The 233,329-nt window shown below is 38.9% G+C and overlaps 2 protein-coding genes across 2 annotated transcripts; one reads left to right on the plus strand and one right to left on the minus strand.

Annotated features, from left to right (window-relative positions):
* Window positions 1–6,768: 6,768 nt before the first annotated feature.
* Window positions 6,769–34,403, plus strand: LOC132104443 (dysbindin-like). Its single transcript, XM_059509920.1, has 4 exons — window positions 6,769–7,080; window positions 31,079–31,231; window positions 32,403–32,546; window positions 33,895–34,403. The coding sequence occupies exons 1-4, from the start codon at window positions 6,789–6,791 to the stop codon at window positions 34,170–34,172; spliced, it is 867 nt and encodes a 288-aa protein (XP_059365903.1). The 5' UTR covers window positions 6,769–6,788; the 3' UTR covers window positions 34,173–34,403.
* A 2,663-nt stretch (window positions 34,404–37,066) lies between these two features.
* On the minus strand, window positions 37,067–137,953 carry LOC132104444 (protein Jumonji-like). The gene is made up of 18 exons (XM_059509921.1): window positions 137,199–137,953; window positions 84,870–85,005; window positions 78,277–78,400; window positions 60,861–61,030; window positions 53,420–53,587; window positions 50,352–50,551; window positions 45,593–46,835; window positions 43,950–44,464; window positions 42,364–42,456; window positions 41,992–42,110; window positions 41,825–41,895; window positions 41,598–41,712; window positions 40,263–40,368; window positions 39,994–40,176; window positions 39,766–39,896; window positions 39,318–39,501; window positions 38,687–38,794; window positions 37,067–37,782 (listed from the first exon to the last, which is right to left on the minus strand). Exons 1-18 carry the CDS (start codon window positions 137,241–137,243, stop codon window positions 37,597–37,599), a joined length of 3,897 nt encoding a protein of 1,298 aa, XP_059365904.1. The 5' UTR covers window positions 137,244–137,953; the 3' UTR covers window positions 37,067–37,596.
* Window positions 137,954–233,329: the final 95,376 nt, after the last annotated feature.

Consider the following 233,329-nt stretch of genomic DNA (forward strand, 5'->3'; position numbering starts at 1 on the left):
CTGGTAAGGCCCGAGCGGCATATGTGCTAATGGACATTGATGACTCTCTTGAGTACGATTGTGTCAAGTCGGCTATTCTGAGAAAGTACGACATTAATTCAGAAACTTATCGACAAAGATTTCGTTCTCTGGAGGTGGAATCATCTGAGAGTCCCAATGAACTGTATGCCAGGCTGAAAGAGTTGTATGGGAAGTGGATTCGACCTAAAGGTAAAACTGTTGAGGAAATTGGAGAAATAATTATTCTTGAGCAGTATCTCCGTATGCTTTCTCATGAGCTTCAGGTATGGATCCGGGAGCGGGGCCCTGATACTGCGGCTGAAGCTGCATCATTGGCGGATGTGTTCGTTGCTGCCCGGGGAAGGAACCAGCCATGGAGTTGGCGGGGTGGGAGAGATTCTCGCAAGCCTCATGTCTTTCATCCACTCCCGTACTACAACTCTGGTAAGCCTCCTGGAGAAGGAAAACCGGAAGCTGTGTCTTTTAAACCACCTAAGAAAGTGCCTATTTGTTACCTGTGTGGCCAAGAGGGTCATACCAAACCTGTTTGCCCGAAGAACATTGTCAAGCTCTCTCAAGTGTGTTATGTGCCCAGAAATAATGCAGCTCCGTTAAAGCCTGGACTGTCCTTAAAGATGACCACTGTAGAAGTGAACGGTAAAGAACTCCATGCTCTGGTTGATACTGGCAGTGACCAGACATTGGTACACAGACAGTTTGTTTCACCTGCCTTGATTAATCCTTCTGACAAGAGACTGATCCGCTGTGTCCATGGCGATGAGAAACTGTTACCTACCGCAGGTCTTTATATCAACATACAGGGACAGACTTATCTCCTGGACGTTGGGGTTGCAGATAATTTGCCGTATCCTGTGATTCTGGGGCATGATTTACCAGTGCTTTTGGATTTACTGCAGCCGGAACAGCTTTGCAATGTTGTGGTCACCAGGGCTAAAATGAAACGGGCAGAGGAACCGACGCAAACACTCTGTACTTTACCTTTCTTTGATGTGGATATCGAAGTAGAACCTTCAAAGTCGCGGAAGTCCCGTAGTGAAAGACGACGGGACAAGCTTGCATATAATGTTTCCAAGATTCCGGCTAACCCCTCATGTGACTTGTTTCAGAGTTTCCAGGTGCCCACTAACATGGTCCAGCTCCAGCAGGAGGACGTCAGTCTGGCTCCGTACCTCAAGAAAGCAGAACATGGAGCTACGGCCAATGTTGATGACACTGACACTGCCGAAAGGTATTTGTTCCAAAAAGGTATTCTTTATCGCCAGTTTGAGTTGACAAACCAGCTTGTTGTGCCACAATGTGTCCGAGAGGTAATCCTCCAGTTGAGCCATTCAATTCCCTGGGCTGGCCACCTAGGAAAACATAAGACCCTAGCTCGCGTTAAAAGACACTTCTATTGGCCAGGACTAAGGAGGGATGTGACGCAATACTGTAAAAGTTGTCCTGAGTGTCAGAAAGTCTCCCTGAGAAGTCCTTCCAGAGCTCCATTACAACCTCTACCTGTGGTGGGTACGCCATTTGAGAGACTGGGTATGGATATTGTGGGTCCTGTAGAAAGGAGTCGAGCTGGAAATCGATTTATGCTGGTTATAACTGATTATGCGACTAGATATCCTGAGGTGTTCCCGATGAAGTCCATTAAAGCCAAGTACGTAGCAACATGCTTAATACAGCTGTTTTCCAGAGTTGGGTTCCCCTGTCAGATTCTTACTGATCAGGGCACTAACTTTATGTCCACTCTCTTAAAGCAGGTGTATCAGCTGCTGGGTATCGAGAGTTTACGTACAACTCCCTATCATCCGCAAACGGATGGCCTCACAGAGCGTTTCAATCAAACACTCAAACAAATGCTTCGCAAGTTCATCAGTGAGTCAGGCAAGGATTGGGACCAATGGTTGCCCTACCTCCTGTTTGCATATAGAGAAGTTCCCCAGGCCTCGACTGGGTTCTCTCCCTTTGAGTTATTATATGGACGTGAGGTGAGAGGCCCTTTGACCCTGCTTCGTGAGCTGTGGGAAGGAACCCAGGGTAGCGGGGACTTGGTAAACGTGATCTCTTATGTTGTGCGGATGAGGGAACGGTTGGAGGCGATGGCGAGACTGGCTCAAACTCACATGGCTGAGGCACAGAGATCCCAGAAATCGTGGTATGATCGATCTGCATGTGAACGGAGTTTTAACCCTGGCCAGCAAGTGTTGGTGATGTTACCAAGCCAGGAAAGCAAATTAATGGCGAAATGGCAGGGTCCATTTGAGATCCGGCGGAAGCTGGGACGCACCACTTATGAAGTCACCACACCAGGCTTGGACCGGCCTAGTAAAGTCTTGCACATTAATTTGCTGAAGGAGTGGATTCCTCGTCCTGAGAAGGAGTCACCAGTTTTGATGATTCAACAGGTGATTGAGGAGGAGGAACTGGAGGAGCAATATTTGCCTCAGCCGGTCGCAGGATGTGTTAATCTGGAGCATTTGCCAAAGGATTGCCAATCCCAAGTGAGAGCGCTTTGTCACCCTGGCCTTTTTTCTGAGTACCCTGGAGCCACCACGTTGATTGAACATGAGATTGTGTTGAAAGGTGATGCTGTTGTTAAAAGGATGAGTTATCGAATACCTGAGCGATTACAGGCCTCCTTGATGGAAGAGATTGATCTGATGCTGACGTTGGGAATCATCGAGCCGTCTAAGAGGGAGTGGTGTCACCCAGTGGTGTTAGTCCCCAAAAAGGATGGAACCTTACGGTTCTGTATTGATTTTCGATACCTGAAATCCGTCTCTAAGTTCGATTCCTATCCAACACCCCGTATAAGCGACCTCATTGACCGCTTAGGTCAAAGCAAAGTATCTGACCACCATTGACCTCGCCAAAGGATACTGGCAAGTTCCTCTCACTCTTCAATCTAGAGAGTTGACTGCCTTTAGAACCCCATGGGGGCTATTCCATTTTAGGGTCCTCCCTTTTGGCCTGCATGGGGCTCCAGCCACTTTTCAGAGGCTCATGGACCAGATATTACATGGTTTGTCTTTTACGGCCGCTTACTTGGATGACATTGTTATCTATAGTGACACTTGGGAACAGCACCTACAACATCTGCAAGAAGTTCTGCGGCGACTCCAGCAAGCTGGCCTCACCATCAATCCACTCAAATGTGCTGTAGCCCGGACTGAAATTGAATATCTGGGCTATGTCATTGGTAAAGGGGTGGTCAGACCCCAGGTAAAAAAAGTTCAAGTCATTCAACAGTGTCCTTTACCCCAAACACGGAAGGAATTGAGATCGTTCCTTGGTATGGCAGGTTTTTATAACCGATTCATTCCTAATTTCTCTGGCAGAGCAGCAGCCTTGACGGATATGGTGGGATCCAGATGCCCCAATCGACTTCAGTGGTCAGAGGAAGCAAAGATGGCTTTCCAAGACATCCAGACTGCCCTGGGTGAGGACCCTGTGTTGCATAATCCTGACTTTAATGAACTGTTTGTTGTGCAAACCGATGCTTCGGAACGAGGTATTGGAGCTGTGCTACTGCAAGGGCCAGGTGATGGACGACAGCTGGTGGCTTGTATCAGCCGTAAACTCTTCCCGCGAGAGGTCCGGTATTCTACAATCGAAAAGGAGTGCTTGGCTGTGAAATGGGCTCTGGATTCCCTAAAATATTATCTGCTGGGGAGAGAGTTTATTGTGGAAACTGACCATAAGGCTCTACAGTGGTTGAAGAGGATGAAGGACACAAATAGCAGAATTACTCGGTGGTACTTGGCCATGCAGCCCTTCCGATTCATTGTCCAGTATGTTCCAGGGAAAGACAATGTTACGGCTGATTTCCTCTCTCGGTGTGTCAGTGACGTGCCTGAAGGGGAGGGGAATGTGATGGCCGAGGACGTGGCCACACCAAAGGGGCAGTAACTGAGAACCCATGCACACATGCATCCCTCTTTCTGGGTTGTTTACACAATTATTTTAGATTATGTTTAGTATTTCATGACACATTTGTTACAGATACCTTGGTTACAGATCACGCTATTCGCATATTTCATAATAATGACAGACACAGATTTAGTTTACGTTCATTGTTTTATTTTCAAATTTGTTTTCTGCCATAAATTTCTAGTTTGGGTGCACACTTTCTAGTTGTTACTGGCATGTTAACATTTATTTCTTTTGAGTTGAAGTTCTTACGTGGAAAGAGTGGAGGGTTGGTGCTGTCTGGGACGTAGCGCTTCGGTGGAGGTCCGTTCCGATAAAGGACCGGCTGGCGTCAGTGGCTGCCATTTTTGTTCTGTTGGATTAAACCATGTTGCTAATTAGCTGGGGGTGCCAGATTAATTATATCTGTTTATTTGGTTATTATAATTCTATGTATATTTTGTTGAGTATGATTCTTTGGCTATATTACTTTGTGGATGACCCATTTATTTATGTTTCTGAATTTATTACTTTATTTATTTGAATTGTGTTAAGTAATGTTGGTGTTATTACCTGTGTATGTGTAATGGACTAGTCCTTTGTGTATATAAGTTCCCCATGTGTGTCATGTGAGAGGTCATGTTTCTTTTTGTCTAGTTTGGTTTTGATTACTGTTAAGTTTGGTTCTGTTCAGTTGACCCTGTTTTTGGGCCTAGACCTGACTTTATTTTGTTCAGTTTTCAAGTAATTTAATTTGTAATTTTGTTTGGCATTTAATAAATCATTTTCTTGTTTTTGGAAATCCTGCATTCTTTGCCCTTGACTGCTTGGTCCCTCACAATATATATATATATATTTATCAATTTATTAATTTAAAAAACAGAAAATTAAGCACAAACAAAATTAATAACATTATTATGGGCACATGATTTGTTTTTTAAATAAATACATTTTAAAATTATGATCTGATGAGCAAAATGTTTACATATAAAATATTTAGTTATTATTTCAACAACAACAAAAAACTATAAAACAATAAACAAACAATATAACAATAAAACACACAAACAAATAAGTAATATTATTCTTAATGCAATATAATGTTTTTTTAACTGTAATTTTAAATTAATATTAGTATTTCAATAATACTATTTGAAATAAATAATAATAGCTACATTTGGCATCAGGCTAAAGGTTTGATTTATTTGATTCAGAACTTTGTTTTGTGTTCCTTGTACATTTTTGTAAAATATGTATTCTGTCATGACATTATAAAAATCAGACTAAATATTGCTTCTTCTTGCAACTACATTGTATATGAATAATAGATTCAGCCACAGGGTGTATGTGGAGGGGTGGCTGGAGTATAGTTAGACATTATTTGATCAAAAGTGTCTGTCAATATTCATCCTTAGGCTGAAAGTCTAGGAACCAGTTAGACTGTCTTCCAGCTCTTTGCTCTCCAGAGACACAGTGGGATTGATCATGTGTCTGTGCTCTCGACAAAAGAGACAGCAGAATCATACCAACAAAATCAAGTTGCTGCAGACCCCTGGAGATCAGAAACACTAGTGCAAAGGATACAGGGAGCTAAATCAAAAGCCATACTACAATTGTCATTACATACTAAAAAATCAAATGGCATGCAATACTTGCACAACTGATCTACATTGTATGATATCATGTTACTCAGAAACCATTGCTCATATGGTTTAATATACAGTATATCCCAGATTCTTCTGAGATCAGCAGTAGTTATAATGCTATCGATGCCAGCGCTGCAGACTGTAATGTGGGCTGCACCTAAAGGCGATTGAGAATCATAGCTACTGAGGTCACTATTGACTTTATGGTGATCGAGAGGCATTGCTTTTGTGTGCCGTGCAGCATTCCTGCAGACGTGGCTATTTTCCGCAGCTGCAGGGATTAGTTTGAGTGAGTCCGTTTTTTAGTATGCTTCTCACAAATGACGCTTGTGAAAATGCAACATAAGATCGAAACTTTTTCAATTTCTTAAAGGAATAGTTTACCCCAAAATCAAAATCTGCAGAAAGAAGACAGCTTTACATCACTTGTTCACCAGTGGATCTTCTGCAGTGAATGGGTGCACTCAGAGTCTAATGAGTGTCCAAACAGCTGATTAAAACATCACAATAATCCACAAGTAATCCGCACCATGTCTTGTGAAGTAAAAAGCTGCGTGTTTGTAAGGAACAAATCCGTCAAGATGGTTTTAACTTCAAACCATTGCTTTCGTCTAAAATATGAGGTCATAATACATAATGTTGCTTTCTCCAGTGAATTAGTTGACTTATCTGAATCAGGAAATAGGCATAGATCAACAAAACAGTTCTAAACACATATTTTGACAGCTGGACTTTTTTACTAGAGGCAGCATTATTATAGGCAATGGACTGGTGTTTTGGCCAAAAAATACTGTTTAAAGTCTTAATTATGTATTTGTTCCTTACAAAAATGCAGCTTTTCACTTCACAAGATGTTAACTGATGCACAGGTGTGGTGTGTATTGCTTGTGGATTATTGTGATGCTTTTATCAGCTGTTTGGACTCTCATTCTGACAGCACCCATTCACTGCAGAGGATCCATTGGTGAGCAGGTGATGTAATGCTACATTTCTCCAAATCTGTTCAGATGTATAAACAAACTCATCTACATCTTGGCTGGCCTGAGGGTGAGTAGATTTTTCAGCAGCTTTTTATTTTTTGGTGAGCTATATCTTTAATACTCACATTTTAGGTCTTGTTGTACAACATTTATCAATGCATGGTATTAGCATCTGCCAAATAAATCTTATAAAAGTACAAAGTGGCATTTTTCATTTTTCTATGAATGCAGTTCCCCTCCTGAGATGCTGAGTGGTACATTCCTATCTACTACTCTCTGCTGCTCTGCCTCTCGGTCCATCAGACAGCCGAGCGCTCGCTGCATGCTGCACTGCTCCACAGCATCACTGGCCGTGTTTCTGTGTGTCAAACCATCCAGTGCTGCTTGTCTAGACGTTCAGGATGTGTGGTGGGTGTCCTGTGCTGTAAACAAACTACAACACTCCAGTACTCCCACTGTAAGACTCCTGGTCAGATTCGGCAACGGCATTGGGATGTCTTCCCCAGGATCCACCAGCGGCAGCAAGAGGAATTCTTGTAAGTAGCATCTCTCTTTCTTTTACTGCTGATGGCTGAAGTATCTTCTGACCTGCAGTGCTTCAGTCACTCTGCATGGGTTGTTTACAGATGTGCATACTGGAAAAGTGCAGCTGCACACATGTCATATCGATCATTTTCATGGTGATCTTTTGGTCCTGAAGCTTCATAGCCCCAGTCCCCATTCACTTTTACTGTATGAAAACTGCAGTTTGGACATTCTGCTAAACTTCTCCTTTTGTGTTACACTTAAGAAAGTAAGTCATGCAGGTTGGGACAACATTAGTGTGAGTAAATAATAACAAAATCTAAATTAGGAGGTAATTGTTTCCTAAAGAGGCTTTCTCCAGTGCCATTGTTGAGTAGTCTTCGGTTGGATTTACACACAGCAGTTTTTGCTGACAGCTAAAGCCAGTGAGTCAATGAGATGACGACAGAGGTGCTGATTAAAGAAACTAGTATTCAACAGAGAGCAGGACTCTAATCTCACTGCCGTCTTGTTTGTCTCTTCAATGCTTCATTTGACATTCTGCGTGCCAGGGTTCACTTGCTTTTACATTAAATATTAATATTGTTTAAATTAGCATGCGGCAGAAATGATTAGTCTTTGTATCAAGTTAATTTGGTAGTGTGCTGTATAGACTTTGCCCTCTCTCTTCCTGGCATTCCTCTGTGTTCCTAGACTGCAATTATTTCATAAAGATGACATGGATTGGATTTGAAGGTGTGTGTGTGTGTGTGTGTGTTCTGTGAGATTGAACAAAAGCAGTGAGGTAAAATGTTTTTGACAGAAAGCTGTCCAGGTCAAATTGTCCAAATTTTTCCTTCATAAACAATATATTTATGATTGCCATGTTTATTAAAGTCTAATCTGTGACTTTTTGACTGTAATGTGACTCAATAAATAGAGAACTTGCACATCTATGGCCCTTATATCTTCTTTATTGAGCACAAACATCGTCTCTGGCCTAATATATAATTTTATGAGTCACACATTTTGTTCAGTGTATTGTATGTCTTGATTGTCTCTAGATCACTAAGGTCGCAGAGCAGATCTGACTCACATTATTCATCAGTGGATTGCCAGATCCTCTAAGATTATTATAGCCATATTGTTTTAATCAACAAATCTGTCTGTGTTGCATATGTGCAACACAACACAACACAACACAACACAACCATAATACTTGATATAATCGGTGGTGATTTTGAATTTTTGGGAAATGCTAACTACATTAGTATTTAGTATATTGCTACCTAGCATAACTAAACTAGCATACTAGTGTAATGCATTACTGTGAACTACCTACTTGTAGTACTTGTACTTGCATGTTTAATTCAGTATATGGCATCCAGTTATTATAAAAAAAAAAAAGGTTATTTTGCCATTTTAAACCTAATTTTGTAAAGTTGCAGTCTAATAATAATAAAGTCTTTTATTATTATTTTTAGATGTGATAAATATAATTTTGGCTCATTCCTAACACTGAAACCAGAGCGCAGCAGTCAGTTTCTGAAAAAAAAAAAAAAAAAACTCACTCTCATTTTCTTCATAGGGAGAATTTATTATTATGTTTTTTTTTTTTTTTACATTAACTGTTCAAAGGCAGACAAACTGTTAAAGACATACCTACTGTGAGCTCCAAAAGCTGCCAATCAATAGTATAGGCTTCTGTTGAAGCTGTCAGCCTGCATTACTTCAACTGAATTTTTAAATAATCGTGTTTAACAGAGAATGTCCACCAATCAGCGAGCTGAAAAAAGTAAATCGCACTAAAACAACTCTTTAGCCTGTCCATGAAGCATTACAAATGTCATAAATTAGTCTTCTTACGCTCTCAAACTACTGAACTTGAATGTGTCTGCACATTTTAGAATAAAAATCTAATATATACTTTATAGAAGCATAATCAGTATCTCTAAATCGACAGTTTTATGTTACTACATAATTTTAATTTGATTATCATTCACAGCGCTTCATGGGTTTGTAGCTCTTTCCTCTTATTAAAACTGAAAGTACACAGTCTTTGACTTTTTGTCCAATTTCCAAATACTTTTTTTTTTTTTGCTTCAAATCAAATTTTGAAATGTTGATTTTATTCGAATATTGTGAATATTGTCTTAATTATTTAAGACTTTTATTAGGAGAAAAAAAAACACACAAAAAAACAAAGCTGCTTAAAAAGTGGGCAGTCACTAATGAACTGTATGGAAGGTGGAGCATATTGCATTGTGGGATAGGAGTATTCCCCACAGTGTAATGTAGTAGGTCATCTACAAAGACAAAATTAGCATACTAAGCACAGTATACAGTATAAATTGCACGCTTGAATGTGAGAAACATGAAACAGCAAATCTCGAATGCTCCAGTTATAAAAGCAAAACTATCTACACTGCAAGCATGCAGTGTTACAAAATGGGAGGTTGCAGGTATTAATTAGCTTTCATGTTGCCCCTTGTTCTTTACATGTGGTAAGGTTAGATATCGTTACAACTCAGAAGCTACAGAAGCAATTGTGATGGGAATACAACGCTCAGTGTCTTGCTGCATTACACATGTACAGTAAAAAGTCAAGGGAGTTTGGCACAGCCACACGCTCACATTCACAGAGCACTTGGTTAAACAGGTGTTCAGACGGAAAACAGCCTTGTGCTGCTCAAACTGCTTAACCTCAGTGAATCTGAAGTGTGCTGACAGTGCCGGAGGTTGAAGGGGTATGTAAACATTTGGATGCTCAGAATAAGAGCTTGAAGTAAAGGAGACTCAGAGGGAATTTGAATATGTGTGTCAGTGTGCAGAAGACACACATGCATATCTAGATATAAAAGTTGAACTGGGACTGACCCATATTCCATAAGCAGCTTTATACTGTATGTAGGGAGAAAATAGAACTGTAATGTAAATGTGAACGAAGATGGTATGCTGATATACATTATGTTTGGCTGATTGAATTATATGAGCTATTAAGAGGGATGTGCCTCTGTGTGTCATATATAACAATACAGAATATGTCAGTAAGCCTTTTTCTATAAGCGATCATTTTCATTCATTCATTTGTTCATTCATTCATTTGCTTGTTTTAGCTTTTTAAACAAAAATATTATTTGTATGATTTTTTTTAAATATTAACATATTATTATTACTATACCAAATATTATTTGTTATTATTAGTAGTAGTAGTAGTAGTGGTATTTGTTTAGTTTGATACAATGTATTACTTTTATTTAGTTTTATTATTTTATTTAATTGTCATTATTGTTATTATATTTATTTAAAATGATTTATTATACTATTATTGTTGTCATTTATGTTTTGCTTTTGATAATTAAGCTTTTAAGTTGGCCTCCAAATCTTACTAAATAAATTATACAAAATAGATACTATTTATTTGCATGTTTGTTTGTTTTAGTTGAAAAAAAAATATTATTTTTGTTATTAAGTTTGTAATATTTATGAATATATTTATTATTGTTGTTATAAGTTGTTTACTTTTAATATTATAATAATATAATTAAGTTAATTATTATGAATGATTTAATTATTACATAATTGTGGTTATCTGTTTGTTTATAATGGCAGTATTATTTTATTATTACATTAATTATTATTATTACTTGTAATTTAGTTATTATTATTCAAATATTTATTTATTATTATTGTTATCCCGATAAATGTGTTTTTAAATAGCATTTGCAAACTGAAATGGACATGAAATACTGAAGATAATTAGCTTATGCCGGTTACTGTGGGCTGTAAACAAGTTTTTCAGTGCTGCTATCAAACAGGTCCAGACGTGATTAACTTGCTAGCTGGAATAATGAACATAAACACTAGCAAATCAGTTATTTTGAATGACATTCCACACTGATTGTTTTGTCCCCTCAAACTTTTGATAAACAAATCACTGCACACAGTTCCCATCTGGGACTGTCGAGAATGACTTATTCTAAGTGATCTGAAGTCACGTGAAACCTTCACGGTTTCCTGTATGGCATGTCAAGCTGTTCTCAGAACAGTCGATCAATTCAAGTCTAAACCTCTGGTTCCCAGTGCAGGCAGATGAGACGAGACTAAGCCAGACCCCTGAGACCTCCGACTCACTTTCATAGATGTTCAAAGGAGAGACAATTCTGTCCAATCTATCCTGAAGACGTCACCCTGCCTGCCTCGTCTCATTCTTGTTTAACGTGCATGCTCTGTTTGGAGTATGAGAAACTCCATGACCATTTAACTTCACACACATAATGACCTTTCTTAATTTTCTAAGAATTTATAATGAACTAAACTAACATGCTTCAAAAACTTTCCACTGAAATATTACATTGTTTTTTTTATTGATTAATTATCTTAGATACCTGAGACACAGAACAAAAATAAATACAATGAATTACCCATTGTTATGATTTTCTGAAAATTGAAGACCTTGATACTCTTAGGTATCTTCAGCAGGACACTTTATTGAGAACTTTCTGTGTGTCGCTGCAGTCATCAAAAGTCTAACTAAGGGAGTGATATATTGTAGTTTACCGTATATACATTTAGGGGGCAGTGCTTAGAAATGGAGACAAAGCACCTGGTAGACGACCTTAATAAACAAAGCATGTAAATGAAGTATTCAGGGACAGTGACCTGCCCCATTTCACCAGTCATAATCCAATTAGCATAACTGTACAATGCAGACAACTTCATTATCATAGACTAAAAGGAGAATTCACGCATAGGGGTGTGTATTGACACTTGACTCAGGAATATGAATAATAGTCACCAATTCAAAGAATGAGGAAGGGGCGCCAAGAATCATCAAGAACAAAAAGGTGATAGTCTCAGTAACCTGGCTTATTTGACTTACAATAAAAGGAACAGAACAAGTGGAAGTCAGAGATGTATCACAGAAAATAATAGATATTTTATATAAATATTTTTGTGAAATATACAGGCAACAATATGCTGTCCCATAATACATTTGTCAAATTAAGTGACAAAATGGAATGAAGTGTGGCCAAGTAGGGTGTCCCATACTCAGAATTTGTGCTCTGCATTTAACCCATCCAAGTAGTAAATACACACACACACACACACACCAAAAGCAGTGGGCAGCCATTTTTGCCGTGGTATTGAGGGTGGAAGAGAGCGCTCGTTCACTCCCCCCAGCCTTACAGTCCCTGCTGGTACCAAGACTCGTACCTGCGAACTGCGGCAAGTCAGACTCTCTAACCATTAGGCCACGACTGCCTCCAAACATACCTCTTCTGAGGTAAATGGACATAGTTGGGTCTCTGGTATAAACAGAAAGTAAACCAATTTTAACCAAACATGAGTGTCTCAAACATGATAAAAGATATTGATATGACCAGATATGTCTGACTTCTGACCAAAAAGGCATTCTACTGTCCACAAAATGACATATATAAAGGCAAATTCAGCATAAGACCAAAGCAAATTTGCAAACATGTTATAATGTCATTAGCTTAATTTGTCTCAACTGAAAAGAATGCTGAGATACATTTTTATGTTAATAGTCTCCAGTCCCAAGTGTGAAAGAGTAATCGCAGACACACACACACACACACAACACACACACACACACACACACACAACACACACACACACACACACACACACACACACACACACACACACACACACACACACACACACACACACACACACACACACACAAACAGAGGTAGACAGGAAAAGCAAACGGCCAACAGCCCTTTAAGCAAATTAGTTGTTTGAGTTGGACTCTCAGCAGATAAGAGCAGGATTAGCATCCCTTCTGCAGTTTAATTACACAGAAAGACCACACACACACACACACACACACACACACAAAGACTTCATTAAATATGCTGAAATATGCTGCTCAAACTATTGAGATCAGACTAAAATGATTGTTAAAAATAAACTTTAGCTCCTTTAAGATCCATCAGACTGATTTACAGAGCTGTAGGTGCTACACAGAGTTTCAGTACATATACACATGCAGTACAATAAAATGAAATAACTCCATTTCCCATAGGGTCTGTCTATCTGTTTGGTTGAAGAGGGTGCTTTTACAGTTCCAGCTGTCTATAACATGTCACATCCTCACTATCAATAAAGCAGCTCTGCGGGATTATGATTTACAGTACTGTCCCGTAAAAATGAAATAACTAGTAGAAGATCCGTTACAGTGAGTGTGTGAGCTGTGATAGCACCTTAGCCCATTCAACCCACATCATTCTGCTACAAAGATGCTTGACAGCCAGAGGGAACATCTAGCGTATTGTAAAGGGCCACAATAAAAGGAAACATCAATAAAGGGGGATGGTAAGACGTCTTCAGTTTGTTCTTCAGTTATCGGGTTAAAAAGATGGTTGAAAAACCTTCACAGTGGTATATTGTTAGCAAACATCCTGTGGCATTTAGATGAATATGTTATAATGTGCTGTGCACTTTCCGCTCAGCAACAAAATAAACACAACATGATGATAGCAGCATCTAATCATAGTGATGTGGAAAGGTTTGCACTAGCTCTGCTTACCTCTCCAGTCAAGTCACATTACATTTATTTAAATAGCACTAATACAATAGATTGCTTTAAAGCAAGCAGTTTACAGTATTAAACATTAAACACATTGTATACAAAATCAGGCCAATACTTTGTGCATTTCTACACTGCCAACATCACACATTAGTCACGTTCCGGAATAAATTAGTGTTTTTGAACTAATTGGTTGAATGAATGATTCAACTGTAATTTATATAGTCAGTAGCAGAATCCATTCGCATACTGTCTGATTGAATTAGATCTTCACAAACGTTCAAAAGATATGTTCTATATACAATAGTATGAATCTGTAGAATGAATATAATTTGGACATAGTACATTGTCATTGTTAAGCATCATCAGTTGTGCTGCTTCAGTGCTATTCACAAGTCCTCTCACGTGGCCTCGTGTCCATTAAAGACTCACTTCAAAATCTTGCTGGAAGCAAGAATACTGTGAATTCGGACATGCTACTCTTTTGGCGTACTGTTTTCACTTACTATATTGTAGGGAAATAAACATATTTGAATGATTTATTTTTTTGAGCAAATCATTGAATGAGTCTCTTACTTACTCATAAAGACAGCCACTTGTTGCCCCTATTGGATAACGATGTACCTGCAGAAAATTTCACTGATAAAATTTCAGCTTTTCTCAACATGCAAAAACACACACTGGAAAGTCCCTAACTTCATGATTTATTTATTTATTTATTTAATGGTCACTAAATTTAAATTGTTATTAATGTTATTTGTCACCAGTTTAGTCAGTTTGGAGCCCTGCCACATTATCAGCAACTAATTTTAGATCCAGTAATGTTTGAGTAATGCTTAAGGACTTTTCATTACAGTAACAGTGTACTGCAGTGTTACTTGCATTTTAATGCACTGCACTATTTACTTTCTTCCTGTCACTGATCTAAAGGGATTATGGGTTAGGTTTGTAATGACTTTTTAATTAAAGGGCACTCAAAATGGTTTGTGCCACAATGGTTCTCTCCATGTTGTGGCCCCTCCAGATGCAGCAAAATCCCTTTCAGCCCAGTGGCAAATATAAACTGACACCCGAGTCGCCATTTTACATTTGTGAGCTAAACTGTGATTGTAAATGTAATACAAATTTATATGATGAGAGGGTTGGAGGACTTCTGTTAAAGAGCTACTTTCTGTGTATTGCATCATAGGTTTGACTCTCATTCAGCCTGACGCACCGCTCTTCCACTCGTGTGCACAAATACACTGCCTTTCCTATCTAGACGGCCTCATTTATAAGCAACTAACTATAATATGTTCAAATGGTCAGCACTGGACTTTAATTAACATTTTACATTACACTCTTTCGTTCTCAATCTTGTTTCCATTTAAATGGCAGTTGTTTTGATTGAGTGAGCAGTTTAGTGGATTCCTGTAGGCTGTTTCATGTGTTGTTTGTTAGAAGTATGTTATGTTATGGCACTGGACTTTATAGATACAGTATAATGAATAGTGGCATTTTCAGTGGGCAGGAAGCCTGTGCATTCTCATCCTTCAGAGAACAACAGCCCGAGGAATCAAAGTCTTTCCCTTTACACGCTAATGGTCATTCTGGAAACCCTGCATTATTTGCTTTTTACAGGAATGGTTGACACAAAAATCTAAATTAGGTCATTATTTAACCCTGTAAACCCTACCGACTGTGTAAAATCTTCTGACATCTGATTGATAGTTTATAATATTTAGCAAAAATGTTTTAAACTTTTAGTATAATTGTAAAAATTAAATCACATTTTTTTTAAATTAAGTAAAATTAAGATGAACTTTTATATATTGTCTAAAGTTTCAATAATGGTAAAATAAATAAATAAAGGAAAACAATTAAACATTAATTCTGACTATAATTTCAAATGTCGGCTTTACAGAGTTAAATCACCATTATGTGACTGCAACTCTGCATGACTTTATTTCTTCCACAAAACTATTCCTTTTATTTAAGGCAGTTTCGCTACATGCTAGCCCTGCTGTTTTATGGCTGAAAGCACTCCGATGTTCTCAGACCTGGAAAAAAGTGACAGAAAGAGGATGTCTGATCAATTTAAGGGAATTTTCAATGTGTAGAGCCTTCTTATCTAATAATCTTCTTGTCAGGCTGCCTAATCCTTTCAGACAGGCTATCACTGCACCGTCAGACTACTCCAGAATCTATCATATCATATTTCAGGGTTAAATTGGTATTTATAGCTTTATCAATACTGAGAGGCATGGTAGAATGCAGACAATTGAAACTGATACTCGCTGTGAGACATGCACCTGCTTTAGCCAGCAGATGCTAGCAGACGTCCTGCAGATCTGAGAGTAGGGTTTATTAATGACAGTTTTAAAGAAAAGTGTGATTTTATTCCATGTGTTTTGCATTTATACAGTTTGATGTGTATAGTAAAGGCTGACTTTATTTCAAATGTACATGCTTTCTCATTTGGTTAAATAACAATATTTTGCTTCATTATAAATAACTAGCAAGCCATGGTTCATCTGTGCCTTAACACTGGTACATTATATTGTAAAAATAAATAAATAAATAAATAAATAAAATAGCATTAATAGCATTAACATTAATCTTTAGGTGTTAATAATAATAATAATGCATTCGTGTAAGATTATGACATTTTTGCATTAATTTGCAAATGAAAACTTTCATTAAGGAAGCCCACAGCACAAAGGAATCATCTTGTACAATCTTCAGTTCTTTGTTACTGTCTTAATTTGCATTGGCTCATTTGCTTACGGTGACCTTGGTAAACTGGGATTGTTACAGCTTCCTCTAATAATTACCCAGGGGAATGTGTGGGTTTGCATGAGGATGGCACATATTTAACATAACACCATTTTACCTCTATCAAAGGGCAAAGCTCATCTATAGTCCCATTCAATCTAATCAAATTAACATAAGATGTTCAGATCTGGAGGGTTGGTTTAGAAAGCACAACCCTAAGGAACATACTTGCTGAAATGTGGGGAATCTACTTTTGTCCTAGTGTCTTCCACCTCCTTCATTCTCTTTCTCATGCTTGTGGCCTTCCATGTGTAAGAGTGGCCTCTATTATAGTTTGGGGTCATATATTCTATTATTGTGACGAGTGGGGCGGGTCAAGAGCCGTGGGAACGGAGTGAGGCCGGTGGAGTGATTGGGAATGAGCAGAGGTGGGTAGAGTACCCAAAAACTGTACTCGAGTAAAAGTAAAAGTACTTCTAGGAATATTAAAAGTAAAAGTACTAGTCTGAATAGTTACTTGAGTATGAGTAAAAGAGTATCGGATAAAAAATCTACTCAAGTAGTTAACTACTAGTTACTTTGGGTCATATATACTGAGCCTATTTTTATTTAGATATATAGATAAAATGTATGTGTGTGTGTATAAATATATATATTTCATCACCCTTTACTCCAGTCTTCAATGTCACATAATCCTTCAGAAATCATTCCAATATGTTGATTTACTATCAATGATGTTCTTTTTACCTTTGATACATCAAATAATCCTAAACAAAATGTCACAGGTTCCAAAAAAATATTAAGCAACAAAACGGTTTCCAGCACTGGTAATAAATCAATATATTAGATTTATATTTTGAAGGATCATAACTCTGAAAACTTGAGTAATAGCTGATTAAAATTCGGATTTGCATCACAAAATAAATTATATTTTAAAGTATGTATTATATATGTATAAATAACCTCTGACACAGAGAAGAGAGAAAACTCCTCACATGACCGTTAAGTTACCAAACGTCTGAACATAACAAACCAAATGCACATTGACGGATGTTCTTCTGTCTGCACGCAGAAGTATATTTCTGCAAGCGTAAATATTGTGGAAATATCATAATTAATTGTGTCTAGGTATATGGGGGTCATCATGTGACACAGCAGCCACAATAGCATATTGGCAAATTATTATTAAGCATTAGAAAAATTCCCAGACGCATGAACTATATAATGAAATATCTCATTATATAGTGAAGGAAGAACCAGAATTTTAGCGATGACTCACCTGAACGCCTCTGATTGGCCATTGCATTCATAAGCTCAACAGAATCGTGTGTGATTGGTTATAATGCGCACTGCTGTAAAAATGCATCTACATCTGTATCTATGGCTCAGCGACTCGCTGAACGTACTCGCACCGGTGTGATTGTATTAAAATTAATAAAATCTTAATCGGCTATTTTTTGTCTTTTGGAAGCTGCATTCGAGTTGACTCCCCTCTGTTATAAGTCACACGTACAACAAACTAATGTCACAGTGGTATCGTGTACTGTAATCGAGTGTAGCCCAAGTTATTACCTGTTAAACAGTAGACAGCACACGCGGTGTTCATCTAATAAAGATCTTCATCGCAAGCAATTATAGCCTTTGCAGATTTGCTTTCAATTCAGTGCAGATCCATAGCCACGTTTTCAACGCTGCTGATGAACCACTTCAGACGCTCAGCGCGTGCGGCAGGGAACTGAACGAATCATTCAAACTGATTCATGAACCAATTCACTGGTTAGCCAATTGGTTTGATCAAGCCTTTGAACAGAATTGACTCAAAAGAATGAATCATTCGCGAATGGACATCGCTCATTGTCCAGAGAAAAGTAGACGGCGCGTTTGGAACAAACTGAAGCATTTATAACATTTATTGCATTAAGATAAAGTAACGAGAGGAGCGTCGCCCACAGTAACGAAGTAAAAGTACAGATTTTTCCCAAAAAATTTACTCAAGTAAGAGTTAAAGTACCCATCTTTAAATATACTCCAAAAAGTATTAGTTACCCCAAAAAATTACTCAAGTAAATGTAACGAAGTAAATGTAACTCGTTACTACCCACCTCTGGGAATGAGCGACACCTGCTCCACTTACTTAATATTACTGCTTAATATTTTTTCAGAACATGTGATACTTTTTTAGGATACTTTGATGAATAAAAAGTAAAAAAAAAAAAAAAAAAGAAGAAGCTATGTTTTTAAAATAGAAATATTTTGTAATAACAATATACAATACTGGTCAGTAATTTTTTTTTCTTTCTTTTTTTTATAAAATCAATACTTTTATTCAGCAAGGATGTGTTAAATTAATAAAAAGTGATAGTAAAGAAAATATATTATTAGAATATATATTATTAGAATTGTTTTTTTTATTTTGAATAAATGCAGTTCTTTTTAACCTTTTATTCATCAAATATATTAGACAGCAGAACTGTTTCCAACACTCATAATAAATCAGAATATTAGAATGATTTCTAAATGATCATGTGATAGACTGGATGTTACATGTGACACTGAAGGCTGGAGTAATGATGCTGAAAATTCAGCTTTGCATCACAGGAATAAATTATTTTTTTAAAGTATATTCAAATAGAAAACTATTATTTTAAGTTGTAATAATATTTCACAATATTACTGTTTTTTCTGTATTTTTGATCAAATAAATGCAGGCTTGATGAGCAGAAGAAACTTCTTTCAAAAACATTAAAAATAGTAATGTTTCCAAACTTTTGGTCTGTACTGTATATATATATATATATATATATATATATATATATATATACATATATTTGTCCAATTTCTGTCGCGTCGCCAATGTGTATACTATGGTATAGTGATAGTGTCAGATGGCATTTGAAAAAAACATACCATGGTGTTTACAAGGTACTGTAAAGAATACCACGGGATTAGCATAAAACAAGTCCAAAAACAAAGTTTATGTAACTTCTGTTGGAGGACCAAGTCATTTAATCATTGACATGATTTCAAATTTTCAAAGTGTACATAACTGACCTATATTCAGTATCACAATCCCACGTTTTCCAAGATAACAGCATTTTTTCCAAGACATTAAACACCCACTACTATGTGTTACTCTCTGTTCAAGAGAAGCCAGTTGAAGCTGCTCAAAGCTCAAGTCCCGTGCTGTTGCAGATGCAGTGCCGTTGTAACAAGCTCATGAAGATATGATGAAGTGGTCGAGCGCAGGGGCAGCTCATGGCTGCTGTGTTTTGCTGTTTGCACGTTGCTTGGTTACCTGTTGAAAATCACGCAGTGTCATTGCCTGAGCCTCTCTCCCACTCAATACTACAGAATACTCTTCAACAGCCTTGAAAGCAAGTTAGAGAAAAACATAATCTAAAGTCATGGCAACAGATGCACCTAGAGGAGCTGCTGCAGCTGTTTACAAGTCAATTAGTATTTTGGGATATTTATATTCAATTTGTGGTGAACAATGAATCCTTTTACTCACAGGATCAGTCTTGCATTCGGTTTGAATTTTTGAACTATCCACATAATTTGATTTGTCTGGGACTCACTGGCTGTGCTTCCAAAGGTCCACAGTAAATGGGATCAGAGTTGAAACTGCTTGAATGTTGAGTGCCTCTGTAACTCAAAACATTAGGGACACGAGTCATATTAAAGGACCTTAAATCAGAATTCCAGGTTTAAAACAAGTTAAGCTCAATTGACAGCACTTGACATAATGGTGAACACAAAAATTTATTTTGATTTGTTCCTCTTTTTAAAAAAATAAAAATAAAAATCTGCCTGCCTGTGAGGAATTAACTGTCTCTATCAGCGTGTATCAGTAGTCTATATTTGTCCATCAATAGGAAAAACAAATGAGGATATAAGAGATATAGCAGATACTGTATATGAAACTTGATGAAAGCAGCGCTTATTTGCTTTAAATATTTTATACTGATAATTACCTTTATTTCAAGTGTCTCATTTTGTTATGAAAATGTTTGCATATTGGAATGGTCAGGTAAGTTTTTTTTTTTTGTGGCTTTAGTTCTCGTGCACTAAACTGAACATCCAATCAGAGTGCTCACTCTTATCGATGGCACTGACGCCAATCCAACATGACCATCAGCTTGGTGTGTCCCAGCAATTAAAAGTATGATAAAGTGTACTTCTTTTTCACAAGGGTCACATTTCTCCTTTTAAATCCTCTTGAAATTATCCCTTTTTACTTCTACTGTAAGCACTTTGACGTAACCTCAATGCTTGCTTTTAAAGAAAAGTACAGTCAACTGTTATTATTTTTAAGCCACAAATGCTGTCTATTGAGCTTAACTTGTATTGAACTCCAAATATTCCTCTGATGGTTTCATTCATAGCACTCTGTAGTGTAAAAGCGGTGCTTACAGGAGGCCTTCTGATGAGAAGTGTAACAGCCAGTAATTCTGAGGGTAGGAAAGCTGTCATCCTAAATGTAAACAAAAGGATTTGTTTTGTTCTCTGCCTGTTCCTCCCAAGCAGCTTGATACCCGCTGGCTTTCAGTCCATTACACATTAAGACATAACATTCTCACAGCTCGTATCTCTCTGACAGAAAAGTGAAGTAATAGTCTGAGGCAGTCCTTTGATCCTGGGCGGAGGCGTTTACAGCTGTTCAGCATGGATAATGGATTCTCTCAGAATGGCATATTAAATAACACTGATCGAAGCTCTGGGCTGTTACATTTTCATACCCCTGACTAGCGTGGGGTGTGAAGGGGGGTTTACTCAGAGTTAATTCGTCAGAAGATGACTTTGACATGTAATTTGTTGTCTGACTGGCTGAATGAATAATATATTATGATTGAACTACCTATTAATACTAGTATGGTTATTAATTAACATTAAGATTAATTCATAAATGCAGTGAACATTGTTTATTTTTAGTTCATGAAACGTAAAGCATGCACTAATGTTAACAAATTAACCCTCTATAAAAATAAGTGCATTGCAGACAGATGACAAACAGTTAAATTTATAGACAGACAGACAGAGCTAGAACAACAGAACAATAAACAGAATGATATAGATAGATTATAGTGAATTAATATGACCTACTTCTCAGCACTAGATAGAAAGTAGTCCAGACAGGAGCAGCGTGACTCAATCCGCTAGGAGGTTCACACTCGTACAAACCTACACTGACGGGTGTTAGCATGCAGGAATGCTGGAACACAACAGTAGACTCATCAGGCTAAATGAAGAATGGCAAGAAGAGAGAATGCAGCCTGTGGACTTCCGTCCATGTGTGTGAGTGTCCAATAAACCATGTAGATCTGCAGGCCACTCATTGGGTAAGATCTCCCTCTCTCGCTGTGAGAGAAGAAAAAATGAGGCTCGTAATATTCACTGCTGACTCCAAATGAAATGTGGTTTATTGATGTGTGAAAGAATCCAGTCACGAAATGTGCGCATACTGGGCAGACGCAGACAGGAAACCAGGACCGTGCCACAGATCACTCCAGTCAAACTCTCTCTGCATAGCATTAATTTATTAAACATCTTCTATCTCTGTCTGGGAGCATTATGAATGACAAGACTAACAGTGGCAGTGAACTTTAACACACTGAGCACATTTACATGATCAGTTTTTGTTTTTGATAACTTCTGCAGTTATCATGGAAACGGCTATATTTCTGCCGCTCCAAAAGCGCCTCCTGCTGGCAGAGGATGAATTAGCATTTTTCAGTAAGCCCTTTTTGTGCAGACCATTGCGAAAATTCACCCTATTTTTACGCAGCAAACACTCCGTTGTAAATGTAAACCTGTGGATCGACAAGAAGCTAATGCTAATGCATTTTAAAAATAAAAACAATTAAGACATTCAGATATATTTATATGTTATTAAATTAATATAATAATAGATATAATTGTTTAACCCTCAAAGACCGATATAGCTGCCCGCAGCTAAAAATAACTTTTGAACCGCTAATCCAATCCGAATGCTTTAAAAAGTGATGTAAAGCATCTCCCCGTTTCGGAGATATCCTATTTATTTCATTTGGATATTCAGACGCGCCGTAGTGCACGTGATTACATCATCACATTTTGACAACATTGATTCGTCAGAAGAAACCAATGCTTTCGTTCCTCTGAGCCAAACAGAAATGATTGTTTACGCGTAGTCCCACCCCCGAGCCCAGATTGGTTCAAACTGTACCATATAAGTAGTTCTCAAACTTCAACCAATAAGTAGTCATTTGAACTACTACTTAACATATTGCTTTTTGAAATATGAACGAACACAAAGTGAAAGTGAAGTCTGTCGCGAGTGCATGGATACAAACACAAACTAATACATTTGCATGAGAACACTCTCTGAAAAAGCTCAAAAAAACACACGACAGAGAACTTTGACATAAAACAAATCAAAACCAAGGTTGAAACAGTGGTACATATCTGATAAAGCACTGGAATTTATCTCTTAGGGCGTTAGGCGATGTTCCGGTAAAATCGATTCTGACACATATTTCAGCCATCGGATCTCTCATTTATATTACAGTATGTCTATTATAATTAAATAATTATACAAAATATATAGTTCAAAAAGATAGTTTGCACTGTTTTTTCTGTTGCACACTGAGTATTTCTCACTCATGTCGTGTAGTTTGTGAATCATTTGCACTGTATTGTTGAAGACAATTTGTGCAATTGTTTTACTATAGCCATGATGCATAGTTTGTGTTAGTTCATACTAAGATTGAAAATATATTTCTCAGAAGAAGAAAAAAAAACTTGTTTTGTTTGGTTTTGTTATCAAATAACATTCTTTCAATTTTCTTTACTCATTAAAATGTTTCTGGACACATCTCTATTGTTAGTTAACGAAATAGGCCTGTTTTTTTTTTACTTAAAAGCGCAGATACCAATATTGTAATAAATGGCTATAATTTGGGGAATGGTATATCTAAACAAAATTTTATTTGGAAGTGTAAAACACCCAGACACAACTGCATTTTTCTTAAAATTCTGTAATTTCATTCATTCTGCGAGAAAACGAAAGTAAAATTTAGACTTTGAATTAGTTCGAATTAAACTGTAAGTTCTCCTGTTTATAATGATATATGGCACTTGATGCTGACTGCTAGAATAGGTCTGAAAAACAAAGGAAAGTGCAGGTGTGTCAGGCGCCCCAAAAAATGTTCTAGGTCTTTAAGGGTTAAATTAATGTAATAATTAATAGTTCTGACTCATCCCTTTACTTAAAGCTAAAATGTGTGCTGAAAACCGTTTGCTTGTGTAAAAACCTGTAACTGATCTGTATATGGTATTTATTTTATTTGCGCAGGTATTAAAAAAGGTCTTAAATTTTTATTAAAATGTAAAAAGTCTTAAATTTGATTTGCATTGTGTTACAAATTAAATTAGTATCAGGCCTAAAACTAACCCCGATATAGTTTTATTCATTTCCAATTAAAATATCGTTATCATATTTAGCAGTCTGATCCCTCGCAGTAGGTGTGCTTCTTTAATCTCTCTCTAGTGAACAGCCACACTCCCTCTCATTCTGCCTTAACAGTGTCAATCCTATCCACTTCATACTTAAAACTCCTCATGTAGTGTATAAAATAGATTGCGAATGAGGCAAACTTTGATGGAGCATGGAGCAGTAAGAGGAGCAGGTGTCGCCACACAAAGACTAAGACATGAACTACGGCTGGTGTCAATGAGTCTTTACAACAGCCCATATGGCAAACCAAGCACATCGTCTTCCACTCAATAGTCCTCACTCCACTCACAGTACGCGTCTCTGTTGTTTCCATGACTCTGCAATTTGTCATTGCAATTACACACAAATGAAGCCATTACAAGAAGACAAACCGAGATAGATGGAGTGTGTGTAGGGGTATTCTGCAGGCAATCATTCATTTGCTCATTGCAGAATGACACAGTCAATAAGCAGATCCAATTAATCTGCATTAAATCACACAGCCAGATGTCTGCCATCAGAATGATGACTATAAAGCCTCCTTTCCCTCTCTGTCTCCCTCACATTGGGATCATTATGGACTTTAGGTCAGCACCTGCTCTCTTGTGGCAGTTTCTCACCTATTGGACTTTTACCAAAATTCTTCTTTGTATATGAAAAGCAGGAATACAAATGTCTGGGCACAAGCAATGAGTACACATTTACGTCATGGCCTCAGATAAGGATTAAACACACAAGAGCATCCTGGGAACATTGGCACTGGCAAGTAGCTTGTTTGGCTTTGCAGAAAATTAAACATCTTCTTCTGAACAGTTGAGCATGTCACAGCCCTTGTGAAAAACAAGAGCACTTAACTGCATTGAATGTGCACTAGGAGTGTACTTCAAATCTTATAAGTATGCTTTTTTTATGTACTTGCAGATAATATAATATTAATGGAATAAATGGTTACCTAAGTGTACTTAGAGTACACTTTCAGGACTGTTTCTTAAGTACTTTAAGAAAGAGCACATTTAATAATGTGTAAAAGTAAAAAAAATCAAATAAATTAAGTTCTTAGTTGTAATTTTAATCGTAGTGTGTTATTTGATGTGACATTTAAGATATAAATAAATAATATATACCCCCTGTTTCACAGACAAGGTTTAAGCCTAGTCCCAGACTAAAATGCAAGTCTAAGCTGTTTTAACTGAAAGAAACTTGTTCTGACTAATGTTCAAATATATCAGATGCACACCAGTAATGGTATTTTTATTTTTTATTTTTTAAGGCATGTTAATAAAAATGACTAATTGAACTATGGTCTAATCCTGGCTTAGTCTAAGCCCTGTCTGTGAAACCAAGCCATAATTTATAAATTGCAACTACATTATAAATGTGTAATTACAAATATATTCACGAATACATGACATACAAGTTCCAATACAAATAACATTAAATGATTTAGTTTACCATAAATGCTTGTTTGCCCATTAAGCATTACACTATATTTCAAAAAGATAGAATATAAATTTGTAACTAAATCGTACTTAAGTGGATCAAAAAGCACTGTTAATGTCTGCTAAGTGCACTTTTCAAAACTTTTATTCGTCACATATAAAATTATATATAGCATATATAACCAGCAGTGAAATGTGAGGATTAAACTATAATGTATTTTCATCCAATTGCAGTTAACATTCAGTTAAATGTCTGAAAACATCACATTCAGTTCACACATTAGTATATTATTTAGGTAATAAGTAAAAAATAAACATGAAAGTAATCCTTAGTACTTGTGAACTTGGAATATATAGCATAAAAGTAGCAGAATTTTTTAGTTCATGTTCCACAGAAACAGAAAGTCATGGGTTTGGTACAACATGGTGAATAAATAATCACAGCATTTTCATTTTTGGATGAACTGACCCCTTCTGATGACGTCATGCTATATGGACAAAGGTAACTGTACATAATGTTCATAATGTTTGCCCAAATCGTTGTTATAAAATGGAAGTTAAAACTGGAACGACAACAATACCCTGACTCTGTGGCTGTGAGCAGATGGGAGTTTTTAAACAGGATTCAAGAGCTCTTGAATTCTGCAGATTCTCCAGAGGGAGATTAAATCCAGTTCACCCGAAGAATTATATCTATGACAATAACTATAATCATAACATTTTAAAAATCACTGTAGAGTGCAACTATAATGATAATGACGGGAAATTAGAGTGGGATCGCTTACATAACAGTTAAGCAGTTATGATTTTATATCTTACATTAAACAGATCATTATGTGTTGTTTGGATAACATGCAGCTTATGCTGTTATTGGTGTGAATGGGCTTTTAGGACAATAAATTCAATAAAATGTCTCTGTCCAGAAACTTTCCAAGTGCTAAAATGTAAGAACTGGAAGCTATTTAGAAGAGGAAAGCGTCATTTTTGCTAATGTTCCTTGTCTGATGCTTGAGTCCAATAGAACAGCTGTTCTCAAACAATAGGCCAGGGCGCGCTAGGAGGCATCAGCAAACTTCCAAGGGGACTACACATTTAAAACTGTTAGAAATTGCAGCAATATTATATCTATTTACAAACAGATTGGGAGGTCTAATAGTAAAACCTGTTGGCTTTAGCAATCTTTGCATTATACACTGTACCAATGGTCAAAGTTCAAAAATGGGAAGAAATCAGTGCAGCGGTTTGGGAATCTCAATATGGGTCCAGCAATGAATTGTTAAATTGTATACATTTTCACTGATCAAAACCCAAATGTGGGTCACTTTGCATTCAGCTTGTATGTTTTTCTTTGTCTGAAGAGCAAATCAACTTGAAATGTATCTTGTATAAAATTTGTAGTATTCTCTAGGCCTCTAGAAGACTGTACTGTATTTCTTAACTTAAAACTCTCTAGTCCTCTTAAAGCTGTTGAGAAAATAAGTCAGTTCAGTCTTAGGTCAGTGCATCTGGACAGCAGCGGCAAAGAATGAAGCTCCTCTCAAGAGAAATAACAGTCTGAAGGAGAACTAGACTTCTAACAAGCTGAACTCTCTTTCTGAGCAGCGATATCTTAGAGGAAATACTCTCAGACAGCAAAATCAGTCTGACAGTCTGGGAACAGAATATTACATGCCTCTATATTACAGTGTCACGCACAGACTGTTCTATTACTCTTAGTCATAATCACATTATAAGATCCACACAAACACACAAGCATATGCACACAGCATCATTAAATTAGCTGTAATGAGCTATTATATAATAGTAACTTGCATTACTATGAGAGAAGGAATGTATAATGATTACAAAATGGGAACATTAATCATGCTGTAGACATGCTAAATGATTACTATATTACGTGGTATGTACATGCCCATATTATAGACTGAGACTGTGATTGAGACATTTGAGGGATACAGTGCAGTCAAACCATTTATTACACAACATCTCACCACAGAAATAATTAAGGCAATAAAAGTATTAAGACAAACATGTTTTAAAACCTTACCAGTTGTTAGTTCTCTTATAATCGATTACAGCGTACAAAACAATCGTAGCAAAATGGCAGCAGCTGCGTTTGTATAAAACGAGAGCGAGTGGATGGATGACATGACTAAATAAGTGTAATACTTTATTAGCTAAACAAATGCAAAGCTTCCACTAGGTAAAAATCGTTCAAGCAAGAGTACACCGCCGAATTGTGTTACCCGGATGAGGCTGTGTTATTAGCTTTTACTGGTTGTTATCGAGGGATAACATACCTCGGTATGTCGCGACTGACCAATCAGAATCAAGTATTCCACAGAGCTGTGTAATAATACTGGTTGATTGATTCTTGACTGACCAATCAGAATCAAGTATTCCACAGAGCTGTGTAATAATACATGGTTGATTCTTACAGTATGTAGGACAAGAAGTGCAACTTCTATAACGATTATCAAGTTAAAAGTCCAAAATAAACATTTAAATAATCACTTTACAAACTGACCATGGCCATTTTAAAAATTATTATTTTTATTAAGTACAAATTTAAACACATATCACTTTTAAATTGCATTAAAACATATATATGACCCTGGAGCACAAACCCAGTCTTAAGTCGCTGGGATAAATTTTTAGCAATAACCAAAAAATAAACATAGTACAGGTCGAAATTATCGATTTTTCTTTTATGCCAAAAATCATTAGGATATTAAATAAAGATCATGCTCCATGAAGATATATTATTAATTTCCTACCGGAAATATTTCAAAACTATATTTTTGATTAATAATATGCATTGCTAAGAACGTCTTGTTCTTAGTGGACAACTTTATTGTTGTATTTATTTTTATTTATTTTTAATTTTTTTTGCACCCTCAGGATAAAAATTTTCAAATAGTTGTATCTCGCCCAAATATTCTCCTATATTCAATTCAATTCAATTCAATTCAAGTTTATTTGTATAGCGCTTTTTACAATACAAATCGTTACAAAGCAACTTTACAGAAAATTATGTTTCTACAATATTTAGTAGTAGCTAGTAGTTTGTGCACGTTTGACAGGATTTTAGAAAAATAATAATAATAATAATAATAATACAAGACGTAGTCAGCTAGATGATGAACTATCAATATTATTAATTAATAGTAATTATATGATGCAGTCACACATGTAGCAATAATTGTTAGTTCTGTTTGTTGATTCAAGGTTAGCATCATCTGGGGTCCTCTGAGGGTCAGCATCATCTCTTCTCAGGTGTTCTGGATCCAGACTGGAGCTTGTGTAAATCCTAGTTACCACGGGATGTAAATCCCGTGGCAAAACATAGAAACAAAATAGAGACATCATTAGCATAGCTGCTGATCCAACAAAGTAAAATTAGTTTAACCCAAGCTAAAGAATAAAAATGCAGATGCAACTACACTCACAATTTAAGAGATACATTATTCGAATGCTTGGCGAAAGAGATGCGTTTTTAATCTAGATTTAAACAGAGAGAGTGTGTCTGAACCCTGAACATTATCAGGAAGGCTATTCCAGAGTTTGGGAATAGCCTCCTGTACATACAGACAGTTGGTCTGGGAACGCCACTGGTGTTGTGCCCAATTTTGACCCCTGCCAAATTATTACCCCCCCCCATTCAATCACTACCTGATTGTCTAATCCTAACCCCTCCCCCAAACCTACTACTAAACCTACCAATACTAGGGGGGTAATAATTTGGCAGGGGGTCAGAATTGGGCACAACAGTGGTATGCATATATAATTAGCCTTATCATTCTATCTTAAGCAAAACTATGTAGCCTAGTGTCGAACCTAAACTCGCATGAAAACGCAGGTATACGCCATATACCCACTAGAAAAGGCCAAGGATTTCCGTATACCCACTTAAAAAAGCGTGAGGATATGTAACAACTTTTTTTGAGAATGTAGTTGTTTAAAACTCAAATCTGTGGTTTATTTATAAAGACAGCACCTATTTAAAAATGTAAAAATGTAAAACGCCGATCTCGGAGACGTGAGCTCCACGCGATCAGCGAGAGCTCAGTCCTCATGTATCCACCGAGAAGCAGCCTCACCTCGGCTAGACCTTCTGATGTGTGCCACTGGTTCTGATGTCTCTATAGTGGTTAAACATAAAATATAATTCGTTTTGGGTAAATCTTACATTTAATCTTTGGTCTATATTCATTTTATCTATATGTTAAAATGAAAATAAAAAAAGAATTTATAAATTTTGCAAATTTATATAATATTTCGTTTCATTGTAATGGCTGTATATATACACATATCCCTGAACTAAGAAAATTTCTGCAGCTGTTATTATGTTTAAATGAAAACGAAAGGAGGCAGTGGTATTTGATATCCTATTTCGTTTTATTGTAAATGTACAGTGAGGGAAATTGCAGTAGCCAAGGCGAGCTGACTGATGTTATCAAGTACGGTGCTGTTTGCAGAATTACCGGACCTGCGTCCTCGCGGACATCACACTCCTGAGTCGAATGCGCAAAGTCTGAACTACCGAGGATGCAAGTCCGAAATCAGCGTACTTTGTATTGAGAAACGCGTGCAGATCTACGTCACCAGTCTATTTGCCTAATCTTCCCGGTACTTTACACCGCGGTGGAAACGCAGAAAGCAGCAGGTCTGGGGGGGAAATAGTTCCTGGGGAAAAAAGTTCCTGGTACAAATGTTCCGGGTAATTTCGCTGGAAACGTGGCAATAGTGGTGACCAGGAACCTGAATGACTCCACTGCAGCCACAGTGCTGTTCATGATGGTGAGTAGGGGGAGAGCAGGGGGGCTTCTCCTGAAGTCCACGATCATCTCCACTGTTTTGAGCGTGTTAAGCTCCAGGTTGTTGAAAGTGCACCATACAGCCAGCTCTTTATCCTCCTGTCTGTAAGCAGACTCATCACCGTCCTGAATGAGGCCGATGAGTGTGGTGTCATCTGCAAACTTCAGGAGCTTGACAGAGTCCTTAGATGTGCAATCGTTAGTGTACAGGGAGAAGAGCAGTGGGGAGAGAACACAGCCCTGGGGAGCTCCGGTGCTGATTGTACGGGTGCTGGATGTGTATTTTCCCAGCCTCACTAGCTGCTGCCTGTCTGTCAGGAAGCTGTTGATCCACTGACAGACAGAGGTGGGCACGGAGAGCTGAGTTAGTTTGGGCACTCAAATGATCGTGTTAAAGGCCAAGCTGAAGTCCACAAACAGGATCCTCACATAAGTCCCTGGTCTGTCTAGGTGTTGCAGAACATAATGCAGTCCAATGTTTACTGCATCGTCCACAGACCTGTTTGCTCTTTACAGTCGTTATCTTACTGATAACTCAAAACAATAACTCAAATTGCAATAATGTCCCCCCACTCAATTCACTGTTTTGCATTAGTAGTTCTTTAGGTAGCATTAGCATAGCTGTTCTTCATGTTCACCCAATGGTCAGCACTGAGTTTTAGAGAGCGGTCCACACAATTAACAAAAAGGAAACTACTGAGTTTATGAGATAGACTGTTCAGATGACTCTTAAAAATACAAATGTTTTTGTATTGTTAAATTTTTTTTAAGGAAACATTTAATGAGGCAAAACAGAAAATTAATAATAAACATTAGACAACCTAACCCTTCAGAACTTTTACCAATATAGAGGGCTTTTTACGGCATTCTCCAGACCCAGTTTTGGATGTCTTGCATGGGTGACAGAATTTTCAGAATATTTTAACAGGTTTTGTTATCTTTCGCAAAGTTTGCCTTATCACCTTTCTTTTCATCCTCCAATTACAGCGGAGCTGGAGCATGCTCAGAGAGTGCCGGAGGCGGAGCCTGTCCAGCCGCAGGTAAAAATAAAGGACAGGCAAAAGTTTTTTGAGGAGGCTTTTCAGCAGGACATGGAGCACTACCTGTCCACAGGATACCTACAGATCGCGGAGAGAAGAGGTGAGCTATGTCCATGCCCTCAGCTCAAACCAGGACCAGATCAATATGTGCCAGACACTAATTATAAAAAAAAATCTTACAAAAACCTAATGTACATAGGCTTTTATATACATATATATATATATATATGAGAAATGTCTGCTGAGATGGTCTGGTACAAAAACACTCAGCAATTGTTATTACAAATAAAAGTGGCAGGTCCATGGCACCCAAGATATTGGATTGGGGAAGCTATTCCCAGCCCTGAAGCAGATAAACTGAGTGTTGTTTCCTCTTCCACCCAGTCAGTTCGTATAATATGACTTATGGTGTATGAAAATGTACAAAAGAGCAGCTGAAGAGAGTTTTTGTGGAACAGAAAGTCCAATGGGTAATGCTGATTCAATAGTAGATAAACAAACGGAAAAGTATTGAGGCAGACCTAAGATCAACCAGAGGGCGGGGCTAGAAAACCCTTCAGTTCTGTTTATGCTCACAACACAGTGCAAGTGGCATATCTCATCAGTAAATTGGTATGTTTGACTTGAAGCAGCCATCAGGTCATTGCTATTATTTTCAGCAAGGTGGGAATATATACCAATCCCCTGTGAATCTTTAGGGAAAATTTAGACCTGGATAGTTTTGGAGTATCGACTGAAATTGTGTTGTAAGAGTGTTTTGTGTCATTTCTCTCAAGGCATACACACACAGACACTGAGTGTGTGTGAGTGTGCGGTTGTGTTTGTGTCTCAATACTGTAAAGGGGAGCTAACATGTCTCTCTCTTTGCTGTCCACCTCCCTGTGCCGCTGCGCTCTTACACAACCTTGAGGTACGCAGTTCATGCTCTGCTTACTGATGTCACGCTCACACACGCACATGTGACGGGCATGCCTCACGCCGCAATCTGTGTTTGTGAAGCATGCGCTAATGGCATCACAGAGTCAACATAGCTGCAAGGTGACGAATCCAGGACATAACTCTGTACATCAAACGAGATCTGACACAACCAAATTTGCTCTTCTATTTGCCAAGAGTTGACTCAAGAACTCACACGAAGGATTTCTTTGTCCACAGAGATGCGAACTCCTTGCGTTAAAACGCTCATCCTGGACTCAAATCCTTGACATATCTTAGTGACTGAAGTATGAGTTTGCAGGAAGTGATGTTGTTGGTCTTCCTTTGGTTCACAGAGACAATAGGAAGCATGTCATCAATGGAAGTGAACGTGGACATGCTGGAGCAAATGGACCTAATGGACATGTCTGACCATGAGGCGTTGGACGTCTTCCTCAACTCTGGTGGAGAGGACAACAGTGTGGCCTCACCGTTACTGGGTATACATACATATACTGGCACATCCCAACCATCAATCAATATTTTTACTCACTGTAAAGGTGTTTTTGCTTTGTCATGTGTGATTTTTAAGTGGAGCCCGACTGATTTCCATAAATCTAAACCACATAACTAATGATGAAAGTGATTTCCTGGTATGGCGTCCCTCCTTATGTTTAAAAAACTCTTTAGTTCCACTAATGCTGAGAGGTTATTAAATTAGAGCCAGCATTTAGCTCCGCCGTCAGCAGGACACGCTGATATGATGTCTCTGTTGTTTGATTGCTTCCAGAGAAGAACAAACAGGTTCTAATCACTAATTACATTGAGCTGCACTGAAAGCCAAGTTGTCTGGATTATACAGGCAACATCAGGAGACTGGACATCTGGTTCCAAAATCAAGTGCACTGCCTCACTGTCTAGTCTACATAAGCAGCTACCTATGAATGCAGGCTAACTGAATTTAAAATGGAATCTGAAGTGATATGCAATACATTCCACTAGAGTTTAATGCTAGCATTTTGTGTGTTGCTAGCATGATTTTTTTCTTCTGTATTGTGATGCATTCAAGTGTCACAAGACAAAATGTAGGTTGGGGACTTGGTTGGACATCGGATGTCGACTGGATGTTGAGATGTGGGAGTGTCACTCAAAAGTGGTGGCAAAGTTTCTGAATATTTCCAAAATCCTGGAACGTTTCCACCCCTTAGCAACCCTACTCTCATGCCATCCAATATGTAGGTGAGTTTATTTCTTCATCAGAACAGATTTGGAGAAATGTAGCATTACATCACTTGCTCACCAGTAGATCCTCTGCAGTGAATGGGTGCCGTCAGAATGAGAGTCCAAAGAGCTAATAAAAACATGACAATAGTCCACAACACTCCAGTCCATCAATTCGTTTTTGGGATCTGAGTATGCGGTGCTTTGTCATTAAAACATGTCCCACAAAATTTCACAGAAGTTTCACAAAGTTGATGGTGGTCACATAAGATTAATTTAGATCCAAATTTGGGGACAAAAATTATAAATTTTCAATTGAAGCACAACTCACATACAAGTGACTTTCAAACTAAGCAGCTTTTTTGTTGGTCAGCACAGTAAATTTGCATCTTTACGTGAAACTCCATATTGTGTGGATTCCTATTGAAATGACTGGAATTAGCCCACAAAAATTTGCAGAGAAACAGTAAATGTGCCTGTTCCATTACAACGCAACTGTAGGCAGCTTACTAGGTTTTGGAACAGATCTCCAGTAACCTGAACATTGTCTGATCAATGCCTGACTTTTCAAGAGTCATTTGCATTCCTAACCCTTTTCTTCTTCCTGTCTGAATGATTCTCTCTCAGGTCCGGACGTGGAGTCGTTCACCTCTGAGATCTCTCTTCAGGTGCCCACACAGGCCGACCTGAGACACAAGCTGGCGTCGCTGTCCTCCACCTGCACAGACTCAGCCAGCCAGGACACGGAGGCGGGTGAAGAGGAGGACGACGATGATGATGCAGATGATGAGAGGGGACCAGCAGACATCCGCGGCTCTCCACTAGTTCAGCCAGATCAGGAAGAGGTCGAGGCAGATGCCACGATACCCGAGAGAGAACAAAACCAGCCAAACAAGAACTGTTAGAGCGGCAGCTCTTCCTGAAACACGGAGGATGAGCAACAGACTCTTAAGAGGAAGTGATGTAGTTAGTGGTGTGCTATGCACTTGCCTTCAAAGGAAAGTTGTGCACTGGTGTTTTATGAAACCCTTTTGGTTTTTGTAAAGAAATTCTTTGTCATGTGCTGTGCAGTGTGAAGCCCGATCCTGTGTCTGCCCTTCAAATCAATAAATAGATTTTATTCTGTTGGACGTTCACTGCATTTTGCCGGTGTGCCATTGTTGTCAGTTACAGTGATATAAAATACATCATTTTCTAATCATATTCCTTTCACTCTACAAACTAGTTTGATCAGTTGCATATCTTGTAAATCCAGATCTAGAGTATTTTGTGATGGTTTTAGATCACAAATGTTCAAAAATATATTCAACAGTGATGTTGAAAATCAATAATGCTTGAGAGGCCTCAGGCTCAACAGAGTATGACTTTGATAATTGTAATGAAAACACCACAATTTCGGCTCTAAATCGAGCCAAGCTTTAGTACTTCACATTACCAGCATGTTTCTACACCAGGGGAAACAATGCAGGAGTAAAATTAAAATGTTACATTTAAATTCAGCAGCATTTAAAATAATTGGGAGTAGATATTTAACCGGTAAAATATTAATACAAATATATTATTCTGTGTACTTTTCACATCTGTAAAGTTGTCTAATTAGTTACAAGGATTTGAAAACCAGGGGTCTGTAGAGTGAGTTGTTTTTGCTGTTATTAATATTACAGTACTAGGTCATGGTCAAGGTTATTTATATAGCAAAATTTAGAGGACATGAACTACTAGTAGTACTAAAGAGTATAATAGTTGAATACAAACTGACTGAAGTATTTTTTTAGATCAATAATTACTATTACTAAATACAGTAAACCTATAAAATGTACATCTCTAAGACACAAGTATTATCACGTAAATGATGTATAATGTATAAATTTATAAAAAATACAGTACATTTTATGAAATTATACCAAGGCCATCTGAGAGTGTGGAGGTCTGTGTCAGATGTTCAACACATTCCCCTTTAAAACTAATTAAAGTTCAGTAACAAAGAGCACAGACTGACAGTGAATTGTCCATGAGTTTTTATTAAACCTTTAGTAAAAATTGATAAAAGTAAATAAACAAAACTAAACAAAGAAAAACAAATTAAAACAGCCAATATAACCAACATGAAAGACGCAGTGCTAATAAATTAACTCGCCTGATTTTGAGCAAATCTCTCATATTGTAGAAAAAGAAACAAAAACAAAATCTGAATAAAATACATCGTAAGGCCATAAAAACTTGATAACCTCCATTTTTTTTTTTGGAAAACATTTTTTGTTTGTTTGTTGAAAACACCCGACTTTGTTTTCATTAAATACTCCTTAAAACAGTTCAGTCTTCTGTTAAGGACAACCACCAACAAACTGGATTATAGTTTTATTTTCCTTGACAGTCACCACTGGCAAGCTCAGTGCAACATGGGTAGCTACTACAATGTTGAATTTTCAGTAATGAAAATGTAAAAACTTTTTTTTTTGTGAAAGTATTTTTTTCCCCTTTTCTTTAAAAAATTAAACCTAAAAAAAAAAAAACCTAGGAGGATATCGCGACTCCATATCTTAGTCCTCAGTGATGTAAGCAGCACTTAAAATGTATACACATTACCAGAGCAACCCTGTACGTATCAAACTCCCACAGCTGAAGAAACTGAAATGTAAGGCTTTTCTTCATCTGACATCATCCATCAATCTATCTATCCTTTCCTTCTGTCACTCCAACAAAGGCTCAAGTATTAAAGACATTTACAAGATTATGTACAGAAAGCTGATTTTCTTACGTTTCTTTAAAACAATGATACTTCTGCAAAAAGGAAAAGACAGGACAAAATAAAACAATAATAACAATAAAGAAAAAAATGGACTTGTATTTCACATTTTACACCCTCTGAATAGTGGCTCTAAATTGACATAGCACATCGGAACAAAAGAGAAAATAAAAGTCAAAAACACAAAATATAAAAATTACAATAATATAATATAATAGTTCATGTTAACTGTTACAGATGAAGTCTGGCAGAATGGAATGTTAAAACGATTGCACATCTAGAAGCAGAAAAAGCCTCTGGCTTCTTCCGTCCTGTGGGAAAAGAAGGCTAGTGAACAGCACTTCTTTTTATTATCTTTTTTGTATTGATATAAGAAAAAAAAAAAAAAACAACAACAGCACCAAAACAAAGAAAGATCTCCACGTTAAAAATCAGGCACAGTTATCGCTCGTAAGCGTCAACGTGGGAGGAATCCCTCACACTGCTGGGACAGGACCCACTCATTCAATCCCTAACACCCACTTCCTCAAGTACAGCCCGACCTGCTGCCATGGAAACAGGGGCGCTGGACTGGGGGTAAAACCAGTACTGATTACCAGGGCCCCAAAGGAAGAGAGGGCCCTTGAAAAGTCTGGAATATATATTTTTCAAGGGGAGGGGGGCCCATTAGGACTGCCTATGCATAGGGCCCGGGATCTTGTGCAGCGCCCCTGCATGGAAACCAACATTCCCGAAATCCACAGAGGAAAGTGTGAAATTAAAACCAGTCGAAATAAAAACAAACAGTACTTCCTCTTCTTTAGAGTCTTCCTCTAAAACAAGCAAAATTTCAAGTGTTTACTGTCTTTAGAGCTGCGTCTTCCGCAGAGGAGCTGCATGGGGACTTAATGAATTCAGATCAGAGCAAATGTGATGAAAATGAACAAAAAAACAAAAACACAACAAAACCAAACCAAAAGAAACGCAAAACAAAATACAACACAACAACAAAAAAAAGCAAACACCAAAATGAAACAATGAGCAAAAACAAAAACAAAACAAAAAAGCAAAGCAAACACTAAAAAAACAACAACAACAAAACAATGAAACAATAATAAAAAATAAAAAAACATCAAAACAAAAAGCAAAGCAAACACTAAAAACATAAAAAAAAAAAAAAGGCAAAGCAAACAGCAAAACAAAACCCAAATGAAACATTGAACATAAACAAAATTAAACAAAAATCTTCTCGGGCAGCTCCATCGAGAACCAACATTCAAAGGAAAGGGGCCTGGAAAAACAAGGAGAGAAGCACCCATTTGTCCCAAGGTTCATAGTTCAGGAGGAGCGTGTGTGTGCAGTCAATGGGGCCAAAGAAGAGGAGGAAGATGGTTCAGGCAGAAAGGATGACATCATACCTGGGACCATGTCTCTTAATGCTATCAAACATCTGATGAATACAAACTAGTGCGCTAGTGCAAAAAAGGCAGCCTCCTTTCAACACAGGAAACTCTGCTCTGCTATGTGGGTGATAAAAGACACAACTGATATGAAGAGAGGGAGAGGAAATCGATTGGTTGATGTAGGCGGCCAGGCAGTGTTTCTCATGAGACAGCAGCAGCGGCGGCGGCACTTTTGGACAGGTGGGTCAGGGACAGCTCTATGGTGGATCTCTTGCGGGGACCACGCTTGGCGGGGGGTTTGGTGGGACTGGAGCCGTTACAGCCGTCTGCTGCGCTTCTCACCAGGGCTTTACCACACACCTGATTCACCAAACTGTTGATCTGCTCCTGAGGGACCAAACAGAGACAAGGAGAGACCATTCACGACATACTGTGTTATTGCAGTTCTTGTCAATCCCTTTGGCTCATTTTTTGAAACAGTCTCAACCTTCAAACTGTGAATGAAGTTGTCAAAAGAAGCAACCCAAAACAATTAATTTATGCTTCAAAACCCAGTTATTTTGTAAGTAAAATTTAAAAAAGTAAAACTTTTTTTTCATTGTGTGAGCTGTACTGATCAAAATGTTCAGTTTCAGTTAACACTGGAAATATTATATATATATATATATATATATTATATATATATAATATATATTGTCTCTCATGTGCACCAAAAATGCAGTACAAACTGTAATACTGTGAAATATTATTCAAAATAACTTTTCTATTTGAATATATTTTTAAAATGTAATTTATTTCTGTGATGTAAAGCTGTATTTTCAGCATCATTACTCCAGTCTTCAGTGTCACATGATCCTTCAGAAATCATTCTCATATGCTGATTTGCTGTTTAATTGTATTGATTGTTAATGGTGCTCAATTAATAATTTTTTTTATTATCAATGTTTTTGCTGCTCAACATTTTTGTGGAAGCTGTGACATGTTTTTTTTAGCATTCTTGGATAAACTGAACGTTGACAAGAACAGCATTTATTTGAAAATAGAAATCTTTTCATTTGAGAATCGAACAAAAGCAAATGACAAAAACTGTAATACAACACTGAACCCACATAAACTCTTTCGCATCTGGACATATGTTTCCCAAACATTTACCACTCTGTCAGAGCGCAATGCATTTTACGAAGGGACAGCAACAGTCCATTTAGGAGGGCTGATGAACCCTGGAGCGTCCTTTAAGCAGAAGCGTCTCCACAGCTCCCCCTGCAGACATGTTCCTGATCCTCTGTCTTACCTCATCATAGCGGTACATCATCTTGAGGCCTCGGCAGCTTTTGTGTTTCTCCACGTAGTGCAGCGCACACTCCAGACAGAAAACCACATTTTCATTCTCCTGCACCACCTGCAGCATGAACAACAACCATCAGCTCAATTAAATAATTTTCAACGCTCAGTAATTCTTATGTCAGTGATGACAGAACGTGAACTATCAGCACTGGAGCTAAATTACAGCTGTGACCCAAATCTAGAACTGTGTAGAACACAGTGACAGCTAAAGATTATACAACGCACACAGACAAAACTACTATGAAAATCAGCGTTTTACTAAGAAAAAAGGACAATAAATAACACTGTACTATAGATTAAAAAAGTTAATACATATACTGTAGGCATTACTGTGATTTGTAGTATAGTGCAGTATTGTGGTTTTTAACCTTGTTGACACCAAGACCCCCGAAAACAACATTATAGACCGTATTGACCTCTAAAGTACGCTTAAGTTAAAACTCTGTGTCTGTCCCAATAAGTATACTATCCATCCTAAATATTGAAAGCATGTTGAGAACAGTGTGTCAAATGCTTTGTTGCTAAAGTATATACTATATTGAGATCTACAGTAGAGTGTAATCTGAGCTGAATCTTACCATAGACAGGTAGCAGAGGTGCTGGCACGTTTGGCAGCGTCTCTCGGACGACTCCAGCGCCAGCCACTTGCGGGGTTTCTTCCTGGTGTCAGCGGGTGACTGGTTGTTGTCGTGCGTGCAGTAGCGTGCGGAGGAGAGCAGCCCGGCTTCATACAGATCCTGCCTTTGCTTCATCTCTATGTTCCTGTAGGACAGGGATATTCAATTCCAGTTAGTGGACCAAGAGGCCCGGTTTCTAAATCACCTTGCCAGGTCCAGACCATAATTATTTTGGAACAGTTATTATAGTTAATATTCTGGGCAGCAGTAATGCTTTGCAAAAGTGAAAAATCGTAAAGAGTCAAAACAGTGATCAGAGATGAGGATGCTAGGCCCCCAAAATCAAAGCAGTGGTGTGTGAGAATTTAAAGAGTTGGGACGAACATCAGGGTGGGTTTCCAGCGCTCACCTGAGATCTTTGAGAAGATTAGAGATTGTACTGAGCACAAGTCGGTTTTCTCGTTTGGCCTCGGCTGTGGCGATCTGGTAGAGCAGCTTCTCCATAGAGAAGGGTTTTGCTATGTGCCTGCATTTCAGGTCCTGCAAGACGAGAGCAAACATGTAGAGCGTCTTCTTAACATCTCCTACTAAATGTGTGTAGGTCCAACAGGCGGATGTGGAAATGTGAAAGCCTCACCTTAGCAGCCTCGTAGCCCAGGTTCATCCACTGTGGTGTGGCAAAGTGCACGGTTTCAGACACACTGTAGCCGCAGCACACCCTGGACACGAACGCACCAGGGAACACCACCACAAACTCTCCGCTCTGCTGGACCGTACGGTGGACCTTGATCCCCTCACGACAAAGCACCTCTGGAGAAATCTGGAGAAAAGCAGTGACATGCATGGTTTATGTTCTGTGTATGCAATGAAATACAATTGCACAAAAATGTCATGCTAATATCTTACCATAATGTTCTTCTCCAGCATTTCCAGTCCCGGCGTGCCATTGGCCTGTAGCAGTGTGTGCACCACTTTATCAAGCTTAGTCTTTTCCTCAGCAGGGATAGAATACCTGCAACGGGACGGGCAGAATTTCCTGTCAGAGTCATTATTTGGTTGAATAAGACAACAGCGCTGTCTGCCGCTGTCTGTTTTCTTTGCCATGGAAACAGGCCTTGGCTTTATTATGAGTTATGTACATAAAAAAACAAACAAACAAACAAAACAAACAGCTGATGCTCGCATGAGTGGAATGCACAGTGTACTACAGTAAGTGACTGTGTGTTTTACAGAGTACTGCGCCCCCTAGAGGAGCTGATCTTTACAACACAGCTGAGTTAGGAAAGACATTAGAAAATGTAATATTTTATACTAAAATGATATTTAGTCAACAGTGTTACTGTGAACAAACTTAAAATTAAAATTTTAAAATTATTTTGGTAATCAAAATAAACTTGCCAAAATAATAAAATAAAATAAAAAGTTTTGCCTTGGCAGCTAATTGAAATAAGTTTAAGATTAAGTACTAAAATTACTAAAACTGACACAAATCACAAAAAACACAAGATTTCTTAAACTTTAAAATGAACTGAAAAAAAAGAAAAACAATTAAAAATGAGTGAAATCACTGAATGTGTCTTAAAAATAAATATTGAACAAGATCCACTGAGCAAAACGCAATCGTATACAAAGGAACAAACTATTTGTGAATTGTACAATGTTTTTGTAAAGAAAATAATCATCATTTGTTACATTTTTTGATCTTTGATAATTATATAAAACAATTAAAAATGGTAATATATATATATATATATATATATATGTATATATATATATATATATATATATATATATATATATATTATTGAAATATCATGTAATCAATCATATGATATTTAAAATGTCAATTTTATTATGTTAAACAGTAACATGACCAATGTACACTGTATCAGCAATATTACAATTTTCATGAAATAATGAATATATATATATATATATATATATGTATATATATATATATATATATATATATATAATGTTACATACACACATAAATCATAATGAAAATTATCTATAATTAAATTTGCCAAATATTTTAATTATTAATTATTCAATATTAATATTATTTATTTATTTATTTATTTTAACTTTTTTTTTTCAATCAATCGATCAATCAATCTATATTTCTGAATGTATCTAATGTCGTTACATACATACCCCAATGCTGGTTTATTGGGCACATGTTCAATTTAATACATTTCTAAATTCATTTCTAAACAGTACCTGTGAACAAAAACTCACCAAATGCAATCAGCACCAGTGTGTAAGTAATCGATGTATGGAAGGCGGTTTTGGTCTTGTGACCAGCATGAGGTAGAAAAGACCATGCCGATGTTCAGCCAGGGAATAGTCACCCCTGTGAGAGAGAACGGGAGACAGAGAGCGGGTGATGACTTATTCAACAAAGAAGCTTTACATGATGTGAAGAGAAGTGTACTTCCTGCTACTGACAACAACAGTGGACTCACCAGGCACAGCACCAAGATGGCGCAGAATGGATCCAGAGTTATTGGGAAGGACATTGAGGTTCCATCCATGCCTGCAGCGACAGAGAGAAAAAGAGAGCTTATAGTAGCATCATATTTATAAACAGTAAGACATCCTACCATCAAGCTCAAACGAATGCAGCTCTTACTTGGAGAAGGGTTCGGACTTGCACACAGGGAAGCCGCTTCCATGTGTGTTTGTGTCTACTTTCCCATAATGCACTGCCACATGGCAGTCCCTCTGCTCCACTATCCGCCAATAATCTTGCTATATAAAGAAAAGCAGGACAGTTGGAGATAATAGAGAAATAGAGAAAGGATACAAGGATACAACTGTCACGAGATATGCTTATAAAATATGCACCACAGAAAGTACATGCTATTTAAAGACAGCTATTATTATACCTCAGAAATACTGGTCACTAGGGTCGACATTTTACACCAATAATGTAGTAACATATTACACTGTACACATTTACATCTGGCGAATGGTTAAAATACAGGAAGTGGTTTGTGTGTACCTCAACTTCAGCAGCCCCAGGCTCTTTGTTGAAGCACATCATCATGGTATTTCTTGCTATTCTGTAAAAGGTGGTCAAAGATACCGATCTCCCCTGAAAAAAAAAAAAACAGTAAACCGTAAGAAAAATGGCAAAATAATCGGTTTGTTTGGCAGCCATCTTGGAAACGGCTGCATGTTAAGCTTACGATAACATGACATCCGTCAAATTACCATTAAGTTCTGTCTTAAGGTACTATTAACGAGGCTTCTCCTGCTAAAATTAAGGCTAAAACTTGTTTTAGCTGATAGACGTGCTTTTTGTAATCTTTTATTTTAATGGCAGTACTTCCGTGGTTACAAAGTGCAGTGTGTGTGTGTGTGTGTGTGTGAGGAGCTGATCTGTGACCTATATGGAGGCACCATTCTGTGAAGAGGCCCACTCCCACGTCCCACCCGGCAGAGAGTGTTACCTCAGACAACAACACCCAGACAGACAGACGAGGTGCTATAAGAGACAGTGGGCTGGTGAGGCAGACGGAGTCACCTTACATAGACTATAACTAAGACCTCAGACACACGTAAACCTGGAGATGAGAGCCTGGGAACAAACCCTTTCACGCAACAGCCACTCTCACTGATACCCACCCACCCACAGTCACAGTTCTCTCTTTCCTTTACCACCGGTCCTCTCTCAAACACAAGAACCACACAAACTCTGCCACATTTTAATGCTTCAGTTTTTATATCGGTAATCTATGTTCAACTGCAGCATGCTAACCAAAATTAAACCTCACAAGTCTTTATGGGCAGCAGACAGGCGGTGCGAAAAGTGCTCTTCACCTGAACCACACACACAAAAAAGTTATTTAATTTCACAGCTGATTCTAAAACAGCCTCATGCTAGCATGCTAAGCTAATAAATTGACATTCTAATAAACACAAATGCAGTGCATACAAAATTGCTGTGTTTTAAAAACAAAATGTGTAAAATGAAAAGTCAAATGCACAGAAGAAAAAAAAACAAACAAAAAAACAAACAAACACTTTATTTTGGCCAAAATGGGATCTCAAAGCACTATAATTTAGCTTCAAGTTGCGAGCACGCCTATGATGTCTAAAATATTGCCTAGGCAGGCAGCTCACTAGAGTTTTGCTGTTTTGTACCTCTAAATCTATCTGAGGAAAACAATAGACACTAATACTGGCAGCTTAGCAAGTCATAGCTCTGAAATGAAGCTCAGAGCTGTGATGCATAGCACGGCATAGAGACACATCCATCAACCAACACATCACGTATTAAAGCCTTCCTCCTTTCTTTGCCAGCAGTGTGGCTCTGTGTTCAGTGTACAAGCGAACATAATCATCACATCACTTGAAATTCTGGCACATTCTCTGCCAGCTCATTGGTGAGCCCTCTATGCTCTCTCTAAACACTTCATTACCTGAGGAAATGGCACATCTGCCAGTCTGAGTGAATATAGTAAATAAAACAAGTTTGACACATAAAACTGCCAATTCCGAAAGGAAACACAATGACGTTAACTTGCTGATAAGCTTTATGACTGCCATTATCAAAGCTCTAGGTGCATCTATCACATCCCTTACCTTATATATACATTTGTGCTGGTCACTGAGAACACCTTCATCTTCTGCCTCCTCATCTGCCTCATCAATGTAGACTTTTCCCCCTTTCTTTTCCTGAGCAAACAGTCTGCGGCGGCCGGCCTGCCGCTGGGTCTCTGGCTCTTTGTTGTGATTGCGGAAGCCATTGCGGGGGTTGAGGCCGGTGAGCCCATTCTTGGGTTCATAACGGGGAAGAGCCAGAGTCCGCTGGCCGATATCCGAGTGGCCCTCCAGGGGTCCCCGCTTGCGTTCCAGAGCTTTCTTTTCTGCCAGCACCTCCTGCTCCAGTTGCCAGTGCTCCTCGGGGGAGAGCAGGTCATAAGAGAGCAGGTACTGGAGGTAGGCCTCCTGGAGCTTGGCCAGACGGTCCTGTGCTGATTTGGGAATGCGAAGCAGGTCGGCCAACCGGCTCCATTTTTTCAGGTCCATCACCTGCTGCATTCCACCCATGTCGCAGACCAGCTCGGAAAAACGAGCCAGATCTACTTCACAGCCACCTGAAGGGGCGACAATGAAAAGATAGAGATGATTGTGAATGTTTAATGCACTGTACATTAGGAAAGCATATTAAGAGTTAATGTATCGTTTCCAAACATAACTCAGCTAAACCACTGCATCTAGGACACACTGCACCATCAGCTGCCAAATGAGTATTGACAGCTCCAGAATTAAAATTCATTACATTTCATGGCTCATCAATTCTCTAAATATGTTAGCAGAAAAATGGTGTATCATCTTTATTTGTCTTTTGAAAACATAATGACGGGAGAAAGTGAGCTAAGGAACTGAGGGAGCGTGAGCAACAACAAAGGTCAATGACCGAGAGTTTAAAACTCTCGTAGGAATTATTACAGCATACCGGCGGCATTCTAACAGGCTCAATAAACATTTATTTCAACCGTATATTCTGAATGGAGCCTCAAACAGCACACAGGATTCTGAATTAAAGCAATGGTGCAGGGCTGCTTTAAAACCTCTTAAACTTAACTGTGCTCGACAAGTTCTGGAGAAATGGGTGATTGGTTCGACATACGGTTTACCAACTCCTGACAGACAAGAGACTTGACAACATATCTTAAGAATGGACCATGAGACAGGTCACTGGTCAGTTTACATACAAATTGTCTCTCACCCCTTTATTAACTTAAGAAAGCTGACATGCAATTATATTTATACATTCACAGGGCAACAGGGCTACAGTAATTGCTGCAAAAGAAACTGAAGCGCAGAAATGAGAAATGGCGCTCCTGAAGGGCAACTGTTTTCAAACATATGGAACCCACACCAGTATGAAATTTATCCTGAGAGGTTATCTTGTTTAGATTGTTCAGGTAGGATTGATTAAAGTTGGAGCTGAACTCTGCAGTGCATTGACCCCTCCAGAAGCAGAGTTGCCTTAGCCCCTATAACAGGGTTCCTCATATCCAACCCTGGAGGGTGACAGCCCTGCAGAGCTTAACTCCAATGCCAAACAAAAATACCAGAGCAAACTAAATAAGGTCTTCAGAGTTATTAGAAAATTGCAGGTTGGAAAGTTTGCGCTAAACAGTGGACCTGTAGATTGAAGGAACTCTGCCCTATACCAACAAAAGCAGTTGTAATTATAAAGTTTTAAGTGGACTTACCTATAAGAGGTGGTTCATCCATTGAGATGCCCTGAGATTTGAGGTGCTTCTTAATGCAGGCCAGTTTCTGAACATTGGGGCCCCAGCGCCGACCCAGCTTGTGGATGCGCTGAACCTGTGTCACAAAACGCATATCGTCATTGAGTTTGCACTCTGGCCTCCAGTCAGGAGGAGGCAACACTCTGCACAGTCCAGATGATTCGGCCCGTTCCCGAACTGAGTCAAGGTACACCAAAGGGTCCTGAAACTCCCTGGAGCTGGGCTTGAAAATGGGCACCTCCCCCAGTGACGCCCACCCTCCCCTTCTCCTCTCCCTGTCTCTGTCCGGCCTTGGTGGAGGCATGTGTGTGGGCTCTGCTGGTTTGAAGGATTTGCTGGCTGAGGTAGTGGATGTGGTCCGGTTGAGGGCCGGGTTAGTTTGGGCCCACTGCTGTGCTTGTCTGGTGAACATCAGTTTGCCAGCAGAAGCACGTTTGGGCCGCAGACGTGCTGGCTCAGGGGTAGCGGGGTTCTGGGGCATAGCTGGGGAGGCGGGAGCAGCAGGGGGTGACGGAGGAGGGGCAGGACCCATTTTCTGAGTAGGGAAGGCGGCCATTTCAGTGATACTGTGTGCAATAGTGAAGGTATTAGGGGACTTGAACTGACCCAGGGCCTTCTTGCTGCGAGTTTCCAGTGGACTAGTCTGCAGTTTAGCTTTCTTAACCTCAGAAACAGACAGCTTAGTTTTAACCTCGTCACTCTCAGTTCCAGCTCCAATGATCGTAATGTCATCACTTCTGCGTTTAGAGTTACGCAGTCCCTGCCGCACTTGTCGGCCATCTTCCTTCTCTTCCCTGGCACTGTGGCGTCCATTAAGCCTGCCATTAGGCCGGCCCCCGTTAGTCATCTTATGCATCCCGTTCGATAATAGCACCTGTTTGTGGGTTTTTGCATTGATACTTTGGGCTTTTCCTGAGTGAGAGAGCTGGGGCCGTCCACGGCCATTGCTGGTTGGATGATGAGAATGATGGTGGTAGTTGTTGCTGCAAGCACGAAGGCCAGCAGAAGCAGCGTGCTTGTTGTGGTTGAGTTTGGCTTTCTTAACCAGTTCTCGTTTTGCTTTGGTGTAGGTGACGTGGCCCTTGTTCACGGTGGTTGTGTACTTCACAGTTTTAGACGGCAGACGGAAGTCTTTCGACTTTTTGGCACCAGCCTTATGCATGCCAACTGAAGATGCCCGTGTGACTCCATTGACTTTCGAGACCTAAAGTGAACAGAAGATATCATAATGTTACATATAGTGGATCAATGCAACTTACTAAGGATCTGTGAGAATTCTCCAACAGTCCCCTCAATCTTGACAGCAAAAAATAATATCCTAATGTCTATTTGCAGACTGAGTCAGTCACAGTGCATGTTTTGGCTCACAAAATAACACCAACCACAACAGACTTACAAAAACCCCCAACAAGAGAAAACAGCAGAGAAGAAAGAGGTAGGGGGAAGTGTACTAGATAGAGGGAGAGAAGAGAGAGAGAAATGTTTTATTCAGTGCCAACAGCTGCAAAAAATCCTTAGAAGTAAAGTTTAATCATAAAATCCCATTCAAGTACCAATTCATAGTTGGCTTTATACAGCATAAAGTTTTTCAAATTTGGCTTTAACGTCTCAAATAAAATGAGCTGTTCTTTCAGCTGATCTGAGGACTCCAATATACTTCACAGCAGAGCAGATTCAGCTTGGGTTACTCAGCCTCTCATTGTTGAACAGCCACCGTGGGAATTAGACTATGCCAGGTTAAAAACATATTCAACCTCGACTTCTCTCTTCACATTGTGTTCTTTGGCTAATTTTTTTCTAGCAAGTCAGAAAGGACTTGATTTCTTACGTGTGTGATCTCACCGAGCCAAGAAAAGAAGATGCAGCTGGAGGGTTTAAGTGGGCTAAAACTCCAGGTGAAATAATCATAATGTGCTTCCTGACATCAGTAGACTCTCGTTGCATGGGAAGGATGAGTCCTGACATTTGGATTCAATTCCTCGAGAAGCCTTTAATCAAAACAATGCAATGGTACATGGATGATGTAGCCAGGTATGCAAACTTTTCTTTGCACATTTGTGGTGAATAGTATATACAGTAATAGTACATATGGCATTGCCAATAGCTCTATGCTAGGTCTCGAAGTCATTTCAACTAAAGGAAAAGTTAGGAGCTAAGAAAAAGTGACAGCAGAAATTTTATTTAGTGGATGGTTTGATAAAAAAAAGAAGCTTATCTTTATCTTTTTATGTGCTGCAAGGAATTATGTTTCAGCTCCTAATAAAGTTACTGGCATATAGTTATATTTTTACTTGCATTTGGATTTTGACAAGTGTTAGCTGCAGAGAGTTTTTCCACCAAACAAAAGAAAACCAAGAATAGCACAATTAAAAACTGAGCTTTTGTCAAAATGTGAATGATCACACCTGATATAAAGGGGCTGGTTTAATCGTGCTGTTTTGATTTTTTTCTGGGAAGCCTCTTGTGATGCATTCATGCTCTGTGAATAGGTCTTCTTTACATGCCACACCCTCTCACATCCCTCCCACTTTATTTCTCGCTCTTTAAAGTCTACAGATGCATTTAAATAACAGCGTCCAGACTGCGGTAATCTCTGGGCCAGAGGTTCGCTGACGGACAGATGAGGAGATTGCTGAGTGTTTTTGAAGTAAGACATCAGCTGTATTGTATTCCTATCAACTGCAGCCAAACAACAAAGAGAGGCTATTAAAAGATAAGGGGGACTGAAATGTGACCTCCTTCATCAATCGCTTCTCCTTGTCTGCGCTTAAAAGAAAAACGGCAGGAGGGAGAATATAAAAGAAAGCGACAGACTTGATGGATGCTCTCTGCAGGTAGAGTAAGCAAATGTAGTATGATGTCAGCTGCGGCCACGTTTATGTAGCCCCCCGTCATCGCACCCACCCCCTTTAGAAATAACACGTCAGTGGTCTACGGCACGCCCCATCCCATCTGCAGGGCTCTGAGAGTGCAGAATGTGATTGTAATGATAATCCCACTCAGCATAATGTACAGGATGCTGAGTAGAGCTGTGCTGCAGAAATCCAATGTCCTCCACTAGAGGGCTCACTGATCCCAGAACACTGCCCGAGGGTGCAGACGAGCCCTGCCGCACGCTACCAGCTATTATTTAGACTGCCTGAAAATGTGGAAGAGAGAGTGGAACCGTGTAGGCAAGAGAACACAGGTCACTGGCCTGTCCCCATGGGCAACCTCTTGAAACCAGGGGAAACACAGAGCAGGCTGGAGGAAACAAGGAAGGAGGCAAAGAAAGAGAATGATGGAACAGTTAAAAGGCAGCTGACCAAAGACGTGTGATTAAATTGGCTTAACAGCCAGTAACAAAAATAAGAGAACACACACAGACAGATGCCAAGCCAGCTCTCTGAAGTGGATTGTGGTCACATGTGAGCATGAGGGAAGACAGATGACATCATGTGTTGCTATAGGCCAGCTGCAGCATAGCAAAAGATTTAACTGAGAACATCTGCAGAGCTGCAGCACGCACCACACACACACACACACACACACACACACACACACACACACAATCACAGTGTACAGTGTCAATAAAATGTAAATTTGCTTCCTTTTTATGTTTTACTGTAAATATTATTTGTTTATTTAAAGTGAGGAGGACTGTAACTTGTGATAACAATGCATTAGATCTCTCTTCTTCCCAGATCAAGTTATTCTACGTGAAAGCTCATCAAATAAATAAAAGGAATAAATTCCAATTCAACAATGAAGTATAAACAATTAGTCAGCTCATGTGCAATGGGTCACGCTCACGTCAGAGCTCTTCAGATCATAAACACCCTTCAGAAAATTAGCTCTTTTAGAGAGAGAGAGAGAGGTCAACAGCTGTCTAATATATTCTCACATTATTGTGGATTATGCTGCATCAGTCAGCACTGTTTATTGTTTTAAGTATAGCAGATGAGTGGCAATGTGCTTATGTGTTGTGTGTCTTACTCAAAGGTTTAATGTTGGGTCAGTCATTGCAGTTTATGGGTTAAGCCGCCACTTACAGGTGCCACTGCTTCATGCCGATTCATCAGAAAGATTAAAACAGGAGTTCTCAAGCTAAACCCACACTTCTCATTTTGTATATATATAAAAAAGTCTAGATTTGTACAATTTGTACGAGAACATTTAAAAATATATTCTCTTGAATTTCACACAAAGAAGAAAGTCATACAGGTTTGCAATAGGCTGAGTAATTGAATTTGCATATTTGAGTGAACTATCCCTTTCACCTTAGCCATTTTTTTTTAGCTCATCTTTGCCTCTGGATCATGTTGCAGTCACATGTTATATTTTATATTTTAAACACATGAAGCTGCATGATTTATTTTTAGATATCTAACTTGTAAAACCCCAAGGCTGACAATCTCAAGATTAGAAAAAAGAAAGAAAGAAAAGAGACTGAGAGGCTGATGTGTTGAGACGTGATCTGTCTCTCCCTGTTCTCTGAGGTTCATTGTGCACTTAATCAGTTTTGTGGCACTCAAAGACAACAGGCTCATTAGTTCCCGGAGATGGTGGTGGTCTGATTGTCTGTAAGCCTCATTGGGATGGGTGTTCCCTCCTAACTGGGAGATCCAGTATAATTCTCACTATGTAATTTGACTTACTGTGGCCAATCACTGCACTCTATGACCCACATTCCCAGGATCCCTGCTCATACTGACACAGAGATGGACGTGAAGGCTTGTACCTGCTTGCGGAGTTCCTCTGCGGCTCGTCTGTAGTTGTGGCCATTGGTGTTTTGGCTCTTGGCCGTGGCCGCAGTGTGCTTGTGGGACATCTCATCAGACGCATCACATCCCTCACTGTGGTCTCTTCCCGCAGATGACTCTCTGCCTCCGGATCTGGGAGAGAGCTCTTTGTCCTTGTGTACCTTATGGCCATTCAACACTGTAGAAAAAAAAAAAACAGTGTTAGTAAATTACACAAATTATTATTTTCTAATTGCAAAGATAAATCAAAATATTGTATTGCATTTTCATGTCAGTAAAATTTTTCATTAAATTCTTGCATCCTATATAGCACGTTTCAAATAATTTTTTTTTTATAATCCTATTTGCAGTTGATTTTTAGTGTGGAAACATAGCGTGTTTTGGTATGAGATTGTGCACGACCCACTGCACTATGCAAGAGGACTGGTTTATATCTGTTATCGGATGCAGTGTCAAACCAATTTTGAAAGGACTGCTGTTCTGCCTTACTTCATACTTATGTACTATACTGATGCCAAGGTACTGATTTTGTACTTAGAAGAACACAAATTGGCATAGCCTTTGAATCAAGTTGCTTCGGCCTACTAGTCTTAATGTATATAATGAGGTACAACATGAGTCAATGATAACCAAAATAGCACATGGGAGAGTTGCTGTGTTTATAATATGCTTACTAATGCTGCACAATATAGTATTTATACTTATTAGTATTTAGTATTTAATTAGTATTTAAGTTTTCTGCTAGTTTTGCACACTGTATGCATGTACAGGTACTACAGTGTCCCGTGATGCACATTCTATTTCTGACATTCTATTTTTAGTGTGAAGGATGAACCAGATGGATGGCTATAATTTAGGATTGATAAAGCTAAATAACCATTCAGAACGTCACATGATGCCATGTGACGACAAAGTAGCATATTACTGTTGTACACATTTATCATGAGTGCAATGCCAAAAAAATGCTCAGTCTACAGCTGCAACAGAAACAAAACCATTGAGCTCTGACAAACATGTGAGTGACAGAAAATGGCAAATGTATAAACTATTAGAGAAATAAATTCTACTGCAAGAAAAAAATAAATATGCATAGACAAAAAATGCAAAAAACAAAAAAAAAACAACAACTGCCAGCACTTTTGCACTTAAAAGTCCTGAGCAAGTTAAAATCGAGTGCAGACTAAACTATTTACATTTATCAAAGCAAAATGCAAAACAAAACAAAACTTAAACACAAAACAAATGTTCAAAAGCCAAACCAAACTCAAAACAAAAAACAAAATTAAGAACAACACAACACAAAATAATTAATAATCATAATAAACTTGCTCCCTTTCATCTGTGAGTGTGTTTTGAGTTAGTTTTTAATGCATTAGTACATGTACTTTCTCTACAGATAAAAATAAAATAACATGTTCCACGTTTTTGGACAGGGTAGTCTCTCTGTTATCAGGCCCTCTGTAGTACAGCTCTAATTTAACACATATATTCAAACTGCTCTCTGTATTTATAACTTCTAACTTTAATTTTACAGTGTTTAAATATCAACAGGCAGCAGAGCGTGTCAGCGAGGGAGAAACGGATGGGCTTTCGCACTGTAAGCCTTGTGCTTGGAACTGCTACCGACAGCTGAACTCAATAAAAGGTGTTTAATTTAGAAATGTAAACACGCCTCTGGGTTACTGAGGTTCAGCAAATGAAAGCAGAGCACTGTGGTTTCTCCCACTCTGAGACACACACACACACACACACACACACAGAGAGAGACTGGGGCATTGCCTGTGCTCCATATTGAAGTGTCTCATCTGACATGGGCCAGTTCAGACAACGGGCTGTGTCCAGGCACCAGATAGGTTGAGGATAGGCAGCATGAGAGACTGAGAGAAAGAGACCGATGTGGGCTGGGGCTTTTTTTATATATAGATGCCAGGATGATGTTCTGATTGCTGCTTAAGACACTTTAACACACTCAATTTGACAGGCGCTTGGCTTTCAATTATCTGCTGGCAGACTATTTTTGTTTGATAACATGTTTCATTAACACACGCTCCCACAATCCCTTGCTGCCCCTCTTTAAACTCACACAGCATCTATTGAGAGTATCAACGAAGTGTTCAAACTGTCTCACAAGGCTGTCTTTCCTTCATTTGTTGTGGGGGTGTGTGAGTGTGTACAGCGTACAGCGATGTGTTGCCCACCGTTACTCGGCACAGCTGTGAGTTGAATGCATAAACACCTTGTTACCGCCTCCCCTACTAAAGTGATAATTGGAGTGGAAAGATGGAAGCGTCATGTCCCACTCCAACACAACATTCCCATCTCCACACAGGAAGCAGCAAGTCTCTCTCTCTTCATATGTACAGCTTGCACAAGACATTTACACTAATGTTCAAAAGTTTGGGGTCGTTTTTTTATGTTTTTGAGTCTTGTATACTCACAAAGACTGTATTTGCTTGATCAAAAATACTGGGATTTAAAAAAAAGGAGAATATTGTGTGTAATTATGTTAAATATTATTGCAATTTCAAAGAACAGTTTTCTATTCTAATATATTTTAAAAATGTAACTTATTCTTATGATGCAAAGCTGAATTTACAGCATCATTACCCCTGTCCTCACGGTCACTAGATCCTTCAGAAATGATTCTAATATGCTGATTTGATGCTTAAGAAACATTTATTATCATTATCAATGTTGGAAAAGTGAGTGCTGCTTAATATTTTGGTGGAAATGGAGTTACATTTGGTTTTTCTAGGTACTTTGATGAAGAGACAGTTCAAAAGAACATCATTTATTTCAAGAAGCTACCTTTTATGAATGTATTAACTGTCAATTCATCTATCAATTTATTGCATGCTTGCTGAATGATAAATGTAATTTCTATAAAAAAAAAAATAAAAAAAAATAACTTTTAACAGTGGTGTATATTGACTAGGTTAATATAAGAGCTGGACAAATGAATTGCCTTTTATTTGGTATTTTAAGATAATAGGCCATTTTGAGCAATTTGAGTCTGAAATCCGTTCAGTCCGCTCTTTATTCTTACCGAATCCGTTAAGCTTGCCAGACGGTTTACCCTTCTTGGGAGTAGACTGGCATGACGTAGATGCAACACTGGGTGGTTTCTCTTCCTCAGTTTCATCTTCATCATCCAGATCCTCCTCATCCTGAGAGCAGCCAAAGTAGGCCATGTTACTGGGTAATGCCGGTGAGTCTGAGAGAGGGGAGAAAGAGACAGAAAGTGTTGAAGGAAGCCACAGACCCAGTGCATTTACTGAGCAGTGGCCAAAGAAAATGGGATAAACCGGCACAACTCTGTAATCTCAGTTTCTATTGCAACCGTAATCCTCTTAAAATCAGATGGTGCTCTGGATGAGATGAAAAACTGTCGCAGCCATAAGAATCCTAAATACACTACACTCCTCTGTTTGGAGATTTACAGCCACGAGTGAATGTGTCTAACCGATGTTTCTCTTTAAGAGAAACTATGTTTTAAAACACACCAGCTGATAACCAGCAGCATACTGCAAGATTACAGCCCCATGTGAGGGGGACCATAATAAACCACTGCTCCTGGATTAGACAAAGCTTGAGAGCTAAAAACTTTGGTGCAATACACAAACAAACAAATAACAATAATGGCATGAAACAAAACCAAAACACGAAACCAAAAAATTTAAATATAAAAAAAAACATCCCAAAAATCAAGTAAAACAAAATCAAAACACCACACTAAATCAAACTAAAACAAATCAGTCAATCAATCAGTCTATCTATATTATTATTTTTTCAGTCTCTTTCTCTCTCTCTCTCTCTAAACACAATTTTAATTCATTTCAATTTATTTAATTAGTTATATAATTATTATTCATGTATTAACCAATGTGTTTAAACCTAGTGCTTAAACCTGCACTACTGCACGTCTGCGATTCGTCCGCACCGCACCGGGCAACAATTATCATCATCTAGAGCTGTTCTCCGCCAGCCTCATGAATGAAACATGAGTGCGAAGGTGCTCTCATTAGCTCTCTATTAACATGAATCTGCAGCCGGCGCTGCTGCGGTGGTGATGTCACTGCATACATGCAGCATTTGACATGCCACATTAATGCTTATGGACTGTGTGACAACATTTATAATAGCAATGGAGACAGGCTGACTGTTTAGGGAACAAATAAAAATAGCACAATCATAATAAGGTTTCATTTGTTAACATTAGTTAACTGCATTAATTAACATTAACTTACAGTATAAAATACTTCTAAAGCATTTATTAATTGCAGTTAATGTGAATTTCAACAGTCACTAATCAAGACCTGTATCTGTTAATATTATTTCATGGACCTGTACTAACATGAATTAACAATGATCAGTTGTATTTTTATTAACTAACATAAATGAAGACATTAATAATTCAATACCGTAACAAATGCATTAGTCATTGTTCATTAATATTAGTTAATACATTAACTAACATTAACTAATGGGGGTTTTACCACTAAAACAAAAAAATATTCAAAATGGTTTACAAAGTTGCATAGAAATATTAAAACAAAAATAATAAAAATGTTTAAAAAATGCACATAGAAATACTCAAATGAAAATGAAAACAAATATAAATTACACTTATACAGAGCATAACATCATAGCATCATAATTACTACATTTAAACAACACTAAAATAATGCCTTTACTGTAAAATAAATAAATAAAATAAAACCTTGTATTTGGGATAAAAATAAATCAATGTATGTTTGTTAATGTTACTGCACCCATTGTATAAAAATCAACCATATATTAGCCAATATTGGGATTCTTACTGGTAGAAAACTGATAAAATGTTGAGGTAAAATATATAAATAATCTGAAATATTTACTCTGATACCTTCATATTCACTTTATACTCCAAGGATTATCAGTCACATAATGCAATGTCATTTGTGAGTTCACTGATAAAGACATGGCTAATGTTAATTCAATTTGCTAACATTTAAAACAGGATTACAGACTCGAAACAAAGCCACTTTGATGGTTACTCCATATGGCACCAGACAAACAGATATGACAGGATCAACTTTCAGTCTTAACAGAATTCAGTCACAAACAAACAAACCAGGCACCTCAAGTTATTAAGAAAATGGCTGCTATTATCATTACCTCACATTACTCTCATACTGTGGGAGTAAAAGTTCAAAAGCCAATAGCTCACAGTCCTGGGGTCATCCAGGGTCATGAAATGGGGTGGGAAACCGCTGGGGTTTCCCCATTTACCCCCTACATTACGATGTTACTAGTGATTCTATAATCGGTTTCATACTCCCCCCGAATGAGTCTCTGGTTCAGGCTCCCCCCACCATGAGGTTTACTAAATGCCCCAGGGAATGCTGGGTAGGGTGTAACCCAACTATAGCTCATGGTCACTGGCGTCAGGGTGCACAAACTGGATTTTTGATTGCAATCATGAGTTAGTTGTCTGTCATGCCTTCTTCCCTCACAGAAGGGAAGAAATCTAAATCTGTTATCTCCCACGGAGAAAGAAGAAAAAAACAGAAAACAGACCGTTCCCAATCCCCAATTATGTGTGCTCTCATATTCACAGGCTGACACAGATCATAATTAAAGATGAAGGCATCCATTACAATTGTCATTTTTAATTCAAGCACAGACATAATTAAAACTGAAGTGTTCTACTCCAGATGCTCTTCTTTTGTCCCGTTTTTATAAAGCCAAAGAGGTTCAAATTAAATCTCAAGGGGAACCAATCAAAATCTGGCTGAGTAGCAGCTCTTGCTCTGATTGGATGGCTGGTTGCCATGTGGACTGTCTTGATCAGACACATGGTTAGAGGAAGTGAGAAAGTATCCTCAAAGAGATAGTTCACCCACAAATAAAAATTCTGACATTTACTCAACCTCATGTTGTTCCAAACCAGAATGACTTTCTTTCTTCCATGGAACACGGAACAAAAAATGCTTTAAAAAAAACTTTCCAGCTCTTTTCCATAGAGTACAAATAAACATACCCTTGTGAGAAAGAGTGCTTAACTGTAATGTTTACTTGTGACTTACTTAAATGTATTAATAAATAAATACAATTGAGCACAATTAAGCACAAATTTAAAAGTGTACTGTCCAAAAAAAAAAAAAGTTTTTACCTACTTTACATTTTAAATAATTGTTTTAATATTGTTTTTAAGCTTTAAAGAAGTGCACTTAAAGTGATGTGTTGACTACACACTAAAACATGTGAATTACTTGATCATTAATTGAAACTGTAAGCTTTCCAATATTACTTTCAAAATAATACATTTTATTTATATACTTAACCTCATCACCACAAATGTGTAATTACAAAAAATTACACATTAGAACCAGATAATAGTTGGGGACCATATACCATATACCAAATACCATAAATAGTTGCCAGTATATTCAGCAATACACTTACACTAACCATATTTCAAAGACAACAGAGTTATGAAAAAATTGCATTTAATATACATGTAAACAATAATACATTTTCATTCAAATGCTTTTAATATGAAATTAAGTGTCTGTAAACATTACATTCATTTCACACATAAGTAAAATCTTTTCGAAGTATATTATTTCTGTATATGAATAATCTTAAAAAAAAGTATCCCACATGATTTGTGTGTTAATTCCAAATCATACCAAATCTTTACATAATAATTAAATTATTAATAATTTAATTATCACTGGCACTACTGAATATCCCCTCTATGTGATGGCATATGGTAGTGTGTAGTGCACTAGAGTGTGGCGAGAGTGGAGAATAAGAGGGGACATTAAAAACATTGTCTATGGGCTGTGGCGGCAGCAAAAATGTGAGGGGATTATGGATTATATCGCCTCTAATTTACATTTCTGAATGTCTGCAAATCCATTAACCCAGTTTGCCCTATGCTTGAGGAGTCGCCGGGAGAATTTAATCAGCCTGCTGCCCCACTGCCAAGCCGCACACGTCAGCGCACTTAATTGAATTGAAATCAGCTATCTTTGTTCTTTCATAGCACAGCGCCAGTACTACAGCTTCACGCCGGCACACTTGGCTGTGGTTTGAATGTGGCTGACGTTGGCTTGAGAGGCGTAAATAAGGACTTTAGGACAGTCAACGATATCCAAGAGACGCAGGAATTGAACTAAATACTCATGAGGACATTCAAAGGGAAATAAAAATTCAGTTACAGCTGCCTATTATGTAACACGGGCAATAGAGTACATCATTCATTTACCCATATCTCCTTACCTCCTCGAGTTCACATCATGAGGAGTCAGGGTTTCAGCATGTTTAGGGAAACAATTTAATAATACTTTTTAATGATAATAAAAATAAATCATTTAAAACATTTAGCAAGGAAACGTGAAAAAATTAAGTTTTATTATATGTTTTAGCACCAGACTTATTTGGTAAATAAATAAATAATTTTATATAGATTTGATAGAATATAATATTATATATATATACATATGTGTGTGTGTGTGTGTCTCAGTATATAAATCCATATTAATTTAACAGCAATATTTACCTACACACTAGAACATTTTTATCTCATTGCACAGTACAAGGTTACATAGGGATTTCCGCGAACAGTTTTCACACAAGCAAATCACTGGAACAGTTCATTGAAATGTATAATACGAAAAGAAAAACTGATTCTCAAAAATGACTTTCCAGCTCTCTCTGTGGAGAATTACAATAAGAAATGCCTTCTATCATCAAGACCTCCAAAATAATGTTTAAGACCATTAAGACTACTAATGTTAAGATTTGAAATACTGTTAAATAGACTGAGGACTTACAGGCCATAGAGAAAACCATCACACGCATGGAGCTTGTTTTAAATCTTTATGTTTGTGTAGTAGATTTCACTCAGACTGCTCAAATACAAGTACAGTACATACACATATAGGAAACTGCTTTGTCCATGCAACTTTCGTCAGAGTATAATTCCTAAATTGTGTCTGCAGCGCATTACTTTAATTCTAATGACTTTATATCTCAAAAGGCAGAGTCCAAGGGATAATGTTTTTATTTTTTAAGACAGAAAAACGTTTCTTTTGAGAAAACTGTCAGCGATTTCACAACGTCACATTAATCACAGCCTGCACTCTACTCTACTCGCACATGGCGGTCTGGTTAAAGACTTTCTCTGTGTCAGATAAGAGCTGCGTTTCACTGGCAGTCAGCCATAACTGAGCTATTGTAAGACTGCCCATTTGACCCTGGCTATATTTACCCAGAATCCATTGATCTGTATTTACCCATCTTCTCTATCTCCACCCCTGTGAAAGATCAACTCTGTCTGTTCACGACCGATTCCCTGATGGCTCGAACAAACATGACAAAGTAAAGAGCCCTCTGGTAGATACTGAATGACAGGGATACTTTGAAGGATAAACCGACACATGGTGTGATGACAACTCTCTACTTTTTAAAACACCAGTGTACTGTAATGCCATTTGGACAACATTATGCTCCACACACACTAATATACACAACGCCCTCAGCAGGGGAGTATCATTTATAAATCATACCACTAGGAGGCCAGTGCACGTTTAGTGAGGTGTGGCCCATTTTCTAATTGCCGCTGTGGAAAAAACAGCTATAAGAGTCACTGAGAGTTGAGGCTGATACGTAACACCCTAAAAACGTGGCTTTGGCCTCTCCCTGACCTCACACACCTGGCCAAGTCAAGTTACAGCCAAGTCCGAGAATACCTGAGCTGACCGTTTTGCGTACATATGGGGCATAACACATCTGATACAGCTTGCTAATGTTTCATACAGCACTATTACTTACACAATCACCTGATAAAGTGATTAAAAGACTACTTTTATAGAATGCAATGGCCATAAATTTTGGCCTATGGACATCTTGTTTTTGGAAAGCATATTAAAGGATTTAATATGCTATTCTGAAATCCCAGAGATGAAGGAAAGTTTATTCTGAAATGAGGGAGTCTAAACCATCTCCCGCAAGGTTTAAGTATTATGTTGTAAAAAATCCGGCCAACAAATAAATTCAAGGTCCAGCAAGCTTCGGTTTTCAGGTTTTTGAACGGTACAAACGGAACATTCTGCTTCCACTTTTCCTACCTTTTACACATCTCAGGACATGCATGAAATGGGAAAAAAACTTTTATTTTTTAAATTGAAAAACGGCAGACTACACTTCTGATTCTAGTAAATGAATTTAAAGGGTCAAATAAATACTAATGTTCAATGAAAAGGCCCTCACATGAAGTCTACAGACAGCTGAGAGTAGACAATCAAAATCCATTGACATTTTTGCCGTTTCTGCCCCAATTTAAGTGGAAAAAATGTGTCAAACGTCTAAAACCAAAATCGAATTGAGCTGAGAACATTAAATATTTTATAAATTAATTTAAAGGGATAGGATAATAGGGTTAATAATGTAAATAAGTTTCTTGCACAGGCTAATTACTTTGCTTCATAAGACCTCAATATCGTTAGGAGCAACTGGTATTAATTTTGAGTTTCCTAATATGCATTTTATAAGTGATGGTATAAGATATTAACTTATATAAGTGATGGTAGCCATTGCTATTTTATGAATCACATAGGACCATATTTTCAGCTAAAAGCCTTCTTTACTGTTCTACTAAAAAAAAAAAATATATATATATATATATATATATATATATATATATATATATATATATATATATATATGTGTGTGTGTGTGTGTGTGTGTGTGTGTGTAAATTAACAGCAAATTTTCAATTTTGGCTAAATCATCTCTTTAAATGAAATGCTTTATGTAGACTCAGATTCCGCATGAATTGGCAATGAGGCTCCATGTTACCCTGAAAACTTTAGTTTTAACTGTTCTGTGGTTAAATATTTAAGCTTCACTCTATAGAAACACTGTGTACTGACCTTGAAAGTAGGAGATGCTGAGTCGTCTAATTTAATTAATTTCCCAAACCTGAATTATGACTATGACGTGATGTTCAGAGCCAAGTAAATCTAATACTGGCAAAACCAGAATAATTAACTGCAAAAAGCAAATTGGTTACAGCATATAAAGGCTCAGCTCAATTTGTGAAACACTGCAAAGCCAACACAAAACATATTAGTCTTGTTTAGTTGATCTAAACTGCATAGGGTCTAAACAGCCTAAAAAATAACTCCTGAATATTTTCCAATTATTCATGCCGTAAACTTGGCAAATTCAGTGACTAGTTGTTCCTCAGAGTGGATTCAGTGCATGCTGCTGGAAACCCTATAATGATGGTAGTTACAATTTACTGCTAAATGTAGCTGCAATCACACATTTATTGCACATTTAATTGCCCGCAAGGGAAACAAGAACAAAAATAAATGCATGCAACATTAAAAGCAGGTATAATTATATTAAAAAACTAAATAAAAAGGGTCAACACTATAATATATCTGCATGGTAAGGCTAGGAAGGAGAGACATTGAAAACTGAAGCAATACCTCGAAGACATATGAATGTGAGGAAGTCTTCTGTCTTGGGCTTGCGTCTGGAGAGGAATGTGATATGTGTGAGTGGCATGGGCAGAGAAGGGTCGGCCATCTTCACCGGCGTGGTGCTGGGAGAGTTGGGTTGAGACTGAGCAAACTTCCTCTGTGCATGCAGTCTGGGCCTAAGAGAGAGAATGGAAACAATAGATCTTAAATACGCTTGCATTCTATCATATAATGGAGAGTTTATAGGCACTTTAGAAAAACCTTTCTTCTGAAAATCCCCACTTGGCACTGGGACTCGGATAACACTGCCCAGAGCAATAAATTCATCTTAACGCATTTGCTCTTGTAATGGTAAAACTCCACTTGGGGCCTTGCTGTTGCCATGACTAATTCAGTCGATCTGGAACCCATTCAAACATTTTTGGTCTGATTAGCACACAAGAGCTGCTTTTTCTGATAGTTATCCAAATGCTGTTAACTGTGTTGAGGGCTGGAACAATACAGGCTACAAATTCAGAGACATTCACCCATGTTTAACCTTATGGAACTGATGAAAAACCATGAAAATCTGCAAAATATGGAAAGGTGGCCTTAAGGTTTCAATGGTGCATCATTTATTTATTTACCGTATTCATTTATTTAAAGCTTTCATAAAAATCTAACAATGTGTCAAAGAAAGGACACAGCTATGAACTTATACAACATGAATATTTTTTTTATAATGAACCTCTTCTGTCTGACAGGTATGAATGTCCGTTTCCACTATGGAACAGCTTCTCCTTTTGGAGACGTCTAACTCACTGACTCCACATTTCAGTTCAACTTTCCCCATGAAACAGCATGGAATACTAAAACAGTGGAAAGTCATATGTCTCAATTCCTCCACCACCCTCCGCATGCTGCCAGAGGAGACACGCGTGTACGCACTTTCCATTTCAGCAGCATTTACCCACACGCACTCCCATTAGTCCAACCCTGATGTTTGCTGCCAAATATGTTCTCGTCACACACTCCTTCATTCACTCCTTTACAAATTAATCTCCTTCAATCAGAGGACCATGCCTGAGATGGCTTGCCAAGGCCCAGCAGCTTTGACAAATCTGCAATGGCATCGCTAATCAATTCTCACCAGCACTGTGTTCGGCAGATAGATTGTTTCTCTCTTTTTCTTTTCCAGTCTCTCATGGCTGTGACTGATGGCACAGGCACCGCCACTATGCCACAAAAACTCTGCAACTTCTGTTCACATCTATTTGATGTCAAGCAAAAACAGACATGCTGGCTTGAAATCTGAGTCTCGAGTCTTTGCATTCAATTCTCGAGTCAAGTCCCGAGTCAAGACAGACAAGTCCCAAGTCAAGTCCCGAGTCAAGACAGACAAGTCCCAAGTCAAGTTCCGAGTCAAGACAGACAAGTCCCATGTCAAGTCCCGAGTCAAGACAGACAAGTCCCAAGTCAAGTCCCGAGTCAAGACAGACGAGTCCCAAGTCAAGTCCCGAGTCAAGACAGACGAGTCCCAAGTCAAGTCCCGAGTCAAGACAGACGAGTCCCAAGTCAAGTCCCGAGTCAAGACAGACGAGTCCCAAGTCAAGTCCCGAGTCAAGACAAACGAGTCCCAAGTCAAGTCCAGAGTCAAGACAGACAAGTCCCAAGTCAAGTCCGAGTCAAGACAGACAAGTCCCAAGTCAAGTCCCGAGTCAAGACAGACAAGTCCCATGTCAAGTCCCGAGTCAAGACAGACAAGTCCCAAGTCAAGTCCTGAGTCAAGACAGACGAGTCCCAAGTCAAGTCCCGAGTCAAGACAGACAAGTCCCGAGTCAAGACAGACGAGTCCCGAGTCAAGACAGATGAGTCCCAAGTCAAGTCCCTAGTCAAGACAGACGAGTCCCAAGTCAAGTCCCGAGTCAAGACAGATGAGTCCCAAGTCAAGTCCCGAGTCAAGACAGACAAGTCCCAAGTCAAGTCCCGAGTCAAGACAGACAAGTCCCAAATCAAGTCCAGAGTCAAGACAGGCAAGTCCAGGTTGAGTTGCAAATCCTCAACTTTTAACTTCAAGTCTTAAACTAGTCATTAGTTCTCTTTGCCAAAATTAGTGTCTCGGAAATAATTACCATATCAAATGTAAAGTAATTTATATTAGGAAGGCGGGTGGAATATGACATAGTTCAATGTCATGTGAGTTGGGCGCCCTTAGTAAAACTACTCAAGTTCAATTTAGGGATTGTGCCAAAATAGGACAAGCAGTGAAAAACAAACAAACAAACAAAAAAACTATTTTATTAGTAACAGAATAGCTAAGACAACATAATTTCATAGAAATACAGCTGCAACATACTTTGCTTGTATGCATAAGAATATATGCCTCTAGGTGATATATCTAAACCAATGAGACATTATTTGAAACCTCAATGAAACCGATTTAATGAAATGAACAGAAAGAACTGGAATAAACAATTGCTACCATACTTTACAAGTGAAAATACATGCAATATGGAGACAAAATCATGAATACAGTCATTCAAAAAAATTCTGTGCTATCATCCTTTATAATTAAGAGCAGGAAAGACAAAATCATTTTATAGAAAAAAATGCTGTATGTTAAATATTAAGTTTATAATATGCATAGTTGATTGCTAAATTAAGGGGCTATGTGCACTATAGGCCTACAGACTGATTTACGACACGCATTCATTCATTTATCCTGAAAGAAATGAAAGTGACATGATAAAATTGTGTATATTTTACTTATATATTCAATGCTTATTTTGTGAAAGAAACACTTCTTTAAATTATATTTTAAATGATCTCTAGGCCTATTGCCACTTGACCCCTTCATACATAAGGCCTAATGTGCAGTTTTATTAAATGAAATTATAGCTAAATTGTTTGCAATGATTAATTTTAAATCTAGATTAAATCAAGGTTTATCTAATAGTTCTGTTGCACCAAACTTTAAACCTTTAGAAATAAGCAGGTTTAAATTTAAACCCATCATTTTGGTCTTGGATTTAAGTTATAGCCCATTTAAGATTAACTTTAATCCTGATGAACTATAACTTTAAACTCAGATTTAAATCTTGATTATGGATTAACTTTAAATTTAATGGAAGTTCAAATAAAACAGAATGCAAATGCAATTAAAATATATAACTGATTAAACAAAAAAGTGTTGATCTGACAAAAAAAAAGTCTAGAGTGATAACAACAAAGTCTTTCCAAATCACAGGGCTCAAGTCCAAGCCTTGACTCATTGCTGTCAAATTTGGGACCCGCGTCCAAGTGGAGTCTAGAGGCATGTGACTCAAGTCCACACCCCGTTGAAGCAATTATTGCAGTAGTTTTAAGACACTCATTTTTGTAATCCCAAAGGTCCGAAGGCCAGGAAATAAAGCTATAGATGAAAACTACCAAATTGTGATGAATGCTGAGGATCTGGTAATTATAAGGAAGAAGACAAAGGAGGAGATAAATCAAGCTGAAAGCCTCACAGACTTGGATATAAACAAGAAATTACAATGAACTGTAGTTTATTTACAGGGGGAAAAGTGAAGTGTACAAAAGATTAAAACACAACACGTTATGTTTCAAAATGACATATGATCACTCTCTAAACCAGCATCATCTGTTTAAATGGGGTCTGCAGCTCCACACCCAAACACTAATATTAATTAATGGAGATTGTACAGGCAAAAAAGTTCATCGTAACATTGGAGATCGCTGGAGGACTAGATGACAGCTGAATGAGATTTTAGCCAACAAACACAAGCGTAAAACCCCTAGCTTTTGAAACGTTGCTGCTATATTCAACAAAGCACTTACAAGCCAGCCAGCTGCCCCATTACTTATTGATTGCTAAAGTGTTTCAGGCAGAGGTGTAACCTCATTTAGATTGGTCCAGGGGAGAATTCATACATTGCAGGAGAAATAAAGAAAACAATATATATTTTTTTTCCCTCACAAAGGTTTTCATAAGAAACCTAAATTTTTTTAGGAGCTGAAAACTGCTGCTTTAGAACTATTAACGTGACTTAGCACCAAAGTTGTTCTGATGCAGCTGTGCAAAAAAAAAAAAAAAAAAAAGGATCCAGTAACACAACGAAGGATGTCACGGTTCATTGAGTCAGTCTAGACTGCCTGCAGTAGAGACGGCCTGCTTTTATTGGACAATTTATCCTATCTGTTCCTCATTATAGGGTATAGTGGACAACTTGGCATGCAAGTATCCAGTGACAGAGATCGAGGTGCATGCTGGGATAGCAGACATGAGCTTAAAAACTACACACTGAGAGCATTTTGCAACTTAATGCATGTTACCACATCTATACAGTCTAAACACCCTTATATGATATAAACTCTAACGGATGAGGGAGACACATAATACATTTAGTCCACACAGGAATGGGAAAATTCTGGAATATTGTTTGGCTTCATGCATGAGTTCTTTGAAAAGAGAATGGTTATGATAACATCTGGGGGGAAGTCGTGGCCTGGTGGTTAGAGAATCGGACTCACAATCGAAGGGTTGTGGGTTCGAGTCTCGGGCCGGCAGGAATTGTGGGTGGGGGGAGTGCATGTACAGTTCTCTCACCTCCCTCAATACCACGACTTAGGTGCCCTTGAGCAAGGCACCGAACCCCCAACTGCTCCCCGGGCGCCGCAGCATAAATGGCTGCCCACTGCTCCGGGTGTGTGCTCACAGTGTGTGTGTGTGATCACTACTCTGTGTGTGTGCACTTTGGATGGGTTAAATGCAGAGCACAAATTCTGAGTATGGGTCACCATACTTGGCCGAATGTCACTTCACTTCACTTCACTTCACTTCATCTGATGACTCTGATACTCTTAAAACTAAATACATTAATAGATTACTTAAACAATTGCTCTGTTCCAAAAACCTAGTGAGTTCCCTAAACAGCTTTTAAAGGCATTGTAGGCACTCAAAATGCAAATGCTGTTCCAAAAGGTAGGAAGCAACATTATTCTACTTTCTAAGATACCTAATTTTAGCCAAATTCTAAGACAAAACCCGAGCATCTTTTGGGAGACAATAACAGAATGCACTGCACCGAACTCAATGAAGGCAAATATATGTATTTCTTCAAATACTGAAAAGTCTTGATAAAAATAGTAGCATCCTATTAAATTGGACTATTCTAGCCTCCTTGCTAAACCTAAACTTTATTTAAATCATATGAGTCAAATGCTATTCTTGTGGTACAAGGCATTGTTGCATATGTAGAGTCTTCAATTCAGCACCTTGTGAAGGTTCATGATGTCTATTTTGTCTTAGAAGGCAGTCACGTAAGTAGGCAGCAGATAGCACATATACTTGTTAGGTTTTAGAGAGTTACAGTGTTTTCAAGCTCTACATATTTTCCCAGGACTATCTAGATGAGTTGTGGCTGTCCCAAATTATAACGTGTCTGTACAAATTCATGATGCACTACAAATAAAACCAGGCTCCAAACAAACTTTGTTTCTGTTTCAACTTCAAGACTCTCCTGTCAACCAGGGAACAATGATATATTGAACCTTCTGTATTTCTCAGAGAGAGGCAGACTGTAAATTGCAACATGAGTGATAAAGGGTGGAGATGGGATCTAACCACATCCTCCAGACAGGATGGGTAAAGAGAGGCCATGAAAATGACTGATCTGGGCATTCCAGTTCCGCTGGTCTTACCCTTCCTCAGTGGGTGAGAGACACTGCAACACAATAGCCTCATGGAGCTTCCCAGACTGTGCACTCCTTAATAGGACAGATATGGGGTCTCTTACAATGCTAGTCTTTTAACAAGAGGCTCATGCATAATTTACAGCTGATAAAAACCACAACGGGGTAAGGTCACTCCAGGAACTAGGGCTCTGATCCTATTACAATTTAGCTCATAGTGAAAACCCATGAAGAAGAGCTGTAACTGAGATCAGTTTTAAAGGGTAATGGGTGCAGTTATGTTAATCTTTCTTATTGTATAAACAGAAATGACTAGAAGGCATCCAGGAATTTCAATATCTCCACCTCCACTGTCAAAGTACCATCCTCCAAATTCACCTCTAGCTTCAGTATATCTTTCCCTCCAAATACTGCCTCTGTTTTCAAAATATCTACCTGCAAATTTGCCTCCAGTTCAATGTATTTGTTTACAAATTAGCCTACAGTTAGGGTATCTATACAACAAATCAGCTTACAGCTTTCAAGGTATCAACATTCAAATTGGTCTAAAGTCTCTTGCACCAAAACAGTCTACAGTTTTCAAAGTCTATGGCTCCAAGTTGGTCGACAGTTGTCAAGGTCTATGCCTCCAAATCAGTCTACAGATTCCAAGGTCTATGCCTCCAAGTTGGTCGACAGTTGCCAAGGTATCTGCCTCCAAATCAGTTTACAGACTTCAAGTTACAACCTCCAACCAATTGGTCTTTAGTTTTCAAGGTCTATGCCTTCAAATCAGTCTACCAATTTCAAGTTCTATGCCTCCAAGTTGGTCGACAATTGTCAAAGTATCTCCCTCCAAATCTGTCTACAGATTTCAAGTTACTGCCTGAAATGTACCCTACCATTCTCAATATGGCTCCAAATCTACAGCAGAGGTCTTCAGCTTTGCTTCTGAAGACTCACTGTCCTGCAGAGTTTACCTCCAATCTTAATCAAACACACCTAAACCAGCTAACCAAGGTCTTCAGGATCACTAGTAGAAATAAACTTTGGAGGAAAGTGGGTCTCCAAGAGCAGGGTTGAAGACCTAGGGCCAGTAGTTTTGGTTCAAAGTAACTGCATCCAATCTGCCTAAAGTTTTTATTGTGTATGAATTCAAATGATGCATCCAGTTTCAAAGTACAGTATCTGCCTCCAGTTTCAATGCATTTGCCTCCAGCTTATGTGGTGCGTAAGATACAGGTACAACAAAGGGGTCAGAGTAAATTAGACCTCCCGTAGATCAGCCCAGCTGGCCAAGATGTGGAGAGAGCCAGAAAGAAGTGGAATGAAAAAAATGAATGGGCGGTCAAGTGAAACAACAAAAAGGGGGGAAAAGCGAGGGGCAAACACCTGCTGGGAGGTGCAGAGGGAGGGATTATGGCAGGATGTCCAAATTCATCCTCCTCTAATCCCTGTGCCTCGCCCTTCAAAGAACACCAAGCTCTGATGTCACATGTGGAGCTCTGCTGTATCACTGATTAGCTTTCAGGAAGGCGGCAAGAAAGAGCAGTTGGGTTTGCCCCATTGGAAAGGAAAAGAAACAGTTACTGGATCCCTGGGGCTCAACATTAAAATATACGAATGAATTCTAATATCGTGGTGGAATGTAGGAACACACGATTACTGGTTTACACTGCATGCAATTACATGAAGCATGCTCATGTTTAATCATTTACATGTTGAAAAGCTGTCCCAAGTTTTCTCCACTTGATCTGTCTCCAATCACAATAGGCAGTCACAATCTCCAACATTAAACAGCTGAAGCTGCCCCATGTGCATCAACAGCAGAATCTTAAACACAAGCCTATTCTGAGTGGCCAGTTGTGTTCTATGATCTCTGTTGGTGTGATGTGAAATATTTGGTAATGTGATCTCTCTCCACAGTCCTGAGCATACAGCATGAAGATCAAGTAAAACAGGTACTGCATGTACTCTGGGATTCTTGTGTGCACAACTGAGGCTGACTCGCCTCTAGAAGATGCACCAAATTGTGCCAAACAGGAGAAGTTGGGGGGGCTTCCACAAACAAAAGCACATTGGCGGCGCCAGGGGTAAAAGGGACGACCCCTCCGGTGTCAGCACCTCCCCTCCCCCCTCATGATTCCACATCATCAAAGCATTCCACAGCGGCTGGAATCACTCCTTATCTCAACAGCAGGCTCTGGCTCTCTCTGGATCAGATGAGTGGAGCAGGGGAGAAGCTCGCAGGGAGGGAGAAAGAGATGAATGATTGCAGGAGAGAGATGGATGGAGCCGTGAAGAGAGGGCAGGCACTGATAGACCCCAGGGGCAGAGATGTTTGAGTTTTAAGAGGGAAGAGAGGGGAGGAGGGGTGTATAAACCCTTTGTGTGCAACACTGATTCATTCGGTCTGTTTTCAGTCATATGCATGTATTAACAGGGAGGCAAAGCAGCAGATGAAAAGCAGAGCCCTCATAGATCAAACAAGGTGATATACAGAAAAAGAATGATCTGGATAACAGTAAGTTAAGGTGTATTTTGACATGTTAGTATGATATCTCAGACTCAGAGTCCATAGAGAACAATTTTAAATAATTATTATTATTTTTTTCATTTGGACAAAACCGTAACTTGGGCCTTGTCTTAAGCCTTACTTTACGGACAAATCCTATAATCTTTCGATATTATCCGTGAATGACCATACCATGATGTGACGCTATGATGTGACTGCCAAATAGATGTTCTTAATTCTTAGCATAAGCCACACTGCTCTGTGCTGTTTGTGTAATATGCCATCTATTTGGCTTGTATTTTTAAAGCTAAACAAGCACTGTAGACTGACTGTGATCTCTAACATAGTTTACTTAGCATCTAATAGTTCAAATCTGCTCAGTATACATCCCATCATCGTTACATCCATCTTCCGTTATGTCCAGCTTCTCTGTGCTACAAAGGCTTCAATAAAACTGAACACACACAAACAACTGTAAATCAAATTTTGTTTATTTTTTTATTTTATCTCTATCTCTCTATCTCTATCTCTCTCTCTTTCTCTCTCTCTCTCTCTCTCTCTCTCTCTCTCTCTCTCTCTATATATATATATATATATATATATATATATATATGAAGGGAGAAAATATTTGATAATGTATGATGAATGTTTGACAATTTTTCAGTCAAACATCTTTCATTCTCTCACTGGCTTGCTGTTTCTAGTACACATGGTAACTCTCTTTCTCTCTCTCTCTTTCTCTCTCTCTCTCTCTGCTAATGCTAAACAGCTCCAGATGGGCCACATGGTCCTGATAAACTCTCCCAGCAGCCTTTGCCAGTGTGGAGCAGCTGGCTCTGAGAGCACGGTGAAGAGCCAGCAGCACATGTGCCAAGCAGCTCACGGCAGCCAAGAGAGCGCAGGGGGATCCCTGATTCTGGGTCATTCATGAGCCCGCTCTAATAAACTGTGCTGAAATGATAATCGCTACAAAACTGTGACAAAGCAGAACCACAAAGCGCGGTTTGGGTTAGATGGTCAATAAGAGTAAATATTTGTGAAGGAATTGTTCTTTTGCACAACGAGGCTGAATTTATTTGAGCAAATATACAGTAAAAACAGTAATTTTGTGAAATATTATTACAATTCAAATATCGGTTTTCTATTTGAATATATTTTACAATATAATTTATTCCTGTGATGCAGTGCTGGAATCTCAGCATCATTACTCCAGTTTTCAGTTTCACAAGATCCTTCAGAAATCATTCTAATATATTGATTTGATGCTCAAGAAACATTTATTATTATCAGTTATGAAATTAGTTTTTGCACCTTAATATTTTTGAGGAAAATTTTTGTTTACTTAAACTTATGTACTAAAATAACTTAAACTGAAAAAAAAAATTACTGCGTGCACATTTCAATCATAAATTAAATTTCCTATATTTTATATTAATAAATGTTTCTGTTCTACCTTCTGTTCAGGAATATCTATTTCACTCTGAACATGTCACAGCACCAAAATAAAATGGGCTGGAAACAAGGCTTCACGATGATTTGTCTGGAAACATGCAGAGGCCAAGTCAAATCTCAGTCAACATCATATTTCAAACTGTAAATATAAAAGAGCAGCGCTTGACCAAGAACAGTAATGCATTCTGTCATTTTAACTCAACTAACTGTAAAACCAGAAACTCCCCAATTTTCATTTCAGCCATAAACTGTGTTTTCTATTTACAGGCCTATTTTATAAATCCGTAGCTTTAAACGCGATAGTGAGGGTGTTTAAATGATTTACGGGATTCGGGAGGTATTTATAACCGAAGCAGCACTCACATTCACACTGAGAGGTGTTACTATAAAGTTCTTGCATGATGATGGCTTTCCAGGACTGCTGCTGGACAGATGCCCAAAGGACCCCAGTCTGCATACTTAATGCAGTCGCTCATGATTTCAGTGAAGGCAACTGAAGGCTGTTATGTAATTGAAAATGTGAGTTGCTGAGGCTGTGAAGAGGAGAGAAAGAGACACACAGAGATACCAGCACTCCTATAAAATCCCTATCTAAATCCCGTGTACCCACTTAAGATGTCTGTCACTCTTTATACAGGGCTGCAATTTAACCCTGCCAGTGTGGTTTAACAATAGAGCAGACGTGCTGCGCTCAGACAGGTGGTCTAGACTGGCACCCAGCCAGACGCTGAGGGCCCAAGCCACCCTCCCCTCTGTTTTAACACATCCGTCTGCCACTCATGCGTGATGTCACACGGATGCAGCCCAGCGCTGTCAGTCACTGCTGGGCTTCATCACTGAGAGCTGCTAGAACACCTCACCACAAAAAGATGAAAGGAGTTTTCATGCACAAAATCAGACTCAGAGATTTCTGCTGGGTCATCTCTAGTGTTTTGACTACTGGTATAAAGTCTGATCCAGCTTTTTCTGGACTTGAACTGCTGCCTTAAACAGAAAGAGACCACCTGTCTTTATTTACTCACCCTCAGGACCATCCAAACCTGTATGACTTTCATTCTTCTAAGGAACACAAAAGAAGACATTTAGATAATTGTCTCAGTGTTTTTTTTTTTCCTATACAATGGAAGTCAATGTTCACCAAAATTGTTTGCTTACCAACATTCAGATCAAAATGATAGACTATGCAAACCACAAAACAGGTTATACTAAAATAATTTTTTTTTTTTTTTTTTATGTGTGTGTGTGGTCAGTTTACATCAGTGCAGACACACCACAGTAACTATTTCACACATATAGCTCTAAAAAACTAAATATAATATATAGTTCTGCTTATTGAAATGCTATATCTCAAACTTAAAATCTAGTTATTCTTGGCTAATCACAGCAGCCTGGCACCTTGTTATCACAACTTTGTTTTACAGTAGACTGACAAAAACCTGAGCAACATGAATCCTAGAAACCTTTCTGTGTTTGTTGTCAATACACATCTATTGGTCCAGGAAGACTGAGACTGTATCTCTAACTTGCAGCCAGACCACTGTGAGGAATCACAAATGAATTTTATGAATTCTGGATTAACCTGATGAATAACTTCTGTACAAAACTGAGGAGACAAACACACACGTGCACACACATGCACACTGACGCACACACACACTTGCAGGAGATGCTGCAGGAACACACTCTCACACAACCTACACTACCAGTCAAAAATTTGAGGTCTCAATTTTTTTGTTAAGAAATTAATACTTTTTTTCATCAAGGATGCAAAAAAATTGAAAAGTGATAGTAAAGTCATTGACAAAGCTACAAAAGAACTATTTCAAATTAAATGCTGTTTTAAACTTCAAAATTCTATTAAAATAATCCTGAAGAAAATATAGATGTTTCCACAATAATCAAATAATAATCAACACAACCGTTTTCAACAATGATAATAATAATAATAATAATAATAAAAAACTACTTAATAATAAGAATAATAAGCATTTCTTAATGAAAAGAAACATGAGACTCTGAAGACTGGAAAAGAGCAGCACAGAAATTATGCTAAATGTATTTTTAAATAACTTGCAGAGAAAGAAAAAATAATAACTTGTGTTTGGAACAACATGAGGGTGAGCATGCAAATTAGTAGATATTTATTTTTGGATGAACTATCCCTTTAAGAGTGGTGTTCATAACTCAGAGATATTGCCAAAATAAACCCAAAACACAGCTAATGGAGCATGGCTGCCATTCAACACCGCTTTCAACATGGCAAAAGACAGCAATCAGAGCGACCGCAAAGGCATATACAGAAAAGCATACATGCCGAGGTGAATTCATCTCACTTAAACCATCAGTAACATTAAAATGACATGCCCTAACACACTTGGGCACAGAAGCTGAGATTATAGCCCACTGCTTCAATTTATCCAGCCTCAGCCAATCAGCAGCCACTATTGTCTGCTGTGCAAATACCTCAGCTTGAGTCCTCAAACACAAGACATTCCTGCTTTGTTAATCAGCTGGAGTTTGGAGCCAAACGGTCTACCTGAGAGTCGTCTTCTCACGCTATACCTCTTAATTCATCATGTGTATGGCTCTAAAAACATGAGTCACACTCCAATCATGCTTAATCACCTCACTCGTCGCAGATATTGATCTGACGTACCATTAGAGTGGATTGTGTAGTATAGTATGTAGCACAACCAGCGGATTTAGAGGAAAATCTATATAGCTATTAAAAAGCCATGTGTACTGAAAAAAATAAAAATAAAAACAAGAATGTAGCATGCATTGTGTATACTCTGCATAGTATCTTCTCAAAGAAAATCACCAAAATTCTGTGATGGCAAAGCTAAATTTTCAGCACCATGAGACAAAAAGTCACAATTATTTATTTACATTAATTAATTTATTATTCTGTGGTGGAAACGGGCTTCCTTCATATATGCATATAAGTTGACAAAAACTTTGAGTCATTTATTATAACACTTGACCTGGGTGCATGGCTGTAGTTTAATGTCTATAGAGTTGCACTGGTGAACATTGACACAAATAGTGTGAAAGGGCCTCAAGAAACACACTAGAATGTATTCTCAACACACCAAGAGTAAATCAATGGTGTAAATGCGGCACTGGCCCAACACAAAAGTTTGTAGTTTGGCAGCAACTGCACAGCCAAAAGACAAACAATCGGAACGCTCTTCTCTTTAAGAAGGGTTCTCAAACAAGTAAACACAAATACACACTAAAAAGACAGGCCTCTTCAGCACCTGCCATGTTTGGTGCCCTCCTTGTCTCTTCTAACTGGGGTTTTGTGTGTATTCAGCACATCTAGGCGACTGCGATTTTAATCAAGGAATGGGAAGTTGCCATTTTGACACTTATTTTGAACTTACAGGCCTCTCTATTTCTCAATCCTGGGAACGCAAACAGCAATCCCAGCCCCTGCACCTGTGCCTCTGTCTGTCTCTCCTCCCGTTCCTTCTCTCTCTCTCTTTACTTTAGGCCAGGTGTGAGAGGCGTTGGCACTGTCTCAATCAGACTCCTTGTTGTCATCTTATGCGGGCAGCAGATGCCTAATAAGTTGCCCAGCATGCACACACATGCAAGCATACAAACTTCCAACTTTTGAAGAAAGAAGTCATGCAGGTTTCGATCAACATGAGGGAGAGTTCATGCCAACTTTTATTTCTGAGTGAGCTATCCCTTTAAGAGCCCGCTCTTGTGTGCAGGGAGAGCAAAGCCCTTAATGGCCCACAATGCTTTACCGTTTATACTGCATCTGCTGCTCTCTACTTCTTTGTGCTTACTTAAATCTCTACCCTGCCCGTCTCGCCTCTTTCACCTCCCACTCGCTCCACGTGAAGCTGTTCTAATGATGATGTCTCCAGGACATTGCTCTGATTAATGATTATAACAGGGTATTAAGTGACAGGTAAACCAGCAGCAGGTGCTTTTTGCCTGCACACACACACGCTGTCTCTCTCAATCTCCCAGAGATGCTTGCGGCTTGATTGACAGAATGCCAGACTGAAGGTCTCTGTGAATGTTTTTCTTTGAGGAGGGGGTTGAAACGGACATCTGCTGGGGTCTGGCCACTGTGGTGTGGAAGCGATGCGTTGTGTGGCGTTCAGTGGGCGCTGGGCAGCGTCCTCTTTGAAGCGGCGTCTGCGCTCAGAGATGTTTTGTTCCCTCGAAGCCAGTGGTGGGATTAATTCAGACTCTCCAGTGGAAGAAAAGCCTCTTCAGGGGGCCTACGCAACTGTTTGTCAAGGGGTTTATGGCACGCCATGAAAGTTGTGCCACTAAACAGTGGGCTTGATGAATAGGTCTTCCATAATGCTAATGCCACCCATCTATATGAATGTGTGATTGAGCATTGACAGTGGCCATACACTCAGATCAAAGTCAAATCCTGTTTGAAAGGACATGGGTGACTTAAAAATGAGTAACACGGCAAAGAGCTCAAATACCGAGTTATAATGCCAAGTGCAATATAAAAGAAGGGAGTTAGAATGAGGTTAACCCTGAGACAGCTGCCGTGTCGGTAAAATACATCATATTTAATATTTTTTTTTATCAATACTTTTCAGCATTGTATGGAATAGATTTACTGTCGAAATTTCGACATCAGCCATCTTGGATGATTTTATTCCTCTGCACTTTCACCAAAGCATTTTGGGACTGGTTGACTGAGGTATATAATGCATAATGTTCTCAAACAACTTTGATCCATTCAGAAATTGGACTTGACTACTTCTCTCATAAACACAATAAAGAGAACTGGTGTTGGGTCCGAGTCTAACTTGACAAGTCTGAGTCGAGTTCAGGTTTTTAACCAATTGAGTTTAAGTGGGAGACGTTTATTATCAAGGTCTTAAGTTTAGGTTGTTGCTTATTTTCGACTGTATTTACTTATTCTAAAAGTTAATTGACTGTACCCGATAAAAAAAAAAGTCCAGATTTCAGTCAGTGTCAAGTTCAAATCCACCCAAGTGCATCTAAGTTTGTTCATAATTGCAGTCAGAGTCCAAGCACCCTCAAGACTTAAGGACTTAAGAAAAAAGACTTATAACCTACAAAGCTATCAGATCGCTGCAAAAGACTTGGAATAGTGTAAGAGTCTGCTTCTTTTATGATGCCTTTGTGTCATTTTTGAAACTTGAAAGCTTCAGTCCTTATCCATTATAAATTCAGGGAAAGGAACAACCAGTATATTCTTATCAATTTCCCTCATAAGAGTACCAAACATGATACAAAGCCATATGGATTTAAAATGATGATCTAATGATGACAGAAATTTCATTTTGGCTGAACTATTCCTTTGGGTTCTACAATTCCAATAAATATCACACACATTAGAAGACGGGATGCTTTGCAAGAGTCCAACCCCAACCAGGACATTTGATGAAAAATATGAATCAACAGAGGCCACCGAAAGTGTATTACAAGTTCAGGTGGCCAAGGAAATTAGCAGTTTATTATTTTTCTATTGAAAAAGACCCGTCACCAGTGGCGGCTCTAGACAACTTTTACTAGGGGGGCCAAAGAGGGGCCAGTGTTTAACCAGAGGGGCACATTAAAAATGGCAACATATTTTATTTAAATGTAATGCAAATAAATACAAAAAGTAATTCTTGAAAAAATCTACACAGTAATTTTACACAATCTAAACATGTTAATAAAAACAAATTACTATTAGTACTCTTATAAAATTCAATTTAATATTTATATATGAATGTCAAGAATTCAGAAGTGTATATATTTATAATGCTTACACTACACTACACAGAAATAATATACAATTAAAGTATGCTTATTTTAAATGTATTGTGCACGCTAAAAATATAATAAGCTTTTAATAATCTTTCAGTGCGCCAAACCATGATAATATGAAACGCTTCAAAACTGAGCTCACAAAGTGATTTTAAAAGTTTGTGGCTTTTAAAACGTGTGTGTGATCTAACAGGCAGAAGCGAGTCTTTTAAAAACAGCAACAAACATAAAATACAAATACACAAAATAAAGTCATTTTATGCAAATCCACAGCCTTTTTATCTACAGATTAAGCATTATAATGTGAGTATATAATATTGGAGAGAGTTTTACCATGCATCCTGCTGTAAATGGACGAGGTGCACGCTATTTGAATACTGAATGGAGAATGATTGACAGCCACAGAGGAGAGAAAACAAGGTTTCCGTAAACTTTAATTTAATGATGTAAATAGTCTTCTGTCCATAACATTAAGCTATGGAATTGCTTCAGATGACTTTGAGAAATTATAATCAGACCCAAGTCACCCAAACTGATGTGAAAAAAACGGGAGGCGCTGAAAAGCGCGATGTTTGCATCCCTGAATAGACGGTTTCAACGGCAACAACATAAACGAACGTTACTGTGCATGCGCGCTTTTGTGGACCTAACTTAACTTCCGGTAGACTTCCAAATAGAATCAATCATAGATATATGGAATCAATAACAACAGCCAAGTCCCTCTAGAGTAGATATTTTTTGATAACAAACAAAATATGTTTGCTGCGTGGATCAGGCGGACTTAATGAAAATGCAAATTCATTCTTTGCCAGCAGGAGATGTTGCATAGACATAAAGGGCGAGAAATAGAGGTTTCCCCAGTAACAGCTGTAAACAAAGCAGAGCTGGTACGCTCACACACTGCTTTATCAGACATATAACATGCAAGTCTTCCTTCAGAAATACAGCGATATAAAAACACCTGTGCCTCGTTTTGATAGTTAAACATATAAATGTAAGGAATTATTATTATTAAACGTGCAGTACGTAACGTTACTCATGTTTATTCAACGAAGCCTTTTTGAAAATCAATCAGTTTTAAAATTGTGGCGAGTCTCCAAAAATAAATAAAGCCCAACTTCAGTCTACTCATCACCTTGACATTAACTGCGTTTGTAGAAGGCACTGCAGCCAGACCGATATACACAACACAGACCGGAAGTTAACTTAGGTCCAGGCGCATGCGCCCGATGAAACCGTCTATATGACTAAGTTCCTAAGTGTTTGGGTGCGCTGCACTAATTTACCCGTGTAGAACGTTGCGTCACATTAGTTCCGCTTTTGGCGCTCGCGTGTAAAATCCATAGACAGTAAAAGAAAATCATATTACTTTTTTTTTTCAGCACGGGGGTGGCCACAGGGGTGGCCAGGGACATGTCTACAGTGTAGAACCGCCACTGCCCGTCACTGGTTTTTCTCACCATTTTCCAGACAGCGTCTGCCTCAAAGGTACAGCTAAAAAAAACCTTGTCTATTATGCTTTTTCCCCAAGCAGCTTGAATCCTCTCTCTCTCTCTTCAGAGCTTTTCCAAATCACAGATTACAACATCCTAAGAAATTACATGCTGAATGGTTAATTACCGCCTGTACTTGGACATATTAACTCTGCTGTTTTTAATTAATCATTAAAAATGTTTAAGCATGTCTTAAAGTGACTAATTAAAACCAACCATGAAGGCAATTCATTTCAAAGAATTACCACTTGTTACAAGGTCCTACGACTCCTTTTAATGAAGCCATTTTTTTTTTCCTTCTGACTTTCTTTTCTGCTAAATAAAGCCAGAAATAGAAATAAATGGGGAAATTCAAAACAGGAAGGCTGACATATTCAGTAAGTGAAATATCTCAGTTTGAGAATAACGCACTACTAATGCCATCCGTTTTCATACTCTCTTCTTCAGCGGTCTATGAAAGTGCAGTCTCAGCTCAAGTTACCCACCAGGGACCCAACCAACTCTTTAACATGGACCTCTGAGAGAGCGAGAGCGGGTCACTCACCTCTTTTTGGCTGGGCAGTCCTCGGAGTACTCGCTGCTTCCATCTGTACTCTGAGAGCAAAACCCGTTCTCTTTACATCCTCCCTTAGACCCACATCCATTCAGCTGCCCATTTGGAAATGAAGCTGTAGTGAAAGATAGAAACAGCAAAAACCTGAGAAACAGTAACAACCTCCAGATGCAGCATGCCAAGTAATCAAATTTAAGATGAAATGTCATCACTACAGTGTAGTTTTGCTTTAATAATGCAATGCATAATTTAAATGGAGTATGAGCAAATGGAAAAAGAAAGATAGTTTATTTAAAAGTCCAACCACAGAGAGAGAGAGAGAGAGAGAGAGAGAGAGAGAGAAAGATTTAAACGTAACATTCAGCGTGAATAGGTTGTTAGTAGACTTTGTTTTGATGCAAATTTTTACATTCAAAAGTTTAAACTAAAACACTCTGGACTGCAGTAAGTGGGATCTCAATAAATAATGGTCAAACTTTATTTTAACAGGTCCAATTCTCGCTATTAACAATCCATTAACTATGACTTTTGCATCAATAAACTCCTAATTGGCTGCTTATTGTTAGTAAGATGGTTGTTTAGAGATTAGGTATCGAGTAGGATTAGGGATGTAGAAAACGGTCATGCAGAATATGTGCTTTATAAGTACTAATAAACAGGCCAACATGTTAATTCTAATAAGCAACTAGTTAATAGGGAGAATTGGTCGCTACTAAATTGTTATCCAAATAAGTTAGCAAGGAAAAGTGAAAATAATTAATTAAATATTTTGAATTAAAAGAAAGATAAATATTTATTCTGGTTTCTGGACAGTCCGGTGAGTTAAACCCTGTGTGAACAGCATTTAAAACAAGGAAATCTGTAATGCAACGTCTAAAGAGCTCTGGATGTTAACACTAGAGCATCCAGAATTACGGAGTTAAATCTGCTTTTATACAGCTCAGCTAATTTAATTTCTGTGTTTAGTAACATTTGTTAAGTGAATATCCAGAATCACCAAACACTCCCAGAGCTGGACCTCAAATCTCCAAAAACAGCTGCAGAACATAAAGACTACAATAAAGCTGCTTTCCAACACATACATGAAAAGCTATAAAAAGGCTTCTCTCTCATATACAGACCAATATGGCTGGACTTCAAAGCATCTAAGCGAAGTCCTAAGAGGTCTATTCTCATGGGACAAAACATTGTCATTGAGAAAATTGGGACCATTTAACTCCAAAAAGGAAAGCAGAAAACATGTGCTTGGTAATTTCCTATAGTCAAAACTGGTCATTTACAACAACTCTTCGATTGCAAGAACAAACAAGCTCACGATCCGCTGCCTTCATCACAACATGGGAAGCCAAAACCCGAAAGAGCCGGCCGAGCCAAGCCGACGTGGGTGGAGAGGGATCAGATGTAAACAGCTTAACGCAGGCTGCTCGCTTCCCGCGCCGTGTTTTACATATGTTGGTCTCACTTGAGTGGCTGTGTGAAAGACAGTCAGAGTCTAGCGGAGCCAAATGTCCTGTCTCTCTCTCTCTGTTACTCTCTCACTATCTACAGGCCGGGAGAGCGTGTGACGGTTTATCAACCGTCTGTCCTTTAGGGCCTTTAATCATATTTATGCGTGTTTAACTAAGCCTGTCACCTCGCTGCGTTCGTCTCCTGGTTTCCACAGAGAGCGAGATGTCACTTTAGCAGTGTGGTGTTATGATGTGCGACCCATTAGTTAATTTCGAATACAAACCAATAAAGAAACATGGTATAGGAGTGTCCCATCACAGATCAGATGCTAAGAGTGTAATTGTAACAACACAAAACATGTTATGCCATATATAAATGGCAAAACTTCATGCCATCATAAGGAGTCAATGTGTGGTCCATTGACCTTGGCCTGGTCTTAAACTGAACTGAGGACTTTTTTGAGGACCGCAAAAAAAAAATTAAAATTAAAACATTAAAAAGACAGACTAGTTTCCTTAACTTTATAATACCAACTGTGTCATAACTGATACGCAACTGGTAACACTTTCTATGAAGCCCGTATTTATAATACACTATAAGGGTATTCTTAAGGCATTATAACGAATGCATAATGCATTCTAAAATACCTTATAATATGTTATATCAACTCATGAATAATCATAATAACAATTATAATACATCATAATACTTAAGTATATGTGGTTATAAGTTTAAGAGTATGATTATTTATAACACACAATGAACACCATATTAAATCAACTTCATTTACAGAATAATGGACTGTTTCATATCTTGACATTGTTTAAGATCTGCACAGTATACTTCAGCTTGTGAGTTGTTAGATATTGAGTGTTATTAAAGCGTTTCCTGTGGAGCCAATGTTGATTAATTGATGTGAGCTTAACACTACAAATGAAAAAAAAATTCCATGTTTTATTTGGTTACATTTTATTTTGACGGTCCCCTTAATCAATCGACTGTAAACAACTATAAGCCACTACATGCCAACTAACTCTCATTAGAGTATTACTATGCTCAAGAATGGTAGAATCTAGTAAGGTGAAATAAGTTGAGGTACTTGCAAATACACTTATAGTCAGTTTATCTGTTGGTTGACCATTAAAATAAAGTGTTAGTATATATTTACAGTAGCAGACATGCTAATACTCTAATGAGCAATCATTGATATTATTGCAGAGTTACTTATCAACAGCTGTCTAAAGGGTACCATCAAAATAATCAAACTCATATTACAATAAAAATTGTTCAAAGCAAATGTGTCATATTACAGATTCATCTGATCTGATATCTGATCTTATGGCTTATGATTGAGAGAATTTATTACTATTATTATTAAAATTATTACTACTTATGAGTGGTCTTTGACCGCTTTAAGTAAAGTAGCATCAGAATGGCAAGATATGAGACTTATAATACATTATAACTGTGAGAAATATAATCCATTGTAAAAGTGGATGCAACGTGTTCATTGTGTTATAAATCATCATACTCTTAAAAGCTATAACCACAAATAAGTAAATATTATATTAAAACTGTTCTTATGAATATTCATGAGATGATACAACATATTATAAGGTTTTTTATAATGCATTATGCATTCATTATAATACCATAAGAATACCCTTATAATGTATTATAAATACAGGCTTCATAGAAAGTGTTTCAAAACATTCTAAGTGGTATAAATTATCAACATGTAAAAAACTTGTGGTACACAATCTTTTAAATGCCATTTGTTGTCTGATTGATAGTTTATATATATATTTTTTGCAGGGATTATTCTAAAACCATTCAGGTCATAGTTCACATGTCTTTTTGCTGGGAATAGTGAAAAGAGAATGTAAGAATAGATTTTATATTGTTACTAATGTTTCAAGATTTACTGGACTGAAGGTTTACTTGTTTATCCAAACATAATTTCTTTAGATTCATGATGAATTATGACTATCAAATATGATCATCTGGTTTTTGAGGAATGTTTATTTGTTCATTGTATTGCATTGCATTACATTTTTGACCCCACAAAAAAACACAGCTTGGATCATAAAAATAAGCATTAAAATATCATCTTACTAAGACATATTACTGGGAAATACAGAGTGACAACTGATAGCTATATGCATTTTATGTAAACAGTCTGCTACGGAATTGGTCATGTCAAGTAAATTACGACTGCTTGACTAATATTGCAAGTGGACTCTTGAGCAAAAATAAATGTTACATAAAGCATACGTCCCCTTTAATAAGAGTATGTCTGGCTTGTGGCGGCAGACTTAGTTGCTTTGGTCAAAATAGGCTGTTTTTGTCCCCTTAACGCCGCCTCTAAATGGACGCCAGTGCCACATTGTTTGGAACACAAAAGCTAAAACACATCCCCTGATGGTCCCCTTTTGTCTGCTCTGCCAGCTGAGCTGGGAAACGATGGGCTTCAGGAGCAGAGCAGCCGAGTAGTGATTTGCAGCCACATGGAGTTTGGTTCCCTCAGACTCTCCATTACTCATGGATCTGTGCATTAACTGTAATGAGCTTCATTTAAGATGGTCTAAGATTAAGGAAACAAAACAAAAATCATACAAAACAAAACGCACAAAAAAAAAAACACTGTCCATGGATACAGTTGTCAACAAGTCACAATCTCAGAGAGTGGTTCCGCAAGGGAGAAAAATAAGCTGACACAATGAAAAAACAAGATGATGATAGAGCAGGTTTTTTTTTTTTTAAGAAACTGTGAATGTGGCTCTCGCTCCATAACTCGTCCCATCTTATGTTGTTCACTGACTTCTCTTGAGCAGTAAAAATCATCAGTGATTGCTAACACATAGACAAAACCTAAATCTGACGCTGATCCTTTCAAGTCAAAACACGCTGCGCTTGTGTCTGTTGAGCATTTGCATCTGTGAACAAAGTCTACATGCATCACCCTTCCTTAAATACCCTGTGTTCAAAGGGATTAGCATTACCTGAGGTACAACAACATGAAAACAAGATGAAGGGCTGTTGTCATAAGAGCTTATTATCAGTTTAAAAGTTTATTCAAAGAGTGTATATCTAACCACCTGCCATAGTGTCAACAGAAACCCCTTCGGCTTGGGGGTTTGTGATTGAACTCCTGCTGTTTTTAGAGTCACTGGGACCAGATTACCTGTCACCAGCCAACCACATGGCAGCTACTCTGATGTTCAGTGTAGTTGAGATAATTGTTTGCAAACAAAATAAGGTTGCAAGAGAATACAGGCCATTTAATATGCTGTTTGTGGACATCAATCAATTTAGCAGACGAAACATTGACAAAGTTTGAAAAATATCTGAAAGTCTTTCAAAAATATTTACATTAGAAAACAAACTCTGTTGTTAAAATAAGACCTGAGCTAGGACCTTAGAAGTGACTTGAAACAGTGTTTGCAACAATTTCACCTATGTGATCTCAAATATTTGTGTAACAGGAGTATTAGCCTGTAATTTTTGTTATTTTAATACATTATGGCATACTTAGTGGACTATTTCTCACAGCCTTGTTTCATTCACATGTATTTAAATTATGCAGTCTACACTAAGTAAAGAGAAGTGTCCTGTCAATCCTGATGAAATGGTGAAAGGGAATAATTTCACTTCTGTTGTAATTTTTCCCTCTCTTTTTCCAATTGAGTGATAAAATGGGTAAGCCCACTTTAAGAGGAGGCTTTCCCCTCATCTCTGTCTGGCTGTGCAGACTCGTATTTATGAGGCCTGTTCTTTGTTCCCTGTAGTGACTCAGAGCTCTTTTTAGTGAAAGCTCTGGCTTTTTTCAGCTTCGTCTTCTAGCTAAAGTTAAGCCTTTTCTTAATAGGCATGATCTAGAAAAGGTGATTCATGCTTTTATTAGTTCGAGGTTGGATTATTGTAATGCTCTCTATGTAGGTTTAAGTCAAGGCTCTATTGCACGACTTCAACTTGTGCAAAATGCTGCCGCTCGGTTTTTAACAAATACACCTAAGCGTGTACACATTACTCCTGTCCTCTATTCCTTACACTGGCTTCCAGTAGAGTTTAGAATAGATTTTAAGATTTTGTTGTTCGTTTTTAAGGCCCTAAATGGCCGAGCACCGGAATACATAAGTGAGATTTTAACCCTGCGTGAGCACAGCCGGTCGTTACGGTCTTCAAATCAACTGGTTTTAGAAGTCCCAAGGTCAAAGTACAAGAGTTGGGGTGATCAGGCGTTTGCAGTTGCTGCCCCAAGACTTTGGAACAAGTTACCCCCTGATATCCGTACAACTGCAGATGAAACTCTTTTTAGGTCTAAACTTAAAACCCACCTGTTTAGGATGGCTTTTAATACATAGTAGTGGTGACACAATTTCCCTCTTGCTGTTTTCTTTTTTGTTATATGTATTTATTGTATGATATGATGTTTATTGTATTCTATGATGTGAAGCACTTTGGATACCTGACGGTTGTTGTAAAGCGCTATACAAATAAATGTTGATTGATTGATTGATTGATTCTAAAGCCGTGTGAAGTGAAGTCCCAGACTACTGAGCTGCAGCGTCAGACATGTAGCTATCAGACGACTTCCAGAGCTCTGAAGCTCCTAGATCATATTTCACTTTTACACATATACTCACTAGAAACTTCCTTAGAAGCTCCTTAGAAGCAAAGCAGATCAAATCAAATCAAACCAATCTTTGCACTATACTCAAAGAGAAAGTGCTAAATCAATTTCTGGGTTTTGGCTTTGTTTTGCTGTTAATGTTCTCTCTATGGTCCTCATACATTGTATATGCACATATCTGTATTGCTTTGACCGCTCTCTGTAGATCCCAACTTCTGGCATGCCACGATTGGTCGATTATGAACAATGCATGCACTCAAACTAGTTTTCATGAAAACAATAGAAAAACAAAGCTAAAACCTGGACATTTTAGGCAATTTAGAAATCCTGGCCAAGACATGTTCAGGAAAAAAAAAGGATGGTCACCATGTAAAAGTGCTGGTAACAGACTTGTCCAGCAGATTAAAAAGTGAACAAAAACGTACCTGTGTACATTTTACCAAGCTATTACCCTGAGTGTTTAGACACTTGGTGAAGAAAAGACTTTGAAAGTGTGTCATACCATTAGGCCCTTTCCCTCCATTGCTGAGGTCATCACAGAGCTGGCGCTTTTGAGCGCTCTTGAACTCCTTCAGTGAAAGATAGAGCACCTTCCGCACCACTCGCTCCTCCGACCAGGGCATCCCATCATTATCGTCCTGTAAAGAGAAAGCAGATCAGCACTACTGTAGAGAACTCATCAGCACTCAAGACACTGACAAACTCAAATACAACTGCTTGAGTAAACAAATAAAATCAATCTACACCACTTTTCATGTAAAGAGATAAGAAAAATCTAACTTAAAAGGCACACAAACACACACTTTCCTGCCAGACATCAAATTCTGTTATTGTGATGATTCATGATGACTTCATTTTCCCTCTACTTGAGTGGCAATGATTTGTTTGATCTTGGACTATTTCAAAAACTCGATCACCTTTTAGAGAGATTCTAAGAATGGAACAAAGACAAGGACTTCCTTTCCAAAAAAGCAAAAAACAAATACAGTTTCCTTTCCAGACACAGTCCTTGATAACAACTCTGAATCTATCTATAGAATCATTTTCCACACACAGGTCAGGTTCTCACAGGCATCCTATAAATAACAAACGTGTGCTGTAGGAGTTGTTATTTTCATTCATTATACATTTTTTAATAAATAGCAGTAGCGCACTAGTCAAAAACAAAAGCAATTTTAATATTAAATGAAATAAGAGAAGATAAAAAATAAACATGTTTAAATACAGCGAGTACATAAGTTTTATCAGTGGAATTGATCTGTAGATGAGGTTAAAGACACTGATGGTAGCAAATAACCGCATTATGTTGACATTCAAAGAGCCAGTTAAAATGTTATTTCCCACACAGACAATAACAGCTTCCTCTCTCTCTCGGAGCGCTCGTCTCGAGAGGGGAACTACAGACATTCCTGTGCTGTGGTGGTGGGGGAGTTGTGTTTCTCACAGTTACTGTACTAAAGGAGAAGCACACCACTTAGACAGCTACAAAAACACAAAAATAGTAAGAAAGTAATGAAGCCTTCTACACGTGAATGAAAGAGTCAAGGTGAAGACAATGCCACATGATAAAAACAGTCTGACCTCGGTGAATTGTTACTAAACTAAATCCTGGAAAGAGATCTCTGCATGTGATGTTTTAATCCCTTAAAAAACATCAGACCTCAAACATCACTAACAGATAGTAAAGGTTCCGGTGCTACACATGACTATTGTCAATTTAATGATTTTGAGACCTAAAACTGGACAAATCTGGAAGGAAGGCCAAATTAGTGTAGGGTTGCATGGGTGGCATTGTCTCCTGTGGGGTTAAGCAGAAGGTGGGGCTTAGGGAAACAAAAGGCATGGGAGTGTGTGCTTGTGCGAGTTCCTGTGCGGGGGCTGACACTGACAGGTAAACATCAGATCTCCCAGCAGACATGTCAACACACACACACACACACACACACCTCGAGACTGCTCTACGCACTGATGCGCTGCAGAATCCTGACAGCAGCTGATTGGGCGTGTGGTGTGTGAAACCACCAGAGCACCTCGTTAGAGACACACACACACACCTGCAGACGTGCACGCACACACAGACAGACAGAGCACGTCTCAAAATAGCCTGCATGCAAAGCCGCAGCTCAACCACAGAGCTTTTCTCACATACACCAGAATTATCAAGTGATACAAAGCGTCAGTTTTAAGAATTAACTACATATTATTGCTCTAATATGCCATGCTAGGGTCCTATTCAATAATATCAGCGTATGAGTGTGCGTAGAGCGCTCTGCGCAGACGGCGTGGTGGGCTGAAGTGCTCAGAGGGGTGATGCTGTCACTGGATCCCAGGAGCACAATCCAGCAGGCTGCCGTGTAGGCAGCAATTACCCCGCGCTCGCTATCACCTCGCGGTCTGGCACTTTGCCAGCGTCTCTCTCTGGATAGAGTATTACTCCTCACAGCGCGCACACACTCCCATCTGAAAAAAAAAAGAAAAAAAGAAAATGCTACTCTCTCAACTCTGGGAGCCGACCATGGATGCTTTGCCTTCAAGTTTGTTTTCATTTTTCCCTTTCCACCCTCCTTTCAGTGCCCCCTTCCCTCAAAGCCTGGCAAGCCGCCACAATTATTTCCTTCTCGCGCTACATATAGCATTCCAGTTCGGGGGAAAAATGCTGTGCTGGATACTGGCGTTAAGAGAGCTGTAGGAGCGCAGCACGGTTCACTAGCCTGCAATAAAAACAATGATCAGAAGAATGGAGCAGTCACATTACTAGGGATGCATCGACCAATATATCGGTATCGGCCGATAAATGTAAATTTTTACTGTTATCGTCATTGACCTGAAAAGAAAATGTGGACGATTAAAAAATGCCTTAATTTCTTCATTGTTCACAATGATGGTTTTGAATTGCTTGAAATATGATTGGAATCACTTCTAAAAGGAAAATACAGTTAAGTGCAACATTTGCAGGGCAAATCTATCATATAGGCTACATAAAATTACAATGAGAACATCATTGCAAAATAATGTTATAGATTTTTTAGCCCTTAATTGATACAGGACTGTCACAGTTAAGTTCGCTTGTGCATTTGTGGCCTTTTGTGCAATTGTATGTTGTACTATTGTGCTGATTCTATGCACATATATCTGATTTATCTCATATTTAATGCATTTGGTTTAGTTAGTAATCATCTTCAGTTCAGTGCATGCAGCTCAAACAGCAGCGACATTTTTTTTTTATAAATGATTATGATTGGGACTGTCATATAACATTATAATGAGAACACTACTATAATAAAACTTTTTGAATTCTTTGGTTTTATATGCCATGTTTCGGTGTGTTGTTATGGGAAGAGGGCATCAACCTAACTTAGTTCGAGTTCACTTGTGCATTTCCCCGTTGAAAAAAACTGCATATGCTGGATTGGTATGTTTTGAAGCATGGCTGCTTGTTTAAGATGGTCCTTAGCTGGTCATGAGCTGGTCCTAAGCAACTAGCTCCTGCTCAGGACCAGCTTAGGACCAGCTTAAACCAGCAGTCATGCTTTAAACATAGCCTACCTAACCAGCATTTGCTGTTTTTTTTTCAACAGGGTTGCGCCATTTTGTACATAAGTTAAATATGTTGTCCAGTGAAAATGCAAAGTCACAGAGGCTCTGATTTCTGTAGATATTCAGTGTTAGCTTGTGTTTTGTAACTCAAGGAAGTGCGAATTGACAAGGCTTTCAGGAGTCAACGTAGCACCTGCAGTTGTGATAGCTGAACACATGGGAAACAACCTATTTGCATTTTTCTCCCTGAGAGTCAAGTTATAAACATGATGATCACGGAACAGACTTTTTTCTGAGGTAATTATACCATGCCAATACATATTTAATGCTAATTTCACACTTCGCCTTTAAAATGGACAGTTTAGCATTTAAGAATGCTAAAAACAGATGAATCGAAATGAACATTTATTTTATTATTACTTTTTTTTTTTTTGATTTACAATTAAAATAAAATCATGACAGGATACATGGGATAGTATGAGAGCACATTTTAAGTATAGTATGAGAATCTGCCGATATCAACTATAATTATAGATATAATCAAATACTATAACTATAGTTGATTTGATAGGAATTATTGCCATCATACCAACTGAGAATTTACTGCAATTATTTTAAATTCAGTTGAGGTATCTGACATATTGTGACATAACATTGATCTTTTATATGAAGTCTTTAGAGCAATAGATGATAATATGCTGTTTTTAGATAAATTGCTCAGAGACCAACCAAGACAGAGGTTATATGTACAAATCATCCAAGCACCCAATTCCTAATGTGCATTCACAGAAAATAACAGAATACAAACATAAAAGAGATCAAGTGGGCCTAGTAAAAAAAATTACAATAACCATTTTATAGTTTAAATACAACAATAAAAAATAAAAAAATCAAGGAAAGCCCTGAACGTATCTGTTTTGAGACTACTTTTTAAAAGTGTATAATAACTTTTGCCAATGTTTAATTCAGGTGTGAAAAGAGTTAATATCTAGTACATGAGCATACAGAGATTTGTGAGTGCAGAGGAAACAGTCTAAGCGAGAGGAGAGACACATTTTAAGTGCACAGACTCTCTCCAGGTGAGAGCAGTGTGTATCTGAACGCACGCGTCCGGTTTTGTGTGAGAGAAAAGGAAATCCGCGAGCATAGACATTTGCTCTCGCGCATTATATTAATGTGCTTTCGTGCTACAATAATGTGCTCTCGACATCTGTCATTAAGATGTGTTTAACTGCATAAACGCAAAGACAGGGATTTTGACATAATTTTGTATGTATTTGAAAATTTTAACGCAGTAAGCCACTCATTTTGGCGCTCCACTGAAATAAATCAATGGTGGTGCACGTGCTTTTGGTGTAAGTGCGAAACCTGTGGGAATGACTAAAATAATGTGCAGTACTAGCACTGTTTAACTGGTGCAAAGAGATGTGTGTGTGTGGGAGAGAAGTTGTCTTTGGAGAGAATAGAGTGAGAATGCACGGCTGGCATTATTTCCTGTGCTGCTGGTAACAAAACAGATCTTCTCAAAATCGGAAAAAAGTGTCACTGATCGGCCGTCACTGATTAGGGCTGATCATGAGGAAAATCGACCGATTCTGATCCCTGGCCGATTGATCGGTGCATCTCTTACAAGTATAGGTGCTTCTCAATAAATTAGAATGTCAAGAAAAAGTTAATTTATTTCAGTAATTCAACTCAAATTGTGAAAATCCTGTATTAAATAAATTCAATGCACACAGACTGAAGTTGTTTAAGTCTTTGGTTCTTTTGTTAGTGATGATTTTGGCTCACATTTAACAAAAATTCTAACAAACCAATTCACTCAACAAATTAGAATATGGTGACATGCCAATCAGCTAATTAACTCAAAACACCTGCTAAGGTTTCCTGAGCCTTCAAAATTGTCTCTGACAATCACTGACTCCCTTCACAAGGAGGGTAAGCCACAAACATTCATTGCCAAATAAGATGGCTGTTCACACAGTGCTATATCCAAGCATGTTAACAGAAAGTTGAGTGGAACGAAAAAGTGTGGAAGAAAAAGATGCACACCAACTGAGAGAACCAGACGCAGCCTTATGAGGATTGTCAAGCAAACTCAAGCGAACTTCACAAGGAATGGACTGAGGCTGGGGTCAAGGCATCAAAAGCCACCATACACAGGCATAAAGGAATTTGGCTACAGTTGTCGTATTCCTCTTGTTAAGCCACTCCTGGGGCTTCTTACCCGGGCTAAGGAGAAGAAGAACAGGACTGTTGCCCAGTGGTCCAAAGTCAGATAAGAGCAAGTTTTGTATTTCATTTGGAAACCAAGGTCCTAGAGCCTGGAGGAAGGGTGGAGAAGCTCATAGCCCAAGTTACTTGAAGTCCAGTGTTAAGTTTCCACAGTCTGTGATGATTTGGAGTGCAAAGTCATCTGCTGGTGTTGGTCCATTGTGCTTTTTGAAAACCAAAGTCACTGCACCCATTTACCAATAAATTTTGGAGCACTTCATGCTTCCTTCTGCTGACCAGCTTTTTGAAGATGCTGATTTCTTTTTCCAGCAGGATTTGGCACCTGCCTACACTGCCAAGAGCACCAAAAATTGGATAAATGACCATGGTGTTGGTGTGCTTGACTGGCCTGCAAACTCACCAGACCTGAACCCCATAGAGAATCTATGGAGTATTGTCAAGAGGAAAATGAGAAACAAGAGACCAAAAAATGCAGATGAGCTGAAGGCCACTGTCAAAGAAACCTGGGCAGTAATTAAAGCAAAAGGAGCCCCTACCAAGTATTGAGTACAAGTACAGTAAATTAACATACTTTCCAGAAGGCCAGCAATTCACTAAATATGTTTTTTTTTCCATCGGTCTTATGAAGTATTCTAATTTGTTGAAACAGTGAATTGTTAAGTTTTTTGTTAAATGTGAGCCAAAATCATCACAATTAAAAAAAAAAAAATCAAAGACTTAGACTACTTCAGTCTGTATGCACTGTATTTATTTAATACATGAGTTTTACAATTTGAGTTGAATTACTGAAATAAATGAAATTCTCGACATTCTAATTTATTGAGAAGCACCTGTATGTGTCACATTGTTAGCATAACCACAGTGGCTGCTATTGTTTTCATCAACCAGTCATCTACTGTCATGTCAGAACAACAGTTTGAAGAGAATCTCGGAAGTAAGTTAATTTCAATTAAACTATCAACATGTTTATAGCTGGCTAATTGAACAACATTTCTGGTTAAACAGAATTTGAAGGTCACTTCATTGCACACTGGGTTGCCACAATGATGCTACAATGCAATGCGATATAAAATATACTTGACACTCTAGTTTAATCAGTTATACGAAGGGATTAAACTTTCTGGTGCATGTGTGTGAAGTGTTATTGCCAAATGCTATCAATAAGGCAATAGGTTCGGTTTAAAACAGAAGTACAATTTGGACTTAAGAATCATATACAAGAAGCTAAGCTGCTCATAACATGCACAAACACATACACACACAAACGTGTCAAACTAAATGTTTCACAAAGACTAGCATTATAAAGCTGCTACTGGCAGTTAGCGTGACAATGCCAGGCTCATTCATATACTGGCAGAGCTTGTTGGCAGCACAGGTACTCAGATGTGCAAGACACCGATAGCTGGCACCAGCTAAGAGACGCCACTTACCCACAGCGCACGAACACTCACCCTGCCTCCCAAAACCCCCTCTGCTCCATCCCGAAGGAGTTTAGAGCCTCATTAATGAGCACCAGGAGCACATGGGTGTGTGACAGAGCGAAGAGAAGTGTCTCTCATTCGCATACACTCATGCATACACACACCCATCACATAGATGGCCCAAGTGGGACTTGGGGCTTAACATACTTAAAGCATTCCAAATGAGGGAATACACAATGAGGATGCAGGATCCCCACCAGTCAATGAGACACCAGGTATGTGACATTACTTGCTCTAAATTCAAAGTTTATTTTCGAAAAGGTTTAAAAAGCCAACAGAGGCTAAACTGAAAACAGAGCATCTGTCTGTAACCACCATTGAGCATGCATTTCCTGTTCAGCCTGAGAAACTTCCCTTTTTATTGCAATCTTTTGTGCAAACATCCCCTCCAGACAGGTTGTTCAGCAGCATTAGCAAACAATGAGTGTGATTAAATCTTGCACCACGTGCACACACCACAACAGATAAAGCAAAGGTAGTTCTGACTAGTTCTAGCCTTTCTGATCATGCTTTAGTGTGTTAACGGTAACAATCAGACAATATCTACCAATCATGCATCCACTAGTTTCCACAATAAAACAACTTAACATTTTCTAGAAAAACTGAATGAAATGACTCCAAAACATGGTGCATCCATTAAGTACATCAGCCATCCAGAGTGTAGCAATTATCCAATCACACAGTCTTTGCCTTAGAAACCTGAAAACTGTACATCTACAAAGGCTTCAGTCAATCAGATTGTAAAGAGAATTAACATCACACAGACAGTGAAAGGAGCATGAGAAAATAAAATATAAATTCTTTTATCTGCATGTGGAAAGTTCATACTGTACGTCTTCTTTCCCAGATGAATATGTAATGGCAATGGATTCATTGGCAGGGCAGGCAGTCCATACTCTTGCTAGAGGTTCTTTTAGAAGAGCACTGGAAGCCTGTTTGTATGAACGATGCTAAATATAGTCATAGTCCTGGTTTTCATCAACAAAGAATGTAGGCCACGTGCCAACCATGATCTTTCTCTTAACATCAAAAAAATTTGTTATAACACAAATTCCTTGAAAAAGTCAAAGCAAGAGGGGGGAAAACAAGGATAGGAGAGATGGCCTTCAAGAGCAAAAATTATTAAAGCGCTTCTTCCTCTCTCTACACATGTTCTCCAGATGCTGGAGGAAGAAAGGAAACAAGCACACACAGCGGTATTTGCCCCAAGATTTGGGTCAGCACCACAGAGTGTAAGTCAGTGCTTGCTGGGTCTGCCGTAAGCTGATTGAAGGTGACTGATTGGAGAGCAAAGCATGGCTAGAGTCAGCCATAACAAGATAGTGCTTTTGTTTTGTTTGCTTTGAGTAAAATCCATGACAGAGAGAGAGAGAAAGAAGGAGAGAGAGAGGTTGTCCGGTGCGGGAGGCCAACAGAGGCAGCCTTTTACACCCTATACCTCAGTGCATTGGAATGTCTGCATAACACAGGCCACGGCAGAGCCAAGGGTCCTTAGGGTCCGTTCTTTTAAAAAGTATTACTTTCTCTCCTGGGCTCCCACTTTAACCCCTTGTCAACTGAAAATAACAAGACGAGATCACCCCCATTGCAATGATAGAGTGCACTGGAACCAAGAGTTGCTTAGCTGGAGCATGATCCTCGGGAAGCACTTTGAAACCTTGCATTTTGCTCATAGTTAATAACATCCATATTGTGGCAGAATACATGGCTTCCTTTAAAAGCTCATCAATGGAGAAAAGCACTTTTAGAAACATGTCTTTCAATACGAGTCAGGAACTATTCAAATTTTTTGAGGATCAAATGGAAAGGGGCAAGTGTAGGCCCAAGAACTCTCAAGGTACTCAATTCCTGCTCCAATTTAAAGATCCCGGATTCCTTGAAAGTCATTCTGTCCTGTAGGTATGCTTGCAGGGCAGCAAAAACAAGTCTGTGTGTCAAGACAGAAACACTGTTATTTTCTGTCTGCTCCGCTGATCAGCTTGTCACTTGCGATGTGCCACGGGCAGTCCATAGATGGACGGCACAACCAAGCTCGACATGCTTGAATGACAAACTGCCATCATCAGTCAGTGGCGTCAAGTGAGAAACAACAGTCAAAATGAAATAGATTTATAAGAGAGCTGTGTGTTTCGTTTTTACAGAAATAAAATAAATGCCAGGCTGAATTACAGGTTATTGGAGAAAGCTGGCCACCTTCAGAGCTACAGCTGGCCCAATAAAAAGAGGCTTTAACAACAAGACTCTACACACAATGGCCCTGGACTGGGGCCCCACTTCTGTTAGTGAACGAGATAGAAGCTGGCCAGGCTTTTGCTGATGAATTAACACAACAGATCTGTAAAACAGCAGCCTCTGAAAAAGCAGATAAGATTGCAAGAGAGATAAAATGTGAGAGCAAAACAAGACGGAAAGAAATACAGTCAGAGAGATACGGCATCTAGACAATGTTGCCTGAGATGATGCTTAGTCGTTTGGCAGATTGGCAGATCAAAGATTGTATAGGCCAGCGGAGTCTGATCCTGCTCCAGAAGGGCTACCTTCCTACAACTTTTAGTTCCAAACCTAATTAAACACACCTGAACCAGCTAATCAAGGTCTGCCAGGCTGTATCCGAAATAACCCCATATACCCTCATACACAGTTCCCTACCTCAGCCCACTGATTTAGTGAATGAAACTAGTCAGTACACTAGGACACTAAAGTACAAGGGTATTCTTTTATTGTACACTTGATTTAGGGGTGCATTATGGGATTGAATGAATGCCCTTAATACATTTTTCTATGGGTCCGGGCACCACTACACATGGTTGCCCCTCTAATAGTACACTATAAGGTATGTGTGCAGTTTTGGACAAAGCCCAGTCTTTTCTGTTATCAGTTATCCTCATATTATTCCAAACCCATAAGACTTCAGGAGAAAGTGTGATGAATGTTCATGCTGCTATTTTCCACATATAACAAGTACATTGAAACAGTCAAGTTAAGATACAGATGAGGTTGAAGATACAGAAACTTTCAAATCTCGTTTAGATTCCTCACACTAATGACCTCGCTCAGAGTTATACAATAATAGTTTTGAGCACAAGTCAGCAGAAGTAAATTCGTAGTAAATTGTAAATTATGGGCCCAAACCAAGCTTCCTTTAAAAGCTTACCTAGACACATAAAAATTAAGAAATAAAACACATAAAAAGGGTTAGATCAGTCTAACTCTCTGTTGTGGTTCATGAAATGTCTTAACGGCCTAGGAGGGCTGAACGAAGGATATTAATGCTGGGTAAATAACCAAACACTTTTCTTCAGTGTGAGTCTGAGCAGGCCTGATATCTGTCACAGCCTGCAGGAGACCACACACCTAAAGAAGCATCTAGCTGCCCTTTAAAGGAAAACGCCACCGTTTTTCCATATTCCACTGTTCTTCCCTCAACTTAAAAGAAGTTGATCCGTACCTCTCCAGTCTCAGTGTGTGCACTCAATCGCTGTAGCGCATGGCGCCACTATGCTAGCATTTAGCTTAGCACCATTCCTTCCTTAGGATGTATGGCGGAAGAGCACTTTGACCTTGGTGCAGTAATATCCTCACTCCTGAAAACTTCTCACGTTGGTTGTATTGACGGAAGTTAGAGGGAGAGGGAGAGCAATTGTAGGCATGTAGAGGTACGTATCAACTCGTCTAAGTTGAGGTAAGAACATAGTGGAATATGGAAAACGGTGGTGTTTTCCTTTAAACACATACAATGACCATTTGTCATCATAGTCATGAGCAATAAGGACTGACCAAAATTAAACCATCCTGCAGAAACAGGAAGGAGAGCTCTGAATCAGCTTGCAGAGTTTGTGGTCCTCCTGAACTTTCTCAAATCAAACAGTTCAGTGACTTCCTGACCTGGACACGAATAATTGTTTATTTGATGAAGGAATTTTGGTGTCTGTGGTAACCTTCAACTTAGCACAGTGGCCTTGTGACCAAGCTCCTTAAATGTGATGTCATATAATTTGACTAAAGAGAATTCAAGACCATAAGTCCACTCTCCTACACACACAGAATGCAAACCAGCTACTCTACTCAGAAAAGACGGTAATTACAAGGAGAGCGCCAAATGAGTTTTCCACATAGGCATGTAGAAACGGCTCCAAAGTTCACACAAGGAATGAAGAACCCAAACCAGATTAACTTGATCTAATAAAGCAGTCTTTGAAGATGCCAACCACACTGCAGTTTCTTTTTTTTCTACTTTTCCCACAAAATGTACATTTTGGAAAGCATGAGCGCAGAATTCAGAGCAAAATTTGTCTGCTCAACTTCACCACAGAGCAAATGAGACTGGCATCGGTTATTTTGTGCGACCAATTTGATATATTTGGGTTAAATCAGGTAGGCCCAGATGTGATCTGCTGACTTTTTTCCACATTTTGTAAGGTGATTTTGGGGAAAATGCATTTAAAATTTTGATTAACCAAAACAGCAAATTTTGGGGAAGTGTGGCACTTGTGTAAATGATGACTATAATATTTCTGCGGAAATCGACATGACTTTCTGTGGATTTCAGCATGTGCAGATTTAACGTTTAGTCATGTACTCACAAACCACACAGAGTGTTCAAGAGCGGATCGTATGTGTTTAAAGTGTACAGACCACACACACACACACACACACACAGATGAGCAAAGTGTGTGAGTGTTGCTGAAAAAGGAAGCGGCATGTGACTAGGAGGAAACCCACACATTAGACGCGGTAAAGCATGAGAGATCTCAGAGCTCACAGTCTCACTGGATCAATACACTTAACACCAGCAGAATGTTAGGAGATTATAATGCAGCTTTCTCTGACTAACAAACACTCCTCAGTTCTTTAAAAGCAAAAGATTACTCATAGCACAAATACATTTCCATAGAAAATCAAAGTAATGTTTTTACAAAGCATTCATGTATTCACTATTGACAACTGTGGCTGGAGTCAATAATAAAGCTAAATGACATCATGTTAATTTACTATTGGAACAAATACAGCTGTTATTGCTAAGGTTTGATCACTTAGTAATGTTAAGGCAAGGATTAGCAAACCAAGTATGGCCAAGTAATCCAAACACATACACAGAGATCAGCCTTATGAAACTGGAGAGTTCCTGCCGGAACTGTGTGAAGTCTTAATGCGGCTCTGCTAAACACGTTTACAGCACCACACCGCAACCAAACACTCCCAAACCCCCACCTCTCCATCCCTTTAATTTTTCCCCAATTTATAAAACCCCTCCTTCACATTCTGTCTTTCTTTCTTTTGATTAGAGATCGTCTAATGGATCTGGCAGATCACCCCACAGCCTATGCAAGCCTTTAATAAATAAACGCAGAGATTTCTCCACTGCCGCAGCATTTTGAGAGAAACAAAGCTGAAATCAAAGAGTGTAATCAGCACGGAGGGATTTTGGGGGAAATGCAAGTTTTGTTTCTCCTGGGTGGCACAGGAAGATGTATACAAACCCACAACAGCCATGCCACCCACTCTAACACAAACACATACAGATGGATTTTCAAGTGTGTGAACCGGTTTGAAGGCGGAGCTTCATTGACTGACAAAAGCATCATGCCCAATCAGCTTCCAAAAACATTTGGCTGAAATGCCCCCTTACAATACAAAAGAAGACTAAGCAAAAAAAAAAAAAAAACATCTAAAATGGTACTTATTACCAGTTGGTGGACCTGGTTTTGAGCTGGTATAGCATCTGGGTCACGCTGGGTGAAGTAGCTACATCACCTTGAACCACAAAAGATTCCAAAAACAGGTTTGATCTTGCAACATCTGCAACTTCCAGAGCTGTCAACTATAATCTCCCTTCATGTATGATTTACGCCTTTTTCAGTTTGGGCCTCTAAAGATCACGTGTAGAGCTAGCGGAAGCTCTTAATGCTAAAACACACACAGACAAACATGAGTTTCTCTGAGTCATATGTAAGAGTTTAAGCTCTTAAGGCGGAGGGGGGTTTTGGGAATCTGTGCAAGGAAACACATGGTTTTACTAACATCAGGGTAACTACAGAGAAGAAGTCAGAACAAGTAAACACAAGCACACTCATTACTGCTTAGGAAAAGTCTGCTGTTAAAACACTCCTTCACTTACAGTTTATTACTCTCAGAAAGAAAGAGTCAAAATAAAATTCTAAATCCCCCACAAAGCAATTTCAATTGCATGCTAATCAGGAATATATTATGTTCTTGAGACCACAGTCTTCAAAAGCTGCAGAAAGGACAAGGACTTCAGAAAAGTACTTCAGCTAAGGGACTCGGAGCACTCAAAAAGCAATCCATATCATGCACAATCAATACCTTCGTGCTGGACAGCATATTTCAGACTAAGTGACATACAAATTTTGAATCTACAAATTTTACCTCAAAGTTTGTGGAATGGTTTCACTACAGCAGATGTAGGTGCTGTTCTCTCACTTCTAACAGTGACATGATTTTTATGTATTTAGTATGCAATCATCTAACACTTAGCATGAAAGATGTGCCATGAATGCAAACTCAGAAACACATTTATTGTGCATGCTGTGCCATAGGCCTTCATCACACCAATCTCTATGTGGTGAATTGGTTTGGGACTCTAAGGCTGCTTACTTTTTCTTTTTTTTTTTATATTTGGAAAATATTTTGACATTATTAAATATAAACAATACCATTCAAAAGAAGTCTATTATGCTTGCTCACCAAGGCTGCATTTATTTAATAAAAAATACAATACAATATACAAAATACAATATTTTGTGAAATATTATTACAGCTGTAAAGAACTATTTTCAATTTAATGTCAAAGCTGAATTGTCAGCATCATTGCTCCAGTCTTCAGTGTCACATGATCCTTCAGAAATCATTATATGATGATGATTTGATGCAAAATAAAAATTTCTTCTTCTTATTATTATTAATATTGGAAATTGATATTTTTGGGGTTCTTTGATGAATAGAAACTTGAAATATAAATATTTTGTAACATTAGAAATATATTTACTGTGACTTCTGATCAAATTAAAGCATTCTTGCTGAACAAAAATATGAATATCCTTAAAAATATATATATATTTTCTATATATAGAACATTTGTTCTGAAATGGCTTAAAAGGCTGATGTTTTCTTCCCCACCAATAAGAGACACTGATGCTAAATGCATTCAAAAATTCACTCAAATAAATTCACCAAAGAAAATATTGGACATTGTGAAAATCTGGCTTTAAAATGACATTTTATCTTTCCTCCAAATAACATCCCCACCTAGATAAGTGAGTGTCGTGCTCAGAGGAACATGTCTTACATGCACTTCTCCGTGGCCCTGACCTCTGCTCCTCTCAGTATCTCCATCCGTCCCCTCATTTGCTCTTTGTGACTCTGGTGTAATTGACCAAAGTTAGCTTGTTACCTCAGTACCAGCGCCTGCCAACTGGATGAGTGCCAGAAGCACCGTGTGTGTGTGTGTGTGTGTGTGTGTGCGGACGTGAGGTGAGGTGACAGTAAAGCAGGTTTCTGCTGACACTGGCCAAATCTGACTCAGACAGTCGAAAAAGAAATGTCTCTGCTAAAACATCTCAATCCCATTTACAGAGTAATAACAGAAGAACTGGACCTTTATTTCAGTCTATAAACCAAAGACATAAAGGGGATGAAATATGCTCAACAACTCATAACCACAGCAAATCTACCGAATTATCGGTTGATTCTGGCAGTTCGGTGCTAAAATACTGAGGGATTCACTTTTTAACATGAACATTGCAAAAGATCTCTCTGTTAACAAGAGTGAGAGTCACGCCACAGAGTCATGCCACAGCAAACCAACATATCAAGATGTCTGGTAACTCTAGTTGAAGCTGTACTATTTTTAGGCCTAGGTTTGCAAATGGAGTTTATAATAAAAAATATACTTTTGACAGTTTTATATACATCTAAAGTGGCTTTTCTCTTCTGTATTCACGACAAAGCAATGGTCACTGTATCAGCCAGTCATTATTGTTAACAAACTGAAGCTAGTAGAAATAGTTTTCCTTAGCTGAAATAAAGCTGGAATAAAAATAATAGATGGAAAGACTGAAACAGAAAGGGAAGTTACCTTGGCAATTGAAAAGTCACTATTCAATACTATTATACACGTATACCTATGTGTAAATGTGTTTATGTTGCCAAATATTTAGTTAGCGAGTGATGCTAGTGAGTTAATTCATTAGCTGCTCTGACAAATTCAGTAAGAATTTCATTAGGGCTGATGCAAGCATTCTTTCATTTATCTCATCCACTTAATTCAGACAGCAAGCACAACAGAACTCGAGTAAAGCAATTTTCTTTGCTGTGGTGCTGCGGACATCCACCTCCGTAGTTCGCAGTGTGCCAGCAGGCAAATCAGACGTCAAAGTGTATACTTCAGGGGCACGACTGGTTTTACACAATGTTATCTGATAAACAACCCAGAATCTGAGGAGGAAACTCAGTTTTGTCTCCACTAATGTTCAGCGTTTAGACTGAAGATCTAAAAGTGCTCAAGTAAACCATTTGTTTTGGGGTGAATTTTGAGAAAAACATTTTGAAATGAGGAGAAAAGAGCCGCAGACAGAGAACGAGGACAATGTGTGCCCTGTATGGGGCTGAGAGGCCTGCGAGCGGGTCACGGCATCAGCTCCTCTACTCACAGCTGCTGTAAATATTTTCCAAACCACTGGCAAGAAAGCAGCAATTGCAGTGCTGAGAGAGCTAGCTAGCACCATGGTGTTGCTCAGAGAGGGTTTTATGGCACCAGGGTAACAAAGCACCACGTCCTGGGATGCCCTTCTGAGGTTGGCACAAATCTCGTCAGATTTGTCTCTCTGAGACACTCAGAGGTGTTCATGCCAGGCCACACTCCTGACTCATGCGCTGGGAGACAATTTGGACAGCTGGGGGCTGAATGCTGAGAGACGGCACGTTATAAACTCATGAGACTGGCACCGACCATCTGACTTCAGAGATCATCAACAAACAAAACAGATCTCAACTGATCTTAAAGGAGAATACTCTAGTGGAAAACCAGCTAAAACTACTGGAGCAAGAGTCGGATGGTTTCTAGATAGCCAAGCTGATAATTATTCCTAAAAAACAATATAAAAAATAAAATAAAAGAGAGAGAGAGAGAGAGTGTGTGTGAACTACTAGACCACCCTGGACTAGCAAAAATCTATTTTGAGCAACTTAACTCTGTTTTTATTATTATTATTTTGCATTTGAGATGATTCTTTATTTATTTCTTTATTGTTTGTGTTTGTTTGTTTTTGAAGATACTGCTACTTTCAATGCATTTAACTTATTTCACACAGCAGCACTGTGACATATTTGGAAGTGAACCTGAATATTCAGTTTGAATAATATAGATTTTACTTGACTTGATTTTAAGATGTGAGACAGTCATCAACTATTGGGCTGTTAATTTCACTGGCAATTTTTTTTAACCACACATCTTTATTTATTTCATTAGAAAAGCTGAAAATTTATATATATATATATATATTGCAATTTAAATTGTCATAGCGGTGTATCTTGATTCAGTTGAAAGTCTATTGTGGCAGACTCTTCAGAAGAAAAAAAACAGTTTGAGGGTGTTTTTGTGCACAAGAATAAATGAATAAATAAATAAATAAAAAGATTCCCAAAAAGGTTCACACACAGTACCAGGCCTATTTGCTCAACCATAAACATCAAAGATGCACTAAGCAAGTCCAGCCCAACCCTAGAGAAACATTATGCCAACCTTCTCTCTGAACAGTCTCTTCCTCTCTCTCTACTCCATTTTCTCTCTCACTCCACCTCTAACAAGCTTCATAAATATACATCAGCTCTGTTATTTGGACACCTTGGCAGAGTGAGTGGTGCTTTAACTGTCAGGGAGTAACAAGCGCTCCCTCCAGGAGCGGTTCCCCGCTTCATCACCTACATGCCTGGCACGCTGCATCACACCAGGCCACATGTCAATCACAAGACAAAGAAGAGGGCAAGTCGGCCCGATGTCTGAGGAACCTAAAACACCCTTCTGTTTATGGAGGAAACATCACACCTTTAAGACATGCAGCAAACACACAGGAGACAAGAAGAAATGCGAGAGATATATTGGTTAGGCTAATGTGATAGAATCAGCTATACTGTTTAGTGAAAGTGAAAAAGTGAAAGTGATGTGACATACGGCTAAGTATGGTGACCCATACTCAGAATTCATGCTCTGTATTTAACCCATCCAAAGTGCACACACACAGCAGTGAACACACACACACACACACACACACACACACAAAGCCATTTATACCAGGGAGCAGTTGGGGGTTCAGTGTCTTGCTCAAGGGCACCTCAGTCGTGGTATTGCCGGCCTAAGACTCGAACCCACGCGTGAAATCCATGCGGGCCAAATGTGGGCCAGATCTAGGCTGAAACTGCTTGCTGTCTGGGTAGGCCATGACTTCCCCACAAATTTATACTGCATTACATCCATGGTGTGATTGACATCAATTTGTAATTTTCCCCCAGTTTTAATAACTAAACAATGTTAAGCTAATGTTAAAATCAATCTGCATTAATGAAAAAATAAAAAATATATATATATATATATATATATATAAATGAAATTAAGTCCCATTCATTTGTACAAGTATATGTAACTAAAATATCTATGCTATTACTATGCAGTTAAAAAAAAAGTGAAAACATACATAATGCATTTAATATATAACAATGCAAAAGGTAGATAAAATGTACAATTAATTTCAAAAATTATATTTTAACATCTTACTTAAAATACACATGATATACAGGCATTTCATCGGTCATCATCCCCCATCCTGCTCTGCATATTAGCTTAACAGCAACAATGACAATGTTGTCAGTTTGCCAGCCAAAGAACGATTATTATCCTCCAATAAACACACGATGAACACCTTACACAAATATTACCTCACTAACATCCTAATTACTTGATTAGCCTTACCAATAATTAGCTCAGGAACATCTACACTCCATGACCTCTATTTTTAAATGCAAATGAGTCTGCTTTATGTGATAACTACAGCTGCCACAAAAATGCTTTATAGCACAGGACTCCAGTGTCATTGAGTAACTCTCTCAGTAAGCAGCGGGTTAAACGGTTATGATCCTAGTCATAGATGTCTGAGATCAACTAACCTTTCCTGTTCCCTTTAGTTAACCTGTGAGAGTGGCATTATTGAATCCACCACACACACACACACACACACACACGCTCCATAACCACATCTACACCATCCATTCTGTCCTGTACGAGCGATGTAATTAAATTCTCTCCTGCCCCATCAACCCAGCACAGGTCAGACTGCAGAAGTGCCAGCCAGATCCCATAGAGTTCCTGTGTGCCGCACACGCATGCACACACACACACACACACACACACACACACACACACACACACACACACACACACACACACACACACACACACACACATATGTGAAGTATTTCATGACTAACACACATGCTAGCAGCTTCTATTATTCACCCTGGATACATATGGGCCAGCATTAACTGAGAGCAACAGGGGTCAAGGTAAACATATGTCAACCACTAAACAAACACACACACACGCACACACGCACACACACAAACAATTAGGAAATGGGCAACAATCTTTCTTAATAAAAACAATCTGAGGCTAGACTGAATACACATTAAAACCAGTCTTGAAAAACTCAGCTGTTAGCACACATGCTCTTTAACACTGAGCTGTGGTGCTCATGTTGGCATAACTGTTAGACTGAATCCAGCTATCAACACTTTCCCAATCCTGTCCCCCTCTTTTCTCATCATTTCCTGTTGTCTCTTTCACTGCCCTGGTGATATGTGATTAAAACAAACAAACATTTATAAAAAAAAACAACAACAACACAAAACAAAGACTTAAAAAATAAAAACACAAAACAGCAAAATACCAAACCAAATACAACACAAAAAAAACAAAAAAAAACAAACAAACACAAAACAAACACAAGACATAACAAATAAACAAACAAACAAACAAAAAGCCCGACACATATCAAAACCCAATAAACAAAACCAACATCAAACACATACCGGAACTAAAGGCCAACAAAACAAACAAAACCATGACAAAAACAACAACAATTTATAATTTACAATATATACAATATAACTTTTACAACTAGAGATTTCATGACTGTTAATAAAGCTGACATCAAACACACCTGACAGGAACAAACCAAAAACATTATTGACCCAAACATAAAAAAATCCCAATTTGACTGAATGGAGCAAATGAATAATTTTATGATAGAAACACTCAAACATAAAAAGACTTGTACTGGGTGAGAGGGGGCATGTAGCGACAGCTCATTTCGCCGCTGTGGCCATTTTATTTTCACGAACCAGAGATGGCTTTATTCTCTCTGACATAACATCCCAATTTCAGTCCAACAGAAATTGAAATCTGCCTCTCTCTAGTATGGTGGCTTTTTGGTTCATCTATTAAATTGTCAAAGTAATTTCAGTTACAAGACATGACAAATTCACAGCACGCCATGGGCTGTGAGAGATAACACTATGTGGAGAAGAACATGGGGAGAAGGATTTGAAGAACGCATGAGGAAAGGACAGTAAAGGATCGTCTCCGCTGGGTGTGAAGTCTGACACACGTCTGATAGTTACCGTAATGCTAGAGTGACTGTTTAAACTCAATGAACTTGGTCCAAGGCCATACTAATTCATTCAATTATATTTGCATTTATCTTCTGAGTGAATTCACAGGTATAAATCTTGTATAAATCAATGTATAAATCTTCTCTTTTAATTCTTTTTCATGCCAAGGACCCTCTAATTCAGTCCTTGAGTGTTTTGAAAGGCGCCTTTAAACAAAATGTATTACCATTATTATTATTATTATATTTAAAACAACAGCAACAACAAAGTACTATTAGTATTATTTTTACTAGTTTTATTATCCATAATACTACTACTACTACTAATAATAATGATGATGATTATTATTATTGCTGTTGTTGTTGTAATTCATGAGTAATAACAACAACAATGTTGTTATATTACTATTAAAAACAATAACTGCACATTATTAATTATACACATTATCATTATAACAAATACTATTATTAATACTACTGCTACTAATGATTATTATTTTTACTATTACTTCACTACTACTGTTGATATTACTACTACTACTATTGAAGATAACATTAACAACTACAACAACAATACAATTTATATTTATATGTTATGTATATGCTATTGTTATTACATGATTGTTATAAAATAAATAGATAATAACAATAATAATTATTATATTTTTATTTAAACTGACAAATTATGTACAAAAAAACTATAAAGTCCATTTGACTTTTACAGCATGTGTGTTTTAACACTGGAATGCTTCCTGTTTATTCATTCACTGGAAACCTATTAAACAATCTGTACATTTACTTAAGAAAATGTGCGTCACAAACAAAGCGCAATTAAGCAGAGAGGAAGTAGCAGAGATGCTCGTGTTAGGGTGTGAGGGGTCAGGGCAGCCAGGGGGTCCTGGTGTTAGAGGTCACGCCCACCAGGCAGCTTGTGGCGAATAGCTAAGCTCCAGTGCTCAAAGGGCCTGTCAATCAAGATTGATTATGAGGAGTGGATGAATTTGCCCCTCCCCTCCAGGCTGATCTCACCCTCCACGGCCCTCTCTTCACCCCCCGCTAAAGAAAAGAGCCTTTGCATGACAAAGTGGTGTGGATTTCATGAAGAAAGAAAGAAAGAAAAGAAAGAGAAAATGAAATAAAGAATCCCTTTGGGGTCCCACAATTCCCCATACACCCCAAAAAGATGGACTTTGGGAATAATGAAAGGTTCGGAAAGGTTACCCCTCTCTGGCCTTTAATCTATAGAGTTCCCCCGCAACATTTATCCAACATATTACGTTGTCGTATTCAGCCTTCAAAATGTCAGAAAAAGTCACAGTGCTGCTTTGCGATAATCATGACGGGATTTATATTTGTTGAAGTAAAATGAAGAGAAACAAACAGTCCCAGCAGAGGGTGAACTTGAACCTTTAGAGAAACAACTACAGTGAGACAATTGTGGTGCAAAAGTGTGATTAGCATATGATGCACACACACACGTCGCTTGGTCCTCTGATCTACAACTAAACCAATTACTATAAAACTGAGTTTGAATGTGCCAAAGCCCCCTGACAAGAGCGATTACACTCACCTTTAGAAGAAGAAAAAACTGTGCATGATTAATCCCAGCATGTAAAGTAGGGCCTGACTCAGATTCTGTCAGCCTCTGTCCTAGTAACATTAAGAAATAACCGTACTAAAAGAAATTCAGGTTTCACTGCAGACCAACAGGCATTGATGATGTGCTGCCAAAATGTGTTCTTACTTTAAAAAAAAAAAAACTGTATTAATAATATACTTTAAAATTTTTACTTACGTGTGAACTGAATGTAATGTTTTTGACCACTTAACTGCAATTGCAATTATTAAAGTTAGCATTATAGTTTACAATTATAACAAACAATTAGCTGAGAGCTTTTCTTACAGGACCCAATTAAGTAAATCTTTATATGTAATTTCATAATTATATTGTCTTTGAAATATGTTTATAGTGTACTTCCAAATATATTGATAAGCATTTATGATAAACTAAATTATACTATAATCTCATTTCTATTGAAACTTTTATGTCTTGTATTAAAAATCATTTGTAATAACGTTGCAATTCAGTACACTTAAAATCTTAACTTTAAATGTAATATAGAATAAGTAATATATATGTAATAAATCAAATACGCTTTAGTATTTTACGCAACACGTTAATATAGGACAAAAATATTAAAACTACTTAAAATGTACTTTAAAACCAAACTTTTAATTTGACATTATTACAAAGTGCTCCTTTTAAACCTATTAAGTACGCTTAAGTGCCCTTTTATTTCATTTACATTATCGTTACATCACATTTTAACATCTGAAGTACTTTTAATAATAGTTCTAATATCTGAAGTACACCATTTCAAATATGTTTAATGTTTGAAGTACACTACAAGTTCACATATAATACCATTATTTACACCTGTTCCTCCACAAGAAAAGCCATACCTCTTCTTAGCGAATTGTGTGATTTGAGGCATCATTCAGGTCTGTCTGCTGAATTTTCATACGAGTGATGACAATTTGATGACAACAACAACACAATACGTAAACTTCTTGAATTAGCATGTTTGCTAGGGCAAGCATCTTACCTAGCCAACATGCTAACTCAAGAAGTTTACGTATTTTGGACAGAGCTCTCATTCAGTGCATTAATAAAAGAACAGGACAGTGACGCCATGTTCTGGTGGTTATGAATGACTGGCGGTGCAGACCTTCACTTCCTCTGTCTGAGGTTCTTCTGGAGAAAAGCCCTACCAAACAACATCCTTTCCAACATGTGCCAGAAAGAGCCAGTGAATACAAAATTGAGTGATATGGTCAACAATGACCAGAATGTCCGGATCTCATCTTTCATTTCATTTTTATCTATTGTTTTCCCCCCATCTCCTTCCTCAAAGTGTAAAAAGAGACTCTGTCGTTGTCATTCTAGCTCGCATGACCTCTGACCCCTCATATCTGGAACTGAAAGTTGCCTGACGATTAGCATCAGAGCTTAAATATTCCACATTTAAAAAATGCTTACACACATGCATGTGTGCTTTAAGAGTTTATTTGTGAGCTGTTGCTAAGCCACCTTTAGAAACGAGATGTCCTGACAAGCTTTTTGTCAACCACCCACAATTCCCTAAAATGCACAAAATTAAATGTACAAAAAATTTATTTACAGTGCAAAAAATTATTTCGTTCTCCTTCTCAAAGACCCTCTCTGTGCATGCCCTTCTCTCAGTTGCACACTGGCATTATTCCACAGCAGTGGCTGTTGGCAGCAGGAGCAGGAGAAGCAGTCCACAGCCGTACCAGTGTGCTTTCCACTCGCGCGTAGGTGTCCCGCACGGCTGCCATCTTTTTCACTATGAGGAGGGCTGAAAGCCTTCAGTGTTCAAGAGTTCAATAGGAAAATGAGGACGTCTATATCTGGACTAGAGTCACATGTCCACACATGTCGCTTCTGGGTTTTGAGTTTTTAAGCCAATGAGAATGTTTATTATAAAGACGGGGATGTAGCTGTAAATTAATGATATTGAATAGTGCAATCTACCTACCTACCTACCTTTATCTAAAATAAAACATAAAAATTCTTCAATAAACCTAGTTAATTTAGTTTAAGGCTACTATTTTTTATTTTTCAAAGCAGAAAGAGAAACCACTTTCTGCTTGTGCTCTTGGGCAAGACCGAAACAAACCAGGCCCTGCAGAGCTGACAGGACTTCAAAGTCTCTGCCGCCACGTGCTACATTCTGATGCGCGTCTGTGCAGCTGCGGATTTCTCGCCTTTAAACTTAAAACCAGTGGAAAATATCTTTCCAAGTTCTGACAGCAGGATCTCAAACGGAAACTCTACCAGGTCAAAACACCTCAGGTATCTAAGTGACTAAAAAGAGACAAAAAACAGTAATGTAGAAACTGTAGCCTAGCAGTTAGTACACATAATCTAAAGCACTGAACCATAATACGTATACGTGCAAAGAACGTGTGCATCATTTCCTGATACCTACATTTGTGTAAGTTTGAGTGAGCAGAGTTGATCTTGCTTAAGACAGACCATCTGATAATATGGCAGTATGGAAACAACCTGCCAAACCAGTCCAGACATAGGCTCAATGTCAAGGGAATCTGGGAAAGTGTGCAAAATAATATGCAAAATAAATACCTAAAATAAAAATATAAAATTAAATTAAATTAAACAACAGTCTAACATGTTTCCTGGTATTGGTTGGACAGACAGATAGTCCTTTCCCAAGCTTGTGTTAATTGGTTAACCTAATGTTGGGCTGGTCATGATGATCAAACAAAAAGGAGCAATACACATTTCTACACTAGTAATCTATAAATGGGTTTATATGTTATATCCACATCATTTTTAATATAAGTTTGGCCATTTGCAACTTGAATGTGATATTGACACTGATATTGCAAACTGGTTATTCTTAACATATTGTATTGCACGTCGTAATAATAAACACTGGTTTGTACAGCAATTTTATTTTATTTTTTACATTTGTAACCATTTACTGCACTTTGTTATTCAATCACTATTTAATGATCCGAAAAGGTCACATTTACACTGTTCCAATTATCTCAGTATCTAAAACTATATTATTATTATTTAATGATATTCAAAGGGGTCAAATTATGCAAATTAAATTTCACCTTTCTCTTTGGAGTGTTACAAGCTCTTGGTGCGTAAAGAAGATCTGTAAAGTTGCAAAGACTAAAGTCTCAAATCCAAAGAGATATTCTTTATCAAAGTTAAGACTCTGCCACCACCCCCCACCCAAAACGGCTCATTCAAACACACCCCCACATCTCTACGTCACTATGTAAAAATATGTGCGTAATGCCATGTATCTAGGCGAAAGAAAAAGCACCTATTGGGCCTTCTGTAAGTAGATGCATTTAGGAAGCTTTAAGATTACTTACAACAGAACAGCAAGACATTTTATGGAAGGCCATTTCATGAACGTAGGAGAGGAGAAAATTCTGACTTTGCTACGACAGTCTGGCGCTTCTGAATCAGCTACTGTAAGTGTGTTTTGTTATTAATTTAAGTATTTGTTATTGACTGTTCAAATGCTGAGTTTTGCGCATTGTGTGTGTGTGTGTGTGTGTGTGTGTGAGAGAGAGAGAGAGAGAGAGAGAGAGAGAGAGAGAGAGAGAGAGAGAGAGAGAGAGAGAGAGAGAGAGACGTTCACATTACAGTGGAGTCAGCTGTCTTAACCGTCCTTGGCTTGTGTACTTCAAACACATATGAGCTTCATCACTGGGTCTGTCACGTGACTCTGTTCCTCTTTCTGGCTTGAACTGATAGCAAAACTAAGGAGATTATTAACTGTCTTTACATTTATTTTGAAAGATGAAACTCGCGATTATGGAAAGGGGCGTAAAATTTCAGACGAGTGCTTGCGGTGATCAGCCAATCATAATGCACTGGGTCAGCTGGCCAATCAGAGCAGACTTAGTAGAAAACAATGCATTTGAGAGAGGCGGGGCATAGAGGACCTACAATAATGTACAGTATTTGAAAAATAGTGTGTTTTTTGAACATTAAAGCAATTCTGTTACACCAAATACACAAAATAATGATCTTTATAAAAGCAAAATATGACCCCTTTGAATTTTAAATTGTTGCATTTACATCTGCCATAACCTCAGTATTAGTGTTCTTGGCACTTAAAATAATAACGAATAAAAACAAACCTAAAACCCCACCCCAAACAAATATAAACACTGAGTTATGCAACTGCACTACCACTTTATCTTGTCAAACCAGTATAGCCTACTACTGATGTGGCGATGTGTCCTACTCATGTGTGTCCTGGTCTGTGCGTCACTGTAAACCATTAACAAATAACACAAGGATGAAGCACATGCCATTCCCATTAAATTCACACGTTAGTTGCTGGAATGCCTCGGCGTGATGTGACACGTTGATTCATGATTGCAGTTGAAGCCAAACGTTGTGGATGAGGCCAGCACCTGCCAGCTGAAATCATATAGGGTTTGCTCCCTTCGTGCTGGGTACATGACGGCCTATACAACCCTATCGGTCATTCAGAAGAATCTACTTTAAAAATAAACCAATCTGAAATAAAAAGATGAGGTGAATAATGTGTGTTGAGCTTGTATTTAATGGCTGGTGTGTGATTGCACCCCACACATCTTCTACAGCCTACAGATGATTTACATCCCTGTTTTAGGATAAGAGCGGACAAAGACCCTTGTTCTAAATTAAATGTTTAAGATGTTTGTACCCTGTCAAGCAAATCACAACCAGTAGTGCTCATGAATTGGAGCCACATAATTGTACTCTAGAGGCACTTAATTCAAATTAGTTCATAATTTATTCCTGACATTTCCTTTGAATTATTTTTTCATGCAACCAAACTTTACAATAATTTCCCTTTGTTCAGTAAAAATGAGCTCACAGTAGTTACAAGCACATATTTTTTGTTTGGCATAAAAGAGAGAGATAGAGAGAAAAGCCTTGGAGGAAATTGTATTTGAGGCTATATATAATCCAGCTTTGCTCATGCAGTTCTAAAAAAATAAATGGCAGAAATATGACAAGCATTCAATATCCCGTGAGATGGCAAAGCAGAGTCATGTTAGTACCTTGTCAATTTCCATTACAGAAAGATTAGCAGTTGGACAGCTGGTGCCCCCACCGCTCATGTACAAAAAGAGCCACTGTTTACGACTGAAGAGAAAATGCTGCCCTCCACAGACGTTACCCATGGAGGATCCGTTTTCAAGATAAAGCATAAAATCTTGATGCTCACACTTTAGAGCGCTGCAATGATGATGTATTTTTGTAGGCCAACCTCCAAGCTAGCGTCACCCTGGTTTCTTCGACAAAAACCCTGTAGGATCTTTCCACTGGCTTTTGGATTATTGCGGAATATAAACTCTGACCAACAAAAGTTTATGATTCTTATGACTCTGAAAGTTAGTGTGCAAGAGCGCAATTATAAACACAGTGTGGCTGTAAAAGTGACTACTGAGTGAATGAGTTTAGCTCTGTAGTCTCATTAAGCCACTTGTTATATTAGTGTATAGTATGTCATATAATAAAACATGAAAATGTGTTAAACCACAGACCTTCATTTCAGGCAACTGAGCTGAATGTGCTAAGGTTTAGCCTACAAAAACACTCATCCCTGCAGCACTCTACTGACAGTTGTTTTCATAAAAAAACCAAGGGGTAAATGAAGTGAAAATGACATGCAAATATTAACAAACTCCAAATACACGCTGAACCAACACTAGTTTTTCATGGTTCAGTCACACTCCCATTTAAACCACAGCCTAAGCATAATTCAGCACTAAAAAGCCTAGAAAATCTATTTACACTGATGGTTTTGTATATGTACAAGCTCCTCCCCTTTCCACAATGCTCCACTGTGCCAGACATCATCCCGCGGGGGTCAATTGGGATACTCGACTCTCAGATTTCCTGTCCACAATTACGCCAGCCAATAATGTGGCCGGCGCCTGCCAGGACTGTAGGCGCTCCCCTTCTCTCTGTCTGTCCTGCCAGTCTTTTAAAGAGTGCCGTTCTGCTGATGGTGCACTGGGGTGAGGGGAGGGTGGTTTAGAAAAACAGCCATCTATTCAGCCCGGCCAGGAGACAATGTCTTATGAATTTAAAGGAAACCGGGAGAAAACACACATAACTCAGCATACACATCTCCCATGGAAGGAAGGGAAAGACAGCCAGGCAGAGATGGATGGAAGGATTTGGCTGAGCTCAGTGTTGGAAATGATTGAGACACTGATAAAACTCAGAGAGATGGACAGACCAAAAAGGAAAGATGTGTTTATCTATCTTTGTGCTGAAATAGAGGAACTTGGCTTTCTGAGAAGGCCTGGTAGCCACTTGAATCAGATTGAGGTCTTCGAACCACATCCTCTCTAGTACATATGCCAATAAACATGCCAATATATCTCTCATTCCCAAAATGCTCTGTGCTGCACAACATCATGTGCAGACAAATTAATACACAACTGCCTTTGTCGGGAAATGGAGCTTGAAAGAAAATCATGATACATTCGGGTTTACCATTAAATTATATGAGAGGCTATGTATAAGAGGTTGGGGAAAAAATGATCATGTTGGACCTAAAATGTATCACACATTAAACACTGACATTCAAATCTGCAAAGTGGTTTAGTCGACTGATAGAACTGACATGGCAAATAATGCTACATGAGGTAGAGATGCTACATTCTGAAAAAGAGAACATAGTAACCTAATGACTTTTGGAAAACATTTTAATGACATGAATTTACACAATAATTTAGTGCGGGGCGGTTTGACCAAAAAAATCACATCTCTTATTTAATGTTTTATCATGGTTTTTCCTTGATTGTGCCTTTATACATTTTTTTATGACTGCATGAAATAGTTGTGTATACAGATCTCCTATCAATTAATTACACTTCTACATTGTTTAGCCACTTCTTTTTTTATTATCCATACTGTGTGCATAATTCAAACCAGTTTACAAGTATTTCTTGTCTAGCATCAGCAGGATTTTTTTCTTTCTTAAATGATCAAATGTGACATTATATTCATAATACTACAAAATGTTTATATTTCAAATACATGTTCTTCTGAACAACAAATTATCATGGTTCATGCACAAATATTTAGCAGCATAACAATTTTCAACATTGATAATAATTAGTTTCTTAATAAACTGTTTCTTGAGCAGCAAATCAGTATATTATACTGCTTTCTGAAGAATAATGCAACACTGAAGATTGAAGTAATGATGCTGAAAATTCAGCTTTGATCACAGGTATAAATTACATTTTAAAATATATTCCACTAAGTTTAAATTGCAGTAGTATTTCACAATATTTCAGTTTTTAACTGTATTTTTGATCAAATAAATGCAACGATAAAAGAAAGCCTGTAATTATGTTCTCTACTTCTGTTTGGAAACTCCACTTTGATTGCACTCAAAGATATGGTCACAGTGATCCCAATGACACAAACACACTTACAAACATTAAAACGCAGTCTGGCGTGAGGCTTCCAGGCTGTGACATATGAATATGTGAGAACTTCCAGACAAGCCGATGCAGGCAGCAGTGTTCCTGATGCGCATCAGGCTACATCAGAATAATGGCAGCACAGTAAATTATTGAAGCATCTGATACCTCCACGATTACAGGACTCAAATGATATGAGCTGGCACAGACCACTTCCGCTCTTAGACATTACACAAACCCACATTCAGTTTATCTCACACAAACAAACACATACCTGAAGACACCCATTAAAAACACTGCTTCAAATTCTGCCAACCAGCCATAAAATATTAACCGTTTTACCCAGTAAATCTGTGCGCTGGGCTAAAAACCCTACTCAACTCCATATCATTCATGAATGGCTGATGAATAGGCAGTGCCACTGTTCTCAGACCAGCCTAAGCTCTAATTTAAACCTATGACAGAAACAGATTCTAAAACAGCCCATAGAGAAAATATCTGGCTCTATCAGTAAAATGCAGATGCTCTAAAAGGATCAATCCAGTGAGTGTCTAATGGAGGGAGAAAAGTTCCTAGAGGAGTGAGCAATGGCCCAATGCATTAGATCCACTCACCCTTAACAAACACACTCACACAGGCCTTAAAAATACAGTTTCTGTGCCGACACACTTAGAAGACTTTCTTTTGTGGTAATGGGTGGAGACTGTAGCTATTAATGTATTTGTATTACCGGTTCCTGTCTCTTAGCTCATGTTGTCCCAATTTTCAATGCTATTTGTCCTCACAAATGTCATCGGTTTAGGGTGTATTCACACCAGGAAAGTCCTCTAGTTCACTTGCTTTGGTCCAGACCAAATACAATGTTGATTTTTTTTTTTTTGGTTTGGTTCTCTTTCACACTGCCCTTTTTGCAAGTGAAACAGAAATTGTAAACAAAACCACATGTGTGCTAAGGTCATCCTTTCATTGGACAGAAATTCTCAAGCGTACCAGAGTCGTTTGGTACCGGAACGACACCACCTCTTCAGCTGGGTCTCGGTGAGGTTGCTTGGTCCGCACCCAAGTGTGATTGCTGTATTCACACCTGCCTAAAAGATCCACACCATGGGGGAAATGAACTTGAGGTAGATTCAATCACCAAACAAGACGGGTGTGAATACACAGTCTCTTCAAGACACAAATAGCGCTTTTCCATGGCATGGCACGGCTCACGTTTGGAGAGTTTTCCACTGTGTACAGTACCTGGTACTTGGCAATTTTTTTCAGTACCACCTCAGCTGAGGTTCCAAGCAAGCCTCTGGATGCTTATCATTCTGTGATGTTCTTCCAGTGAAATTAAGAGTAGCCAATTCAAAAAGGAGTGCAAGACAACATTAAATTTGGTGCAAGTTGTTCTTTATACAGTTATAAGACCTCAAATGGGCCTTCCGTCAAAATCCCCCTCATCTGCAGACGTTCAGAAGAAGTAGTGAGGTTTGAGGGAATGGTTAACCACACACAGAAATAATGAGGAGAACTCTTAAAACATTTCAGTTCTCACCACTCTCTCATGTTACCCAGCCTTTTGTGGTCTTCAGCTAGCACTGACAAGGGGCCATGGAAGAAATAAAAAACATGGAAGTAGAATGAAGGAGAACAAGGAAGAACAAACAATAACAGGGAAGAATGATAGAGAACTAAAAGACAAATGAAAATGTGAAAGAGCAGAAATGTATAAAGCAGAAAGGAGAATGATGAAGACCAAAGAAAAACAGATGAGAATCTATCTGAGAACAATGATGAATAACGAAAGAACAAAAGAGAGAAGGAAAGAGAGAGAAATAATTAATTTGCCTTGCTGTAGTTAAAATAGTAGAGCATGCCACTGGCAATGCTAATGTCATATATACAATTCCCAGGGAATGCAAGGACTGTTAAGACATGCATCTTAAATGCAATTTAAGTTGCTTTGGATGAAAGTTTCTGCTGAATGCATGAATGTAGAATGAGGGAGAATCATGGAGAACGCCAAGCAGAGCTTGTCCATAACCTTTTACTTGCTCTCCACTATTAAATGCTAGTTTAAACACATCTAAGCTTGCCTGTTTCCAGAAACATGTAAAGCTGCTTTTCTCATAGAGGATGTATCTTGGACAAGCTCCTGTCCACAGACACTTTGGCTGAAGATGCACAGGATGCATGTTCTAAAATACATCTGAGCACAAACATCCACTGTCCACTTTTCACTGAACCCAAGCCTACTTTTTAGCCTACAGCTCTGCCTTAACTGCACCACTACTGTGAGGAGCTGGCATGGTAAAAGAACCCTGTGGGCTTAAATATACATTCACTCATCACAGGGGCTTTTTCCTGTGGGGTGGGTAAATAAATGACTGTGATTAAGTGAAACGCTGTCTCCAGGTGGCCATGGGTGAATCTACTTTACTTACTCATTAAAGTTGCACATGACCAGTATGGAGCTGGCATGACACAGATCCCCATTCAAGATTTCCCAGGCTTTTGTCCAATAAGTACCACTGCCTGACCGGACTCCTCAGTCCTTTTCCCAACACTATAATTCTGTCCACCCAGATGTCTTACTCCCAGTCACCCTTACTCAAGCTTCACCACAACCTGGGATCAACACACCCAGGGATGGCATACGGGAGGTCTACTTGATTGCTTTGTGCAGACTTCCCCTTATAAATAAGTGGAAATACTAGAAGTAATCAAGGCATTGCCTCAAACCCCGAACCACATCATACAAGTCATTTCTATGATACTAATGAGTCATATCACTGAAGAGGTCCTAAAAACATGAGTCAATGAGTCAAAGAACAGTAGTGAAAGCTTGTGTGTGAATGCACAAGAAAACATCCTCCAATTATAAAGGTACAACATCTGGAAACACATTTTCCCCTTTTGCTAACAAGTACTGACATAAGACATGAACTGAGCAGGGACTTTATTGCTTTATTGAAACTATTAAATGTTTTTCAAACAAAGTCATGACACATAACGGTAACTGTCAGGATCAAACCACATTGCACATGCAACAAAATAATTGATTATCAGGAAAAATGTTTGCCCCATCTCAAACGGTGCATTATGTGGACTTATGATCTTGTCATACGAACCCTTGATGCACTTGCAAAAAGGGAGATCTACCCGGCAGGCCTTGCAACATTGCATCACCAGCAAGGACTCAAAACACGATCATAAGGGCTGAGGGTGGCCATTTAAAGGGGTCATATGATGCGATTTAAATTTTTCCTTTATCTTTGGAGTGTTACAAGGTCTTGGTGCATAAAGAAGATCTGTAAAGTTGCAAAGACTAAAGTCTCAAATCCAAAGAGATATTCTTTATAAAAGTTTAGAGTCAACCAGGCCCTCCTAAAACTACTCATTCTAACACACCCCGACATGTATATCATGATGTAGGAAGATTTGCATAACATGTTGCATAAAATGTTCACACAAAGAAAGACTTTTATTCTCGCTGTTGCAGCCGCCACCATGTCGTGGAGATGCTGTGTGCTTCTTTGTAAATGCGTAACTACTTTGTTTGGCCTTACAAAAGTGGACACAACTAGAAATCAGTGGTTAAGTTGTATTTACAACACTGTTCTGGAACAGTTCAACCCAAATATTCAGATGTGTGCAGCGCATTTAACGGATTACGAGCACTATTTAATGGAAGAGTAGCCTACAATGCCAGTGTCTGTTTCTATAAAGTGGGGCAATGCCAACTTTGCAAGGACAGTCTGGCACTTCTGACTCACAGCTTGTAAGTATGTTTACATATTTAAAGAATTTGCCACTGATGATTCAAACGAGAGTTTTGAGCAGTGTAGAGTAGCACTTGTTGTTTGTCATTTCGCCGATCACAAATGTAGACATGGTTTTATATTTATGTAGCACGATATGCAACGCAATGCATAAAAAGATAGTATAAGTTATTATAATCAGTAATTATGTGCCCACTGGATGACAAATGCCTCGTAACATTTCCGTCACATGCTTGAGGAATTCAGTTAATCACAACACACTGGATAGCTGGCCAATCAGAGCACACCAAGAAGTGTGCGCTTTTAAGTACGATAAGCTTTGTTAAAATCGGCGCGTTTCAGAAAGGCGGGGCATAGAGGAGCAACAATTAAGTACATTATGTGGAAAATAATGTGTTTTTTTAACCTTAAACCGCATAAACACATTGCATTACACCAAATATACAAAATAATGTTCTTTAAGATAAGACCTTTATGACTACCAGCTTGATTGGATCCTGTTGTGAAAACTGTTCACACATGTGAAGAACTGTCTGAAAATAATCATCACAGATCTCCATTACTGTGCATCTGACAACAAGATATGCAGCATTTGACGGGTAATTTCAAATAAGTGATACCATTTCCTACCTCAGCATTAAGTCACTGAGTGATTCAACTATTTCTTGGAAAAGTGTCAGATAAGTCCATTACACTAAATATAATCTGTGCTATTGATATTTGTGCTACTATTGTCCACTCAAGAGGAACATTTAAAAGCTTTCATACAGTTTTTACTGTTGGCTTGTATCCACACAATGCATGGCTCCTGAAGGGTTGATCCAACTCTAACTTCCCTAAATCACACATTTCCTCCTCGTCCCCACCAGACCTCTTAAGTCCCTGTTTTTTTTTTTTTTTCTATCCTGGCAATATGTTGATTGGGACAACTCATCTTTCAAGGTCCCGAAAGGTCGCTAACCAGGTATAAGTGAAATAAGAGAAGCAGAATGCTCACAAAAGTGTTTGGAGTTGGAACGGGACTCCAAACACTTGCCTTATCTCTTAGTGGCCAGAAAGCAGCAGTAAAGGTGCTGATTGGAATCTGTTAACAGGGAATGCTGATTACAAATCAGTTTACAGAGCTGTATCCAGAAAGGTGTCCGCTTGGCGGTCAAAGCACCACTGATATAACGTAGACTCAGGCGAAAAAAAAATTTAATTCGTTTATCCACCACACATGCCTTCTGCACACAGAACCTTTTGAGACACAAACATCAAAATCAAATCTCACTATCAAGACAGGCCATTAAGAAGTCTGTAATTAGGTAAAATCAATTGTTTTTGTTTCTTCTTCTTATTAAACTAAAATATGCTCTATGCCACTATAGGGGCTCAAGGAAGCTATTTTAAACCATTCATGAGGTCAAGGATAGCAAGCCAAGAAATTATTGAGGTTACCCTGACATACTCTAAACTCATTCCAGACATTCCTAAAGCAAGACGTAGCCTTTGAACACTGAGTAGCATCAAATACAGAAGAGTGAAAAGGAATGCTGAACAACATGTGACCAGCTCATTCCTTGTAGTGTAAACTGACACAGTGACACTGGAGGTGTGATAAAGAGTCGGTCAAATAAATATCACCATCACTGTAGTGTCTTGACTAATTGGATTATTTTCTCACATGCTCTCCTCTCACACTATCCCTCCCCCGCACATGTGCATTAAAACACATCTCACACCATCAGTACCAGACGGTCTTCTGAGTTGAGGTAAACTGAGCACAAGAGCTCGATTACCCTACTAAATAAAGTAACAGGAGCCAGGTTTCCTCCACTGCTGCTGAGGGTCAGCTGTACCCGCCTCTAAGCAAACATGACATCAAAATTGATCCCGTTTACTCAAATGCACATTTCCGTATTTCTACACACGATTCATTGCAATTACTTGCACCACCTCTGAAATAATTTTCCTTTTCAGCTGATGTCACCAAATCTGCTCGCATTTAACCAACATAACTGTTATAAGAGATTTCATATACTTGGCAAGAGTTATAGAGAAGTTGTAAAATGTTATCATGCATGCTTCTTTTGTGCTTAAGTCTTTGACTTGGCATTGGCAGGCTTTCACAGGAAGTATGGTAAAGGGATGAACTATTGTTCTTTATGAAAAAAAAAAGAATAATAATAATTTTCACAATGGGATGGGATACCAGACTGTCTGAGTTAGAGAGCAGTAACCGGGTGTATGGTGAGACCTGGCCCAAATATCAGTTATTTTGAGAGCATTCATTGATCTCCTCCACTGTCTTACAGGAACCAGTGGACACACCCTGGGATTTCAGATGTCCAGATATGCTGGTCAGATTTAGAATGATGCAGCGTCACCACTGGTTAACCCTCTGAACCCTAAATGGGAGGGAGCTGGCCAAGGTACGAGGTAGATTGTGGGAAAAGAGACTGGCTTTTAAAGCAGCAAGGGGACGATAACCAACATCCTTTACAGCAGCTGGATTTGGACAGAACATAATAGCATCACTTCTGATCAACCCAGGGTGGGAGGGAAAACTACTGATTGGTATGCAAAATACTATATCATAAAGAAAATTTTTTTTTTCAAAAGGGGCTTAATGACTCAAATGAGAAGGTTAAAAAAGCCTTAGCATATAAAACCCAAAAGTTTACCCAGGCTTGGTCGGAAACTTCATTACGCAGACTGAGATCCAATTAGACATTTAACCAACGTGGGCCTCCTAGAAAAATCAATGAAACGCCAGGAAGCGCTACTGATAAGATTCCGCGATTCAGCTGTGTGCATGAGCCTTTCATCATGTTTACTCCTACTCACTTCCACCTAAACATGTGTAACCGTACTTAATCAGCTAATACACAGCGGCAATGAAGGCTTCTGAGAGAGGTTTTGAAACTTAACATTCATCCATGGTGAAATGTAACAGTGTCAAAAAAAGGTGTTGACATAAAATTGCTACAAAAATATCCAGGAAGCTGTACAATTTTACAGTTGGCATGGTGCGCCTTTCTAACATTTTATGTTAATATATTCCTTTGCCCCATTTAATTTTATACATGAACAGAAACTCATAACATGGTTCACTGAGACTGTGATTCATTAAGGACATGCACACTACAATGAATACACCTGAATCCTGGTGTATACAAGAAAATTTATTTTGGTCATCAAAAACAAAATGGCAACATTTCGGGAATGAAACTGATCTCAGAACAGACAACACTGACTTCCTGGTAAATGTCGCAGGCAGGGAAGCACAGAGGGAAACCCCATTTCTTTAGCGTAGCTAACAGCGGACTAACATTAAATACCCTTCACTCCACATACACCATCTGTGGTACAAATTAACAGTGAACCACAGACTAAGTTTAGCCAATATCCTCTTTTCTTGAGTACTATAGGAGGTGTAGATAGGATAGCATGGATTTCAATGAAAGTTAGGTGATTAACATTTAAAACTAGCTCAGAATTGTGATTCAGTAATAACAATGAGGTGATGCACAATAACATTTCAATACAACAAAGGGGGGGAGGGTTCTACAGGAAGCACAGGATGTTTCTCCCAAATTACAGGCAATCGCAACTACAAACACCAGGCTGAATTTAAATATGCAGGTTAAGCAGAGTTTTCATTCAGGTGCAGGTGACTCAGACAATTTCACTGAGAGGAAACGGTTACTGTAATAGAGAAGCAGTTTGAAAACAGAGGGAGGGGGAATCACAGCTCATCAATGCTCAGAATTTATCGTCATCCCCCACTCTCTCCTTTTAACAGTATAATGTGGGGTCATGACGGGGTGGGGGGATGTGATCAGAATGACATTTTTTTTTTTTAGGTATGAACTCGTAGATTACACCTAGTGAGATGACTTGAGCATTGTGAGGAAACTAGATTTTTAAATTGGCTGCTGAAAACACAAGTGACAGTGCACTGTGCAGAAGTTAACATCATAATCCTAAAGCGTGTTAATGCGGTTGATAATGTTTTCTTTTATTTTGCATGTTGCTTAGTTACTAAGATATTCTAGGTGATTGCTAGTGTCAAAAGATGAAAATACCTTACCTTTAAGTCTCTAGATGTGACTCTGGTCCCTCCTTCAATAGGTAAATACGTCTATGGAAAGTTCCTGTTATTTTTCTATGAAAGTGAATTGTAACATCAAGCTTTCTGTATGTGTAAAAGTTTCACTCACTTACTCAGACACAGAGCCTTTGATTTGGGAGCATTTATAACTCCTGTCACCACGTAAAGATAAGTGTTTTTATTGGAGTCAAATGAACTGAGTGAACAATGTTGGCGGTTTAAAGAAATTTCCAACAATGGCAGACGGTTTGGCAAGGGGCAAATAAGTTGAGTGTCAAAGAAAAAGAAAAGAAAAGAAAAGAAAAAAGACAAAGCAAAATTGATTTTTTGCAATATGAGAATTGGCAGGAATTTCAAAGTTTGCTGCAGCATTCAGCTCAACAATAAAACAATTCTGAAAATGGCACAGCATCAAAGTATCCTTCAATACATGTCAAATAAGGCACAGTACATTCTAAGAAGGGAGAATTATTAAAATGAAGGCCCCTGGGCCAAAACACTGTATTTTTGGATTAAGCACCTGTGCCTTAACCAATTTTTGTTCAAAATTGAAATACTGACATTCTATACAGTATATACAGAACACTGCCAGTTATTTTTACAGTGCTCATTTCTGAATAATAAACATTTCAAACAACCTCATTGGGACTCCAGTTATCATATCTAAAATATTCTTTTTCATGATTCATCTAATAATGTACTAAAACATTAACCTAAAAATCACAGCTGACAGTGTTTCTGGTTCATTACACATTAGAAAAGAAATGTGCAATTCAAGTGCATTTGCATTTCTGGGATAAAGAATTTTGGACAGTGCACTCTGGTTCTTTGCATATTTTGCAGTCTATTCATACTGTACACTGCAGAAAAAATGGTAGCATTTTTAACTGCTTCTTAGTCTTCCTTGGGTGGAGTGATGGGCCTGTCATCATGGCTCTTATCGCTTCGGGCTCTGTATTCTCCTTCCTCTTTTTCTCTTTCTTTTGGTAAGCTGCAACAAAGAAGCCCCCCGCGCCCCCTATGAGCAGGGGAGAGGTGTTAACAGCAGCAGCCTGACAGGAAGAGACCCATCAGAGGCCATCTTAAATTCAGCTGTGACTACAGGCGGCAACTATCTGCATTTGTGCATGCAAACATTACTTTATAACATGGATCCATGTACTTGAATTCACACCAGCACTTCTGTAAAACACATTCTTCCTGGCACATTTTTTTATTTTCCTCAGGAAATGGTTTATGGCATGGCTGTGCATCAGTGCCTCTCAATGAATCTTTTTTTTTTTGAGGGACCCTGAATGGGTCTCTCAGTGCATGATCTTATAGTCCCATTAGGAGAAGGGGAAGAAGAAAAAAAAAGAAAAAGAAAAAAAACACCATTTTGGTTTTCCTGTTCAGGGAAATTAAAGAAAAACTGGGTTAATATTTTGTGGCTTTAATTATTGCACATGCTAATGTTTCCTTTAAGGAAAACTGCAATTTATTTGTATGTGCTCCAATGCGTTGAGCCACAGTGCTCATATGGGCAATGGAAGTTCAAATCCAGCTTGCAACCTCTCCTGCTCTTGTTCTCCTTTCATTATTTTCTTTCCTATTCCCACTGCTCCTATGAAAGAAAGTGTCAAAAGACAAAAAAAAAAAAAAATCTTAAAAACTCATTAAGCAAATAAAATACACTACAAGGACACATATGTAATACAAAACCATTAATTCCAAAATCCAGGTACTTGCCAACCTGTTAGTGAAATCTGTCCAGGGAATAGATTTTTTTTTGTCCTTACCAATGATGCCTACAAATCGATAGCGTTCAATGTCCATGATGTAAACCACGGTAGTTTCCATCATAACAGGTTCAGCTCTATGATAATAACTGGACGTTATCTTTAGAGCGTTAGAAGCTCTCACGTTACAGGATGTCTCTACACGGTCATGCACGGTTGACCTGACAGTTAAGCTACCCCACCTGCCAATGCAGATACCACTGCTTAGACCCACCAGATTGCCTTGCAAAAGCTGAAGAAAAGGAGGGTTGGTTTGTCCACATTCTCTCTTATTTTAGGATTGCAACTTCCTTTGTTGGAGAAGTCATGGGAAAACACCAAGAATTAGTGCAATCTGTCCAATCTTTTCCTGACAGACAAAAAACAAGCAGGCCCTGAAAGTGTGCCAGTCATCTCCCAGAAGAATCCATCAAGAAAAAAACCCTCAAAACCTCTGCACTCTATTTTCATCTGCTATAGGCCTCAATTTAGCCATCAGTAAAAATACACTGAAGGAAGGCTTTATGACTTTTCTTCAAAATAGACCTTCAGTGTGTCATCCTGACTGTAATGATCTGGTCTCCTGCCAAGAGAACAGCATATGAACACAGCAGGAGCGGGAATCCACTCAAATCTCAAACCCTAGTCAAACTTCACATCTGAGGAAAATATTCAAAAGAATAACTTTCAGGTTTAGTTAAAAATGCATAAATCACTTACTATTATTGCTCATACTTATGGTTGGAGACATCTATCCCTTAAACTTAATCAATTAAACTTTAGTGCATAGCTCATTTTGCATCATTTGTGCCTTAGACACTAAATGTTTCCTCAACTTGCACTACTTGAGAAGTGTGCTTTAGGTGATATTTTGCCTGGAACAACTGAAAATTGAAATTCTGTGTTTGTCCAATCCTAGATGTCATCACAAACCTGCATGACTTTCTTCTGTGAAGGAAACATTATTTTGTTTCATCTGTACAATGAAAGCCAATCGAGTCCAAACAGAATTGGACCCCATTTGTTTATAACGACATGAAGGTGAGCTAATGATGTCAAAATAATCATTTTTTGAGTTGTAGGTTTGGATAGAATTGAATTAAAGGAGGGGCCTGAACTAAAGAGACACAGTGATCAAAATTAAAAAGACAAAAAAACAAGAACAAAAACTAACCAGTGTATGGGAACACCTACTCCTCTACACACGTCCCTCCATTTCCCGTAATGCAATATTGTGCCTGGCCAGGCCATTATTTTGCTAGCAAAAAGAGCATTGATTGCAGGGCTCCATCTAAACTGCTTTGCTTCTGCATGGTAAACACTCACGAAAAGGTCAACTAGCTCAAAGGCAGCAGCCCACCACATTTCCAGGAACCGTGATAAAGTCAATGCTCTGCACAAATTTGATTTGTGCTTTTCATGTACTTCGTCAAGCATGAAAGATTGAGCCATTGTGACCATTGTGTCACCAAAGTGCCTGGTTGACCGACAGTCTTTCCCCATGAAAGGGGGTTGACAGGTTGTGCACTGCGCACGTTAGACAACATCAAGGGGGCAACTTACGAGACACTGCAGATGTGAGCCAACTGCATCATTCAGACTGAAAACAGGCAGAGAAAGATGAGCAGTCATACAGAGACAACATTATTACATTACATCATATTACAGTGCATTAGCTGGAGGAACAGGACTATCTGGCAGAATAATACACAGCCAGAAAGAGTTAGTCTGAAAACTGATCCCAGGTTTGGAAGGGGTGCTCCTCTTCAGGATTTTAAGGCCTGAAAAACCACTAGCGATTAGCTGGCCTGCTATTAGTTGACCACCTTTATTTTAAGGATTGTAAAAAGCATCTTTACAAAATCAACCACAGCCAGGCAGGGATTTTTGCATGTTTCTTAAAATAGTCATCAAGACATATTTTTGCTTAACCTAAGCTAAAACTCCCTAAGCCAAACAAACAAATGAACGAAGAGGAAGACTTTTTATTTTACTTTCTATAGCTATGGTTTTATACTAACAATTTAAAAAGACATCCCTGCTGAAAAAACAGCCTAACATGGTTTGCTGGTTTTATGGTGCAATCTGGTTTATTTGATTTACAGCACATAGGTGCTGACAAAACAGCTAAAACCAGCCTTTAACTGGTTTGTCTAAATTTATGGGATACTCCTTCCGACAAAACCAACAGATGGTTTGCTGGTCTTAACTGGTTTAATCTGGTTTTAATCTGATTGGCTCAGGTGCCCAAAACTCCATAAATATCTGCCAACAAACCAGCTAAGCTTAAATTGTTTTAAGGAACGTAATAACGTCATTCAAACCACACACATCAAAAAGTGATTTTGCATTTCTAAAAAGGCACTGAACAGATTTCCTCTAAATTTATTTTAGCCAATGGAGTAGCTTTAGGGTCCTTTGATGCACTTGATTCAATTGTCAGACCAACCGGATTCTGACAAAAGCTCTAAAATCTGATTGGACAAGGTACAAAGTAATTATACAACAGCCAAAATATGCCAATAACTTAGTGGAGAAAGTTTTATTTTGATGATGATGGTTTTTATATGCATTATCCCCCCTTTATATTGTCAGTACTATAGGAAAGCAATAAGCCATACAAGGCCATTCATTACAAATATTTTACCACATTAAAGCGCTATGTGTGTCTAACAATACCCTTTAGCCTAAATCACTGCCTAAATCAGCCCCTCATGGTTGATTGCTTTAATAAGCATTATTAGACACATACAAACAGGATTGGGAGCCAGATTTATTAGGGCAGAATCTGTCAAATAATAATAAAATCAGATATGGGAGTTCAACGCATGTTCACTTTCTCAGTCTTTCTTTGCAAGATGCAGGGGAGGTGACAGACTGGCGGCAGCTTGAAGTTCAAGGGGTTAACGGGGGCTCAGAAGGCAGGCAGAGAGTAAGGCGAACTGACAGTGAGATAAGATTACCAGTTACTCCGGTGCTGAGGGATGCAACCACAGCAGAAAGTGACAGTTGACAAGAGCAGAGCGGCCGGGTGACCACAGACAAGCACTGCGCAAGACCTGCTCTCTCTACACCGTACCGAAATAAAAATAGAGTAGCATGCAAAAAAAAAAAAGAGCTCTTTGTCTGCATTCACCGGTCGTCATGTAGTACAAGAATGGTGCACCAATGCAAAACATCAGCTTACTAGTTGACATTTAATATAGATTTTTTGTAAAAATTACACATTTGCAAAATTATCTATATATATATACACATTATATATATATATATATATATATAAAGATGATTAATTTGAAATGGTGACTGTGAGCCTGTTTTGAACATGTATGTTCCATTACATTAGCCACTAATTATCACACCATGGAGCAAACAATCCATACAGGTCTGAGAGGAAAATAGATCATAATGCGCAAGCCCCTCCATTTAACACGTTACAGCCAACAAAGCATCCGCTGTTTTCATCCTACCAAACCTCTTTTTTAGGCCGATTAGGCCGTTTGGGCCTCAGACAGGCAGCCAGGTGTAAGAAGCTTGCTCAGGGCATTTTTCGGATCAAACTAAACCCATTCTTGCAAGCAGGTCACTGCCCAAATGGCAGCAATTAAGAAATGATTTTCACTTCATGGATTGCTGTTACTTTCTCACAGATGTTTCCCTTCCCAGCCTGTCAGCGGGGAGGCACTGGAAAGGGCAGCGCAAGAAAACGTAAAAAAGAAAAGAACAATAAAAGGATTTTTTTTTTTTTTTTAATGGTGAGCAGGAAAGTAGGCTAGTAGAGCAATCAGGGTATATGAAAGAAAGATCCCTGACAGGTGCAAGGAAAAAAAGCACTAAAACACGTTAAACACGTTCTCTTGTATTCTGTGAATATGATTCATGGTGTGGAGGGGGAGATTTCACATTAGCTGGATTACATCAAAATGCAAAAACAAAACTGCAAAAAGGTGAATAACTGAGCATTTACATCCCTTATTTCAATTATAACATATATAGCTGCTGACCTGAAATTTTCAAGACCAAAAAACGGGTGATTTCCCACATCTGTGCATGAATGAGGCTGCATAAAAACAGAAGTCGTTCTTTTTCTCTTCGCCTGTCACTGAGACTTTCCACAGGAAGAAGCCAGCGGAGAATCTCTGGCCCTCAAAAGACACTAAATACGAGACTATGACTAATTTGACGTTTCAGCGAAATATTCACAAGAAATTTTGACACAATTCGTTCCAGCTAAATTACAGCAGTTGAAATGAACGGCTGACTAAATCAGTAAATTCTGCCTTGTGTGTGTACATTAAAACACGTTTACTGGAAACATGACGCTGTCACTCAATATTACTGCATTTACTATGTCAGGAGTGACATTCTCATCATACTTGTTTGCCCCTAAATCTGTCAGCACATCTGCGAGCCAAATTCACCTCGGCTCCTGCCAGTCCGCCTGAGTTTAATTGTCTTGAGATTTTTAATGGAGTTAACTTTCCAACAGGTAATGTTTTGGTTTGAGGTTCAACAGCTAATTTGACTTTTGGCACCATATGCATAAGGGCGAGTAAATAATAAAAATTGTCATATTTGGGTAACTATCCCTTTAAGTGTGGCTTTTAGACCCCCACAACTCCTGTTATTCGTATCCTGATTTAAGTAGCAATAGACGCAGCTATGGCCTTCAAACTCAAAGTTGCAGAAACCGAGAGCATGTAAATCCAATGAGAGCCAGGCTGATTCAAGTGGCACACTCAAAGACCATAGAGCAGCCGAGAGATGATAAAAATGGGAAGGCAGGAAGAGCAAAGGCGCTTGGAGCTCACGTCTGCCAGCAGACAAAACTAACAGACACAGCCATTAACCACGAGTCTGGACTAAAACATCATTTATTAGCAGCAGAATCAATATCAGCTCAGCCTTGCAGTTGAGTACCTGCATAAAAACAGACGGCATTATGCACACTAGCATTTAGCATTAACATGCACGTGTGCATTTGTGTGCGAATGGGCCCCATTAAAACAAACCTCAGTCAGCTTGGTCAGATGAACTCCTGGGCTTTTCTGGCTTCATTCACATGTTACAAAAAAAAAAAAAAACAGCACTTGTGGATTTGTTGAAAATATCTGATTCATGAGTGAGCAGTTAAGAAGCTTGTTCTGTCTCCTCCAAAGCAGCCAGAGCTCATTATGAGCTCTCAGCATCCGCCGAGCACCACTATTTTCAGACACTCAAGTGGAGATTAAAAAAAAAAAAAAAGGCAGAGAGACGCCGTGTTCTGGCAACGGGGTGGTTACTATGGAAACATAGAGACTAGGCCCCTCTCATGGCATAGTGCATGTGTGATCAATGATCTTTTTTTATTTTTTTCCAAGACTCTTTTATTTTAGTCACTATGGAGATACTTTCAATTGTATTTACTTCTAAAGTGATTGTTCAGCGTTAATTCATTTTAGCCTTCTATCTTGAATTAACAGTAAGTAGCACATTTAGAAATGCAAATTTCCAACCTGTCAATAAATGAGAGAATCTGGAAAGTTGCTCGTAAATGTTATAATGCCGTGCGCCAAGAGGACAGGAACTGATGACTTTGATGAGCTTATTGTGCTGTAAAAATTATTTATATTCAGATCACCAAAATGAGTCACCATGTCCGAAACTCTATCTGGTACTGGATTTAATGATATTATCTGGATCCTGTCAGATTTGTCCTTTCAGCGACTAAAACGGAGTTAGATACCAGAGATCCTTGCCATGAGTGTCAGCTTAAAAGCAATGTAGTTGCAATGTAAAAAATAAAACAGGAAAATGATGATTATGTGTTTCTTTGAGACATCCACCACTATGTTCATTCAAAAGGAACATGCAATTGTGCTATTCCAAAAATTTGCTAGCGAAATGGGATATAATGTCTTTATCCAATGACCCATTATATGGACCACAGTAATTTCTGAAAAAACAAAAAAACAACAACAACATACATGGATTTCTAAATGAAAAAAGCACACAAAATGGCAAATTAAGATTATAAATATTTAAAAAATTATAAATTATAAATTATATATATATATATATATATAAAATAAAGCAAGAAAACTTTACAAATGCTAAATACCAAATTTACCCCAAAACAGTGCATGTTAGTAACTTGAAGTACCCATTTACATCCTTAAGGTACTACTATGTACATTTTGTATAATTTTATCACATTTTGTCAGAGATTTTAAGGTTAAACATTTGAAGAATCCTAAAAATGTGATTTTACTAAAAAACATAAATAGATCACAATGTATTTACAATTATAAAATATCTGTTTACAATTTAAAAATATGTAACAATATAAAAGAGAAAAAGGCCATTTTTAATAACCTTACCCACAATTTGTCAGACAATTTATTTTTCGTAAAAAATGCATATTTCCATTGAAACATTGTGTGACTAGCATGCATCAACAAGATGCCGTGTGTTGCTACACTTGGCTGCAAACATTATCTTCACTATTTACTCTGTGTAAATAGCATCTATCTTCTGTAAATAACAGCCGTCCAATATAAAACCCATCAAAGCACCGATATCTTCAAACATAACCGGTCCAAAAAACATACTTTTTCCAAACTTCAATTACAATCCGTTTTCTGTAATTTTCTGTGATCTGTAGCATTAAAACACCATATAGAGCTCAGTCACACTGATGTGGAGGTGAGGAGGATGAATTCACATGGGTGAAGCTTTAGCTGCTGAAGAGCATTTCCAAAGTTTTCTTTGGCACTATTGAAAACCCAACCAAAAGAAACCACCAGGCTGAACATCAAGCAACATCAAGCATGCGGTCTGGCAATCCAGACAGGCCTCAAAACAAATGATTAATGCTCTATACAAAGCTGAATGCACACAGTGTAAACAGCTGTTTCCACTGTACTGGTGTCTTCACAAAGTACTCGGATGAACAACACCTTAAAGGTACAGATCTCATAGCCCTTGCTCTAAAATAGATGCACTTGGCAACATAAAGCACGCTTTCTTGTCAAGGAAATGAAAAAACTGCACGACTGCATGTCTTGCTAGGGCCCTCAATACTAAACAAAATGACTAACCCCAGTTTGAGGCCTATGAGAGGCCCCGCTGGTGTCTCCTCAAGCAGCTGAACTTGCACAAAAGCAACCACATGGCTCCCAGTAGCACGCATCTCTCCGGCTAACAAGAGATACAACACTGAAATACAAATGTTCTGGCAGGAGGGGTTAGCGTACCCAAAATAGGGCTACATGACTATCGAATGTGATTGTCATGAGCATCTTGTCAGTAAAGCCAGTTCTGTAATCAGCAGCAAATCTCCATCACATGCTTTCAGATGGAGCAGCATTGCTCCAGCCGTAGTTCACTGACAAGTAACGCAAAATCACGTGATTATAAAATCAAAGAAATTATTCGGCGATTATAATGGCAGTTTGCGTAGCTTGTCATTGAACACTCTGTGGCTCTGTGTAGTAAATGCTGCTCCATCTGAAAGCATGTGAAAATACCACATTTAATAACATATTTTTACTCCAAACTCACTTCATAAAGTCAGATGAGTGTTTGAAATAAATCCTTTTGTGAGATGATGTGCCTTCTTACACAGAATAAGGCACTTGACATATTTCATAGTATTCTTAGCAGTGATAAAGGTTATGTCAATTAGCATTTCATAATAATTTATTTTATTATAAAAAAGTATAAGAAATATAAGACTCAGATAAACCACATTGTCGTAGTCTTGTGTTTATTAGTCATGTTGAATCAATGAAAGCAGTTAAATCTTCTGTTTATTCAGCAACCGCTATAGGGATTTCCTGGATTACTTTTGCCAGGCGTATTCGGAGTTTCAGCGTGAGAGCGCCCTCTGGCATTCGGATGGAGATTTCCTGTTGAACACAGAACCGTGCATTACTGAAAGATATGCATGACAATCGCAGCTTCTGCCTAATCGCGATTTATCACCTTTGCGAGTTAATTTCGATTAATCGTGCAGCCCTAACTCAAAGACACTTCCATTACAACACTCTAAGGGGGAGGACTTCAATCTAAAAGCATACTCGCTCTTGCTCACACACACACATACGAAAACCACATAGGCTGATTTTTAAAAGCCTGAAATGATTACGGTATAAGCCACTTCCTCATTACAGCAAATGTTTTCAATATGGCTGCTTTCAAAACATACTGTCGATTTCAGTCTGCACCTGATCAGCGTATTCGGAACATATCAGATAATATACTGCAATTCCAAAGACTAATGGCACAATGATTCATAAAAGCAGAAGAAGGAAAAGACAAAAACAGCTCCAGAAAAACAGAACTATCCGTCAGTGTCATGGAGGGGAACACAGTTGTGAAAGGGAAGTACCGCTGCCAAGGGTTCTGGCTGTGGCTGCCACGTCTTTGACACATGTCAACATTCACAACAACATCACTGAGGTTACCCTTCCTTCAGCCAACTGCAAGCAAACAAAACACAAAGGAACTGAGGAAGCGTGTCTGGAAATACAAATTGAAAGGGGAACAAATCATTGTATGCCCTTGATCCACTAATTATGGCATACCCAGAAATTGGGATGTAATAAAAATGACCTATACTAAAGAATACTATGAGGAAATCACAATTACAATTTCTCATATGGTTTAGTTAGTTCAAGGAATGAAGTTATCAGTTTCAACACTTCTGGTATAGCGTTGATCGGACAGAAATATAGTCATCAAAATTGTAGAGTAAAGCCAGCTTAACTTCTGTTTACAGAAATATCTAGTTCTACCCCTTTGAGGTCCAGATTTAGACCATGACCTAACCCTGAAATCTAGACACAGTCCAAATTTAGTGATTTATTGAAGTGTTAAAATTACACTTTGTACAGCAGCCATGTAGGCAACTGTACTTCTTACAACAGATGTTCTAAAATAGTGAAGACAACCACTTTTATTGATATTGTAATTCTAACAAATTTTCTGAAATAGTTTTCATAAATTTGATGTTTATCTGCTTACCCCCAGGGCATAAAAAGATGTAGGTGACTTTGTTTGTTCAGTAGAACACAAACCGTATTTATATAATTTATTTTTTTTTTTTACCTCTGATTCAAACAATGTGCAAACTGTTTGAACTCTCCTAAGTGCATCCTCAAGCAGCAGGCGCGATGCTTCTTCTTCTTGCTTTATGGCGGACCGCATACTTTTAAGCGCATTACCACCACCTATCTCTAAAATGGACCACTGACACTCTTAATTGAGATTGTAGATAGAGTCTGAATGGTCCATTTGAGAGATAGGTGGTGGTAATGCGCTTAAAAGTCTTCGTAAAAAACAGTTCAGTTTCTTGCACAGACCCATCGTTTTGTGTCTTTACACATCAATGTATCGACGCAAGTCACAGGATTTAATTCGATTTTGTTTGTGAATGTTTTTTTTTTTTATTTATTGTATGTTTTGGCCGTGATTCCCTTTCACATCAATTATAAGACTGACAGACTACAACAGTTTGTGTTAAAAATCACTGTTTGTGTTCTACTGAAGAAACAAAGTCACCTACATCTTGGATCCCCTGGGGGTAAGCAGATACACATAAAATTTTCATTTTTGGGTGAACTATCCCTGTTAACCCAAGGTCCAGAAGTAGACCAACACTTTTTTTAACCAAAAATAATACTGCAATTCAGGAGACGTAGACCAAAAGCCACATTTGTGTGATCGTTTCAGTTGTGCTGATACAGTCTTCCAATAACGTCTAAGCCCTTTCCAGTGCAAGATTTACATCATCCACCACAACTCACTCACCACACTGCACGAGAAAGACTCCGATACTCTGCCCTCTTATCTCATCATAATACAAAGTACAGGACAGAGGAATGGAAAACATTCTTTCTGAGCACAACACTTACCACTTATCAAAGCACTGCTGCACCTGCTTTATGTCAGCAGAGCAAATTCCTCGCATTACGTGGGCACATCCGCATTTGTAACCACCCGTGTTTGCTGATGTGGGCGTGCAACCTGTGCAGTCACACATTGACCAAGGAGCTCGGCACTTGTGAAGGATCACATATGACTGTAAAGGTCGATAAGTAAAAGATCACATTGCATAATGCACCAAGCTGGAAATGCAACACCCATAAAGGAGAATGGCAACACTTATCCGTGACTGCACCAGGCCAGATTCTAGAAAATGGTGTCGTGAGGTGAAGCATCGTATCTTGGCAGAGGACTATGGCAAGGTGCTTTGAGAACAATTCCTCTCATGCCAGCTTTGCTGAAGTGTCCTGGCATTTTCGCTACTAAAATCCAGTTTGTACGGTTTGTAAACAATCCACAACTGTCAACAATGTGAACAAAGTGTGGCCCTAAAAGACCTGCATACACACATTTACACAAATTAATGTGCATTATAATTACGATTGAAAAAAAAAAAATCGAGTTATAACACAGCTAATTAACAAATACTGCTGATATTAAAGATAGGAGTTTTGTTTATTCTCTCTCCTAGTATCAATCAAACACGTAATTGCTTTCCTCTGACGTTTCTGATTATATCCTTTGCAACTAACTTGTTTAAATAAATCACTTGCATGCTTATTATATATATATATATATAAGAAATCAGAAATAAAAAAGCATGTTTTATCATTGCAGCATTTATATTATTCTTATCTACTGTTTCTATGATGAAGTCAGTCAAGTCACCTTTACAGTGCTTCATACAATACAGATCACAGTATTTAACAGAAACAGAATCGATTACGTAAACTCTATATTGAGATTCTGACAAATTTACTTCAAGTTCAACTGATCCACCGATCATTTAAGGATGTTAAGTGTGTTGTATCTATAACAGACTAGTTCATGACCCTTTACTTACAAACTTACAAAAATAACTCGGCCCTTTTATAGCAGCTGGCCTACTGTGGTATGATCCATGAATTTTGCCATGTCACATCCTTGGAAAATTCAGGGGGGAAAAGAAAACCTATTTGCATTAAAACACAGGGTTAAATGAAGCGCAGTGGCGCTAGCGGCAGGCGCTGAAACACAAACATACAATCTCTCGCACGCTCACACGCAGAGCCTCACAGCTTTCTCCTCACAAATGGACGAGGTGCCTACATTTACATTGCAAAGTGGGAGGACTCGGAGCGAGGGAAGGGGTCAGAGGGAGGGCTCGGGGAGCCTTGGCCCTGCACTCTATTTTTGTTTCCAGCTTTTTTGTGCACCACACACTGCAGTGGATTTTTCAACTTGGCCTTCATCAGTTGTATGCCTGATGAAACAAACACTGACAGCTTCTTTACATTTGTAAAGGCCCCTACAGCAGCTGTGCCTATCTCACCACACGTCTATGAATCAGGGCCCGACCCCAGCTGGGCCTGCAGAGAGAGAGCTAGAGGGATAGGGAGAACGAGAGAGGAAGAAAAGCCATGGGTAACCCCCCGTTCCCCCTGCACCATGTGCCATGTTCACTTCAACAGAACTAGAACACAAACGCGAGCTCCGGCTGCATTCATTAGTCAAAGTCCGGAATCAAAACCCGCGTTAACTCTTCACTCTAAAAACAGCCCTCAAAAATAATTATACAGAGAAGTTGCTTCAGAGAGTGTCAGGACGGCCTTGTTTAGAGAAGCCATTAAAAGGAGCTCGTCTGAAAGCAGAAGTGCCTACTTGCCCCCCTTCTGCTTTTCACACACGTCTATCAATCAGAGACGGTCTAATTGCATTTCCTTGTTTGCTCTTATTAACATCTATTATCATATTTTTTTTCTCCCTCTCTCGTTTTCCACTAAATGAATTTTAATAATATTCACAGCACATGTGAAGAAAAATGGGGTAATAAAAAAAAAATCCCTTGCACTCATGTTCCAGGGGATATGGTTCAGCCAAGCATGTATAATTGTCTTACGCTAATTAAGGGGAGGCTGAATCCAAGGGGCCAAGGGTTGTGCAGGTCCCCGGGGACAGATCCTTCAGGTTGTTTTTGTTGTTTGCCTGACCAGATTTTAGCACAGCTGCCAGCACTGCACAGATGTGACATGAACAGCCATGTTCTGAACGGTTCCGGTCCATTCCACACGATCTGCACAGAGGAGCATGACCCCAACCACACTCACATGTGGTCAGTATGAGATGCAGCAGATCCCTGTCTGACATGGAACCATACACAGATCAGTGCACACCAAATAGATAAAATGTTATTATCTGACCATATTAAAAACGGGGGGAAAACGCCTAAATACACACACAGTGTATATGTATACTAATATACTTTTTAATTAATTTACATTTACTACAAATCACTATTAATTACATAAATAAGGTTTACAATAATCTCAAACTATTCCAATTCATAAACATTGAACAGAGCATGAGCAGAAATATATACTAATTTGTGACACACACACACACAATAAATTTTAGGTCTCAGTGACATTGGGCTTCCTATATATAATTATTAATTGCTTTTCTCTAATGCATCCAGAGCTTATCCTGACAATCCTTTGAAAAAAACATATTTTAAGGCGGCGTTTTAAACTGATAGTAGTGCAACAGTTTTAACTTAAACATTCTTCTAAAGTCACCACGTGGTGTGATAGACTACTTTTGTCATCACTTTCCTTTCCCTTGTCAATGAACAAAAGTAATTGTGTCACAGTGCTGCGTTAAAAATACGAGACGGCTTAAGTTGAACAAAAGCACGCAAAGATAGACAATTCCAATCACCTTTATGGAAAGCGATAAGATGTCATGAGCATTGCCGATAAAGTGCGTGGAAACTGCCCCCGTGGTGCGTCATCATAACCTAAACCCTCGCAATATCTGTTTCACTCAGTTTAACCTGTTGCTGATGGACTAAAAACATCAGTAAGTCATTTAAATCGGAAAGATAATTCCCAGGTAGCGAAATGCCGTTCTTCGGCGGGGAGGAAAAAAAAGTTAAACGAGGTCACGTGACAAACAAAATTGGTTGCACGAGCTAACCCTTTCACGCGCCAGCGGGAATTTATTTCTCGTCACTGGCTTGGTCTCATGGGAAAATAAAGTAAGGACATGGGCGATGAAAGATGTAACAGCAGTCTCGCAAACTAAGATAAAATGAACTCTTCCTCAACTACAGGTAAAGCGTCTGGAAACTCTAGTTAAGGGTCCGTCAGTTCTTCGAGGGTTAACAGATACGAGGTTTGCTCGGCCGTCTCTGAGGAGACTTGAGCTTTTGTTATGGTAGTCTTGCTTAATTCTGCTCCCGAGGAGACTAAATCACCAGCCAGAAAGTATAAGTCCTATTATCCAATTATGCTACGACAAGTTCGCCGGTTCACTAACCCATAGTGCAGGAGAGATGGTAAAATGGTCGCTTTGCTTTAAACGCGAACCTCTGCAATGCGATTTGATATATATTACACCATAAACGACATCCAATCCGTTTTATCTAATCAGTTGTTTAATATTAATATTTAATCCGCTTGAACAATAAAACGTGCAGAAACCCTCAGAAAAAAGCCAGCAAAAAAAGAGTTTAAGGCACAGTAATGCCCACAATGCTGGCTGCTGTTCAAGCTAATGTTTTCGAGTCGAGCATTGTGCTTAAACTGAAAAGACTGAAGACAATTCACTCTGAATCCTAAATAAATGAACACTTCGGAGTCTTCTCAGTCGGCAAGGGCAGAGGAAATTACTTCCTTACACAGTTTGAAAACATTAAAGAGCCCATTGCTTACATGTGAAGAAGAACGAGTTACATCCGAGATAAACAAACCAAATGTGCCAGAGGAGTTGGGATCGTTGCTTTTACGTTACCCCGTATTCCTGCAGAATTCAGTTCGGGGACACAAATCTCGGAATAAAAAAGGGCGATATGGCTGTCCTCGCGGCTTTGAGACGGAAAGCAATGAAGAGCAAACAAAGCCTTTCTGATTGCAATGATGTTTTAACGCTGGAGTTTGTTTGGTACTAACAAACCCAAAACAAAACGCGTCCAGGTTTACAGATGAGTTCTGGAAGCGAACAGCTGTCGTGCAAAACATAAACATTCCCAATGAGGATACCAGGGAAAACGCGAGGAACATCGACGTGTGTGCAACAGAGAAAAAAAAACATTTAAACATGTTTAAGTGTTGTGCAGCGCATTAACGCCATAGTTTCAAATCCAGACTAAACCTAACAAGAGTCATCCGTGATCAAAGTTTACGCATTTAACATCGACACAAGCGCGAGACCATCGAGCAAACTTAAGATCAGCTGCGTACAAACGATCGCTACTTACGTATTTCTTCTGAATGATATTCCTTTTAGGTCTTTCCTTGCTCATTCTGCAATCCAATATGATTTATTGTTAAGGAGAAAATCGCCACATTAATTTTCTTCCTGCTTCTATTCTTTTCCCCAGAGCAATGCGATTTAAATCCCCTGTAGTTTGCTTGGCTGTGCAGAATTCCCTCTTCGATCGCCGATGATTCCCGGTAGAATCGTGGAATTACCCAAAAATCAGGGCTCCATCGCCAAGGGTAAAGGGAAAAATAAACAATCACATCGGCATACCATAGTTAAAACCATTCGCCACAATAACTTCCATCAGTGATGTTCATCCCGGCTCTTTAAAAGCATGTAGGTTTATTCAGGTGAGAATGTAAATGTTCGGTGGTGAGTTACATCTTGTTTTTGAAAAAGCTTATCAGAGGATCGGATGAAATAAATACAAAATTAAAAAAGGGAAAGGGTTCGTGGTCCGTTTTGGCTGGAGCTAGCAGACGGTGAGTGAACTCTCCAGCAGCACCACGGTCTCATCTGAATCTGAACACAAGGCGAAGCTTCTTTCTTTAAGCAGCCTCACACCCGACAGCACGCTCAGCGTAACTTTAAAAAGACGCCCGCCTTAAGGGAGCGTCGCAAAATAACCCCATTTGCATAGACACAAAAACGAACACCGGTCTACTTCAAAGCTAGGTGGATAAAAGAATGGGCTATTCAGTCATCACTGATTCCGTGTGAAGAAGGAAGAGAGATCAAACATTTTCCAGCTCTTATGGAAACAAGTCAGCTGACAGACGCAGTTTTAAGCAGGTTAGGAATTCTCACTCGCCCCTTTGTAAGACTCATCTGCTTGCTCGAAATTTGTTTTCATCGTGGGGGGTGGGGGGACACTGTCTGTTTCTTTCCTCCATGGAAGACCTGTTTTCATATTTAAACAGTTTTGGTTAATTGTTAAAAATCATTTTACACTTTATAATTAAAAGAGACGTTTCCCTAACACAGTACTGTGTAATGTTATATGTAAAACTCGCTAAACTAGTAGATTCTTTTCAACTGTAGTGAACAACACTAAATAACATTAACATCTTTCCCAAACAGTTGCTCATTAATTAGTTGATAGTTTTGACCATATTCCCTGATTTTCTATTTGTACTTTTATATATCTTGGTTTCTTGGATGAATGTTTTTCAGTAGAACTCTTAGAAGGGCCAACATTTAACATTATGCCAAAGCAAACACTGCGAGATGGAGGATGTTGGCATGCACACATTTAAATGGCTCACAGTTACTCTGTTCTCTGCACTGCTTGTGTGTACTTTGAACAACCAATGCCAGACTTTGTTAGGCAATTATAAAATCATTCTTTATCATGGTTGATATTGCATGATTTTCAAAGGTAATTCTGTGACTACTTTGAGCCAGTGTTATTTTAGTATCATTGAGATATTATAGTTTGTATTAATATTTTGATATTAATACTTTTAATATATCCTTTTTTAATTGTGTTACATTTTTAATGATTTGGTTGTAAGATATTTTTTAGTAATTTTAGATATTTTAGTACATCAAGTTAAACTAAATTAAAATGAGAAATGTTACATTTGCAACTAGCTGAAATAAAACTCTCTCTCACACACACACACACACACACACACACACACACACATATATATATATATATATATATATATATATATATATATATATATATATATATATATATATATATATATATATATATATATATACTTTTTTTTCAATTCAGTTTGAATTAACTAAAATGACTCCTATTGGAGCCTGTCTAAAGAGCATTGGTGGGCACACAATCCGAGGGGTTCCTATTCCAGACTGAAGTGTGCGTTAGGCGTAAGGTTTATTACACTAACACACTTCTGGTAATCGAACAAAAAGTGAAACGAATCTCTAGAAATGAGTCACAATCAGATCTTGAAACAATGACAGGATTCTGAGAGGTCTGCGTAAGTAATTCACAAAAACGAGTTTAGCACACAAAACAAGAATATTCACCTTTTTTGTCATCATGGGTGACAGTGGAATAACCCTTGCATGGGAACTGAATCATGACAGATGAAAATAAACCTTGCATTTATTTATAAAGATGTACCATTTAGCATCTGTGTATGCATAAACCAAAATCTTAGCCTAGAACTCAACTCTATTCAGAGCTGCTTTCCAATTTAGGGTTATGATAATGTCTAAATGTTTTTGTATTATAAAAAAAAGTATATTTTATATAAGTTTATTTAGGTAGGTGCATAGATGACTTTAGTCTTGTGATATCTCAGGCCTTAGAGTTTGTTTAACTTGTAGTAGTTATAAAGCAGTTCAGCAATAATGGGATCTCATTTTTAGTTATTACTTGTAAAAGGTGTCAATGTTGTCTTAACGTGTTTTGCATAGAACATGTCTGTGTCGTAGCTTTATGTCCTTATGTCAGTAATATGAGAAATATGATCAAAGCCTAAACTTGGTAGATCAATACATAAAAGATGAATAATTTTATTTCAATCTGGTGTTTCACAGGTATCACATTGCATAGTTTAGCCTTCAGAATTTTAGTGGCGCACATTTAATGGTCTTTGATCAATAATAAATTGTAGGGGGAACATAATTACATGAGTAGTTCTGTTAATTTTTATTTGGAGGTGATACTAGATACAGGGAGAAAAAACCAACGGAGGAAAAGTGAAACACAAGCACTTCCTGTTCTTGCAGCTGCTGCAATTTTGCCAATGCATGTTTTTTGATAAGTTCCTAACCATATAGAATTGATATAAAGGACCTAACAAAGTGTTTGACCACACAATTGCCTTCAGAACAGCTTCAGGAACTCTGGTTTACTCGGTGCACTCATGAAGCTCATGGAAAATGTAAGTGAATTTTGTTATGGCTGGGATGGGATTTGTCTGTTCTTGATTTTATTTTATTTTAATTTTTTTTAATATATATATATATATATGTTTAAATTGGGTTTGGGTTGTTTTCATTCTGACAGGTGCCGACATCATTATGAAAGAGTTTTTACAGCATCACTTTAAAGAACCATCAATCATCCTGGAGTTCACATGGCCTTTTGCCATGCTGATGGAGATTCCAAATAGGGAACTAGTACATGATATCACATCAAAGGAAATTGACCACTACATTGCATGTAAATGCTACACATAGTTGTAAACCAGCGCCATTCTGCTGTAGTAACCGCTGCAACACGACTGCCCAATCATTACATATACACATACATTAATGCATTTCAAAATGGCTCTAGTTTGAGGAAGATGTAAATGTGCTATAAGCCCAGAACTTAGAACTATCCAACCACAGCGATGACACTGTGTGTAGAAAAAAAGGCCTTTAGGTAAAATTATATTTACATAAAAATCTAAAAAGTTTGCATGATAATTATAATTACTTAGTCATAAAATATAAATTAATTTTGGGAAAATTCAGTGGTTTTCTGGCTGGTGAAAGGGACTGTTAATTAAATGGCATGAAAGATGACGTTAGACTGAATTGAGTGTTGGCCCGGTGCACTGTGATGTCTTCATTTTGATTCTCATAGGAGTGTATTTGAGTGGGAGGATTTTATATGGCTGTCTTTTAGAGAGAACTCTGTTTTAGAGAGAACTCTGTTCTTGAAAATGTCAAAAGACATTTTCAAGAACAGTTGTTTTTGGGGAACACCAATGTAATTTTCTCCCCTATTGTTGCTTGTAGTTTGCTGTGGTCTCTAGGGCTGCCCAGACTCTGTTGTGAGTGACATTTAAACCCAACTGAATCAATGAGACAGACTGCTTTGGGCCTCCCAGGTACCACTGCGACAGAGCCAGCTACACGTGCACACACAGAGGAATGTTCTTCCAACATTATGGTTGCAGCACATTGCACCGTCATCGCATAGGTTTTATTTTTTTATTTTTTATTTTCTTTATCAAAAGTTGCCACACTGCACAGATATGGTAATCCAAAGCTTAAGCGTGGTGTTACTGCCTGTATGTGTGTTCACGGCGGCTGTAGCCACGGGCCCGGTGAAGGACAAGCCAGCCATTGATTAAAGCTTTCACTCTTGATAGAACTTATTGTGCGGTGAGGCTGAGCAGACTGGCTAATTCAGGTTGATGTTCACTGACCAGGAGCAGGGCGAATTACAGTGACTGAATCAAGATTGATTTATGAGCTAACTATAAAATCTATATTCATGTTAAAAGATTAAATTGAAATAAATCATGCTTTCCTAGAAGCAAATGTGTTTTTGTGTGTGTGTTTGTGTGTGTGTGTGTGTGTGTGTTTGTGTGCGTGTGTAGGCAAATATGTCATAAGTATTGGTGGGTATCTGTAATAAGACAAATTTTAATTTTGTAAAATGTCATATTGGGAGGCAAACTGTTGCTTTGAGTAGCATGTTCAGTGTTCCCGTTAGAGAACGAGAAGACATCCTTTGAGTAGAGCTCAACTGTAGACTGCAATTAGAGGGTAAAGCTGATATTGGAGGTGGGGGTTGTTACTATTTAAAGTCCCTTTCCCTCAGAAATGCGAAAACAAGATGAGTTTTTCTGGTGTGTAAGAAGGTCAAAGTTACAATGATGCAGTGCTGAGACTGAACTCTCTTGGCTCTTTACATTAAAATAGTGTTATCCCTCCCCCCTTTACCAGGCCGTTACGTTCTACTGAGACCAGTCAAGATCACAAACATGCTGGGTTTTAAAGTGAAAGTGAAGTGAAGTGACATTCAGCCAAGTATGGTGACCCATACTCAGAATTTGTGCTCTGCGTTTAACCCATCCAGAGTGCACACACACAGAGCAGTGAACACACACACACACTGTGAACACACACCCGGAGCAGTGGGCAGCCATTTATGCTGCGGCGCCCGGGGAGCAGTTGGGGGTTCGATGCCTTGCTCAAGGGCACCTAAGTCGTGGTATTGTAGGTGGAGAGAGAACTGTACATGCACTCCCCCCACCTACAATTCCTGCCGGCCCGGGACTCGAACTCACAACCTTTCGATTGGGAGTCCGACTCTCTAACCATTAGGCCACGACTTCCCTTTTTACTACTCCGGTCCCCAGCACGGGACTCCAGTGTATGGTAATTGGATACCTTGAGAAAGAAAATGCCCTCTGGAAATATATTCACCTTGGATAATTGCATCAGGAAAATGAAATATAAACATTTGTAATTGTGAGCTAAGGTTGCTCTGCAAAACCAAAAAGGTCTCCATAAATACAATATGAAATTCTCTAAAATACAATTAAGTCATGCAGCCATGCTGTTATATTTATCAGAAAAATAGGGCTTGTTATAGTTGATTTAATCCTACACAAAAGTTAATTTACCAAGTACATTATTGATGGTACTTGGGAAACATAAATCACCATTATCTACATTTAAAGCTAAATTGCAGGACAGTTTTGACACATGATCAGTAAAAAGGGAAGGAGTGTCAGTCATTTCTCTTATGTTAAATCCTCTGGGAAAACAGCTTGCTAGTGTGGTCTCCTAGAAACAGTTGATCATGCCTTTTAATGAGACAATTGCTTATGACTCAGTTGACATTCTGTAAATTTTCTAAATAATTGCATAACTAGACAAATAACGGACGGATCATTGTCTAAAGACACCAACACACCATGTCCTAACCAGATAAAATGCAACAAATTTCTAGTAATGGTGAGTATTTTTTCTCTGTTGAAAGTGAAAATGCAGCATGGTGCAGCAATCACAGCCAGTCAGAGTAAATGTAATGTTTAATATAATGATGACAGGGATTTATTTTTTATGTAACAAAAAGGGGATGCCCAGCACAGTGCTGCAGTAAAAGAAACCAAGCAACTGACAAAATCTTATTTGGACAGTAAGAACAAAATCTCAGATTTAAGACTGCATTGAAAGAAAATGAACACTATCACTTTTGTAAATGAATGTTATTGATCTTATTATAAAGGGTTCTTTAAATGTTAAAAGTAAAACATCCAATAAAAACAAAATATGCCTTTCTGCCAGACTTCTAGGTTTTTTTTTAAAATTATACTCACGGCCATGTCACAATACAGAAAAAAAGACCTGTTGCTACATCAGTTTCATCAGGACTTTAACATGGAGGAGATGCATTGTTTAATGGCATTATTTATGTTAGTCCAAAATTTTACTTTTTGCCAAATGACAGGTGAATTGAGTAAAATGTACAATTCTATTAGCCTGACTACGTCATACTTTGTAATTCCGCTCAATTTCAGTTCGCTTCTGTACTCCGTCTGAGATAGCAAACCAATCTCCCAGATTTCCTCCGGCTCCAAAACAGCCAGCCAATCAAGGAACAGAGGGCGGGCTGAGAGCCATGACGTAGACACTAAGCGCAGAGTTTAAGATCGTAGGTTAGGTTAGGGAAATCAAAAACGACAGCAGACATGGAAACACTGGATGCTATTCGCTCTGTTGTGGAGAATTCACTGTTGGAGTTGATTCACTGAATCAACTGTTACTGATCGTCAGCGAGAAACTGGGGAGGCAAAAGTCGCAGCATACCTGTGTTTACAGTGGAAGTGTGAGGCGGCTGAGCCGGCGCATAACACATGTCATAACCAAACGTTATGTGATTGGCTCACGGGTAACCAATGATTTTAAACTTCAGACAAGCATAGACCCCTCAGCTCTCCCAATCTGAGCCTGAGTCCTTTCATGGCCCTGGACACCTGCATCAGGAACAAAGGCCAGCTTGAGTTTTTGTTGGAGTTAGGAGAGAGAGAGAGAGAGAGAAGAAGAAGAAGAAGAAGGGGGTTGGGGTATTTCTGACCTCAGCCACAAAGTAACACAATTGGGCCATGGGCAGGCCACAGCTGGAGAGAAGAGTGATGGACACCAGTGTGGGTGGTCCGAGAGAAAGAGAGAGGGATAAAGAGACAACTAATGACTAGAATAGCCAAGAAAATCTTAAAGTACAGTAGGATGGAAAACTTTATAGGCTTCAAGGCCAGAGAACTCCAAGTCATGATTAAGTATGTGACAGTATGCATATCATAGCTAAGGACAAATTATACATTTGTTACACCATAATTGGGTCAATATAGCATGCTTTTCAGTGTGCCCATTCTGTTGCAGGTTAAAGTTTTGTATTCAGATATAGCAAGTTTAAGCTTTTTTTTTCTTCTTGGTCAAATAATTTCACACCAGCTTAATATGGAGAGACAACTACAAGTAAGCCAGTTGTAGGTGGATTTCCCTGAAAAGTAAACCATGCTGTCCTATCAAAACATTGCTCTGTTTGTTTGAGTATCCCAACCAACCCCGAGAAAGCAACATTGACTCAACCAATGTCAACTTTATGGCAAAACCATTTGTTTTCCTGACCAACGGCAGGCTGAGAAACTATTTGGAATAGCAATATGCTAAATGCCACTTAGAACACCGACGTAACAGCATAGAAACACAGTAAAATTACTAATTTATTCCCACATTAATTTATATTGTAATAATTTATATCCGTAGCATCAGCTGTGGGGTGGCCATTTGAGGACAGGTTGGATCCCAAGGTTTGACCGAAGTGCAAGCTAAGACGTGTGCTTCTCTCTTTCTGTAAGGGACATTTGAAAAGACATTTGAATTCAACTGTTGTCTTCAAGCATCAAGAGCAGTCATGTTAATTAATCCTCCAGGATTATTAATGGTGGGTCAATCGAGTGCGATCTCTGCGAAGAATAGCTTATAAACCTCCAGCAGAATAGAAGCATTGACACACAGGCCAATCCTCCCTGTTTCTTTTACACAGAGCTTATCTGAGCAGCATGGTCTTGGTAAGAAAAAAAAAGAATTCTTGTGGGAGGTCCCTTTAATTTGCATATCCTCAGGGCTCTTGTCATTTAGCTACATATGTCCTTTTTATTATAAGCTGTTTTTTTCCCCTCACTTTTTCTTTCACTACATTAAGAGTTGCTTTTCTTTTTGTACATGCTCTGTTTGTTTCGTCCATGGCTGTACCAGCCTGATTTGCAATTGAAAGGAATTGATTGTACTTGAACTAACTGAATAAGCACAGGGTTGGTTTGAAGAGAGGAGAGTGGAGAGAAGAGGTGTTTTTCATGTCCGCCTGAAGCTTGTCAGTGTTGAGAGCCAATGTTCCCTCTAGGCTGTGCATGTGCGTGGCCGCACACTTCTTATGTTATGTCCACACAGAAGAAATAATATGCCACGCACAGAACACACACACAAATGAGTTGGAGAAAGCCATTTGATTGAATTCTAGTAAATGCCAAATAACTGCAATGCAAACATCTACAGAGTTGGTGTCTCTATAATGATTTATAACAGAAGAATGCAGTTTACAGGTTTCATAGAAAGGCCCTGACCCAAACTGAGTCCACGCTATTGTGACATAATGCCACTTTGATTGTCTGGTAGAAGTCTGCTGCAGAGCTCGTTCGTGCCATCCGATTTGGGCGTCTCAGATCTTATTGTGGCTGACATAAGCATTCATTGAGCTAAATGCACGAATTTTCAGCTCAGGTGTTGGCTGTGACTGGCAGATCCCTAAAAACTTCACACTGTCCACATTTATTTAAGCTTGACTTTTATGAGCATCTGTTTTATGACTTTGCCAGGGACGCTCTTGATGGTGCTGTTAAAATAACAGATGTTAATTGGATCAAATTTCTTTTTTAACTGATTTCTCTGGGACTTTTTACATTAATAATGGGGGCCAATCTGCAAAAAAGAAAAAAAAAAAAAAGAAAATCTGAAATGGATTTAAATATGGCTAAATATTAAATAGAGCTTGAATGAAAAGCTTAATGGTAAAGTATGCATTGGTTTGGTCAGGATTCTTAATCAAACAGCAGTGTTTTGATAAACAGTGTTTACACTTTTCAGGGAAATCATTTTAATGACTTGCATTGATGAACGGAGTTTGGCCAAAGTATTTCAATATCAATAATTAGTACATAATATAATTTTCATCCAGACTGACCATTCATCCTTCACAAAAGACAACATAAGCAGTAAGTTCGACAGAGGACACAGTCATAGCCTCTGAAGTTCTGGCTCTCTGTAACACTCCCTATCAGTTACAAGTGGAACGTGAGGGTGATTTGACTGTCAAATGCAGTTTTGACATACCATCAATCCTCATGAGCACATGACTGCATGTTCAGAGATATCGCTTTGTCCTTTGCTCCAAAGCATTTCAATGTTTTCACAGCGTATACTAATTCATGCTAATTAAAGCAGATATCAGCCTACATTTATCAAGATGTATCTTTGTCACACCACCCCAAAGAGAGAAGATGGAACGGAATACAAATCTTACTTTCTACTCGCAGCCAGCATGGAAGTGATGCTCCAGACGCTAAATGAGACTGCAGTGAGCTAAAAGGTTAACAAGAGCCATTTTATAAAGTGCTTTCTCATTTTTCTGCCACAAAAGCCCATAAAGATCCTCAACAACAAACTGTGATTATGATTATATAAATTATCATTACTTTCAATTAGAAATGTGGCAAGCAGACCCATTCGTTCTGAGGCAGTGCTCCCTGCAGAGAAAAAGGGTCTGCGGAGCGTCATTAAGCATGGTGTGATTACAAGCCGCTCTACCTCGCCTCACCCATTCACAACTAATCAGCATCACAAGTCCACTACTGCCAAATACACTATAAAAACTCAGGAGTCTAGTAGAAGATTTACTCACCTTCGTGTTGATTCATACCTGTATAGCTTTATACTTGAAATTAATGGTACAAATAAATACTGATACAAAGAATACATACGAAATTACTGATTTTATTTGACTTTTACATAAAAGATGCATATAATTTAAACCAAGATCATGTTAAAGAGCCGCATTTATTTACAATGTTCTGTCTTTTAAATGTAGGCTTAAATGAGATTAAATGGCAATATTAGAATAAATAATTTAGGTTTGTCAGATAAAGTGATCTTATTGGTGATGAAGTTTATATATTTTCCCCTAACCATTACTCATGGTTGGAGGCTTACATAAATATTTAGTTTATAGAGATGCATTTTAAAGTTTAATGGTACAATAAAAAAAGTATATAAATTTGTATTAAGTTGTAACTTAGTTCCCCTCAACATCGCAAGGCTAAGTTCAAGGCCCTTGCCCTGCAGAGTTTAGCTCCAAACCTAATCAAACACACCTGAACCAGCTAATCAAGGTCTTCAGGATCACTCCGAATTCACTGGCAGGTGTGTTGAAGCAGGTTGGAAATCAATATTGAAGGACAGTGGGTCTCCAGGAGCAGGGTGAGGATCTCTGCATTAGACAACTTTAATAAGATTTAGTGATAAAAATGGAGTGTAGGTAGGACTGATCTTGGTGGACTAGCGCTGCTGCTGGCATGAACTCAAAATTACGAGGTTGGCAGACTCAGAATTACAGATTTGCTTCTGTTACAAGGTAAAGAATTAGACAGGTGGTTCTAGGGAGGAGGAGTGCTAAGGAAAACTTTCATGACACACGGTTCTGATCTGGACCGGGATGGAAGTAAGTAAGGTTGGATATATAGGAAATAAATCACTTGGCTGTGCTGCCAGCTTGAGTGAACCATACTTACCATAGGGTTAAGTGACTTGTGCATTTATTTATTTTAGAATTATGAAAATAATGTGCCGAAAGATTTTTCAGAATTTTTACTTTTGTGTTCCATAATAAAATATACACAAAACAAGATTAGAATGATAAACTGAGTAAATGTTTTTCTCCTTAATTAACAATTAGCTTTACAATGATTATTTAGTTGGCAGAGAAGTCCGGGCACAAAGAAAAATCCAGTTTCTGCACTGGGTTCTTGTACGTTAATCTCTTAGATGCAATTATTTTGACATAACTTTATAAGTGACACTTGAAGCTCATTTCTTTCCTTTCTCTTTCCTTGTCGATCCCATCCTGCCCTACATGAAACATCCATCTCTGCCCATGAAAAATGGAGTGCTCATGAATAGTTTACAGGCTTTTGGTGGGGTTTGTGTCAGCGGGTTCGACGGTTAGCTCTCCAGCAGGGAGCTGCTGCTCTTTAAGTTTGATACAAAGGGAGGTGTGAGGAAACACTAATCTCCAAGTTGCCTTTAACACACTCCAGTGTTAATGGCCAAACACAGGTCTGCCTCATAATGAGCTGATAACAGTAGAAGGGAAGGAAACCACTGTAGAAACACAGCGCTTGTGTTTTCTACACATTGGTGCTGCAGGTGTCCACTGAGAACTTGCTAGTACATGAGTATGAAATTGGTGAGCGTATGATGGATTTATCATCCTGCAAGCCTACATCTGTGGAGGTTTTTCAGCCTGGGAGAGGAAGGCATTGACTGAGCATGAGTCAATTGATTTCGGAATAAGATTTGTGGGAATAGGCCAGTGCAGGATGACAGGCTCTGTGAGATGGTTGAGTCACATGCCCTCTGTGTGCTGTGGTGTTTCTGTGTAAGCTCTGCCCACTACAGTGTGTGGTGCGCAGAATGACTTGTTCATGACAAAGCTTCCAGCTCCTCAGTCAAATCAATATTCTGCTCCACACGCAGTCACACACATTCACCAGCACCCGCGCTTGCTTGATCACTCTAACTTATTCATTCATTCCTCCAATTACATTCTCTCTCACACACTCATTTATTCACTCACTTCCCTCCTCATGTATTCAATTGCTTAGTCATTCATTTACTCATATTTTAGGGGTGTAATGTCATAATGTGGTTCGACTCTGATTTCACATTTATACTAGCTTTTTTTTAAACGAAGCCAAAGTAAATTATAGTTTGTTTTAAATTACGTTTAATACATGTGATATACAGATGGGTGGATTTGATTTGAATAGGATTTGCATGGTCCTGGTCACAAAGGGCAGTGGTGACATCAGAACAGAAACATACAATCTAGTATCTTGCATGTTTAATGAAATTTTGTAAAATAATGTAGGCCCTTAAAATCGTTTGCTATTATTTGCAATTCCTTCAAAGCATTATCATGCGTTATATTCAGCATTATATAAGTTTATAGTTCACATGCGGTATTAATGTGTGTTATTTTGTGAATAAATCACAAAAGCACTAAATACATGTGAAAATGGGGTCTAAAACATTTCATGATCGAATCACTGAAATGGAGGTAGTCAGAAACCCATGTGACCGCATCTCATAACACGTAACTGTTGTTACAAAGCAAAACAATACTTTTAAATTTGGGATTCTCTATTAATGAGCTGATGGGTTGATTCAGGTATGTTTGATTTGGAAGAGTCCAGGAACAGGGCTGGGAAACACTGCATTAGATGCTGCAGGAACTGTCCATGAGTGTGAAAATGAAGTGGCATGAAGGCGAATTTAGACGGCTGGTTCTCCATGATATCAAGCTTGATTAAACAAGATTAAACACTTTCTCACAGTCTCCAGATTTTTCTGTTTGGCGTGCATCTCTCAGCACATTTCGGTGGAATCATCACTTTTACTATTCTACTCCCTGCTTGATTGTGTAGGAGGTCAGGTGGTAACATCTGCGAGATTAAGTGTGTGTGAGGGGAAAAAAACAAAAAACACAAGTTGTTTGTATATGTGTGTTAGTAGTGTCAATGGTCCATTTGAGAGATATGTGGCGGTATTGTACTTATAAGTATGCGATCCACCATAAAGCAAAAAGAAGACGCGTCATGCGCCAGTTGTTGAGAAGGCTTAGGAAAGTTCAGACATTGCGGTGAAAATCAGAGGTAAAAAACATAAATACTGTTCAGTTTCTTGCACAGACCGATCGTTTTGTGTCTTTACACATCACTGTTTCATCTCGAGCTGCAGGGTTTCATTTGGTTTTGTAAGTGTATGTTTTTTTTTTTTGACTCTCAAAGCCGTGATTTCCATCCACTTCCATTATAGTTCTGACAGACTGCAGCGGTTTGAGTAAAACATTTTCATTCTGTTCTACTGAGGAAACAAAGTTACCTACATGCCCTAGGAGTAAGCAGATAAACATCAAATTTTCATTTTTGGGTGAAATATCCCTTTGATAGAAAATTTAAACATGAAGAAAATGGTTTGTCAAGTGATTTCATGGGTCCTTAATCGTCGTCTGTGTTAATGCACCTTAAATGTAGCTAATGTCGTAGATGCTGACATGTTGTGTTCCAGTGTTTGTGATTATGAAGTATGCTTGTGTTTATAGTGATGTGTGAGTGTTAGTGGTATCTGGTGTGGCTGGACGGGTGTTAGCCAGTCCACACACACACATCCTGTCCAGCCCTGACTAATGTATTCATTTATCTATGACATGCAGACCAAACGTTTCTTCTGAGAGTATTTTGTTCAAGCCACTCAGCCGGTTCATTGTTTTCTGGCCACACACTATTTTTTATGAGAACAATTGGCACTCTACAGATCTATTGATACAATATAAAAAGCATTATGAAGCTGTTATGATAAATCATCAATGCTTGTTGACAGTTCACTACTTCTCCATTGTGTTTCTCATTGAAAATCTTAAGTCCCATGATCACATCTGGATCCATGGGATTTGCGAGGGTCTTACATTTGAATCTTAACTCTATTTGTGTCTTTGTCTCTCTGGAAGTGATTAAACCAGAGGGGAAGCCTGAAACGATTACAGATAACATTGATGAAGTCGCATCGTTTGAAGTGCAGCCGTTTCCTGGGTCTCATATGCTTGTGCAAATGTTTCTTCTTCCTCCTTTGGCCAAGTCTGTAAGGCTTAAACTTATGTGGTAAGGAACTTGAAATGAACTCGTAAGGAAACGCGGACACTTTGAAGATGGTGGTGCTCTGGATCAAACCATGAGTCATCAAACAAATGTCATTCACCCTGGTTATAAAGACATCCTCTCGTGGGCCATTTCCACTGCTGTTAGCCCTCATGCATTGACATGATAATACAACTTCATTTCTTGTCCCGGAGATTTTTATTATTATTATTATTTTATTATTTATTAATTTTTTTGCCTCAATGTGTCAATCAATGTGAAAGTATGTATTTTTTTGCATTAAAAATGAAAAACATTTCAGTATCAAAGCTTTCATCTTAACAACTAGATCTATAGATTGAAAAAGCGAAGGAATCGCACAAACCACTGAGCCTATATGCGAGCAGTATTCGCAATAATGATTTAGCTTATAACACATTAGTTTGAAGTTTTATCTCAACATGAATATTCTCTTTTAGAACTACGGTGCAATGTTCACTGCATGTGTAAAAATAGATGGATTGGGACTGTAAAAAAAACTCTTTATATGTGTCTAATTGGCTGGAACATTCTGAATATAGAAAATCCTACAAGCAAAGGTGAAGAGGACAAAACTGGAAAGAATAATTTCCTGCTGGTAAATGTTATGACTGCATATCCATTGTGGGTAATTCATCCTCTAACAATGGCAATGAAATAGAGACGGGTTATTTATATCAGGGCAAAGATCTCCTAGTGAATTAAGGCCACTATCTCAGCCCACTCTTCTGCTCTATTTAAACATGATGACTACTGTTTATAGCACTTCCTGTCTTGACACCAGAGGTTTTTTTAGTATTTTAAGGAGTGTTCAGAAACTTGGTGTGGTCTTAAGAGTAATTTAAGACAGCGCTACCAAAGGAGTTCTTCAAACAGTGTGTGCTAAAGCTGTACACAAACACTAAGGAGCTCGGGACATGAAGGGGAATCTTCTCAGTCAAACAGATCTTTGGTGATTTTGAGAGGGGTGTCATTCCGAACCTGTATTTCTTTCTTTTGGAAGATAGAAGAAGATATTTTGATAGATATTTTTTCAACATTCTTCAAAATATCTTCTTTTGTGATCCACAGAAGACATACAGATTTGGAATGACATGAGGGGTGACGGACTACCTCACTCATGCTAGTATGTTACAGTAGCACAAACTGTATGAAGCATCTCTCACCTTTCGAAGGGGATGGGGGTTTCATGCACTTCGACCGTTGAGAGATGCTGTAAGAACAAAGGTCAAGTGAAATTTCTTTTATATCACAATATCACTGGAGAGTTTTGCTTAAAGTTACCAAGAAATCAAAATTGACACTTCTTATTTTTATGGGATATTGCCGTTTTAACTATAAATGATTTATCTACCCCGAAGGCCAAAATCAAGCCCCAAGACAAAATCAAGAGATTATATGGTACTAAATATTAAAATATTAGATTTATATTTTCCAGAACATATTTTACTTTAAACCTGTATGAACATCAAATCTATAAATCTAAACAAGCTGCGTTCCAAATTTGAGGTTGATATCTCAAAAAATGAATAAAAACATAATGCAACATTTCGTTCAAAAATAAAAGATCAGCAGCAGAGAGTTAATAGCACTACATATTACATACATAATATTTCATGCTTTATATAGTTAGTATCAAATTTTTATTAGTTGTTAGTTTTATTAGTATAAATAATTATTAGTCATTGGCCTCAATATGAAAATCTGCTTATCTGAATAACCGGAATTGTAATATCGGTGGATCCCTATAGTTTCTTTGACAGGTTCTTCCATCTCACATTCAATAGCTGTGAAGGGTTCATGACATGTTTACACCCAAATCATGGCATTACATGGGAACCATGATACACACTCACATGCTTGTGTCATGCATGGCAAGGAGGCATGCAATAAGAGCCATGTTGCATTACTTTGAGTCTTTTTTTAATTTGTCTGAAACCCCCATTCAAAAGGCCACAACAAACATCCTCAGCAAAAACCAAGACTCGTCTTAGCAGGCCCTGGAGACCTGGTGTGATTTGCAAATGATAGCTTGCCCCACAGCGCAGGGTAAATCAAGCTTGCTGTTTAAACTATGTAAAAGCCTGCCACTTAACCCTCTTCCCACCTCCTGCTGCTAACCTCAAGATTGCCTGCATTTTTATTCTAATCACAGGGTCTGTCACGTATCCCAGGAGCCTCCTGTGCATTGGCTTTAAATGCCTGTCCACAGTCCCCCAGCCCCTCTCTCTTCCTCCAAAATCTGTCTTTGTCCAAACCCCTCCCCCTCCAATTCTTTACAGTTCTCTTTGGAGAAGAAAGTGTGAATAGCACTCACTCCTCTAGCCTTGGTGCATTATTTGCAGCATATAAGCACTGGCCAGGTCAGTGGACCTACAGGGTTTTAAAAGGCCCTGCATTTTTTGGCTATGTCATTAAACAAGTCAATTTGTCTGCGGTGACCCAGCACATTACTTTACCTCCCATCCTCTCATTTCTAAGGTCTTTGTGAAGTTGAAGAATACCTCGAGGCCTGTAAACTAAGAGGCTTACAAACACACTGAGCCTCATACATTGACATTGAGTTTTTGAAGCTGCTTTTTATAATGTATAGCTTGCAAGTTACTCATAATTTGCTATGACTACAGTCAAGGTATTCTTTTGTAAAAGTTGCTACACTTCAAACTACAAACTAAAAGTGGCTAATTATGCTACTGTTCAAAGGTTTGGGTCAGTGAGATTTTTATTTATTTTTGTTATTTTTTATTTTTTTGCTAAATGCTCTTATTTTTAAGAGCATTTAGCAATTTAGTCTATTCATCAACGCATCCTGGAAAATAGCAGTTTCATAAAAATATTGTTTATATAACTTTTCATTATTGATTAAAATAAGAAGTGTTTCTTGAGCGTCAAATCAGCATATTAGAATCATTTTTGAAGGATCATGTGACACTGAAGACTGGAGTAATGATGCTGGAAATTCAGCTTTGCCATCACAAACAAATTATCTTTGAAAATGTATTTAACTATAAAACACTTATTTGAAATTGTAATAATATTTCACAGTATTACTGTTCTTACTGTATTTTTATCAAATAAATGCAACCCTGGTGATCATAAGAGATGTCTTGTAATATAAAATCCTTTTTGAAATGTGGTTTATATTTAAGGTAGTAAAGCTGCATTTATGTATGTGTGTATGTATATATATATATATATATATATATATATATATATATATATATATATATATAAAAACACATTTTAATTAAATTGTTTATAATAAATTAAGAGTCTAGTACACTCTTCAGTCTGGACTGGAATATACAGGAAATGGAATGGATTGACAAACAAACTGCTAATATATATATTTTTTTTCTTGGCTCTGAAGGTGGTAATGCATGTAGCTGCAGGGTCTGGGTGGGTCTCCACCTGTCTTTCTTTTCACAATCCCTCAAGGGGAACATGCACAATTCTCCCAGGCTCAGGTAATCTTACCCAATCTCACTAGCCGCGTTTCGACTATCGAGCTTAAACCGGGCGTGCTAGTTCGTGCCAGGGCTAGTCGCGTTTCCACTGTCACTTCCGGGGCTTGATCGTGCCTCGTTGGGGCTTCCTCGGGGCCAACGGCCAGGGTTTTTTGGCCCGACGAAAACCTTGGGCCAAAGCGGGCCAGCTGGGGCTAGAGGAGGGGTTATGAACAAAGGCAGAGTTTCTCCGTGTCTGGAGAGCGTCAGCGCTGTGGATCATTTCAGAAAGAAAACCGCTTTAACCCGGTATTCGGTATTAAAGACTTTTTAAAATAAGTTGAGCTCAAAACTCATTGTTACTCAGCAGCAAGTGTTTGAAATAACTTGATCCGATGTGGATTGTAATCACTAAACAAGGCAGAAATATGTATAAGCGATGTAAAAGACTATGCACAATAAACATTAACGTTACCATAGTAAACATGGTAAATATGACCGCTTGGATAAATCAGATGTCAGCTTATTCTCTTATTCTCTATCACAATCGTGTATTTATTAAGTAACATTTTATGTCGTCTCGTTTCAAGAGTTAAGCTCCACGTTGCATATCATCAAAACATAATAATGATTTTTGTTCGGAAGCTTTTATAAAAATAGAGAGTCTACGCTGCGGATCATTTCAGAAAGATAACAGCTTTAACACCAGCATTAAACACTTTTTTTTAAAATAAGTCAAGCTCAAAACTCACTTTCAGTCAGAAAATAATAACTTGAACTTGAAATAACTTGATCCAATTTGGATTACAATCACCATACAAGGCAGAAATATTTATAAGCGATGCAAAAGTCTGTGCACGCTAGGCATTAACATTACCATAGTAAACATGGTAAATATTCTAAATGTGACGGCTACTGTGGCTACAAATAAACAGAAACAGACTCGACTGAATAAGCAGGCTATTTTCATAAGCGTTAGAAAATAAATAAATAAAATAGAAATAAGTGTATTTATGTGTGATTAATTTTGGGTCCTGGTAAATTAAATCAATATGATCAATGTATCACTCATTCTATAGTTAAAAAATCGATGCTTTTGAATTTGAATATTTAACAAAGCCTGCAAACAAACAGCTGCTTTTATCATGTTCGTTTTGTGATCGCGCTAGTTCCAGTGACTTATTTCTTAGTTTTCTGATAACTTCTCTTTATTGGTGAAATGAAGGCGTTTCGTGAGTGACATTGTTCTGAGAGGCATGTAAAGGGCGTGTTTTAGTGACGTGCAGCAGAGCTTCTGGCTCGACTGTGGAAACCCTGCGCTATTCTGGCCTCGGTGCTACTGGCCCGAGGCTATGAGCCCCGTCCGGCCCGGCCCGTTTTAAGCCCTGGCTCGCACTGGCCCACACTGGAAATGCGGCTAATTGTGTCTTCTCTCCTGTGTGCAGGGGCATGTGAAGATCCATGATCCATAAATTGAGCTTTATAGACAAGAAAGTGAGCATACAAGGAGCTACGAGCACTGACTGATGAGCTGTAGCCATTTCATTGACTTTCAGGAAGGCAGCATAAGTTGAGTATCAGAAGATTTATTTGAGCCATATAGCTTAAAGAAAAAAGAAAGTGAGAAATCCATTCTCCAGATATTTTGAGCCTTTGGTGCTTGTGTGGAAAATACAGGTTCAAATCTGGTCATCGAAAACTTGTTTCCCTTTGTTCCCCTGAATGTTTTTTATTTATATATTGTCCGTCTACTGCTCTTAAGTATGAGCTTCTCAGTCTCATTTGTTTTTTTATAATAAATTTAGGAGAAACATCTGAGACAGCCGACATTTTGTCGAAAATTAAGCAAGAAATGCAGAGCAAACTTGTTTCTTCTAATAATAATGTTGACGATGCAGCTGCTTAAGTCATCTCAGTTTCACTTGTTCATTAGTAAAGGGTAAACCCGTCTCTGCCCTGGCTTGTTTTCATCATTCACGTGCCACAGCTCCCTTTAATCAGTGGCAGACAGCAGGGCATAGGGCCCATATTAATGGCTCCAAACCATAAACATTACATTTTCCAAGATGTCAGTTTCCTGTTTTCCCAGGCACACAGGTCGTGGAGTGAGCTTTGGGAGTCACTGCAAGGTCAGCCTTCCTCCCAGATAACTCTTTTTCCCCCAAGGGGGAGTGAGTGAGAGATACCGGTACACCATAAATCTCCGTGTGCTGCGACCCAACGCTCATTGTTTAAACAGTACTGATACCTCTTTAAGGAGTAACACTGGACTTGTGACTTCATTTGAAGGTGCCAAAAGGTAAAGAAAAAAGGCAAGTGTATGACTACACTACTAACACCCCCACACTTGCAATTTCCTGTGCAAGTCTCATGATAGTGAATACCTCTATACACAAGAGAAACCAGTGCCAGCGTGCCCAGGTTTTTGTTAGTAAAGCGCTACTAAACATCCAGCATGTTGGTTTTGATATAGAGCTAGAATACGGACTTGTATTGGATTTGTTTTTCTCTCTCTCTCTCTCTCTCTTTAGGGTTATGGATTAAAAAAGGGTTATGGATTAAAAAAAAACCTAATACTAGGTATTCAACTTTGTTGTGTAACTCATTTGGCACTGTTAGAATATAATTTTTACATCTCCTTATTGTCAGGATCATCAGTGACCTTGCCTGACGCCTCTGCACACTACATCTCCCACAATCCACCTTGGCTTTCATCAGCATACACAATCACCACACATGTGTGCCATCATCATCCTCATCTATAAAAGCCAGCACCACACACACAGTCCTCGTCTATGGCTAGACTGCATCTGTTAGGATTGTTACTCCATTATCAGTCTCGATCTCCTCACCTCCTTCCAGTCTTCTGGTGATCTTCATACAAGACAAAAGGAAAGTGTTTAGTATCTCTCAGTGACTGTTTAATAGTGTGTGTGACTACCATTCATCTCCTATCTCTGTTATATCCTATGCCCTTTCTATGCCTATTTCATACATCTCCATTAATAAAGTGTTTTGGTGAACTTACCAGTCTGTGTATGTTTCCCTGACATATTCAAACTGAATAGACTGACCATTTCTGTATGGAGGTCAATAAAACAGTGACATAGACTTAGACTGAAGGAGAAACAGAAGCAGATCTAAAGACCTGAATATCATAGAAACTTGAATGTGGAGTCTTTTGACTTGGGCATGTAGCAACCAACCAAAACCCCATGGCAACCACTTAGCAACTGCACTGTATTGCTCTGAGCATTAATTTTGCACAGGCAAGTCACTCACATTTTCATCACAGCACTGTTTTGTAAGACTTTACTACATGCAAATGTTTTACTGTCATGCATGATTACATAACTGAAAACCCTGAAAAGGGAAATGCAAAGAAAAAACACAGACAGAAAATATGCTTGTCTTTAAACTTCATTAGATCACTCGTGTTTAGCGTATGCCTTGGCATGACATCTAAATGCATGTTGAAATGCATGCAAGAAATTTCCATGGTTATAAATTGCATTTTAATAGCCCCTGCATTTCTTTGACACATTTCTGGGCTCTGACTGGCCTGTTTCTTATCCTTTCCGGGTTCTTGAAGCTGCCATGGATATGCAACATTTGCTAAACTAAAAGTGATCCCATGGAAGTCAGATCATTATCAGTGCACACTTGGAAAATTACAACATGGCCTCTAAAAGGATTCATTTGTTATTCAAATGAAAAATGAATTTGCACCAGGGTGCTTTGCATTGGCTGTGGCTAATGCTGACAAATATATTCAGTTTTGGATTGGACAGCTTAGCTTGTAAATTCTGTCGGTGGGCTTTCTGTGCTACAGTTTTGCATTGAAAGCTAAATTTATCTGATTTCTTTAGATTCTGTGTTTTCTGAGAATGGTGACTCCAGCAGTACTCTTCAGTCATATACTTTCTGAGCTTTAACATCAGCATGAAACCCCTCTTCAAAAGCAGGGGTTAATCTGGGTCTTTGGAGGTGGGGAAGCCATAGAATTGGTGCCAAGATATGACATGTCCAAAAATGCATAACTACCTGCTGAAACATACCTGCTGATATTTTCAGGGGAATATATATACTGTATATACATACATTTGTGCACACACACAATATCTTGGACGATATAACATGGATTAAAAAGTAAGATCTATTTTTACTTCATGTTGACTTAAAATATGGATTTCCATGTAGATCAGTGAGTTGTCAACATTAAAATGTGTGAATTATGGTAATGTGGTAATGTCATAAACAGGATATGTTGCATCTCGTACTATCAAATTCAGATTTGGGTGACATATTCTCTTTTTTTAGTCTTCTTGTTGGTGTTGCATCCAGCTTACCCTCACTGTCTCTTTGTCTCTACTGTCCGCCTGTCTCTCTGCGTTCCCTTTCTCCCTTCTGTTAGTTCACAGCTGTCACTCTCTTGCTGTCTCACATCAAACAGTGTGACACTATCTATAAAGGTGGAGAGAACAGAGAGAGGCGATATTCAGACAGAAATACTACACAAGCACATTCTGTATATGCATGGTATTCTTCAGAATAATATACTCAATTATTTTCCAGTATTATTCAAATTTATTTTTTTTCCTCAGATATTTAGTAGTTGTGTTTTCAAGGAGAGAGATCGGCACATGAAACAGGCTGTAATGCTGAATCCTTGTGAGTTTAACTCTAATGTGGCAAAAACCTATGTACTATTTTCTGCAATGTCAAATTAACCAGCAACCTGTTTAAGTCAAAGCATTAGTTTACTCCAAAATGAATATTCTGTCAGTGCTTTGCATCATGCACTAGTTTGATGTCAATGATACCACAATGCCATTGTTTCTTGTGAGTCTTATGACTGATTGCAGTCCTAGTCTATAGATGCAGATGTGGAAATGAGAGTTTAGAGCTACTATATTTTTTTTGGAAATGTTCTGCATAGTACACTAGCATGTAGATGACCACAAATTTAATAGACAGTGGTAGTGTCTTTTTTATTAACTTTAACTAAAGCAATGAAATTAAATGAAATAAATACACACACACACACACACACACATATACATATAAGTTTAAGCACTAAAATTACAAAAACTGCTATAAAAAATTCTCAGATACACAGAAATTGCTAGTAAATTTCACAAACAACTACAAAGAATCAGCAAGTAACGCACTGAACATGACATTTTGAAGTAGAAAAAATGAAATTGTAATGTACTCCAATAATATGTTTCTATTAGTAACTTCGAAAAAATCGTTTTACAGTGTAATTAAGAAACAAAACAAAAAGCAAAGCTCATTCAAATTATTAATGAATACTATTATAGTACATACATAAAATAATACTAAAAACACTGGCATGGATTAAAAAGTCACATTTTGCTTTGATGGTGGCTTGAGGAATTTCTATAATATTTATAAATGTTGTAATAAGTAACATGCTATAGGCATATGCTAGTTGTTTATAATAATTAAATCAAAGTCAGTGAGTAAAAGCAGAGCAAATGTAGTTAAGGTGTAAGTTATATGCTGTATTGTGTGAATCGAGACAGAGATTTCCTTCTTTCTTTCTCTGTTTACAGTATGTCATTGTGGGCTGTAATGGGCAGGAAGCTGCAGGAGTTGGCCCAGTGACAAGAGCCCTGAACCCCCTCCATACACACACACACACACACACACCAGGCCAGGCCAGGAAGAAAAGCACTTCACAGAGAGCAAGAGGGAGGAAGACAGAGAAAGAGTGAGTACGATAAAGGAAAAGCAAGCCCAGCTGTAAGCACACAACACCAATGAGGGCTTGGCAGAAGCTCAAGGCTGCTCCAAACGAGTGCCTCCATTCCCCCCCCCCCCTCTCTTTTTGAAAGCGGGTTGCAGCGCGGAGCTTGAGGTGAGGAGGGGGGCACACCGAGGGGGATTAAACATTAATGCATTTCTTCACCAGCTTAATCCTTATGATTAGACCACAAATAAAAACAACTTAGGCCTATTTTATCTTCTTGATTTAATTCAGCGAGCACTTGTCACTGAGGTTGTGCAGAAATGAGGGCATGAATGCTGGCACCTACCAGCAAATATTTACGACAAATAGGCAAGTTAGTCGTTGTCATGCATAGTTAATGTAAAAATGTCCCCTCCCTTACATTGCATTCATAAGAGGCTTTAATGTCAAAATGAATTTTCAGCCCGGCTATAGAGATTTTGTATGAGAAAATTAGTGCTTTTGTGTGTCGCTGGACAAATGAAGGACTGGATATGATGTTGAAAAACATACTAAACAAAACATACTACTGATACTACATACTACATGAAACATCCAGATGACAGAATGTGGATTATACAACAGAGCACACTGTACTAGGCACTGTATCTCAGAAAGCAATTGATTTGCCTTTAAATTAAAGATGCAAAACAGGCTTCTGCCCGTGTCAGAATAGAGCATTGGAGAAAATAAGCTCTGTGACCCACCAGTTTATTATTTGTTCAACTGTCTAAAGTTAAATGACGTCAACTTCACCACCATTAAAGGAATGGTTCCCCCAAACTTGACTTCTGGATGATGGAAACAGAAGTGGTAATTTGTCATCCCAGCATTCTATGTCCATCTTAATGTGAACTGGATTGTTGGTAATGAGAGTGAACCGGGGGCCATTTATAAAGTCACAGGAGCTTAATACTGCTAAACATGTTTGAGTATTGATTGCTAAAGGACCAACCTAAGTCCTGTTCTAGCCTTAGAAAATACAGCTGATTTGGGGTTGTATCAGTACATATCTTGTGCTGTCTTTATACAGTATTAATAATTTATGATATTTCATCTCTTCCTTTCTAGATTGGCTCTGTGAAGCTGCAAAATGTTGGGGGTGGGGTTCTGGCGGGTTGCAGAAAAGTGTACAAAAGCGTGAAGTCATAATGGATTTCCGCTTTGTTGTTGTTGTTATTTGTGACAGCGTGTAGAAGTCTGATAGTAACCATGGCTTTATTAGAGCAGTCAGTATTCCCTCTGCTCTGAGGAAAACACACATTCTCCACGCACAAGTCTGCATGTCTGAAGCCAGCATGTAAATATGGTTTCTGTTTACAGAATTATTTATTGTGTCTCCGGTAACTCTTTACCATAGACTCTGTGTAGACAAGACTTTGCTTTCAGATTGTTTTGTTGGCAGCCACTGCATTTGCTGAGACATGGGGGGTGGGGGGTGAACAACTGAAAAGTTGAAGCTAATGTTATTAAAAGTTTAGTTAAATAGAAAAAAAATACTAGTAGTTTCGGTTTCTGCAGAAGTCATCTGTCTTTAGGAAAACAGCAGGCAGTAATCTATTTCCTAGTGTTTTAGCCCTCAATATTTAAAGCATCTGATGACAGTGTGATCATTTAAGTTGGAGGCAGCATTGCTGGGCTCCTGTCTACCGCCTCTGTCACCCAAAGTGAGAGATGCGTCACATAGAAGAAAAAATGTTTGCTCCTTTTCAGTACTTTAAAGGGGTTTTTAACAGGTACACTTGTTTTTAATGAATGTGCCATCATAACCCATTCAAAATTCCATAGAAGGGAATTTTTATTTCTTCAGAGAATGTAATTTTTCTTTGTTTAAAAGCAATTTTCTTTATTCCAGTAGCATTATATTATTTAGAGCAGGGGTTCCCAATCCTACAAACCAGTTCAATTCAATTCAATTCTAACCCTGCTCCAGCTCACTTGTCTGGAATTATCAAGTGCTTCTGAAGATCTGGTTCAGTTGTGCTTGATCAGGGTTGGAGCTGAACTTTGAATGAAGGTGGATCTCTAGCAACAGGATTGGGCACCTCTGATTTAGGGTATTTTATACAATATGTACAATATGCCAGAAACTGCTGAATTTAGGCGTGTAAATTTGTGTCTGCTCCAGTTTTTCATCTCTGTCTCTTTTCCTACCAGTACATTTGCTTTACCTTTTCTTTGCATTTTCTTTATGTCTTTTAGTCTAGTTTTCTCTCCCTCCTCCTTGATTAACTTTTTTCCTCCATCCAGCATAATGACTGCAGTGGTATATCCAGCTGGCTTATGCAACTAGAGCTGCATACCTTTATTGTAAATTACATGCTACTACCTTCCTACCAACACAGCCAGTCTAGTGCAGGCCTCAGGCTTCAGTCCAGAAAATCTGCCCTGGTCCGTCATCAAACCTTCCAGGCATGAGAACTTCTTGCCAATCTAGAACTCACCGGGCTGGGGTACTTAACTGATTTTCCCTACAGCTCCATTCATCTGCTCCGTTCTGAAGTTACTCCAGACTCAAATGTAGACATCCCTTCAATTGCCTTGGAAATTAAAGGGACACTCAACTTGGCAACAACTGGCAGAGCCTCTGTTGGGATAGTGTGGATTTTTGATTAGTTTTACCCCTGCAGGTGGTGAAAAGTATCCGTTTACCTCTCTGAGCTGTTATGTCTAGCATTTAGAGGCATTAGTGGACATTAGTGACACTGCGGGACATAGAATATACACACCATTCCCTCAGTGGGTTGAGATATGCTTTCAGTATTGTAAGCATTGTCATATTTGGTCTTTGCACTGCCCTCGCTTTTTAATTGCCTCCTTTCACAGGCTCTCATGAAACCTCATTATGTCAGAATCAGGAGTAGAGAGTGGGGCCTTTTCTCAGTATTGGCCTATTTTTGTTGGTCCTGGTTCGTTTGTCCGACAAACAGTCCTGTCCCTGATCCCAACTCTAACCGTAACCATTAACTATTAACCAAGTCCCCAGCCTTAAACATGACCTAATCTAAATTTAGGAGAGTTGTGCTGGGACCAGCAAGGATGTTAATCTAGACTATTTCACCAATGCAGTCCAGTATCTCATAATATTTAATAAAATATGGCAACATTGTAAGGTATTGTAAGACCTGGCATGTATGAAAAGGTACACCTTTTATTTATTTATTCTTTTTTTCAGATTACAGTCGTGATTATGTTTAGGTTTTGAGGACAGGGCCTGGAATGTATTGCTAGGTTCAGTTTGTGTATTTAATTTGGTCATTTTGGTCTTGTAGAAATGATCATTACTTCTCATGAGAGTGGGTTGGTCATAATTAGTGAAAACTCAGTTAGTGAAAGATGTAGAAGAAGCCAATGATCTATGTGAGGTGCAAGAAACAAGGTCAAATTGACAGAAGTTTTGGCCTTTGCTACTTTTTCCAATACTCGTAGGGAGCATGCCATCTAGACTTGTTAGGGGAGATTGGCTTAATTTGCTGCATGTCACCTTGAACAAATCCAGATGATTAGTGACAATTGTTCCCATAAGCCAGGCTTATTTCCCAGGAAACTCAAGCATCTTGTGCCCTCCAAATTATGAACACAAATTTCAACTGCTGCTCTGGAAATTCCCTTGCCCAACCCCACTTGTTTTCTTTTAGCTGCATTAATTGGATTCCTTAATTAGTTCCAGTAATAACTGTAAGAGATCAACGGTGGTGGTGAGACATGATTTCTGGCTTGTCAAGTCTCTAATGCATGCTGTTAAATTGGGTCATTAATGAAATTTATCCTGCACCAACTGTCACTCAGATCAACAGTGATGTCTTGAGTCACATGACCCCTGATTTCGAGTCTACTGCCTCCCTGGTGCAGCTTATACACCGAAGAGGAAAATAAGGAGAGGGGAGATTCATTTAAAGACCCTCACAAAGGGTAGGAGGAGGAGTATGCACATTTTGGGGGAACGGAGGCAGACAGTTTTAATTACCTTGTTAAGTAGGCCCATGAAGCCTGCAGCAGTCTGAGGGATTTGAGAGATTTGTTTCAGTAGCTGCAGAAAAAACAAATTGATACGACATCCCACAAAACAATACCATCTTAACCACAACAAGTTTCCTGTATATTCAGCCATCATGGTTACTGTGCGCACTACACAACATAGCTCACATTTCCATAGGAAAGATAATTCACTAAATGAGCTAGATACCAACAGACTGGAATTCTTTAAAGCTATATAAAATGTACATCTTACACATCTAATGCTATACATCAGCAAGCAAGAAGCATTACAAGCATTAAGTGCTTCAGATTTGATGAATGCAAATGGATTCACTTTTGGGACACCACCAAGGCAATCTCATCTGCCCACATGCCAAAGCGGCTATACAGAGACATGCCACAGCACCATTAGGTTGACTATGGAAGGGCTGCTAATGGCTTACAATATGCAACCCCTCAAGTCTGATTCATTTATCAGACACCTACTTGGCCAAACCAATTGTGTTCTATCTTCTGGAGACATATATCCAACACACACACACACACACACACTAAATAGAATAATAATACAGCCAAAGGTACACAATTTCATTGAAGCTGTCAAACATAGCTACTATTAGAAACAGGTGTTCTATAGGACCTGTCAAAATTCTTCAGCCTGGAATGTGAAACATGTAATAGGTGAGGATTAAAATGTCAAGTGGATGATAGGTTGTGTTATCCAAAGTGAGATCAGGTTGAGGTACTGCACTCTTCAGCAAGACATCCTTCAGACACCTGCTAATGTGTCTAATTTGACTGTGTCTGATCTCTTTGAACTGCCTTCATTTTGCATGCACCTGGAGAGTACAAGGAGCTGCGATCTGATCTATAGACAGAAACTGAGAGAAACAGATGGAGAGGTAGAAAAGGCAAAAGAGATCTTGCACTTTGCTCCAAACCCCAATGCTAGATGATAGCTTGTGTCGCTATTACAGAAAACGTTGTTTTCAGTGTTAACGTTTCAGTGCAGGAGACAATATTGTGTGTGAATTGTTACATAGTCTGCATGTGTATGCATACATGCCTGCTCGCTTTCCAGTGAGACAATGAATTGCTGTGCTGTTGGTAAATGGCTCCCAGTTAGTGCCTGGTGGTGTATGTACAGTTGGCGATGGTTGACGGCCTGGACTATGGCCCGTAGCCTCCCAGGGGGGCTTGGAGGCAAAGAGTCAGACCTATCCACCCCCCGCCCCAACTGGGCCCCTGCTGGCTGTTATCAATTAGAGAGCTGGCAAGCACAGCCTGGCCACAGCAGCTCGGGGCTGACAGAGGGGAAACAGGACGGGACAGAGGGTAAATGAAGAGACAGACAGCACAGACTATACCTGTAGACATAGAATAGCAGGCTGCTGCTGAAGATCTAGGAGCACTTAAAAAAGAAGGAAGAAAAAAACGTCATACCATCTGCAATAAGCATTTGGTAAAGTGGATAATGTTCACTAATTTGTGTCTGCTTTCTTTCATATGGTCCAGTTTGTGCTCAGTCAGCTGGTACTGATGGGTTTTATGGGCTGGATGGATGTGTCTTTACTGCCTATGTAGCTGCTACAGACGGACTGTAGATATTAACAGCAGATATTTTTTAAAGCATTTCCTTTTCATCTGATACGTGTTGACTTACTGCAAATGGATAAAAGATGGATAAAAGCACAGATGAAATGATAGAGATTAGTGATGGAGAGTTCACAGACTGTTGCAAATAGCAGCCATCTGTAGCGGGCTGTAGTTCAGGGCTGATGGAGGGGCCAACCTCAAATTCAGGACCAATCTATTTCAACTTTCTCTGCAGCTGACTGGGAATGTGAATATGCCAACATGAAGATGAGCTGAGTTTGAATTCACTCATTAAATAGGGAGAGGAACTTGACTCTATTTCCACAGAGAGGAAATGAGATAGTTCATTCATTCTCATCTTCGTCTCTTCTCTTCTAGCCTTTTTTGTGTTGTTTCATATGATATGGTTTTTTCTCTCCTTTGCTCAGCCTGTCTTTTCTTGTAAACTTTTTGATTTCCCATCTCACCTCTTTTTATTTGTCTCGTCCCATCTCTTCTCCTCTGTCATTTATACTTTTTCCTCTTCTCTTCTCACCTTTTCTTGTTTCACCACTTCTCATCTTGTCTAGTATCCTATGTCGTAGTTCTTGAGATCAGACACCATCAGACTCTCGAATCAGTCCAAATACATGGCCTTAGTCTTGTCATGAACTCGGGAGCATTTGGACTCTCGACTCTTGCTTTCCAGTCCATTTTTTGAGTACCATTGTTCAGCCCCTCTCTGTCTTGACTTGGACTCAACTAAGACCTGTGGTACATAACAATGCTTATATTATCTCAACACTTTCATTTGTGTCTGTATTTATATTTCTTCTAAGACTGTTAAGAGAAATATCTGAAATGAAGATGTTACTTAAAGGGGTCATATGATGCAATTTAATTTTTTCCTTTCTTGTTGGAGTGTTACAATCTCTAGGTACATAAAGAAGATCTGTAAAGATGCAAAGACTAAAAACTCAAATAAAGAGATATTCTTTATCAAAGTTTTGACTCTGCCACGCCCCCTAAATTGGCTCATTCAAACACTCCCCCACATGTCTATGTCACTATGTGGAAAAATTTGCGTAATTTGCCAAATGTTTACACAATGAAAGAAGGTGTGGTTCCAGTAACACAGTTAGTGTTGAAGCAGTCATGTCAGGGAGATGCTGTGTGTATCTAGGTGAAAGCAAATGCACCTATTGGGCCTTCTGAAAGTAGATGCATTTAGGAATCTTTAAGACTACTTACAACAGAACAGCAATGCATTTTATGGACGACCGTTTCGTGAACCAGAGGAGGCAATTCTGACTTTGCTACGACAATCTGGTGCTTCTGATTCAGACACTGTAAGTATGTTTTGTTATTAGTTTAAGTATTTGCTATTGACTGTTCAAAGAGTTTTGTACATTGTGCGCATGTGTGTGTGTGTGTTTGTGTGCATGTGTGTGTGTGCGTGTGTGTGTGAGAGAGAGAAAGAGACAGGGTCACACAGTGGAGTCAGCTATCTTAAATGTCTGTGGCTTGTGTACTGCAAACACGTACGAGCTTCATCACTTTGTCTGTCACGCGACTCTGTTCCTCTTTTAGGCTTGAACTGATAAAACTAAGGACATTTTATTAACTGTCTTTACATTTATTTTGAAAGATGAAGCTCGATATTATGAAAAAGGGCATTACATTTCCGACGAGTGCTTGCAGTGATCAGCCAATCACAATGCATTGGGTCAGCTGGCCAATCAGAGCAGACTGTGCTTGTCGGAAGAAGGGACTTTGTAGAAAACTACATATTTGAGAGAGGCGGGGCATATAGGACCTACAATAATGTACAGTATTTGAAAAATAGTGTGTTTTTTAACATTAAAGCATGTAAACATATTCTGTTACACCAAATACACAAAATAATGATATTTAAAAAAGCATCATATGACCCCTTTAAAACATTAATGAGAACTGTATTAAGTCTTATAAGCTATGTAAGTCTATGCAACTTCCCAGCAATATTATGTTCCTTTTGGGTTCTTCCAGTGATAATTGATTGAGTCAATTAAAAACTGCAAGTTGCAGTACAGGTTTGTCTCAAAGCAAATGGATCAAGTGCTTTTAGCTGTTTAGATGTATCTCTGTGTCATGCAATCATGCACAGTGACCAGAAATGGCTGCCTTTTTTCCTTCTCTTTATAGAGCAGTTGTGGCAGGGGATGAGACGAGCGTGGCCAAACTTTACCCTCACCACAACTCCATTCAGCTGCATGACAAACCAGGCGGAGCAGCGTGGCTCACTGCCATAATATTCACCCTTTTATCAGTCCAGACATTACGAGTGGCATTGTATGTGTGAGAGAGAGAGAGAGAGAGAGAGAGAGAGAGACAGTCTGAGTCAGTTTGCCACAGTCCCCGTCAGCCCTGTGTCCTGTGTGTAATGTTAAACTGCATTGGGGTGGGGGTGGGGGGGGGTGGGGTTGACCTGTGGGAGACGGACAGACAATGAGGCCTGGCATGTGGTGCTTTTCTCCGCTGCAGATGACGTCTTTGGGGGAAACATGATGTAGGGCATCTCGCTTCTTGGCAATCAGAGCCTATTTCAGCATTTGTCTCGTCTCTGGAGAGAGAAAAAAATTGAGGTTAATTTTACAGCTTTTTGTGTTCTTTGTGTGTAATTAATGTTTTGTCATATAGGTATGTCACAGTCCAGACGTCGCTCACAAAATCTCGAATATTCTGGCCAATTTGTGAGCAAATATTATCATCAGATTATCAGATAATTAAAGAGCAATTAAGGATAAAATAATTAATAGGCTGCCAATATCTTCTGGATCATGACAGCAGTCATTCATTTACCACAATGTTCATTTGTAATACAAATGGGGATTACAGTGTGATGCTAGAAATCTTTTCAGATAAAGAATGCTTGTGAGTGTGAGGAGTGCCGAGTACTTGCGTTTTTCTTTAATTAGCACCTTTAGCAGAGGCATGAGAGTTTCGTGAAAGACTAATTCCTTCCTGTTGGAAACCACTCTGACAACACATCTGTTATTTTGGCAAATCTCTCTCATTGAATGGACTGTGAAGTTCTATACGAGCTGAATTACCAGTCAGCATTTTTAGGGTATCACCACTGACTAAAATAAAACTGGAATAGACTATAGGACTTTTGTCCCAGTTTTGCCCCAAATGAGTTATAATTGTTTTATTATTAAAAGTCGACACTAGTTGCTAAAAGTCAGGCTGACTCTGCAAATTTGAGTTGATTTCATAGAAATCCGTGTATTGTATGATGGTCACAGACATCTTTTTTTTTTTAGCTTCAGACTTTGATTCCATCCAGTCTGAGGATATTAAAGGGTTACTCCACCCCAACATGAAAATGTTGTTTTTAATCACTTACCCTTATGTCGTTCCAAACCCATAAAAGCTCCGTTCATCTTCGGAACAATTTAAGCTATTTTGGATGAAAACCTGGAGGCTTAAGACTGTCCCATAGACTGCCAAGTAAATAACAGTGTCAAGGTCCATAAAAGGTATGAAAAGTTGTCTTCAGAATACTCTATCTGCCATCAGACCTGCAATCTGAAGCATTGGGAACACTTTTTGTAGGCGAAGAAAACAAAAATAACAACTTTTTACAATAATTCCTTTTCAATGGTCTCCTCTGTGTTACTCCATATCACTGTGCTGCGAATGCTCTTCTGTGTCCTCCGCGCCACAAGGATGCGCTGTTTCTACGTGTATGAATAAAGTCGTTACTCCTCAGTCAATGGCCAGCTTTCCTCTGTGACTATTTACAAAGTCTAAGTGTGTGACGCCTAATGCTTTAAAATCTGTTCATCATATACTGTATTCCAGCCTTAATGCAGAGAACATTAAGGAATAAATGAATAAATTAAAAGGATATGGAAATTGTCAAAAGATTGAAAGCAGCACAAAATAGCCATCACAAATGTTATTCTTTCTAAACAAACAGTTTTAGCTAACAACTCAGTGCAAGCTAACAAAAAGACTTGTATACTTATGAAACTTGAGTGACACTAAAACTCGCAGCCAAAATGCTATGGTGTTCTGAGAAGTTGCAAGAGGTGTTACTATGCGGCCGTTGCAGTGTTCTGAAAGGTGCTAGTATGTTGCCAGTGATAGCTATCTAGCTATGGCATTCTAATGCACCATTAATGAGCTAAGAGTTTTAAATGTAACAAAAGGAACTCTGTGTAGGCAGCTGTTCATCATTAGTCTCTTTTCAAAAGTCATTTGTTTTTATTCTTTAAGGCCACATTTCAGCAGTTTGGTTATTCCAAGTACACTCAAACATGTAATCCAAGCCTGCTGTGTTGTGAACTTAGAAGTTTGAACATTTTGTCTGCATTTTTTGAAGCGCTCATGCATGGTAAATGCTACGTCAGTTGTAGTTAACTAAACAGGATTTCCACGTGAAATGCTTTGAAAGTTGTTAACATGTCAGGCTCAATATCATGAATAGTCATGCTTCAAACTGGAAAAGAGACAACAAGCTTGTACAAAAGCAAATTTAAACAGGGTTAATGAGAAACAATATCTCTGTCTTCGCTTATCATTCGGTTGCATACTCTGCTAACACCAGTTAGCAGTGTTAGCATGTGAAGCATGGAGATATATACAAATCTAAGGGGCTTTTTGTCATCCTGCCATGACACTGTTTGCAGATATTGGTGCATTAATCTTTTGGAAAAGAGGATAAATAAAAAAGTAAAAATGTATTTAAATGAGTTATATTCACCAGGTTTATGTTACTGACATTTGTATGCAAGAGAGAAAGCTGGTTGTGTCTTCTCAGATATGTTACGATGAATGATCCCTGACCTTCTAACCTTTTGTTGAGGCCCGTGCAGCAGATTCTAAAGGAGTAAAAGGGAACTGGAGTCCTCCTGGAGACCTGGATTATCTTATACTCCCTGCCCTCATTTGTATATGAAATGATGGTCTGTAGAGCATGACCTGAGGGCCAGGCCCCTTTCCTTAGCAATAAACCTTGATCACTCACTGACTATAATCCTCCAGGCCTTCCATTCCTAAAGCATGATTAAAAAGGGGCTTTTTATTCAACTCAGTTCCACTGAGTCGCATGTGTCAAAAGCTATCAGCTCAGAGGAGAGTCTACTGCTCAGTCCATTGCTCCCTAAGCCAAGGTCTCTTCAGCTCGCTGTGCTCCATGGGACACACTGGGCAATATCTCAAACTCGTCAGCTGAGAGCGAGACAGATCTCTCAACCTTCAGACAAATGGCCGGGGTTCTGTGTTTATTGTAAGGGCAGAGTCGGTGTAATCTAATAGTCCACTGCCCAGTGGGAAATTGAGGAGAGCTCTGCAGATTAGAGCCTGTTGAAAGACAACAAGTCTGCAGAATACCCTCGTCTGCCTGATGTTTCCTGTCGGATTGCAGTGTTCCCGCCATATATGGACTTGACTACAGCCATTTGTGGAAGATCTCTGAGTGAGAACGGTTTTAGCAGTAATCCTATCTTTAGTCCCTCTGGGCAAAACTCTCACAGCTCACTTGTAACTGTAATGGCCTTGTTTGGATAAGTGCTGCAAAGAATTTCATGAACTCACAACACAGTTTGTGATGGTTTTTTGCCTTCTTTTTTGACTGTTGTCGCTCTAGGCCTGTCTGAGAGCACTAAGGTCTAAATAGAATGCAGATTTACAATATGATTCATTGTGGTTAAACCCTTTAATGTTCTCTCGTTGGGTTTATTTACTCTTCGTGTCTGCAGTACTGTATTCAGGATCAGTGGTTAAGTGGATAGAGCTGAACGAACATAGGTAATTCTCCCATCCTGATGTCCTGAATTCACCCTATGAAGCCTTAGCCTAGCGCATCACTAACCCACACAGTTCCCTGTTGTACAAGAAGTCTTCATCAATTGCAATGCATCACTTGATTATTAAGTTATTACGAATGACTGCTCTTTGTGCTGAATTTAATTTTCTGGACCAGACTGACACCTCTAGATGAAGTTTCTGCTCTCGTTGAGCAAATATTCTCTCACTGCAACGATTGGCCCCCAATAAAGCCTCATACTTGAATAATTAATGGAACAGAGGAAAAGGACTGTGGCCATTAATGACCAGGATTTTGCCAAATAAGTCCAAACACTGAAAATAACCCCCTACCCCACTTCAAACTGTTAGCAATTAAAAATTATTAGAGGGAAATTATGCTGAATAAAGGGAAATTGTTTAATTATGATGAACGTTGTTGTATGCCCTAATCATGGTTCTAGGCTTATCTTCAACACTACCATCTGATTGGCTGATACAAATGTTGTTCTAGAACCAATAAGGATGTTGTTCCAGAACATGTCCTTCTTATGCCAGTATCCCAAGCATTCTTCTGTTTTGTTTGGACACTTTGCATGTGCATACAGCCAAACATAAAATCAATTTGACATATGCACACTAGAAAATTTGTCCAGTGAAATTATGACTGATAAAGATGTCTTTGTACTTGTCAGTAGTAATGTTGAAAGCACATTTAGATTTGACCAAAATTGAATTTTTTTTTCTTCAATACTTTTTTTTGTCTTTCAATCCCAACACATTTAATACATTTATGCAAATGAACATTTCTTTTAAAGATATATATACCAATAGTTATTCCTAATTTTTCCTTATACCATCTCTTTCGTTCACTTTTTTTTCGTCTCCTTTTTTGGTAATACCCATAAAAAAAATAAAAAAATAATAATAATAATTAGAACAATAATAATTACGCACATAAACACTTTTACACTTTAACATATGAAAAATAGGAAGAAGTAAATGCAAAGAGATGATAACACTCTTATGATAACACTTGATTCCTAATAAGTATTTTAAATAATATTTTTTAAACATCAGTGTCATTTAGTTTTAGTCATAGTTTAGTCACCTGAATTGTTTTAGGACACAGATAGCGGCAGGTATATTAGGCAGCTGTCACTTTAAGACTTAATGCACTTGTTCAATATAATGATACACATGCAATATTATCTTTACGTTCACTTAAAGACATAACTGACAGTGTTTATGTGAATATTCTCCAAAATGGACATATTAAGATCCTTTTGTGTTTATTTGTTCATTCCGGAGTGATAAGATGCAAAACAGTACACAGTTAATTCATGTATGCTGTCTTTGTTGTGCATGCATACGCAGTAACACTGTACACGTACCCTAACACACACAAACACACACAAAAACAGTTTGGGCTTTATCTAAATTAAAGTTAGTGTAATGGAGGATAAATTATTAATGCTTTATTTGTAAAAAAGCACAGGATGGCATTTTTGGACAGCTGTAGTGGTCATATAAGTCCAGGTGTAATTTGTGAAGCTAATTAGCAGATATGACTACACCACCTTTCAGAATAGAGTGAAAGGTTATGATAAATGTAGTGAGCAAATTGAAAACGCAAAGATCTCTTCAGTGGGTCAAGTGAGATCTGCTCAGCTCTTGTGCCTTGAAAAAAGATCCTTTTCTAAAAGGGTCAGAAATAAACAGCTTTGTCTCAGGAGCCAGCCCGTGTTTCAGTCTGTCGTCATATGAAGAGATGCCTCAAAGTGAGACTGAGCAGGCCGAATGCCAATGCCCTAAATGGTTAAGAGCCCAGAGTGCCAAAGCACCTGGCACAGAGACAACTGGCACATGGCGACAGCCACTCAATTACATTACTGTCAATGTGAAAATCAGAAAACAGAATGCGGTGACTCAAATTATGCTAACATTAGAACAGGACCACTCTACAATGCACATGATGAATGTGAAGATTTTCCTGGTGGAGACTGGTAAGAGTGTAGTACCTTAGAAGTCAGAGAGTATATTTCCTGTGTGATAAAAATCTCAATGACAAAAATATACTAGTTAGCAATTATGAATGTTGAACAGAACCCGAACAATATCTTTCCCATATTGGGTGAAAGAAATATTTGACTACATGCGTGCCAATGTTGAATAAACGATTAAAATTATTTATGTTCAAAATAATGCCTTACGGGCTATTAGCATATTGCAATTTCTTTTCTCGATTTCCTTGTTCGATATCAGCAGGCATTTTGCTAATGACATTCTTATTATCTTGTTGTATTGATCATGTGAGTGTTCAGGCGCTCTGCTTTTATTCGAGAGTCTCTCAGACATCTGAAACCCGACGCTGGAGGCCATTTGGTGCTTTTATCACATGACGACAATAATTGGAACAAGGTTTCCACTTCTTCCACATCACACACACACACAGATGTCCAGTCACAGATCATTAAGTCTGTAGAACAGTGCTGCTGACCAGAATGGTCATGTGTAAACTACAGCTGTATGTGAGTTTTTGTGTATGTGTAAACATTTAAAACACATGCATTTGGTGTGTGTGTGTGTGAGAGAGATAGAGACAGTGAACATGACATTATATGCTCCTTTTGGTGTCTTTTTATGTCTTGTCCATGTTTCCTATATATCCGTGTGTAAGCTACAGGTGCACGGGTCCTGGTCTCCACGGAAAGGGAACATTAGCCTGGGGCAATGGACGCACAGTAAGACAGTGTGTGTGTGTAAGAGTGAGAGCTGTTTCAAATGCAAATCACCTGCTTCACTTCAGACAATACAGCCCTCTATCAAAGCAGCTTGTAAAATATCAGCACCCTGTGGCTCCACTTATAAAACAGGCACCCCAAACAGGGCCGGAGGAAAGAGGGGCCCCTTCACATAAGTCTGATGGGGTCAGACTTCCAGGACAAGTCCATCTCCATGTCTGCTGTGAAACACAGAGGCTTTAATGAGAAAACCCAAGCAAGCTGCATTAACGCAACACAAACTTAAATAACCACCACCCAGTGAGTAACACACAAAATGTGTGTAAGATGAAGTGTGAAGGTTTTAACTTCCTAACTGATATAGGCCTGGCCACAGTCTGATATATCTGTATTGTGCCACTGTGTAGAAGCAGGCCAGGAATCTAATATAGGATTCTCTAAATTAGGCCCCAGTTCAGAGAAGCTCCATATTTCATATCCATTTAATTGGCTAGTTTATCAAATTACGTTTGTGGCTAGCTGAGATCATCCACTGCCACTACAAATAGGCAAGTGTCACTTTAACTGTTGCTTATATGCAGGGTTATGGATTCATAACTCTTAACAGTAAATATTATATTTATATTTCAGTGCAAAACTTGTCTAGCACTATTTTGCCTATGGATGCCATATAATAAATTATACAGCTTTCTGAGACGTGTGCTGTTAGCGATCAGATTTAAGGATAAGGATAGTTCACCCAAAAATGAAAATTCTGATTTACCCCTTAACTGTCACTCACATTTTTGAACATAGACTTTATAGTGCACGATCCAAACTTACATTTTTATAATTCATGAATGAAAACATTTTGTAACATGATATTGATGTACCATTTACATAATAATGCAATGTCTGATTTTAAAATGGGTTTTAAAGGATGAATTTTGAGATTTTCAGCTGATATACAATTTCTGATGATTTCTAAAATGTGATAGAGAAAAAGGCAACGAAGAAGTCTTTTTTTTAACAAAGGTCAGAACTCCTGTTATGATGTAGATTTTTGAGGGTGCACTCTTGTCATAAATTAATCTATTACTTTTCCTACATAATTTTTAACAAAAAACATTGGTAAAATATATATTTGGGAGTCAACGATATATAGTTTGTCAAGATTAGATTAGATTTAATTGTAATATTGTCACGATCATTAGATGGAGTGTCCATGAGCTTCAGTAGAGAGCACTCCACTCAGTACCATTCCACCCATCAACCACCAGATGTCACTTGGACACTAGCACCTCTCATACTGTTGCATCACACCCGAACTACATTACCCATGAGTCACTGCATCACAATCACCCTGCCACACCTGCACCTCATTCATCAGCCAATTTCCTTGCCACACCTGCACCTCATTTACACACACACATAAAAGAAGCACACTCACTCTCACTCACTGCGAAGTCTTGTTTAGCCAGTCTGACATTTCCGAGCATTTTTCCCTGTGTTTGTTATTCCTGTGTTTTAACCTTTGGACTGTGTATTCCGACTCTGATTCTCCGCTGCCTGTCCCGATCTCTGCTTGTTTCTGGTTACGATTCTGGTTATCCCTGACACACCTGACGCCATTCCTGATCTCTGCCTGTATGACCATTCTGTTTAATAAATGCTGCATATGGATCCGAATGCCTCCGACTCCTTGTTAAAGAAGACTTCGCCATACCAGGATCCAGCAGCCCGGTATCCCCTTGTCACTGAGGTATCGGTTCCTGTTTCAATGTCAGCATATCACCAATCCAGCCTAACCACAGATCCAGTTGACCTGCTGTTAGATCTAAAGCAAGGAGATCGATCTATTGAGGACTATATTCAACAGTTCTGTGAATTGGTTTATCGAGTTCCTCTAGACGATGAAGTCTTGTTTAAGGATTTATTCCGTTTTGGACTCAATGAACCAGTAAAATCATGGTTACCTAGAGGGGAGTTTAATTGCAGCTTAAGGGACATAATGGACTTTGCACTCTTGTTATGTGGTTCTCCTTTCAGTGTGGGAGAGGCAGAGGACTTTAAAGCCCCAAAACCGCTGCACAAGATGGCCGCCAGCCCACCGCCACTGCACAAGATGGCCGCCAGCCCAGCGCCACTGCACAAGATGGCAGCCTCCATCGACTATGCAGAGTCAGGTCAAGTCTTCGCTGACCATCCAGAGTCAAGGTTAGTCACCGTCAACCTTCCAGAGTCAGGGTTAGTTCCTGTTGGCCTTCCAAAGTCGAGACAGGTGCTCATGGACCCTCCAGAGTCAGGGTTAGTCACCGTCGACCTTCCAGAGTCAGGGTTAGTCACCGTCGACCTTCCAGAGTCGAGTCAGGCGACTGTTGAATTTTCAGAGTTGAGACAGGTTCCGGTTGACCCTCCAGAGTCTAGTCAGGTGCTCGTGGACCCTCCAGAGTCAGGGCTATTCACTGTTGACCTTCCGGAGTCAGGACTAGTTACCATGGACTTTCCAGAGCCAAGGCTAGTCACCGTTGACATTTCAGAGTCAAGTCACTGGTGATCGTCAAGGACCGAGTCAAGTCACCGGTGGTCTTCAACGACAAGTCACCGGTGGTCTTCAAGGACCGAGTCAAGTCACCGGTGGTCTTCAAGGACCGAGTCAAGTCACCGGTGGTCTTCAAGGACCGAGTCAAGTCACCGGTGGTCTTCAAGGACCGAGTCAAGTCACCGGTGGTCTTCAAGGACCGAGTCAAGTCACCGGTGATCTTCAAGGACCGAGTCTAGTCACCGGTGATCTTCAAGGACAGAGTCAAGTCACCGGTGGTCTTCAAGGACCGAGTCAAGTCACCGGTGGTCTTCAAGGACCGAGTCAAGTCACCGGTGATCTTCAAGGGCCGAGTCAAGTCACCGGTGATCTTCAAGGGCCGAGTCAAGTCACCGGTGGTCTTCAAGGACCGAGTCAAGTCACCGGTGGTCTTCAAGGACCGAGTCTAGTCACCGGTGGTCTTCAAGGACCGAGTCTAGTCACCGGTGGTCTTCGAGGACCGAGTCAAGTCACCGGTGGTCTTCGAGGGCCGAGTCAAGTCACCGGTGGTCTTCGAGGGCCGAGTCAAGTCACCGGTGGTCTTCGAGGGCCGAGTCAAGTCACCGGTGGTCTTCGAGGGCCGAGTCAAGTCACCGGTGGTCTTCGAGGGCCGAGTCAAGTCACCGGTGATCTTCGAGGGCCGAGTCAAGTCACCGGTGATCTTCGAGGGCCGAGTCAAGTCACCGGTGATCTTCGAGGGCCGAGTCTAGTCACCGGTGATCTTCGAGGGCCGAGTCTAGTCACCGGTGATCTTCGAGGGCCGAGTCTAGTCACCGGTGATCTTCGAGGGCCGAGTCTAGTCACCGGTGATCTTCGAGGGCCGAGTCAAGTCACCGGTGGTCTTCGAGGGCCGAGTCAAGTCACCGGTGGTCTTCGAGGGCCGAGTCAAGTCACCGGTGGTCTTCAAGGGCCGAGTCAAGTCACCGGTGGTCTTCAAGGGCCGAGTCAAGTCACCGGTGGTCTTCAAGGACCGAGTCAAGTCACCGGTGGTCTTCAAGGACCGAGTCAAGTCACCGGTGGTCTTCAAGGACCGAGTCAAGTCACCGGTGGTCTTCAAGGACCGAGTCAAGTCACCGGTGGTCTTCAAGGACCGAGTCAAGTCACCGGTGGTCTTCAAGGACCGAGTCAAGTCACCGGTGATCTTCAAGGACCGAGTCTAGTCACCGGTGATCTTCAAGGACTGAGTCAAGACACAGTTGATCCTCAGGAACCAAGTCAAGTCACCAACGATCTTCATGAGCAAAGTCAAGTCACCAATGATCTTCATGAGCAAAGTCAAGTCACCATTAACCTCCGTGAACGAAGTCAAGTCACAGTTGATCTTCATGAGCACAGTCAAGTCACCAATGATCTTCATGAGCACAGTCAAGTCACAGTTGATCTTCATGAACTAAGTCAAGTCACAGTTGATCTTCATGAACCCAATCAAATCACCACAGATCTACCAGAGCCTCATCACATCTCAGCCGAACTCCCAGAGCCTCGTCACATCTCAGAGCTCTCGTCCTATCCTGTCACGGCCAGAGAGGCCGTCAATGAGCTCTCATTCATTCCGGTCAGGGCTACGGAGATCATCCACCAACTCTCTGTCTGTCCTGTCATGGCCACGGAGGTCCTCCATGAACTCACCGCCTGCCCTGTAATGGCCACGGAGGCCAGCTATTAACCTGTTAATGTTCTCTGTTTCAGTCCCACCTGAGCAGACTTGCTCTCCTGTGCCATCGACTTCACTGTGGTGGTCCTCTGCTCTGCCCTGGTGGGCTTCTGTCCCGTCTGCTCGGCTGTGGTGGTCCTCTGCTCCGCCTGGTGGGCTTCTGTCCCGTCTGCTCGGCTGTGGTGGTCCTCTGCACCGCCCTGGTGGGCTTCTGTCCTGTCTTCTCAACTGTGGTGGTCCTCTGCTCCGCCCTGGTGGGCTTCTGTCCCATCTTCTCAGCTGTGGTGGTCCTCTACTCCTCTCTGGTGGGCTCCAGCTCCACCTGCTTCGCTCTGGTGGGCTCCCACGCCACCTGCTCTGCCTTGGTGGACCCTTGTTCCCGAGTTAGGCCCATGGAGGGCTCCTGTTCCCGAGTTAAGCCCATGGCGGGCCCCTGTTTCCTATGTCAGGCCCAGGAGGGGCTCCTGTTTTCCTGAGTTAGGCCCAGGGAGGGCTCCAGTTCCGCCTGCTCTGCCCCGGTTCCCGACCACTGCACTTCCTCATGGACCTGGCCATGTCACGATCATTAGATGGAGTGCCCATGAGCTTCAGTAGAGGGCACTCCACTCAGGACCATTCCACCCATCAACCACCAGATGTCACTTGGACACTAGCACCTCTCATACTGTTGCACCACACCCGAACTACATTACCCATGAGTCACTGCATCATAATCACCCTGCCACACCTGCACCTCATTCATCAGCCAATTTCCTTGCCACACCTGCACCTCATTTACACACACACATAAAAGCAGCACACTCACTCTCACTCACTGCGAAGTCTTGTTTAGCCAGTCTGACATTTCCGAGCATTTTTCCCTGTGTTTGTTATTCCTGAGTTTTGACCTTTGGACTGTGTATTGCGACTCTGATTCTCCGCTGCCTGTCCACATCTCTGCTTGTTTCTGGTTACGATTCTTGTTATCCCTGACACACCTGACGCCATTCCTGATCTCTGCCTGTATGACCATTCTGTTTAACAAATGCTGCATATGGATCCGAACGCCTCTGACTCCTTGTTACAAATATAGTGAAGTAAATGTAGGTGTCCCATATACAGGATGGGTAACAGTTTAAGTTACTCACCTTCAAGCCCTTCTTGGTGTGTATGACTTTGTCTAAAAAAAGAAATACAATCAAAGATTTATATATATAAATAAATGTCCTGGCACTTCCCAGCTTTATAATGGCAATGAATGGGGGTCAAAATTTTGAAGCAAAATAAAGTGAATCCATCCATCATAAAAATGCTCCAGATAGCTCTGGGGGGTTAATAAAAGCTAACTGCTGTATGTGCGTTCATGGGAGAGTGGTGTTCCAGCAGATGACGTAGGCATAGAATAAGCTTTGAGAAGTGACGAAGGTAGAGCGCAGAAGAGAGAGCAAAACAAAACACCAGTCATGAATTAGAAGTGCAAAACAAGGATTTGTAAAGATGTCGGATGTATTTCAATATAAGCCAAGAAAAGACTGGTTTTCCTTTGCTGTAAACAAAACTTGGTTCTCGCAAGACTAGCATATTCTCACCGGAGCTTATTCAATGCCTACATCATACGTCATCCACTGGAATGCCACTCTGTTGTGAACGTGCATACAACAGTTAGCGGAAGCTAGAGATTACTGTTTATAAAGTTTAAAACATGTATATTTTTCTTACACAAAAGCATTGCTTTGCTTCAGAAATCCTTTATTAACCCACCGGAGATGTGTGGAGCACTTTTAATGATGGATGGATGCACTTTATTTTGCTTCAAAATCTCTACCACCCATTCACAGCCATTATAAAGACTGGAAGAGCCAGGAAATATAACTTATAACTTTAATATAACTTCAGTTGTATTTGTCTAAATGAATAAAGTCATATACACCTAGGATGGCTTAGGGGTGAGTAAATCATTTTTGGGTGAACTTGCCCTTTAAGATTTTGTCTGGTGTATAATAAAACAAGGACAAAATCTCATAGATTAAGAGACTCAAGCCAGAATGTGACAGAGACTTGAGTGTTAGCAACCAGTTAACAACTCAAAACACCCAGGCAATTACATAGCAACCATTTAGAACACTCTAACAACCAAACAACATCCAATACCCTAGTAACTGCAGAGCAACTCTTTAGCACTCATAAAAAACACTTAAAACACCTTAGCAGCCACATACCTTTTTTAGAATAACCTAGTAACTGCATAACACCATTGCAACAACCTAGAAGACCCTAGTAACAGCAAAACTCCTTGGCAACCACCTAGAATGCCCTAGCAACTGACTAACAATGTCTTGGCAACTATCTAGGATTGCGATGGCAACTTTTGCATAGGAATGCACAGTTCACAGTTGCCTTAGTGAAGTTTTGTAAGTGTATGATGTAGCTGCAGCTATTCGTCTTTCCCCTATTGTGAATATTTCTGACTTGAGTCAGTCACTGGAGAGCAGCCTTTCAAATACAACATTACCATTCACAGATGAATGTGACTATTTTGGCATCCACTTACGGAACTTTCTTTTGTCCAACTTGACAAATCTTTTGTATTGTGCCTATAGTTCCGAAACGAGAGCTTACACAAGAGACCGATGAGTCAGTGGCACTGATGATGGGTGACAGTAGTTTTGGCACTTATTGTTTTAGACATAAAAACTGTCAGGGACTGTGATCATGTGCAGTCTGTTTTACAATGCTAACAGAGCTCTCACACTGTAAACACTTACTGGGAAGCCGTTCAGACGCTTGACTGTGTGTTAGACTCACTGGTGGAGCCAGCAAGCCGAAATGTTATCTTCTTACCGAAGAGTCCCAGCGGACAGCCTCCTCTAGATACACATTATGTGTTTTTATGTGTCAGATCGCGGATGACCCCCCCACAGCACATTATCAGCCATTAGTGGGAGGAAACGGCACCTCTGAGGGGGGAGGTTTTTTTGCCAGCGGTCTGATCATGTTGACTGATTTTGATTAGGTCATGTTAGGAGCATTAGTCAGAGAGAATGAGAAAATATGTTTGGAGGGATGGAGAGCTGTGGGGTTATTTATACATCAGGCCCCTGAAGTGCATGTAATGGCAGCTCAGAGATGACAGGCTTTCCCATGCAGGCCTGGGAGAGGAAGTGCTGGACTGTTGATGGAGGAAGCATATGCTCATCTTGAAGTCCCCTGACCTTAGTTTGTAGCTATCAAAAGCTTTCCACACCTGTCAGTATCTTAAAATATTATTTAAAGTCAATATGGAACCAGAATGGCTTCTGTTTAATGTTTTAATATGCAAATTCCTGATCTTAGAGATCACTTTTCACAATCCAACCAAATCCCACTGGACAAAATCAAATCCTTCATATTTTTCTCATAGAAGATTCTATTTATAAGAGGATCTCAATTTGTGTAACAGCATCAAGCTTGAACATATATGTTTATACTAAATACAAAGTATAAAACTAAAATAAACACCCAATTACACTGCTATATAAGTTTGGAGTTGTAAATTTTTTTTAAAAATGTTTGGAAAGTTTCCAATCTGTATACTTAATAACTTAAAGTAACTTTTTATAAAATAAAATACAATATATAAAATGCAGTAAAACAATAATATTATAAAAAATATATTATTTACAGTTTAATATAACTACTTTCTGTTTTTAAATGTAAAAAGCTGAATTTTCAGCATCATTACTCCAGTCTTAAGTATCCAGTGTTCCTTCAGAAATCATTCACATACAATATTCTGATTTGATGCTTAAGAAACATTTCGTATTATTATCAATTTTTTTTTTTTTTTTTAAGTTTCACGTTTCATGATTCACGTTTTTGTGAAAACAGTGATACTGTCTTTTTCTTTGATGAATAGAAAGATCAAAAGAACTAAAGAAATAAATCTTTTTTTAACATTGGGAAAATGTCTTTACTGTCACATTTAAGAAATTTCATGCATCTTCGCTGAATGAACTTTCCCCTATAGCTTCTGAACTGCATTTGTTGTTACTTTTAATGAGTTACTCCAACGCTGCATTAAACGTATACAGTGCAGATCAGCTACAGTACATTCACACCTGGGTTTTCTAAGAGGCTTCCTTCCAAGGAGAATCTTTTGCAAACAACAGTTGAGTTATAGAAATGATTTATTGGTTTCTTATCTTCTCTGAATCACTACCTATGCCTCCTGTTATTAGACTGCGAAAAGAAAATCGTTTTTTAAAAATAAAGCTGGGCTTTCTCTCAGGGTTTAATCCAATAGGGGGTGATTAGATAGGGCTGCTTTTTGCTGTTATAAGAAGCTCATTGTATAGCAGCTGAAAGGAACACAGAAGTGTTGCCTCCAAGAAAATCATGGGACCATTCTAAATGCATTCCTCTATATATAGCATGCGCTAATATGTAAGTCATTTAAACATGCTGAGAAGCATCTGGAATGGTATTTCTGTGGTTCTCAAAAGGTGCATCACAGGTCTGTTTTGGATATGGTTGCTAAAAGATAATAAATGCTATTAATAAACTCTACTAATAAAAAATAATTGTGTATAGATAATTTACCAAAAATAAATAGGTTTAACTGAATAGCTAGGTTTCTGTATTAATAGGAGCAGAAAACATTTTATAGAAATTTTGTTGGCGACATTAAAAGTCGTGCAATGCTTCCCAGTCTTTACTATTGTAATCAATGGATACATTCTCTGCAAGTTAGGCAGATATGCCAGCATAAAGTGTTACATGACATGCTCTCCTCCTCAGTGATTTTGGACCAAACGACCAAAAGTCATAAAAATGCCTCTCTGCTGTTAAGATCTCAGTTTCTTCTTGAATCAAGTGTTGGATGACGGCCACTTGTTGTTACTCTCGACTCTGCTCAGGCATTAAAAAGGTCACGGTCTGAGACTGCAGACAGCAAATGTACCATTTAAAATCAGTTATTTTAAGTGTGCAACACTTTAGTTTGCAGCTAAGCATGCTTAGGTCCTTATGGAATAAACTGGAATATAAAGCACTTGATTAAATTCCATTTTGTGGCACAAATGAGAGAAAAAAAGAAAGAAAGATGAAGAAACAAAATCATATCGGTAATTGGAAATTAGCTAAACAACTTTCCTAATTAAACTAAATTACAATATCCATTTGTAAAAAAATAAATAAAAAAATAAGAACAAGCTCTGGTAGTCAGGCCTTGCACATATATATTAGTACGTGATTAGTATGTTACATATTTGTGCGTGTCTTAATCGTGATTGTCTTCTAGTAGCAGTAACAGAGCCACATCTCTCGGGTCAGTGATTTAATAAAGAATGAAGCTAATTAGACACATGCTTAGAGCAATGTCTATTTCATGACTAATACACGAGGGGCTAATTTCAAACCATAGTGCTCTTAGGCTGCCTATCTGGACGCTTTCCTGACAGTAATGGCCTATTCGTGATATTCAACAGCAGAGCGACTGTTTCTTAGCTGCAAAACTCTGAGCTGCACATGCACTTCCTATTGTGAAACAATCAGACTTTAAAATCAAAAAAGAACAAAAAAGTGAAGGTAAAAGGACCTGGCCCAGCCATTTGGTATGATGCTTCCTTGAACTCATGGATAAAAACAGCAGGAATCTCAACCAATTTTATGTAAAAAAAAATAAAAAATGTTGGTCCAGGCTTTGGTTTGGTCCTGGTCTAGTTGAACTTCTCATTATCTATCTGTGAGTTCAGAAAACACTGCTGTTGCATTCATGAGGTAAAAAAATAGAGTGTAGTTCGAGCTGTGTGTGAAAAAAACCAAGTGAACTAAAGTCTCAGGCCAAGCCTGAAGATACTTTGTTTTTTTTCAACATCCCCTGAAATCCATTTCAGTTTGGAAACAAAACGATAAAGATAAAGCAGAGAATGGAAGAAATGTCACTCTCTCTCTGCACCGCTCCACAGAACGGTTAAGAGACAAGCCTTTTGTGGTTTCTGCTGAGCTAAATTTAAGCATGTGGTTTAACAGGATATAGCATCAGTAGTTGTATGTGTTTTCACTTTTGAAATTGTGGAAATGTTTAGTACATTAAGAAAGACATGCTTATAAAAATGAAAAGTGCTGGCTTTTGGAGAGTTTTTTTGTGGATGCTTGAATTTACAAGGTATAATTGGCATCGTTATGTTTTATTGGGGTTAGGCCTATAAACTTGCACCTGTCAGACAACTGACGAGGATCATTTTAAAGACAACACCAGTGCTGACATGAACTGTGTGTATGGAGGAATGTGTCTAGTAATGTGGCACGCTAGAGGAAGTATAGTAAAATTTACACATTGAATTTAACCCACATTAAATTACTGCATCAATTATCAGTGAGATTTAATAACTAAAAAATAAACTTAACAAAAAAAACTAAGACAGCGCGGAAACCAATAATGTCCTAGAAATGGAGGCATGTTTCAAACTAAAAAAGTAACAGTTAGGTAAACTTTGAAATTAAATATTATGTGGCATGTTGCAATAAATAAAGCTGCAGTTATGAGAAATAGTTGCAACTGAGAAATACATTTTCATTTACCAGAAATTCTCATAATTGTTTATGTCACAATTGCAGTTGTAAGATTGGCACAGTTATGAGATATAAAGCTGCAATTAAAAAAAGAAAGAAAGTTGCATTCATGATTAAAAAATTATTAATTACATTAACAGAGTTGTAATTTTGAAATGTAACTTTGCAATTACAATAAATAAAGATGCAACTGTATCATAAAAAGTTACAATCATGAAAATAGATCTCATTAATGAGAAATAATGGAAAGATACAATATCACAATTACAAAATGAGAAATTAGGATTCAGTAATGGGAAATACACAAAAATCTATCATCTTAAGTCACAATTTCAAAAAGAAATTCTCAAATGCTCAATTATGAGAAACAAAGTTGTAATGTTAAAATTTTACTTGACCATTAGAAGAAATAAAGACTCAACTGTATGATAAAAAGTCATAATTTCAAAAATAAGTTATATTTATGAGAAATAAAGACTCAGTTATGATAAATAAAGAGGGTTATTTGATATAAAGTCACAATTACAAAATGAGTCTCATTTATGAGATATAAAAAAAACATAAAGTCACAATAAAAAAAAAAATAAGTCTCAGAAGTAAGACTTAGTTCTGAGAAACAAAATTACAATTGTGAAATAAAACTTAGCAGAAATACCAAATAACTTACCAGTTTTTTTTATTGTATGTCATGAAGTCAAATTACATGAATTTTTTTTTATTTATGACAAATAAAATATTTATTACAAGAAGAAGAAAAAAATTAAGTTGCAATTGTTAAATTTAACACAATTATGAGAAATAAAGATGTAATACTTGAAATTTCAAAGAAATAAGTCTCAATGAGAAGTACACACAATTGGGAGAAATATGTGGGTTACACCATTATAAATGTGTGGGTGTTAGACAATGTCTAAATAGAGAACAGAGAAAGAAAGAAACAGGCTACAGGACAAAAAGAGGAGGCTCCAGCATGCATGAAAACCATAATTGTGCCTCTCAGTCCCACACATTTACACACACAGACACATCACAATCAGAGGCATTATGGTTTTAACTGAACTAACAGTGGCTCTCCTCTGACATGACCCATTACCATGCAGTCATCTGGTACCAGTGATCTTGTCATGTGACGTCAAATCACCCTCAGCTCTTCTTTTCTGCTTATGTTATTTTTATTCCCCTAGCTGTCAGCAAACAAGCCGGACTTTGTAGCTGTTTTGCACCAGAGACACTAAAACTGCCAAAACATCACCAAAAACCTCCTTTGCAACCAGCAGCTCAGGGCTAAACTCCTCATGGTGGCACCTACTAAATAAAGCAACCTAACTGTGGCCCTGATCAATATGTCAGTCTGTTTATGGAGTTTAGTAGACGCTTCTGAAGGCCTTGTTCTGCGTGCAGATGGATAAGAGGAACCCGATTAGCATTAATATCCTGCCTACCGTTCTCTGGTGTTTCAGACAGTCAACATAAGAGGTTTCGGTCTTTTATTAGCTAAAATTGAACCTTACATGCTTTATTTCCTGGAGAGGAAGCAATCACAGGCTCAACTCGTGCTAGTTGTCCATGTTTGAGCATTTTTTTTTTCTTTTGAGGAACATTGTTTATTGTTGTTGAGTCTACCAGAAATAATCCCAATTTAATGGTCGCTTTTCTCTCGAGTGATGTATTGATTGTTTTTTTCCCATCCTCTCTCTCTTTCTCTCTCTCTCTTTCTGAATGAAACAGATGCACTCGCACAGTTGTTTCTGGCACTCATCTGTGATTGTGTGCTAGCCGCTCTTTGAGTGGAGCTGCTGTTGACGCACAATCAACACGGTGTTTGGAGTGTTATCATAGCTCTAGCCTGTTATGACAGACAAAGGGAAGCTGAGATATCCATCTCTGTCCATCTGGAGATCAGGATCAAATAACCATGCTATGCTAAGAATACTTCATTTATAAGAAAAAATAACTTGGTGTGATTCTTGGATTCTTTGGATTTTGGATGTGTTCTTGATAGGCTTTGCGAGACTTATTTGGTGAAAAAGATCTGCATATACGTTTTGAGTTCGTTTTCCTTTTAGCAAACAGAGTTATTATTGGGATCTTTTTGTCTTCATTTGATCTAAATTCCCACCATTTTCACTGATGTTCTTATTTATTCACTGCTGACAGAAACCAGTAAGAGAGAGCCAAACAGATTGGGAACAGGGAATTTAGGATGGCGGGGTGGGGGTTATGATCACACATCCTGTAGCTGCCCATTAAAGCTGTGGCATTTTTACTCTCTCATTTTGCCTAAACAGTCTCTAATATAAGGAGGCAGACAAACCCTCCTTTTATTTCCTCTGTCTGCTTCCACTGACTCTTTGTAGTGTTTTTTTTTTTTTTAAGAACCAAACTCTCTCTCCCCGTGGCTGGTGATGTGAGAGCAAGACAGACTTGTACCATAGCTTCCCTCAGTCAAGCTCGATCCTGCTCCTGAATGCCCAGAAACAAAACTAGATTAAACACTTCAGTGCCCTCAGAAAGAGCCCTGAGATCTTTTGGAGAAACATAGCTGTGTAGTTGTGGCCTGGTGGTTAACTCACATGCTTTGACATTGACTCATGCTGTCCAATGGTTGGTTCAGGTTGTACTCAGGCTCATGTCAAACCTTGATCCTATTCCCTGTTCTGCTCCTTGTCATTTCCTATCTTCTCTCTCTACCATAAAATGATGCATGGAATCCATTTTTTTTTTTACACTCTTACTCTGAAAATGCAAGTGGTTCCCTAGCAATTCTGGGTGATTGGAATAAGACATTGCTAGGTGATTGCTAAGGTGTTCTGAGTGGTTATATAAGGCCCAGACACACCAAACGGAGATCGAAGACTTAACAGCGATGAAAACCGACTTTAGTTTTACCTCACGTCGCCTACGTCTGGGCCAAAACATTCTGTTTGAACACACCGACCAACTAGCACATATGTTCTGTGCCTGTCTGAGGAGAAATAACACTCCATACCAGCAGGTGGCAGTAGTCTGTATTCGTCATTCAAAACGAGAAACCAGAATTAGGTCTGTGGATATACAAACCAAAGAGCAACTAGCACGTACATTCTGTGTCTACGTGACAAGAAATAACTCTCCATACAGTCTGTATTCCACATTCAAAAAGGGAGATCGGAACTAGGGCTATGGACATAGAAACCAACAGCCAACTTGCACATACTTTTTTATCAGTGTGAGAAGAATTAATGCTCCATACCTGTAGATGGCAGTAGTCTGTATACATCATTCAAAACAGTTTTCCTCTTGTCCACTGGTTTGCTAAGCTGAACAGCTAATCAGAGTGTTTTCTCTTGGTTCAATATGCTTAATCGGCCAAAAAGGCGCCTGTGGGAATCTGACTAGTGACAATGGTGTGTAACATACAGCAAAAACTAAGACGAGAGATGCACAATAATGACCCAACATTAGCTAAGCTTCAGCTTAATGTGTCACGACTATTAATGAACTCACTAGAGCCCATCTTAAAGTCTCTGACATTCCTGTCTCTAGATATTGAGTCTCTCCTTCAGTATGTGTCTGAAGGATTTCTCACACATTTTATGTCCACCAGGCCAGTCCAGTCACTTAGAAAAATATGAGGGCCCTTCTCCTCAACAAGCTGCATGATTTAAAGTATTATTCATGTCTGTAGCACAAATGGAGTTTAATGCTTAGGGTTTGTGTAGTATTGCGATGGAGAGGGATTCACTCTGTAACCAGGAGCAAAGCTCTCAGGTAGACAGAGATTCTTCCAATCATGGAGACGGGACATGCTGAGCCCAGGGAGATTAAGTGCAACTCAATGTCGAACAGACCTTGTAGCCCTGAGGCGATTGTGTTTCACCCCAGGAGGGCGAGAGCTCAGAGTGAGAGCTAGAGATTGGGATGTTCCAAGAAAGTCGGTTCTTGTGTCCAGTGGCAGGGAAGCCGGGACTTTCTCACTCTCTCTCCTTGTCTGGATCACCTCCAGCCCAGACCTGGAGCAGGGGAAGCAGTGGAGCAGCCGGCTTTTAGGACTTGTTTTTTACACTGTGATGATTTTACCTACAGTCAGGACACAGATGCAGAGACAAAGGGAAGTGGGGGCTGGGGGACGTGTGTGCCTGGGGTAGAAGGTGGGGTTATGGGGTGGTATTGGCTTATTGGCTTGCCCTCACAGCTGGAAGGCTTCGGATGAAAAGGGATGTTCCTCAAGCTCTGACTGCACATCAGAAGAGAGGCTAAAAGAAACAAAAGAAGTCCAAAGTCCCTCCCAGCACATGGAGCCCCCCATCAATACCCACCCCCACCCAAAGGGCCTTTCCACCCTCTCAACAACAACTGCCTCAAGTAGAGAAGGTCCTAATGGAGAATGAACCCAAATAAATAGCAAATTAATATATACATAAACAAATCAAACTATATAATCTAATGATTTGAATTTGAATTTGTTTTCCTTTACACTGTGAAGGTGACACATAAATCACACATGAAGTGGCATACTGTATGTAGCAACACACAAAGGCCAATATCATTGCATTAGATGAGAGCTTAAGGCCTGAGCTTGGAGGATGGATGGATGAAGGTCTGGATATATGTTGTTTTCCGCAGTGCAAGCCTCTAAAAGTATACTTGCGAAGCATGTGGACCGTATGCATGAACGTTAGTGAATTGTAACGATGACAAAAAAAAAATAATGCCACACTTTTATCAAACAAGGCTTGAATTCACTTTTCTGAGCCATTTTTGCAGGGACATTTGGTTGGTGTTGTGGTGATTTTTAGTGGATGTATGAAGTCAGTTCTCACACAGGTGTGGTACATCACATTAACTATACACTATGATTCACTAATGTTTGAAAACCATGATGTATTAAAATGCTTTTTGTCTTTTAATCGGTTTACACAAAATGTATGTCACTGCCAAAACTTTTGACCATGACTGTATATCATTTGTAAAAATCTAATTGTGTGACATTACAGCATGCCAGAATTGTTTGCTGTGCACACTGTATAAGAGCTGCATTAACTGCATTCTAGTCAAGCAGCAATGTTCAGTGTAAGTCACAAGGAACGATGTTGTGCGTATGTGTCCACTGAACAGATTTATTATTCCACCTTTAGCTGTGAGGAATGTTTTTCATTAACTGCTAAAAAAAATGCTGCTCATCTTCAACTGTATAAAATTTTTTCCACTGCACCTCTCGAAAGCCCTTGCTCCCATTTGACTGTTGGTTTATTAAGTTTACCCTTCCGCCATGAACAGGGGCGGATCTACCGGGGTGGCATACTACTACGCACACACACTGAAGCACGCGTAGTGTTTTCAGCTCTTCACTATATTGACACATGATGTAGGCTACACATGGGCACGCCAGCGCGCTATGAGAGCATTTCACCACTTCATTTGATAAAACTATCGTCATTCATTCGTATCGTATACACAGACTGACAGAAACAGCAATGTCTTTACGACAATCTGTCAAAATAAAATTCCAGTATAACTTGAAGAAATGCTCTACCAAACTTATAATTGTAACAGTTTCCTACTTCAGTGTGTTACAAACATAATTTTAGAAGACCCTTTGGGCTTTACTTTTTATCAAACAGATTTGATAATGCTCAAAAATATTAAACGTTATAGACACTGAAGTGCCTTGATTTTTTTTTTTTTTAACCACACTTAAATATTTTTTTTATTTGATATGAAAATACATGAAATGATACCTGGAGCAATCTAGAAAAGTAATGGGTTGAAAGTCACATGTCTCATGAGTTTCTATTTCAAATCTGAATAAGATATTATGAAAAATGAGACTCCTGCAAATATTTTTCTATTCTGTCTACACCCCCCACCCCCCCAAATATAAGAAAATATATTTCCCAATAGTATTAAAGGCTTCTACAAACTATTTAATCATTAAAAATACCACTGCATAGTTTTTTTTCAGTTATAAAACACTAGACAGAAACTTAGACATCATATAAGTGATTTATTTGAGCACTAGAAAAATACAATAAGAATATTTGAGTAAGAAAAATAAGAATAACAATAAATATAAAATAAAAAGATTTGTTTGCCAGTTACAGAAAATCCTGAGATTGCTAGAAATGCAACATTTACTATGAATTACGATGCAAATAAGTGCTTATGTGCTGATGGCCACTTATACAGATGGTAATAACACAAATGTGCCAAAGTAAATAATCCACTCTCTCTATTCATATAGACGCGTTCACTTTGATAGCCGTGATCATACAGTATAGCGAGCTGATTTGGGCTGATTTGCACTCAAACAGATGGTAATCATGCAGATACATTCACATTCAACATAAAACACACTCTCACATATATAAAAACTGTTGAAAAACAACAGAAACAAAGAAAAAGGCGATCGCTATAAGTTCCGCCTCCATCAGCTGACAGGTGCGTCAGAGCGCGTCACCAGCTCTCAGGAGGGAGCGCCAAAATTCAAATAAACTATCTTTCGCCTATCTTTCATTCATTCTTTTTTCCGGTGGATCGCCTCATTCTGTTTGTGACACTGTACGCTGCAAAACCATGCCGTTTTTTTACTACCAAGACGCAGTTTCTGAGCGTGAGTTATTCCATAACGGACGCAAACAGTTCTGTCGCTGAAGAACTGAAACGTAAACAAAGGAATTATGATCCATATTCACCGTTATTGCTTCGTTGGACTAAACGTGCTTCATGAGATGTCATTCAGTGGACCCTTACCTTTCTAACTAAACTGGGATTTACAGCTGTGGATGTGTTTATGTCTCGTTATTACCACGGATCTGGTATGTACATACAGCGTTTCCATTGTAAAAATGTTTTTATGTGTACTGCTTACACAAATGTAGCAAATACAGTCTTTATAAGCTTTCCATTGAAAAACAGCGATCTGTCGTCCACGCTTGAGGCTTAGATCTTTATAATGATACATAGTTTGTCAAGATTAAATTTGTCCCGTTTCATTTAATCTATTCGTAAACACTGACACGTGCGAGTTTAGGGGCTTTCAGGACGAGGGCGTCGCGGTGCTGGCTAAGAGGTTAAAGGAACATCACACAAGTTTTCATAGATAGAGTTTTAATTTAAACTTGCCAAAACAATAACACCAAATTTTTCAAAAACAATTTCTAAAAAGTACATTTGTATTTGTGCCTATAATGTTTATTTATTTATTATTATTGTCAGCTAATAAAACCTATGCTTCAGGGACCATATTCATATAACATCTAAGGCTAAATGTAGCTCTTGATTGGTTGAGTTAGATGGTGATTAACACTTAACAGTAGAAAATCAATTGAGTCTCCTTATTTGTAAATGTCTTTGGCTATTAAAGTCTTGTGTTTCTTATAATAAACTGACATATTGATAACACTGAACCTTTTATAATGCTCTTAATTACATGTCGATGCATACTGTATGCATTAGTGAGTGTGGTGGTGCTTATGGGGTATGGTCACTTATTCCTTATATGAACTGTTTTAAATGCAAGACATTGATTGCATGAGATTAAGTTTGTAAATGATAGCCTGTGCCCTTTTGTAGTGTGCACATGTACTATTTATCATCTAACTTTGATAACTGTGACTAAATTCAGTAGATATAAGTCTGCCATATGTTGCCCCCCCCTCAAAAATTCCTGCCCCCTTCTCGCCACCCCATCAATATTTTTCTAGATCCGTCCCTGGCCATGAATTTTAATGTTGATTTTGCAAAGCTTTGTCATCAATTTTTAAACTTCAATATAAACCTCACAATCGCTGACAAGTTTTCATGAGATTTCCACATTTTTTGACAGACTCATTAAAATGTATCAAATAATCTGGCAGGAATCAGACTTAACCCCTCTAGGCTCTAGAGGATGGGTTAAACGTTTATCTTGAGTGGCTCTCACTCCAGGCACAGATTCTGTTCTGTTGTTTTTAATGATAGTGAGTCTGATTAGAACAGAGCACCGGGGAACAACAGCCACGTAAATCAGCCCCCTATGTGCTGCCTGTCCGTCTGGAGCGCTGTGAGAGCCCTCCTGCTCCATAATCAAAGCAGCTACACTCTCACTGCGCCTCCGCTCTCTGGGGGAAATCAGTAATCACACGTACCATGGCACTAGCCTTCTCTCAATGTGCAGCCACCCAGTGAAACACATTTCTTCTGTTCAACACACAATCTGAAGCAGAGAGCTAATAGTCGGGGCTGTCTGAAAACAGAAACAAGAGTAAGCTAATGGTATATTTCTGTTTCCAGTACTATGGTAGAAAGATGATGGCTTTCGTTATTGTAAGTAGTGTTTAGAGATATGTGCAAATCATATAGTTCAGACTATACAATCTGAATGGATAAGCCATGTTTGAAGCCATTGTAATATATAAAAAGAAATGCATACCTTGACACCATGTGATATTAATTATATATTTTGTAGTAATATGTTTTTATACACTGAATATTACGTTGCTACTGAACTACTGTATATTAAATTTGGTGGAAGAATTGTTTATTATTAGTACTAGTAAAACGTTCATATATACACATATGTTTGTGTGTGTGTGTGCGTGTGTGTGTGTGTGTGTATATATATATATATATATATATATATATATATATATATATATATATATATATATATATATATATTAGTAGTATTTAGATTTTCCATTTTCATTTGAGTAATTTTGTATGTGTTTGTGATTTTAGTTTAGTTCTTTATCTTAAATTTGTTTAGATTTAATGTTAGTAACGTTCAATTCTACTTTAACATTCGGGTTCTTCCATTTAATATTCATATTCGATTTTATTTACATTTAATTTATATTACCAAATATGTTTTAGTTAGTAAAGTTGTATTTTTATATTTCAACACTAATCAACAGTGTCTCCAATTGTGCTCGTAATTGCTCAAATTTTAAAGTCTAGAATCAAAAGCCTGAGAAACTAATAATTGAATCCCATCTACATTTATCTTATTGCTCTTTCGTCTTACTATTTGCTGGTAAATGTCAATGTGCAAACGAATGAAATATAAACAGACTAAATGAGTCTTGTTAAAGCTTCATTCAAGCTGTGCATTCTTGCTGTGGAGCTTTATGCCAAAGAGTATTGTTTAGATCTGTTTTCAAAGCTAATGCACAGGGGTCAAAGGTCATGGGCAATGACCCCCTGCTCTTTAGCCCTGCCTAAACCCATTATTCTAGAGCAGCCAAATGGGAGGATCTGTTATTAGGCTGTAGTCATATATTAATCGAACACATTTTTTTTTCATTATTACATTCCCACAAACAGGATTTAGTTAATGAATTACTACCTAATTTCACCTATCAGTTTTCAGTTTAGTTTTGTTGTTGTGTAGCTGTCACACAAATCCTTTTAAAACTAGACACTCTCAGTCCACCGTGCAGAACAAGAATCGACCTTCATGCTCGCCACTGTGACCTGCTGTTGAGGAGCTGAAATCCAAATAAATTAGCCTATTAAACTATCAGGATGTTTGCATTTAAAGGCTCGGGCAGGACGGATGGCTCTCTGCTCGTATACTTTAATAAGGTCTGGCTGGGCAGAGACCCCAACACTCTAGATGTGGTTGAGGGAGGGGTACTGGGGCTCAGGTATGTACAGGTCACCACTTGATCCCGAAAACCTCTCTTACAGCTTGTAGTCTGAACCCCATCTGCACACCATTAGTGACCCATACGCTGCAGAATGGGAGGAGGGACAGACAGAGTGAGAAGAACCAACTAGATTATTAGAGTTTATGAGGATAATATTAGCGGTGCAAAACTGCCTGCTACAATGCTAGAGTGTGGTGAGTAGTTGCTAGGCAATTTCAGGGTGGTTGATATTTGGTTTACCTATATGCTGTTGATTTGTATATGGCTGCCTGGGTGTTCTGGGTGGTCAGAATGATGTAGGTGGTGCTAGGTAGTTGCTAGGGTGTTATGGTGGTTGATAGAGTGTTGGTGGGGGTTTTGGTTTATATGTGGGTATTAGAGTGTTTTGGGCTGTTGCTAGGGTCTTCAGGGTTGTTGCTAGAGGACTGCCTAGGGTGAAAGTTTTGTATGTGATTGCCAGGGTGATATCTGTGGTTGCTAGAGTGTTGCTAGGTTGTTAGGGGTGGTTGTTAGTGGGTTCGCTGAGTTGTTGGTTTGTATGTGGTTACAAAAATGTTGTGGGTGGTTGCTAGGGTCTTCAGGGTAGTTGCTAGAGGACTGCCTAGGGTGTATGTGATTGCAAGGGTGATCTCTGTGGTTGCTAGGGTTTTGCTAGGGTGTTCTGGGTGGTCACTAGAGTGTTGCAGGTGGTGTTAGTTGCTAGGGTGTTCAAGGTGGTTGCTTGAGGGTTGTGAATTTTTGCTCTATGGGATAAACAGAATGTTCTGAGTAGAATGTTCGTTAGAGTGTTGCAGGTGGTGTTCAGTGTGGTTGCTAGGGTTTTTAGGGTTGTTGCTAAAGGGTTTTGAGTTGTTGCTTAAGGTGTTGGTTTGTATGTGTTTGCCAGGGTGATCTTGGTTGTTGCTTGAGTGTTGTAGGTGGTCTTAAGCAGTTTGCTATGGAGTTAAGGGTGTTTGTTAGAGTGTTGTGGGTGGTTGCTAGGGTGTTCAGGATGGTTACGTGATGATTGGCTATGGTGTTGGTTTGTATGTGACTACTAGGGTGTTCTGGGTGGTCACTAGGGTGTTGCAGGTGGTGTTAGATAATTGCTAGAGTGTTCAGGGTGGTAGCTAGAGGGTTTTGAGTTTTTGTTCTATGGGATAAAAAGACTGTTCTGAATGGTCACTTAAGTGGGTTGCTAAGGTGTTCAGGGGTGTTGCTAGAGGGTTTGGGTTGTTGGTATGTGGTTTGTCTAGGTGGTTGCTAAGGTATTCTGGGTGGTTGCTAGAATGTTGTAGTGCTTTTAAGTAATTGCTAGGGTGTAAAGAATGAATGTTAGAGTGTTGTGGGTGGTTGCTAGGTGGTTGCTAGAGAATTGCATAGGTTGTATGAGATAACTAGGGGTTCTGTGTGGTCAGTTGACTGTTGTTGGTGGTTGCTAGGGTGTTCTGGGTGGTCTTTAGAATGTTATAGGTGGTACTAGGGAGTTGCTAAGGTGCTTATGGTGGTTGATTGGAGGTTTTGGGTTGTTGGTATGTTGTTTGCTTAGGATGTTGGTTTACATGTGGTTTCTAGAATGTTCAGGGTGGTTGTTATTTGGTTGCTTAGGGTGTTGGTGGATATGTTGTTCTTAGACTGAGATGAGTGGTCACTGGAGTGTAAGGTGGTTGTAAGGGTGTTCAGGGTGGTTTTAGGAGGGTTGTGGGCTGTTGCAATGTGCTTGCTAGGCTGTTGTAGGTGGTCTGTACGTGGTTGTTAGGTTGTTTTAGATGGTTTGTGTATGGTTGCTTTCTGTTCTGCATGATTGTTAGGTGGTTGCTAATGTGCTGTGAGTTATTATTATGTGGTTGCTAGACTGCTGATGGTGGTTTTTATGTGGTGGTTATGATGTTTTGGATGTTTGCCATGGTTTATGTGTGGTTGCAAGGGTGTTCTGCATAGTTGTTGGGTGGTTTCTAGGGTTCTCTGACCCACGTCACCCCAATTCTCTATAATAGTTTGGTTCTTTGAAATTGAAATTTTACTATATATATATATATATATATAAAAAACTAGGATCAAAAAAGAAAGAAAATTATTTTTTATTTAAATAAAAGCCAATTTTCAGGATGAAAAGATTTCTTGTATTGTGGCATTTATTTTATTGACAGTTAAACACAAGAAAGAGTCTTGGCTTTACCTCAAGCACTTTTATTTTTTCTTCCTCTTCTTCTTCTAAAAATATCAAGATGAAGACCTCTGACCCTGACGTCTTTATATACGTTGCCTTGAACATAGCTCGTACTGGTTCCACAACCTCTGGGACCCCATCATTCTCTAGCATTTTCTTTCTGATACTGGCTTTTCTCTCTCTGTTGAGTCTTCTTTCACTCTTTTCCTTTACATGTACTCCTCATTTGTCTTTTATATCCTCTATATTAGTCTAGTTTAATAAAGAACTGCTTCCCTGATGCTTAGTAGGTCAATGTGTTGTATTTTTCTCTGTTATATTCTTTGATAGCTTCAAGTACATGTAGTGACCCTGAGGTTGCATAGAGAGCCAAGATTTGAGGTTAAACAAAGTTCTCTGATGCACGTTCCTCCAAGGCCATGAAGTGAGAGCATCTCACTGGATCTAAAGAGAAATTCATTTTGACACTGTTTTTATAGAAAAGAAGCAAGCAAACACAAAGCAGGAACCAACAAAACCCAAATATATAAAGTGTATGACGGTATTAGTTTGAAAGAAGTGCCAGTGTTGTTGGCTAATGGAACATTTAAGAGGTCCTTAATGCTTGAATTTATAAAAGCATTAAATCATGTTATCCCTCACTGTCTGGACGCCAAAAAATCATCACATGCCTTTCCATTTTGCAGCTTCTGTCTAGCTTCAGGATACACTGCTGTATCTCATACCTTCTCCACTCTCAACTGATCCTCACGTTAATCCAATTATCACCTAATAATTCCTATTACTTCTACTGCAATACTTCTGAATTGCTTAAACAAACCTGTGGATCTTTAATCAGGAAAAAGCAGCATTTTCAACAGTTTCGGTGTGATTATAATGAAACTATGAATGTGCTGCAAAACTAAACCCTGTAAAATAAAGAGATTACTGAGTAAGCGAGGTGTACGCCCGTTATTTGATTTTGAGAATCAGCAGAATAATTTTCTTTTCAGTTAGGAATAATCTATTATTTAATAACTTCTTGCCTCATCCTTAATTAAAATACATTCCTCAGCGTTAAGCCACGGGAAGGTTTGGCTTTGGGAAACGATCTCCCTTCATCATGGTAGGTATTAGCTCTGGGCTCAGCGTGCAGCTCAGCGTCCCTCGTTTGGCCAGCTGACTCTATTCTTCCTTTCTGGTGGACTGTGGCGTCACTGGTGGTGTGCTGCTGCATATTATTAGCTGGTGGTGTTCTTGATCCATGTCATTTTCAGCCTGTGCCATTTCCTACCGCTCGCAGCTGCCAGCTCTGGCTAATTAGTGACAGAGATTGGAACAGGAACAGGAACAGGGAAGAGAGCATCAGAGAAAAGGGCCTGCAATGTCGTCCTTTCATTTTCTCCGACACAATTCATGATACTCTTATTCCAGCCATAAAGGCCAGACTGGAGGCACACACTCACAAACACAGAACACAGAAAGGTATATGTCATTTCTACAGAGATTGTATCTACCAGGATTTTAAATAAGAGGCACAGATCTCATTTACACTTGAGAACTGTAATTCTGGCAATGCAGTGTTTTTCCAAAGTTTTTTTAGTGCTTAATTTCTGCCTTCATAATTGTATAAGGAACCTAATTTAGTGGATCCCACTCTGACTCTAATCTATGAATATTAGTTTTGTTATTTTTAATATTAGTTGATGGTCTGCTTTGGCTATGTTTGAAGTATTTTTAGTGTGAATAATAATGAGAGCTTAAATTAATATAGGCTATAGCTAAGTAATTGTATTTACACATTCATTAACCATAATACAGGTTTTCAGGAAAAATATTTTTAGTGCCTTATCTGTACCAGAACCAGATCCATCTCCTCCAGAATTGTCTCAGTAACTTGTCCATCGTCTGCGCAATTTATATTTTGACTATTATGACCAATAAAATATCATGCATATAGTATGTGCATACAGTGCTAATGATTAATTTTATGTAACGAGCACTAAGCACATGTACACACAAATAAATAAATATATATACACTCTAAAAAATGCTGGTTTGGGTCAAATATGGACTAACCCAGCTGTTGGGTTACACTTTTAAATTACATTTTTAACCCAAAAGTTGGGTTAGTCCATATTTGACCCAAAGTTGGGTTGAAACAAACCAGCATTATTTTACAGTGTAGGCCCAACAAATAATTTGCGAAAACATGCAAAGACAAGGTCAATTTGGAGTACTCTTAAAAATAAAGGTGTTTCACAATGCCATAGAAGAACCTTTTTTGTCTAAATGGTTCTAATAAAGAACCTTTAACATCTGAAGAGCCTTTCCGTTTCACAACAGGTTCTTTGTGGTGGAAGAAGGTTCTTCAGATTATAAAAAGGTAAGAAAGAGATGGTTCTTTAAAGAAACTTTGACTGAATGGTTCTTTGTGGAACCAAAAATGGTTCTTCTGTTGCACCTTTATTTTTAAGTGTTTATGTGTTACATTTTTAGCATTATTGCAGGCACTAGCATAAAATGTCTTATTCAGGTTATACAGGTGGTTTTCGGTTGGTTCTAAAACAATGTAGACTCCTCAACTGTTGACATGTTTGACTAGCTACTGGAAGAATAACACATCAAAATAATGATTTCAAATCATGAAATCTCATTTGAGGGTAGGCTAAATACCACCACAGCAATGCATGTTAGCCTGCATTGAGCACTATCAGTGTGTTAGCCAAGCATTTATATATGTAAATGCCTTGGTTTGTGGATCATAAAAGTGTCATCATTTCTTAACAGTCAGTGTATTTCTAACCCCCATGGGAAAATTAAATCAAATTCCTTCTCTGTAAAAAAACATCTCTCTGTGATAAAGTGATGCCATCAATGCAAAACCTACATGGGATAAGAATTTATAACTGTGAAGTGGAATCAATATTAGCTTTCATGGCGCTGACTGTGTTCAAACTCCTGGCAGAGGCTCAGATGGAGGTGCAGCATTGCGAGTCGCTGTGTTGACAGCTCCCGGTTTGTACTTACATTTCATTTATCATTTGCTTCTCAGTTGTTTTTGTTTGCGAATCATTACATCTGTCATAGATTTCAGCATGGCTCCTGAAGCACGTCGCCGTTTCTTGATGTTCTGAGTTTTTTTTATTTCTTTAGATCTCAGCTCGTCTGGTGCCTGTGCTCAGTTCCACTTCATGTCTGAGTGTCTCTCTTGGCCTGACATCACTGCACCAGACGGAGACAGAGAGGGTCATTTGCTGTCATCCTATTCCTCTAAACACCGCCCTGAAATCAGTCAAACTACGACAGAAATGTCACGTTTGTGGGGACAAACACAATCTCCTGATTTTCTTAGCTTTGATAAAGATTTTGTGCATTAGAAGTGACTGGGGTTAGGAAAAGTTGTCAATAGGACATCATTTGAGTAACTATAAGATTTTGAGTAAAAAGTCCATCTTCACAAATTCTGGGTTAGTATGTCGTTTCAAAACACTCTGAGATATAACAGATAAAAATAACAAATTAACAGAAATTATTCAAAATATTACAAATAATGTAACAACCAAGGAGTTTATTTATTTCATTTGAGAAAACTGGTGAGACCTGCCGAAACAAACTCCAAACGAACTTCATTTTGGCCTGATTTTGTTTGAAATGACCGCACCATCTTCACTGATTTCAGCTGAAGTAACTGTATAATCAGTAAAGCATAAATTGTGCCTCTGTTAGTTTCTGTAGCTGAAAACTGAATGAAGGAAAGCCAATTTAAACTAGAAACATCAAATTAACTCGAAGCTCTTAAAGTTACCTGCTAGTAACATCACACATTACATGTCTGGCAAAGAGTTAGTTCATTATTACTTTTAAAATAAAGCCACATACATCATACAGTAAATATAGACTTTGTGTTCTTTGGCCCATCCTCAACCTAATCACAGGATCTATGCTTCACCACAACTGTAACATACCAAACTCAGATAAAACAGAAATATTTTCATATCCCAGCAGAGCAGAACATTAAACACTAACAGATCTCCCTTCTATATTTACTGTATGAAAAAAACACATCATATAACACTTAATTCTTACATTTATTCTCCTTCTAGAGAAGCAAATACTCATAAAAATTGTTGATTCTGTTCATTATTTTATTGTTTTTTCAGAAAGATGTTTATTTTGTTTATTCAGTCCTATGCAAATCATGGGAACTATAACTCCACTGCCATCAGAGTTATTCAGACAATTTCATTAAATACAAAAAAATACATAAAGAAAGAAAGAAAAATAAAAAAGTAGAAAGTTCAGTTTGAATTACACACAATATTAAGTTGATGTAATGATTATATTTTTTATGACAGCAGAACTAATTAAATCCATAAATGTGATTTTTTTTTTTTACTTGAAACCATGCATTTATTCAAGCTTTGCTTAACACCGTTTGACTATTATACATTCAATTTTGCCCATTTTCAAAAAATAAGAAAAAAAAGAAAAGATGAAAAAAAAACATTTATCTTTGACTATTTATATTTTGCTTTAAAAACTATTATTTCTGCAAAATGACCTTTTTTTTATTTTTTTATTTTTTTACTTAAATATGTGGAATTTAAAGGGTATTCTTGTCAAATCACTGTCAATAAACAGCAGGTTTCCATTGTGACAACATGCCCCAATAGGACTTTTAGAGCAATAAAGCTGGAAATAGCCTTTAGGTAACCAAGACCTGAAGGTCTGTGTCTCTACAGCAACTTTAAAAGAGCCCAACCCTGAGAAATATATTTCTTGGAGTAGAAAGTGACAACTGTCTCCCCTACTTGAAGCTAAAAAACCCCACAGAAAAACACCTGAAGCTCAAAGACAAAAAATAAATAAAACATCCCTATTTCTCTCCAGTTTGCCACCCAAAATATCTCCACATTTCCTTTAATGTATTTCATACCAATGGGGAAACAAATAGGACCACTGTGCTGTCAAACAAGCATTCAAGCAGCCAGCTCCTAAACCTGCAATCTGCCAACCTGTGATCATCAGATGTGCTGCGAATGCAACGCTGCTTTAATCTGCCTGTAAAACAGCAGCAGTAGTTGACAGCTGACAACAGAATCCCTCACTCTGTCTGCATTGTATTAGTTGTCACTTCCGTCAATAAACAGACTTAGTAAAACAAGTTTGGGCCAAATATGCTGTTATATAAAAAAAAAAAACTGGAACAGTGTGTCAACAGAAAACAAAAGGCGTTTGCCAAAGTCTGTGAATAGCTTGTAACCCATTAAAATATTATGCTGCGTCTACAACTTCAAAGACGTCGTTAGGATCGCGCAATCCATCATGTTATCAACACCCTGATAAAGGGTGCGCTCAGTGTCACACAGAGAAACGTCCACATCAAACTAACAAAAGATGTCTCATTTAATCTAGTGTTTGTTTACAGAAAACAGTGTGTTGAAACCTCTTCTAGAGTGTATTCTTGTTAGGCGCTCAACGCACGAGCAGTATTCATTACGTCAGCTGGACTCTTGAAGTGGGGTGAGAAACCTCAGGAATGCATAGCACCCTCCAACACTTCGCTCTCAACTCAAGTGGCCTGCGTGTGAGATGGAGGAAAACCACGCTTGTTCGGACTGCATGGTTTAAAGAGGGGAGAGAAAGGGTTTAAAGGAGGCTGGTGGAGGGCAGGGGCGGGGGGTCTTTATGGTAAGGGAGACTCTGGAAGTCATTAAGGTGGAGTGAGATTTGGTTTGAAAAGCATGACTGCTTTATCGCTACCCAGGGTTAATTAAGCGAGGCTGGAATGTCAGTTCAGAAGCAGACCCCGTCCCGCTTCGAGAAGCTGTAGTACGAACCACAAAGGGGTCTTTCAGGAGGACCTGATGAATCACTTCATTTGAGCAACATCGATGCTTGCTAACATGTTCACGGCTGCTGAAAGTTTGAACGCGTGCGGTTTTGCTAATGTATTGTCAATTGGACGTTATTGGAGAAGCCTGGGGCCGAAAAGTACAACTAAACCTCAGCCTTCCCAGCCTCACAAAAAAAGTCTCTAAATATTAGACTTGCCTTTTAAAGAAAAGCTTTTAGTTGGTGTTGTTTTGTAACCTGGTCGCATAATGTGTGTAATTCAGGAAATCTAGATACTGAATGCAAAAAAAAAGAGCCACATGTTATTCATTTGTGGGTCCTCAAGATTGAAACAAATTATTACAGTCACGAGTGTTTTTTTTTTCTGTATTTAACAATCATGTACGTTTTTTTAGCAATTAATGTGATGGTCCTGAATTGTCAAATAACTAAGATAATTTAATAAATCAAATTTACCTTAAAGTAAAGTGAATTCTAGCCTTCTTTATTTATTCATTCATTCATTCATTACAAATTTATTCAGTAAAATAAATAAACATAATACACATTTATTTATTTAGTTAAACAAACATGAATACACATTCATTTATTCATTACATATTTCTTCAGTTAAACAAACATGAATACACATTTATTTATTTATTTATTTATTTATTTATTTATTTATTTATTTATTTATTCATTCATTCATTAGATATTTATTCAGTTAAACAGACATGAATACACATTAATTTATTCATTCATTCATTACATAGTTCTTCAGTTAAATAGACATTAATAAATACACATTTATTTATTTATTCAGTAAAAGAAACATGAATACATTTAATTGTTTTGTTTCTTTATATATGGTTTGTTTGTTTGTAAAACTATTTTGAGGTGATGTAATTACATGTTACATGTTTTTACGTTAGTAATAACAGTAAATTATGCATAATTACAAATCCTAAACCTAACTTCAATCCTGTACATACATGTAGTTAATTAATATAATATCTGGAGTGTTAATTATTCACTTCCCACTTTGCACTTGCTTTACCTTTAAAAGAGGAAGCGCTGAAGGCTTTTTACAGGATGCACTGAAGCTGTGCACGAGTTCCACGAGCTGTGTATGAATAGTAACACCCATATAAAGTGGAACTTCACCACACATGCTCAGCACACTCAATTTGATGTAATTAAAGTAAAAGTGATGTGACATACGGCCAAGTATGGTGACCCATACTCAGAATTTGTGCTCTGCTTTTAACTCATCCAAAGTGCACACACACACAGCAGTGAACACACACACACTGTGCCTTTCTCAAGGACACCTCAGTCGTGGTATTAAAGGGTACATAAAAATAAACTGATCATTCATTTTCTCCAGCTGTCACCCCTCTTCAGGCTGTCACGGTGTGAAAGGAAGAGGCTAACCGGTCTTCCTACAGCAGCCCGACAAAGGAAATGAGGTCACAGCCTCAGCCTGGTGAGGAGGCCATGCAGTGTTATTAAAAATGAGTACGTCTGTTTCTGGATTTGAATCTGAACCATGTGCAAATTAAACACGGAACCCAGGCATTCCTTCAACTAAACCCATCAAGTCACACGCTGTTTTTCAAGTGTTATCAGCAGACAAAGAAAAGTTTGCGTTTACGTGTGAAGCATTTTGCATTTTATTGTTTTTATTTACATTTTATTTCTTTATAATTCTACTTTGATGACAGAATTCACAAAAAAAAATCACCTTCGTTTTAAGTGTTAAATTGCTCTAGACGCCATCATAGTATTGACTGCTGGAGAACACACACATTTGCATGACTGGGCTTTTGACTCATAACTTCACAGAGCCCTTGTTACAACTTCCCAATGTGACAACTAGCCCCTCTCTTCCTTTCTTCAATATACACCAAAAGGATGACTCATTTCCCCGTTATTGGATAATTAGTAATACCTTTATTCTCAATGTAACCCATCAACAGTAACAGACAGAAATAGACTTGTCTATAGTCATTTGTCTGTTTCAGTTGTGTGCAGATGTGCACAGCTGGCCAACGGTTTGACATCCACAGTCGATCATGTGACTCTTGATAAATTGGTCTATTCAAATATAATAATCTTATTTTAATACCCATGTGAATTCATGCACTGTTACCTTAAAGAGGCCATGAAATTCAAATGAGAGGTTTTGTTCACGTATGTTAGCTTTATATACTGGTGTACTCATAACAAATATGACCAAAGCCATGTTATTACAGTCTTTCTCTTCTGGGAAAATGAAGCACACGTATTCATGACTCAAATATTCTCAAGAATTACATTTTCCCTCCCACTTACACCATCTGCAACTGATCAAGATAGCCGCCAGCCCAGCGCCACAGCACAAGATGGCCGCAAGCCCAGCGCCACTGCCCAAGATGGCCACCGGCCCAGCGCCACTGCCCAAGATGGCCGCCAGTCCAGCACCACGGCCCAAGATGGCTGCCAGTCCAGAGTCATGGCACAAGATGGCTGCTTGTCCAGCACCTCTGCACAGGATGACAGCCACAGTTGACCCTCCAGAGTCGAGTCAGGTTCCCGTTGACCCTCCAGAGTCGAGTCAGGTTCCCGTTGACCCTCCAGAGTCAAGTCAGGTTCCCGTTGACCTTCCAGAGTCGAGTCAGGTCCCCACTGACCTTCCAGAGTCGAGTCAGGGCTAGTCCCCGTTGACCTTCCAGAGTCGAGTGACGGTTAGCCCCCGTTGACCTTACAGAGTCGAGTCAGGGCTAGTCACCGTTGACACTCCAGAGTCAGGGCTAGTCACTGTTGACACTCCAAAGTCAAGTCAAGTCACTGGTAATCTTCATGGGCAAAGTCAAGTCACCAATGATCTTCATGGGCAAGGGCAAGTCACCAATGATCTTCATGGGCAAAGGCAAGTCACCATTGATCTTCATGGGCAGAGTCATGTCACCAATGATCTTCATGAACAAATGCAAGTCACCAATGATCTTAAAGAGCAGAGTCAGGCCACCAATGATCTTCATGAGCAGAGCCAAGTCAGAATTGATCTTCCTGAATCCAGTCTAAACACCACGGAATTACCAGAGTCTCTCCACGTATCTGCTGAACTACCAGAGCCTCTCCACGTCTCTGCTGAACTACCAGAGCCTCTCCACGTCTCTGCTTAATTACTAGAGCCTCTCCTCGCCTCTGCGGAACTTCCAGAGCCTCGTCACGTCTCAGCCGAACTCTCTGAGCGCTCGACTGATCCTGTCGTGGCCACGGAGGCCACCCTTAACTTGTTCATGTTCTCTGTTTCAGACTTGCCTAACCAGACTTGCTCTCCTGTGACATCGATCCCACTGTGGTGGTCTTCTGCGCTGCCCGTGTGGGCTTCTGTCCCGACCGCACGGATGTGGTGGTCTTCTGCGCCACCTTGGTGGGCTTCTGTCTCAACCGCATGGATGTGGTGGTATTCTGCGCCGCCTGGGTGAGCTTCTGTCTCAACCGCATGGATGTGGTGGTCTTCTGCGCCGCCCTGGTGGGCTTCTGTCTCAACCACACGGATGTAGTGGTCTTCTGCGCCACCTTGGTGGGCTTCTGTCTCAACCGCATGGATGTGGTGGTCTTCTGCGCCGCCTGGGTGGGCTTCTGTCTCAACCGCATGGATGTGGTGGTCTTCTGCGCCGCCTTGGTGGGCTTCTGTCTCAACCGCACGGATGTGGTGGTCTTCTGTGCCGCCTTGGTGGGCTTCTGTCTCAACCGCATGGATGTGGTGGTCTTCTGCGCCGCCTGGGTGGGCTTCTGTCTCGAACGCACGGATGTGGTGGTCTTTCTGCTCCGCCCTGGGGGCTTCTGTCTTGACCGCACGGATGTGGTGGTCTTCTGCTCCACCCTGGTGGGCTTCTGTTTCGACCGCACGGATGTGGTGTTCTTCTGCGCCGCCCTGGTGGGCTTCTGTCTCGACCGCACGGAGGTGGTGGTCTTTCTGCTCCGCCCTGGGGGGCTTCTGTCTCGACCGCGCGGATGTGGTGGTCTTCTGCGCCGCCCGGGTGGGCTTCTGTCTCGACCGCACGGATGTGGTGGTCTTCTGCGCCGCCCTGGTGGGCTTCTGTCTCGACCGCATGGCTCCAATTCCACCTTGCTCCTCTCCTGCCCTGTCGGTTCGGCCCTGGGAACTGAATGTTATGTCCTTCCTGGACTTGTGTTTTGTTGTTGTTTTGTTTTTTGTTTTTGCTCCTCTTCTCTCTGTTTCCATCTATGGACCTGGCCCTCCGTCCCTCCCCCTGATCCTCCGCCGGTCCACCTTCCTCCTGGGCTCCTTGTTTTTGTTTTCTGCACTTCTTGTCTCTGTTTCCCCATTTTACCTGGCCCTCCATCCCTCCCCCTTGTCCTCCACCGCTCCACCTCCCTCCTGGTCTCTGTGTTCCTTGGTCTCTTCTTGGGTTCGGGTGAAGCATCTGGTAGCTGCTCCGTGGAGGAGGGGTAATGTCACGCTGTCTGGTCTCTGTTTCCCTGAGTTTCCACTAGTGGTCTCACTTCCCCATAGGCACCTCACCGTAGGCACTACAATTCCCACAAAGCCTTGTCCCTTCATCACAGTAATTGCACTCCTGTTAATTGCACTCAGGTGCACTTGTTAGTCATTATCCTCCCTATATTAACCAGTCCTTTTCTGTTTGTCTGCATGGAGTCCTTCTTTTTTCCGTCACTCAGTTTCCTAGTCTTCCAAGTTCCTGTTCCCATTCCTGTTTGTTTTATTTGTTGGATAGATTTATGGTTTTGAGCCCTGCTTGTTGATTTCTCTTTGGATTACCCATTAAACCCATACTGCGATTGGATCTCTCGTCTCCTGCGTTTCACTGGGTCTCCGATCGTAACATACTCTTCTCAAACTAAAAGTGCAATTATTAAAGTTAACTGAAATGAAGCTGAAATAAAAATATTTTTATTTCAGACAAAAACTTTAACTAAAATGTACAGTACATGGAAATTTGAAAAGGTGCCTTGGAATAAACTGAAATAAGATCAGTTTAAGTTGAAGTACTGAAGGACTAAAACTTAAATTAAATGAACAAAAATGTCAAAGGCACATAATACAATTTCTAAAACCTAAACTAAAATTAAAATAAAGTCTGGGGGGAAAACATTAGTTTATTCAACATAATAATAAATATTATAATAGCATATGAATAATACTAAATTAAAACTGAAAAGTATCAAATCAAAACTCATGACTATTGTCTTTTTTTTCTCAAACATTCCACTTATAAGTTGTGGCAGGGGGGGCGAGGTTTAGCGAAGTCTGCAGCGGGAGAGAGAATCAGGAGACGAGCGGTAAGTGAGTGGTTCAGGCGAAAATTATCATCACCTGTTTCTTGTTCTAGTAATTGGCGTGGAGAGAGTATAAAACGCCAGGAGAGTCGGAAGCAAGCGAGAGAGAGACGGACTGCTGACGGAAACCGGAAAGAGCAAACCGAGAGTGTTGTGCCGACGTATCAGAATAAAAGTCACCAGTTGGTTTTTGTGAACTTTAATTTTATATTTGTTAAATAAATACGTCAGCAGTCCAGCCGACCCCTTTGTCCTCTTCCTTTCCTCCAAACGAACTTGCTACACTGGTGCCGAAACCCGGGAAGGAAGCAGGACCGCCGCCGCCGCCATGCAAAGCCCTTCCTCCACGCCGCTTGCGGACATCATCGCCTCCCTCGCGGTCCTGCACCACGAACAACACCAGGCCCAGCAAGAGGACCGCGAGAGGTTCCGGAGCTGGATCGATTGGGAGGTTCGCCGCACCCATGCACCTACCGCTGCACAAGATGGGGCCCCAGGACGATCCGGAGGCCTTCCTGGAGCTTTTTGAAAAGTCGGCGGAGGCCTGTGGGTGGCCCCGAGAGCAGTGGCCGGTGCGCCTCATTCCCCTGCTCTCTGGAGAGGCCCAGGTGGCCGCCCAACAACTTCCGGTGGCGAACCTCCTGGTCTTCAACGACCTAAAGAGGGCCGTTATCCAGCAGGTCGGCCGGTTCCCGAACAACACCGCCAGCGGTTCCGGTCCCTGGACTTGGGGGAAGCCGGTCGGCCCTTCGCGATGGCTCAACAGCTCCTGGACTCCTGCCGCAAGTGGCTACTAGCCGAGGGAAGCGACGTGGACCATGTCGTCGACCTGGTGGTGCTGGAGCAGTTCATCGCTCGGCTTCCCAAAAAGACGGCCGAGTGGGTCCAGTGCCACCACCCCACGTCGCTGGACTCGGCCATCCACCTGGCGGAGGACCACATGGTGGCGTGCCCAGGGGTCGGCGCACCCCCACCTACTAACTCTCTCTCTCCTTCCCTCTCTCCCCCCTCGGGGCGGGTCTGACCCGGGCCATTTTGCGAGTCCAAGGGCATATCTGGCCTTGGTGGATTCAGGATGTAACCAAACCTCAATCCATCAAAGCCTAATACAACTGGGAGCATTGGATACAAGACGCGTGGTTAAGGTGCGGTGCGTACACGGGGATGTGGTGGAGTATCCGGTTGTCCCAATTATAATTCAATTCCGGGGACAAAAGCATAGTGTGGAGGTGGTGGTTAGTCCTCACCTCCGGCATCCGATAATCTTGGGAACGAATTGGCCCGCATTTACCGTTTTTATTGGGGTCGTTATGTGCGGATGCCTCTTGGGGAAATAATGCGTGGAAGGAGACCGCGCGGGTACAGGTGGGGGAAACTGAGCCAGGACCGCTGGGTTCGGCTTCAGGGGAACCGAACGAAATCGGGAGACTGATTCTCTCGGAGCGTGATGACTTTCCTCTGGAGCAGTCTCAGGATGAGACCCTAAAACATGCGTTTCAACAGGTCCGCGCTATCGATGGCCAGTCTCTCCAACCTGCCCTCCCGCTCTCCTATCCATATTTTGCCATTTTAAAAGACCGGTTGTATCGAGTGACCCAAGACGCTCGGACAAAATTGAATACAACCCAATTGTTAATTCCAAAGGGCCGCAGGGAAATGCTTTTCCACGCGGCTCATTCTAATCCTATGGCGGGCCATTTGGGACAGGCATCAACACTAAATCGCCTCATGGCCCGTTTCTTTTGGCCGGGCATTCATGACAACGTGCGCAGGGGGTGCGCGTCTTGTCCGGAATGTCAGTTGGTAAACCCACCGGCCGCCCCAAAAGCGCCTTTGCGCCCTCTTCCCTTAATGCAGGTCCCCTTCGAGAGAATTGGTATGGACCTCATCGGGCCATTAGAGCGATAGGCACGAGGACATCGCTTTGCACTAGTCATAGTTGATTATGCAACACGATATCCTGAAGCGGTGGCCCTCCGCAACATTTCCGCTAAAAGTGTTGCGGATGCCCTGTTTCGTCTTATCTCCCGGGTGGGGATTCCAAAAGAAATCCTCACCGATCAGGGCAAGGCGTTTATGTCACGTACGCTACGCGAACTGTATGGATTATTGGGCATTAAGTCGATTCGAACTAGTGTCTATCACCCACAAACCGACGGCCTGGTCGAACAATTTAATCGCACGCTTAAATCCATGATCCGTAAGTTCGTTCACGAAGACGCCAAAAATTGGGATAGGTGGCTAGAGCCCTTGTTATTCGCTGTGCGAGAGGTCCCGCAAGCCTCCACGGGGTTTTCCCCTTCGAGCTTCTCTATGGACGCCAGCCCCGGGGGGTGCTCGACGTACTGAGAGAAACGTGGGAGGAGGGACCATCTCAGGGCAAAAACGAAATTCAGTATGTGCTGGACTTGAGAACAAAACTCCACACATTGGGGCGGCTATCAATGGAGAATTTGTTACAAGCCCAGGACCGCCAGAGCCAGCTGTATAACAGGGGAACTAGGTTACGCAAATTTGCACCGGGAGAGAAAGTACTTGTATTACTCCCAACGTCGAGCTCCAAATTAATGGCTAAGTGGCAGGGACCGTTCGAGGTCGCACGACAGGTCGGAGATCTCGATTATGAGGTAATACGGTCCGATAGGATCGGGTCCCGTCAGATCTACCACCACAATCTCCTTAAAAAATGGAATGAGGCGGAATCAGTGATGTTGGCAACGGTGATTGGCGGAGAGGATGATCTCGGGCCAGAGGCGAATATCAAACCACAATCCCTCGCCCTGGCTCCAGGTGGAGATCACCTCTCGCCGTCCCAACTCACTGATTTAATGAAATTGCAGGCAGAGTTTGCCGACGTCTTCTCGCCCCTACCGGGCCGTACTAACCTGATTCAGCACCATATCGAGACCGAGCTGGGCGTGGTAGTTCGCAGCCGGCCGTATCGTTTACCTGAGCACAAGAAAAAAGTAGTTCAGGCCGAATTAGGCGCTATGCTTGACATGGGGGTAATAGAAGAATCTAATAGTAACTGGGCGAGCCCGATAGTTTTAGTTCCGAAAACGGACGGCTCAGTCCGTTTCTGTGTAGATTACCGCAAGGTGAATGCTGTGTCGAAATTCGACGCGTATCCAATGCCGCGGGTTGACGAGTTGCTTGATCGGCTAGGCACGGCTCGCTTTTATTCGACATTGGACTTAACAAAGGGCTATTGGCAGATCCCCTTGTCTCCATTGTCCAGAGAAAAGACAGCTTTTGCCTGAGTCGGGCGGTGGGGGTATGTGGCAGGGGGGGCGTGGTTAAGCGAAGTCTGCAGCGGGAGAGAGAATCAGGAGACGAGCGGTAAGTGAGTGGCTTGGGCGAAAATGATCATCACCTGTTTCTTGTTCTAGTAATTCGTGGAGAGAGTATAAAACGCCAGGAGAGTCGGAAGCAAGCGAGAGAGAGATGGACTGCTGACGCAAACCGGAAACCGAAACCGGAAAGAGCAAACCGAGAGTGTTGTGCCGACGTATCAGAATAAAAGTCACCAGTTGGTGTTTGTGAACTTTAATTTTATATTTGTTAAATAAATACGTCAGCAGTCCAGCCGACCCCTTTGCCCTCTTCCTTTCCTCCAAACGAACTTGCTACATATGTCCAATTCTATTTTATTAATTTAAGTTTTATTAATTTCATTGTGTGTTTTTGTCATTTCTAATAGTTAGCTGGAATTTAAAGAAATAAAACTTTTTAAACTGTTTTTCTGGCTTATCTGATTACTTTCACTGGTAACCAATTTAGTCATATTACGTATTATGTAGGCCCTTAATAAAAAAAAAACCCTTTCAATTCAGATGTTACCACATGAAGCACATTTTAGGTTCCCTGAGAAAAAAAAACCCTTACAGCATGTGTGCTGAATTAAAATAGCTTGTGCTCTGCTCTTTAGCAGGATGTGCAGCATCGAGAAGCTGTTGTGCAGTCACACAGACAGTAAGCTTCTAATATCAAATCTGTGTGTGAGCACGAGCTCATATCTCGGGCTGATTCATGCTGCCTCAGTGCGGGGGTTTGGACGGACAGATGGCCGCTTTGGGAGAGAGAGGAAAGAGTCTTGTGGGTGGAGGAGGATCTCTCCACCTCTCTCCCTCTCGCTACCAACACCTTCAGTCATGAAACACAGCCTACATTACACACACTTCAGCATGTTTGCCACACGGGTTTGTCCCTTTACTCCCACTGAGTGCACATACAAGGATTAAGGAGTTGCATTTTTATGTTCGTTCTTAAGACAGATGAAAATGGAGATTGAACCTGCGGTGACCCTGATGAGTGGAAAACACCTCATTGTGTATTTTCAATGCAGTTGTGATCTATATGATCTGGGCGTCTTCTCTTAAATGGGACAGGGACCTTTAAAAAGCTGATAACACTCTTTATCACACACTTATGAAGGAAATCGTGTGTGTGTGTGTGTGTGTGTGTGTGTGTGTGTGTGTGTGTGTGTGTGTGTGTGTGTGTGTGTGTGTGTGAATTAGGAGCGTTTTTTAGCTCTGCTTTCTGAGAACAGACTTCCTAAGAAGAAACAGGTCAAAATAGCAAGCCCTTTATAACTTTTGTCATCATTTTTATGGTAACACTTCACTATCAGATCTATTTTAACCTTAGTTAATGCATTAACTAACACAATGTAAATGAACAATATATTTTATAGCATTTATTAACTTAATACATTTTAATAACTTAATTTACAAAGTGCATTAACTAATGTTAACAGAAACAACTTTTAATTTTAATATTAAATATTATATGTTAAGATAAATATGAATAGAAAATTATAAATTCTGTAAAAGTTTTGTTTAATGTTAGTTCAAGTTAACGTAGTTAATAAATGTGTTCTTGTTGTAAAGTGTTACAATTTTTATTTTAATGTGAATTCTGGAGATTTACACACCGTCATGTTTTTACCTGTTTTTAGATTTATTTTTCTTCTGTGAAATACAAAAGGAGATATTTAGCAGCATATCTGTGCTGCTCTTTTCCATACTATGAAAGTGAATGGAGGCTGGGACTGTCGAGCTCCAAAATAGCAATAAAATCAGTGTTATTATACCTAACTATAACTAAAACTTTTAAAAACATTTTTGTTAATTGAATAAATGCTAAAATAAAATGTAATAAAATATAAACGTTAGATAACTAAACAAATGAAAAACAAAAAAATGATAGACGTTGTGTTGGCAACTTACTGAGATAAGTTTAAGTCGAAGCACAAAAATTACTAACAGGACTTAAATCAAATCTAAAACTGTACTCAAACTAAAATTTAAATGAAAAAATAAATAGTGGGGCAGGGGGACAATATCCCAAAACATAAGTTACTGAAATTAAATTTAACGTGAAAACTGACAATACAAAATTAAAAGAAATGATTTTTAAGATAATGTTCCTTTAAGAACATGCCTTTATGACATACTCTGACTGGACCATCACTGAGTTACACTTAAGCCTTTCTATATCAGAAAAATGCTGAAGCTGATGTTGTAAGTATGTTTTATGCCTACGGCCGAACTGCCAAAATGACTCGCTCTCTCTCGCTCTCCTTCCTCCTTCATAAGTGTACCGGGTGCGTTGTGGAAATCCGTTCATGCTGCTCTATCCGGTGAGATCGGCTGTGGAGTGATCTGCGGATAACTTAATTGAATATTTCTATTGAAAACGTGCCATCAGGGAGTATAAGGTTTCCCTTTAAATCAGTGAACTTTAATCGGGTAAGTGGAGGCACTTCCTGTTTGGCCTGTGAGCCGTGCAGAGGCAGTGATGGGCTCTTCCTCCCACAGGGCCAGAGGTGGCCTCACGTTTCTCACACAGGAAAACACACTTTAAAACCCACAGAAGAGCTCATAATACAGCAGAAATGCAGCATTTGACACGGATTGTGATGCAGGTTGTTTACTGAGAGACACTGTAAAGACTACTCGAGCACTCATTTCATGTTAAATTACTCAATCATAGTCTCTTTGAGTCATTTCCTCTTTGCTTAAGCGGATAAACCAGAATGAAGCTTATGGTTGTGATAAATTAGCATTCACTTACAGTTCATCTGCATGAGCTATCATGATTATCGTAAATTCTGACCTATATTGAAAAGTCATGCAGTGTGATGGGATGCCATATGGACGCTAAGACACTACGCACCAGGTGTCCCTAAAACCTGTCTCTCCTCATTAGCAGGTATAGATGATACTGTTAGGTATTTATTTTTTATTTTTTCAACAACAGCGTGCATAAATATCCCGATTACCTGACAGATATACAGAAGTTGTCTTGAAAAATCACACCGGTCTCTCTAACTGCCCTAGACAAAAAAAGATATCATTATATAGTCAAATGGTGAAGGTTCTTTGTGAAAAGAAGTGTGCTTAATTTAATTGAATGTGTACTATTAGTGAATAAAAAAATAATAATAAAAAAATAAATTCCATGCAGATAATAAAATATTACGAATGAAACAAAATGCTTCTTAAATGTACTTAAAAGAGCACATTCATGATGGTTTCTTAACACACTTAAATTTGCAATAATGTCAGATTACATTTTTTTTCTTTAACCTATATTTTAAATCATTATGATTTAATAATCTTTTGTTGTTCTTTAAATAAATACATTTATTTTGATGTGTTTTTAACATACTAAAGCACACGTGAAGTACTTTTAACTTTACTGTGTTATTTACATTTAAAGTTAATATATAATAATGTACTAAATTACAACTTCATTATTGCAACTATATTATTACAAATATATTTTAATACATGACATGGTACAATAGAACTAACATTAAGAGTATATCTGAGCTAAAAATAGATGCTTGTCAGTACATTCAACACTTCATCCATGTATTTTAAAGACAGGAAAAAAAGTAATTATAAAAAATGACATATACAGATGTAATTAAGTCCTACTTGAGTGGGTCAAAAAAGCACTTGTAAGTTCAACAAATTGCATTTAATATCAATTTAAACTATAATAATAATAATGCAATTAACATGCAATTAAATATCTGAGAACATTACATTGTTTACATTCAAGTAAATAGATTTAAAGTGTTTTAAAACAATACTTTAAAGTAAGGATATCCATAATGAGTTATCTTTTTAAAAGTATGCTGCTAAATGGTGGTAAGCATAGACTTGTTGGCCTCTGCTGGTAGATGTCATAAGTACACAACCTGCTATATAATTACAGTATATACTATATTATACTATACTATACTATATTATATACAGTATATACTAATTAAAAGCATAAATGTATAATATAGCATATGCATATATATAAAACCTGATTCCAAAAAAGTTGGGACACTGTACAAATTGTGAGTAAAAAAGGAATGGAATAATTTACAAATCTCATAAACTTATATTTTATTCACAATAGAATATATCCAATGTTGAAAGTGAGACATTTTGAAATGTCATGCCAAATATTGGCTCATTTTGGATTTCATGAGAGCTACACATTCCAAAAAAGTTGGGACAGGAAGCAATAAGAGGCCGGAAAAGTTAAATGTACATATAAGGAACAGCTGGAGGACCAAATTTCAACTTAATAGGTCAATTAGCAACAAGATTGGGTATAAAAAGAGCCTCTCAGAGTGGCAGTGTCTCTCAGAAGTCAAGATGGGCAGAGGATCACCAATTCCCCCAATGCTGTGACGGAAAATAGTGGAGCAATATCAGAAAGGAGTTTCTTTCTTCATCTACAGTGCATAATATCATCCAAAGATTCAGAGAATCTGAAACAATCTCTGTGTGTAAGGGTCAAGGCCGGAAAACCATACTGGATGCCCGTGATCTTCGGGCCCTTAGACGGCACTGCATCACATACAGGAATGCTACTGTAATGGAAATCACAACATGGGCTCAGGAATACTTCCAGAAAACATTGTCGGTGAACAGAATCCACCGTGCCATTCGCCGTTGCCGGCTAAAACTATAGGTAAAAAAAGAAGCCAGGCGTTTTCTCTGGGCCAAGGCTCATTTAAATGGACTGTGGCAAAGTGGAAAACTGTTCTGTGGTCAGACGAATCAAAATTTGAAGTTCTTTTTGTAAAACTGGGATGCCATGTCATCCGGACTAAAGAGGACAAGGACAACCTAAGTTGTTATCAGCGCTCTGATGGTATGGGGTTGCATGAGTGTGTGTGGCATGGGCATCTTACACATCTGGAAAAGGCACCATCAATGCTGAAAGGTATATCCAAGTTCTAGAACAACATATGCTCCCATCCAGACGTCATCTCTTTCAGGGAAGACCTTGTATTTTCCAACATGACAATGCCAGACCACATACTGGATCAATTACAACATCATGGCTCCGTAGAAGAAGGATCCAGGTACTGAAATGGCCAGCCTGCAGTCCAGATCTTTCACCCATAGAAAACATTTGGAAGAGGAAGATGAGACAAAGAAGACCTAAGACAGTTGAGCAACTAGAAGCCTGTATTAGACAAGAATGGGACAACATTCCTATTCTTAAACTTGAGCAACTTGTCTCCTCAGTCCCCAGACGTTTGCAGACTGTTATAAAAAGAAGAGGGGATGCCACACAGTGGTAAACATGGCCTTGTCCCAACTTTTTTGAGATGTGTTGATGCCGTGAGATTTAAAATCAATTTTTTCTTTCCTTAAAATTATACGTTTTCTCAATTTAAACATTTGATATGTCATCTATGTTGAATTCTGGAAAGAATATTGAAATTTGAAACTTCCACATCATTGCATTCTGTTTTTATTCACAATTTGTACAGTGTCCCAGCTTTTTTGGAATCGTGTTTGTACATATATATATATATATATGCATTTGCTATATTATACATTTATACTTTTAATTAGGCCCTGTACCATCTAAGCAACTGCAATAATGCATGGCTAATAAAAAAAAATCAATAAAAATTAGCGTTTCAAAGTGCTTCCAACCCTTTTCTGCTGTACCTGCAACAGCAAAAGCAGGCTTGCTAGTCTTAGCTGGGTAACCAGCTGACAAAATCCCAGTACAACCAACAGACTGCCCTGACTAAGCTGGGAAATGCCATCCAGAGAGTATATTAGAGCACATTCACAATTAATACCATTTGTTTTCATGAAAATTCTTCCACTCACTTGTTTTTTTTTTTTTTTGGCTGATAGATATCTGTCTGCCATAATTGTGTTAGTCCTTGAAGCCCAAACAATGTGGATATTTGAATGTCTTTTTTGTTGTACACAGGATGTGCTAAGCATGTGCGGCTAAGTGTTATTGCAAATGGCAGTTCATGTAAATAAAGCCAGAGAGAGTGAGAGACTGCAGTAATTGTGTTCTTTGAAGATGGAGAGATTATGATGCATTAAAATGTGCCGTATTCGAGTACCCCACGTGAACTTACGCATGAAGGGTTGATGGATCTCTCTCTACCAGTTAACAGGACCGAGCACGCAGCGACAGGAAGCAGTGATCAATCGCAGGCAGCCTCTCAGAGTGCATTTATTAACATCTCCCTCGCAAACCTAATTAATCCAGCGGTAATGTGGATTAATGGGCCTGTGCACAAAGCCTCAGACAGATTGGGCCTCCGGTGAGCGCAGCCACTGCAGAGCCACGCATTAACTTCACACGCAGCTTCCTTTGTTTCCTGTTTCTGTCGCAGTGTTAAGATTCAGTTACTGTGTTTGTGCCGAGTTGAAGAGAGACAGGTGTCCTGAGAAGACAAAAGCTGAAATACTTGAGACAGCTTACTTAGGAGCGGATTCTCTATTATTAAGACTCTTTAGCACTGCTGTGGTTTATTAGCGCCAGCATTGTAGCGTTAGTCTGTGTACTATATGTGTGTGTGTGCATTGACATAGCAGCTATACTTTTGAAAATGTAACATTTATTCAATTAAAAATACATCTATGACAGTGTCGGCCCATATGGAAAGTAACATATGACATACACTGCCTTATATCAAGAGTGATATTGTCATATATGTTACCTGTTAGACCATATATTTTTCACATGTGTACATTCTCTGAATAGATCCCCATAGTAAAATTTGTATATGTTCAGTACAAATGTTACTAATATGTCTATGATGATTTATTTATATGGCATTATATTTATCTACCACACTGTTTATGTCCTTGTTACATATTACATCTACGTAATGCCAAAAAAAAAGACTAAACCTAAACCAAACCCTCATACTAACTCTAACCATATATTATGTACTTAATTAATATTACTCAGTACTTAAATGTATAATTACACTGAAACAAAGACAATGTAAAATAAGGTGTAACCTTTATTTATACATGCAACTTTATTAAAACAACATGTATGAAACAATTCTGTATGATTACATATGTTTTTGCAATATATTTTAATATATCTTTTATAATATCAACATGTATTGATGGGTTTTATGTTGAATGTGCATGTCCAAAAATGTATTACATATACATATCTGAGCTAGATTTGTATGTTATTGTTAATACATGAAATTGTTCCAATTGCTGATTAGTTTCATATGTTTTTACTTCATATGACAATATATTTCATAAATAGAAATAAAACGTAATACATATACTGTACTGTACTTGTGTTTGGGGGGGTTTTGACATCTATTTTCACAGATTTCAGCCAGATATGTGTACTTTCGTTCAGATGCTCTTCTTTTAAAGCCCTTAACAAATATCCTTCCTCACTACAGTTGTACATCATTACAAACAGTTAAACATGCCGAACTGATAACACAGTGTTCATACAGCATTTGGGCGATGGGGTTTCAGAAGTGTAAGGCCTGCATGGCTTTCTATGGGACTTGCTCATTAAATGCTCATTAATGCTGCTAAATTGTATCCGCCAAATCCAATGAAACGAGCACCGCGATGAACTTGCCAGGAAATTTTATTCATCTATTAGGGGCAGCTGATATAATCCCCGCTCGCTTCCAAAATAGTTATCTGGTGTTTTATGAAATAGGGTGAAATAATGGACCATGGATTAAGGGCTAATTGAGATTTAATGTACAGGTTGTATTTCAGATGTATAGAGTAAAGAATCATCCATCACATTTTGTTGCTTTGCAGCCTGGAATGAAAACACAGTTTTTGTTTTATCCAGCTTTATTTAATCAGTGCAACTTATAAGATCCAAGTGAAAGATATAACACCAACATGTCAGAAAAACAAAAAAGGATCACTCCCTCATTTCAGTATTTTGTTGAACCACATTTTGCTTTAATTACAGCCTTTAGCCTGTTGAAATATTTCTCTGTCTCTATGTCTTTTTACTATAGACGTTTGTTTGCAGGATTTACGGATATATTCAAGTTCTCTCCTTTGTATCTTTTATTTCCTGTGAGTATGTGTGTGTGCAGTGCAAGAAGTGTTTGCGCCCATGTTGTTATATTTAAAGTTTTTCTTTTGTAATAGAGGAAACAGAAGTTGGCTTTCCGGTGCTCTCCACTCAGCTCCACAGACTGAGCCTCTAATTAAAGTGATTTGTTCCTCATTTGCAGTATTACAGGTTACAGATGGAAGCATCTAGATCTGCCAAAGCTTCTCGCCGGCACAGAACGAATTAACCACTGAACAACGACTGAGACCAGAGACAAAGAACAAGAACATTTATAAAGTGAGTTTTTACTCACACAAAACATGCCAGGGTGTCACTATATGGTTGCTAGTTTGTAACTTTAGGTATTAGCAATAATAATAGTGAATATTATGTAAAAGGGCACTAAAAAAGAAGAAGAACTTACCAAAATGAAGCACAACAAAATGCACCGCACAAATAAACACAAGGACATTTTTAAAACAACATGTCAACAAAAAGCCATTTGCTGTCTAAATGAATTTCTTTCCATTAGAAACTCCCCGGGTTCGGCCTCTAGGGCACACACAGGCACGCTAACCTACTATCTGCACCACATACGAGCACAGTCTGAGTGAGGTGAAGAGAGCAGATGCTTCACGGCCAGCCACATCCTGAGGAAGAGAAGAGAAGGCAACATGCTCAGCGCAGGCCATGAGAACATCAGCCGCTGGAAAGAGCTGGGCTCTCTCTCACACACACACACACACACACACACAAACCAGACACATCGTGAGAGCAAAGGAAAGAGGTGAGGTGCAGAAGAAAGGGAGTGATAAAATGAAAAGGTAACAAACAGCGGATGCTTCAAAGGCCAGAGCGGAAGGGTGCAGATCGCTGCAGGGCAGACACATTATAGCCACCGTGACCAACCTCTCTCTCTCTCTCGCTCTGTGTGTGTGTTTTGAACGAGGTAAAATAACATGTGTTGACAATGATACATTATACTGCACCAATATAGGATTGTTCAAACCGTGTGTACATTTGCTCAAAGGCTCAATTAGCCTGCTTGCTCTCATTATGACTGATGCCGGGTGGAAACTTGAGCAAACAATGTTCCCTTCTCAGTCGGGCCGTGCAGCACCGCTGAAAACCTATACGTTATGAGATAGAGCTGATCGCTCTGGGAAAGCTGGGGATTTTGATAACAACTGTTTATTGTGTTAAAAGTTAGCTCAAACTGGAGGCTCTGAGAGAAGGGAAAATGGTTTAAACAAGATAATGTAGTAATGCTGTCTAAACTTAAGGACACTCGATCCAGTGCATTATTTTGGTACTTTGTTGAATTACAAATATAGCAATTTGGCAGCGCATTGGTTATTAGGTTGTTGAACAGAAGACTAACTATTGAAATCAAGTATTGTATGAGAAATATTGTTAGCACCTTCAGGATAATTAACATGTATTTATCATATGAAAATCATATGTCTCCCAGGTGTATAAGAACAGTATATATAAATATATATACACACACACACACACACGTTAATCTATTCTCAAAGTTGGGTTGGGAGCTGAGTCTATACTAAGCAAGCTATGATGACTTTCACCTTGATATTTTATATAACCGACTGACTGAGGCCAGCCTAAAAAGATGCTCAGGACAGTTGACGGGACACTGCTGCGCATCGTCACGAAAGCTTATCTTTTTCACGTGTTTTTAAGCCTTACCGCTTGTCGATTTAAACATTAAAGCATCCAAACACAAGACGCGGAAAAGCTGAACAGAGTAGCTGTTACTTGCGCGCTGTGTTCGGTGCGGAGAGAGAGAGAGCCGCGTATCACGGACAGCGACACTGAACCGAGCTCTCTTCTGCGAAGTTCTCCTCGAAGTCCCTCCTGCACCTGAACGAACAAATACAAATCGCAGTTTGAACAAACAAAAAGATGTGAAAGAGCCCAATTCAGCCCCACGGTGTTCTGGTGTTCAGGGCTCACGCAGAGAAAGGCGTCTCAAAACGCTCAAACATCGAATTTGCTTATTTTTGCTCTTGTGCCGACAAATACATACAAAATATGTCAAAATATCCACCTTGGAAATTATGCTCGAAAAAACTGTCAGTTATTTCTTAAGTGAAAGTAAACAGTTGAGGAAAAAAATGGGATGTGTATTATATTGGATGCGTTCGTCGTCTCTTAAAGTGACCGCGCCTTATTTAGCTACTGGCTGCTGTAATGTTAATCCAAGAAAATGAATGAAAATCACTCACTGCTCTTCACTGAATTACTTTGTAGTTTTAACAGTCAAACCAAAAGTTATTCAGACACCAGATATAATTGTTTATATATATAGCAAAACTGTAATAATGTGAGAAATGTTGCTGAATAAATGTAGGTTATATTGTATATTTCATACGCACTGCAGGCGGAGTATGTGTGAAACAGGCGTAAGGTTGTTTGCACCTTGTGCAATGTGGAATTAGTTTACAGCTTTTTCAAGCACTTTGTGATGCATTTTGGAAACAGGAGATGAACCCCTTTTCTAATGCACCACCTGGCTTGAGAAACCCCTTCTCAAAGACTTACTGTTTCACAATTTTATGTGGGTAGCACACATATTCTGAATGCCTTCGGCAGAATTCGAATGAGCCATTTTAATCTAGATTAATCTAGATTAATTTCAAGATCACAGTGAGATTAATCTAGATTAAAAAAATTAATCTATGCCCACCACTAGCGTACACACATACAGTATAACTTTAGAGACTTTAAAAACCTTTTAGTGTTAATGATTATTTACTTATGAATAATGATACTATATAGTAGTTATACTAAAATAAAAAATATACTACTATTAAAGTAATACGTAATCAATTATTAATAGTAATTAATAATAAAACAATAAAATATTGTTAGTATTAATACAAAAAATAATTTGATAATATAACAAAAGCATGTGGACAAGAGATTACTACACAACAATGAATTGTTTTACAATGTTGATCCATGAGTCATCTCTCTAAAGATATCTGCCATACTGTGATTTGAAACATGTTATGATCCTAACGGTTATACTTCATTTTTTGTTATGCATATAAGTTATCTGTTGCTAGATATGAAATGACATTTCAAAGTAGGATTCTGAAAAGTATTTAGGTTTCTTTGAGGGATCCTTTCTTTCTTTGATCACTGACACCTTGTAACACTCTCTGGAGATGTGTCTCGTGTGTGTGTGTGTGTGTGTGTGTGTGTGTGTGTGTGTGCACACGTTCACACCCATATGTTCCAGCAGGGGAGCTGTGGTCAGGAGGGGTCGACCTATTTTTTGACTTTCTGCAGAGTCTGCAGGCAGCTGCTTTCTTTAGAGGAAGGGTAGACGGGGCCCTCGGCCATATGGGCAGCCCCCTGTTTACCCAGTGGACCAGTGAGCTGTGGAGGGACTCACTGCACCACATCTGCACGCTGGGTCTGAATGCAGCACATTTTGAGTCAGTGGTGTTTGCTGAAGAAGCCTCACTCTTAGTATTGATCATACTTTTGAGATTTATTCTAAACCACTAATTACTAAACTTTACACGACTCATCCAGTACCATTTAGGCTATGGACTATGATTTCTTGGAGAGAGGTGTGCTATAACTGTGCTATTAAGTGTTTGGACTAATGCTTTCCACCTGGCAGACAATAAAATGGACAAAAGGAGGGATCAAACCTAGAGACCATGATTTCCAAACACATCTCAAAATCAGTTTTCATTAGTTTCACTTTAAGCTTTTCAAAAGAACAACTTTTATTTGAAAAAAAAATATATATAAAAATATTTTGTAACATTATAAATATCTTTACTGTCAATGTTGATCCTTGCTGAATTAAAAAAAGAAAAAAGAAAAGAAAAACGTACAACTAACCCCAAACATTTTTATTGTATGTATTTGTTATGCTTTTAAGCTTTAAAATCTATCATTGTTATTATTATTATTATTATTATTATAGGAAATAATTTAATCACTGCACTAATAACCCAAGAGGCAACGCAGAGGTTACTTTTGGACATACTAGTCCCACAGAAATTTTAATCAGAAAAAGTACAAATACAGTTTAATTTTGAACATTTTCAAGTTTAGAGACATGTTGTTTTGGAAAGCAAGAAAAGATCTATGGAAAAAACCAAAGTGTGTGCGAGAGTCAGAGAGGGGGATGCTGGGAGGAGAAGGAGCAGACATGAGGCTGTGTTTACCTCTGTCCTCGCGGGGCCTCTGCTATGTGTGCTCTCTGTGGGAGCCACCAGGATTTCAGGGAGTACGGGGTGGGGGGAGACACGATGAACAATGTTCACTCGTCCACTGCACTCTTTCAGCTGTGCTACCCCTGGCCTGTTTTGTTTGCCGGAGGCCGATATGAAACCCATTAAGAAACGGCAAGTCAGGCCCCAGTGAGACAACAACACAAACCCCTTACCCCCACACCAGCTCCTCTGTACCCCAAACCCCTGGCAACAAAGACAAGGGCAGGAGGGGAGCGGAGCGAGGGAGAAAAGAGGAGGAGCGCTAAAGAAGAGGAGTGCACGCTTCAGTGGCTCCTGCATTCAGGCGCCGTGGCCCCGCGCTGCGTGAAAGCGAACGAGTGTTTTCAGCTCCTCAGCACACTTTCACCTCGACGTGTCAGAATGAACCGTACAAATGAGCACTGGAGAGTGACAGGCTGTGAAAGATGGCCTGAAAAGAGGGAGAAAGGAAACAACAGAGTACAGAGGACCAAATGGGAACGAACATTTCAAAAATGTACCCAGAGATAAACCACCATGCACAAAGTTTGCTCTAATGGAGCTCAAAAGTTTATGAGAAATACAAATTCACACAAATTAGATACTCTTTGGGGTTTCATTCCACACTTGGCAGACCTGAGCACGATTTGAAACATGGGTGAGATATTTCTAATATTTTGGAAAGAGAAGGATCAAAAATGAAGCTTGTGTGAAGAATGTGCGAAGTTTAGGGTGTTTCTTCACATGATAAATACTTGAGAAGCATGACAAGGCAAAAATCTCAGTTTGTCCTCCATTGAAGTGTTGTAAGAAAACAATAGAGATGTTAAAGAAAACTATTATTATTTTTTTATTTTGTAAAAAAGTCTCTAGCTTTGCAAACTGTGATATCTTGAGATATTGTTGAGATCTCTGAAAAGTTTGAGAAATACCTTAGAAACAAGAAAAGGCTTAAGACTCATTACTGTCTACTGTAGGAGGGGGAAAAAGAGATATTAAAGAGATCTCATTAGAGTTTTTAATATATAAAGTCTCTTACATACGTTGGTATACTGCATGTTGGATGATCTGAGGACAGTTTGAGACATTGTTGACATCTTGTACTGATATTTTTTCTCCCACATGATCTAATTTATGTCTTGAAGGAACAAAAGATGTTTTACAGCTGCATCCCCTGACTTTTTTATTTTTTTGGTTAAAAATGATCCAAAATCAATGATTGAGCAAGTACACAACCGATCAGTGTTCAGAACTATCTCCTTATCTAAGCCTATTTCACAGCTGTAAGCTTATAATGTTTTATAATTTGAGTGGTTCGGGCCGATTTCCGACTTTCCCAGATTTTCGATCACCCTTGGTAGCGCGATTTATGGTAAAAATTATTATACATTTTTTTCAGTTGGTCAGGACAAAACTGGCAGACACGTTACTTGCATGTTCAGATGACATTTCTTCACCTCAAAACATGAGATTCATCCGCGCTGAGGGGCCCTACAGAAGCACAACCCACGTAATGAACATAATTCTGCGAATAACTGCAATTGTAGGTTTCAAACAGAGATGGCGACCAAGAGGCAAAACTAACAGACTGCAGATTTAAATAGAGCTTTAAATGAAGTAGAAATATGACATTTGTTGTGGAGAAAATAACTTTTGATTGCTTACTTTGGCATCTTGACATATAGCTTGAGACATTGTTGAGATGTTTTCTGATATTTTAAAGACAGAAGCATCACAAGAGAAATATGTGTGATAAATGTGAGAAGTTTACAGTGTTTCAGAAAAACCCAAGACACAAGAAAATGCATAAGTTTCAGTTTGGTTCTCCATTTAAACTAATTACTTTCTAGGAGAAAATTGATTTTTAATATGTAAAACACATGTTTTTTTTAACTTGGATGATAGGAAACATTTGGACACATTGTTGAGATCTCTTCTGATACTTCTGAGATCAGTAATATGATCTCAGGCATTTGTGCATATTGAGAGGTACAGTTGGGGAATGATGAACAGATATGGCATGGATGCAGAAATTTAAACAGATGGGAGGGGCCTCATAAAAATGACTGTTTTGAATGACCAAATGGAAATGGTCACATGTTTGTCCAGGCATAATGGAGAGCACATGCAAAAGACTGCTCTCAAGAAGCCAAACAAGAAGCGTTTAGAGACAGCATGGAAGTGATCAGAGCTACATAGTTTTTAGTGGTGGCCTGTGTGTGATACAGTGGCTGTATTAAAGGGCTTGTGAAGTGACTACAACTCTTGAGGCTGAGAGAATGAGGAGTTAAAGACTCTCCGGGAGTCTCTCTGTCTCTCTCTCGCTCCTTCCCTAAATAGCAGGGCACTTATTGAAGGCCCTGAGCTTCTGGAGATTTATGTTGTTTTGTTGTAATCAGGCCAGCGGCGTGGGATGTGCTCCACCATGCTCACACACACACACACACACACACACACACACACATACTGCTTAGATAAACACTGCTCAGTGGTTGTCTTCTGTCGTCAGCTCAAACATGTAAGGCCGGACAACATTTCCCTCAGGAGTGACCATCATTACCGGCGTTTCTATTTACCTTACTTGTGAGTATCACCAAGCCACAGCAGGCTACAGCATACATGACCCTAGTTCTCTGTTGGCCTGGTCGTGCGTCACTCAGAAAACAACAGGCCAATCAGAAGATAGGCTCATGAATATTAATTAGACAGGCAAAAATCGACCTGTTCTTAGTAGAGCTCCTGAGAAAGGGGCTGTAAAAATATATCAAGATGGTTTTTGGTACTAATACTGAAAATATATATTCTTAAGAGCATCAAAACCTAAAATAAAACTCCAGAAAGGTGTTTAAATGCAACCAATGTCTAAACCTTTTGTAGTTGGAGGGACCTCAGTGTACTCTGCACACTATTTTTTTTCCACGCTCAATAACTCTCAGACACAGCAGAGCAGAAAATAGCTTTAGCCCAAACAGGACTCCATCCATGAAGCCCACCTTCAAAAAAGGGGTGGGGCGTTGGGCAGGTCACTTCCTGTCCTTCGATCGACTTTCACGATCAGCCCTGCTGGATCCATGAGGTGAGTAATAATGTGTGTGCCAGCCGGCCCGTGCCCTTGCCCTGCCACGAGTCTCTGCTGCTTGCTTGTCTGACAGCAGGTCTGTCCCATGGAGAGCTCCCTCGCTCACATCTTTATTAGTCCTATAAATCTACCACTGGAATCTGCTTTAGGGGACTGATTACTAGAGGGTTGTGTGTGTGTGTGTGTGCGACAGCAGCATGAAGGACAGCCAGGACTCCTATATCATATCAGTACAGAGTCTCCTGTGCTGCAGCTCTGGGCATGAGCACTTTGCTCCAGTATAAGGTATTAAAGTTTGCACTGCAGTACTTAATTAGAATTCTGGGATATTGGGTATTGATTATTGATTACAAAAGGCCGTTGGGGATTTATGCTGGTCATATGGATAATTGGGTATCGATGGGAAAGAGGCAGAAACGCAAGATCAGTAGTATTGACAGCAGCCAGTGTGACAGCAGGATTAATGCAGGGGAAGACAGCAAAGGTGGACAATTTAGGCAGAAATGTCACAATATGTCTATATCATGTGTGCAGACATTTCATAAATGTCTAAATCACAGTAGCACAAAAAAAAAAAACAATTATATAACAAAGTATATAAGGGAATTTGATCACAGTTTGATCAAGTTTAATTTTAAATGTAATTTTTTATTTAAATACATGTATGTATTTAAATGTATGTACATGTATGTATATGTATATATATATATATATATATTTATATACTGGAGTAATGTATATTTTTTTCTTTAAATACATTTCAATTTAATAATTTATTTTACAATGCAGAATACTTTTTAAATATGTTTTTCATTATATGTTTTATTTTCATTGTCATATGTCTTACAACATGGCTGACAAGTTTCTACTGGTTTACAATCATATTATTATTATTATTATTATTAACTTTCAAATTTGATTATCTTTTAAATACTTTTTCATCTTGTTTTTATATTTATTTTAATTTGTCATGGAGCTTACAATATAATTCAACTATTCCATAATTTATAATAGCTGAAAACATTCTACTGGTTTACAGTCATTTATATACTTTTTAAAAAAAAATACATTTACATAATTTGTTTTAGAAAGTTGAATCTTTTTTAACTTTTTTTTTTTTAATCTATAATTTACAATATACTTCAATTATTCGATAATTGAAGTATAATGGCTGACAAATTCACTGGTTTACAGCCATTGATTTTTTTTTTATTTTTTTTTTAATACATTTCAATGTAAAAACATTATTTTAAAAAGTTTCATACTTTTCAACTACTTTCATCATCTTATTTTTATTTTTTTTTTACATTTAAATTTTTCATATAGCTAAGACTATAATTAAACCATTAAATATTTTATATTATCTGACCAGATTATACTGGTTTACAGAAATAAGCTACAATAAAAACACAGTGTTTGTTATTTTGGGGCTCTTCTGTCTTTTAATTAGGCTCGGTCTGCATGAGGGCGTCTGGAGACGGACGAGGTTGTCCTGATGATAATGAAAGCGGGCCGCACTGAACAGAAGATAATCTAGATGAGCCAGACGGAGCTCCTCGGAGAGAAAGAGAGTGGGAGAGAAAGTGAAAAAAGGAAGGTATGAAATCTCTCCAGTCTGTTTGTAATTTACAGGAGGGAAAAGAGGGAGCCAATTAACCCTGCTTCCTAACCATGTCACAGGCCCCCAGAGTACCAAACCAGAGGAAATGGTCCTCTACGCTGAGGAAAAATCACCTTTGAGTTTCAGAAATGAGTAACTGTTTAAAAGTTACAGGTTGTGAATGAATGTGCTTTGGTTGTATTTGATTTCAGGTTGATACACATCCGCTTCGTGTGGTTATTGCAGAAGAGAAAATGTAAATTACTGAGGTTTGTAAGGCTCATGTCACTGACTGACTCAAGATAATAAACACATAGAGCTGGAGATGCTGTTTACTGCTTGTGCTCCAGCCACATTGAGCTGTTGTGAACATATTAGCAATGCAGGCTGGAAGCAGAATTTAACACACACTAAAATAGAAACTCATAAGTGACTGATGTGCAATAATCACAAATTATTCTAATAGAGGTTAATGTTAGCAACAACAGAAAACTCCTAAGAATATGTATACTGACTCCAAACTGATGAATGTGAAGTATAGTGAAAGAAAGGGGAGGGCGTATTTGAGATTGTGTAGTGTTGTTAATGTTTAATGCTCAGTCAGTCCAGTGGCAGACAGGCCCACTGCTGTGCGTTCCACACATCCTCCAGCAACAAGCTTCCTCATTACCATTCCTGAAATTACCCTTTGACCCCTGCTCCAGATGGCTTGTGTTTTCATTCTACGGCAAAAAGTGGAGAGTGTTTTGACACCATCAGGCTTCGGGCACGTGAACAAACCCTGACAATGGCAAGCTAGACGTGGTTTCTAGAGATATTGTGCGCTTCTCTCGCCTGAGCGTGTGCATATCGTAACTCTTCATTAAGAAAAATTAATAAATAATGACCTTGAGCTTTGGAAAGGTAAAATATAAATAACACATTGTTTTTAGTGCTTGCAAGGCAAACATTTCAATTATTATGTGCTTATTATTGTTCTGTAATTATTGTGCTATAAGGACCTCAAATAATTTTTTGTGCTGTTCTGTACTCTTTTAAGCCATCAAGCTTCTCTTGGTACTGTGCTGTGCTTTCTGAAGACGCTGAGATCATCCGCATGCTTTAAACACACTCTCAAGGTTTTAATCAGGCTTTTAAAGAGGGAACAAAGCTTGATTTTGGGCCTTTTTCCAGTTGTAATTTTTCCCTTCCTCTCTTTCGATTGTAATCGTCCTCTCCCACCAACCCCTTTTTACTTTTACTTTGTGCTGATGTTCAGGAATGTGTGTGTGTGTGTGTGTGTGTGTGTGCTCTTGTTTTTGTGATATTTCAGGACTCAACTCTGTATAATGACATGGGTATGACACAGGTATTACAAGGAGAGGGTGACTTATGAGGACATGTCCCCATTTTTCAATGTGCTTATAAATCAAACAGAATTAGTTTTTTTGAGAAAGTTAAAATGCAAGTTTCCTGTGAGGGGTAGGGTTGGTGTAGGGCCATAGAATATACGGTATGTACAGTATAACAACCATTACACCTATGGGATGTCCACACTTTTCACAAAAACAAACATTTCCCTACTTTAAAGGGTTCACATCATCTATCAACTCGTGCATTTGGATGAATGAGGAAACAGTTATGAGTGCGCATCAACACAAACAATAAAACACAACTCACTGTGACACTTCAGCAAATTCAACCTGAATTCTACCAATGTGACCGGTTATCGAAATATGATTTATTACATGCAGACTGTGGTCTGCGTACAGTAATCTGGGCTGTTTTTGCCCTAGGTACCACAACGTGATGAATAACCGAAAACTGAAGAGCATAATTTTTATGAGGAAAGTGAATACTAGACATCGCTCATGGCGCATGTCCTGCTCCTGTCAAGGTGGGTCTGAATTAGCATCAGAGAATCCCACCCTGAGGATAGTCTTATTGCACACACATAAGTATAAAAAGTATAAAAAGTATATGCCAGTATAAAAATTAATTGGAATCACACAGCTCAAAAAATAGGTCTTTAGAGACTTTGATGAGGAATCTGTGTGTTGCCTTTGGCTTGCTTGAAGAGAGCTGAGCTGGATGATGACATCACTGAATCTTCACTGAACTGATCTATCTGAAAATGTTGTTATTGTCTTCTGGTCTAAAGCTGCTTTGACGAAATCAGTATTATATAAAGCGCTATACAAATAAAGGTGACTTGACTTGACTTTTGCTCACAAATTTTCATATCTCTGCGAATGTTGGGATCCTTCTTTTGAAACTCCAGGAGACACATAAGATGACCGGGGCCTTTTTCTTATATTAATAATAAAAAAAAGGACTTTGCAAGTCCATTTGCTTTCTATTTATTTCATTGTCAGTATATAGGCCTATAAATTTAGATTAAATAAAAAAATTACAGCAATCTTTGTAACAGAGAGAGAGAGAGAGAGAGAGAGAGAGAGAGAATTATTTGTGTGTGTGTGTGTTACCTGCCATTCACAACTTTTACTAAGCAAAAGCAGCTTGAGGCTGAATAAAAAAGGGAGTTAAAGGGACTTTGACTGGATGTGAACAAAGCAAACCATTTAAAATCATTTTTATTTGTGTCAGTATGTTTTAGTTTTATCTAGCTGCAACTTATACATCCAAGTGAAAGATATACCACCAATATGTCAGAAAAAAAAGTTGGAGAAAAGGACCACCCCAATGGCAGTATTTTGTTGAATCACTTTTTGCTTTAATTAGCCTTTAGTCTGTAGGGATTTGTCTGTTGGGATATGTGTGTGTGTGTGTGTGTGTGTGTATGTGAGTGTTTCAAAGATTTCTATTTGAAATAAATGTACATTGGCAACCGAATTGGCCATATGACAAGATTTCAGATTCAGAACTCAGTACAGAATCAAGAGTATTTATTTCCCAAAGCAAAGGGAGTTTTGTGTCGTTTTACCAGGGTAATAACTGTATAATACTCAGAATATGTATTATTTGTATGCAGATTGTTTTCAAAGGTCTCTTAAAATTTGTCGGAAAGCCACATCTCGTGGTTTTATATGGTGCTCTTTGTCTCAGATGTGCTTTATCTTCTGGGATCTGTCTCCCTCTAGTGCTGCCAAAAAGAGCGTGTGAAATTACTAGGTTTCTGGATCAATTGCAGGGAGAGAACATTCATATTGAATATCTGATTAAAACGGTGCTTCAATTTCAGTTTTTATCTGGGTAGTAATAAAATAAAATAAAAAACACTACCTCAAAATGACTAGTTTGTCTGTGTGTGCTGTCGACAAGCTGTAAACTGAACCCTCATTTCAAACATTGTCTACTGACACTCCAGTAAGGTAATGGCATATTTACTTGGATTTCTAAGCACTAAAATCTATTATGGAGACCAAGCCTTCAAAACAAACTCCAGAACACTGATATCCTTAATGAACAGGCTTCCTGGCGCTGTTAACAGACTCCAGCAGATGCCTATTGGTGGCTGCATACAGGCATGACTGCAGGGGCTGAAGCCCCTTGACCTTGTTTAATCACTCTCTGAGACCGATCACAACAGATCAGTCCTGCTCTCATAATCATTACTCACGGTCAAGAGTGACTGATTCTGGGACAGTTCAGACTATCAGAAGTGGCAATCAGAGAATTTCAGAGAACACAGCCCTCTGGGTTATGAAGGGTCCTGCAGCAGCAGAGCAGAGGACAGTAAAACACTCTGAGTGAGCATGTACGGACAGATGCAAATGTTCGGCAAAAGCATCGTCAGCTTTGCTCTTGATAAATGTAATATAAGTTTTTGCATTACAGTGGCAGTAACAAAACCTCTGTCTCAAGGGGGCTTTTTAATGCAGGAGCTATTAAAGAATGCAAAAATGCTAATTCTGTCAACATTTCCTCGCCCTCATGTCATTGCAAATGACTTAGAATATGGTGTTCAAGTCATAGACTGTATACAAATAAGGCTGTGTAGCATACTTTGTTAAGACTCATTCATATCTGAACTGATAACCACAATAACAGCTAACTAAATTAGTGTATATGTTTGCTGCAGTCATGTTGTCTGCCTTAGAGGTCTTCTTCACGGGTCCAAATATTTGTGCCCGAACCTGAAAGAGACCCGTAATGTACTACACAGAACCAACCCGGACCCGTCTAAAATTTCAAAAGCTGGACCCGGACCCGTATAGATCCGAGAAATGCGACCTGTCTATTATTTGAAAGCTGGACCCGAACCCATTGGGAAGACACAGACCCGACTGGACCCGATTGTCACATATTCCACCTTAAATTGCTATTACAAGTCAATAAACCTGTTGCGAAAAATACAGCTTTTTGTCTTACCTAATTTAAGGAGCCGTAGTCTCTCTTCCTTGTACCTGACCACCAGCGATGCATTACAATCCTCCGACAAGAAAGTTATCCATGTTATTCCTCTCGTTATTCCAAGTCCAAGCTTAATCCACTCATTATTTCAGCTTCAGCGGGTCCCGGGTCTACAGGGCTCGGGTGCACTGTGAAGACCTCTAGTCTGCCTCTTTAAAGTCAACAAGAAATTAAAATTTGCTCTATCAACGTTATAGATCGTCTTGTGAACAATTCATTTTTGTATTTTTACCTTAATTCTCTCTTTCCTTTGGGATTCTTTCGGAATTACATTTAAAATGAATGTGTATTATTTTCAAAGAACGTATTCTCTCATAAAATAGTTTGAGCGTCATCTTTAATTGATTACATAATCAAAGAACACCTTATGATCTTAAAAATTTACAACATGTATACAAAAAAAACTAAAACATGTTTCTTTAAATGACGTCATAAGTCAAACTAAAAGTTTAGTAGTAGTTTACAAACCATGTGAAATATTAAAAAGATGCTGACTGGTGTGATAAACTACCAGAAATGAAACTATATAATTCTGTTTAATTCATAATTAAACTGAAACCATAAGAGTAGATTACTAATCTCAGAAAAAAAGTACATATTAACACCTGAGGTAAACATATTAGCAGGCCTACTGTATGCAAATGTATGAGCACCTTTTAAAAAGGGGTACTAACCCAGACAGTGACAGCTTTTTTTTTTTTTTTTTTGAGAATGTGTGTGGAGACTTCATCTCATGTGAAAGTTACATTTTTTTAAGAGTACTAATTTTTCTAAAACATAGACAGTAAAAGAAAACGTCAGTAAACCTCAACTGCTCGGTTTAAAGCGGAGCGGTTTGTTTTTATTGTGCAGCAGTGACATCT

This window comes from Carassius carassius, chromosome 25 (genome assembly GCF_963082965.1).
Source record: "Carassius carassius chromosome 25, fCarCar2.1, whole genome shotgun sequence".
In the NCBI taxonomy this organism is placed as follows: domain Eukaryota; kingdom Metazoa; phylum Chordata; class Actinopteri; order Cypriniformes; family Cyprinidae; genus Carassius; species Carassius carassius.

What these genes read in the sequence shown, in the direction of transcription:
- LOC132104444 (XM_059509921.1), bottom strand. Translation starts at nt 137,243, where the DNA reads ATGAGCAAGGAAAGACCTAAAAGGAATATCATTCAGAAGAAATAC. An exon ending in GACTGCCCAGCCAAAAAGAG is followed by an intron (nt 61,031 to 78,276) that starts GTGAGTGACCCG and finishes TCTCTCTCTTAG; the next exon opens with GCCCAGACTGCATGCACAGA. An exon ending in GGATGAACCACCTCTTATAG is followed by an intron (nt 44,465 to 45,592) that starts GTAAGTCCACTT and finishes TCGCCCCTTCAG; the next exon opens with GTGGCTGTGAAGTAGATCTG.
- LOC132104443 (XM_059509920.1), top strand. Translation starts at nt 6,789, where the DNA reads ATGCTGAGTGGTACATTCCTATCTACTACTCTCTGCTGCTCTGCCTCT. An exon ending in ACAGATCGCGGAGAGAAGAG is followed by an intron (nt 31,232 to 32,402) that starts GTGAGCTATGTC and finishes TTTGGTTCACAG; the next exon opens with AGACAATAGGAAGCATGTCA. An exon ending in TGTGGCCTCACCGTTACTGG is followed by an intron (nt 32,547 to 33,894) that starts GTATACATACAT and finishes ATTCTCTCTCAG; the next exon opens with GTCCGGACGTGGAGTCGTTC.